The sequence below is a fragment of the Microcaecilia unicolor genome, chromosome 1, assembly GCF_901765095.1.
Source record: "Microcaecilia unicolor chromosome 1, aMicUni1.1, whole genome shotgun sequence".
Taxonomy (NCBI): domain Eukaryota; kingdom Metazoa; phylum Chordata; class Amphibia; order Gymnophiona; family Siphonopidae; genus Microcaecilia; species Microcaecilia unicolor.
The window spans coordinates 451,744,331-451,977,031 of NC_044031.1; the positions used below are offsets into that span (position 1 = coordinate 451,744,331).

At 43.8% G+C, this 232,701-nt stretch overlaps 2 protein-coding genes across 4 annotated transcripts in view; both read left to right on the forward strand.

The window, feature by feature from the left end:
* Nucleotides 1-60,393, forward strand: part of ROCK1 (Rho associated coiled-coil containing protein kinase 1) — a 523,306-nt gene extending 462,913 nt beyond the window's left edge. For both annotated transcript variants that reach the window (XM_030212894.1, XM_030212901.1), the window contains 4 exons: nucleotides 18,649-18,727; nucleotides 40,572-40,833; nucleotides 48,163-48,370; nucleotides 56,861-60,393. In XM_030212894.1, the coding sequence (XP_030068754.1) occupies nucleotides 18,649-18,727; nucleotides 40,572-40,833; nucleotides 48,163-48,370; nucleotides 56,861-56,864 (553 nt within the window). In that variant the 3' untranslated portion in view covers nucleotides 56,865-60,393. The remainder of the gene's footprint in view (nucleotides 1-18,648; nucleotides 18,728-40,571; nucleotides 40,834-48,162; nucleotides 48,371-56,860) is intronic.
* Nucleotides 60,394-91,088: 30,695 nt separating this feature from the next.
* Nucleotides 91,089-231,577, forward strand: USP14 (ubiquitin specific peptidase 14). 2 transcript variants are annotated; one of them, XM_030212913.1, is made up of 16 exons: nucleotides 91,089-91,357; nucleotides 95,752-95,897; nucleotides 98,030-98,062; nucleotides 100,571-100,675; nucleotides 120,122-120,225; nucleotides 121,964-122,022; nucleotides 148,109-148,239; nucleotides 149,265-149,345; nucleotides 155,055-155,143; nucleotides 180,694-180,808; nucleotides 212,295-212,360; nucleotides 212,507-212,599; nucleotides 219,462-219,587; nucleotides 219,743-219,797; nucleotides 221,256-221,363; nucleotides 230,823-231,577. In XM_030212913.1, the coding sequence occupies exons 1-16, from the start codon at nucleotides 91,342-91,344 to the stop codon at nucleotides 230,969-230,971; spliced, it is 1,476 nt and encodes a 491-aa protein (XP_030068773.1). In that variant the 5' UTR covers nucleotides 91,089-91,341; the 3' UTR covers nucleotides 230,972-231,577. The 2 variants fall into 2 exon arrangements, with proteins under 2 accessions (XP_030068773.1, XP_030068781.1); XM_030212921.1 differs by lacking the exon at nucleotides 98,030-98,062.
* Nucleotides 231,578-232,701: the final 1,124 nt, after the last annotated feature.

Below are 232,701 nucleotides of genomic sequence, written 5' to 3' on the forward strand. Positions count from 1 at the left end.
TGTGTGTGTGTTTGCGTGTGTGTTTGCGTGTGTGTGTTTTGTGTGTGTTTATGTGTTTATGTGTGTGTGTATGTGTGTTTGTGTTTATGTGTGTGTGTATGTGTGTTTGTGTGTGTGTTTGCGTGTATGTGTGTTTGTGTGTATGTGTGTTTGTGTGTGTGTGTTTCTGTTTGTGTGTGTGTGTTTGTATTTCTGTTTGTGTGTGTGTTTGTGTGTTTTTGTGTTTCTGTGTGTGTTTGCGTGTGTGTGTGTTTATGTGTGTGTGTGTTTCTGTGTGCGTTTGTGTGTGCATTTGCGTGTGTGTTTGTGTGTGTGTGTTTGCGTGTATGTGTTTGTGTGTATGTGTTTTGTGTGTGTGTTTTGTGTGTATGTGTGTGTGCTTGTGTGTGTGTTTCTGTTTCTGTTTCTGTTTGTGTGTTTGTTTGTGTTTGTGTGTGTGTTTCTGTTGTGTGTTTGTGTTTTCTGTTTGTGTGTGTGTTTCTGTTTGTGTGTTTGTGTTTCTGTTTGTGTGTTTTTGTGTTTCTGTGTGTGTGTGTTTCTGTGTGCGTTTGTGTGTGTGCATTTGTGTGTGTGCGTTTGCGTGTGTGTTTGTGTGTTTGCGTTTGTGTGTTTGTGTGCGTGTATGTGTTTGTGTGTGTGCGTTTGTGTGTGTGTTTATGTATGTGTGTGTTTGCGTGTATGTGTGTTGGTGTTTGTGTGTTTGCGTTTGTGTGTGTGTGTGTTTGTGTGTGTGGGGGGGTTGCGGGTGGCTTTTGTGGTCGTGTGGTTGGGGAGTTTGCCAGCAGTCTGTAGCGATTCCTATTCAGGGGGAGGAGTACAGAAACACTCCCCCTGCTTGGGTCGTTGTTTGTTGGAGGGGGTTGCCAGTTGGTAGGGGTGCCTTTATGGATCCCTTTACTCTCTGTCTTCCGCCCTCGAGGGCGGGGCAGAGAGACATGGTGAGTTGGATGGCTTCACCACCATGAACTTACGAACTGTTTAGGGATTTTGCAGATGGCTTCAGCAGGTTGTCTTCAGAATGTTGAGGTAGCGTTTTATGTACAGACTAGTAAAAAAGGCCCGTTTCTGACACAAATGAAACGGGCACTAGCAAGGTTTTCCTCGGAGTGTGTATGTTTGGGAGAGTGTATGTGAGAGTGACTGTTTGAGAGTCAGAGTGAAAGTGTGTGTGTGTGAGAGAGAGAGTGAGTCTGGGTGTGAGTGTGTTTGTGAGAGTGTGTGTGAGAATGAGAGTGTGTGCAAGTGTGTATGTGAGACACAGTGTGAGAGAGAGTGTGTGTGTGTGTGTGTGTGCGAGAGAGAGAGTGTGTGTGTGAGACACAGATTCTCTGTGAGAGTGAGTGTATGAGACCAAGCGAGTGTGTGAGTGACTGTGTGGCACATAGAGAGTGAATGTGATACAGTGTGAGACAGAGTGTGTGAGAGTGAGAAAGACATTGTATATGAGAGAGAGAGTGTGAGCCCTGCCCTCCCAATCCATGCCCATCTGTCCCCTGCCCCCTCCATTCATCCTTTTCCAGCAATTCCCCTCTCTCCCTGAGCCCTGCCCTCCCAATCCATGCCCATCCATGCTCCTCTGTCACCTGCCCCCTCCATTCATCCCTATCCATTAATTCCCCTCTCTCCCTGAGCCCTGCCCTGCAATCCATATCCATCCATGCCCATCTGTCCCCTCCATTCATCCCTATCCAGCAATTCCCCTCTCCTTGAGCCCTGCCCTCCCAATCCATGCCCATCCATGCTCCTCTGTCACTTGCCCCCTCCATTCATTCCTATCCAGCAATTCCCCTCTCTCCCTGAGCCCTGCCCTGCAATCCATATCCATCCATGCCCATCTGTCCCCTCCATTCATCCCTATCCAGCAATTCCCCTGTCTCCCTGAGCCCTGCCCTCCCAATCCATGCCCATCCATGCTCCTCTGTCCCCTACCCCCTCCATTCATCCCTTTCCAGCAATTTCCCTCTCTCCCTGAGCCCTGCCCTCCCAATCCATGCCCATCCATGCTCCTCTATCCCCTGCCCCCTCCATTCATCCCTTTCCAGCAATTCCCCTCTCTCCCTGAGCCCTGCCCTCCCAATCCATGCCCATCCATGCTCCTCTGTCACCTGCCCCCTCCATTCATCCCTTTCCAGCAATTCCCCTCTCTCCCTGAGCCCTGCCCTGCAATTCATATCCATCCATGCCCATCTCTCCCCTCCATTCATCCCTATCCAGCAATTCCCCTCTCTCCTTGAGCCCTGCCCTCCCAATCCATGCCCATCCATGCTCCTCTATCCCCTGCCCCCTCCATTCATCCTTTTCCAGCAAGTCCCCTCTCTCCCTTCCATGACCCCCCCTCGCATCCATGCTCCTCTCTCTCCCATGTCCCAGCCTGGCCCGCCCTCTTCTCCCCCCCCTTCGCATCTATGCTGTCGTTTCTCCCCTGCCCTCCCGCTCCCATTGTTCAACTTTACTGCCCACCCTCTTCTCTCCCCCCAACATCCCTTTTATTTTTCTTCTTCTTTTTAAATTTACCTCCGTGGCGGTTCCGACAGCGCAGCGTCAGGGAAGGAGGCGGCGCTCCCGACGTCTAGCCTTCCCTTCGCTGTGTTCCCCCTTCTTCTGACGTCATCTGACGTCAGAAGAAGGCGGAACACAGCGAAGGGAAGGCTAGAGACGTCGGGAGCGCCGCCTCCTTCCCTGACGCTGCGCTGCCGGAATTGTTTGGTTTTTTTCCGCCCTCGACGTCATGACGTTTGACGCGAGGGCGGGGCAGAGACGGCTGGCTGGCTTCACACGACGAATCCACGAACCCTACAGAGAGTGTTTGAGTGGCTTCAGAACGTTGTCTACAGAACGTTCACGGTGCGTTTTATTATATTAGATGGGGCGTGGCTGAGGGCGGGTCTATGAGTGAGGGTGACTGGTCCTAGCCTATGAAGACTACAGGATTTTTGTGCTTCTCTGCCTTAGAGTGAGCTTCTCTGCCTTGGAGTGAGCTTCAGAACATTCAAGGTGGGATTTATTAATATACTAGTAAAAAAGGCCCGTTTCTGACACAAATGAAACGGGCGCTAGCAAGGTTTTCCTCGGAGTGTGTGTGTTTGGGAGAGTGTATGTGAGAGTGAGTGTTTGAGAGTCAGAGTGAAAGTGTGAGTCCAATCCATGCTCCTCTGTCACCTGGCCCCTCCATTCATCCCTATCCAGCAATTCCGCTGTCTCCCTGAGGCCTGCCCTGCAATCCATATGCATCCATGGCCATCTGTCCCCTCCATTCATCCCTATCCAGCAATTCCCCTCTCCATGAGTCCTGCCCTTCCAATCCATGCCCATCCATGCTCCTTTGTCACCTGGCCCCTGCATTTTTCCCTATCCAGCATTTCCCCTCTCTGCCTGAGGCCTGCCCTGCAATCCATATCCATCCATGGCCATCTGTCCCCTCCATTCATCCCTATGCAGCAATTCCCCTCTCCCTGAGTCCTGCCCTTCCAATCCATGCTCCTCTTTCACCTGGCCCCTCCATTCATCCCTATCCAGCAATTCCCCTCTCTGCCTGAGGCCTGCCCTGCAATCCATATCCATCCATGGCCATCTGTCCCCTCCATTCATCCCTATTCAGCAATTCCCGTCTCCATGAGTCCTGCCCTTCCAATCCATGCCCATCCATGCTCATCTGTCACCTTGCCCCTCCATTTTTCCCTATCCAGCAATTGCCCTGTTTCCCTGAGGCCTGCCCTGCAATCCATATCCATCCATGCCCATCTGTCCCCTCTATTCATCCCTATCCAGCAATTTCCCTCTCTCCCTGAGTCCTGCCCTCCCAATCCATGGCCATCCATGCTCCTCTGTCCCCTGCCCCCTCCATTCATCCCTTTCCAGCAATTGCCCTCTCTCCCTGAGCCCTGCCCTCCCAATCCATGCCCATCCATGCTCCTCTGTCCCCTGCCGCCTCCATTCATCCTTTTCCAGCAAGTCCCCTGTGTCCCTTCCATGACCCCCCCTTGCATCCATGCTCCTCTCTCTCCCATGTCCCAGCCTGGGCCGCCCTCTTCTTCCCCCCCCCCCCCCCCCCCCCCTTCGCATCCATGGTGTCGTTTCTCCCGTGCCCTCCCGCTCCCATTGTTTTTCTTTTGTGGCCACCCTCTTCGCTCCCCCCAACATGGTTTTTATTTTTTTTTCTTGTTTTTAAATGTACCTCCGTGGCGTTTCCGGCAGCGAAGCGTCAGGGAAGGAGGCGGTGCTCCCGACGTCTAGGTTTCCCTTCGCTGTGTTCCGCCTTCTTTTGACGTCATCCTTGACGTCAGAAGAAGGCGGAACACAGCGAAGGGAAGGCTAGACGTTGAGAGCTCCGCCTCCTTCCCTGACGCTTCGCTGCCGAGCGTTGCGATTGGATGAGTGTCATTGCTCCGCCCTCGACATCATCACGTTTGACGCGTGGGCGGGGCAGACACAATGCGATCTCACCCCCTTCACTTTTGGCTAACAGAGGCTTCATTCGAACGTTGGAGGTGCGTTTTATATAGATATATATATATATATATATATATATATATATATATATATATATATATATATATATATATATATATATATATATATATATATATATATATATAAGAAACATTTTGGGGTAAACTATACAGAAAAGGAAATAAGAACCAAACTTCACGAAGTAAATAATGGAAAAAGAGTGGAGATGACCAGATTGACAAACAGAAGGGAATCTGGTTCTTAAAACATCAAGTCTTTAATTTAAAAAAATCATTCAGTACATGGTTTGGCAATACTGCCTGCATAAGGAGTCTATAAATTTATGAAAAGAAATTTGAAAAAGACCACAATAAATACATAAAGACATATATATGGAAAATAAGTACGCTATAAAATTGAAACAGTGCTCAAAATTTAAAATAAAAACCCAATATAATTAAATATAATGAAAATCTTTAAGTGATGACTGAGGGGTCCTTTTACTGAGCTGATTTTCACAGAAATGCCCATTCTCCATCCCCAGGTATGCTCCCTCCAAAAAAATTTAAAGTGCGTGGTTTGTGCACACAAATTTGGAATTTACCACAGGATACCTCAGTGTATCCCGTGGTAATCCCTTTAAAGCTGCAGTGAGCATGCACTAGTGCTTTCTATATATATATATATATATATATATATATATATATATATATATATATATACATACATACATACACACACACACACATACAGTGCACTCCATTTAAGTGCACATCGGATAAGCGCATGCTCTGTTTAACTGCATGCCATACTTCGGTCCCGTTTTTGGCACCATCAATTTCTATGGGGACAAACTTCGGTGTAGCGCACCACTGATGAGTGCAAGATTCGCTTATATGCATGGTTCAAGACCGCTCCTCTGCAGGAAAGACTCCGCATAAGCGCGCGCATGAAATATGGAAGCCGATTGGCGCGTGACAACCAACAAGATTTCAAATTTACTGCCTCTTTAACTGCCACAGGCAGAATAAGCGAAAGAATGTTGTTAGAGCATACACCGGGGTCGTCGTCGTGGCAGAACTGTAAGACTTTAACACTGGCTGAACGAATAGAAGTTCTTAAAAAATTAGAAAACAGTCAGGTATCTATTGCTAAAGAATATGGTGTCAATCCCAGTCAAATTTCACGTATCTTGAAGCAGAAAGACCAGCTTCTGGAAGACTGGCAAAACAATATAAATCCACACGGGAAACGTAAACGGGCGGGAAAAGGTGAGGATGTAGAAGATGCTCTTCAGTGGCTTTCTCATGTCAGGAGCAGACAGTTTCCTGTCAGTTGTCCACTGCTTATGGAGAAAGCTAATCAGCTAGCTGAAAGTATTTGACTAACTGAATTCAAAGCCGCTGTTGGATGGTTGGAAAGATGGAAGGAGAGGAACAGCATAAAATTCAAGAAACAGCATGGTGAGAAACAAGACGCTGATGACTTTGGTGCTGAAAATTGGGTTGTTTCATCTTGAACGAGTTTGCATCTCATTACATTTTCAATGCTGATGAAAATGGTCTCTACTGGCGAGCGATTCCTGATGGAACACTTGCATTCAACATCTATATATATAAAAGGCAAGACCAACGTTCTATGAAGCCTCCAGCCGGAAGTGTGAAGCGTCAGAGATATCCGGTTTCCCCATGAGTGAAGGAAAACAGCACAGCACGAAATTCCTCTCTCTGTAACAGTGAAGGACTCAGAGGGGGAGGGGAGAGAGATAACCTCACTCTCTCTGTAACACAGAACAGCAGGAAACTTAACACTGAGGGACTGGACTCCAAGGGGGGAGGGGGAGGGAGAGAGGGCAGAGGGCAGGGACACACACTCCCACATGCACACTCTGAAGAAAACCTTGCTAGCCCCCGTTTCGTTTGCATCAGAAACGGGGCTTTTTTTACTAGTAGTAACATAGTAGATGACGGCAGAAAAAGACCTGCACGGTCCATCTAGTCTGCCCACGATAAACTCATATGTGTATACCTTACCTTGATTTGTACCTGTCTTTTTCAGGGCACAGACCGTATAAGTCTGTCCAGCAGTATTTCCCGCCTCCCAACCACCAGTCCCGCCTCCCATCACTGGCTCTGGCACAGACCCCGTATAAGTCTGCCCTCCCCTATCCTAGCCTCTCAACCACCAACCCCTCTTCCCCCCGCCACCCAATTTCAGCTAAGCTTCTGTGGATCCATTCCTTCTGCACAGGATTCCTTTATGCCTATCCCACGCATGTTTGAATTCCGTTACCGTTTTCATGTCCACCACCTCCCGCGGGAGGGCATTCCAAGCGTTCACCACCCTCTCCGTGAAGAAATACTTCCTGACATCTTTCCTGAGTCTGCCTCCCTTCAATCTCATTTCAAACATGCTGAAACTACTGGAGGTAAAACACCGAAGGACCAACTGACAATCCTCCTTTGCTGCAAAATGGATGGGAGTGAGAAGTTGGAACCCCTCATCATTGGAAAGAGCAAACAGCCCCATTGCTTCAAGAAAGTTAAGCGACTTCCTGTGTCATACGAGGCTAACGCAAATTCATTGATGACTGGGGAAATTTGGAAGCAGTGGCTAAAGAAGCTAGACACTAGAATGCGGGCACAAAAGCGTCAGATTTTGCTGATTTGTGATAATTGTGCTGCACACAGGGATGATATCAGGCTGTCTAACGTCAAGATGGCCTTCCTGCCACCAAGCACTGCCTCTCTGATCCAACCTATGGATCAGGGCATAATAGCCAATTTCAAACAACATTATCGGGCTCTTGTGCTACGTCGTCTGATGAGCGTTATGGATGACTAGACTGCAAAGGATAAACGTGCTGTTGAACTGGCTCGTAATCTATCACTATTGGATTCCCTACATATGCAGAAAGAAGCCTGGAATCATGTTACACAGGCAACCATGGTGAACTGCTACAAGCGTGCAAGCTTTGTTAAGGATGTGGAGAGGGACGAAACAGATGCAGCTGTTGCAAACGCGCCAGATGAAGAGGTTATTGACATCCCAGCCAGTGTTACTGAAGAGGAGTTCCATCGCTACTTAGCTGTTGATCACGATCTACAAACAGCTGAAGACAGCACTGATGTTGAGATATGTGCCTACACGCAGGCAACAACGGCTGATGATGGAACAGGTGAAGAAATGAGCAGCAAGGCACATGCTGACGAAATTCAACAACCTCATCCTGTCACTTTTGCAAGAGCGCTGAAGAGTCTCAACACCGTGCGGGCCTATCTGGAGGTCACTGGATGTCAGTGCTATGACAGTTTTTACCGTCTGGCAGATGTAGTCTATGGAACTCACAGACCCAAGAGTGTACAGAGGACTATAACTGATTACTTCAAGCAAGCCTGTCAGTTAACTGAGACTGTATACTGTAAGTATAATAAACATTACTGTACATATGTTTATCAGATGTCAAGCTTCTTTGGGTCACAGCGGTTAAGTGCACGCTCTGGTGAAAAATTACAAGAGGACCTTACGAGACTGGGAGACTGGGTGTCTAAGTGGCAGATGACGTTTAATGTGAGCAAGTCCAAAGTGATGCATGTGGGAAAGAGGAACCCGAATTATAGCTATGTCATGCAAGGTTCCACGTTAGGAGTCACGGACCAAGAAAGGGATCTAGGTGTCGTCATCGATGATACGTTGAAACCTTCTGCTCAGTGTGCTGCTGCGGCTAAGAAAGCAAATAATGTTAGGTATTATTAGGAAAGGAATGGAAAACAAAAATGAGGATATTATAATGCCTTTGTATCGCTCCATGGTGCGACTGCACCTCGAATATTGTGTTCAATTCTGGTCGCTGTATCTCAAAAAAGATATAGTGGAATTAGAAAAGGTGCAGAGAAGGGCGACGAAAATGATAAAGGGGATGGGACGACTTCCCTATGAGGAAAGGCTAAAGCGGCTAGGGCTCTTCAGCTTGGAGAAAAGGCGGCTGAGGGGAGATAGGATAGAGGTCTGTAAAATAATGAGTGGAGTTGGATAGATGTGAAGCGGCTGTTCACGCTTTCCAAAAATACTAGGACTAGGGGGCATGCGATGAAGCTACAGTGTAGTAAATTTAAAACGAATCGGAGAAAATGTTTCTTCACTCAATGTGTAATTAAACTCTGGAATTTGTTGCCAGAGAATGTGGTAAAGGCTGTTAGCTTAGCGGAGTTTAAAAAAGGTTTGCATAGCTTCCTAAAGGAGAAGTCCATAGACCGTTATTAAATGGACTTAGGGAAAATGCACTATTTCTGGGATAAGCAGTATAAAATGTTTTGTACTTTGTTGGAAACAGGATTCTGGGCTTGACGGACCTTTGGTCTTTCCCAGTATGGCAATACTTATGTATTTAAGGTTAACTGCATGCATTTCTTTGGTCCCAGACCCTTGCAGTTAAGCAGATTGCACTGTATATATATATATATATATATATATAGATAGGTAGATAGATAGATAGATAGATAGATAGATATAATATGTTGCTTCAACATTGTTTATATATTTTTATATATTCTTAAAACTGGTTTATGATTTTCATATGTTTATATTTACTGTATGGCAATTTCTTAGTCTTTCTTTATACACATATTTATATATACATATATGTAATTTTAACTTTGCATTTTTCCAAATACAAATTAAAAATATACAAATTATTTAGTCATCACTTAGGGGCCCTTTAATGCGTGCTAACAGATTTAGTGCGCGCTACATGCTGTGCAGCCCATTGTATACCTATGGGCTGCACGGCACTTAACACACATTAATTTGTTAGCGTGTGCTAAATCCATTAGCACACCTTAGTAAAAGGACTCCTTAAAGATTTTCATTATATTTACATTGTTATTGTTATTTAATTTTGAGCATTGTTTCAATTTTATGGTGTTCTTGTTTTCCATATATATGTCTTTATGTATTTATTGTGGTCTTATTCAAAACGTTTTCATAGATTCATGTACTCCTTATGCAGGCAGCAGTGCTGAAACACAGCCCATGTCAAGTCCCCCATGTACTGAATGATTGTTTTAAGAACCAGGTTACCCTTCTGTTTGTCAATTTGGTCATCTCCACTTTTTTTTCCATTGTAAACTATTTGTGTACATGCTGTAACAAAGAATCATTAGTGTTTTGTAGTGCACCCAATTGTTCATAGGTTTTACTAAGAAATTAATTTGAACTTTATTGTAAATTGCATTTCTATAAGAATTTTTAAAGAATAATCTTAGTACAAAGATTCTTATAGGTACCTCTTCAGATTGTAATCACGATTCAAGGCAGTTGCATATCAGTCTCCTGGAACTTCAGGTGATGCAGAATGCTTTAAAGTTTTTCAGAGATTGGCTGATGCACCCAATTGTTCTCAAACAGGTTGCATTGTATTACATCAACAAGCAAGGAGGTGTGGGCTCGTACCTCCTGTGTCAGGAAGTGCTTAGTTTGTGGACCTGGGCATACCATCCACACAGCTTGAAACTTCAACTGTATAAAGGCGTCGCACAAGTCCTGCCTGCTTCCAGAAAAGATTTCACTAAGAAGTAGGGTGGAGCTAATTTTTGAAGTTTGTAAAAATAATCTTCTTACCCCATAATTTTGTTTGTGTATATGAAGAAACATTTCAGGCAAAGTTAAATTGATGAACGTTTACTTGTAGCTCAACAACACTGATGTTCTGAAGGTATCAAATAGTAATAATTCTGCAGTTCGCATAAGACATTCATGAATATGGGAAGTTGTGAACCAAATTATACTGTCAGTATTTTGTAAACTACAGTGGAGCAATACATTGAACATGTAACTCCCCTCTTCAAGCACTTTCAAGAATACTGGTCGTTTGTTGATCAAGAGAAGTATGAAACAGGAAAGATGAATGAGACTGTATCTGGGTTAGCGGGGAGAAATACACCCTATGAAGCACTCTTATGATTTTTTAAATCTGTGGATGAATAAGAAGTCATCAACAATCTCAGGATTCAGTCTAGCTCTCCTGTCTTCCACAATCCCTCCTGCAATAGAAAATGTCTTCTTAGAAGATGTGCTGGTAGCAGGATATACAGGATCCCCCATGCAAATTTTGCTAGCTGTGGCCAGCATGTTTGCTTGTTTTTCCAAAAAATAAAAATGTTGTTGTCTGCATCAAACAAACATAAATAACAGTCCAGGTCATTAATAGGCTTCAAAGTAGAAAGTGACACAGGGACAAAGTTTGTCCCCATCCTCATGGGCTCTGTCCCCATCCCTGCGGTGATTGTGGGTCCCTGTCCCCATGTCATTCTCTAGAGCTCTCCCAGCAAGAGGAGCCCGAGTCATGGCACATAGGCTATGCACTGTGTTTGCTAGATGTCGAAGGTAATCTATTCACTAAAGATCTGAATGTTTCAAGGTGACATTTTCTCTGACATCAAAAGAGGAAAAGGGAAACAGGATGTGTGTATGTGTTTGCAGTACGTGTCTTTCCGAAGGCTTGGATAACAGCTCCTCTTACAGCAAATGCTCTGTACATTGACTTTATGCTGCTGAAATCACTTTCCTGAGCTACTCGGCATTCAACCCTGCAATATCAAAAACTGCAATACAGAAGTTTTCCAAACACTTTGGTATTTGTCACCAGAACTAGTTGGGCTAGCCCTATATAACAACCAAGTACTTCAACAAAAAGGCTGATAATAAGTGCCATGAAAAATGAGGATGACTTTGAGCAGGGTCATACCAAATGAATCACTGTGTACCTAGAGTCATTCAGGAACAAGAACCTTGAAGATTTTGGCTCAATCAAGTCTAAGATACTGTTTCAAATGATGGAGCTTCCAGATGCATTTCTCAAAGTAGACCCAGACTTGAGTCATGAGAAGACTTCCAGCAGGCTGTGGAGACGGTGAATGATCATGCTTTTGTAAAAGCATCATTTCTTGGTTGTTACTGTTACAGCTGTGTTATCTAGGGTTGGGATGGGTGGAAAATCAGCAAATGTGGGGAAGTTAGTAGGTTTATCAATAACAGTAATACAATCAGGTTACAAACGAATACGCCACAGGAATAGAATAAGCAGAGATTTGGGTAATTTGATAGGTTGTATGCCATCATGTATATGGATCCCAGAAGTGGTAGAGGGTGTTAGACCTATTCATGATAATCTTAGGGAGAAAAAGATTGAGAGACAAGGGTAGGTGTATAATATAACCTCCTATTATTTCTAGGTTTCCTACTGAAGAGGATTAAGGGTCAGTTGACTGCTTGTATTTAAATATGCGCTCAGCCTGTAATAAGATAATTTGAGCTATTTTAAAGGCGACAAACCTTTATGTTAGAAAGCTACATAAAAATCAGAGGAAAAGAAGGCCGCTCTGGTTCTCGAACGTAGCAGCTGAAAAAGGTAAAGGAAAAAAGGTTAGCATTTATACATTACAAGATGATTCAGAAAGAGGAAGACAGGCAAAAATACCTTGAAAAGTTCAGAGAAGCTGGAAAGTCTGTCAGGAAAGCGAAGAAACAAATGGAGGAAATGATATCCGATACAGTAAAATTGGGGGACAAGACATTTTTTAGATAATATAAGTGACAGGAGGAAGGGCCATAATAGCATTGTGAGGCTGAAGGCTAAGGGGAGGAATATGTAGAATCTCATAAAGGTAAAGCTGAACTGTACATAAGTATTGCCATACTGGGACAGACCAGAGGTCCATCAAGCCCAGCATCCTGTTTCCAACAGTAGCCAATCCAGGTCACAAATACCTGGCAAGATCCCAAAAAAGCTCAATACATTTTATGCTGCTTATCCCAGAAATAAGCAGTGGATTTTCCCCCAGTCAAGTTAATAACGGTCTATGGACTTTTCCTTTAGGAACCCGTCCAAACCTTTTTTAAACTCTGCTCTTGTAGGGAAGGCTGACTGGCTGAGCCTAAAGCAAAAAGAAGCACGTCATCATGAATATCCCACCCAGTCACACACATCATCAGCGTCAGTAGGCTCCGCCGATCCATGCATCCATCGATCGCCCCTTCCCCGCGCGAGCTCTGACTGCCCTCATCCGGGATCCCCACGTCATTAATCTCTAGGCAAGAAGAGGAGGGACGCGGCGCGCCAGAACTGGTGATGGTGAGCCGGCCGGCAGCAATCAGAGCACTGCAAAAAGAAAGAGAGGTTGGGTCTAAGAACGGAAAAGATAAAGACGGCGTGTCAGCGTCACTTCGGAGAATGAGACTGCTGCTGCTGCCTGGGGAGGCTTTGCCTCCCCAAGCCTTTTATACCGGGTGCCTATGGCTATAGTATTAAGGATGTTAGCCTAATATAAAGTGTCTTTTAGTATATATAGTATATTGTATGATTTATTTAGTGTTTCCTTCTTAGATGGTAATGAAATGTATTTAAAACTCTGTAAGAGCACTCCTTGCTTGCTACCCAAATTACAATAACTGACTATAAATGAAGAGTTGTTCTAGGGGTGGGTGGTGGGAAGACTAAACTGGATCCTGCAGTGCCTGCTAGATTCTATTCTATAGCATGAGGGAAGGATCTTTCAAAGCTTGAATAATGGTCCGAAAATTGACAACTAAGATTTAATGCTAAGAAATGCAGGGTCATACACTTGGGTCACAAAAACCTGAAGGAATGGTACAGTATAGAGGGTGAAGAGCTTCTGTGTACAAAGAGCGGGACTTGGGGGTGATTGTGTCTGATGACCTTAAGGTGGCTAAATAGGTAGAAAAGGTGATGCTGAAAGTCAGAAGGATGCTCGGGTGCATAAGGAAAGGGATGACCAGCAGGAAAAAAGAGGTGATAATACCCTTGTACAAGTCTCTCATATGGCCCCATTTAGAATATTGTGTGCAGTTCTGGAGACTGCACTTACGGAAAGATATAAACAGGATGGAGTCGGTCCAGAGGGCGGCTACAAAATTGGTCAGCAGTCTCAGTCATGAAACATATAGGAACAGGCTTATGAAGTACAAACTGGGAGAGAGGAGATATGATAGAGACGTTTAAATACCTCAGTGGTGTTAATGTACAGGAAGTGAGCCTTTTTCAAATGAAGGAAACCTCTGGAACGAGAGGGCATAAGGTGAAGTTAATTGGAAATAGGCTTAGGACGAACCTGAGGAAATACTCTTTCACGGAAACGGTGTTAGATGCGTGGAATGGTCTCCCGATGGAGGTCATGGAGACAAAGTCTGTGTCAGCGTTTAAGAAGGCGTGGGACAGACACATGAAATCTCTTAGGGAAAGGAGTTAGTGGTTACTGAGGATGGGCAGACTAAATGGGTCGTTTGGCCCTTATCTGCTGTTATGTTTCTATGTTCTGTGTTTAATTTATGACCTGATTAATGATACACAAGCAGTTTTAACTTTTATAACAGAAACTTGGTTGCCATACCCTAATTCTCCCCATGTGTTAGAACTTTGTCCTCCAGGTTATCAGATATTACATTATCCTAGACAAAACAGGAAGGGAGATTCTTTTACCATCACAAAGGTAGAAAACATTATGGAGAAGGGTTTTCAACCCATTGATAACTGATGAGTTAGCCAATTATTTCCACACCCAAATAGATAGTCTTGTTGAAAACCAGACAGGATTGCCAATGGTAGGATCAACAGGAGGAGAGAAGAGATAACTCTGTGAAAGGAGACATGCTATGGAATAAATTTTTGGAAGTTGATTAAAATACTATTAATGTTTCTACCTCAAAAGGTTGTCTAAGAAAGCTAGTTACTTAAATGTTTGTCCTTCCTATTTACTTAAGACAGCTCCCTCTGATATAGTGGTCTGGTTGACAATGCGTGTTAGTTCTATTCTGAGTACTGGGAGTTACCCCCATAATTTGGCATATATTATGCTGACTCCTATTCCCAAATCAGTGAGAACTGATTTGTCTACGCCTGAAAATTATAGACCAGTGGCAAGCATACCATGGCTTTGCTAAACTTATTGAATCTGTGAATATGCAGTTATGTGACTACTTAAATTACACCCGGATAACTTTAGAACAGTGGCACAAGCAATCCTGAGAACATACTTAGATTATTGTTACTCACTATTTGGGAGTCTTACAAAAAAAACTGGTATAAAAACTTCAATTTCTGCAGGATACAGCAGCAAGATTGATTTTACAGCCTGGGAAAGAGCATCCCCACTGTTGAAGGAGCTACATTGGCTTCCTGTTTCTTCAAGATTGAATTTTAAGCAAACATGTATGATGTGCAAAATGCTGTATGGTGATGGATCTGGTAGACTGATTAATTATTTGGATTTCCCATCATCTTTTTACTCAGGTAGAACGGAACACTGTTTGAAATTAAATTATCCATCCTTTAAGGGTATGTGGAAGAAATCTGTGCTAGAGTATTCCTTTTTACATCAGGGAGTTAGGCTTTGAAAAGCTTTAAAGTCTTTTTTTTATTTTTCTTTTGTTTGATGAGAAAGATGTCTTTTAGTTTCAATGTATTAGATATGCAACTGTAATTAATGTTTTAGATGTGCATTTAATGAGAGATTTTTTTTTTACTTTTAATGTATTAGATATGCATAGGACTTATTGTTTGTAATCCGCTTAGAATCTCTTTTGAGCTGTTCATGATAATGTATTACCTTGTTCACAATTGAAAATAAAAATTAAAAAATCTCTTTTGAACTTAGCAGAATATAAGAATCATATAGCATAGCATGCTGTGCATGATATTGCTCTCATTCAAGAAAAGGATGTTACCAGTGGTGTTCTGCAAGGTTCGGTTCTTGGTCTGGTTCTTTTTAACATTTTTGTAAGCGATATTGCAGAAGGGCTATCTGGTAAGGTTTGCCTCTTTGCAGATGATACCAAAATCTGCGATAGGATAGAAACCCCTAATAGTGTAGATAATATGAGGAAGGACTTAGCAAAGCTAGAGGAATGGTCTAGAATTTGGCAGCTTAGATTTAATACTAAAAAATGCAGGGTCATGCATTTGGGCTGCAAAAACCCGAGAGAATGGCACAGTTTAGGGGATGAAGAACTTTTGTGCATGACAGAGGAGTAGGGTGTGATTGTATATGATGACCTTAAGGTGACCAAACAGGTAGAAAAGTCGACAGCGAAAGCTAGAAAGATGCTTGGGTGCATAGGGAGAGGAAAGGGCCTGAAAAAAAAAGCAAGTCTCTGGTAAGACCTCATTTAGAATATTTTGTACAATTCTGGAGACCGCACCTTCAAAAAGATATAAACAGGAAGGAGTTGGTCCAGAGGGCGGCTACTAAAATGGCAAGTGTTCTTCGTCAGAAAGTATAGGGGGACAGACTTAAAGATCTCAATATGTGTGCTTTGGAAGAAATGCAGGAGAGGGGAGATATGATAGAGACATTTAAATACTTATGAGGCATAAATGCACAGGAGGTGAGTTTCAGTTGAAATGAGGCCCTGGAACAAGGGGGCACATAAGGAAAGTAAAGGGGATATACTCAGTAGTGACCTGAGGAAATGCTTCTTCACGGAAAGGGTGATGAATTTGTGGAACAGCCTCCCGGTAGAAGTGGTGGATACAAAAACAGTATTTGAATTCAAGAAAGTTTGGGTCAAGTACATTGGATCTCTAAGGGAATGATAGGAAGAATAGACGGCATGGATGGGCAGACTGGACAAACCATATGGTCTTTATCTGCCTACATTTCTCTCTGTTTCTAACACAGTGGCCTCATGACAAAAGATGAGTTGCTACTTCAGTTCTTACTGCAAATTGAGCATAGTGGCAGGTTTATCCAGATAGTAAGAAACTGACATTGGCAAGACTACACCAATTTTGTTGCTTTCCTACAGCATTGCTTTATTATAGACTTGTATGTGCCAAAATATTTGTCTGAATATGTTGCATAATGATACAGAACTGATTCATGAAACCAATTTCTGTTTCTTCGTTTTTGTAAATAAATTTTGTTATTTTTGTCAGCTTTGAAATGATTGAGCTACCTCTAGATATTCAAATAAAAGGTTCAAACTTTCTGGCAAATATTTTTAGCTAAGGTAGAATACTAGGGGGTAAGATCCTTGAAAATCAGTATATTTATTTTTTTCTATTCTTTAATCTCCACTCTGCAAAGAAGTCATATAATTTTAAGTAAAAAAGGTTTGCTGTCTGATGTTAAGTAAAGGCCTTAGAATGTTTTTCTCCTCTCCTACACAGAAATTGCTTGAATACCTTCTACACTTGTCTGAGTCTGGTCTCAAGACCAACTCTGTTAGGGTTCATCTCACATCCTCCGGCAGAGTTCCAGAACTTAAGTATTCACTGAGTGAAAAAAATATTTCCTCCTATTTGTTTTAAAAGTATTTCCATGTAACATCCTCGAGTGTCCCCTAGTCTTTGTACTTTTGGAACGAGTAAAAAATTGATTTACTTCTACTTGTTCTACACCACTCAGGATTCTGTAGACCTCAATCATATCTCCCCTTTCCAAGCTGAAGAGCCCTAACCTCTTTATTCTTTCCTAGTAGCTGTTCACCCTTACATTCATTTTCGTCATAACAGAGTAGTTCTTCGCATGCATCCTAAGTGAGGCACATTGGGAAGAATAACCCAAACCATAGTTACCTGACGCTAGGGTCCACCTTAGGGATCAGCAGAGCACCCAAGGAAAAGATCTAGGTGTCATCGTACACAATATGCTGAAATCTTCTGCCCAGTGTGTGGCAGTAGCCAAAATAAGCAAACAGGATGCTAGGAATTATTAGGAAATGGATGGTAGATTGAGACCAAGAATACTGTAATGCCTCTGTATCGCTCCATGGTGCGATCTTTCAGTATTGCATTCAGTTCTGGTTGCCGTATCTCAGAAAAGATATAGCGGAATTAGAAAAGGTTAAAAAAAAAAAAAAAGCGACCAAAATGATAAAGGGGATTGAGCTCCTCTCATATGAGAAAAGGCTACAGAGATTAGGGCTCTTCAGCTTAGAAAAGAGACAACAGAGGGGAGATATGATTGAGGTCTATAAAATCCTGAGCGGTGTAAAACAAGTAAAAGTGAATCAAGGAACCTCAATGAAATTACATGGAAATACTTTTAAAACAAATAGGAGGAAATATTTTTTTCACTCAAAGAATACATAATCTCTGGAACTCTTTGCCGGAGGATGTGGTAACAGCGGATAGCGTATCAAGGTTTAAAAAAGGTTTGGACAAGTTTCTGGAGGAAAAGTCTATAGTCTGTTATTAAGATGGACGTGGGGAAAGCCACTGCTTGCCCTGGGATTGATAGCATGGAATGTTGCTACTATTTGGGATTCTTCCAGGTACTTGTGACCAGGATTGTCCACTGTTGAGAGCAGGATACTGAGCTAGTATTCCCTCTTTTTGGTTCAGAACTGCCTAGTACCTAGGGATTCCCATACATTTGAATGTGTTGTCCTGCTTGGCCTCAGAAAAAGCAAAGTTACTCACATGTAGTAGGTGTTCTCTAAGGACAGCATGGCACATATTCACAAGTTCTGCCATCCTTCCTAGGAGTTGTATTCTATTAGCTTCCAATAATAGAATAATAATAGCTTCCAATAATAGAGTGGAGGAGTGGCCTAGTGGTTAGTGTGGTGGACTTTGGTCCTGGGGAACTGAGGAACTGAGTTTGATTCCCACTTCAGGCACAGGCAGCTCTTTGTGACTCTGGCAAAGTCACTTAACCCTCTATTGCCCCATGTAAGCCGCATTGAGCCTGCCATGAGTGGGAAAGCGCGGGGTACAAATGTAACAACAAAGAAAAACTGGCCGGTCCCACACAGCAATAGCAGGGAGAAAGGAGTGCAGCATGTGGGTGGGACTCCCTAAAGCTTCTGGTGAAGAAGCTGGGGATTTTCCCTCGCCAGGCGCAATTGGATGAGCTAGTCAAAAATGTATTAAATTGGTGGTATTCTAGTGGAAGGATACTGTGTTCAATGTTTTGGTACACCTTTGTTTTCAAGACTGTGAATTTTGGATTTCATGTGAACCTTGGGATACATATAATATCTCAAATTTTATGAAAGCAGTCATGAAAAGTTGAGAACCATAGTCTGAGGCTCATTGTATGAAAATATATCTGATGACTATTCATTGAGAATATCCTGAGGAATGAATGCTTTGTACTCTTTCTTTTGTAAACAGATGAAGATGCAGCTAAAAAAAAACATTAATTATACCCCTTTTATCCTCTCTTTTCAAAATTATAGTAAACTCTTCCATGTCAGACCTGTAACCCAAGGAGATGTATATAGAGCTGAAACTGAAGAAATACCTAGAATATTCCAGGTAATAAAAACCTAGTTGTAAGTAAAATATATGCAGTGTGTTGTGTTTTAAAAAGGAGCTGCCTTATAACAGCTCGCTGATAAGCCCTGCCTCTTTGGGATTGCAGGAAGTGATTTTTAAACGTTCTGGAAAGTAGAGATATGCATTCGGGTTGATACATGTGTCTTAAAAAATTTGGTACCTTCTAAAATGTTATAAACACACATTTACCCATGAATTGATGCACTTGAAAAATTTCTAATGCATATTTTAAAATGTTTATTAATACAAATTTATAAAATGAACCAAAATAAGTCCAAAATCAGAGGAAAAAATCCTAAATGAAGTGAAAAAAAAAATTTAAAAAAATGTTGCCCTGTGTGCGCATCCCTAATGGAAGGACTACTGTCTCTTGTGCAAATGTAATTTATTGAACCAAGGAATACTTCAAGATCATTCTGATGTCCCTGGTGGAGTTTACAGTATTCCTATTCATGATAGATATGACCTTTTTTAGATATCTGGCCTTTATCAATCAATAATATTGTAGATCATGGCCACTGGAAACATCAGCTGTGGGAAATCCAGAAGACCTGCTTTTGTAACTAACTTGTCAATTAGCAGGATTTCAAGAGAGACCATAAACACCCCAGACTACACCAGAGCCAGTGGTGGGAGGCAGGGATAATGCTGGGCAGACTTATATGGTGGGAGGCGGGGATAGTGCTGGGCAGACTTATACGGTCTGTGCCAAAGCCGGTGGTTGGGAGGCGGGGATAGTGCTGGGCAGACTTATACGGTCTGTGCCCTGAAGAGCACAGGTACAAATCAAAGTAGGGTATACACAAAAAGTAGCACATATGAGTTGTCTTGTTGGGCAGACTGGATGGACCGTGCAGGTCTTTTTCTGCCATCACCTACTATGTTACTGTTGGTTCTGTGCTGCCTTTTGTTTATTTGTATGTGAATGCCCAGAAATTTTTGCCAGCTGGGTGGGGATGGATTAACATGCGGTATTATAAATTTGTTCTGTTATTTAACTGAGGGGTCAATAAAATCAACTAGGTGGCACACCCATTCAAAAGTTCCTGGGGAAAACACTGAATACCCAGTCTGTGTATAAGTTAGTTGGTGAATCCCACCTCTGTTGCCAAAACATGGCTAACTGGCCCAGAAGAAGCCTTTGTTGAATGCTCAATGTCCTTCTGGTTATTCCCTACAGCACTCCTCTCTAAGGGCCCTGTTTACTAAGCCACATTATAGGCACATTAGCATCTTTATTGTGTGTTAACCATGTACGCACCAATATCCCTATAGGCGCCTACATGGTTAACGCGCGCTAATTGTAGGCATGTTAAAAACACTAATGTGTCTTAGTAAACAGGGCCCTAATTGGTAAAAGGGGTGATGGTTTGACCATTACTTATAAGGATTTTTTTTTTTGATGTTGGTAATTAATTGTTAACTCCTAGTGTGAGGCTTAGCACTAGGTTTTCAACCACTAGTCTAGAAATGTTATTGATTTATAAACATCCAGGTCCTTGGGGAAATGTTTTAAATGATTTATTAAGGGTCATAATTCAGCATACTCTTGCTATCAAGCATGTAGTTTTTGGGCAACTTGAATTTACATCTTGATAATCTCTCTAACCCATCAATCTTATTTTCTCTTTTTATTTTTCTCTTTATGAATTTTAACATACAAAACAAAGAAACAATCGTTGTCTAGAAAAATACAAGTGACAGTCAAAGAAGAAGGAACAGAAAAACAGAAGAATACTAAGGGGCTCATTTTCAAAGCACTTAGACTTACAAAATTCCATAGGTTCCTATGTAACTTTGTAAATAAGTGCTTTGAAAATACACCTCCACATCACTAGGAGTGGCCTAGTGGTTAGGGTGGTGGACTTTGGTCCTGAGGAACTGAGTTCGATTCCCGGCACAGGCAGCTCCTTGTGACTCTGGGCAAGTCACTTAACCCTCCATTGCCTGCCGCATTGAGCCTGCCATGAGTGGGAAAAAGCGCGGGGTACAAATGTAACAAAAAAAAAACATCCAGACTTCAACAAGTCTCTTAAAAATATAGGAGTGAGGGATCCCAGAAAATAACTATGAAATTATCTTAAACCAGCAATGCTAAGTAAACAAAGTACCAAAGAAGAAAAAGAAACTGATGAGTTACATCATTCTGTGGTTCATTACTCCTATCAATGCACCATCCTAGATCATTTTTCTTCGAATTAAGTAATAGTTTTAATTGTTTAGTGTACCAAAAGTAGTATCTAACACCTCTAAGCTTAACTGTACATTTAGTAGGAAAACACAAACAGAATTGTCCACCCAAAAACTGAACTTCTTGCCTAAAGGAAGGAAATTTCTTCCACGTATCCTGAGTCTGCTTTGAGACACCGGGAAGAAGCTATTCTCGATGTCCCATAAATATAGTTTGCTGAGACCAAAAATGTAGTCTCATTACTGAATCTCAATACAAAAATTACCAGCAAGGTTGCTGTATGTTGAATCTCCTCTACAGATGTCTCCAGGAAAGTTGTTAAATGTACGCCTTCTAGTAATCCTGGTTCTTCTCCCTTCTGCCTATGTGGTAGGTAGAAGGCTTTTTGAAGAGGAGGAATAGCCCCCGTCAGGCATTCCATGAAAAAACTTTTGAATAGTTCCCTAGAGGAAATGGAGAGGACCTGAGGGAAATTCAAAGCACTCATATTAAAATTCCTCACTTTATTCTCCAAGATCTCTAACTTATTAAGTATAGATGTGGAGGGGCATTTTCAATATGACATCCAAATGGCAAAAAAATGTTTATTGGAAAAGTTTTAAAAAACTTTTCCAATATCAAAAGTACAGAAAAAAAGCATTTCCTAAAAAGATGCACTGCAAATGTCATAGACATTTAGCGATAAATGTCTCCGCCAATCGGAAATATACTACGCAAAATGTGCAATAGTGGTACTGGTCCCCATGTTCAGAAAACATCCACGGCAACAGCAGGCCATTCCTTCCACGTTCAAAACCTTCCAATATACCTCTGCATATGGAGAAACATTCCTCAGTGTGCATAGCTTTGTCTCAGTGCAGGGAACCATATTTCTCTGCGCAGGAGTCTGAGCTCCTGATCCTCCTGTGCCTCAGGAGAGAAATCTTCAAGCACTTGCACTGCCATCACTTAATATGTCCATGAGGGCATGGATATCCATAAGGAGCGGCTTGGGAAGGTGAATGTGATGCAGTAACCCCCCCGCCCCCCCCCCCCCCCCCCCAAGGATCATATTACCACTCATGCGCAAGCATCATACATAGATAGGATCACATACAGTGAGTTCCTTTTGTTGTTGTAATACATTTTATTGATTTTTCATGAGAACTGAATAACAAAGCTTCCATTATGTACATTCTCAGTTTTGTCTATCAACCAGCAGGTGGAGATAGAGAATTGAAAACTGAGCTGAGGCATATATCTCTTCGCATCCAATCTAGCTTCTCAGTATTTTCTATCTCTAACAGTTGGATGGACACACTTTTCAGCCTCTGGTTCTACCGTATTTTTCGGACTATAAGACGCACCGGACCATAAGACACACCTAGGTTTTAGAGGAGGGAAATAGGAAAAAAAAAATTTTCGGACTATAAGACACACTTTTTCCCTCCTCTAAAACCTAGGTGCGTTTTATGGTCCGGTGCGTCTTGTCCGAATGCAGGGCCCCCGATCTCTCCATTTTCCAGGGGGCCCCCCTCCCTCCGTTTTGCAAGGTCCTCCCTCGCTCCGTTTTGCAAGGTCCCCCCTCCCTGTCTCGCTCCGTTTTGCAAGGTCCTCCCTCCCTCACTCCATTTTGCAAGGTCCCCCCTCACTTCCTCCAAATTTTAAAAGTTTTACGTGGTCGAGGCAGCAAAAAGCATGCACGCTGGGCGCATCAGTCTTCCATTCTGAAGTCTCTCTCTCTCTCTCTCTGGTCCCGCCCCTCAGAGCTGAGAGAGACGTCAGAACGGAAGACTGACGTGCCCAGCGTGCATCTTTTTGCTGCCGCAACCACGACCAGGTAAAACTTCTTTTAAAATTTGGAGGGAGCGACGGGGGACCTTGCAAAACAAAGCGAGGGAGCAAGGGAGGGACCTTGCAAAACGGAATTACGATGCTTTTAAAACTACATTCGGACTATAAGACGCATCCCCCATTTTCCTCCCAAATTTGGGGGGGAAAAGTGCGTCTTATAGTCCAAAAAATACGGTAAGTGCTTTGCTCTTGGTCCAGTTGATCAACTGGTCCCCAGTTGAGCTTTGCGGGTGGCTTGACTCTGCAGAGTCATCTGGAGGTCTTCAGATCTCTGTCTCTGGTGCCCCAGAAATGTTCTACTTCCCTCCCTTCACCTCTCCCGTTTCCTGTGGGGCTGTTCTTTCCAGCACAACAACCTTGAAAAAGAGAGAGAAGAAGGAGAGAAGTTTACTGACAAGCATGGGACAGAGGTATCAGCCTGATTCTCTCTCATCTGGAGTAAGACTTATGAAGGCGGAGCTTGATGGGAGCAGCCAACAGTGGTAAGCCCAACTAAAGTTTGAGTCAGAACCACTTGGAAGGCTGCAACTTCTATTTGGTGCAGGGAGAGGGATCCTGACTCTCTGCTTGTGACAGTCGGGTGAGTGGTGACTCCCACGGAGGCAGTGAAGCTGTGTTCATGCAGTGGGACCTGTTGGCTGGAATTGGGGTGTTGGAGTGCGTTCAAGCTGAGAATCCCGCGGAATGCAGAGGAAATGGTTACCAGCAGCACAACTTCAGTTTTGGAGCAGTATCGTCCATCGTCAGGGGGTTCTTCATCATGATTTCAAGACAGCAGACAGATCCTGCCTAGTCGTCAGCAATATGGTCAGAAGTCCAGCTTTCAGGCACGCTAGTCTTCCTTTCATGCAGACAGGAAGTCAGCTAGGGTGCCCAATGCCTTCTGAGCTTCAAAGTGATTTGAGGCTGGTCTACTGTCCCTCTGTTGGAAGGATGTCTTCAGGAGTTTCGGGAGGAGTGGGTCAAAATCACGTCAGACCAGTGGGTTCTGGATATTCTTACAGAAGGTTACAAGTTGGAGTTCTTCTGCCCGGTTACTCGGCTTTTGCAGTCTCCTTGTTAAAAGGGGGAACTAAGGCGGGCAATTGTTCCGGTTCCCCAGGCCGAACAGGGACAAGGCAGATACTCCACCTACTTAATTGACACTAAGAAGGAAGGCACCTTTTGTCCAGTCTTAGATCTCAAAGATCTAAACCGCTGCCTCCAAGTGTCCACTTTTGCATGGAAATGCTAAGAACAGTCATGGCCTCAGTTCAAGCACGAGAATTTTTCACTGACCTCAACCTCAACGAGGCATACTTGCATATACCCATGTGGCTGCCACATCAGAGGTTTCTACATTTGCGGTGCTGGGCTGTCACTTCCAGTTCAGGTCTTTGCCCTTTGGTCAAGAATTTTTATCAGGGTTGCAGTGGTGGTTGCAGCAGCCTTCCTTTGGTGCCAGGGAACCAGAGTTCATCCATACCTTGATGACTTGCTCATTAGTGCATTGTCCTATTCGGACAGTGTGACGGCAACACAGTTGTCTGTCTTCTGCAGCCATTGAGTTGGGTGATCAGTTTCGAGAAGCGCAAACCTACACCACTGCAGACACTGGATGAAAGTGGTGCCATGGTCAAGGGCTCATATGCGGCTTTTACAGGAGTATCTTCTCAGTCATTGGTCTCCAGTGTCACAGAAGTACAGCCTTCATCTTTCATGGATACTGGTTGCCAGACGGCATATGCAGTGGTAGTTGTTGCCCAGGAATTTGACCGTCGGAGCTCCCCTTCGAATAACACAGTGGGAGGTGCTGACAACAGACGTCAACAAGATAGGTTAGGTAGCTCATTACAAGTTCTATCTGACATATGGACAGAACAGGAGTCTCAGTGGTTGATAAATCGCTTGGAGCTCAGGGCAATACAACTTTGCTTCCTTTCAGATGGGGGCCCTGGTCCAAGTTTTCTCTGACAATACAGTGGTGGTGGCTTAGATCAACAAGCAAGGCGGGACCTGCAGCCATCTGATGGCGGTGGAGACAACCTCCTTCAGGAGATGGGTAGAGAAAAATCTCCTTTTGTGGACAGCTCACATTACTGGGTCCTTAAATGTGGAGGCAGACTTTCTCAGCAGGCACTCCTTGGACATGGGAGAATAAGAGCTATCTGTCAGAAAAATCCTAGCACCTACCTGGAGCTAACCCTGTGGCCACCTAGCACTGCTCAGGCCTGCCTGCACCTGTGCACGTGCGCTACACTGGCATACCCGCCACCCCACTTCACTGGGTCTGTCGCCTCTGGGTGAGTCTCCCATCCTCAAGATAATTCCCAGGTGGTTTCTAAGGACACTGGAGCCACAATCCCAGGGGTCCCACAGTTTCTAAAAAAAAACACCCACAGACCAAAAACACAAACCACCTGGATTCTTAATCAGTCCAGTGCAGCAGAGCTAATAAACTAATTGGTTTATTATCAGAAAAGTAGATTAGTAAACGGTGAAAAAAAGATGCAAACAGTAACAGATAAATTAACAGGTATCAACATTAAACTAACAAGACACTTTCTTACTACCTGAGTAGTACCTGGGGAGTTCAGGAAAATAACTGCTCAAAGGTTTTAAACAGGGTCTCAGTGCAGAGATCTTTACTCTCTACACTCCCTCTCTTAGACTGGGGATTTCCAGCTGAGGTCTGCCTACACCTGCCGCATGTTCTCTACACTAGCACCCTCCTCCCACCGGCTGGGTCACAACTGCCTCTGGTTGAGTCTCCCGCTCAAAATATCCCCAGTGATTTTTAGGTTACTGGGGGCCACTCTCCTAGTGGTTCCACAGTCCCAGAAAGCACTTACAGACCCAACACACAAACCACTAGGATTCTTTATCAGTCTAGACAGAGAGGCAATAATCTGAAAACTGTCTTTAAAAAATTGAACAGTGGAACAAAATAGTGCAATTAACAAACAATAACAGGTAACTGAAATATGGATCAATTATAACACTAAACATTTGTTTACTTTCTAAAATGTACCTGGGGAGATCAGGACATATAGCTGCTCACCAGTTATCAAATATAACTGTTTTTTTTTACAGGGCTTCAGCAAAAATCTTTTTCTCATTCTTCTCCCGAGCTGAAACGGGGGAAATAGCCAGTAAAGTCCAAAGGGGGGAAAAAAGAGCTCCTGGACCAATCAGAGCCCAGAACAGTCACGTTTCAAAAAATAAGCTGGTTACATCACAACAGGCATTTCCTTTATCTGTGTGCTAACTAAAAGAAAGAGAGGTCAGCCCTCTGCAACAGCTTTAAGCATAAATGTACACCACCTACTGGCAAACTAGAGAAGTATACTTCAGAATTAATTTAGATAGTTTACAGGCTTAAAACACATTGTTCTGTCACACCGCCGTCCTTGAGAGAGACCCCGGACTGCAGCTGTACAGACCGCTGATCAGGTCTAGATACTCCAATGTCAGGGTGGTTCTGGTCTTCCTTTCTGGAGAGGCCATCAGCCTTACCATGTTCACTGCCTTTCTGGTGCTGTATGGTGAAGTTGTACATTTGCAGGGACAGGCTCCACCAGAGTTGCTTCCCATTTTTCTGAGACCCTCTTCAGCCAGACCAACAGATTGTGATCTTTACATTTATTTTTCTCCCAGTTACTACTTATGGCTCCAGTGCACTTTCTCTTCTTGGTACTGTCCTTTCCTAATCTGTTTCTCCATCTGAAACCACTGTACACTGCAGGAACACATTGTCCACCCTCTGTATTCATCATTTCACCATCTCTTTTTTTCTTCTCAGCTCTCAACCTTCAACATTTCCTTCCTTCCACTCATCCCTCTCCTTTCTATCTGAGTACATCTCGCCTTCATCGCTGTCGTCATACCTCTCCTACTCTTGCCCGTACTCTCTTGCTCATTCTCCTGCTCTCCGCTGGGGACATTAATCCCAATCCTGGTCCTCCACATCAGCTCTCATCCTATTTGTGCAGGTCACTCCAATCTAATTTCTGTTCCTCTCCTCCCCCCTTCTTCTTGCCTTTCTCTTGTGCTCTGTGGAATGCCCGCTCTGTCTGTAACAAACTTTCCTATATCCATGACCTCTTTATCTCTTGTACTCTCCATCTGCTTGCCATAACTGAAACTTGGCTTTACCCTGAAGAGACTGCTTCAGTTGCGGCCCTATGCCATGGAGATTATCTTTTTTCCCATACTCCTCGCCCAGTTTGCCGCGGAGGTGGTGTCGGGCTACTACTTTCACCCTCTTGTAGATGTCAACCTCTTCTTCCACCTCAGTCTCACTGCTTTTCTTCCTCCGAAGTCCACTCTTTCCGTCTATTTGCTCCTCTGCCTCTCCGAGTAGCAGTCATTTATCGATCCCCTGATAAATCTCTTTCTTCCTTTCTCACTGACTTTGATGCCTGGCTTTCCTTCTTTCTTGAACCTTCATCTCCTTCCCTCATTCTTGGGGATTTTAACATTCATACTAATGATCCCTCTGACTCATGCTTCTCAGTTTCTTGCTTTAACATCCTCTTTCAATCTTCAACTGTGCTCCACTGCCCCTACTCACCAGAATGGCCACTGTCTTGATCTTATCCTCTTCTCAAACTACTCACTCTCCAGTTTCTGTGCCTCAACTCTTCCCCTTTCTGACCATCATCTGATAACTTTCACACTTAAACACCCTCCTCCCCATGGAGTCACATGATGCCATGAGCAGCAGCGGACGTGTAGCGGCTCGCTGCAGGAACTCTACTCACCCAAAAGCAGGCAAACCTTGACAGAAGCATGAACAGCGAAGCAAAATTCAGTTCGGAGGGCGAGGAAACACATGGACAGATATTTAACTAGCAATATGCCGCAAATGTTGGTAAAACCGCCGCGCAGAACGCAGTAAACAAGTGGAGAACAAAATGGCGCCGAGCTCCCCAGTCCGATCCACCTCTGTGGAGTTCACGATGGAGCTCACGGAGGCAGTGGTAAAGGCGGTGGACCCAAGGCTGCAACAGCTGTCAGAGCAAATCACAGGAATTGTGCAAAGCACAATGGAACTCCTTCGGCGCACTGGGGAGCTAGAAGGCAGAATGTCCGGTGCAGAAGATTTACTGCAGGCCCACAGTGAAAAAATAGAGCATTTAGAGGCCCTGACTAATGCCCAGCACAGTAAAACCGAGGATTTGGAGAATAGGGCACGCAGGGAAACCATTTCAGAGGCTTCCCTGGCAGAAACTTTGGAAACCTGGTTGGTGGCGCGCTTTCCAAAAGTGGCAAAGGATGGGGCAATTATCATGGACAGAGTGGGGCCCGTAAGACTCAATGCAGAGAAACCGAGAGTGGTGGTGGCAAATTTTCATGGGTTTACTCAAAAAGCCCACCTGCTGAACTTATATAAAAATAGGCGAGAAGACGCCCGTTTTGAAGGAAAGCTGATTCGTATATTCCAAGACTAAGCGGAATTGGCAGCGAAGAGGCAGGCTTTTTCAACCGTCTGCACTAAATTGGTGGAGAAGAAGATCCGCTTTTCCATACAATACCCGGCCACGCTGAGAGTGCTCCATAATAACAACTGGCGGGCCTTTGTGGAACGAGCGGAGGGGGAGAAGTGGTTAAAGAACTTGGAGCCGGCCTGACAGTGGTAACCATGGAAAGATGACTAGAAGTTATAAGTTGCTAAGTTGTTATTGTTTGATTTAATGGAGTTGTCAAGGTATATGGTATAAATGTAACTGTTGATGAAAGAGCGGTGGGAAGGGTTCCTAGAGCTCTTTGTGGATAGACTCCTAGCAGACGACCCTCTTAGAGAGAGATGGGGGGTGTTGGATGCAAGATAAGAGGGTAAGGGAGGGAGAGACAAAGGGGAGAGAAATGCGAGGGGATAACCGGAATAGGGGAAGGAGAGGGAGGTGGAGGAGGGGGGGGGACGAGGCTCAGGGAATGCTGAAAGGGTGGCCTAAGAGAGGAGGCATATTAAGGCAGCATGGGAGACAAGAAGAGGTGGGGAGAGGTCCTGGACTCCTGGGGAGAAGAGCTGGGCTCCCGGGAGACACAAACAGTAAAAACTTGAATAAGGGAAAATGCAAACTCATAACATAAGTTAACAGCTCGAATAATATCTTGGAATGTGTCAGGTATCACATCCCCAATCAAGAAGTCCAAGGTATTAGTGCAACCAGGAGACAAAACTAACCGATGTTGAACATGAGAAGTTGAGGCAGCAGTGGGTGGGAGAATGCTATTATTCCTCATCAGGGGTGAAGAGAAGTGGGGTAGCAATTTTGATTAGAAAAGGTCTGCCATGCCAAACAAAACTGATTTATAAGGATAGAGGGGGAAGGGTACTCTTACTTAAGACGAATGTGCAAGGACAGAGTTTCTACTTATTTGCGGTCTACGGGCCTAACTCACCTACGCCTTCTTTTTTCCAAGACCTAATAGCAATGGAACTAAAATATTCAGACGCACCATGGGTATGGGCGGGAGAGTTTAATAACATTATGGACTTGCAGGCAGATCGCTCAGGGACGGGAAGACGAGCAGGAGGGGAGGAGAATTAGACTCCATGTGTACGGCATTAACACTAGTGGACCCGTGGAGACTACTACACCCTTTAACGAAAGACTACATGCACCAATCGAAGGCCCACCAAACATAGTCACGTTTGGACTATATACTGATAGCCCAAGCATTATTTTGTAGAGTAGTGACTGCAGAAATAGGGCCCTTGGAGGTATCTGACCACGCGTTAATATGGGTAGACTTGACCTTTGAGGTACTAGGGGAACAGGGAGGTTCATGGAGATTCCCATCTTTTTTGTATAAGGGTGAGCACTTTGGGAAATACATTAGAGAACAATGGGAACAATATGTGGACACAAATGCAGAATCTTGTGAGTCACCCATAGTGTTCTGGGAAGCCTCGAAGGCAGTGTTAAGAGGGGGCATTATAGCGTATATGAGTGCCAGGAAAAAAAAATCTCGGCGGGCATAATCAAATTGGAGAAGCAGCTGAAGCAGGCAAAAGTTAAATACCTAAAGACCCCATCGAGAGAACACAGAGAAGCCATGACGGCAACTACAGTGGCACTCAACTCTTTAATTCATGAGCAGACACAAAAAAGATTGTTAGCGAGGGGGATGCGTTTTCGACGCTTTGGGAGGAGCGGAGGGGATTGATCACATCGGTTGTCCCCCCGGGAGGGCCTAGGGTAAGGACCCCCGAGGGAATCATAGAGGCATTCCATACATATTTTACTAAAATGTATGCAAGAGGGGAGACGAGGAGGGGACCCCAGTACAAGATTACATAGAAGATGCAGGATTACCCAAATTGTTGCCTGCAGCCTGTGAGGGACTGTCCAGACCACTTCAAGTGCAGGAGATACAGCAGTTACTTAAGTCACTCCCACTGGGTTCAGCCCCGGGTCCGGATGGGTATTGTATAGCGCTGCGTAACCCGGGCAGCGCTTTAGAAATGTTAAGTAGTATACGGCGGAGTATTATAAACTCTTACCAGCCGATTTTGGGGCGCCGCTGCTTGAATATTATGAGGCAGTGGTGCAGAGAGGGAATTTCACATCAGGAGAGAATGAGGCATGGATAACGTTAATCCCCAAGCCAGGGAAACCGGAAGACCGAGTAGAATCTTACAGACCCATCTCACTTCTGAATGTAGATCTAAAAATTCTAGCCCGGGTGTTAGCGGACCGACTAGCCCCCTACATGTTGACACTGATAGGGCAACACCAGGTAGGGTTTGTAAGAGGACGACAATCAGTGCTTAATGTGCGTAAGGTCCTGTTAACAATTGCCCATTGCTGTGTAACAGCCTCGACGCCAAAAAGGCATTTGATAAAGTGCTGTGGGACTTTCTGTTTCAGGTGCTTGAGTATGTGGGCATGGCAGATTGGTTTTTAGCCGCAATTAAAACACTGTATGAGGCCCCCACAGCTAGGCTGTTAGTAAATGGCATGAGATCCGTGCCCCTGGAGATAGGTACCAGGCAGGGGTGCCCCCTCTCCCCACTGCTGTTTCTCCTGTACTTAGAGCCTTTGCTACGCACGATCGAGGCGGACCCGGAGATAAGTGGGGTTCCACTCCTGACCCAAACTGTGAAAGTGTTAGTTTTTGCTGACGATTTGTTTTTGACACTGACACAGCCACAGGCCTCTCTAAGGAGGCTACTAGAAGTAATAGACAAATTTGGGTTCCATTCAGGGTTTAAATTGAATTCCCGGAAGTCCGTGGCCTTGCCCTCTGAGTTGGGAATAAAGACGGAATGGGAGGGACCCTTCCCATTACAGTGGGTGCAAGAAGCAGTGATGTACCAGGGGGTGAGAATCCCGCTTGACTTAACCAACATATACACACTAAATATGGAAAACCTGAAAACTAAAGTGGGGACAGCGTTGGATAGATGGCAGGCACTCCCCATATAACTGATGGGAAGAGTAGCATTATATAACATGATTTTGTTCCCAGCTTGGTTTTACACATACCAAATGATGCCCATGTATTTGCGGAGCAAAGATGAGAGGTGGCTGCATGCAAAATTAAATAAATTTCTATGGCAGGGGAAACAGGCGCGCATGACAATAAACAAAGCAGTGTTGCCCTGGGAAAAGGGAGGATTGGGAGTATTGAATTTGCGCCTACTGTCAATAGCGAGCGGTATGCGCCACCTCTCAGATTGGTTTAGGAACACAGAGTATTTTATGGTTACATTATCAGAAACACAATGGTTCAAAGGGCAACATTTTGCGAGCTGGTTTCAGGCACCGGGGGGACAGGCGCAGAAGTTGGGTCCAGTAACCCCGATATTTAAACCGCTGCGACAAACCTGGAGATGGTTATGTAAATTTTTTGCACTTAATAGTTCAGCCTCTCCTATGCTGCCCATTCGGGGAAATCCAGAGTTTCCAGTGAGAAGTTCCTCAAGAACATTTCAGACCTGAGTAACGAAAGGGGTGAGTTATATGTATCATGTTGTGAATGAGCAGGGCAAGATAAAATCATTTGCTAAACTTTGTAGAGAGTTTAAATTACCCAAGACAAGATACGTTTGCATACCTACAGCTGCAGCACTATGTACAATCATTGCCGAGAGACTTTGACACTGGACACATGGGAAAGTTTCAATACCATGCTCGGGTTGGACGCACAGGCCAGAGTACCACAGAAATACTTTCATGCACACTTGAGAGAACACATTAAACCAGCCAGTTACATCAAAGTGGCGCAGCAGTGGAGCACGGAACTGGGAATACAAGTTACCCAAGAACAATTGGAAACGTGCATTAAGAGGATCTACAAATTAACTGAAAATGTGAATTGGTGGGAAACCCAATATAAATTCATATTTCGCCTATACATATCACCACACAGAGCAGATAGGGCCACTCTGAGAGAAACAGATTCCTGCCCAAAATGTGGAAGAACGAATGCACACCTGGGACATATATTTTGGACATGCCCAAAAATACATGGGTTCTGGAGAAACATGGCTGAGCATGTATCAGTAATGTGGAAAATCAGGTGGCAACATTCCCCAAAACAACGTTTTAACACATTCACTATACAAGGGCAAGCACTGGCTGGAATAAAGGCGTTCCTACAGAGGGCAAGCTTGATGGGGAAGAAAGCAATCCTACAAGTTTGGTTAACAGAAGAACACCCCATGGTCAGTCGATGGCGCTCATTGATGCTCCAAATGTGCTCCCTAGAACGCAAAAGTATAACAGACCTTGCTTTTCCTACCATCTCTATGCTGATGACTCCCAAATCTACCTTTCTACCCCTGACATCTCACCTTGCATCCAAACCAAAGTTTCAGCGTGCTTGTCTGACATTGCTGTCTGGATGTCTCAACGCCACCTGAAATTAAACATGACCAAAACTGAGCTTCTCATTTTTCCCCCCAAACCCACCTCCCCGCTCCCCCCGTTTTCTATTTCTGTTGATGGCTCTCTCATTCTCCCTGTCTCCTCAGCTCGAAACCTTGGGGTCATCTTTGACTCTTCTCTCTCCTTCTCTGCTCATATCCAGCAGATCGCCAAGACCTGTCGTTTCTTTCTTTACAACATCCGTAAAATCCGCCCCTTTCTTTCTGAGCACTCTACCAAAATCCTCATCCACACCCTTGTCACCTCTCGTTTGGACTACTGCAATCTGCTTCTTGCTGGCCTCCCACTTAGTCACCTCTCCCCTCTCCAATCGGTTCAAAACTCTGCTGCCCGTCTCATCTTCCGCCAGGGTCGCTTTACTCATACTACCCCTCTCCTCAAGTCGCTTCACTGGCTCCCTATCCGTTTTCGAATCCTGTTCAAACTTCTTCTACTAACCTATAAATGTACTCACTCTGCTGCTCCCCAGTATCTCTCCACACTCGTCCTTCCCTACACCCCTTCCCGTGCACTCCGCTCCATGGATAAATCCTTCTTATCTGTTCCGTTCTCCACTACTGCCAACTCCAGACTTCACGCCTTCTGTCTCGCTGCACCCTATGCCTGGAATAAACTTCCTGAGCCCCTACGTCTTGCCCCATCCTTGGCCACCTTTAAATCTAGACTGAAAGCCCACCTCTTTAACATTGCTTTTGACTCGTAACCACTTGTAACCACTCGCCTCCACCTACCCTCCTCTCCTCTGTCCTGTACACATTAATTGATTTGCTTATTAGATTGTAAGCTCTTTGAGCAGGGACTGTCTTTCTTCTATGTTTGTGCAGTGCTGCGTACGCCTTGTAGCGCTATAGAAATGCTAAATAGTAGTAGTAGTAGTAGTTGCTTCGGAGAAAGGGGACTTATTTTGTAAAACTTGGTCCCCCTATTGGGACACTCCGACACCAGTGGCTAGGAGTAGAATATTGAATGCTTGAGACCTGAGGGAGGAGAGGGGTAGGAGGAGGGGAGGGGAGAAAATATGGAAAATGTTGGAATAGAAAGTTGTTGGAATGATATGGATGTAGAATGTACCATCTATTGATTTGTAGGTATCACGTATAGAATGAATAATAAACATGATTTAAAAAAAACCCTCCTCCCTAGTCCCATCCAATCTTAACCAACACATTTAGGATTCTTCAGGCTATTGGCCCTTCTACTCTGTCTTCCAGTGTTTCAGATCTCTTCTGTACCACTATGTTATCCAAGTCTGTCAATGAGGCCGTCTTTTCCTATAATACTATTATCTCCTCTGTTCTGGATACTCTCGCTCCTCCCATTCCCCATTCTGTAAAACATACCAAACCCCAGTCTTGGCTGACCTCTAGAATGCGCTACCTACGTTCCTGTGCCCGCTCTGCTGAACGCCTTTGGCTGCAATCCCGTGCCCATGCTGATTTCATACATTTCAAATTCTTGCTGATCTCCTTACAGTCTGCTCTTTTACTTGCCAAACAGGACTATTACATCCAGTTGACAAATTCTCTTTGCTCAAACTCGCGACGTCTCTTTGCCACACTGAACTCTCTCCTCAAAGTGCCTTCACCTCCAACTCCCCCTTCACTTTCCCCCCAGACTCTGGCTGAGTACTTTCATGATAAGGTTCACAAGATTAAACTTGAATTCTCAACCAGGTCACCTCCACCTCTCCTTCCCTTAGTCCATTCTCTCAACCCTCCAACCCCTGCCTCCTTTTCTTCCTTGTCTGAAATCACTGAAAAGGAAACTATACATCTTCTTTAGATTGTAAGCTCTGTTGAGCAGGGACTGTCTTTTCATGTTAATTTGTACAGCGCTGCGTAAGTCTAGTAGCGCTATAGAAATGTTTAATAGTAGTAGTAGTAGTAGCTCTTTCCTCCTCGAAACTAACTACCTGTTCCTCTGATCCTAGTCCCACCCACCTGCTTAACACTATCTCTCCTACTATCATCCCTTCTATCTGTCATATCCTCAATCTTTCACTTTCCACTGCGACTGTTCCTGATGCCTTCAAACATGCCGTAGTCACATCACTCCTTAAAAACCGTCATTGGACCCTACCTGTCCTTCCAACTATTGCCCCATCTCCCTCCTCCCTTTCCTAGCCAAGATACTTGAACGTGCTGTTCACCGTCATTGCCTTGACTTTCTTTCATCTCAAGCTATTCTTGATCCACTTCAGTCTGGCTTTTGCCCCCTTCATTCAACCGAAATAGCGCTTGCTAAAGTCTCCAATGACCTGTTCCTGGCCAGATCCAAAGGTCTCTATTCTATCCTCATCCTTCTCGATCTGTCTGCTGCTTTTGACACTGTTGATCACAGCCTACTCCTTGATACACTGTCCTCATTTGGATTTCAGGGTTCTGTTCTTTCCTGGTTTTCTTCTTATTTCTCCCAGCATACTTTTAGTGTATACTCTGGTGGATCCTCCTCTTCTTCTATCCCACTGTCAGTTGGTGTACCTCAGGGATCTGTCCTGGGACCTCTTCTTTTCTCCATCTATACTTCTTTCCTTGGTACTCTGATCTCATCCCATGGTTTTCAGTATCATCTTTACGCTGACGACTCCCAGATCTACCTCTCCACACCAGAAATCTCAGCAGGAATCCAGGCCAAAGTATCAGCCTGCCTATCTGACATTGCTGCCTGGATGTCTCACCACCATCTGAAACTAAACATGACCAAGACTAAGCTTCTTATCTTTCCACCTAAACCAACCTCTCCTCTTCCCCCATTCTCTATTTCTGTGGATAACACTCTCATCCTTCCTGTCTCATCAGCTCGTAACCTTGGGGTCATCTTGACTCCTCCCTCTCCTTCTCTGCACATATTCACCAGACTGCTAAAACCTGTCGTTTCTTTCTCTACAACATCAGCAAAATTCGCCCTTTCCTTTCTGAGTACACTACCAGAACCCTCATCCACACTCTCATCACCTCTCGCTTAGACTATTGCAACTTGCTTCTCACAGGTCTCCCACTTAGCCATCTCTCTCCTCTTCAATCCGTTCAAAATTCTGCTGCACGACTAATATTCCGCCATTGTTGCTATGCTCATATTAGCCTTCTCCTCAAGTCACTTCACTGGCTCCCTATCCGTTTCCGCATACAGTTTATTTATTTTATTGCATTTGTATCCCACATTTTCCCACCTTTTTGCGGGCTCAGTGTGGCTTACAATAAGTTGTGAGTGATAGAAATACAATTTGTTACTACTCGGTTTTGGATTACATTGTGAGGAGTTATGCGAGACAAACTTACAGTATCATTAAGGAATATAACAATGGAAAAGAGCAGTGAAACATTGGGGGAAACTAAAAGGGGCAGTACATAACAACAAGAAAGCATATGGTATACATTTTCTGTGAGTAGAGGTATCAGTGTGGTGAGATTACAGGGGATGAGAATTCAGAGTGGCTGTATTGATGCATTATTGAACCGAGGGTGTGGGCTTAATGTGTTTTGGTTCTTTCCGTAAGTTTTCTCAAAAAGATGGGTCTTCAATAGTTTGCGTAAGTGCATTCACTCTGCAGCTTTTCAGTTCCTCTCCACTCTCATCTTTCCCTACACTTGTTCCCGGGAACTCCGTTCACTGGGTAAATCTCTCTTATCTGCACCCTTCTCCTCCACCGCTAACTCCAGACTCCTTTCCCTTTATGTTGCTGCACCATATGCCTGGAATAGACTTCCTGAGCCGGAACGTCAAGCTCCATCTCTGGCCGTCTTCAAATCTAAGCTAAAAGCCCACCTTTTTGATGGTGCTTTTAACTCCTAACCCTTATTCACTTGTTCGGAACCCTTATTTTGTCATCCTCACTTTAATATTCCCTTATCTCTTATTTGTCCTGTTTGTCTGTCCTAATTAGATTGTAAGCTCTGTTGAGCAGGGACTGTCTCTTCATGTTCAAGTGTACAGCGCTGCGTATGTGTAGTAGCGCTATAGAAATGATAAGTAGTAGTAGTGATGACAGTAAAATCTTGCCCATACAGATATGGTTGTAACTTCTTGAGGTCCCACACTAAGGCCAGACACTCTTTTTCAATAGTGGCATAGGCTACCTCTCTGTCATGGAACTTGTGACTTAGATACACAATGGGGTGCTCTTGGCCTCTGCTATTCACTTGACTGAGTACAGCCCCAATGCCATGTGCAGAGGCTTCAGTCTGTATCACAAACTTTGCTGGTAATCAGGTGCAGCTATTACTGGATTGGTATCTAATGCTGTCTTTAATTTTCGGAAGGCTGCTTCACATTCTGGCCCCAGGTAACAATTTGGGGCAGTCTCTTTTTAGGTCAAGTCAGTCAGGGGCTTGGCTATAGTGCTGTAGTGAGGCACAAACTTCCTGTAATACCCTGCTGTTCCAAGGAAGGCCAATACTTGCTTTTTAGTTTGGAGAGTGTTCTAACTTTTTATAGCTTCCACCTTAGCTGGTTCTGGCCACACAGATGTCCATGCAGAGGGTCAGCCTAGTGGTTAGTGTAGTGGACTGTAAACCAAGGGACTCTGGTTCAAATCCCAGTTAAAGTTACATTGTTTTTGTAATTGTGAGCCTTCTAGGAAATCTACTGTATCTAAATGTACACCGCTTCAATATAAGAACATAAGCTTTGCCATACTGGGACAGACCAAAGGTCCATCGAGCCCAGTATCCTGTTTCTAACAGCTGGTAAGATCCCAGAATAGTAAGATTTTATGCTGCTTATCCTAGGAATAAGCAGTGAATTTTCCCAAGTCCATCCTAATAATGGTTTATGGGCTTTTCTTTTAGGAAATTATCCAGACCTTTTTTAAATCCTGCTAAGCTAACTGCTTTTACCTCATTCTGTGGCAACAAATTCCAGAGTTTAATTACTTGTTGAGTGAAGAAACATTTTCTCCGATTCGTTTTAAATTTACTACTTTGTAGCTTTGCTTCATTGCGTGCCCCCTAGTCCTAGTATTTTGGAAAGAGTAAACAATCGATTCACCTACCTGTTGCCATGGCGCTTAAAAATCACTCTGGCATTCAGGATTTATTTTGTGCTCTAATGATGCTTTTTGTTTGTGGCATATTTCCTGCTTCCCTGCTGCAACTCTGCTCTCTGTACACTTGAGCTGTGCTGTTTAGGAAGTTTAGGAGACTTGAAACTATGGGACCAACCCAAACTTCCCAAACAGCATGACTCAAGCTTACAAAGAGCCATGTCACTGCAGAAAAGCAAGGAAGTATGCCGTCTTTTTCTGCAGGTGAGGGGAATAAGTGGCAGGCTCTGAGAAAGAAAAATTGGATAAAAGCTAGGGAAGGGGTATATGAGAGAGAGAGAGACCGTGTGAAGGCATTGGAGGGGGTACATAAGGGAGACTGAGTAAAGGGTTGGGGGTACATGAAAGAGAGAGAGAGGCTGAATAAAAGTTGGGGGTGTACATAGAGAAACTAGATGTAGGGTGGGGGTACACAGAGAGAGACTGGATAACGGCTAGGGGGGCACATGAAAGGAAGATAAATTGGATAAAATCTTGGGTGGGGGGGGGGGGGTACTTGAGAGAGAGAGACTGGTGGGACCCAGGCTATGGTAATATGTCACTGTTGTGGTCGTGCCCTTATGTTCAGACCTACTGTTTCTCTGTATCTAGCTCTGTGACCTCTCCAGTCTGCCTTTTTCCCTATTGTTCTTCTTCCTGTAAGCCAAGCCTCGCTTTGGTCTCCCTGCTTCTGCTTCATTTCCTGTTCTTCCTGTTAGCCAGCCTCGCTTTGGTGTCCCTGCTGCTTCTTTTCCGCATTGGTGTCCCTGCTGCTTCTTTTCCTACTTATGACATCATCAGCCTACTTCTTTATAAGGACCCAGGGAGCTTGCCTACGTTGCCTTTGCAAGAGGTCTCTTAATCTTATGTTACCTGTTTAGATCATATCCATGCTTGACTTTCTTCCTGAGTATTTTGTTCCTGAAGGGTCTGTGCTGCGTTTCTCTGTGTTTCAATGCTTTCCTTTGTTTCTGTGAATTTGCTTTTGAATCTTGTTTCCTGAAAGCCTGGCTGTAGAGCTACACCCTGCCCTTGGTGTCTGTATCTGTTTGATTCTACCCTTGGCTCCTGCTTTTAGTCTAGCCCTGCTTTTGACTCTGCTATAGTTAAGCTCTGTGTTTAGCCATCCTCTGTGTTTAGCCAAGCTCTGTTTCTGTATTCCCTGTTTTGTTTCCTGTGTGTCTGTTTATTCTGAGTCATTTAGAAGCCAGCATTATACCTGATTACTTCACTGCTATCCAGCTGTGGGTGCTGGTAAGCACATTGCTTCTTTGTTTGTTTGTCTTCCGTTAGTCTGCTTAATCCTTTGCCTGCCATATTTGCTTCCTGGCTCTTGAGCTCTGTTTCTGCCAAGTTCTGTTCCTGTGTATGTTTGAGCCAGGTTCTGCTCCTGCTCTATGTTTGAGCTAGTTCTGTCCCAGTCCCCTGCTAAGCCAAGTCCCTTTCAGTATCCTGTTCCAGCCAAGCCCATTCCAGAATCCAGTTCTAGCCAAGCCTGTTCCAGAATCCAGTTCCAGACAAGCTAATCCCGTTCCAGAATCCAGTTCCAGCCAAGCCCGTTCCAGAATCCAGTTCCAGTCAAGCCGAGCCCGTTGCAGAATCCAGTTCCAGCCAAGCTAAGTCCGTTGCAGAATCCAGTTCCAGCCAAACCAAGCCCATTCCAGAATCCTGTTCCAGCCAAGCCTGTTTGAGAATCCTGAATCCTGTTTGAGAATCCTGAATCCTGTTCCAGCCAAGCCTATTTGAGAATCCTGAATCCTGTTTGAGAATCCTGAATCCTGTTCCAGCCAAGCCTGTTTGAGAATCCTGAATGCTGTTCCAGCCATGCCTGTTTGAGAATCCTGTTCCTGCCTTGTGTATTGTCTTATGTCTGTTGTTCTGTTGCCTAGCTCCTGCCCTGTCTTGCCTGTCTAGTTGTGCTTTGCCTTGTCTTTCTGTCTAGTGCTGTCTGGATCCAGTTCTTGCCTTGTCCTTGTCTTGCCCTTTTCTGGACCCAGTTTTAATCTACTTTCGTGTGTTGCCTTGTCTTGCATTTCTGGGTCCCAGTCCCAGTTTTAATCCAGTTCCGAGTTTTGCCTTGTCCTGTCTTGGTTCCAGTTCTGGCCCCTTTGCCTTCTTTTCCTTGCCTAGTCTGGATCCGGTCCTTGTTTAGTCCATTGTGTTTAGTTACCTTTGTCCTGCCTGTGTTGAGTCTGTTAGTTTATCTTAGTCCAGTCTGTTCTGATTCCTGCCTGTGCCAGCCCAGGTGATTTTTTTGCCAAAGCTCCGGCTTTGGTCCAAGGACTCACTATTCCTGACAGTTGTAACATATGTGAAACAGAAGCAATTGCCTCTTTGCTTCACCTATCAAGGCTGATTTGGGAAGGGAAACTGCTGGCTTATACAAGTGATTTGCAGAGGCATCTTAAGGAACAGATTTACTAAAGTTTCTTTGCCCAAAGAGACAGTATAGGAAAATTTAAAGTCTTAATAAATTTAAGAAATATTTGAAGATAAATTATTTTATGAAAGCTTTTTTTTGATGAATGATCTCGAACTCATGCTGACGGGTTCACCCTGGAGAAAGTGTCCTGTTTGAATGATAGTTATTGAAATGTATTGTTTCTTTTTCTGTTATAATTATTATGGATATTTTTATTGTAACCTGCTTTGGTAATAAAGTGGGACATAAATTTGAAAAAATAAATTAGTTTATAAAAGAACTACCTGCTGGTCTAGGAGGGGATTCCTCCTCCCCCCCCTCCCCCCCCTCCCCCCCCTGCTTTGGAGGAGTGGTAAAGGAGAAGTGAGAAACGAGTTGAAACGAGTTGATTGCTGGCTCCTAGATTTAATAAAAATTTGTCAAGGCCTGAATCAAATATTGTAATTCAAAGATTTTTTTATTTTATCATTTGACAGATTCTCTATGCCAATGAGGGTGAATGTAGGAAAGATGTGGAACTTGAACCAGTGCAACCAGTTGAGAAGACTAATTTTCTAAATCACAAAGGCCATGAGTTCATTCCTACACTGTACCATTTTCCAGCCAACTGTGAGGCATGTGCCAAACCCCTTTGGCATGTCTTTAAACCACCACCTGCTGTAGAATGTCGACAGTGTCATGTCAAGTGCCATAAAGATCATTTGGATAAAAAAGAGGACTTAATTACTCCATGCAAAGGTAAATTCGCATACCTAGAATGTTCTTGTTTTTAACATAAATCATTTGATTGACTTTGCACTGTGATATGGAACTTGAGAAATGCAAACAGGCCATTTCTTGAAATTGGGAAATCGAAGATACTTACCTGTAGCAGGTATTCTCTAAGGGGACAGCAGGCTGATTATTCTCACAAGTGGGTCCACGTCGGCCTGGGAACTGGCATTTGCTATAGCAAATAGAAAAAAACTTTGCCAGAGCCTCAGTTAAATCTAAAGCATAAACAAATAACAACTCAAAGGGGAGGAGGGTGGGATTGTGAGAATAATCAGCCTGCTGTCCTCTGAGAATACCTGCTACAGTTAAGTAACTTCGCTTTCTCCAAGGACAAGCAGGGTGTATTATCCACACAACTGGGGTATCCCTAGCATCCAGGCTCACCCAAAACAATAAACATTGGTGAACTGGGCCTCGCAACGGCGAGAACATAACGTAGATTAACCTGGAACAGAATAAAATGGGCCTAGGTGGGTGGAGTTGGATTCTAAATCCCAAACAGATTCTGCAGCACCAACTGCCCAAACCGACTGTCGCGTTAGGTATCCTGCTGAAGGCAGTAGTGTGATGTGAATGTGTGGACTGAAGACCACGTTGCAGCCTTGCAAATCTCTTCAATGGAGGCTGACTTTAAGTGAGCCACCGACACAGCCATGTCTCTGACATTATGAGCTGTGACATGGCCCTCCAGAGTCACCCAGCTTGGGCATAAGTGAAGGAAATGCAATCTGCTAGCCAATTGGAGATTGTGCATTTTCTGATGGCGACTCCCCTCCTGTTGGGATCAAAAGCAATAAACAACTGGGCGGACTGTCTGAAGGGCTTCGTCTGCTCCACGTAAAAGGTCAATGCTCTCTTGCAGTCCAAGTTGTGCAAGCTGCTTTCGCCAAGGTGGGCATGAGGACGGGGAAAAATGTTGGCAAGTCAATCGACTGGTTCAGATGGAACTCAGACACCACCTTCGGCAGGAACTTAGGGTGCATGCAGAGGACTACTCTGTTGTGATGAAACTTAGTATAAGGTGCATCCACTACTAGGGCCTGAAGCTCACTGACTCTACGAGCTGAAGTAACAGCCACCAAGAAAATGACCTTCCAGGTCAAGTACTTCAGATGGCAGGAATTCAGTGGTTCAAAAGGAGCTTTCATCAGCTGGGTGAGAACAACATTGAGATTCCATGACACTGGAGGAGGTTTGACAGGGGGCTTTGACAAAAGCAAACCTCTCGTGAAGCAAACAACTAAAGGCTGTCCAGAGATAGGCTTACCCTCTACATGCCGATGATAAGCACTAATTGCACTGAGGAGAACCCTTTTGAAGTTGGTCTTGAGACCAGACTGTAACAAGTGTAGAAGGTATTCAAGCAGGGTCTGTGTAGGACAAGAGAGAGGATCTAGGGACCTGCTGTCATACCAGACAGCAAACCTCCTCCATTTGAAAGAGTAACACCTCTTCGTGGAATCTTTCCTGGAAGCAAGCAAGACTCAGGAGACACCCTCCAAAAGACGCAAGGAGGCGAACTCTAAGTTCTCAACATCCAGGCCAGACAGCCAGGTTGGGATGTAGAAGTGACCCCTTGTTCTTAGTGATGAGGGTTGGAAACTCTTCAATCTCCATGGTTCTTCGAAGGACAACTCCAGAAGAAGAAGGAACCAAATCTGACGCGGCCAGTAGGGTGCAATCAGGATCATGGTTCCACAGTCTTGCTTAAGTTTCAGCAAAGTCTTCCCTACTAGAGGTATGGGAAGATACGCATACAGAGAAGGCCTGTTCCCCAATGTAGGAGAAAGGCATCTGACACTAGTTTGTTGTGGGCCTAAAGACTGGAACAAAACTGAAGGATCTTGTGATTGATTTGAGTGGCAAAAAGATCCACCAAGGGGTGCCCCATGCTCGTAAGATCTTGCGAGCGATGCCCATATTCAGTGAGTCCCTCATGAGGTTACATTACCCTGCTCAGCCTGTCGGCCAGACTGTTGTTTACGCCTGCCAGATAAGTGGCTTGGAGAGACACGCCCTGACGGCATGCCCAAAGCCACATCTAGACGGCTTCCTGACACAGAGGGTGAGATCCGGTGCCCCCCTGCTTGTTGGTGTAGTACATCGCAACCTGATTGTCTGTTTGAATCAGTGTAATTTGGTTGGACAGCCAATCTCTGAAAGCCTTTGGAACGTTCCAGATCACTTGTACCTCCAGGAGGTTGACCTGTTTCCTGGGAGGACCAGGCTCCCTGAGTGTGAAGCCCATGCACATGAGCTCCCCACCCCAGGAGGGATGCATCAGTTGTTAGCACTTTCTGCGGCTGAGGAATTTGAAATGGTCGTCCCATGGTCAAATTTGGCTGGATTCTCAACCACTGAAGAGAGTTGCGAAAGTCTGTGGACAGTTGGATAACATCCTCCAGATTCCTCGCAGCTTGATACCACTGGGAAGCTAGGGTCCATTGAGCTGATCTCATATGTAGATGTACTATGGGTGTTACATGAGCTGTGCAGGCCATGTGCCCCAAGAGTCTCAACATCTGCCAAGCTGTGACCTGCTGAGACACTCAAACTGTGGACACCAGGGACAGGAGGTTGTCTGCCCGTGTCTCGGGGAGATAAGCCCAAGCTGTCTTCGTGTCCAGTAGTGCTCCAATGAACTCCAATTTTTGAACAGGAGTGAGATGGGACTTGATATAATTTACTACTAACCGTAGTAGCTCTAGCACCTGAATAGTCATCTGCATGGTCTCCCGAGCACCGTCCTCTGAGGTGCTCTTCACCAGCCAATCGTTGAGATAAGGGAACACATGCACTCCCAGCCTGCGTAGTGACGCTGTGACTACTGCTGGCCACATTGTAAAGACTCTGGGCGCAGATCCCAGGCCAAAGGGCAGTACACGGTACTGAAAGTGCTGTGTTCCCAGCCAAAATTGAAGATACTTCCTGTGAGCTGGAAGTATTGGAATGTGTGTGTAAACATCCTTTAAGTCCAGAGAGCATAGCAAATCGTTTTCCTGAATCATGGGAACAAGGGTGCCCAGGGAAACCATCCTGAACTTTGCTTGGACTAGGAATTTGTTTGGAACGGGTTCGACAGCATGGGCCTTTAGAAGGGCGGAGAGTACCTCTGAAAGTACCATGCTGGAAGCTTGTATGAAAGAGCTCCCGGTGGGCAATTTGGAGGTTTGGATTCCAGATTGAGGGTGTATCCTAATCGGACTATTTGAAGAACCCACCAGTCGGAGGTTACGAGAGGCCACCTTTAGTGAAAAAACATTAATCTCCCTCCAACCGGCAAGTCGTCCGGTACAGACACTTTTACTGTGGCTATGCTTCGCTGGAGCCAGTCAAAAGCCCGTCCCTTGCTTTTGCTGGGGAGCAGCAGGAGCCTTAGGCATGTGCTGTTGATGAGAACGAGCACGTTGGAGCTGACCATGAATAGGCTGTCGGGACGCCGGAGTGCACCTACGCCTAGCATAGGAATAAGGAGCATTCTGTGCCCCCCCCCCCCCCAAAAAAAAAAAAAACTCCTGGTTGGGGAGGCTGTAGCAGAAGGTGGGAGAGAGAAGCCATAGCATCATTGTTCTTTTTGATCTGGTTGACCAGATCTTCCACCTTCTCTCTGAAAAGGTTATCCCCCTGGCAAGGTACATCCGTCATCCTCTGCTGGACCGAATGATCTAGGTCAGAGACACAACAGCCGTGAGAGTCTGCACATCGCTATACCTTGAGCAGAGATTCTGGATGCCACATCAAAAGTTTCATAAGCGCCCCTGGCCAGGAATTTACGACATGCCTTCTGCTTCCTGACCACCTGGCAAAAAGTCTCAGCCTGCTCCGGAGGTAGGGCATCCACCAAGGTAGACAGCTGCCTCACTGAGTTCCGCAAGTGAACGCTCATGAAGAGCTGGTGCGATTGAATACGGGCAGCAAGCATAGCGGCCTGATACGTCTTTCTCCCAAAAGAATCCAAGGTCCGAGCTTCTCTGCCTGGGGACACTGAGGCATAGTCTCTAGTACTCTTGGCTCTCTTGAGGGTGGAGTCCACCACCATGGAATTGTGTGGTAACTGAGACCTCATCAACTCAGGTTCACCGTGGATCCGATACTGGGAATCAGTCTTCTTAGGGATCACAGCAGCAGACAGAGGGAATGACCAGTTTTGCATAGGGACTTCCTTGAGTACCTTATGCAAAGGAGCCAATACTGCCTCCTTAGGTGGAGAGGTGTAGTCCAGGACCTCGAGCACCTGAGCCCTGGGCTTATCCTCCACGTCCATAGGGAATGGAATGGCTTCAGTCATTTCCCACACAAAAGAGGAAAAAGAGAGCCTCTCAGGAGGAGACAGTCTCCTTTCAGGTGGAGGGGAAGGTTCAGAGGGAATCCCAAAAGACTCATCGGAGGAAAAGTATCTGGGATCCTCCTCTGACTCCCACGAGCGCTCCTCTTCAGTATCGGAAAGCACTTCCCTAAGGGAGCTCCGAGACTGAGCCAACCTCGACGCTGAGGACAGACGTCCTCGATGACTGTATCGAGGGGCCAACACCCGCATGGACTGCGGTGAAGCTTCCTCCACCGTCGATGGGGAGTCGACCTGGGTGGCAGCCGATACCAGAGCCGCAAGCAGCACTGAGGACGGGGACCGCACCGCAGGTGAAGGTCCAGATGCTGCTGCAGCAGACGGCACAGAAGACGCAAGCACCCCCATTGCCGAAGCAGACTGGCGCAGCAGTCCTTCCAGAAGTTCTGGAAGCAGGGCCCGGATGCGCTCGTCAAGAGCCGCCATTGGAGAAGGCTGGGGACCAGTGGAGCAGCCGGTGGCAGAATCGGTTGAGGTTCAGGAGCAGGAACTGGACTTCTAAGAGGCCGACGCATTGGCTCCTTCTGAATGGAGGGGGCGCAGTCCTCTCAGCACCGACACTTCTCGGATGCCGAGTCCTTCGACGCCCCGGAGCTCCCGGCACCATGTGTCGAAGGAGAACTGTGACAGTGCTTCTTAGCCTTCGCTCGATGCCCGTCACCGAGGCTCCTCGGTGCCAACGAGGACGACGTCAAATCCTCACATCGCCTCGGGGTCGGGTCTGACGATGGTCAGTCCCGGAGGGCCTGCACAGCAGGAGGCCTCAAGACAGGTTTGACACCCACTCAATGCCTCAGTGCTCCCAGTGTGTCTTAGCAGCCATTACCTCTGCTTCTGACGTCGATGCGTCCTTTAATGTCGATGCCGCCGACCTCGGTACCGATGCCAATGTCGAAGGACAAGACCGAGCCCCAAAAAGTTTCTCGTGTTGGGCTTCTCGAGCTAATTGGGTCCATTTCTTCATACGAAGACACCGGGTACAATGAGCTGGGCTATGGTCAGGCCCAAGGCACTGAATACACCAAGAATGGGTATCTTTAACCGAGATTGTCCAGTTGCACCGAGTACAACGTTTGAAACTGCTGGGTGTCTTTGATGACATGGGAGGAAAAACGGCACCGGCAAAATCAAAAGACTCGATTGTGCCTAAGTGAAAAGGGTAGAAACCCGGCCACAATGAAAAAGAAAGGAAACTTAAAGCAGGGGACAAAAGGAACTTTGAAAAAATAAAGGACACGCAAGAGCGGAGGGATAAAAAATAAAAGTTTGACCCTGGTTAAATTTTGGGAGATCTATGCACTGTACATTAGAAACGTTCTGTAATACTGCTTTTACTATTGTGCTGTACCATATTGAGGTGTCAATAAAACAGTTGAAACATAAAAATAAAGGACACGCTTTTTTTTTTTAAGAAAACAAAATAATAAAGAAAAACACATGCGACTAAATGTCAAGTTTAAGAAAAAAAGAAGGCTCTTTTCCCAGGCACTACAAGGAGCACAGAAATAAATCTGCCGCACATCGTCACGGAAAAAAAGAAAACTGAGCTACACGCTTGCGCGGCGGGTGGAAAGTCAGTGTGCACTGCACGCGCATGAGAAGGCTCTGGCAATGTTTTTCCTATTTGTTATAGCAAATGCCGGTTCCCAGGCTGATGTGGATGTCAACCCACTTGTGAGGTTAATACAGCCTGCTTGTCCTCGGAGAACAAGAATAACCTTAGCAACATTTCCTTTATTGGAGTGAAAAAAACACGTTACAGACTACTGAAAGTCTATATGTGCATTAGTAACAATAGCAAAATAATTTACAGTGATTTCTATCATATATTTTCCTAAACAAATAGAGATTCAGTTGTCAAATGTGAATTAAAAATGTGTAAAAATTAGGTAAAAATTAACCCCCCCTGTAAACAAAGCCGCACTACGGCTGCCAGTGCGGTAATGCCAATACAGCCCATTCACTTTGAATGGGCTGTGTCGGCATTGCTGTTCAGCTTTGTAAATGGGAGTAAATGCCTTGTTAAACTGTTGAGGCCCACTGACATTTAATTTTAAATTGTTAGAATCCCATTACATTAATAATTTGTTATTTGGCTTTAACTCAAGGCAAGTTACATTTAGGTACAGTGCATATTTCCCTGTCCCTAGAGGTCTCCCAATCTAAGGGGTCCTTTTACTAAGTAAGGCATGCTAATCGATAAAAAACCAGTAGGAATATAATGGGCATCTAATCATTAACATGCTCTAAATCTATTAGCACACCTTAGTAAAAGGAACCCTTTGTTTGTTCCTGTCTGGCCTTTACAGGTGATGATGGGCCTTGCTGTGGCTAGGATTGCAAAATAATCCTGGCTGCAGTAATACAAAAAAAATAAAGCATCTTTCTGCAGGATTCTGTAACCTGAGGTACTGCAGGTTATTGAATCCTGTGGTAAAATGTGCTGTTTTACTATTGGTTAGAAAATAGGCCACTATGTTTGTACCTGAGGCAATGAAAGCAATTTGTCCAAGGTCACAAAGAATGTCAGTGGGATTGAACTTTGGTTTCTTTGGTTCTGAGGCTGCTACTCTAATCACTTGTCTGTTCCTCCATGCCAGTGTTAAAAGTAATGTCTCAGGAGCATTGTCTCCAAATGGATTAGTTTTTTGTGCATACCATGAGTAATTAATCTCACTACTAAGCCCAGGTTATGTGGAATATGATCTCAGCCAGCCTCTCAAATTTACTGCTAATGCCTATCATAATATTTGCATCGTGCCAAAGAAAGCTTTCTTCTGGAGTTCAAAAGATGTAATATGTATAGGCAACTTACCCAGATGTGCTTGAAAATTCTTTTAATCAACTTTGTTCCCAATACAGTAGGAAATATTTCTGTTCCATTAATGTGTGTTATGTTTCATTATCTGTTTGTTTGATGTACTCTGCTTCTGTTTTCCTATTTATAGTAAGCTTTGATGTCACATCAGCAAGAGATATGTTGCTGCTGGCATGTTCTCAAGATGAGCAGAAAAAATGGATCACTCATTTAGTAAAGAAGATTCCCAAGACACCACCATCAAGTTTTGTCCGTGCTTCTCCTAGAACAACTTCTACAAGGTCCACAGCAAATCAGTCATTTCGAAAAGCTGGCAAAAACACATCTGGAAAAGCCAGGTGAGTAGTAGATTTTAAAGGGTAAATAAGACTGAATTTGTAAGGATCTCTTATTGACAATGTATCAAAATCCATAGTTTGTTTTACTTATTTCTGCACTTCATCTTCATTTCTCATATTAAAGTAGACCTGCTGAAACACTCATATTTCTTAACTTATGCTGTACTTAAGAACCTAGTTAAAGCCATACTGAGTCAAACCAAAGTCCTTTGTGCACAGCACTCTGTCTACAATCCAGCAGATCCCAAAAAAGTCAATGTATTTCTCATAGCTCATTTCCAGGAATGAATGATGGCTGTCACATGTCTACCTACCTATTAAAATTTAATGGACTTTTCTTCCTGGAAGGTGTCCAAACCTTTCTGGAATCTTGTTGTGTTAGGGTTTTTGGGGGGGTGTCTTTTTTATGACATTCTCCAGCAACATATTCCACAGCTTAGTTATGCACTGTGTGTAAAGGGAAAAAAAATTTCTACAATTTGTTTTCAGTCTAAAGGGCCATTATTTCAATGCACGCCCCTCTTGTTTTGGTGTTCTTTGAAAGATTAAACAGCAGTTCCATACCACTCATTTTATAAGCTCTTGTTATCTTTTCTTCAAGCTGAAGACTACTGATCTTTTTAGCCTTTCTTCATAAGGAAATTAAATTTAACTCATGCCTTTCTCAGAAATTCAATGCGAGTTACATTCAGGTACAGTAAGTATTTTTCCTGTCTCTTAAGTGTTTCATTCCTTTTAGCATTTTTGTCACCCTTCTATTAACTTTTTCTAGTTCCTCTATATCAGGGCTTCCCAATCCTGTTGTGGGAACCTTATAGCCAGTTGAGTTTTTCAGGATATCCACAATCCATATATACATTGCAAACCCAGCATATGCATATTTAGCTCATGTATATTCACTGTGGATATCCTGAAAATCCTACTGGCTGTAAGGTCCCTAGGACAGGTTTGGGAAGTATCCTTTTTCCTCTTTTTTTTTTTTTTTTTTTTGAAGAAGGATGTCCAAATCTCAAGGGGGCGTGTTCAAGGTGGGACTTGGGCGTTCCTAAGACATACTACTACTACTATTTATCATTTCTATAGCGCTACAAGGCATACGCAGCGCTGTACACCATACACAAAAAGACAGTCTTTCAGCAATAATGGAACAAAACGGACGTCCAAGATTAAAACTTAGATGTTTTGAGCTAGACTTGTAGACTAAAACTTGGATGTTTTGAGCTACACCTATTTTTATAACAAATAGCTGCAGTGGGAATTGAACCCACTTCCCCAGGATCAAAGTCTGCTACACTAACCACTAGGCTACTCCTCATCTCCACACAAGAGATGCCCCAAATGACCAGATGACCACAACAGCACTTTCAAAAGGAAAAGATACTTTTTTTTTTTTTTTAGAAAATGACCTTTCCTGTTCTGACTTTGGACATTTTACAAAAAAACATCCAAATTCAGACTTAGATGTCATATCCAAGAATGCCCACTTGTGCATTTGACTTGCCCAAAGTCACAAGGAGCAGCAGTGGGAATTGAACCCATGTTGCCAGGATCAAAGCCCACTGCACTAACCATTAAGCCACTCCTCCTCTGTTTTGGACATCTTGCATTTTGGACATCTTTGTGTTCGAAAATGGCTGAAAGTCAAAGACGTCCAAATCTAGGGACATCCATATTTAAGGACGTCCTTGGATTTGGACGTCTTCGATGGTATTTTCGAAATGAAAGATGGATGTCCATCTTTTTTTTGACAATACGGTTTACCCCCCCCCCCCCCTCTGGATTTGGACGTTTTACAAAGGAGACCAAATCCAAACTTAGATGTTTCTTTCGAAAATGCCCCTCCACGTCGTTTTGGGTTCCGTAATTAAGCTAGCAGCCTTTTGCTTCATTGGTATATTTACTCTTTTCTTTTTCTCCATTTAGTGCTAACCACTTGGAGATATTTTAGTTGATAGAAAAAGATACCCTTTATGGCTAATCCACTACCAATAGTTATGTGATGTTTAAATTTGAATAGACATCTTATATGTTGAGCAGAATAATGAAAACAGTTATTTCAAGGGTGATGGCATCATAGCCCTCCATATTATTCTTTCTCTTTTTGAGAATAATACATATAACATACAATAGTGTTATAAAGAGCGGTGACGTCTTGTGAACTAGAAAATACAAAGAGGGGAATAAACATTTTTCACTGAAGGGAATTGTATTTGGTATCCCACTTCTTTTTTTCTTTTTTTTTTTTGCTGATTTACTTTGCAGTGTTGTAGTTTCTTTGTGATGCTTTCATTCCTGTCATCATGTCACCTTCCCATTTAAAAACAGAAGCTGTGGGGTCATGTGACGCCATGCCAGAGAGCAGTAACAGGTGAAAGCTCCTCCGGGTCCCGTTCGCTCCCCCCAGGAATCAGACTAACATGGGACCCCCCCAGTGGTTCTTTTTTTTGTAATCGGAGTAGAGGCGGACTATTTTGGTGATCGGACAATCGGTCTGGGGCGCGAGGATGGCAGCAAAAACAGCACAAAAAGAGAAGCTCAGGAATAGGCCGGCGGAAAACAAGATGGTGGCCTCACCGAGCCACGCAGGCCCCTCAATATCATCAGCTTGGGTTGCGGAAATAGCAGAAATTACTACGGTGCTGGAGGAATCTGCTGGAGAGGCGTCTGACCCCCATAGATACTAAGCTGGAACGGCTCCACAGCCAAATGGAAGATCTGGCTCGTGAGTGTGTGGCTTTCCAAACTAGAATGAGTGAGGTGGAAGATAGAGTCACGGAGGTGGAGGGAACGCAAGAGACATTTTAAAAGCAGCTGGAGGACTTGGAAAATCGATGAAGGAGGAATAACCTCCGTTTGATTGGGCTGCCTGAAAATCTTGGAGATAAGGAGATGGGTGGTTTTTTGGAGCGGTGGCTCACCAAAGAGACCACTTTCCCAGATGGTATGGGTCTTCTACAGGTGGAACAAGCACATCGGTGGGCCCGCGTCATCCTAACCTCACTAAACCAAGGGTGTTTATCTTCAGAGTGTTGAATTTTGCCCATAAGCAGTGTATGCTGCAGGTTCACGATCAGGCAAAGCCTTGACATTTGAAAACAAACGTATTTTGTGTTTCTAAGACTACTCGGCAGGTGAGGCGACGTGCCTTTACACCCCCTTTCTGCAAGCTTTTCTCATTGAAGATACGCTTTGCATTGCTATACCCGGGCCATTTTGAAGATCACATACCAAGGGGTCAGTTCAATCGTTTGCATCAGTGGAGGAGGCGAGGGTGTATGTGGCACAACTGAAGGAGGAAAACACAGCGGCGAGTAGAAGAACAGCAACACCTTAGCGTGGGAGTTTGGAGTTTACAGTTTTACTTGTTGGGAGTACAGGAGAGCATGGGCCCGGTTGGTCAGTATATATGCCTCAGCAAAGTGAACTGGATCCTGTACACAGCAAGCGACCACAGCAGTTGGAAGAGGCATTTGCATATCTTGGTTTATTTTAAAGGAAATGTTTAATGAAATGGAGAAAGAGAACAGTTGGAGCTCATTGGATTGAGTGAGTACTGGGACATCAGGATGCTTGGGGCTGCGAGAACTGAGGCTGCAGCTGCCTAGAGACAGGAGTCAGAATGTTCTGAATGAACACTGATTGTCCCAAAAAAAATTATTATTTTTTTTGCTTTCTGTTGCTGGTGGTCTGCTTGTGGTAATGGGGAATCCGATTGAGAAACAGTCCTTGTTTTGGCGTAGGGGGGAGCTGTCGGGGTGGCGTTAAGACGTGATAGTTCCCAAGAGGGGAACTTCTAATAAGGGGTTTGGGGGAGGGAGGGGCTTTTTGGTTTTTAAGCTTGGTAATGGAATGGAAATAGATCCATATGAGGCACAATGGGAAGTAAATTGGGGGGAGGAAGCTACAGCGTGGTGGGAGTGATGGCCTTGGGCTACTGAATGTTCTGGGGGGGGGGGGCGCTGGTTGGGACGCCAACCTGGGATTTTGTATCTGAGATTTGCTATTAATTGTATCATCATCTCTTACTGTTTATGATGAAATTGATAAGCTGGAATGTAGGGGGAATTAACTCACCTATAAAAAGGTCCAAAATATTGCAACACCTACAGAGACATAAAATTGATATTGCACCACTACAGGAGACACATCTTAGGTAGAGCATGACAAATTAAAATCTTGGTGGGTGGAGGATTGTGTGGCTGCCACAGTTCAGGGGAAGAAAGGTGGAGTAGCAGTTTTAATTAGGAGAGGATTGGCAGCAGCGGTGCAACCCATATCAGTAGATCCAGGGGGAAGATATGTATTGGTAGAGATGGAGCTCCATTGTCAAAAGATACTGCTTTGCAATATCTACGCCCCCAATCAGTATGACAAGAAATTTTATCAAACCGTGATTGGTCTTCTTCGATACCCCCCCGTGCCTCCTTGATGGTGGGGGGGGGGAGGGAATTTTAATGCAGTTTGGGACCCTCTCCTTGATAGATCGAATGTAGGGTGGCAGGACACAGGCCTTACAGGCAGGGGCTTGCACCATTTGGGCCAACTGCTGGATCTGGTGGACACCTGGCGTGCATTACATCCCACAGACAAGGGTTACACACATCTCTCATGGGCACACACTACTCAGGCAAAGATTGATTATATTCTAGTCTCACGAGCACTGTTTGGTTCGGTCCTCAAAGCAGAGATAGGGCCTTATACAATCTCGGATCATGCATGGGTGTGTCTGGACTGGGCCTTGGGTCATAGGAACACTAGACGCAGTCCCTGGAGGTTCCCGCTGGAGCTGTATAGGGACACGACTTTTAGGGAGAGGATTGTAAGGTGCTGGCACGATTATGAGTCCCAGAACAGGGCATATATGGAGGTCCCAATATTATACTGGGAAGCGGCAAAAGCAGTGTTACAGGGGGAAATTATAAGTTACTCGCACTTTGTTAAAGTAGCTAGAGATAGAGAGATTTTGAGACTGGGCTCCCAGGTGAGCAAGGCCCGTAGACTGGTTAGACACATACTGAAGCCCATAAATGGCATCTGCTGGAATTGCAGGTGGCTTTAAATGAGCTAATTCACCAGCGTACCCTTAAATCTCAAACATATTACCAATATAGGTTGTATAAATATGGCAACAAAGCGTGCCGATTGATGGCTTGGCTAGCGCATCCCAGAGGGGACGCTGGTAGAGTCCTCATTATGAAAGACAGACGGGAAGCTGTTGTTCAATCAGATGAGGCAATGTGTAATGTCTTTTACAAGTTTTATAAGCAGTTATATGATGCACCCCCTCAGCTGGGACTCCGTGGCTCGCTTTACTTGAACAATCTTAATCTACCTTCTCTTGATCAGGCAGATTTGGACTTATTAAATGGTCCTATAAGGGATGATGAGGTTCCTTGGTAATATCGTGAGGTCCCTTACTTAAGGGTCCAGGACCAGATGGTTTTTGAATGGAGTTTTATAAACTCATGGGGGTAGATATAGTAGCACCAATAGCCAGATATTTAAATACTATAGTGGATATGAAGGAACTGCTGCCTGCTTTGTCCTTGGCACAGATTGTAATTTTGCCAAAGCCGGACAAGGACCCCACAAGACCGGAGTCCTATCGCCCTATCTCCTTGTTGAATGTGGAGGCCAAACTATTGGCAAAGATTATGGCTAACCACATGGCCAGGTTCTTACCGAACCTTTTGCATGAAGCGCAGGTAGGGTTTGTGGAAGGTAGATCGGTAGCAGAAAACCTAAGGAGAATCTTGGCCTCGCTGGAAGCTAGGAGACAGAGTAGGGTGCCGTCATTGCTTATAAGCTTTGATGCTGAGAAAGCTTTTGACAGGGTCCGTTGGGACTTTTAGTTCCATTCTTTGGGGTCATATGGTTTCTTGAGGTGGTTTGTGTCAGCTATTCGAGCCGTTTATCACTCTCCACGTGCCAAGGTACTGGTCAATGGGGAGGAGTCAACGGCCTTTCCCATCCTCCGGGGTACGAGGCAGGGGTGCCCGCTGTCGCCCCTGCTATTTGTGCTTTCACTGGACCCCCTTCTTTGGGATATTATAGGGAATCCTTCTATAAAAGGCGGACAGATAGACCAGCTCAGTTTTAAAATCACGGCATTTGCTGACGACCTGTTGGTGCTTCTTACAGATCCGTATGACTCCTTTTTAGCACTCATGGAAACGGGAATATGGGGATTACGCGGGTTTTGCTTTTAAATTTGGCTAAGTCGGAGGCATTGGTGTCTTCCCCAGAAGTGAAGTAGCTATGGGGTCTGGACTTTCCTTTGAGTTGGGCGGATCGCGCCTTTAAATATTTGGGCATCAAGTTGGGTATGGACTTGGAGTCTTTCTATGCTCTTAATATCACAACTCTTTTGAGAGATTCGAGGAGGCATTTGGAGATGTGGGGGTCCTCCCGATATCGTTAAGGGGAAGGGTGAATCTTTTGAAAATAGTCTTATTTCCTCGATGGCTCTATGTGCTGCAGACACTCCCCCTCCGACTTTTGCAGAAAGATTTGAAAAGTACTTATAGGGTCTGGGGTAAGTTCTGTTGGGCAGGCAAGAAGTCCAAGATCCAGTTGTCTTTTATGTTGGGAGATTGGGCTCAGGGAGGGTCGGTCTTCCCAGTCTGTATTTGTATAATCAAGCATGCCTATTGCTTCACTTGGGAGACTGGTTTTGCCAATCCCAGTTGTTCACCCCGACTGCTTTAGAATGGGAATATTTCGCCCCTTACGATTTTTTCTCACTGTTGCATCACCTCCCCAGTCAACTCCCACGCCGTTTTAAACGTTGTGTGTTGCTCCTCCCATTAAGGGAGGTATGGGGATTGCTGGTGAAGAGATTAGGGGGGAGTTCATTAGTGTCTGACCAACTGACCATTAGGGGCGACACAACCTTTGAACCGGGCATGGATAACCCTACGTTCCTCGCTTGGGAGAGACAGGGAGTTACTAGGTTGGAACACTTGTTGGGAAGGGAGGGGAACTTTTAATAGAATATGGAGAGTTGCAGTCCAAGATTGGGGCTTCCTGGGGGGAATTGTTATACATATGCCCACATTAAACATTATATCACCACATTGGACAAATCCCTTTTGGGAGATTGCCTGGGGTCCAAAGTGAAACAATTCTTTCAAGAAACAGAGGACATGGGGTTGTCAGTTTCGGGGCTTCACCGGTCGTTAATTAAAATGGAACCCCCCCAAAAATGATTCGGTCTTCAAGGATAGGTGGGAAAAGGTGTCGGGGGTCCTCTTAGGTAGGGTGGGACGTTGTGGCTACATTGCGGGGTATTCTGAGCCTAACGATAGACAAGAGACTACGGGAATACGGATACAGGGTGGTTATGTGAGCATATATGACTAAGCAACAGTTGGCTCACGTGGGGCCCTCAGGGGATAGTGCTTACGCCAAATGTGGCCATCAACTGCACTTATTTTATCACGCATTCTGGGCTTGCCCCGGTATACAGTCCTTTTGGGAGCGTATCAGGAGATTTATGAAAAAATATTGGGAAGGGATATACCTGGGACTTGGGATCATTTTGTGCTAGATAACGCCCTTGGCCTTCCACTTTTTGTCAAGGGGGACTCGCCTCCTGTGCCGCAAATTGAACCCGGTGGCCCTGAAAAGCATACTGCAGTATTGGACAGTGTCAGAGCCACCGGCTTTCTGGCACTGGAGGAATCAGGTGCATATACTGGCATCGTGGGAGGCAAGGGAAGCGAAGGGGTCCCCAAAGCATATATTATGCTTCACACAAACGTGGAGTCCCTATTTGCAAGAGTTGAGTCCTCGGGGGGCGAAGTCTGCTTCTCAATACTATATAATACTGTGTTATACATGGATCTGTTGACGTTATTAAACCATTTAGCTTCCTTTGGGGGGGGGGGGGTCCTCCTGGATTATCAGATTACAAGCCTTGGGGGATATGTGGGGGGACGGTTTTGGGGGTAAAGGGAGAGGGGTAAGGTGGGAGAAGGTAGCGGGTTAGGGGTCTGTGGATTAAATGGTGGGGTGAGTTTTCTTTCATTATAAACACTGATGTTATTTTGCCAATCTGTCTATATTGTTGGCTACGTTGTATTGGAGCTAAAGATTTTGGTTATTTGTGATATGCAACTATTCATCAATAAAAAATTGTTGAAAACTGAAAACAGAAGCTGTAATGATGAACTCAGTGAAAATTTAGTAGAATGTTGACTAAATTTTCAAGAGAACTGTTATGGAAATTAGTAACCTCTATTCACTTATTAATATGAAGGCCTCTGGCATATTTCTGTGATTTGTGTTGATTGTGTTACTGATTGTTGTTAGGGTATGTGTGGTCTTGTTACTATTTTAAATTAGCGCTCCTCCCGCACCCCCCCCCCCCCTTTTCTGCTTTTATTGCTTTGGAATTGTGAACTGCTGTGATCTTGTTTCAAGCCAGGCGGTACAGAAAGTGAAATAAACTATACTTATAATACTCTCTTTTTCTTTTTTAATTTGCAGCTAACAATGTACACCATGGATCTGATGGAATTCCACCTGGTAAAGTGGGCTCCTTCAACCTCACAGAGCAGCGCAAACGAGCTGTAGTTCCATCAGACACAAGTACCACAGGCTTCAGGGTTAAGATTGCTGTTACTTTCTCCGTCTTGCTTTGGCACAAGAAAGCATGCTGGGAGGCTGTTGTATTGTGGGTTTGTGTACTGGTAGGTTAGATTAATTATTACTATGTAATGCAAGTAAAACTAAATAAAGCTTAGCTAGATATATAAAAGGGGTGCTGCCTTTTATGGTATTCTAAGGAGAAAAAAAGCCTGTTAATCATGATGGAATACAGTTGATTTTCCTCATAGTCATGAGAGAAAGAGGCTATTGCCTTCTGGAGGAGAGAACAGCGCACATGCTAAGCAAAGTCAACAAGTTTCAAAATAAAAGGAACTGAACTTTTTCAAGTTTCCAAGATTTTCTCTTGAAGACTGTAAATCCTGTGTTGGAGCAAAACAATAACTTGAATGCCCGTGCCTTCACTGTATGATTCTTCACAGTCTTAATGATAAATATCCATCAAGGAGCAGATGGAAGAATTACATTTCAGGCATTATGTTTTGTATGTTTTATCATGTTTATGGAGTGAGAAAATGACCCTTTGGATCTATGCATTTTTTGCCAAGCCATACTGAATTATGTTGTTAGAGGCATTAAGAACTAACTATACAATACAACCAAGTATGTGAGTGTGTTTTGAGGTACATCATTTCTATAATTTTATAAGGTATTGCCTTAGTTTTAAATGCTAAAGAACATTAAGTTAACAAAAATATAAAAAATGTATGCACTGTTTGAAATTGTAAATTATTTTTAGAACACTTTTATCAGAAATAGCATCGCTCTTCCAGTGCCTTAATTTGAGATAATTGTTTACTGCCATGCCATTAAATTTAGGAATTTCAGTGACTTATGTTTTCCTGACCATAGTACTTTTAGTTTATTTTAAAAGTTTAATTGGTTAAATTAAAATGTTCTAGTTGCTAGATGTGTTTTGTGAATTCAGTCTGAGCAAAACTACCTGTTACAGTGGATGAATTTTCATTCACAAGAAAGATATCTGCAGGTAATGCAGATTAAGAGAGAGCATTAAAAATGTAAATTAAAATGAATCTTTCTGTGACATTTAAAACAATGATAATATAGGAATTCTAATGTAAATGCTGTTAAATTCTTGCTGTCTGGCAGGAATTCATTTGTGGTATAGGCAATATGGTCTATTTTTATTTTATTTTTTTAACCAAATACCTCCTCAGTAATTTATAATGGCTTTGCAGTTGTGTATTAAATTAAAAAGCACTGGAAAACTGATTCGTCACCAGGACGATTTGCATGTTTCAAGTGGTATTGAAAGCCGCACTGATGGATATGTAATAATAAACATATCTGTTACTAATATGTCAGACTCTGCTCATTTAATGAGAAATAAAAATAATTTATGGAAGACCCTTTTTGAAAAATTATTGTAATGATATGCTGTTAAATGTATGTATTTGTTTAGTATAGTAAATGACAGCAGATAATCAGCTGGCCCTTTGACTGGATAAGCATATTAAATCCCAATTCTAATCCATCATCAACTTTCTCCAAATCTATTATACAGTCTCCCAACCCTGTTGTACCACTGTCCTCTATATCTGTCCAAATTATGCTCAGTAAGGGTTATAACCAGGTTTCATGCCAATTACTTCAGCCTTCCTGGAAGCCCAATACAGTTGCACAAGCATTCACTGCCCAGTGACTACTATTCACCTATTTTTACTTCTAAGTTTCTAGTAATTCCCAAACCTGGTCCTGAAGGCACCCTAACCAGTTAGGTTTTCAGGATATCCACAATGAATATTCATGACAGAGATTTGCATGCAGTGAAAGCACTGAACGCAAATCTGTCTCATTAATGTTCATTGTGGATATCCTGAAAACCTGACTGGCTAGGGTGCCTCCAGGAACAAGTTTAGGAACCACTGGGCTATGTAAATACTCAAGCCACTTTCTTCATTTGTTTTATAACCCATCATATGTAAATATCAAATGGTTTTGGTTGCCAGTGCTTTTATTGGTAGGCTATTTCATCTGCCATCCTCTCAATAAAAAACACTTTTTGATTGGGTCTTCTTGCACCTTCATATCTCTTACATCTTATTGAATTCCTTTTTCTTTGGGAAATTTCATATTACTATGCTGTATTTAAGCATCCCAAATAATTAGATGTTTCTACCACGTCTGTAGTGAACCCTTTGTATAGCTTGGGTTGTCAGCCTCATAATTTTATTAACTTTTCTGAACCGCTTCCATCCGCAGTGTTTTCAAAGGTTTGGCCTCCTTAGTTAAACTGTACTAGACTTGATAGCGCACTTCTCCCCCCCCTCCCCCCCCCACCAACCAAGCACAACTAACTTCCCAGTTGCGTAATTACATTGACTGGCTGCTTTCAGGTCATCTCAGTTCATTGGTCCTACATTTTTTTCATTTGACCATTTTCATTTCATTCCCTTCTAATTGATATATCTCTGATTCATTTCCAAATGCATGACTTTACATATTCTCAGACTGAAGCTCATTTTCCAAACTTTGACCATCTTGCTGTTAAAATGCTTTGTATTTTTTCTTGTACTCTGTTCCTTTCCAGAGGAAGTGAAAGCATGGAAACTTTACATGTTGATGTTTATATAGAAATTTATATACGATTGCTATACTTTTGTGCAGACACCTTACCATTTCTGAAAAGATACTAAGCTACTGGAAAAAACTCTGGAAAATGTCTGTCAAAAGCTACAGCTCTGACCAAGGTCTACTGATTCTCAAACCTGTCCTGGCAGATCCAAATAGGTTTTCAGGGTGTCCCCAGTGAATGTGTATGAGATATGCAGACATTGATTTCATTGTATGCACATCTATTTCATGCATATTCATTGTTGACATCTTGAACTTAACTGGTGCTCCCAAGGACAAGTTTGAGAGCTGTTGGTCTACAGAAGCCTTCTGTTTAACAGCTAGCTCCTAAACCTAAAATAAAGATTTCAATACATCCTCAAACATAAGCATTCTTTGTTTCTCAAATTAGATTTTCAAATTATTTTTGCAGTATTTCCTGAGTGGATCTTCTGCCTCCACCTACTTGATTTCTACCTCTTATAAATCTCAAGCTGAGAGAACTGAAAGAAACAGAATTGTTGCTCTGTTTCCCTTCCTTGCAAGTTTCTTAAAATGTAAGCATAGTGAATCTTTCTGCGAAAGACTCTAAAAACTGAAATATGGCAGATATGGTGCAATTAAAACAGAAACGACCCATATGTTGTTAATCTCAGAAGGCACAAGAATAGTGAGTAGCATAAATTTTAAAACAAAATTTTGATAAGAAACAATTAAGGCAATATCATCTTCAAGGCCATGTATGTAGTCATGGTAATTGCATGTGATGCTCATATTTTTTAAATGTGTGCAAATCGTGTCTAAAAGTGCAATATAAAAATAAAGAATTTTTAAATTGTCATTTTAGTGTCTTTATGAGAAGTACTTATCTGAAAGTCAAGCAAAATACAATCCACCTTATCCAGCGGTAGCTGTGTTTTATCAAACTGTTGGCTGCATCACAAAACTTCACCTGATCAGTTACTGAAATGAAACATACTCCCAAGAGAATTATAACAATTGATGAAATAAAAAGCCTATAGCTTTTTAACAAGTGAATAGTCAGTTTTGTAAGTGTGGAAACTATCAAGATCTTAAAATAAAAATGGCAAAAATCAGAGGACCAAATGAGCAACAAACTCATACACTTAGAAAATATAAACGCTGACCAATCACAAGACGGTCTCAACATCCACAGCAACCCAAGAGGAATAAAACAAATGAAAATTCAGTTACTCCCCATTCATTCTTGTAATTTAAACTTCATGGACACACAATTCTTAATATAAAAAGTCATTATTGCCCTGCTCTTACTAGGGAAAGTCCATTTGTCTTCCTTTTCAATAATAGTAACCAATTTCTTTGTCTACCCTCACAACCAGTATGGTTTACAAAGGAAAAAATAAATACATTGGCGCCAAGAAGTAGGCACCGCAATGGGGTGCACTTAGTGCCAATTCTATAATGGCAGTTCTTTAGCATCCCTTCAGACCGGCCCAGAGAAAACTGATGGATTATGACTCCTACCAGCACGTAGATACTGAAACTATTGATTCATGACCAAGACTGTATCTGTGCTGTACAGACCCTCCAGAAGCCATTATTTCTCAGTCTCTACCAGGTGAACATGGCAAGGCTGTGCAATTTCTGGTTAGTCTGGGGGACCTAGGTTCATTTTCCTTGGGGGGGGGGGGGGGATGCATTTCTTCCCCTTTCTTTAAAAAAAAAAAAAAAAAGGAATACAGTACAAGGATTTCTGTCTTTTTATTTTGTCTGATTTGCTCCCTGCTCTGCTTTTGATTTGGCTTGATATTTGGGGGCTGAGGCCCGAGGGGGTCTCCTCTTGCCCTGGGGTTGCCACGCTTCGGTGATCGAGTCTCTCCCCCTCCCCCCCCCCCCCCACCTCCTCCATTCCCTTTGTGGTGGTAGTTGAGAGAATTGTTCCTCGGCCTTTCGGATGAGAGGGAGCCTTGATAGCCGCAGAGGACAGCCATAGCACAAGAGAAAAAAAAGTACAGTGTGTTTAATTGGGTTGTCTTCTTGCAGTGCCTTGTCCTCCAGAGCACTGTCAGGTGCAGGGGCATGGGAGAGAGTTGATTTCATTTTTGGCGTGATCCAGCAAGGCTCTTTGTGCTGAGGTGGCATGAGCTTGGAGAAGCTCCGCAGATGCACTTCTTGTCCGTGCCAAGGGGTAGGTGCATTGGGCACATGGAACTTTTGTGCGGTGACTCCAGGAGTCAGGCCAGAGGTGGCAGCAGGGGCACTTGAGTCAGTAGTGCCCCAGGCCTAATGGGGTTCCGAGGCAGGCAGCAGTTTGGCAGTTTCTATAGCAGAGCTAGTCCAGGTTCGGTGGGAACTGTCGACGTTCTGTCTCCCTCAATGTCAGCCGATCAGCCTCTGCACCTGGAGCTTATGGATCCTTCTGCTACTGCGGGTGTGGCAGGGGAGCTCAGCCGGAGTACGTTTTCCCTTGGAATTTATTCATTTCATGTACAGGGCCTTTTGCCTCAGGAAATCGAGGGGAAGACCAGAGTTGGAGCACCCTTCCTTCAGGAGCAACTCTTTCCTACTAAAGAGATCTAGATGTCATGGGAGGAAGGGGAGCAAGATGTTCAGGCGGAGGTTTCAGAGCTTGAGCCTTTCCTGGTGAATCTAGACCAGGATCTAGATATGGGAGATTGTGGACCCTGAGGAGGAACAAATAGAGGACCCTTGGATGGCAGATTAGTCTTCAGGGGAAGATTCCTCAGTGGTTCAGGTGTTTCACAGAGAGAAATTGCAGGAGCTGTGATTGCCCCAGTCTACTTGACTTTGAATTTTGAAATTGAGCCTTGGGAGCTGGGCCTCATAAAGCAGATCCTTTAGTTAAAGGGACCAGGAGGTCTTCTAAGTCCTTTCCTATGCATCAGGGTATTAGGGACATTATTCAGATGCGGAATGCCCCGGATGCCCCTTTTTCAGCTAGCCCACTCCATGGTTAGGGTTTTACCCATTCCAAAACAGAATGGGCCCCTCCCCAACTGTGGATGTTGTAGTCTTCTGTGTCACAAAGAAGATTACTTTTCCAGTGGATGGAGGTACTGCACTTAAGACTCTTCAGGATCACAGGATGGAGACTCTGATGAAGCAGAATCCTGATGTCTCAGCTCTGGCAGTTCAGGTGGCAATTATGACATTAGGTGGAAAAGGTTTTGGATAGGATGTCAAATGATTTTGCTTTAGTGGATCATGTAATGGCGAAGCTTGAGATGGGTTTGGCTTTCTTGGCAGGTGTTCCCTATGGTTTGCTTAAAGCATTGGCAAAGTCCATGGCCTTGAACATAGCCACTAGAGAGGTCCCTTTGGCTTTGGGAGTAATTGGCCAATGCAGCTTCTTTTTTTATTATTATATTTTATTGATGACATAAACATTCAGAAGATAACATGACAGAACTTGAGGTTATTACAGGAGTAACATCACCGTAATCACTTACTGGTATACATCTTAGCAGATTCTATTTTTGTCATCGTTACATTTTCATTTCCCCTCCCCCCCCCCCCCACGTCCACCCCTTCCCCTCCCCCCCTTCTTCCCTTCACCAAGCTCTAGATTCCTGTTTCTTTACTTAACCATTGAGAACTCTGCTCTGCGCCCACGGCATTAAGGTGTCCAAAAAGGGCATCCAGCATTGTAGGTATTTCTCGCCCTTCGGGGTAGCCAAGTCTCGTACGTCCCTTCGTTCCAAGGCACTCAGTGCTATCATATAAGCCCTCCAAAGTTCAGTTGAGGGTCTTTCCTCCTGGAGCCACAACTTTAGTATTGTTTTTTTTTCCCATCATCACAGCCCGCCGCTGGAAATGGCGTAGTCCTGCCTTGGTTGATCCGTGATTTATGAAAGCATCAAACAAAAGTCCTGGGTGTCTGGCCCACTGTATCATCCACATCTTAGAAACTTGTCTACAGATTGAGGACCAAAAAGCCAGTATTGGCGGACAATGCCAGAACATGTGGCCTAAGTGTGCTCCTCTCCCCGTGCACTTCGGGCAGTCATCTGTTGGCCTTAAAGTCGCCTTTATACTCTTTATAGCGTGTCTGCAGGCAGGTCTGTATTGCATCTGTCCCGATTTGGAGTCCCAGTTCACCTGCCCACGCCTGCGTCAGCTTCTGGTACTGTGCTAGAGGCATGGCGGCTCGTATTTGTGCATGATAATATTTTAAGGGGACAACTCTTTGTGCTTCTAGGTCAAAGATTTCCGTCAACTGTACCCACACTGCAGATTGCAGTGCTGGCCTGGGGAGCAATTGCACATAGTGCTGCAATTGTGTGTAGGCTAAAAAATCCCTGATCTCCAACCCCCAGCGCCCCTGCAAGTCTTCTCTGGGCTGCAATGTTCCATCCCCCTGTATGACCTGGAACAGAAAGTAGATTCCCGCCTCCCTCCACTGTATAAATGTACTTGAGGAACTTCCCACTGGGAAATCTACATTACCACCGATAGGCAGGAACGGTGAGACCCAGGCATCAAGCCAATGCAGCTTCTAAATCCAAGTTGAGCAAGTTCTCTTTCAAAGGTTCGTTGTTGTCTGGGGAGGAACTTGATAAATTGGTTTGGAGGGTCTGAGGTTTTTCGTCTTCCACTGAATCGCCCAAAATAAACAGTTCAAGGTTTTTCAGTTAGGGAACAGTTTTGAGATAGAAGATGTTATCAACCTTGTAGAGTCAGCAGTGGCCAGCAGAGTAGATTTTTCCAGACATCTCATTCCTTTCACAGAGGGTGTCGTGGCGGCAGAAACTTCAGTCCTTTTCCTGTAAGGGGAGGGGTCCTCAATAAAAGTGTCAGGGTCCATCCTCCAGTAGAAGTCAGTGCATGTTTATGGGACTTCTGTTGGAGGTGGGCCCAGATATCCTCAGGAGTTGGGTTCTCAAGATCATCCACGAGGGGTGTGCATTGGAGTTTGTGTGCCCACTCTTTTGTACATCTTCCTGGAGTCCCCTTGTCAGTCCTGAGGGGAAGCAGGGCCATCAAGGAGACAGTAGCAAGGCTAGTACTGCTGCAGGCAGTCTGGAAGCGGTTTGGAGACCGGTTTGGCCCTAGCTTCTCTTAAGGTTCAGGTGGTGGCCTCAGCGTGTTTTCATGGCCGGTTTAAAGGTGAATCTCTGGCCACTCATCCGGATGTCATGAGGTTTCTTTGAGGGGTTAATCTTCTTTGTCCTCCTTGTCATCCACTTCTTTCGCCTTAGGATCTCAATTTGGTCTTGTCATGCTTAGAACGCTCTCTTTTTTTTAACCCCTTTGTTCCTGTATGCTTTAAGATTTGACCTTAATGGCGGTGTTCCCGGTGACCATAGTTTTTCTATTCTGTCCTGTTGAAATTTGTAGGTTTTTTTTTCCTTTTCCTTTATTTTAATAATGTAAATCACTTTGGTGGTTACCTCTGAAAGGCAGCATAGCAAGTAACATGATAAATATAAACACTTCGGAATTGCAGGCCCTGTCATGCAGCGGACCCTTTTTGTTTAAAAAAAAATGGGGTTTCTATTTCTTTCCCAAAATTGTGTCAACCTTCCATGTCAATCAGGTGGTATCTCTGGCAGTCCTAGGCCGGCCTAATGACTCAGAAATAGAGTGGCAGTTGCATAAGCTGGATGTCAGATGTGTGTTGAAGGCGTATCTTGAGAGAACGGACGAGTTTCACCATTTTGGACTGTGTTTTTGTTCTCATGGGAGGAATCCAGAAGGATCTCTCGGCATCTAAAGCTACCATTGCTTGGTGGATTAAGGAAGATATTGCATCAGTGTATCTCCTTTCCAGGAAGCTGATGCCAGATATTCTTAAGGCCCATTCCACCAAGGGACAGGGGGTAGGCAGCCTCATGGCAGAGAGCTCTTTGGTTCCACCCCTTGACATTTGTAGAGTGGTGGTGTGGTCTTCCTTAAACTCATTCACGTATCATTATTGGGTGGATGTTCAAGCTCGACAAGACGCAGTCTCTGGTACCCAAATTTTGTCTGGGGTTTATGAGGTTCCCACCCATGCTCTGGTAGTTCCCATCAGTCTTCTCTGGGCTGGGCTGGAGGGACTCTAAAGAAAGAGAAATTAGGTCTTACCTGCTAATTTGCTTTCCTTTAGTCCCTCGAGACTGGCCCAGATCCTGCCCTTCTTCGGTATTCTCGGCTAGTCTGTTGGTTTAATTAGTTAGGAGCCTTTTGCCTTATCGTGTTGGGCTTTTTGGAAGAAACTGTAAGGAGTTTGTCTGGTTTATTTGTTCTTTCCAGTGGAGGAAAAAAAATGTTTGGCATCAGTGAATGTACAGTGGGGGAAATAAGTATTTGATCCCTTGCTGATTTTGTAAGTTTGCCCACTGACAAAGACATGAGCAGCCCATAATTGAAGGGTAGGTTATTGGTAACAGTGAGAGATAGCACATCACAAATTAAATCCGGAAAATCACATTATGGAAAGTATATGAATTTATTTGCATTCTGCAGAGGGAAATAAGTATTTAATCCCTCTGGCAAACAAGACCTAATACTTGGTGGCAAAACCCTTGTTGGCAAGCACAGCGGTCAGACGTCTTCTGTAGTTGATGATGAGGTTTGCACACATGTCAGGAGGAATTTTGGTCCACTCCTCTTTGCAGATCATCTCTAAATCATTAAGAGTTCTGGGCTGTCGCTTGGCAACTCGCAGCTTCAGCTCCCTCCATAAGTTTTCAATGGAATTAAGGTCTGGTGACTGGCTAGGCCACTCCATGACCCTAATGTGCTTCTTCCTGAGCCACTCCTTTGTTGCCTTGGCTGTATGTTTTGGGTCATTGTCGTGCTGGAAGACCCAGCCACGACCCATTTTTAAGGCCCTGGCGGAGGGAAGGAGGTTGTCACTCAGAATTGTACGGTACATGGCCCCATCCATTCTCCCATTGATGCGGTGAAGTAGTCCTGTGCCCTTAGCAGAGAAACACCCCCAAAACATAACATTTCCACCTCCATGCTTGACAGTGGGGACGGTGTTCTTTGGGTCATAGGCAGCATTTCTCTTCCTCCAAACACGGCGAGTTGAGTTCATGCCAAAGAGCTCAATTTTTGTCTCATCTGACCACAGCACCTTCTCCCAATCACTCTCGGCATCATCCAGGTGTTCACTGGCAAACTTCAGACGGGCCGTCACATGTGCCTTCCGGAGCAGGGGGACCTTGCGGGCACTGCAGGATTGCAATCCGTTATGTCGTAATGTGTTACCAATGGTTTTCGTGGTGACAGTGGTCCCAGCTGCCTTGAGATCATTGACAAGTTCCCCCCTTGTAGTTGTAGGCTGATTTCTAACCTTCCTCATGATCAAGGATACCCCACGAGGTGAGATTTTGCGTGGAGCCCCAGATCTTTGTCGATTGACAGTCATTTTGTACTTCTTCCATTTTCTTACTATGGCACCAACAGTTGTCTCCTTCTCGCCCAGCGTCTTACTGATGGTTTTGTAGCCCATTCCAGCCTTGTGCAGGTGTATGATCTTGTCCCTGACATCCTTAGACAGCTCCTTGCTCTTGGCCATTTTGTAGAGGTTAGAGTCTGACTGATTCACTGAGTCTGTGGACAGGTGTCTTTCATACAGGTGACCATTGCCGACAGCTGTCTGTCATGCAGGTAACGAGTTGATTTGGAGCATCTACCTGGTCTGTAGGGGCCAGATCTCTTACTGGTTGGTGGGGGATCAAATACTTATTTCCCTCTGCAGAATGCAAATAAATTCATATACTTTCCACAATGTGATTTTCCGGATTAAATTTGTGATGTGCTATCTCTCACTGTTACCAATAACCTACCCTTCAATTATGGGCTGCTCATGTCTTTGTCAGTGGGCAAACTTACAAAATCAGCAAGGGATCAAATACTTATTTCCCCCACTGTATACAGTTAAGTGGGCAGCGGCTGCTGTATGTTCGGATGTTGATTAGGAGCGCATTTCATGCTACACAAGCAAGAAGCAGAGTGGGGAGCATTAAGTTTTGAGATATTAGTTTCTGAATTGGACTGTAGTTACTGGCTTCTGAAGGGTCTGCACAGTACAGATATAATCTCGCTCGCAAATCAGTAGTTCTCAGTCTCCACCTGCTGGTAGGAGTGCGCATAACCCAGCAGCCTTCTCGGCTGGTCCGGAGGGACTAAAGGAAAGTAGGTAAGACATAATTTCTCCTAAGGCACCCCTAAGTCATTATAGAATTCTAGTCCAAACCCACTTTGGCATGATCACTAGTGCTAGCTCAATGATTCGTGTAAGTGGGTGTGGCAGTCAACATGCACAATAGATAGTATTCTATAAGTTGTTTGCAATGTTTGGTGACACACCCATGGCCCACCTTTGCTCTTCCCTTGTATATATGCTTCTTGCAGTTATGTGCTATAGCACTTAGGCGACACCTTATAGAACAGCATCTAGTGAATCTATGCACTTTGCTGCCAATTTATTGCCACCAATGATGTGTGCAAATTGTGTGTACTTTTAGGCAAAGAAGACTGTGTTTTGGCTGACTAGGCCTGCATCAGGAGTCTCATGTACTAAATAAAATCATCAACAAGGGGCCCGTCACACAGCAAAAAGACGACAGCAGTTCATTAGAGTGTGGGGAGCTTATTTGAATAACATCGCACCTAGAGCTAGAAGTCAGGTATTGAATGAGTTGGGATGAATGTAGAGTGACTGGAGGGGGGTGGGGGGGTCAGTATCAAGAGGAGGTTTACGGACATTATATTATGTTAACCTGAAGGGGCAGGGATGGGAGGAGGGGGGGAAGGGGGGAGGGAAGGGAATGCTGGATCGATGTTGAGCAGAATGTTCATTTGTTAAGCGCCTGAGTTTGGATACAGATGTATAAGGTGAAGGGAAGGGGGGGAGGAGATGGGGGAGGGGAAGTAATGATGTGTATACAAGATAAATGGGAATAGCAATCAACTATATTAGGTCAATGGCTTCATAAAACAGTTGTTAATGCATATATATATGGTGGAATGTTGTATTATAAGTACGTAATGTGGACTATGTTTCCCAATAAAAACTATTTCAAAGTAAATCATCCACTTGAAGTATTCATTGCCATGAATGGATGAAAGAATTTCATGCACTCCCTCGGCTGAAATATAGGAAAGGCTTTTGCAAGCAGTGAAAACTGCGAGATTAAGCTCATAGCGACTACAAGCTTAATCTCGTAGTTTTCACTGCTTGCAAAAAGCCTTTGCTATATTTCAGTGCACGGAGCTCAAGAAGTTCTTTCATCCATTCGTGATGACGACAGATACTTGAAGTGGATGATTTTACTTAGTACAAGAGACTCCTGATGCAGGCCTAGTCGGCCGAAACACAGCTCTGTCGTCAAGTCTTGTTCATTATTTAATAAACAGTTTTTTTCATCTAGAGCGTCGGCCACTGATTCTTGAGTCATCTTCGCTGTTCTGCTATATACTGTATATTCTTGCCAAGATTTGTTTCTTCTGTGTTTACATCGTGTACTTTTAGGCGCCCATCTGTAGAATTGCCCCAATTGTAATTTATTTTATTTACTAGGATTTATTTATTGCCTTTTTGACGGAATTAACTCAAGGTGGTGTACAGCAAGAATAAGTCAAACATAAGCAATAAACAATTACAGTAGTAAAAGTATTCAAACAACAATACAAAGTATGACGTGGAGGGGCATAATCGAACAGAAACGTCTATCTCCATGGGCGTTTATCTCCGAGAACGGGTCCGTGAAGGGGCGGGCACTGATGGAGGGCATAGTGACGAAACAACTCACGGAATACCTAACCAAACACTCAATCCTACATGAGTCCCAATCAGGATTTAGATCAAATCATAGCACTGAAACTGTACTTGTGTCTGCAATGAATTCATTCAAAAAAACAATTGCAACCGGTAAGAACATACTCGTACTGCAATTCGACATGTCTAGTGCTTTCGACTTGGTAGACCATGGAATACTACTACACCTGTTAGAATATTTCAGAATCGGAGGCCCAGTTCTCAACTGGTTCAAAGGATTCCTCACCACCAGATCCTACCAAGTAACAACGAACAATGACAGATCACCACCTTGGACACCGGAATGCGGAGTTCCTCAGGGCTCCCTCCTCTCGCCAACTATTTTCAACCTAATGATGATACCACTAGCCAAACTATTAGCCAATCAGAACCTGAACCCCTACATATATGCGGATGATGTCACGATCCACATCCCATTCAAAAACAACCTAAACGAAATAACCAACGAGATCAATCAGAGCCTCCAAATCATGCACTCTTGGGCGGACTCATTCCAGCTAAAACTGAACGCGGAAAAAACTCAATGTCTAGTTCTCACTTCCCAATACAACACAAACAAATACCCTACCATAACCACACCTTACTGCATACTCCCTATTTCAGAAAATCTGAAACTTCTTGGAGTTACCATCGATCGAAACCTCACACTTGACACCCATGTGAAGAACACAACGAAAAAAATGTTCTACTCGATGTGGAAACTCAAAAGAATAAAACCTTTTTTCCCGAGAAACATCTTCCGCACCCTAGTACAGTCGCTAGTGATAAGTCACCTGGACTACTGCAACGCTCTGTACGCAGGCTGTAAAGAACAGACCATCAAAAAACTCCAAACAGCCCAGAACACCGCAGCCCGACTCATCTTTGGAAAAACCAAATACGAAAGTGCGAAGGCCATAAGAGAGAAACTGCACTGGCTCCCGCTCAAGGAACGAATTGAGTTCAAGATCTGTACGACCATACACAAAATCATTCACGCAGAAACCCCACTCTACATGCTAAACTTAGTAGACCTACCGCCCAGAAACGCCAGAAGATCAGCCCGCAAGTTCCTCCATCTGAACTTCCCCAGCTGTAAAGGAATTAAATACAAACAGGCATACGCTACTACCTTTGCGTACAAAAGCACACAGATATGGAATGCACTACCCATGGCCCTGAAAACCACGGACAACTTAACCAGCTTTCGCAAATCTTTGAAGACACACCTCTTCGACAAGGCCTACAAAAGACATCCTCAATGAAACAAACCACTCCTTATATCACCCATGTGCTGTAAAACACCTCTCACATGATCTTACCCAAGACCTCCCATCCAAATCCTCTTCTACCTTCAGCTTATTATCGACTTTATCTAATTTCATGTAATGACTATATCATATTAACATCCTGTAAGCCACACTGAGCCTGCAAAAAGGTGGGATAATGTGGGGTACAAATGCAATAAATAAAATAAAATTTTCGAAAAAAATGGACATTTTTGAGCTGAGCATTTATTTTTTTGCGATAATGGAAACTAAAAACGCCCAGCTCAAAAACGTCCTAATCCGAGCCATTTGGTCGTGGGAGGGGCCAGGTTTCATAGTACACTGGCCCCCCTGATATGCCAGGACACCAACTGGGCACCCTAGGTCAGTGCGGTGGACTTCAGAAAAAGCTCTCACATGCATAGCTCCCTTACCAAGGGGGCTGAGCTCCCAACCCCCTCCCCCAAAACCCACTACCCACAAATGTACAACACTACCATAGCTCTTAGGGGTGAAGGGGGCACCTACATGTGGGTACAGTGGGTTTTGGAGGCCTCCCATTTACCAGCACAAGTGTTACAGGTGGGAGGGGGGTGGGCCTAGGGCCACCTGGCTGAAGTGCACTGCAGTACCACTAAAAGTGCTCCAGGGACCTGCATACACGCAGGCCTCTAGGACTTGTTGCTGCTGTATAACATTGGCACACCAGTTGACACCTGAAGAGTAATCTCTCCGAAAACGTCCTTTATTGGAATAACCGCGTTTACTCACAGTTAACTGCAGATCAGAGGTTGTGCCCCACTGGCAACGAGTCTCCCTGGTACTGAGATGAGCAGTAGGTCAGAGCTGGCAGAATGCTGTACAATGCCCTCTTTCAGCCACATTCAAGGTAAGAACTAAGGTCTGTAACGTGGCTAACACAGGAAAGGGAACTAAAACTGGCTTACAAAAATGGCCACTACCGCATGGACTACAACAGGAAACACAACAGGGCACACTGACCCAGCAGGCAGGGGGAAAAGCACCATGGGAGAAGAGCCTACCAACTACCAACATTGTGAGACTGTAACACAAGCTAATGAAATCAAGGAGCCCAATACCCTACACCCACCACAATGCAATGCTGATGTGACCCTGTACTGCACCCGAGAGCCACATCTGACCCAGGGAAAGGCTGTGAGAGGATCGAACACATTCTGCTGTCATGGAGGTGGGTACGGCTTTTGAGGCTGGCATACAGGCTGGAAAAAAAGTTTTTAAAGTGGGTTTTTTTTGGTGAGAGGGGGTTAGTGACCACTGGGGGAGTCCGGGGAGGTCATCCCCGATTCCCTCCAGTAGTCATCTGGGCAGTTGGGGCACTTTTTTGGGACTTGTTCGTGAAAAAAAGGTCCAAAAAAAGTGACCCAAAATCGCGGTAAAAACGTCTTTTTTTTCGATTCAGCTAAAGACGCCAATCTCTCCTCGGCTGATAAGCACACCCCAGTTCTGCCTCCGACACGCCCCCATCAACTTTATTCGTTTCCGCGATGGAGTGCAGTTGGAAACGCCCAAAATCGGCTTTCGATTATACCGATTTGGGTGCCTTTACGAGATAAACGTCTATCTCCCGATTTAGGTCGCACTATAGGCGTTTTTCTCTTTCGAAAATAAGGATAGTATGCTACACTACAATGTAATCTTCTATAAAGTACAATGAATAAAAATAGAACAGTGCAAAAGAAAACAATATCTGACTAAAATTTAACCCCAGTACTTATTAAATAACCATGTTTTCAATAAATTATAACATTTCAAATAATCTGTCTCTAATCTTAAATTAACTTGAAGAGAATTCCATAATCAATGAACCACACAAGTAACAAGTTGCCCTCTCAGAAGAAACTGGCAGAAGATGCTGGTAGGATACTTTCATTAGCATGAACAGAACGGCAGGATCATAACCAAGATTTTAATCATAGATTAAAATAATAAATTGGACTAGAACCATACAATATTTTAAACTAAATTCATGCCTCAATCAAGAGTAGAATTTGGATTTATACAAAATAATTTTGGCAGCATTTCTTTACAATTGTAATCTGGCCAGCATCTTTTTTTTAATATGTAAGTTGAGATGAAATGACCACTTGAACTATTCTTTGTTTTTTTTTTATTATTTCTTTATTCATATATTTCCATATATCATCACAATACGTGAATATGCAATCGGCATTTATACAAAAGGCAAAAATAAAGAGAAATATCATTAACAGCCTTTCTGTCCACAAGTTTAGGACATTTTAGAATCCAAGAATTTAGAATTTAAAGTAAAACATATAGCAATAATTACGGACTAGTGGTTGCAACCTCTGGTTCAGACCCCAGCCTGCATTTAGGGAGGGCACACAACATTCAATTCCACTCTAGCATCTAGAAATTGTTTTAACTGTTTTGGGTCTACAAATTGAAACTGTTTACCCTCAAGCATTACATTACAATAACAAGGAAAAGAACTATTCTTTGTAAATTGTCCAAATCAAAATATGAACAGATTTGACATAAAAGCGCAATTTACCAAATACAACAGCTACAATATATTTGGGGCCCTGTTTACTAAGCTGCACTAATGATGGAGACACCCATTATATTCCTATGGGTGTCTCTAGAGTTAGCGCACGCTAAAAAGTTTGTGCACCTACAGCACAGCTTAGTAAACAGGGCCCTTGGTCTGTAATTCATACTCCAAAGCTGAACCAAATAGCACATCCAGGCTTTGAATCTTACTGCTTCTTTTACTAAACTGCGTTAGCAATTCCTAGCGCTGCAATGCCAATAAAGCCCATTCACTCCTATTCTTAATGTTTTCTTTAAATAATAGGAGAGAGCAAAGACCCCAGGGACACACTACATTCTGGATACCAACATGAAGAAACTTCACCTTTCTAGTTGACCCTTTAGTTGCAGTTCTTTTAAATTAAAGAGAACCAAAACTATATAGTGCCAATAATGCCAGTGCTATCCTGTTTACCCAATAGTAAATCATGATCCACCACATCAAAAGTAGACAATAAATCCAACATGCATAACTAAAATTAATGTATGGTGCTTGTACTGCTGCTATCCATCATGAAACTAAAGGACTCTTAAATCTTTATTCTGCATATAGCTGTTTATTTATTTATTTATTAATTACATTTGTATCCCACATTTTCCCGCATAGCAGTAGGCTCAATGTGGCTTACAGGTTCCGGAGAGGAGAGTACGAACTCTGGGAATATATACAGAGTGGAAAATAGAGTAACAGTAGGTGCAAGGAAGCTGATACATTTCTGGAAAAGAGAATACAACTCTGGGACAAATATATAGTAGCATATAGAGAGAAGTAATCCCTATGAGGCTGATGTCTCTGGGGATGGGACTACAGCTTCTAGTGAGCAATATGGAGTAGGATAAGGGTAGAAGTACACTTAATTATAATTGGAGTGGTAAAATTCGTAGTTTGAAGTAATAGGATTGTGTGGAAGGGGTATTGTACAATTCTTAGATCGAAAGACGTTAGAATGCCTGGTTCTTAAAGTTATATTTGGTTTTCTCCATATGAATTTTTTGTACAGATCTTTGCGAGATCCTCATTAGCCCAGTACACTCCTGTGTTTAGGACTATGCCAGGTTGGAGAAGAGGTGCATATACCATTTGGTTACATCCAAGATACTAATTCCCAAAATTAAGCTTATAATCAACACAAGAACCAAAATAATGAGCTCAAAACATAAATCAAAGAAAAAAATGTATTTCGATATATGAATACTTACATTTATAAAATTTTCAGGACTTCCATATATAAAGTCACCAAAAGAGACCAAGCTCCTTCAAAATGTGTCTACAGGTATAATCGTTAGTCAAAAGAAACAGTATCCATGTAGTACCAATAATTACTGACATATGGAGGCTTATTTTCAAAAGACAAAAACATCTCAAAAACTACATAAAGTGGCATTTGGACAATTTTCTCAAAAAAAAACAAGTCCAAATCACAATTTTCAAAACTCAGATTTGAGACTTTTTTTTTCTCTGCAGTGCGTGCAAATCACAAGGGTACGTGTTAGGACAGGATTTGGGTGTTCCCCAAACTTGGATTTTTTTCTGCCATAATTGGACAAAGCAAAAACATCCAGGGCTAAAATACATTTGATCTAGTTCTGTTTCAATCATGACTAAGTCACAAAAAAAAAAGTGCCCTAAACGGCCAGATGACACTGGAGGGATTTAGACATGATTTCCCCTCCCCCCTCCTACCCTGATCATCTGGTCGTTTAGGGCAGTGTTTCCCAAGTCTGTCCTGGAGTACCCCCTTACCAGTCAGGTTTTCAAGATATCCACAATGAATTTTCATGAAATTGGTTTGCATACACTGCCTCCATTATAAGCAAATCTTTCATGCATATTGATTGTGGATATCCTGAAAACCTGACTGGCAAGGGGGTACTCCAGAATTGAGTTGGTAAACACAGATTTAGGGCACCGTTTTGTGACTTTAGTCATCATAAAAACAGGTCTACACCAAAACATCTAAATTGTAGCACTGGCTGTTTTTGTTTTGTTCCATTATGGCAGAAAAACGTCCAGGTGTTAGGAACACCTAAATCCCATCCCCAACACCCCCCCCCCCCCCTTGTGATTTGGATGTACAGACAATGATCTGCATAGAAAAATATCTTTAAAATGGGTTTTGAAAATAGCAATTTGGACGTTTTGGCAAAAAAAAAAAAAATCCAAATGCCACTTTTTGGATTTTTTTCTGTTTTGAAAATGAGTCCCATAATATCCTGTTGCACCCAGAATGTGTTTCCAGAAGCATGGGGGTTAGGATGACCTTTGTAGTTAGCATTTAAATCGTTAGGAATGTAGATAACTGGGTGGCTAGTAGGCAGGAGGATGAGTTGGTAATTTTCCTGCTAGTGCAAAGGTGGACAACCTTGCACATCACCTAGATAGGATTTTAGACAGTGCTAAGGAGTAACTGATTATCTTGATTTATATGAGTAACAAAGAAAGTTCAGGAGCTTAAATTTAAGCTTTTAAGCAGAAAGCTGAAAATCAGCACTTCTAGGGTAACATTTAAAGAAACACTCTCTTTTTTTAAACACAGGACCCAAGAAGCAGTCAGAGCTCCAGAGTCTTAATGGTACAGGGAGAAGAGATTTAGATTTGTTAGGAACTGGAAAACACTCTGGGGATCAGGAAGCCTGTTCAAAAAAGATGGGCTCCACCTCAACCAAAATGGAACCAGGCAGCTGGTTCTAACCTGTAAAAAGAATATAGAGCAAATTTCAAACTAGAATTTAAGGGAAAGCCAACATTTGCTCAGGAGCCCATTCTTCAAGGGATACTGGCAAAATACAGAAGTTAGAACATCCCAATAGTGAGGTTATGATAGAAGATGAGGTTGCCCAGGAGTATTTAAATAATGGACAGACAAATTATTCCCAATTACCTCCATCAACTGCTATGCAGGTTGTAAACATGAAGTCTAAAAAAATAGGATAGAAATAAAAGAAAATAAATTGATACATTTTTTGACTAACACTATTGTTTTTGACAAGCTTTTGAAGGCAGAACCACCTTCTTCAGGTCAAGTATGAGCAAAAGATGACAAATACCATAATATATATGAGAAAAAGGAAAAGGATTCCAATGATAGTGTTGAGGATATATAGGATGGAAGAGTTAGATATAGAAGGCAACCTGGTGGAATAAGGACAAACAATGGGACATTGTGATACTAGGGTACAAATTACATCAAATTGACGGTGCATCAATATGGTAGACGGGTGGCACCATATGTTGGCATAGACTCAGAATGAAAGTTCTGCAGGAAAAAAAAATGCAGTGTGGCTTCATTATAAATAGAAAATCCATGTATGACAGGGAGTAGTATACTGGTAGGTATACCACCATCAACCTAAACAGGCTAAAGAAACAGACAGTGAAATATTATCAGAAATTAGGAACATTAACAAATTTGGTAATATATTAATAATGAGAGATTTCAATTACCCTATCTTGATTGGGAAATGCCAGGGTAGTACCAAATACACTTGTACATAAGTACAAGGCATGAAACTAGATTGGCCTGTAAATAAACCATGGTCAAAATCTGAGGATTCTTCTCCACTTCGTCCCTTTCCCTCCCCCCCCCCCCCCCCCCCATGTCCAGCATCTCCCTAGTGACCTTTATGAAACAAGGAAAAATATGGCATGACAGCACAATAAATAAATAATGTAACCTTTATTTAAAATAAAGTTGTTTTTTTTTTCCTTGCCAGGGCAAGAAGTTGAAAGAAGGAGGGGTGGAAACCCACAGGAACAGATTTAAAAAGGACTGCAGGACAAAAAAATAGATAAAGATTGTGAGTGTGAGCAATAGTATGAATAATTTGTGTGTGTGTTGTTTGAATAGTTTACAAAAGCTGCAGCAGTGCATAGCAAGCAGATCCTTTTGTGGAGTGGAGTGGAGAGGAGAAGTAGCCTAGTGGTTAGTGCAGTGGACTTTGATCCTGAGGAACTTGGTTCAATTCCCACTGCAGCTTCTTCTGACTGTGGGCAAGTCACTTAATCCTCCATTTCCCCTGGTACAAAAAAATAAGTAGCTGAATATATGTAAACCGCTTTGAATGTAGTTGCAAAATACCACAGAAAGGTGGTTTATCAAGTCCCATTTCCCTTTCCCCTTTTACAAACACATGCCTGAAGAAATAGAAAATAAAACATGTGGCTCTGATTAGCTGTACTTCTCAGAACAGGAGGACTCTACATCAGAGGAGGGGCTGGATGCGGCAGAGGCAATTCTTCCGGGTCAGCAGCATGCAGAGTGTGGCAGTCACTACCATTCCCCGATACTTTGTGAAGAGAAAGTCTGTAGAGGTAAACGTGTGGGGGAGGGGGCAGGTCAGCATTTTAAAATTGGGCAGCATTAAAAATTCTGCTCTGCGTTAACATTTTTACATATTAATTGCCCACCCCTAAGATATTGTGTTTTCCCAATCTGTTTGCCATTCCCCAGGGAGGGGAAACACTTCAGCCTCGTATGCTGAAAAATAAGAGGTACAATCAGACTTAGCTGTAGGCGCACCAATAACAAAGGTTTATTGGTATAATCACTAAGCCAAAAATATACAAGGTAATTGTTCCCTCTGGAGCACACAGCAAAGCAAGACAGAAATCCTGAATAGCAAAGAATGCTCAGCTAATACTGTCCCAGCTATTACATATATACTGTTGCAAGTTTCATTTTTCCCAAATCATGTGATTTCCCATAAACTAGAATCATTAGGTAGCCTATGCCATATATGGATTGGTCATGTATTCTATCAGTCTCTGGGGGTTCACGTGCAAAGTCGGTAGCTATTGGCTAGTCAGTTATCAGTATAGCATGCAGTTAGTCACAGAGCAAAAAATTACATAGAACAATACCCTTGTGTCCCCTCACCCCAAAACTAAAATATTCTAGGCTCACTTTGTCCTCAGTCTGTCGTTCAGCAAGTCCCAAGGTTACATCCACCTTATATGAAAGGCATACTCAGCTACAGCCAAATGTGCATCTGTGAAGTGTCTGTTCTCAGCTCCTGATAAAGCACTGATTGTTACAAAAGATGCTAAGTTAGTAGGCTAACATGTGAGAACCAAACAGAGCAATGTCAGGCTTAGGCCTTAGCAACAGGCCTAACATAGGAAGGTGTGTATATATATATATATACACACCTGTAGCTGGTGTTCTCTGAGGACAGCAGGATACTTATTTTCACATGTTGATTACATCATCAGACGGAGCCCCGGTGTGGACGCTGCTAGAACTTTCTTTAGTACTAGCAATTCAGCATCCACACCGGGGCTCCGTCTGATGATGTAATCAACATGTGAAAATAAGTATCCTGCTGTCCTCAGAGAACACCAGCTACAGGTGTGTATGTATATATGCACTTGTGCCTTCCCAGCCAACACTTGAGTGCGGGCCCCTCAGGTGAAAAGCATAAAGAGTACAACCAAAAACAACTCCAAGGGGAGGTGAGAGGGTATTTGAGAATAAGCAGCCTGCTGTTTTCTGTATCTTTGCTTTCTCCGAGGACAAGCAGGCCGTGTTATTCCCATATTTTATTTTTGTTACATTTGTACCCTGCGCTTTCCCACTCATGGCAGGCAATGGACAGTTAAGTGACTTGCCCAGAGTCACAAGGAGCTGCCTGTGCTGGGAATCAAACTCAGTTCCCCAGGACCAAAGTCCACCACCCTAACCACTAGGCCACTCCTCACCTGGGAAGCCCTACTTACCAGGGTCACTGAAAACAAGAAAGCTAGGATAAAAGAGTCTCGAAATTTTGAGACTAAAGCTTCAATCAACCTGAAACTATATACAAACTAGGTGTAGGTGCAGCCTGGAACAGAATAAAACATAGCCTAAGAGGGTGGAGTTGGATTCTAGACATTGAACCAATTCTGCAGAACTGCCTGTCCAAACTGACTGTAGTGTTTGGTGTCCTGATCCAAACAGTAGTGGGATGTGGATGTGAATGTGTGTAGACTGAAGACCATGCTGCAGCCTTGCAAATCTCCTCTATGGAGGCTGATCTCAGGTGGGCAACTGACACAGCCATGGCTCTAACATTGTGAGCCATGACATGTCTCTCTAGAGTCAGCCCAGCATGGGCATAAGCAACGGAGAAGCAATCTGCTATCCAATTTGAAAGTGTGCATTTTGCCAATGACCACCCTCAACCCATTGGAATCATAAGAAACAAAAAAACTGGGTGGACTGGCTATGGGCTTTAGTCTGCTCCAGATAGAAGGCTAAGGCTCACTTGCAATGTAGTATATTTTCACTAGGATGGACATGAGGTCTGGGGAAAAATGTTTGAAGAACAATTGACTGGTTAAGATGGAACTCTGATATGGCCTTAGGAAAGAACTTGGGGTGCATGCAGAGGACTATTCTGTTGTGATTAAATGTAATATATGGTGGATGAGCTACTAGAGCTCACTGACTCTGCAAGCTGAAGTGACCACCACCAGAAATACAGCTTTCCAGGTCAGAAACTTCAGATGGCAGGTATCCAGAGGCTCAAAAGGAGCTTTAATCAGTTGGGTGAGGACTATGTTGAGATCTCATGACACAGCTGGAGGTTTGGTAGGAGGCTTTGTCAACAACAAACCTCTCATAAAGTGAACAACTAAAGGCTGTCCAGAGATGGACTTACCTTCTACACGCTGATGATAAGCACCAATTACAGTAAGATGAACCCTTACAGAGTTGATTTTCAAACCAGACTCAGAGGTGCAGGAGGTATTCAAGTAGTTTTTGTGTAGGGCAAGAAAAGGGATCTAAGGCCTTGCCCTCACACCAGATGGCAAACTTTCTCCATTTAGAAGAGTAACACCTCTTAGTGGGAGTCTTTCTTGTAAGCTTGCAAGATACGGAAGACACCCTCAGGCAATCCAAGGGATTTGAGTTCTACGCTCTCAACATCTAAACTGTGAGGGCCAGAGATTCAAGGCTGGGATGCAGAAGGGACACCTCAGACTGTATGATGAGGGTTGGGAAACAGTCCAATCTCTACAGATCTTCTGAAGACAATTCCAGAAGAAGAGGGAATATCTGTTGCGGCCAATGAGGAGCGACCAACTGACCAACTTCCGCAAACTACTGAAGACTTATCTCTTTGACAAGATATACCACAAAGATCAACACATGTAAAAATCTCCAAATATATCCAGAAATGTCTTATAATGTCTTCTGCTATACCACTATCATGTATTCCACTACCATGCAACCCAAAATCCTTCTGTAAAACCAAATATATATTCTCTTCTTATTTCCAGTATCCATGATGTATTGTAAGCCACATTGAGCCTGGGATACAAATGCAATAAATAATCAGTTATAGTCCTCTGTACACTATTGGGTCTGTGAGTTCCATAGACTACGTCTGCCAGACGGTAAAAACTGTCATAGCACTGACATCCAGTGGGCTCCAGATAGACCCACAAAGTGTTGAGACTCTCCAGCACTCTTGCAAAAGTGATAGGAGGTTGTTGAATTTCGTCAGCATGTGCCTCGCTGCTCATTTCTTAATCCATTTCATCATCAGCCGTTGTTGCCTGCGTGTAGGCGCATATCTAGACATCAGTGCTGTCGTCAGCTATTTGTAGATCGTAATCAACAGCTACGAAGCGATGAAACTCCTCTTTGGTAACCACCGGCTGGGATGTCAATAACCTGTTCATCTGATGCTTTTGCAACAGCTGCATCTGTTTTGTCCCTCTCCACATCCTTAAAGCTTGCCTGTTTGTAGCAGTTCACAATGGTTGCCTGTGTAACATGATTCCAGGCTTCTTTCTGCATATGTAGGGAATCCAACAGTGATAGATTATGAGCCAGTTCAACAGCACGTTTATCCTTGCCAGTCTGGTCATCCATAACGCTCATCAGAAGACGTAGCATAAGAGCCCAATAATGTTGTTTGAAATTGGTATTATGCCCTGATCCATAGTTGGATCAGAGAGGTAGTGTTTGGTGGCAGGAAGATCACCTTGACATTAGACAGCCTGACATCATCCCTGTGTGCAGCACAATTATCACAAAGCAACAAAATCTGACGCTTTTGTGCCCGCATTCTAGTGTCTAACTTCTTTAGCCACTGCTTCCAAATTTCCCCAGTCATCCATTAATTTGTGTTAGCCTCGTATGACACAGGAAGTAGCTTAACTTTCTTGAAGCAACAGGGCTGTTTGCTCTTTCCAATGATGAGGGGTTCCAACTTCTCACTCCCATCCATATTGCAGCAAAGGAGGAACGTCAGTCGGTCCTTTGACGTTTTACCTCCAGTAGTTTCGGCCAGTACAGACCATTTTTGTCAGCATTGAAAATGTCATGAGGTGCAAACTCATTCAAGATGGTAGGAAGAACTGAAACAACCCAATTTTTAGCACCAAAGTAATCAGCGTTTCTCACCATGCTGTTTCTTGAATTTTATGTTGTTCCTCTCCTTCCATCTTTCCAACCATCCAACAGTGACTTTGAATTCAGTTAGTCCAAGACTTTCAGCTAGCTGGTTAGCTTTCTCCATAAGCAGTGAACCACTGACAGGAAACTGTCTGCTCCTGACTTGAGAAAACCACCGAAGAAGAGCATCTTCTACCTCCTCAGCTTTTCCTGCCCGTTTTTGTTTCCATTGTGGATTTGTTTGTTTTGCCAGTCTTCCAGAAGCTGGTCTTTCTGCTTCAAGACACGTGAAATTTGACTGGGATTTACACCATATTTGTTAGCAATAGATGCTTGACTTTGCTAATTTTTTAAGAACTTCTATTCGTTCAGCCACGACGACGACCCCAGTGTACACTCTAACAACATTCTTTCACTTATTCTGCCTGTGGCAGTTAAAGGGGTGGTAAATTTGAAATCTCGTTGGTTGTCAGGCGCCAATCGGCTTCCATATTCTGTGCGTGCGCTTATGCGGAGTCTTTCCTGCAGAGGAGCGGTCTTGAACCATGCATATAAGCGAATCTTGCACTTATCAGTGGTGCGCTAAACCGAAGTTTGTCCCCATAGAAATTGATGGCGCCAAAAACGGGACCGAAGTACAGCATGCAGTTAAACAGAGCATGCGCTTATCCAGTGTGCACTTAAATGGAGTGCACTGTATTCGAGCTCAGTACTTACTGATGTAAAAAAAAAACTGTTGGTGAGATTTCTCAAAATCAGGGTGGAGATGGTATGAACCTCACATCCTTTGTAGAGTCTTCATTGGAAGTGATTACACAGAGAACTACCATGGTGGTATCTTTTGCTTTGGAGATGGATCACAATGCTCTATTTAAGCTTTTGTTTAAACATTTGGACACACAGTTCCTGGGATCTAAAGTTATCCTTCTAAAGAAACACAAAAAAGGTGTAAGACCTTTTTGGCCTTTCAACCAAGGATTTTCGCCTTGGGCACCAATTTTGTACTTAAGTTTCCATGTTTATGTTTTGATCCTAAGCAACTAGAGGAATTTCTTGTGGCTAAAAAGAGATAAATGTATGTCCCATTTGCACACTGTAGTGATAGGCTGGGGAGAGCCTTAAGGATCACAATAATCTTGGTTTATATTTTGTTTTTATTCTTTGTTTTTCCCTTTATCTTTTTCCTATTTTTGGATCCTATTTACCTTTTATTGTGGATGGTTTACTTCTTTTTCTTATTGTAGTCAATTAATTTGATACATATTATCATTTCATGTTAATTTATTATTACCAATTTCTGTATTATCTCTTTTTATTTTTGGGATCTACTTATAAATCAATAAAACAAAAATAAAAAATAACATTGTGAGCTTTGTTAGAGATCATTTACAAGCAGACCAAACTAAGCAAAAAACTTGGTATGATTGGAAGGTCCGAAATAGAGAGTTTCTTGAGGGCCAGTAGGTACTTGTTTTAGTCCCAGTATGTCAGAATAAACTTCAGGCTAACTGAGCAGGACCTTACAAGGTCATAAGGTCCCTAAACGATTGATGCAAACCGCAAAAAATCAAACTATGTGGAAGTTAGGCAATTGCCTAAGTAATACCAAATTACCTGTTTTTGACCTGTATATATACAGATATACACATGTATCCTAGTTTCTAATGTTGTTAGTCCAGTAACCTAGTTTAGCTGGTGCCCAGGCAGCTGCCTAGGCATAGCTTTGTATTCCTATGTATTCCATTGTTTTAGCTAATATTAGTAGAAAGCATACTTTTTGCTAACACCTGAACTGCATTCTCAGCAAGGTTAGAGTAAATGTCAAATTTCTCACATTCTTTCCCATCTGATAAGGAGAGAGGCTTCAGCCAGAGACCAGTTTTCCCCAGGTAATTAAAGAAGCCTCTGCCAGAAACCAGTTCTTCCCTACATGGTTAGGGAAACCTACATGGTCAGAGATTTCCCTTTTGGCTGATAGCCAGCCTGGGGTGGTCAGGGCTGAAGTACATCCTTGAGTGCCTTTGTCTATTTTGGGGCCCCTTTCTTTTTGCTAATTTTCTCCCCTCCACCTTCTCTCCTTGACTCTCTGCGTTTCAACCTTCTTTGTTGGGACTATTTGGCTTGTTAATGCAAAAGAAGTTCTACAGCTTGGTAGAGCTCTGAAGACAGACAGGAAGAATTTTGGATGCTGTTTCTGTATGTTCCTGGCTTCTGACTTGTATGCTGTATTCTTGAAACCTGCTCACCTTAATCCTGTGAGATACATCAAATCTACAGTATGCAAATAAAAGATAAGTTGTTTTAACTATATTAAATGTCTGAGTGTTATCTACACATGTCTCTGGGAAACTCAAAGAACTGCATCAGCCATGGAGAGACAGTATTGGTATAGACTGCAAGCAGTAAAGAGCTTACAGCGGGCTGCCTCATGACCCAGATTGGGAAGGCAGGATAGGCTGTAGCTTAGAGCTTGTAGTAGAAACTGTCTAGCTGGCAGGCCATAGAGGCTGTGGGTTTGTAGCGCGCAGAGCTCACAGTATAGGTGGATGCCTAGCGGCTCGCATCGATATAAACTATATCTATGGGCTGTCAAGACAGAAAGCAGTGCAGAAAGCCCCAAATGACCAGATGGCCACTGGAGGGAATTGGGGATCACCTCCCCTTACTCCCCCAGTGGTCACTATCCCCCCTCCCACCCCAAAAAATGTGATTATAAATATTACTTGCCAGTCTCAGATGTTATACTCAGGTCCATTAGAATAGCATGCAGGTCCCTGGAGTAGTCTAGTAGTGGTGCAGTGCACTGCAGACAGGTGGACCCAGGCTTCTACCCCCACTACTTGTTATACTTGTGGAGGAAACTGTGAGCCCTCCAAAACCCACCATAAACCCACTGTACCCACATATTGGTGCTCCCTTCACCTGTAAGGGCTATGGTAGTGGTGTACAGTTGGAGGTAGTGGGTTTTAGGGGGCTCTGCAGATAAGGTAAGGGAGCAATGGTGAGATGTGTACCTGGGAGCATTTTATAAAGTCCACTGCAGTGCCCCCAAGGATGCTCTATTGTTTTCTTGGGATATCACTTTTCCACTATTCTACCTGATGCCAGACTTTCTATTTTTTTTTTTTTATAACATCTGAACCTTGTGTCTATTGTTTATCATTAGATTTAGGCTTTGAATTCAGATCTATAGATGAAAAGGAGGTCTCATTACATACAGTATATCTAAATACCAGAGTGCTATTTTTCCATACTTCATAGCAAGAGTGTACATTCCCTAATTACCTGTCCCAATGCAACTGATGCTTTTGTCTCCTCAGTGCATGTAAATGGTTTCATCCCTGTGTGGTTTCTCTGATGCCATGTGAGGCTTTCTTTCCAACCAAAGCTTTTAATACACTTACGACATGTAAATTGTGAGGTGAACCTTCTGACCAAAGCTTTTACCAGACTCTATACATGCAAATGGTTTCTCTCCTGTGTGGACTTTCTGATGCACTTTGAGATTTACATTACAACCAAAGCTTTTACCACACTTAGAACATGTGAATGGTTTCACTCTATTGTGGATTTTCTTGTGGATTTTGTACGTTTTGCATTTGGATGTTTTTTGTTTGAAAATGGACCAAAAAAATAAAACATCCAAATCACAAAAAATTTTTCCAAACAGCATTTTCAAAAGGAAAAAGATAGACAGGGTTTTTTTTTATTTTTAGAAAATGACCTTTCTCGGACTTAGACATCATATCCAAAAATGTCCCTTGTGCATTTGACTTGCCCAAAGTCACAAGGAGCTGCAGTGGGAATCGAACCCATGTTGCCAGGATCAAAGTCCGCTGCACTAACCATTAAGCCACTCCTCCTCTATTTTGGATGTTTTGCATTTGGACGTTTTTTGTTTGAAAATGGACCAAAAAAAATAAAACGTCCATATCACAAAACGTCCAAAATACAAAATGTCCATAGTATTAAAAAAAAAAAAGATAGACGTTTTTCTTTTTCGAAAACATCCAAATTCAGACTTAGATGTCATATCGAAAATGCCCCTCCACTTCTGACTAAAAGTCTGAGGGTCATGTATAAGCATTATCCCTGTAGGATTTATATAGACTCTTGGCTGACAAGAGAGTGTCAGGTAAATAATCTGAGTACAAATAAATCTCTTTTAAGTTGCGTCAATTAAGGGCAATTAGCTCCCCTTTCATTCCAGAACATTTCTGATTGGTAGTCCAAGCTATAAGTCTGTCTCAGTAAGATTATTGTAGTTCTTTGTAAGCAGGAGTACATAAATGTTTTAATAGGCTTCAACTCTTGCAGAATAATGATGCAAAACTGATATATAGGTGTAAGAAATGGGATCATGCTTTCCCATTGTTTAGAGGCTGGCTGCTGTCCTTGTGCCTACATTAAGTTGTTGACTATTCATCTAGTCGGTTTGTATCTTGTTTTGGTTCTTTGCTGGGTTATCCTACTTAAAAAAATGTCAAGCTAAGCATTTTAATGACAGTTCATTTCTTTTCACAGTTTCTTCTCAATAAGTGTTCTCTATAATTCATATATTTTGTAATCTGCTTTGATTCCATGCTGATATAGTTGGGATATAAATGTTGGGAATGGAACGATGTATCCAAAACTGAAAAAGGTTAAAATTGTTACCCTGGAGCATCAGCAGCATTTAGGATGGGCTGCTCTTGGAATTTCAGAACTTGGGGGACCGTGACCCAGCCCTGGCAGAGTAGCCCTTGCCCCACTAGGAAATTGAAATGGGACGAGGAAATGCAACAAAAGGAAGTGGTAAAAAGAGATTGGAATCAACCCACTTGGAAAAACAAAATGGTCAGACAATTAGGATACAAACAAGATTTATTTTTGATATGTGTGATGCAGTACTAAGAAGATATGGAGGCTTGGGAATGTATACTGTGGCTAAACAAATTTGTGAAAGATGTGTGATATGTCAGAAAATAAATAAAACGGTAAGTTGAAAGGCTATCCCTGGGGGGAGGGAACCAGGGCTTAGACTTTTTCAAAGTATACAAGTAGATTTTACAGAACTACCCCTGGTGCAGAGATTAAAATATTTACTGGTAATTGTGGATCATCTGTCCGGCTGGTTAGAGGCAATTCCAATGGCCTCAGCCACAGCACAAGGGGTGTCAAAAATAATCTTGGAACAAATAATTCCCAGATATGGGTTAGTGGAAATATAGATTCAGACCAAGGGAGCCATTTTACCTCAAAAGTCCTGTAGGGAGTGATGGAGGGTCTGGGAATTACCTGGCACTTCCACACTCCATGGCGCCTACCCTCAGCTGGGAAGGTGGAAAGAATGAATCAAACATTGAAAAAGTAGATTTCCAAAATAATGCTAGAAACCAAATTACCTTGGACAAAGTGCTTATCAATTGCACTACTAAGAGTCAGGACTGCACCCAGAAGGGACTTGGGAATTTCCCCCTATGAAATGTTGTTTGGGTTACCTTATTTGGGAGGAAAAGGGGGGTTACCCACATTTGAAAACAAAGATATGTATTTAAAGAATAATATACTGGCACTGTCTTCCTCTTTATCTAATTTAAGGGAGAAAGGGTTACTGGCCCAGACTCCACCACTCGAATTTGCTGTTTGCAAGATCCAGCCGGGAGATTGGGTACTGGTCAAGTCCTGGAAAGAGTTCAAGCTATAGCCCTCCTGGGAAGGTCCTTATCAAACCTTGCTGACCACTGAAACTGCAGTCAGGACAGTCGAGAAGGGTCGGACACACTACACCAGGAAAAAGGGACCAGTGGAGGCACCTGCAAATTCCCCCGGATGGACAGTGATAAAGACAGAGGATCCTCTCAAGATAAAGATTAAAAGACAGACTGAAAATGCTGCATGAACAATTCCTACAAGAGACCTGCTTTGAGCTGGGATCCAGGCCCTGATGATAATCCTGCCTGGGATCCTATGACCAGGTTTTGTAGACTGTGTGAACCATTAATAGACACTTGGACTACAGGACCAGGGACATCGATTATAGTGGAAGGGGACATATTATATGGGTGTCTAAAATAAGGGTGGAACAGGGAGACATATCACTACCCTGACCTAATATGGGGGAACTGGTAATGTTTTGGCTCATTACATATGAAATACTGGGAGGGGGTTGGCAACTTTGGTACTTACTCAGAAAAAAAAGGGGGGGGGATAGAGTTATTGAACTGTTTAGGCTTGTTAAGATTAGAAGACTGTCTTCCTTTAGCATAGGGGCTATAACAATTCCTCTCCCTTGAATAAAGTGCATATATCCTCTCTTAAATGCAGATAGAAGAAATAGAAATAGCAGTGATAGTACTGTTGCAACTTGTAGGACTAGTTTTGTTCTGCTGCTTAAATAAGGAAAGTTTTGGGGGGAGACCTAAGGGGGATGAAGGAGATGATTTGGAATTGGTTACCTTTAACCAGTCCAAAGTCTAATTTGTCTAACATGAGTGGTCTCAGCCTTTCCTTATCATAATACTGATGTTAATGAGTCACGTTAATACTTTCATGGTCGCATACACCACTTTCCTGAAGTAATTCCATCCTATTCAGAATAAACCTGTGAAGCTTACAATAAGGATAAATGAAAACACTAAACCCCAGGTAATTTGGTTTGACATGTGCAACCTACTTGACTGTGGGGATTTAAAAGCACAGAGAAAATATAGCAGGGAAGACATGTATATATGTACCCTGTAAGACTTGGTATTGTGGACTACACAGGCACAGGGATGGACTGCTACACCTAGTGGGGAAGATGCGAAAATAACTAAGCCCCGGATCTCTATCCTTAAAGGACCCTCTCAGTCTGACTGTAAGGATAAGGAGTGTAATGCTGTTTTCATGACTATCATTGATACAAAGTGGACAGAAGAGGTTAGTGGTAAGACCTATACAAAGGACATACACAATACTCTGTTTGGGATGGGAATAGATGTATCAGGAAGAGACAGACCCCTTAGCATGCTGTTTAAAGATTATCGTGGAAAAGAAGGTTCAGGATATTCCAATTGGAACAAACACTAAATGATCCTAAGCCCTAAGGTAGTGCAAGTAATAGAGGTGAAGGATTTGAGACAAACATTTGAGATAGAAACAGGATATGGGGAGATAAATGCCTGGGTTGATTGGGTCAAATTTACAGTGGCAAGTCTGAACAAAAGTGATTGCTATGGACAAAGGGGAGCAGAAGGAAGGGGTCGGGGAGGGGGGAGGTGAAACATGCCTTGTGCTAAACTATGCAAAGCTCTCACATAAAGGTTTGAAGATAAGACAGCACACCAAGCAGAATTAACAATGGATAGAGGCTCAGCTGCTTGCTTGATCGATGGAAAATTTTCAGAGGACTGTCATATGATAATCAGCACTGATGTATTGGAGGGTGGTAAATGTGATCAATAGCCAATAAGAAACTTAGGGGCAGATACTTAATGTAACCAAAAAGAAAGGGTATATAACCTGTAAACATTAAGGAAGGGTGTGCCTGTTTGCTCTCAGGGGCACCCATTCTTGCAAGGGTGTATTTTGAAATAATAAATTAATTAAGACTTTTTTTTCACCAAATCTGGTTTAATAAGTTTTTTTGTGTAAGTTCTCAGGTTATCTGGGGGCTATTTATAACACAGACTTCTACTATCAGATTGTAGTTAAAGACACTTTAGCTGATGAAATGGAAGGGGACTTAAATGAATTTAGGATATAAACTGTGCTTCTTGTATTTGTACAACAATTGCATTATTAATTGGACAGTAACATTTAGACAAAAGAATGTTAAGCTTTATATATTATTTTTGCGATCCTATCATTGATTAGATGACCTATAACAACCCCCTCCCCTTTCACAAAGGTGTGGTAATGTGGACACAGCCCATTCACTTTGAATGAGATGTGTCGACATTACCGCACCGGCAACTGCAAGAGAGTGAGTGTGTGTGTGTGTAATATAACCTGTGAATGATTTTTTTTCCAGAGGTAATCAATAGAAATAAAACAAAATAAAACATGGAAAAGAAAATAAGATGATACCTTTTTTATTGGACATAACTTAATACTTTTCTTGATTAGCTTTCGAAGGTTGCCCTTCTTCGTCAGATCGGAAATAAGCAAATGTTGGTAGATGACAGCATATATAAGTGAAACATCAAAGCATTTCAGTGGCACTGTAACAGGATGGGGGTGGATAGGTGAGACAGGGATATGCATGGAGACAGGAGGGTGACAAACAAAGCAGTACATTTTTATGGTTTATAATGGGCTAGAAAACCCAGATCTTTGTTAAGTCCTGTCTGGCGGGTGTCAAAATATTTAATCATTCTGACTTCAAAGGTCTTACGTTCCTGTTTTGTTTTAAAGTTACCTTTCAGGATTCTTACTATTTTCACAGGAAAAGATATTTAAATACAAGAATTGCTTTTTGTAACTTTTATCAGTTTTTATGTGCAATGCTTGTTTATCTATCTTTATACGAGAGTGATGTTGTATATCTGAATAGGTAAAATGAAGGACACATATATTAACATAAGGCTGACAACACAATAAAGCCAACCCAATTCTCTCACCTGCTACCTTTCCTGTGTAAGGAGGTTTGATAACAGGAGACGGCATGATGTCACAAGGCTGAAACTGGTCTCCACCTAAGGAGGTTTAAATTCTGTCTGAAGCAACAGCTGCCGCCATCTTGGTACACCCAAAGCAATGAAATTCATAGGATGAGAAGCTCCGCTTACACACATAATCATGCCGTTTCCTGTTACCAAATCTACTACTACTTACCACTTCTATAGCGCCACAAGGCATACGCAGCGCTGTAAATTAAAAACGACAAGACAGTCCCTGCTCAATGAGCTCACAATCTAAATCTCCTTGTTCCTGTGTGTTTGAGTAATTAAATAAACAAGTGAACCCATAGCCTTACAAAACTACCTCACTAACCACCCAGCTATGAAACTCCACCTTCTATACTATCCTGCCTAACACCTTCCTTCTCTCTTCCCTTACTTAATTTTTGTACACTACCAACTGTATCCGATATCCTGGAATGACTACGTCATAACAAATCTCTGTAAGCCACATTGAGGGGACGGTGTAAAAGCCAGATCTGCGGGATCCTCCGGATCTAAGTACTACCTTAAGCGGTTCTTTGTTTAAATACCATACACAGAGAAAAGAAAAAAAAAACATTAGGAGGTTACATGTAAATTGTTCATATGTATACGACTACCAAAAGAAAAATGACGTTTTAAAATGTTGGCGATCGAATCCGGGAAGATCCCGAGGATCCCGCTATATCCGGTTTTTACACCGTCCCCCACATCCACATTGAGCCTGGAAATAGGTGGGAAAATGTGGGATACAAATGCAATCAATAAATAAATCTTGGGTTTAGCACACGTCAGGGCCCAGCGGCTACACCACCGTGACCATCCAAACTTCACTAACCAAAAACACTAGCAGCAGAAATGATGATGAGCAACTACCGGACTTGCGCGTTAGCGCTCGGAAGACGTCAGCGGTCCTTTGCGGGCAGCGATGATGAGTGTGTGTGCTGCTGGCGTGTGCGCAGTTGTCGGATGCAGCGTCATCATCGTGCGGGGCCCGTTTGAATGAGGCAGAAAGACGGAGACAGAAAAAGGCGAGGAGGGAGGAATAGAGAGAAGCGTGTGTTGGCGAGGGAGAGCCGGGCGCGTAGGAGAGCGTGAGCTCGGGACCAAGGGGGCGTGAAGGGACGTCGGGAGCAGGAGACAGTAGCGCGCACACACCGCTTTCATGCCGCTCTACACAGGTGAGAAAGGGAGGACGGTGGTGGCTGCTTTGGGCTGCTAGGCCTCAGGTCGGGGGAGCCCTGAGGTCTGGACGCGGAGAGGGGCCGGTGGAAGGGGAAAGGGAAGAGGCTATAAGTGAAGTTGCTGCTATATCGGACCGCGTACGTGTGCGGCGCAGAGACGAGGCCTTTGCTTAGGCCCTGTACCCATTCTGTGTCATTTCACTAACGTTTTCTTTTAGTGAGAACTAGACGTATTGTATTCCGGAAGCTGGCTGTAATAGAGAGCGCCTGCTTCATAGCATGGCCGTCCTTATGGTTATGTGCCGGTGAGTGACGAGAGAAACCGACACTGAACAGCTGGATTGGGAAAGGAGGGAAGCGTGATAAATGGTGTGATAAACGGGTTGAGATGGAAAGCGTGAGGATTGCTGACTACAAGTGACAGCCGCCAGGCGAGACTGAAGCCACTTAGCATTGGGACAAGGAGGGGAAAAGCCTGGAAGGTGCAGGATGAACGTTTGTTACATTGAATGGGTTAAGGATGACATGAGAGTACGGGCCCTGTCGCTTACAGACCACTGTCTTAAAGCCTTGCTATAGGGGTTTGCCGCGTCATCTCGGTTAACAGTATATCCTCGTTTAACCAAAATACGGATACTTTTGTGTTCCCTTTATTAATGCCAAAGTTCAACATACTTCTCTTGAAGAAGAGTCTAAATTAGAAAAAAAAATAGAACCCCCCCCTCCCCCAGTGCAGATTACTATGAGAGGTTTACAAGGTGGATGTAAAAAGAACCCCCCCCCCCCAAAAAAAAACTGTAATATACAAATATGCATTTAAGCTCTTTTCTCCTCAATGTGAGAAAATGGTTGAACTAAGGCCCACACCACCAGGATAGCATAGCAAATATATAATAACTAAAAGAGCCTTGATCCAACCAAAGAAAATCTTGCTGTTTTTATCTTTTTGTCATTATAGTTTATGCATAACACTCTAATTTGTGGTGCCATGAAAATGCCAAAGTAAATACAAATAAATGTAAAGGAACAGAATAATGAAATTGGTAGTGAGAAGCAGAGTTGATGGGAAGAAAAGGAGGATATGGAAAATAACCGCAAGCCCAGTGGCTCTGAGACCTGAGAGATAAAAGAACAGAGGAGCAGAGTCAGACTAAGGTCAATTGAGCCCAATTGAGTGGAGTGGAACAGGTGGATGTGAAGCATCTGTTCATGCTTTCCAAAAATACTAGGACTAGGGGGCATGCGATGAAACTACAGTGTAGTAAATTTAAAACAAATTGGAGAGAATGTTTCTTCACCCAACGCATAATTAAACTCTGGAATTTGTTGCCGGAGAACATGGTGAAGGCGGTTAGCTTAGCAGAGTTTAAAAAGGGGTTAGACGGTTTCCTAAAGAACAAGTCCATAAACCACTACTAAATGGACTTGGGAAAAATCCACAATTCCAGGAATAACATGTATAGAATGTTTGTACGTTTGGGAAGCTTGCCAGGTGCCCTTGGCCTGGATTGGCCGCTGTCGTGGACAGGATGCTAGGCTCGATGGACCCTTGGTCTTTTCCCAGTGTGGCATTACTTATGTACTTATACTGCTTTCAACCATGGCCAATATGTGCCATAAATACCTTGAAAATGTCAAACAATAGATCAAATTTGTCATAGATGTGCTGTAGGTAACAGAACATCAAGGATTCAGTACATTTGCCAAAGTGTGGCAATTTTAGATTTTCAGCAGCAAATGTCACCTAACGGAATACTCGTTGCTTGTTTCAGAAGCTGAAATCACCAAACATTTTTGAAACCTTATGTATTTTTTTAACATATTTTTTTAATTGTGAAGTAACTGAACATATATATTGATTTTCTTTTAAGAAATTGTATATATGCACAGGAAGGCCTCAGTTTGTAAAGAAAATGTATGTAGAGCAGTATTTTTCACACTTTTATCCAGTTTGATCCCATTTCAGTACTTGAAAATTGACAGGACTGTAGATTACTACAAAGTAAAAAATCTCCTTTCAGCCTTCCTTCCTTTCTTCATCCAGTCACCCCAAGTAAGGAAGCAGTACAGAGCTTCTGAATCAGTGTGTGCGTAACAAGCCTTGGCTCTCTCCATGGGTTTCGGGTTTGATGGGAAGTGGGTGCAGAACCTGCAAGTGTGCTTTGGCTTACAGGTCTGGTACTGACTACCAACTGCAGTTAGTGAAGGTCCAGACTGAGGGGAGTAACACTGATTTTTGTGACTCCATATGATTCATTACCCACAGTTTACATAAGTAGTGCCATACTGGGAAAGACCAAAGGTCCATCTAGCCCAGCATCCTGTCACCGACAGTGGCCAATCCAGGTCAAGGGCACCTGGCACGCTCCCCAAACGTAAAAACATTCCAGACAAGTTATACCTAAAAATGCGGAATTTTTCCAAGTCCATTTAATAGCGGTCTATGGACTTGTCCTTTAGGAATCTATCTAACCCCTTTTTAAACTCCGTCAAGCTAACCGCCCGTACCACGTTCTCCGGCAACGAATTCCAGAGTCTAATTACACGTTGGGTGAAGAAAAATTTTCTCCGATTCGTTTTAAATTTACCACACTGTAGCTTCAACTCATGCCCTCTAGTCCTAGTATTTTTGGATAGCGTGAACAGTCGCTTCACATCCACCCGATCCATTCCACTCATTATTTTATACACTTCTATCATATCTCCCCTCAGCCGTCTCTTCTCCAAGCTGAAAAGCCCTAGCCTTCTCAGCCTCTCTTCGAAGGAAAGTCGTCCCATCCCCACTATCATTTTCGTCGCCCTTCGCTGTACCTTTTCCAATTCTACTATATCTTTTTTGAGATACGGAGACCAGTACTGAACACAGTACTCCAGGTGCGGTCGCACCATGGAGCGATACAACGGCATTATAACATCCGCACACCTGGACTCCATACCCTTCCTAATAACACCCAACATTCTACTGATCTAGAGTATCCCCTTCGAAAGCTTTTTCAAAGTTGTTAAATCGCAAGAGGATTGTGAAACATTGCAAGAGGACCTTTTGAGACTGGGCATCCAAATGGCAGATGACGTTTAATGTGCGCAAGTGCAGAGTGATGCATCTGGGAAAGAGGAACCTGAACTATCTATATGATGCAAGGTTCCACATTAGGAGTCACCGACCAGGAAAGGGATCTAGGTGTCATGATTGATGATACATTGAAACTCTCCGCTCACTTAATGTGTGGTGGCGGCTAAGAAAGCAAATAGGATATTAGGTATTATTAGGAAAGGAATGTAAAACAAAAATGAGGACGTTATAATGCCTTTGTATCACTCCATGATGTGACTGCACCTTGAATACAGTTACAATTCTGGTCATCGCATCTCAAAAAAGATATAGTAGAATTAGAAAAGGTACAGAGAAGGGCAACAAAAATGATAAAGGGGATGGGACGACTTCCCTAAGAAGAAAGGCTAAAGCGGCTAGGATTCTTCAGTTTGGAGAAAAGACAGCTGAGGGGTAGATATGATAGAGGGGTATAAAACACAGGTTTTGATTTTGGTTCCAAATAGCTGCTAAAATTGTCTATTTTAGTATTAAGACTGGCCACCATTGCTTAGTTGAGTTTGTTTTGTAGGGCTGTAACGAATATTCCTGTTCGATTCGGCCCTAATTCATATTCAGCCAAATAGTGATTTAAATTCAAATATGAATAATCTGGGGCTCTACTGTTCTAAATCCTACTGAATTAAACACTTGATCTCTCATTTCACATTGCTGCTTTTATTATTTGTTAAATCTCATTGTCCATTATTTGTCGGCTGAATAATATTTTTTATTAGTCACAGTGAGCCAGATAGTAAAATAATTCAGCACAGCTCTATTTTATTGCCTGAGTGACTGCATTATTTCATAGCAATGCCAAATTTTGAATAAGTGATGATATTAACCCTTCTTGTAGAGCCATGTGTACTGGTTGGTAAGTATAAAACTTTCTTTGATAGAAAAGTACTTAAAAATATATTTGTACTGAAAACTTTTGAAATACACATCCAACAAAGCATCTTATACAGCTATAAATGAAGCATTGTAACCCTCAACCATCCCTACCCCCCCCCCCCCCCTTAACATGAGAGATGATATGCATATGGCCACTGCTAGTCCATTTCCAGTTCAGGTGAGTTCCAAGGATGATAGAAAAATACTTTCTGATTTTCATTATATGGTTTGTATATGAATATGTTGTCCTGTAATGCTGTATATTTGCTGTGTAAACTCTGGGAGCACACACAAAACTGACCAGGAGTGTCTGAGCATGGTTCATGTATTTTACTGGCAGCTAACTAAACTTTAAGAACACAAACAGTAGTTTTGGGATAAGTAACACATTTTGTTGTTGTTGCAGTCAATGTGAAGTGGGGGAAGGAGAAATTTGATAATGTGGAGCTGAATACCGAGGAGCCACCAATGGTGTTCAAAGCTCAGCTGTTTGCTCTGACTGGAGTTCAGCCTTCTAGACAGAAAGTCATGGTGAAAGGAGGAACTCTAAAGGTATGGTCCTGCAACATCTTTTGGAATCTTGGCTCACAGTATTCATACCCTTTTGCTCCAGATTTGAGTGCAGGGAGGTAAATGACGTACTAAAGGGTAGGTCAGATGCGGATGAAAGAATTTAGGGTTTTCTAGGTACTAAGACCTACCAGACCTATTCTCCACTGCCAGCCCTATATCACCAGGTTTTATTTTAGAGAGGAGGACCTCGGGGTGGCAGGGAAGGGTTCTGTTATTCACTGGAAATATCAAATACCATTTAAGAACCATTTTTTCTCAGTCAGTGTAAGGTTGATTTAGTGCTATTTTTTTCCCTGCAAACCACAAAATCATTTTTAGCAGAATTTTGATGCTCTTATTTAGTGTAGAGATACAGGTGCATGCATACACATTTTGAAGTTCCAACATTTTATTTGAAATGCCTAGCATTAACAGCCCCCAGTTGATAAGTATGTTTTAAATTTGTGCAAATATTCAGTTTTTGCAAATACCTGCCCATCCTAGGGAAAACTCAAAATCAGAAGGTCTTTGAGACACCGAAACTAGGTTTATGCTAGCAGTAGCATTTCCAAGAAAGCATTTGTAATGGTTCAATTTCTGTGAGATATGATGGTAATTCCCTATAGATTTAGGCATTGGGGATGATGTGTGCAAAACTTTTGTCGTAGAATATTAGTGTAAGCTTGCATTTATGTGTCATAAGTTGCACTTACATTATCTCAAAGGCTGTTGTAAATGCTAGTATTTTATAACCTGTTCATGTAACTGCCTTACATGCCCCTGAGTCGTCTACGCCCCCATGGAGTTCTGCACTCTTATTCTGCATGCAACTTACAGAATACTGATTAAGGGCAGTTATGCACATAAGTGCCAATCAGCATCAGTTAGCACCAATTGAAACCAGAAATAGCCAATAATTGGTTAAGGCCAATTTGCCTCTAGTTGCAAACTTGGCTACGCAACTTTATAGAATTAGGGGTTTGTTTCTGTTATTATTGTGGAGCCCTATTTTGACTTAAGTTTTTAAATTCCTAGGAATGTTTTCATTAAGGGATATCCTCTCACTAGAAGAACGGTTCCTACACTGTAGATTTGGAGATGATCATCACTTTCACCTTCTTAATGAATAATGGGCTATAAGCTGTAAAATATGTTTGGTAATGTTAATACTAATCAAATCTGCATTGATCAGATTTTTTGAGATATGCTACCCTGCCAAAGCAGAAGGAAGTACATACATTTTGGCTGATTTTGGGGGCAAATGGGAAAGACATGTTTTGCTTAGTATCTCTGCAGTGAACTTACTGCCTTTTCTCTGAAGTATTGAGGATCCTGAAGGTGCTATGCCGAAATCTAATATACTTTGATGGAACATACTTCCTAGATTACAGATAGGCACTCAACTTATTTTTGAGAATAAGTGGACTTGCTTCATTCTGCCATTGCAGGGCAGTATAAAACCAATGTTCACAAAATCCTTTTATAGATTTCTGAAGCTTTAGTACGCTTTTTTGTAAATTGTTGCAGTAAACATTCTCTGTTAAGAGCACTTATTGTTTAATTCCTGAGAAAGTCATCCAGCACCAAGAATTCATGTGTGTTTAAGGAGTAGTGAAAGCTGTACAAAAGGAACAACCAGTTTGTCTTCATTGGTGTCAATATTCAGCCAGCAGCAGTGAGATTTTTAAGCTACCGGTAGCATTATTCCCAGATATTCAATGTCGGGCCATGTCCAGGCACCGGCTTTGAATATCCAGGTTTATGCGGTTGGCTCTCTTATGTGGTTAAGTGCTATATTTAACACTTTACAGCCTAAGTGACACCACATACAGATAGGACTGACTTGTATGCAATCCAAATTGACTGCTAAAGTGCTGGCTTTGCCCATGAACCACCCACAGAATAACTGGCTTTGAGTTTAGCAGTCTGTGGTGATATTCAGCGGCACTAACTGATTAAGTGCTGCTGAATATCAGCTGATAGGCCCGCGCAAGCGATTTAACCAGCCAGGAGACATTTCTGGCCAGTTAAGTTGCTTTGAATATCGACACTGTTGTTCACCTGTTTCTTCAGTTGATGTTTTTCTTTATAGTATGGTATTACAGTATATTTTTTTTAATGTTCTAAAACAGGATGACGAGTGGGGCAACATAAAAGTAAAGAATGTAAGTATTTAAGTTTATTATCGTCTGTAAATCTATTTTGTATCTTGTGCATAGTGCAAAAGTCTTCTACTAATCATTTCTACAGCGCTACCAGACATATCCAGCACTGTACACATTGTATGAAGGTACTTTCTCTGTCCCTAGAGGGCTCACAATCTAAGTTTTTGTGCTTGGGACAATGGAGGGTTAAGTGACTTGCCCAAGATCACAAGGAGCTGCAGTGGGAATTGAATCCAGGTCGCCAGGATCAAAGCCCACTGCACTAACCATTAGGTTACTCCTCCACTCCTGGTCATGAAGAATGGTAGTTTTAGTTATTTTGAATCAAAATATACAATAGTTTGTTTAGCAGTGGTATAATGTTGTTTTGTGATTTGGTTTATCAAGGCCACCAGGATTAATAAGTACAGTTAGTACAGCAAGGAAAGTAATTGATGACTTTCTTTTTTGGTGGTCAATTAAAATCAAACTTGGATTAGAAAAGAATAAGGGTTTGACTGGGCACGTTCCATTCAAACTTGTCTTGAGTACCAATTGATGATTCCTCAAAACATTGAGCAGCTCACATCAGGGCTTATGTGTTAGTTTTTTTGAGGGGATACCAGTGATGATTTACATTGGTTTTGGTCTAACATCCACATTTGTACAGCTCCAACTCCGTATCTCCCACTCCATAGCAGTGGTTTTCAAACTTGTCTCGAGGAATGAATTTATTTATTTATTGCATTTGTGTCCCACATTTTCCCACCTCTTTGCAGGCTCAATGTGGCTTACAATATATCATGATTGATGGAAATAGATTAGAAAATAGACAGTGTTACAGAAAGATATTGGGTAACATATTAGAAATAAAAACAAGCAGATATTGTAAAACAGATCTGAATATATGTGGAGGTGATGTGTACATTTACATTTGTTGATCTTTGTTGTATGCCTTACTAAAGAGATGGGTCTTCAGGAATTTACGGAAGTTAGTTCGTAAATCGTTTTTAAGTTGTGTGGTAGTGCGTTCCATAACTGTGTGCTCAAGTAGGAAAAAATTTGACGCATGCATTAGTTTGTATTCCTTTGCAGCTGGGGAAGTGGAGATTAAGGAATGTGCGTGATGATCTTTTAGCATTCCTGGGTGGTAAGTCTCAGGTCTGACATGTAGGCTGGGGCATGTCCGTGAATGATTTTGTGAACTAGGGAGCATATCTTGAACATGATGCGTTCTTTTAGTGGGAGCCAGTGTAGCTTTTCCCGTAGGGGTTTAGCGCTTTCGTATTTTGTTTTACCGAATATGAGTCTGGCTGCGATGTTCTGGGCTGTCTGAAGTTTCTTGATTATTTGCTCTTTACAGCCAGCGTAGAGTGCATTGCAGTAGTCTAGATGACTAAGCACCATTGATAGAACCAGGTTTTGGAAGACTGTCCTTGGGAAGAAGGGTCTTACTCTTTTTAATTTCCACATTGAGTGGAACATCTTCTTGGTTATGTTTTTCGCGTGACTCTCCAGTGTTAATTGTCGATCGATAGTAACTCCAAGAATTCTTAGGGTGTCTGATATTGGAAGGGACAAGTTTGGTGTGTTAATCGTGGTGAATTTGTTTGTGTTATGTTGAGAGGTGAGTATTAGGCATTGGGTTTTTTTCTGCATTGAGTCTCCATGGCACCTCTCTTCCTCTGTGGTATGCCACTGATTAAAGGCCCAATAGCTTCCTTTCTCCCACCTCCAGGTCCAACTTACTATCGTTTCCTCTCCCATACCACCAGGTCCATTATCTTTCTCTTCCAACCCCCCCACTTGTCTAACACCTCTCTTTCTTCTCTCTACCCCAGGTCCATTATCTCTCTCCCTCCCTCTGATCCCAAAATCTCTCTCTTTTTCCCTTCACTTTCCTCCCTCCATCCTTCTCTCCCTCAGTTGATATATTTCCCTATTTCCTCTTCCCTGTTATCCCTTGTGCACAGTCCAGCATCTTTCCCTCACCCCTCAGCCACCACCCAAGGTTCTCTCTCAATTCTTCCCTGCCAGCCCGCCCATGGTTCTCTCTAGTTCCTTCCCTCCCAACCCGGTTTACCTTTTCAGTAAGTCTTCACCCTGCAGGTGGCAGCCATATTGAAACGCTGCCTGTGGCCTGCACTGGGCCTTTCCATCTGACCCATCCCACCTTGCCCTCTTCTGATACAACTTATTGTTTTCAGAAGGGGGCAGGATGGGTCTGAGGGAAAGACCTGATGCAGGCCACAGGCAGTATTTCAATATGGCTGCCTTCAGGACGAAGATTTACTGAAAAGATAAACCAGGGGGCGGGGAAAGATGCTGGACCTACTGTTACGTGTGTGTGGGGGAGAGAGGCAGGTTAATCATGAATCCCAATTAAAATTTTTAAATCTCGATTTTTAATAATGAGTTAATCGCGATTTAATGTGCATCCCTAATTAGAGTGCGTGTGCTAGTTCTCTTGTGCTTAGAGATGTGTGCATGGGCCTTCTGAACGTAACCTACTGCTGCTTTTGTTTTCAGGGAATGACTTTGTTAATGATGGGTTCAGCTGAGGCGCTTCCTGAAGAGCCAGTTGTTCGACCTGTTTTTGTAGAAGACATGACTGAGGAGCAGCTGGCTTCTGCTGTAAGTATGTCAATATGTGAACCCTTTAGGCCACTTTTGGTCACCAAGGTGGATCTGTAAGACATTTTTTGTTGTGGTAAATCCTGGATAACATTGAATTGAGCCTGAATAACTTAGTAGTATAATTGTATTTTAGAGTAATTTGCATGTGCTCATTGCCATCCCTGGTTTGCTCTTACATGTGCTGCTTAAGTTGCACTGCATAGTGAATCCCTTCTGCACCTTTTAATAGATTTTTAAAAATGATGAGTTTGGTTGCAAAGAGTGGAACAGTAAAGATGTCTGACATACTATATTTTAACATCAGTGAAGTCCTTATTTACTGAATTGTTTTCCAGGATATGTATTTAAGATGAAACAATAGTCTTCTGTCTTAGTCTTATATAACCAAGAAAAAGTTGTTGTTTTTTTTAATACAGTTTTAAAATCAATAAACATACAACAACATAGCTCAACATATCAACAATCTCCTAAACCTATCCCCCCTTCCCTCCTCCCTTGGAGTCTTCACCTAGTTTCAACACAGTTCCTCCCCCTTCCCCTCACTTATAACATCTAGTTAAAGCCTTAATTGTCTGCAGGGCCACTGGAATTGCCCTTGTTTGATCACCACACTTGATATTTGTCCCATGTCTTGTGAAAAGAGTCTAATTGTCCATTCTTAATGGCTGTCAGTTCTGCCATAAGATGAAAATAATCCAGTTTCTTGAGGTAGGTGGATTTAGAGGGAAGCAATGTGCTCTGCCATGCAGCAGCCAAAGCCAAGCGGGCTGATGGAAACAGTTGTACGGCCCGGCTATAATGTTCTTTTTTTTTTTTTATACCGAAGGGCTTATGGTGTAATAAGCAATGTTCTGCTTGCAAGTGATAAGATCTCCCAAGCATCTGCTGTGTCGGAATGAATATCCTTTCAGTATTTTTGTACAACTGGACATGTCCATCATATATGATACATATCTTCCAGCAGTCCACACTTTCTCCAACATAATCGCATTGCTGCCTGAGACGTACAAAACAATTGTTTAAGGGTATAATACCATCAGTACAGCATTTTATGTTCATTTTCTATTAGTGTACTACTAATAGAGGGTTAAAGCAAATATCTAAAGCCCATCTCCTCTCCTCTATTATCTTATCCAAATTTTGTTCCCATCGTTGCATATAGGGTCATGTGGGCGAGTAAAACAGGAGTAAAGCCTCATATTCTCGTGACACACATCCCTTACCTCCCTCAATAGCCCGTTCTAAAAAGTGTCTCAGTTGAGCTAAGTTCCCCTCCAGCTTTACGTAAAATATAAACTCTGATTTGTCTATAGTGAAAATTATGGTGCGATGGTATACCATGTTCCGCTCGTAAATCAGGGTACGAGTGTAGCTCACCCTCTTCCCAAATTTGCCCTAAAGTAGTCAACCCTTTTGCTTCCCACTGCTCTTAGACTCTATCCTCTTGCCCTGCGTAAAAGCCCGGGGCATAACGAATCATAGGGGAGAGATTAGTAAGCTCGACTCAAGAGGGAGACCTTGGGGTGTTTGTGTCGGACGATATGAAGGTGAAGAAACAATGTGACAAGGCGACAGCCGTGGCCAGAAGGCTGCTAGGCTGCATGGAGAAGGGGTATAACCAGCAGAAGAAAGGAGGTATTAATGCCCTTCTACAAGTCGTTGGTGAGGCCCCACTTGGAGTATTGTATTCAGTTTTGGAGGCCGTATCTTGCTAAAGACTGGAAACGGTGCAAAGAAAAGCTACGAAAATGGTATGTGATTTATGTTTCAAACCGTACGAGGAGAGGTCACATCATGGAGCGATGCAGAGGCATTTTAATAATCTTATTTTGCTTTCCTTTCCTAATTGCTAGCATGTTTGCTTTTTTTGGCTGTCGCCACACATTGGACAGAAGATTTCAGTGTATTGTCTACAATAGCACTTAGATCTTTTTCTTGAGTGCTGACTCCTAAGGTGAACTCAGATCTTTTTTTTTTTTTTTTTTTTGAGTGCAGTCTCCTAAGGTGGACTCGGGTAACTATGATTCGGATTTTTCTTCCCAATGTGCATCACTTTGCATTTATCCACATTAAATGTCATCTGCCATATGGATGCCCAGCCTTCCAGCTTCCTAAGGTCTTCTTGCAATTTTTCACAGTCCACATGTGTTTTGAAGACTTTGAATAGTTTTGTTGTCTGCAAAATTAATAACTTCCTCAGCGACCCTCCAGACCGGTCAAGACGCGTGGGTTATGCTCGCCTACCAGCAGAGGGAGACTGAGAACACTAACTTCAACTATGTACATACAGTGGGGGAAATAAGTATTTGATCCCTTGCTGATTTTGTAAGTTTGCCCACTGACAAAGACATGAGCAGCCCATAATTGAAGGGTAGGTTATTGGTAACAGTGAGAGATAGCACATCACAAATTAAATCCGGAAAATCACATTGTGGAAAGTATATGAATTTATTTGCATTCTGCAGAGGGAAATAAGTATTTGATCCCCCACCAACCAGTAAGAGATCTGGCCCCTACAGACCAGGTAGATGCTCCAAATCAACTCGTTACCTGCATGACAGACAGCTGTCGGCAATGGTCACCTGTATGAAAGACACCTGTCCACAGACTCAGTGAATCAGTCAGACTCTAACCTCTACAAAATGGCCAAGAGCAAGGAGCTGTCTAAGGATGTCAGGGACAAGATCATACACCTGCACAAGGCTGGAATGGGCTACAAAACCATCAGTAAGACGCTGGGCGAGAAGGAGACAACTGTTGGTGCCATAGTAAGAAAATGGAAGAAGTACAAAATGACTGTCAATCGACAAAGATCTGGGGCTCCACGCAAAATCTCACCTCGTGGGGTATCCTTGATCATGAGGAAGGTTAGAAATCAGCCTACAACTACAAGGGGGGAACTTGTCAATGATCTCAAGGCAGCTGGGACCACTGTCACCACGAAAACCATTGGTAACACATTACGACATAACGGATTGCAATCCTGCAGTGCCCGCAAGGTCCCCCTGCTCCGGAAGGCACATGTGACGGCCCGTCTGAAGTTTGCCAGTGAACACCTGGATGATGCCGAGAGTGATTGGGAGAAGGTGCTGTGGTCAGATGAGACAAAAATTGAGCTCTTTGGCATGAACTCAACTCGCCGTGTTTGGAGGAAGAGAAATGCTGCCTATGACCCAAAGAACACCGTCCCCACTGTCAAGCATGGAGGTGGAAATGTTATGTTTTGGGGGTGTTTCTCTGCTAAGGGCACAGGACTACTTCACCGCATCAATGGGAGAATGGATGGGGCCATGTACCGTACAATTCTGAGTGACAACCTCCTTCCCTCCGCCAGGGCCTTAAAAATGGGTCGTGGCTGGGTCTTCCAGCACGACAATGACCCAAAACATACAGCCAAGGCAACAAAGGAGTGGCTCAGGAAGAAGCACATTAGGGTCATGGAGTGGCCTAGCCAGTCACCAGACCTTAATCCCATTGAAAACTTATGGAGGGAGCTGAAGCTGCGAGTTGCCAAGCGACAGCCCAGAACTCTTAATGATTTAGAGATGATCTGCAAAGAGGAGTGGACCAAAATTCCTCCTGACATGTGTGCAAACCTCATCATCAACTACAGAAGACGTCTGACCGCTGTGCTTGCCAACAAGGGTTTTGCCACCAAGTATTAGGTCTTGTTTGCCAGAGGGATCAAATACTTATTTCCCTCTGCAGAATGCAAATAAATTCATATACTTTCCACAATGTGATTTTCCGGATTTAATTTGTGATGTGCTATCTCTCACTGTTACCAATAACCTACCCTTCAATTATGGGCTGCTCATGTCTTTGTCAGTGGGCAAACTTACAAAATCAGCAAGGGATCAAATACTTATTTCCCCCACTGTATAACCTGTGCCCATCCCACAAAAGCCAGTATTTTCTCAGTCTCAGCAGAGGGTAGACAGGCAGCCTGTGCAGCTTGTCCGGTCTGGTAGGAGTCAGGATCAGTTGAGAGTTTTAGGCTATTGGTCGTTTCTGAGAGCATCCCTGTGCCTGGACTACTCTGTGTGCTGGGGGTTGGTGGTGCCGGTGGGGCCTGCCATTGTCCCCCCTGGGGTGTCACACCCGGGTGGCCGGGTCCCTCCCCCGAGCTAGCTCTCCAGTTTGGGCAGCTTTGTGCCTCGGCTGCAGTTTTTATATTGCAGCCTTGAGTGCCAGGGATTTAATAGCACCAGGGCTCAAATTGTGCTGCAATAAAGTTTAAAAAAAAAAAAGACCCAGACGGTGGGGAGAGCTGTGCAGCTGCACTCCGGAGTGCCGGAGCTGGGCAGCCGTTTGAAGTGAGCTGTGAGTGGCTTCTTTGGGGTGAGTTCCCTTTTCTTTACCTTTGGGGAGGTTTTTGGCGCGAAGATGTCCACGAAGCCGCTTCGCTGTCGTTTTTGCGCGCGTCGGGGGGGGGTCGATGCGATTGGCGGTTCCTGCCGCTTTTGCGGGGAACCGAAGACTCAGTCCTCCGCTCCGCCGGTGTTAGCGGCGGAGCTTCCCGCACCAGCCTTGCAGGAGGTTGCAGGGACTTCGGCTAGCGGTTCAGCGGCAGTCCCGGTTTTGGCGGGAACCGCCGCCATCTTGGATTCGGGCCCGAGAATTCCGGATTTAGTTAGCGGACCTCAGGGCAGCCCGGTGGCTGGGGCTTCTGGAGGGGACGTTTCGGGAAGGATGGGTTTCCCTCCGGAATTTGTTTGGTCCTTATTTCAGGCCTGGCAGGCGGGACCGTCGCGCACGGAGCCCCTTAGTCTGGGGGCGGGCTTGAGCGTTAAGAGGCTACGTGTTGAGTGGGCTGAGGACTTGGACTGTTTTTCTCCTCCAGAGTCAGAGGGCGACTTTAGTCCCCTGGAGGAGGAGGAGGGGTCCTTGTCCGGGCCAGATAGAGAGACAGTGCCCGGGGAGGATCCGTCAGTGGTCCGCATTTTTCACAGGGAGGAATTGGCGGATCTTATTGAGCAGGTGTCTGCTATGCTCAAATTTGACCCGGCAGTAGATCCGGCTCCCTCTGAGAAGCAGGACCCGCTGGTTAAGGGGATCCGAAGGGTCTCTCGGACTTTTCCTATGAATGCGGACCTTAGAGAGATGGTAACACAGGAATGGCTCTCGCCGGAGGCGCCGTGTAAGGTGGCACGGGCCATGGCTAAGCTCTATCCCCTTCCGCAGGAAGATAGAGATTCTTTAAAGCCTCCGACTGTGGATGCCGTAGTGACGGCGGTGACTAAGGCTACTGCAATTCCTGTAGATGGAGGGGCTGCCTTGCAGGACCCTCAGGACAGGAAATTGGAGACATTTCTGAAGCGCAGTTTTGATTTATCGGCGCTGGCTTTGCAGGCTTCAGTTTGTGGAGGTCTGGTGGCTCGAGCATGTTTCCGCTGGGCTGAGCGGCTGCTAGATGCTCCGCAGGTTGATAGAGCCGCCTTAGTGCAGGATTTGGCAAAGTTGGAGATGGGCTCGTCCTTCTTGGCAGATGCGCTATATGATTTATTGCGTGCATCGGCGAAGAACATGACCCTCGCAGTGGCGGCTCGAAGGGCCCTGTGGTTGCGGGGCTGGCTGGCAGATGCCGCGTCCAAGGCAAAGTTGTGTTCGCTTCCCTTTAAGGGCGCCTTGCTTTTTGGAGACGAATTGGATAAGTTGGTTAGGGGTCTTGGTGATACTAAGATCCCGCGGCTTCCAGAGCTTCGGCCTAAGGCGTCTAGGGGCTCTGCGGTGCGAGGCCGTTTTCAGGAAGCTAGACGGTATCGGCCGGGTAGGTCCTCGGGGGGGGGTTCCGGGGTCGTTATTTTCAGAGAACCCAGCCCTTTCGTGGGGGCCGCCGGGGGGGGGGCGAACTGCCTCTTCGGGAGCGGCCAGCACGTCCCGTGTGTCGCAATGATGGTTTGGGGGTCCAGCCTCTAGTTCGTGTGGGGGCTCGCTTACGCTTGTTTTACCAGAGGTGGGCCCAAATCACGTCAGACCAGTGGGTGCTGCAGATAGTGCGAGACGGGTACGCGCTGGAGTTCAACGGTCCTCTGTCCGATTTCTTTCTCGTCTCTCCCTGTTATTCAAGGCGCAAGGCAAGGGCAGTGCGAGACACTCTGTCACGTCTGGTAGATTTAGGCGCTGTGGTGCCTGTTCCGACAGAAGAACGAGGTACCGGTTGTTACTCCATTTACTTCGTGGTGCCAAAGAAAGAGGATTCTTTTCGGCCCATTTTAGACCTCAAGAGGGTCAATGCGGCTCTAAAGATTCCTTCCTTTCGGATGGAAACGTTGCGCTCGGTCATTGTAGCGGTTCAGGAAGGGGAGTTTCTGACTTCATTGGATTTGACAGAAGCTTATTTACACATCCCCATTCTAGAGGCGCACCAGCGTTTTCTTCGTTTTGTGGTGTTAGGGAGTCACTTTCAGTTTTGTGCGCTCCCCTTCGGCCTGGCTACAGCTCCTCGCACTTTCTCCAAGGTGATGGTGGTCGTGGCAGCGGCTTTACGGTTGCAGGGCATTTTGGTGCATCCGTATCTCGACGACTGGTTAATTCGAGCCAAAACGCAGGCGGAGAGCGAGGAGGCTACCTCCCGGGTGGTGACCTTTTTGCAGTCGCTGGGTTGGGTTGTCAATCTGGCCAAGAGTCACCTAGTTCCGTCACAGTCTCTAGAATATCTGGGAGTTCGGTTCGACACGGAGCGAGGCCGGGTGTTTTTGACGGCTCCTCGCATTTCCAAACTGCAGCTTCAGATACGTCAGCTCCGAGCTCAGAGGGCGCCTGCGGCACGGGAGTATCTTCAGGTGTTAGGTCTGATGGCTGCATCTATAGAGGTAGTTCCTTGGGCCAGGGCCCACATGAGACAGTTGCAGAGTTCGTTGTTGACTCGTTGGTCCCCTCAGTCCCAGGAGTTGGAGGAGCGGTTAGCGCTGCCGGAGAGGGTTCGGCGCAGCCTCCGCTGGTGGCTTCACTCTCCAAATCTAGCGAAGGGTATGCCGCTAGAAGTCCCGAATTGGGTGGTACTGACCACGGATGCGAGTCTGTTAGGCTGGGGGGCGCAAGGGCGCTGGACGTCGGAAGAGGCGTCGTGGTCCATCAACCGCCTGGAGACTCGAGCAATTCGGTTGGCTCTTCGGTCCTTCCAGAGCCTGCTAGAGGGCAAGGCGGTCAGAGTTCTTTCCGACAATGCCACGGCCGTCGCCTATGTGAATCGGCAGGGAGGGACGAAGAGCCCAGGATTAGCTGTAGAGGCAGCGGAGTTGTTGGGGTGGGCAGAGGCTCATCTTCAGGCTCTTTCGGCAGGCCACGTGGCAGGAGTGGACAATGTGGACGCGGATTATCTGAGCAGGCACATGTTGGATCCCGGAGAGTGGGCTCTCCATCACTCAGTGTTCGAGCGGATAGTGTTGCAGTGGGGTCGGCCGGTGTTGGATCTCATGGCATCAGCCGACAATGCGCAGGTCGCGCGGTACTTCAGTCGTCGAAGAGATGCTCGAGCTGAGGGTCTCGACGCGTTGGTTCTGCTGTGGCCGACTCAGCAGTTGCTCTATGTGTTTCTGCCGTGGCCGCTGGTGGGCCGCGTGGTGCAGCGGATCGGTCGTCATCCCGGCTTAGTGATTCTGATAGCGCCCAATTGGCCTCGTCGGCCATGGTACGGCGATCTGGTGCGGTTGTTAGTGCAGGATCCTTTTCCCCTGGGGTCTCGGGTGAGACTGGTGCAGGGGCCGATCGAGATGGCCGACCCCTCTCCATTCTTGCTTACGGCTTGGCTCTTGAAAGGCACAGATTGAGAAAGAAGGGTTTCTCGGCCAGGGTCATTGATACAATGTTGCGGTTGCGTAAGAAGTCCACATCGTTGGCTTATGTGCGGGTGTGGCGCATCTTTGAGAGTTGGTGTCTTGAACGGAATGTTGCCCCTTTGCGGGCTTCGGTGATGGAGGTTTTGGAGTTTTTGCAGGATGGTTTGGACAGGGGGCTTTCCCGTTCTTCCCTGAGGTGCAGATTGCTGCTTTGTCTTGTTTCAGAGGTAAGATTCGAGGAGTCTCCTTGGCAGCTTCTCCGGACGTAGGGCGGTTCCTGAGGGCAGTGAAGTTGATTCGGCCGCCCAGTCGTCCGATGGTTCCGCCTTGGGATTTGAATTTGGTCTTGGAGACTCTGGTGGGTCCTCCGTTTGAACCATTAGCGTCCATCACATGTAAGGATCTTACCTTGAAGACAGTTTTTCTGGTGGCCATTGCTTCCGCTCGTAGAATTTCAGAGTTGCAAGCCTTGTCTTGTAGGGAGCCTTTTCTGTCCTTTGCGAAAGAGAAAGTGACTTTGAGGACGGTTCCTTCCTTTGTTCCTAAGGTGGTTTCAGCGTTTCATGTGAATCAAGTGATTTCGTTACCGGTGTTGGGGGATGCCTCTCAGCGTCGGTTGGCTAAGTTGGATGTTCGGCGCGCCTTGCGGTCCTATTTGAGCAGAACGAGAGATTTCCGGGCTTCGGATAGGTTGTTCGTTTTGTTTGGAGGTCCCAAGAGAGGGGCTGCGGCCTCCAAGGGGACTCTGGCTAGGTGGTTGAAGGAGGCTATTGCCTCGGCTTATTTGTTGAGGCGGCGTTCGGTGCCCCCGGTACTTAAGGCACATTCAACTCGGGGGGTTGCTGCTTCTTGGGCGGAGAGTAGTTTTGTTCCTCCGCAGGATATTTGTAAGGCAGCGGCATGGTCGTCCATTCACTCCTTTGTGAAGCATTACAGGATTGATGTGCAGGCAAAAGAGGATGCATGTTTTGGAGCGGCTGTGCTGTCTTCTGCGTTTCGAGGGTCCCACCCTTAAGTTTCTACTGCTTTGGTACTTCCCACGCGTCTTGACCGGTCTGGAGGGTCGCTGAGGAAGGTGAAATTAGGCCTTACCTGCTGCTTTTCTTTCCTCTAGACCCTCCAGACCGGTCAAGAGCCCGCCCTATGGATTTTCAGAGATATTGTTCGTATCAGAAGTATTTGAGCCGTGTTCTGCTATGACTATTCCTTTTCTTTCAGTGGGCCGGAGAGTTTTCTTCGCCCATAATATTTGACAGAGCGGGGCGCTTGTTGTTCCGTCTGTCTGAGCACACTGTTGGTGTTGACTATTGGTTTTCCAGGTACAGGGGTTTTCTAGATTCAGAGTTCAGGTTGCAGGGGGTTTTCTCTGCTTTGCTAAGTGTATACTGGCTTTTGTGGGATGGGCACAGGTTATATGTACATAGTTGAAGTTACTGTTCTCAGTCTCCCTCTGCTGGTAGGCGAGCATAACCCACGCGTCTTGACCGGTCTGGAGGGTCTAGAGGAAAGAAAATTAGCAGGTAAGGCCTAATTTCACCTTATTCTGATTTCCAGGTTATTTATAAATGTTAAATAGCACTGGTCCCAGTACAGATTCCTATGGCACTCCACTATTCATCCTCCTCCATTGAGAAAAATCGCCGTGTAAACCTACCCTCTGTTTTCTCAAACGCCAGAGAGTAGTGGTTAATGGAGTTAATTTGGAGGAAGGAAAAGTGAGTAGTGGAGTGCTTCAAGTATCGGTCCTGGAGCCGATTCTGTTCAATGTATTTCTGAGCAACATTGCTGAAGGGTTAGAAGGTAAGGTTTGCCTTTTTGTGGCTGATACCAAGATTTGTAACAGAGTGGACACCCTGGAGGGAGTGGAAAACATGGAAAAGGATCTGCAAAAGTTAGAAGCTTGGCATAGAAGTGCAGAGTGATGCACTTATGGAATAGAAATCCAAGGGAGCTGAATGTTCTAATAGTTGAGAGGCTTACAGTGCAGAGGAGCTAAGGCTGATTAAGAATTCTACTGTGTGCAGTTGGTGGTAATGTAGCCCAAACATGTGTCCAGGTTTGTTGAAAATGTTCACCTGGATGAAGATATGTTCGTTATATCAAAATGTTTCCTCTTTAATCGGTCAATCAAATGGATCCACCACATTGCAAGTTTTGGGGCTAGAGACTCATGCCAACACAACAGGATAACTTTTTTTCCCAATTACAATAGCCCATTAAAAATGTTGTAGTCCCGGTGGAATATTGGAACTCAATAAACAGCACCAATGGCTATCGAATGAGCCTATTGCATGGATATGAAAGTCAAAAGGCGAGACCAGAAATGGGCAATCAGAGGGCAAGTCCAAAACATGTGACTTAATCATGAACACATTTAGGGCAAGCCCCAGAGAGGCTGAAAGAGGCTCGAAATGCCCGAGAGGGAGAAATATAAAGCTGAAGGACAAACTTGTAGCTCCCAGAGAAGGAGAAAAATGCTGAACTCCTAGGACACAGTTCTTTATCTGAGCTGGGGTCACAGTCACAGGCACATCAAAAGACCACTTAACAGCTAGTTTATTGTAGTCCAGATCTTCAGTAGTATCCTGGAGTTAACAATGATGATAGCTCAACAGCATCAAATTCTGGGATCCCAAAGTGAGAGCTTAATGTATTAATGGTATCTTGGACATCCTCGCTAAGATTAATCCATCCTAATCCAGAGACACAGTGATCCAGTTGAGCGTAAGCAAAATAGTCAGTAGATGCTTTATGGAGCAACTGGTACAGGAGCTGACAAGAGAAGGAAAAATTCTAGACCTAGTCCTTAGTGGATTGCATGATCTGGTGTGGGAGGTAATATTGATGGGGCAGCTTGATAACAGTGATCCTAATATGATCAAATTTGATATTAGCTTTGAAGTAAGTATAAACAGGAAATTCAATATGTTAGCGTTTAACTTTCAAAAAGCAGACTTTGATAAAATGAGAAGAATGGTGAAAAAAAACTTACAGGAGCAGCTACAAGGGTCAAAAATTTACATCAGTCGTGGACGCTGTTCAAAAATGCCATCCTGGAAGCCCAGGCCAAATATATTCCGTGTATTAAAAAAGGAGGGAGAAAGACCAAATGATAGCCAGCATGGTTAAAAAGTGTGGTGAAGGAAGCTAATTAGAGCTAAAAGAAATCCTTCAGAAAATGGAAGAAGGAACCAACTGAAAATAATGAGAAACAGCATAAGGAATGTCAAGTCAAATGCAAAGCGCTGATAAGGAAGGCTAAGAGGGACTGAAATAAAGATTGCGTTGGAGGCAAAAACACATAGTAAATTTTTTTTTAGGTATATTAAAAGCAAGAAGTCGGCAAAAGAATTGGCTGGACTGCTAGATGACCGAGGGGTAAAAGGGGCAATCAGGGAAGACAAAGCCATAGCGGAGAGATTAAATGAATTCTTTGTTTCGGTCTACACCGAGGAAGATTTGAGAGAGATACCGGTGCCAGAAATGGTATTCAAAGCTGACAAGCTGGAGAAACTGAATGAAATCTCTATAAACCTGAAGGCTGTAATAGGGCAGTTTGACAAATTGAAGAGTAGCAAATCTCCTGGACTTGCCCCTACGTCTTGCCCCTTCCTTGGCCACCTTTAAATCTAGACTGAAAGCCCACCTCTTTAACATTGCTTTTGACTCGTAACCACTTGTAACCACCTGCCTCCACCTACCCTCCTCCTTCCTGTACACAATAATTCATTTGATTTGCTTACTTTATTTTTTGTCTATTAGATTGTAAGCTCTTTGAGCAGGGACTGTCTTTCTTCTATGTTTGTGCAGCGCTGCGTATGCCTTGTAGCGCTATAGAAATGCTAAATAGTAGTAGTAGTTATATGTACAGATAAGGAGAAGAACCTTGGACTGATGGTATCTGAGGATCTGAAGGCGACAAATCATTGTGACAAGGCGATGGCTGTTGCCAGAATGATGCTATGCTGTATAGAGAGAGATATAACCAGCAGAAGAGAGGTGGTGTTGATGTCACTGTACAAGTCATTGATGAGGCTCTACTTGGAGTATTGTGATGAGTTTTGGAGGCCATATCTTACTAAGGATGGAAAAAGACTTGAAGTGGTTCAGAGGAAGGCAACAAAAATGGGGCTTGCACCAAAAGAGGAGAGGAGGGACAGGGGAGATATAATACAGACATTTAAATACTTCAAAGGCATTAATATAGAAACAAATATTTTCTAGTGAAGGGAAGATAGTAAAACTAGAGGACATGAATAGAGGTTGTGGGGTGGTAGACTTAGGAGTAATGTCAGAAAATTATTATGGAGAGGATGGTTGATGCCTGTAATGCCCTCCTGAGGGAGGTTGTGGTGGAATTCAAAAAGGCATGGGATGAACACAGAGGATCTCTAATTTAGAACATACGTGTTGCCATACTGGGACAGACCAAAGGTCCATCAAGCCCATTACCTGGCAAGGTCCCAAAACAATACAATACATTTTATGCTGCTTATCCTAGAAATTAGCAGTGGATTTTCCCCAAGTCCATCTTAATAATGTCTTATGGACTTTTCTTTTAGGAAGTTATCCAAACCTTTTTTTAAACCCCCACTAAGCTAATTGCTTTTACCAATTCTCTGGCAATGTTTAATTAGATGGCAGAGTTTAATTACATGTTGAGTGAAGAAATATTTTCTCCGATTTGTTTTAAATCGACTACTACTACTATTCAGCATTTCTATAGCGCTACAAAGCGTACACAGCGCTGCACAAACTTAGAAGAAAGACAGTCCCTGCTCAAAGAGCTTACAATCTAATAGACAAAAATAAAGCAAGCAAATCAATGAATGTGGGGGAGTGGTTACAAGTCAAAACCAATGTTAAAGAGGTGGGCTTTCAATCTAGATTTAAAGATGGTCAAGGATGGGGCAAGACGTAGGAGCTCAGGAAGTCTATTCCAGGCGTAGGGTGCAGCGAAACAGAAGGAGCGAAGTCTGGAGTTGGCAGTAGTGGAGAAGGAAACAGATAAGAAGGATTTATCCATGGAACGGAGTGCATGGGAAGGGGTGTAGGGAAGGACGAGTGTGGAGAGATACTGGGGAGCAGCAGAGTGAGTACATTTATAGGTAAGTAGAAGAAGTTTGAACAGGATGTGAAAACGGATAGGGAGCCAGTGAAGCAACGAGGAGAGGGGTAGTATGAGTAAAGCGACCCTGGTGGAAGACAAGACGGGCAGCAGAGTTTTGAACCGACTGGAGAGGGGAGAGGTGACCAAGTGGGAGGCCAGCAAGAAGCAGATTGCAGTAGTCCAAACGAGAGGTGACAAGGGTGTGGATGAGGATTTTGGTAGAGTGCTCAGAAAGATAGGGGCGGATTTTACGGGTGTTGTAAAGAAAGAAACGACAGGTCTTGGTGATCTGCTGGATATGAGCAGAGAAGGAGAGAGAAGAGTCAAAGATGACCCCAAGGTTTCGAGCTGAGGAGACAGGGAGAATGAGAGAGCCATCAACAGAAATAGAAAACGGGGGGAGCGGGGAGGTGGGTTTGGGGGGAAAAATGAGAAGCTCGGTTTTGGTCATATTTAATTTCAGGTGGTGTTGAGACATCCAGACAGCAATGCCAGACAAGAACGCTGAAACTTTGGTCTGGATGCAAGGTGAGATATCAGGGGTAGAAAGGTAGATTTGGGAGTCATCAGCATAGAGATGGTAGAAAAAGCCATGGGATGAGATTAATGAACCAAGGGAAGAAGTGTAGATAGAAAAAGAGGAGGGGACCAAGAACAGAACCCTGAGGTACGCCGACAGGCAGAGGGATAGAAGTAGAAGAGGATCCACCAGAGTGAACACTGAAGGTGCAGTGGGAGAGGTAGGAAGAGAACCAGGAAAGAACAGAGCCCTGGAATCCAAGTGAGGACAGGGTATCGAGGAGTATGCTGTGATCGACAGTGTCAAAAGCAGCGGAAAGATCAAGAAGAATGAGGATGGAATAGAGACCTCTGGATTTAGCTAGTAGTAGGTCATTGGAGACTTTAGTAAGCGCAGTTTCGGTTGAGTGGGGAGGGCGAAAACCAGATTGTAGTGGGTCAAGAATAGCATGTGAGGAGAGAAAATCAAGGCAGCGGTGGTGGACAGCACGCTCAAGTAATTTGGAGAGAAAAGGGAGGAGGGAGATGGGGCCAGTAATTAGAGGGACAAGTGTAGGGTCCAGTGAAGGCTTCTTAAGGAGTGGTGTGACCACAGCATGTTTAAAGGCAGCAGGGACAGTCGCAGTGGAAAGTGAGAGGTTGAGGATGTGACAGATAAGAGGAATAAGAGCAGGAGAGTTGGCATTAAGAAGGTGGGTGGGAATGGGATCGGAGGAACAGGTGGTACATTTTGAGGAAGAAAGGAGAAGTGTGGTTTCCTCAATAGTAACTTCAGGAAAGGCTTAATTTGTCATCCCCTAGTATTTTTGGAAAGAGTAAACAGACGCTTCACGTCTACTCTTTCCACTCCACTCATTATTTTATAGACCTCTATCACATCTCCCCTCAGCCGACTTTTCTCCAAGCTGAAGAGCTCTAGCTGCTTTAGCCTTTCCTCATAGGGAAATCTTCCCATCCCGTTTATCATTTTCGTCTCCCTTCTTTGTACCTTTTCTAATTCCTCTATATCTTTTTTGAGATGCGGTGACCAGAATTGAATAGTATAAAACATAAATCTTAAATGGTTGTATGTTGTTTGCATGTGGAGTGGTGACCCAGCTCACTCTTCCTTTTTCAATTCCTCCACCATGTCTTTCATCTCTCCCCCCATTTCAGCTTTGACATCCTCTTCTGCTTTTTCTTCCTTGTGAATGTGAGCTGCTTATTGCCTTTGTTTGCTTCTCCCTGAGTCTGATCTTGCCTCTGCCATTTTTCCATGTTTTTACTGCCATATGGTGCCTTACAGCCATTTCATTCCTTCCCTGCAGCAAATACTCCGTTTCATTTTTGTGACCATAGGGGTTCTGCTCTGTAGCCAACAAGTGTTCATTCTGGGTGTTCTTATCCGGTTTTATGCTTACTTTTAATAGTCTTTCCAGAGTTGTTTATGCTGCCATCCATAGCTGTGACTGAACTATGACCATGTTTCTAACTGAAATATTTGAGAAAAGCTTTGAGGATTTAATAGAAGTTTGCAATGTGAAATATGTTTAACTTTCAAACCCTTTGGTCAGTAGTCAGCTGGGTGACAAGAGTGAACTCATTACACTGGTTTACGTCATTTCTAGGATAAGCAGCATAAAATCTATTTTACTGGTTTGGGATTTTACCAGGTGCTTGTGACCTGGATTGGCCACTGTTGGAAACATGGATGTTACCTTCTTAGGTTGTCAAATCAGGATTTTTCCTGATTTTACTAGAGGCTGAAAAGAGAAGGGAAAATTTCCTCCTTAAACCAGCAGTGCTCCAATTAGGTCTTTTTTTTTTTTTTTTTTAAATATCCTTGTAAATGTGTTGTCAAATGGAAATCCATACAGTGTGTTTTTTCTTTGATCCCTCGCAACTGTCAGCTTTTCTTAGTAATAAGAGACCAATGTCTAGTTCTCCAGTTAAGGTGGTTGTTCACAACCTGCAGTAAATGTTCTTTTTCTGCATAGGACTATTCTGTTTCCACTTTATTATGTAAAAGATGTCTGTCAGTTATGACAGTTATCTTATTTTCTTCTTATATTTCAATTGTGGGCTGTACTTAATGTTTGCTTTGATTTGATATTTCAGCTTCTGCCTAGTTTTCCTTTAATTGCTGTGTTACTTTCTAAGTGTAGATACCTTGGATTTTGTTTAAATTGCAATAAAAAAATAAATAAAATGACTATTAAACACTTTTTTTTGAACCAGTAATCTGGACACTCTAAAAGCTTGGTGTTTATAAAGCAGCTTTTATCACTGGATGTTCACTTTAAGATGATGTCAAGGGCAAGGTAGAGAAAAAGTAGGTGTGAGATGTGAAAGTGGTACAGATGTGTACAGTTAGTCTTTGTTTTCTTTGCCTTTGCAAGATTCCCATGCTATGCAAGTGGGTCAAAAACAAATTGGGAAGTTTTCCAATGGTATGATTAAAGAATGGGCTTTTACTTTTTACTTTTAGTATTAAACAAAAAGACCTTTTATGACTGGTTTCTTGTACTGTATTTCTTTCAAATGCCTTTTGTTTTCCTCTTGACCTCACAGTTTTCTCCTGTTCATCTATGTAGGTATCCTTCTTAACAATCAAGTTTTCAGAGTGCTTTCAGTACTGAAACTTGATTAGTGACAGTGTTGTCAGAAATTAGATAATTGTTAATGAAGTCTTCGCAGTTTGATTTAACATCTGTATTCAATTTAGTGGATCACAGTCTGTTACTCTTGAACTTAAGTGTAATAGGGAATGTTGGATGAAATTCTTAATTGGTTTGAAGGTAGGAACCTATGGGGTTAAAAACCCCTAGAGGGTTATCAAACTCATGGGTTGTCAGATGTGGAGCGCACTGGAGGGTTCTCTTCTCCCCAGTGCCTTTTAGTATTTTAACGTGTTCTTTGGGAAGGTTGTTTACCAATAAGGGTTCAAGAGTTTTTATGTATACTTATGATATTATTTTGGATTCGGTTGGCAAAAATATGATCAAATCAGACCTGTACTCTAGTATTTTATTATTATTATTTTATTTATTGCATTTGTATCCCACATTCCCCCACCTATTTGCAGGCTCAATGTGGCTTACATAGATTTGATAACATTGTCGTAGCTGGATATCAGATACAGTTAGTTATGTGTAGCGATTAAGGAAGGGAAGAAGGAAGAGAGTTGTTGAGGTAGTTATATAGGGTGTGCGTTCATAATTGAGTGGACTTAGTGAAGTTATAGGTTTTCATTGTAGGCCTTGTTGAAGAAGAATGTTTTCAGAGATTTTCGAAACAGTTGTTTCTTTGATTGTTTTCAGGTCTGTAGGTAATGCATGCCAAATCTGCGTGCTCTTGTAATCGAGTGGAAAGCTGAGTTATTTCAAATCTATTTAGCGTGAACAAGGATAAGACTATCTTAATCATAACAATTTAATCTCTGTTATTTTGTCAAAGGTTAAATATCAGTGGATTAAATTTTTCTTTGGAATCTGCATTAATAATTTTAGGTGTAATGTTGGAACCCTCATTGACCTTTGGTGCATACATTAATTAGTTGTTCAGGAAGGTGTTTGAAACTCACAATTATGTCAGATTCACAAGTTCTTTGTTTTCAGTCATTTTAAGTTGATTTTCATTCTTATTGTAATGTTTTTATATGCTGGCTGTATAAAGAGAGTGTGGAGGAGATTGCAATCCCTTCAAAACACTGTAGCTTGGCTGTAAAAAAACAGAAAAAAATTGACTTCCTATATAAAAGCACGAGCTGCTTTTAAACTTTGATTCATATGATCTTTTATGGTCACGCCCCAACATATATATGGGTTATTTATTAGTATTCCCTTCCATCAGTAATAATACATGTCGGGGAAACAACTCAACTCTTCACTTCCCTGGGCTTAAAGGTGTGAAATGTAAAAAGATATTAAATGAAATAGTCATATATCAGACAGCTAAAAAATGGATTGGTTTACCAACAGATAACAAGGTTTTAATTAGTCATGTGCCTTTTTCAAAAGGAATTGAAGACTTCAGAAGTTTGTAGAATGGCAGTATTTTATGGTATTATGTTAAGCTGAGTGGTTAATGTAACTTTTAAATGATTTGTACGTCCCAGTACTTACTGGTTTTCTTAGTGTTCTCTGCATAGAACTGATTTCCAGTAATTATGGAATACAAGAAAATATGTTGTATTGTTTGGGTTTCCAGGCCAATCAGAGCTGGCCTTTTGGTCTGTGTGCCAAAAGAGTACTCTTTATTTACCCTTCTTCGTACTCTTCCCTTTTTCTATCCACCAGCAGCACAGTACAGTAGATGACTAAAGATTAAAAAAAAAAAAAAAAAAAGAGACCCATGTATCATGTTTTTGTCTTCCACTGCAAGGGATGCATTTCAACTGGCAATTTGACTAGGATATTTCTTGCTAGTCAAGTTTGTGTGTGTTTTCTACCTCTTCTTCTGTGACTTGCCCCAATACCCTATAGCACTCCTCCCAGCTCCACATATCTTACTACCAAGCTTTGTAGTAATTGTGGTAGTCCCTGGCCAGGAACCACAAATTGCAAGTCCATTCATTATCATGAAATTGAGCCCTCATCAGACATTTGTGCTAATAGTTCACCATTTATTTTATAAACTACTCCCAAATGTATCCTCGATACAGCACTTGCTCTCTCTCAAATTAGTTTAGTTTTTTTTTTATAGTGGTTTTCTGTTCTTTGGAGTACTGAGGTTGTGGATGGATTTCTTTACTACTACTTTACTTTCTTTTCTTGAATCTTTCAGTATAGCTGGACTTGAAAAAATTGGACTAGATAAGATTTTTTGTCTTTTTTTAAAAAATGTTTTTTAATTTGTTTTCTTCGATTGTTTTATCTCCTGTTCTTGTCCAATTGAATTTTCTGTACAAGCTTTCACTTGGTGATTGTAAACCTATAAAATAAAATTTTTTTTTAACAATTCTTGGTATATAATTTTCACACCACATTTGGATATAAAATAAAGAAGCAAAGAAGATGTAAATGTGTGCATCACTCCCAGGAACACCTATGTGCTGATATATAAAAGTCGTTCCTTATTGTTACCCAACTCCACATATACCTTATTACTATACTTATACAATCTTCAAGGGCTATATTTGTGAGCCAGGCACTTTCTTATGGTGGGCATGTATTCATCATTTGATCCATATTTTTAAACCTTCAAACATTCATAAACTTGACTCAATATAATAGTCAGAATTGCAAAATTGAACTTAACTTAAAACGAAATATTTTCTTATTTTCTATTTTTTCTTTTTAGGAAAATTAATCATCTCGGAGACATCTAATCCGACATGAAATCATGTTTCGCACTCTATGCTGTATCAAGGTTACGTCTCCTAGGAATGAAACAAAATATCAAAATATGGATCAAATGACGAATACATGCCCACCATAAGAAAGTACCTGGCTCACAAATATAGCCAAAATGGTGGTGACATGGTTATCTGATGGATCCTAAATCTAATGTCCCTTGAAGATTGTATAAGTATAGTAATAAGGTATATGTGGAGTTGGGTAACAATAAGGAACCCCCTCCATGTAAATGTAACTTTGATACTGTGGGAGTTGGATATATAAAAGTAGGCACTATTGTTTGGTGTGCCTACTTTTTACATGTGTGCACCCCTGCACAGTTCTATAATAGCTATTTTCTGCGTCTTAAAACATACTTTATAAAATTAACTCCTGCATATTCTTTCTAAATCTGCCCTGTTGATAGTCCTTTTTTATTTCATGGTCATATGTTTTTATTTCATGGTTATATGTTTTATTGACCAGCTGTAACTGTTGAATGATAACTCAGACTCCCTAAGCTCTATGAGAGTTGTCCCTGCCGTAACCTTACTTAGTCCAGAAATCAAACATGGGTCATCTTAATGGCCGAGCAAAGCACAGCTTGTGAGCTACAGTATCAGATTGCCTGCTTTGCCAAAATAACTGACACTAGGCTATTAGGGTCTTTATAAGTATCTTTGAAAGACATTGAGGTACTTCTGCATTTGCTTTGCAGATGGAGTTGCCATGTGGTTTGACAAATCTTGGGAACACTTGTTACATGAATGCAACTGTCCAGTGTATACGCTCAGTACCAGAGCTTAAAGAAGCCTTGAAGAGGTAGGTATCCAAGGAGACTTGTTTGCATACAGCAAATGAAAATGTTATCACTTATAGGACACTGATTTTGAAATTAGTTCCTCTTGTTTGTGCTAGACCAGTCCAAACCAGTAGGTTATGTCCCATGACCATCACATGGAGGTAAAGATGATATTTTCTAGTGACATCACTGGTATAAGTAGTGGCACATTCTGGAACTTCTTCAGGTTCACAGTCCGTGGCTTGCTAACTTAGTGTTAAGTCTGCTGTTTCCCAAGAATAGGTCCATGGCCCCTCTCCTGGTTGAGTCGGAGGTGTTTTTTTTTTGTCCTCCGCTTCTCTGAGCCCATACCCATGGCTTTGCATTCTGAGGCGCAGGCTGGCATAACTCTTGCATTGGCCTTGTCACTGAGGCTGTGGGCCCTACTTGGGCTTCCTTCCTTCCTGCTGGGGTCAAAAAGATATCACAGGTATAACAGCAGGCGCAGCCTGGAGTGAAGTATTTCTCTACCTCCAGTAAATGGTGTATGGATTGTATTGGAGCAGCTGATTTTTTTGTTTTGGTAGAGGCCTAACTTTCACAGACCCAAGCCACAGCTGGTGTATGTTATGGTGGTTAATTCCTAGCAGCTATCTCCCAGGATCGGTCTATGGGCCACTTCCTGGGGTGGTTTTAGTCCCTTTTCCAGATGCCCTTGTCTGTGGCTTGTTACCTTCTGGCTGCTGGCCACAGTTTCTACTGGGAACTGCCAGCTGGGGCCATGGGTACAAATGTAACAAAAAATAAAATAAAAATTTATTCAGTCTATTGAATCTCAAAACTTCAGGCTCTTTCATGTAGAGATCCCTACTTATCCTTTTCAGATTAAGATATATTTGTGTCCGGTTCCTTCCTTCTGAAAGTGGTATCTCCCTTTCACTTGAACCAGTTGGTTTCATTACTTGCCTTTTCAAATGAATCCAGGGAAGGATTGGATCATATGCTGCACAAATTGGATGTTCGGAGAGTCCCGCTAAAGTATCTGGTGGTGATTTAATGAATTCAGGAAATCTGAGCATCTTTTATTTTCAGGGGCTTCATGAAAGAGAAGAGGTTTATTAAGCCTTCAACTGATCATTGGATCAAGGTAGCTATTGAGACTGCCTACATTTTAACCAATAAGGTGGTTCTTATCAGCCTGAATTGTGTTGCCTGAGGACATTTGTCGGGTAGCAACTTGGTTCTCTCTCCATTCCTTTGTACATAAGTATTGCCATTCTGGGACAGACCAAAGGTCCATTAAGCCCAGCATCCTATACCTGGCAAGATCCCAAAAAAGTACAAGACATTTTATGCTGCTTATCCCAGAAATAAGCAGTGGAGTTTTTGTTTCTATAGCATCAGCTGTGTGATAATGGAAGTAAATTCAAAAGAGTTGGTGGCTCATATCATAAACAGCATTCTTTCAGACCCCATTAGGTGCCATTATCTTGTACACACTGTAATTTTTCTGTGCTGTGTTGAGATGTTTGTATATAGTGCAAAGATCCTTTTCATGGAGCAGTAGAGTAGGATTTCTGGGCCCATTACTGCATTTTTTTGTCAAGCAGTGTTATGGACCTGATGTCATTTTTGTTTTGGTAACGGCTGGCCCAGATATATATTGTATTTATCTTTAACGAGATCTGCATTGCAGACTTAAATGTGGCTCTTGGTAGTACTATGTATTAATTTTTTTTTCATTGAATCCTATTGTAATAATTTGATCTCTATTTGTAGGTATTCAGGTGCCTTGAGAGCTTCAGGAGAAACTGCTTCAGCTCAGTATATTACTGCAGGTCTGTACTTTTCACTGAAATCAAGTTCTGTGTTTCATTTAAATTTTTGTTACTGAGAAGATAGGTATTGGTGTAACACAGCAGTTATACTGTAGAGTTCATGACTGCTAACATTTGATTGGTGACATCCGTTTTCCTCTCAGGTAGGTATCGGGTTCCAATTAATAACGGTAGGTGGTACATTCCCCTCACACATTGATGACAATGTTCCCTTTAAGGCAGGGGTTCTCAACCCAGTTCTTGGGACACACCTAGCCAGTCAGGTTTTCAGGATACCTGCAATAAATATTGAGAGAGATTTGCACACAATGAAGGTAGAGTATGCAAATTTATCTTGGGCATATTCATTGTGGGTGTATCCTTAGGGACCGTGTGTATCCTGAAGATTGGGTTGATCTGCACAACAATGTTTCTTCGCAAGCAAAAAGTTTCAGTTGTTAACTCTGTGAGTTTCTACTTATTATTATGCATTTATATTTAATGAGCTGAAATTTTGTGTTACAGAATGCATTTAAAAACTTTTATAATAAGCAACTTACAAATGAAAAATCTAATATGGCCATGTTTCACCATATGGCTGCATTGGGGTTATCTACAACAGAATAATTCATAAAAGCACGATTTGAATATACGTCACCTGAATGTGCTATATACATAGATAAATACCCAAGGATTGTGCAGTCAGTTATCTGAGGCACACAAATCTTAAATATTTAAAGCTGTAGTCACAAATATACACAAGGAGAACACGTATTCTTATTTACATTTTCTCATTCCATAGCATCCCTCCAGACTGGCACAGCAGGTGGAGGCTGAGAACCACTGACTTCAAATATAACCATGCTGTGCAGTCCCCAGAGATTCAGTAGTTCTTGGTTTCCAACAGGTCGTGGATGTGCTAAGCCTGATTGTGCTGGATGGGCTAAGGCCCGTCAGGGTCTTTCACCCTGGGGTGTAACACTTGAGTGGCCAGGTCCCTACCTCTTTCCATCACATCCCTTTAGGGACAGTTCAGTGTGCGCCTTGGCTGTACTCTTTTTACCTGGCAGTAGACAGACAGCCTTGAGAGCTGGTGGGGTTTATGTTTAAATCATTTTTATTATCATCACAAATAGACTCAAACATTATGCAGTCGGTACATCCAAGTCTTATAACAAGCTGAGTCCACTTGAAAATCTTATATAACATAATGAACCGTTTTTCATAACACTCTTCCCCAAACTCGCCCCCCCCCCTCCCCACCCCACAATTAAATGTACAAAATGTAACTTCTCACTCTAGAAGGCAAAGTGAGCCATAAGGGTTCCCACATTTCTCTGAATCAGACCATCTGATGTAACAACTGTGATCTCCAGGCTGTTAAAAAGAGTCCCTTATCAGACAGCCAGGACCCTAGAATGACACTGATCCCAAAGAAAATGGCCATCCGTATAAAGCCCTTAAACCCCTTAGGTGGAATGGATGTATAAGTATAACTACAAAAAAGGAGCAGTGGGTCATACACAAGCGTGCAGCTCCAGAGTGCATCCACTGCCCTTAGCAGGCCTCTCCAAAAGCCCTGAACTACAGGACGGGACCAGAATATGTACCCCAGTGTAGCTACCACCCCCGCCCCCCCTGCATTTCTTACAAGACCCACTCCTTGACAGAATTCCTTTAAATGCCTGGTGAGGAGAAACATACAGTCTTAATAAAAATTTGTACAACTTTTCTCTCTGCAGTATCGACAAGCATTGAGAATACAGATGTTTTATATAGTTCTTACAAAGGCCAGATGTCACCTCGCACCTCCCTCCCTGCCCATCTTCAAGTCTTTGCTTAAAGCCCACCTCTTCAATGCTGCTTTCGGCACCTAACTCTTACCTTTCAGGAAATCTAGACTGCCCCAATTTGACTGCCCCTATCGGACTGACTGTTCACTTGTCCTTTAGATTGTAAGCTCTTTGAGCAGGGACTGTCCTTCTATGTTAAATTGTACAGCGCTGCGTAACCCTAGTAGCGCTTTAGAAATGTGTAGTAGTAGTAACTAAGGTCTTGTGACCAACGAGAGGCCAATTGTGCATAGTCTATCTCTGGAGTTGTCCTTCAGCTGTTGGTGATGAAATTTTAATGATACCGCATGTTGAGCACCTAAAGAATATGCCTCCGAAAGCACATCCAGCACATCCTCGGTCAGATCCGTCCATTTCATGGATGCAATGTAATATTGAAGCTGTAAATACGCAAACTGGTGTCCCTAAGGAACTCCATACTTGAGCTGGAGATATTCGTAAGATCTAATGTGTCCCTCTTCGTCTACAACCTGAGCTAGATTAATAATCCCTGTCCTTGCCCATTGCCTAAATGTACTTCTCCCTTGCCCCGGGGGAAACGTTGGGTTGTTGCATATAGACAGCAAAGGTGTGATCTCGCTAGAGAAGTAACATAGTAATGTAGTAAATGACAGCAGATAAAGACCTGAACGTGATGCCTTCTGCACAGCCAGTGCCAGGTAGCTCTGAGAGAGCATGTGCCGGCTTTTCTACCCCCAGTGTACAAGAATTGACTGAAATGAATATCTGGGATTAAGGTGGTCTCTAGAGTTGTTAGTGAAAATTACATTGTGCCCCTGAGCCAATCATTTATATGTCTCATCGTGCATGCAATCGTTAAGTATCTCATATTCAAAAGATCCATCTCCCCGTGTTCCCTAGGGGTTGAGATTAGCGCCAGTGGTAGCCTAGGCCTCTTCCCTTGCCACAGATACTCCTGGAGGAGTCTTTCCAAAGTCCGCTCCTCCCTCTTCTTTAGATACAATGGAAGCTGTTGGAATAGATATAACCACTTGGGAGCTAATATATTGAACAGCGCAATCTGTCCCCACAGTGAGAGAGGGAGAGCCCGCCAAAGAGCAAATCTCTGCTTAGTTATTTCAAGAAGCGGATTAATATTAGTTGCATACAAAGATGTAAGGTCTCTTGGGGTTATTATCCCCAGGTATTTCAGAGCTGTGTCCTCCCACCTGAGTGGAAACTTCCCTTTTCATGAATGCTGCACTCCTTCTGTGCCAACGCACAAGATTTATGTAAATTAAAAGAAAATCCTGACAGGGCACCAAACTGTCACAAGATTTTTAGTGCAGGGGGAGTGAAACCTGCGGGTCAGACAAAATAAGTAGTAAATCGTCCGCATAGGCCAGAGCCTTGACCTCCTGAGTCCCCATGCTCACACCCCGAACCTCTGTAGTTTTATTTAGAAGACGGAGTAGGGGTTCTAGGGAGATATCAAATAAAAGGGGAGATAGGGGGCATCCCTGCCTTGTCCCGCGTTGCACCTCAAACTGTGTGGACCTGACTCCGTTAGCCACTATCTGCACACTTGGGCCTTCATATAGTGCTCTCAATGCCCGCATAAACCATTCAGGTAGGCCCACCCATCCGAGCACCTGGAATAAGTATGCCCAGTTTACATGATCAAATGCTTTAGCAACATCCAGAATGACCAACATAGCAGGGATATTATTATTTTTACAGTTTGCGATAGATAAAAGCACTCTCCGAATGTGTAGTGACTTTTAGGGACAAACCCTACTTGTGCTGGACTAATTAAGTCCGGAAGGAAATTTACTAGCCTGGTAGCCAAAACCTTTGTTAATAATTTAATATCCACATTTATCAAGGAAATAGGATGATACGATTCAGGGGCCTCAGGAGATTTACCTGATTTAAGGAGGAGAGAGAGATTAAAGCAGCGGGAATGTACCCCGCTGGATGACAGACTGGTGATAATGGAACAGTGGTCCCACCAAGGACAGCTATAAGGTTTTATAAAATTCCCCAGGGAACCCGTCTGCCCCTGGCACTGAAAAAGGCTTCAGCCCCTTGATTGCTTGTTGAAGCTCTTTCGCTTGTAAGGGGGCCTCCAACGTCTCTGCCGTCAACTTAGGCATTCACATTACCCTTCTCCTGAAATGCCTCACTTGTATAGCTGCTGAAAATGTGGCTGCAAAAGCTTCATTACAGTGTGGTTTCCCCCCATGAGTTGACCACCCGAGCGAGCAATCCCCCCGACCTATTTCCAAACCTGTGGAAACGATATTTGATACATTGTATGATGACATGTCTGCTCGTGTAACTTTGAATTGAGGGTCACCTGCAGGGACAAATAGTTATCTTTATTGATTTGCGATGGGGAGTTTAAGTATATGCGCTTAGCTCGACACAGCCGTCGGTCTAGATTAAGGATGCTGCTAGCAACCTTCCTATGTCTCGCAGATACATAGGAAATGATCTCCCCACATAGTACTGCCTTCGCGGCACACCAAAATAATTGCGGATCTGCCCTGTGCTGTTTATTGTGGGAGAGGTAAGCCTCCCAGTGTGACTGCAGGTAACCCTGAAAGTCCCTGGCTAAGTAGTTGGAAATCTCCAAACAGGCAGATTGAAAATGCGTTGAAGCCTCCAAATCAATCCAGACTGGGGTGTGATCTGTAATCACTTCCTGTCCCATCTGAGCCTCTGTAACCATCGGGAATAAGGTGGCAGATATTAGAATATAGTTCAACCTCGCCCATGTCTTGTGAGCTTGTGACCTGTGGGAGAAGTCCTTTCCCCAGGATGCAATAGTGTGCAAGTGTCCACCACAGAGAGGGAGGTGCAGAAAGATTGTAACGAATCCCTGTCTGCCTTGCCTGAAGTCTCTCCCCCCCCCCACCCGGCCCTCGTGCAATCTGCCTCAGAGTCCATTAAGGTATTCATGTCCCCCACAATTACTAACGGCTTTCCCTGATAAGGTAAGAGTTTTTCCAGCAACTCCGGGAAGAACTTCGGGTTGTATGGAGTTGGGGCATACACTGATAATAAGTAAAGCTCTCGACCTTGCAACCAAAGGCGTACCAGTAAGTACCTTCCCTGCGGGTCTTGCAAGAGGACCTCGGAGGTATGGACCAAGTGTTTATGAAATAAGATCGACACTCCCCCCTTCCTACCTCCAGAGGAGGCGGAACTAACCTGACCCACCCAAACCTGTTTTAACTTACTATGTTCAGTCTGAAAGGCGAGTCTCTTGTAGACATGTGATATCTGCCTTTAGGCGTTTGAGATGAGACAGAATCTTTTTCCGTTTTATCAGAGAGGTAATCCCACCCACGTTCCATGTTATTATCTTGAGGCATCCCCTTAAAGAGACATTAGTTTAAGCTCAAGAGTACAAAATCTCATCAGATCTAGAGGTCCCAGACCTCCCTCCAGATCCAATATCACATCTTGCTTAGGCAATTTGCAGGCCCCGCTCACAGCGTTAGATCCCTGCACCTTCATTGGGACTGTACCTTTGGCCAATGCAAAGAGTCTACAACCACCTTCCCCACTTGAACTATAATATACCGCATAACTCTTACCCTGAGCCCCCCTCCCAACCCCCCCTCACCCTCCACCCTTATTCATAACCAACTCAAACCCCCCCCCCCCCCCCGGAACCAGTCCCTCGAACCCTGGTGGTCTAACCACCACCATAGAGAGAGGTCACAACGTGCTGGGGTCCCTGCTCCCTCTCTCACGACCATAATACCTTATCCCAGTTCCATGCAATTATAGACATATGTCCCCGCTTCTGTCAAGTCCAGTAAAATGTCCTCCCGCAATTAAGATTCGCACCAGTGGTCACAGTAACACCTCACTTGATGTCTTGGGTTATGCCCCTTCTCATCCAGAAGGCAAGCCGATATCCTTCTCCTCTTTGTTGATGAAATCAGTCGCAGCAGTCACTGTATCAAAAGAACTCCACTTGCCCTCCAGCTGCACCGTCAAAGTGCAGGATACAAAAGCATAAAATGAATTTTTCGTTCTACGAGAGTCGTATACACTGGGGCAAACTGCTGCCTCTTCTCCTGCACACTAGCAGAGTAGGAAAATTTTTATCAGTGCGCCCTCGTAGGACAGTGTGTCTCGCTTTGATCAATATCCCATCATGAGTTCAGTTTTATGTATATAGTTATGGATCTTAATGATTACCACTCTTGGCCATTGTCTGCCCTCTTGCCATTTGCGATTCTGTGTGCTCTCTCGATGCAGAATGATCCATTACTGTCTGATAGTGCGAACTCTTTGGTCAGCTGTTGTTCCAAAAGGGGGTCTAGGTTTCTGTCAGGTAATTTCTCAGGCAAACCCACAATTCTCAAATTACTTCATCACGATCTATTTTCCAGATCTTCAATTTTTTCATGCTGATCTTGTAGCTTTCATTTCAGAAGCGTTGATTTCGGGATTACAATGTGCCCACATGTCCTCGATCTCTGACACTCTCTTTTCAACCTCTGTAGTACATTTTGTGGTTTTTGCCAGCCAAGATTCCAATTTACCGAATTGCCCAGCCAGCACGTCAAATCTAGGTTCAAACGCTGCCCCCACAGCCGATGTGATCTGAGCTAGTTGCTTCTCGGTGAACTCTATATCCATCCGCAGCTGTCTCTCTGCCATCTTGGGCTCCGCGCAGACTGTGGTTGCTTTCTCTTTCTCTGATTTTACCCCCCTTTCAATGACATGGCCGGCATTGGTAGCAGGTACTGTTCCATACACTCTTCATGGACCACCAGAGTTTAAATCACTCCAAATCGAGCACCAGGGTAGCGTTGTGTCGCGTAAAACGGAGCGGGGACCCCGGAGCAGTGCTAAAACACAGCTACCGCTCTCAGCGCATCACATGACCTCTGCTGGTGGGGTTTAAATAGATATGTGATATGTAGATATATAAAAGTTATCTAAGATGAGCTTTCTTCTCCTGTAATAGTTCAGGGTGTCTGCAGGGGAGGTTTGGTTGGCTCGCAGGATTCTTCTCTCATGGCAGGAATGCAGCTGTGATGAATTCAGACAGGCTCAAGAAGTGTTCAGCCTGTTTGTGCTGTGGTGTGGACAGTCTGTAAATTTTTGTATGTCTCACAAGGGGGCTGATTCTGTGGTAGTGGCAGTTTGTGGGCAGAGAAACGAGCTACTGCCTTGTGGGGACTTCTTGAAGGTGGGCGGCTCAGGTGCACAGGACATGGTGGCAGCCCCATCTTCAGTGTGAACCACCGCCATTTTGATTCCAGCATGGGGGCCCAAGTAGCCTGTGCAGCTGATGCTCATGACCATGCTGTTGGATCAGGCCAAGCCCAGAGAGCTCCCAGAGCTGGTTGATTTTTTTTTTTTAAAATAACAGAATCTAGTCTGTTAATGTATTATAATGCCTTCTGCAGGAGGCAGAAGGGAGGTCACGCTGAAAATGCTCTGGGGGGCTGCCATCTCCTTCCCACTTGCCATCCGCCAAGGGTCATAGACTGAATTGCAAAGAGGAGGAGGAACTCGTGGAAGCAGGTTCCCCCTTCTCAGAGGAGGCCTTGGGAGAGGCAGACAAGAAACAGCTGGACAGTGGAGTGGGGGATAAGGATGCTTGGATGGAGGATTTGCCTCCAGGGGAAGATTCTTCTGTGGTGTGCATGTTCCATAGGGATGAGTTGCAGGAGCACATCAGCCAGGTGTTTTCAGTGTTGAAGTTTGACGACGATGCTAAATCTGCTCTGCGCCTGCTGACCCATTGCAGAAGGGGATTCAGAAGTCCGTTCTTTACTTTCCTGTGCATTAGGTATCATGGATGTTATACAGACCTAATAGAATTCCTTGGATGCACCCTTTAGGGTGGTGAGATCCATGGTACATAAGAATAGCCATATGGAGTCAGACCAGTGGTCCATCTAGCCTAGTATCCTGCTTCCAACAGTGGCCAGTTCTGGTCAGAAGTACCTGGCAGAATCCCAAATAGTAGCAAGATTCATGCTGCTGATCCCAGGGACAAGCAGTGGCTTTCACCATGTCTATCTCAATAGCAGAATATGCACTTTTCCTCCAAAAACTTGTCCAAACCTTTTTTAAACCTGGATACACTAACCGCTGATACCATATCTCTGTCAACGAGTTCCAGAACTTAACTATTCATTGAGTGAAAAAATATTTCTGGAGAAGTGATGTCGCACACCAAGATGGATGGTTCAGCTGTTAGCTCCGCACACCCCACAGCAATTCTATTGGCTAGCTCCAGTATCCTGTGAGTTTTAGAGTATATCACCCCCAAATCAGCAAACAGATTCTGCCTTACTGACATTGGGAGAGCTATGTTGCATCTTCCTTGTAGAGATCTTCAAGATTTTGCCTATCATCTGACGCGTCTGTCAGTGGTGCTTATGTATAGCTCGTCAACCCATAAGTACATAAGTATTGCTATATCCAGTTCACAAGTACCTGGCAAGATCCCAAAACAGTACAATACATTTTATGCTGCTCATCTTAGAAATAAGCAATGGATTTTCCCCAAGTCCATCTTAATAATGGTCTATGGACTTTTCCTTTAGGAAGGCATCCAAACCTTTTTTTAAACCCCGCTAGACTAACTGCTTTTACTACATTCTCTGGCAACAAATTTGAGTTTAATTACATGTTGAGTGAAGAAACATTTTCTCTGATTTGTTTTAAATTTACTACTTTGTAGCTTCATTGTGTGTCCCCTAGTCCTAGTATTTTTGGAAAGAGTAAACAATCGATTCACATCTACCCATTCCGTTCCACTCATTATTTTATAGACCTCTATCATATCTTCTCCTCGCCATCTTTTCTCCAAGGAAAAGAGCCCTAGCCGCTTTAAGCCTTTCCTCATAGGGAAGTTGTCCCATCCCCTTTATCATTTTCGTCACCTTTCTTTGTACCTTTTCTAATTCCACTATATCTTTTTTGAGATGCAGTGACCAGAATTGAATACAGTATTCGAGGTGTGGTCATACCATGGAGCGATACAAAGGCATTATAACGTCCTCATTTTTGTTTTCCATTCCTTTCCTAATAATACCTAACATTCTATTTGTTTTCTTAGCCACTGCCGCACACTGAGCTGAGAGTTTCAATGTATCATCAACAATGACGCCTAGACCCTTTCCCGGTTGATGACTCCTAATATGGAACCTCAGATTATGTAGCTATAATTTGTGTTCCTCTTTCCCAGATGCATCACTTTGCACTTGCTCACATTAGACATCATCTGCCATTTATTTGCCCAGTCTCGTAAGATCTCTTGTAATTTTTCACAATCCTCTTGCGATTTACCAACCTTGAATAACTTTGTGTCGTCAGCAAATTTAATTACTTCACTAGTTATTCCCATCTCTAGATTATTTATAAATATGTTAAAAAGCAGTGGTCTCAACAGAAACCCCTGGGGGACCCCACTATCTACCCTTCTCCATTGAGAATACTGACCATTTAACCCTACTCTCTGTTTTCTTTTAACCAGGTTTTAATCCACAATAGGACACTACCTCCTATCCCGATTCTCCAATTTCCTCTGCAGTCTTTCATGAGGTACTTTGTTAAACACCTTTTGAAAATCAAGAAACACCGTATCGACCGGCTCACCTTTATCGACATGTTTGTTCACCCTCTTCAAAGAAATGTAATAGATTGGTGAGACAAGATTTCCCTTCACTAAATCCATGTTGACTTTGTTTCATTAATCCATGCTTTTGAGTATGCTCCGTAATTTTGTTCTTTATAATAGTCTCTACCATTTTGCCCGTCACCAATGTCAGGCTCACAGATCTATAATTTCTCAGATCTCCTCTGGAACCTTTTTTAAAAAAAATCGGTGTTATATTGGCCACCCTTCAATCTTCAGGAAGGGAGATTCAGGGAAATGGATTTCATTGGGGAACTGTCAGAACCCCTTTTCAAATTTAGAGAACTTGTCCATGAGATTAAGTCAGATCTTAAAGTTTTAAGAGTGGAGCTCTCTACCTTGGCTGCAGATATCCATGGAAAGATTACCGACTTGGGGTGCAGGGTGGATGACTCGGAAATGCGCCTGGAAGAGCAACAGGGAGGCCCTTACTCCCTAGGAGACTTCACTTACCAAACAGAATACCCAAACTTACTTGATAGATAAAGTAAAAGATTTGGAAAATTGAAGCAGTCGCTTGAATATCCGAATCCAGGGGCTCCCAGAGAATGTTGAAATGGTGGTACAGAAAATCTCCAGCATGCTTCTGTCAGGAGAGCACCTGGTAGCACCTGATTCTATGAAACTGGAAAGAGTAAACCTAGTTAACAGCAGGCCAGGGGCCAATCTACCCAGAGACATCATTGCCTGTTTCTTGGATTATAAAGTGAAGGAAGCGGCTCTGGCGAAGGGCAGGACACAGGCTTCCCTCACCTGGGATACATACACCATAGAGTTCTACCAGGATGATACCGCTGGCAATATCCATTGCCCTTGATTTTTATATGGAGGGCAAGTTATACCTTATAAAGACCCTGGATGAAGTTCGCAAGATGTTCCTGGATGTGGTGCCATCTTCCTCTCGGCTGTAATCCAAGAGAACTGGTGCTGCTAAGGCAGCAGTGTTACAACAGGTCATACCAAAATGACAGAGAAAGGCTGTTTTAACTTGTCAGGCTTCCAGTGCCAAGCTCCCTAGCATGGATGTGACATGAACATTCTGAGATGGATCACATGGGGATTATTTTCTTATTGCCTTCAGTGTCTCTTGTTTTGGGCTCATAAAAGTCTGGAGCATCTAACTGGTGCATATGCTGTTTAGATTGGGAGTTTTCTATACTGTTAAATGTTTTCATACTATATACAGTTGATATGTTGCATCACTTTAATAAAGATATTGGTTTGTCGCGGTTCGAAGATAAGGCTTGGAAGGGGTGTCAGGTTGCATTAATTGGTTTATGGTGGAGGTTGGGGAGGGGTGTTTGCTGGGGGAACATTGAGGGGGGAGGGTATGAGCGATGGAGGGCTTTTATAATAGTTATGTTCCTTACTGAAAATGTTATGGGTGATATGGCTTGTTGGGGATTCTTTGCTAATAACATTCTTTCCTTGTTAGGTTTCTATAGTTTAATTAATTTGTATGTCCCTAAGTATTAAGGGATTGAACATATCCACTAAGCACCAGTTGCTCTTTAAAAAGGCAGGGCACCTGAGGGCCGATATACTGCTTATTCAGGAAACACACATTTGCTGATGAAGCTTGAGTATCTACTCTCACATAAAAAAAAATACTCAGATGTTCACATGGCCTCTAATCATATTCGCTGTAAAATGAGTGTGGTAGGTAGGTATTGAGTAGAACCCATGCCTAGCACATCCATAATATTGTCACTGATAGAGGGAAGATTTGTGTTGCTAGAGGGAAAGGGAAATGGGACTTGATATACCGCCTTTCTGAGGTTTTTGCAACTACATTCAAAGCGGTTTACATATATTCAGGTACTTATTTTGTACCAGGGGCAATGGAGGGTTAAGTGACTTGCCCAGAGTCACAAGGAGCTGCAGTGGGAATTGAACTCGGTTCCCCAGGATCAAAGTCCACTGCACTAACCACTAGGCTACCATTTTGAATATATATATGCCCCTAACTTTTTTGATTGCATCTCTGATTTATTGACCAAACATTTAGAGGGCACCTTACTGATTGGTGAGGATTTTAATCTCACAAACCACCCCACATTTCGTAATTCCACCAAGTTATAATGCAGTGGAAGCTTTGGGACCTCTGGAGAGATATGAGGGGTTATACTTTCTGCTTGGCTACACATTATACATACTCTAGATTAGACATGTGACTGGGAGATTTGGTGGCCCGCAGAAATACTCAAATGGTAGATATACATCCTCAGACATGGCCAGACCATGGTCCTGTTACAGTACATATAGTCGCTCAAAAGGGAAGTCTAGCTCTCATTATTGGTGTTTAATAATGTACTAAGTACATAAGTACATAAGTAGTGCCATACTGGGAAAGACCAAAGGTCCATCTAGCCCAGCATCCTGTCACCGACAGTGGCCAATCCAGGTCAAGGGCACCTGGCACGCTCCCCAAACGTAAAAACATTCCAGACAAGTTATACCTAAAATGCGGAATTTTTCCAAGTCCATTTAATAGCGGTCTATGGACTTGTCCTTTAGGAATCTATCTAACCCCTTTTTAAACTCCGTCAAGCTAACCGCCCGTACCACGTTCTCCGGCAACGAATTCCAGAGTCTAATTACACGTTGGGTGAAGAAAAATTTTCTCCGATTCGTTTTAAATTTACCACACTGTAGCTTCAACTCATGCCCTCTAGTCCTATTATTTTTGGATAGCGTGAACAGTCGCTTCACATCCACCCGATCCATTCCACTCATTATTTTATACACTTCTATCATACAGTGGTGGAAATAAGTATTTGATCCCTTGCTGATTTTGTAAGTTTGCCCACTGACAAAGACATGAGCAGCCCATAATTGAAGGGTAGGTTATTGGTAACAGTGAGAGATAGCACATCACAAATTAAATCCGGAAAATCACATTGTGGAAAGTATATGAATTTATTTGCATTCTGCAGAGGGAAATAAGTATTTGATCCCCCACCAACCAGTAAGAGATCTGGCCCCTACAGACCAGGTAGATGCTCCAAATCAACTCGTTACCTGCATGACAGACAGCTGTCGGCAATGGTCACCTGTATGAAAGACACCTGTCCACAGACTCAGTGAATCAGTCAGACTCTAACCTCTACAAAATGGCCAAGAGCAAGGAGCTGTCTAAGGATGTCAGGGACAAGATCATACACCTGCACAAGGCTGGAATAGGCTACAAAACCATCAGTAAGACGCTGGGCGAGAAGGAGACAACTGTTGGTGCCATAGTAAGAAAATGGAAGAAGTACAAAATGACTGTCAATCGACAAAGATCTGGGGCTCCACGCAAAATCTCACCTCGTGGGGTATCCTTGATCATGAGGAAGGTTAGAAATCAGCCTACAACTACAAGGGGGGAACTTGTCAATGATCTCAAGGCAGCTGGGACCACTGTCACCACGAAAACCATTGGTAACACATTACGACATAACGGATTGCAATCCTGCAGTGCCCGCAAGGTCCCCCTGCTCCGGAAGGCACATGTGACGGCCCGTCTGAAGTTTGCCAGTGAACACCTGGATGATGCCGAGAGTGATTGGGAGAAGGTGCTGTGGTCAGATGAGACAAAAATTGAGCTCTTTGGCATGAACTCAACTCGCCGTGTTTGGAGGAAGAGAAATGCTGCCTATGACCCAAAGAACACCGTCCCCACTGTCAAGCATGGAGGTGGAAATGTTATGTTTTGGGGGTGTTTCTCTGCTAAGGGCACAGGACTACTTCACCGCATCAATGGGAGAATGGATGGGGCCATGTACCGTACAATTCTGAGTGACAACCTCCTTCCCTCCGCCAGGGCCTTAAAAATGGGTCGTGGCTGGGTCTTCCAGCACGACAATGACCCAAAACATACAGCCAAGGCAACAAAGGAGTGGCTCAGGAAGAAGCACATTAGGGTCATGGAGTGGCCTAGCCAGTCACCAGACCTTAATCCCATTGAAAACTTATGGAGGGAGCTGAAGCTGCGAGTTGCCAAGCGACAGCCCAGAACTCTTAATGATTTAGAGATGATCTGCAAAGAGGAGTGGACCAAAATTCCTCCTGACATGTGTGCAAACCTCATCAACTACAGAAGACGTCTGACCGCTGTGCTTGCCAACAAGGGTTTTGCCACCAAGTATTAGGTCTTGTTTGCCAGAGGGATTAAATACTTATTTCCCTCTGCAGAATGCAAATAAATTCATATACTTTCCACAATGTGATTTCCGGATTTAATTTGTGATGTGCTATCTCTCACTGTTACCAATAACCTACCCTTCAATTATGGGCTACTCATGTCTTTGTCAGTGGGCAAACTTACAAAATCAGCAAGGGATCAAATACTTATTTCCACCACTGTATCTCCCCTCAGCCGTCTCTTCTCCAAGCTGAAAAGCCCTAGCCTTCTCAGCCTCTCTTCATAGGAAAGTCGTCCCATCCCCACTATCATTTTCGTCGCCCTTCGCTGTACCTTTTCCAATTCTACTATATCTTTTTTGAGATACGGAGACCAGTACTGAACACAATACTCCAGGTGCGGTCGCACCATGGAGCGATACAACGGCATTATAACATCCGCACACCTGGACTCCATACCCTTCCTAATAACACCCAACATTCTATTTGCTTTCCTAGCCGCAGCAGCACACTGAGCAGAAGGTTTCAGCGTATCATCGACGACGACACCCAGATCCCTTTCTTGATCCGTAACTCCTAACGTGGAACCTTGCAAGACGTAGCTATAATTCAGGTTCCTCTTACCCACATGCATCACTTTGCACTTGTCAACATTGAACTTCATCTGCCACTTGCACGCCCATTCTCCCAGTCTCGCAAGGTCCTCCTGTAATCGTTCACATTCCTCCTGCGACTTGACGACCCTGAATAATTTTGTGTCATCGGCGAATTTAATTACCTCACTAGTTATTCCCATCTCTAGGTCATTTATAAATACATTAAAAAGCAACTGACCCAGCACAGACCCCTGCGGGACCCCACTAACTACCCTCCTCCACTGAGAATACTGGCCACGCAATCCTACTCTCTGCTTCCTATCTTTCAACCAGTTCTTAATCCATAATAATACCCTACCTCCGATTCCATGACTCTGCAATTTCTTCAGGAGTCTTTCGTGCGGCACTTTGTCAAACGCCTTCTGAAAATCCAGATATACAATATCAACCGGCTCCCCATTGTCCACATGTTTGCTTACCCCCTCAAAAAATGCATTAGATTGGTGAGGCAAGACTTCCCTTCACTAAATCCGTGCTGACTTTGTCTCATCAGTCCATGTTTTTGTATATGCTCTGCAATTTTATTCTTAATAATAGCCTCCACCATCTTGCCCGGCACCGACGTCAGACTCACCGGTCTATAATTTCCCGGATCTCCTCTGGAACCCTTCTTAAAAATCGGAGTAACATTGGCTACCCTCCAGTCTTCCGGTACTACACTCGATTTTAGGGACAGATTGCATATTTCTAACAGTAGCTCCGCAAGTTCATTTTTTAGTTCTATTAATACTCTGGGATGAATACCATCAGGTCCCGGTGATTTACTACTCTTCAGCTTGCTGAACTGACCCATTACATCCTCCAAGGTTACAGAGAATTTGTTTAGTTTCTCCGACTCCCCCGCTTCAAATATTCTTTCCGGCACCGGTGTCCTCCCCAAATCCTCCTCGGTGAAGACCGAAGCAAAGAATTCATTTAATTTCTCCGCTACGGCTTTGTCCTCCTTGATCGCCCCTTTAACACCATTTTCGTCCAGCGGCCCAACCGACTCTTTGGCCGGTTTCCTGCTTTTAATGTATCTAAAAAAAATTTTACTATGTATTTTTGCTTCCAACGCTAATTTCTTCTCAAAGTCCTTTTTTGCCCTCCTTATCTCCGCTTTGCATTTGGCTTGGCATTCCTTATGATCTATCCTGTTACTTTCAGTTGGTTCTCTTCTCCACTTTCTGAAGGATTGTTTTTTGGCTCTAATGATTTCCTTTATCTTACTGTTTAGCCACGCCGGCTGACGTTTAGTCTTTTTTCCCTTTTTTCTAATACGTGGAATATATTTGTCCTGAACCTCCAGGATGGTGTTTTTAAACAGCATCCACGCCTGATGCAAGTTTTTTACTCTGCGAGCTGCTCCTTTCAGTCTTTTTTTCACCATTTTTCTCATTTTGTCGTAATCACCTTTTCTATAGTTAAACGCTAGCGTACTTGATTTCCTAGTTTCACTTCCTTCAATGCCAATATCAAAACCGATCATATTATGATCACTGTTATCAAGCGGCCCTCGTATCGTTACCCCCTGCACTAGATCATGAGCACCACTAAGGACTAAGTCTAGTATTTTTCCTTCTCTTGTCGGCTCCTGAACTAGCTGTTCCATGAAGCTGTCCTTGATTTCATCAAGAAATCTTATGTCCCTTGCGTGTACAGATGTTACATTAACCCAGTCTATATGCGGGTAATTGAAATCCCCCATTATTATTGTGTTGCCCAGTTTGTTTGCGTCCCTGATTTCCTTTAACATTTCCGCATCCGTCTGTTCGTCCTGGGCAGGCGGACGGTAGTACACTCCTATCACCATCCTTTTCCCCTTTGCACATGGAATTTCAATCCACAGTGATTCCAAGGAGTGTTTTGTTTCCTGCAGAATTTTCAATCTATTTGATTCAAGGCTCTCGTTAATATACAATGCTACCCCTCCACCAATCCGATTCACCCTATCACTACGATATAATTTGTACCCCGGTATGACAGTGTCCCACTGGTTATCCTCCTTCCACCAGGTCTCAGAGATGCCTATTATATCTAATTTTTCATTTAGTGCAATATATTCCAACTCCCCCATCTTATTTCTTAGGCTCCTGGCATTCGCATATAGACATTTCAAACTATGTTTGTTGTTCCTAAGTACATCATGCTTAGTACTTGACAGTATTAATTGGCAATCTTTTGTCTGATTTTTATTGTTATTTAAAGATACCCGATCTACTACAATCTCTTTTGCAACCTCACTATCAGGATACTCTATCTTCCCTGTTATGGTGATATCTTTGAAAGATACCTTATCCCGAACCATGCTCTTTTGAGCGACTGTCGGCCTTCCCCCCATTTCTAGTTTACTGTTAGAGGATCCTTCTAATATCCAGCAGTTGGAGAAGAATCTGATAGAATTCTTGTATTTCAGTGGTACACTGGAACTATCCTCTCTCACTATTTGGGAAAGTTTAAAAGTTGTCATGCGGGGAAAGATCATATCCTTGCAGGCCCATCTCCATAAGAAAACTCATATGAAGGAAAGTAAATTTCAACTTTGGAAGGAGTTTGCAATGGGGGCTCATAGTCAACACACTGCTCTTCATAAAGCTAGACTTGGGTTGCATGAATTAATTGCAAAGCATTATTCAGGAATAGTAAAGCAAATAGTTACCTCATAAACTGAAACGTCAGCGCACTCACAATTATATTTATGATATCGTAGATAGCGGAGGTTATAGGCGAATGGAAGAGGACATAACATAATATTAGAACTTATATTTGGCTGAAACCACATGAGTTCTAAGTGGATTACAATAAAACTAAACTAGAACTGTACTAGTGAACAACGTTCATAAGATTATCAAAATAACTTCAGGTTTAATATTTCATCCTAAATCCAATCGATTTAAACTTTAGAGGTCAAGAAAACATCCCCAAGACACATTTACAAAACAAAAAAGTTTTTTAAATGTTTTCAAAAAGTAAAATGATGACAATATTAAACGGGTGTGTACAGATTTGTATAAATCTTAATATATCCCCGAATGTCCCCCATCAGAAGACATGATTGACATCTTTTTGGCCCAAATACAGCTCTCTTTTTTGGCTCCTTCTGAATGTGAGGCGTTGTCTGCTCCTTTCACTGTAGTGGAGGTTCCATGGGCAATTAAACACCTTCCATCCAGAAAGACCCCAGGTCTTGTTGAATAAAGTAACAAGTTTTATAAAAGCTTTAAGGTGGTGGTGGTGCTGTTTCTGGTGAAGGTTTATAATTCAATAGGGGCTGATACTATTTTGCTACACTCCTGACACCTTGCAGCAGTGACAATATTGCTTAAGCCTGACACAAATACACACCATTGTAGCTCATACAGACCAATTTCCTTGCTGGGCACGGACTATAACATTTTCATGAAAATCTTGATCAACCTGCCTCAAAGAGTATTGCCAAAATTGATCTGTGTTGATCAAGCTGGCTTTATACATGGCAGACAAACCTTTTGACATAGTAACATAGTAAGTGACGGCAGATAAAGACCTGAATGGTCCATCCAGTCTGCCCAACATTCATATTCATTATCAATCTAAGATTAAATCAACAGTTATTTATTTAGATTTAAACAATGAATGTGATATTATATACTTGACCATAGTCTTTCTTTGGTGTTTCTGGGACATAGACTGTAGAAGTTTCCCGGCTCTGCCCTTATGTTCCAACTACTGGAGTTGCCATCAAATCTCACTGTAGCCTATCCGAATCCGTCTCGTCATTTACGGGACACGAACGTAAAAGTCAGCCCGAACTGTCCTCACATTCCAGATAATTGGAGTTTCCGTGTAAGGTCTCTCCAGCCCATTCTAAACTGGATTGTTATATGTGGGACTCGGACTGTACAAGCCAGCCCAGCACTGGCTTAGTTGATGCACCAGAGTGGCCATCTAAGCACCACTTGACATGCACACATGTATTAAAAAAAAACACAAAATTTAAAGGGTTGCATACCATTCATTTTCTAAATTAGAGAGCCTCTGTGTTCATCCCACACCTTTTTGAATTCCACCACAGTGTTTTTCTCCACCACCTCGGGAGGGCATTCCAGGCATCAACCACCCTATCTGTGAAAAAGAATTTTCTGACATTACTTCTAAGTCTACCACCCTGCAACCTCAATTCATGTTCTCTAGTTTTACCATTTTCCTATATTAATACCTTTTGAAGTATTTAAACGTCTGTATCATATTTCTTAAACGTCTGTATCATATTTCCCCTGTCTTTCCTCTGCTCTAGAGTAATACATATTCAGGCCTTCCATATGTGTTTTGGCGCAAGCCCTATTTCATTCTTGTCACCTTCCTCTGGATCGCTTTGTCTTCTTACATCTTTAGCAAGATATGGCTTCCAAAACTGAACACAATACTCCAGGTGGTCCCTCACTGATGCCTTATACAAGGGATCTACACCACACCTCATTTCTTCTGCTGGTTACACCTTTCTCTGTACAACCTAGCATCCTTCTGGCTACAGCCACTGCCTTGTCACACTGTTTCGTCGCCTTCAGATCCTCAGATACTATCACCCCAAGATCCCTCGCCCTGTCTGTACATATCAGCCTCTCACAACCTAACACATATGTCTCACGTGGATTTCTACTCCTTAAGTGCATCACTTTGCACTTCAATTACCAAACACTAGACCGTTCTTTTAACGTCTGAGTATCCTTTTTTTTTTTTTTTTTTAAATGCTTTCCACTCCCTTCAGGGTGTCCACTCTTACAAATCTTGGTATCATCCACAAAACGGCACACCTTACCTTCTAACCCTTCGGCAGTGTCACTCACAAATATATTGAATAGAATCTGCCCCAGCACTCCACTACTCCCCTTCCCTTCCTCCGAGTGAATTCCATTAACCATCACCCTCTGGTGTCTGTCCGTCAATCAGTTCCTAATCCAGTTCATCACTTTGGGTCCTAACTTCAGCCTGTCAAGTTTATTCAATAACCTCCTATGAGGAACTGTGTCAAATCAGATTCGTTTGACACGATTTACCATTGGTAAAACCATGTTGTCTTGGATCTTGCAACTTATTTGATTAAAGGAAATTTACTATCCTTTCCTTCAGCATTGCTTCCATTAGCTTTTTCAATAACTAAAGTGAGGCTAACCAGCTTGTAGTTTCCAGCTTCTTCTCTGTCACCACTTTTATGAAAAGGGACCACATCCACTCTTCTCCAGTCCTACGGAACCTCCTCCGTCTCCAAGAGTTTTTCTGTGTTTCGTGAGCTCTAGCTCTTTAGCCTTTATTTTCTCTGCCACTTGCTTGGAGAACCATATCAGTTTCCTTTTTCTCTTGTTTTTATTTGCTGTCCTTACATAAAGGTTCATAGCCATATTTATAGCTCCTTTCAGCCTGGACCATTGCCTTTCCACTTTTCTTATGTCCTCCCAACCCATCAGCTCTTTGGGTATTACCCCATTTTACTAAAGTTAGCATGTTTGAAATCCAGGACATTGAGCTTTGAGTGGCTGCCCTCCACTTTAGCTGTTATATCAAACCAAACTCTTCGATGGGCACTGCTATCCAGGTGGACTCCCACTCGGACTTTAGACACATTTGCTCCATTTGCGAGTACCAGATCCAGCGTTGTTTCTTCCCTCGTGGATTCCGTTACCTTTTGTCTCAGCAGAGCACTTTGAAAGGCATCCACAATCCCTCAACTTCTTTCCGATTACACCAATGGAACTTTCCAATCCGCATCCGGCAGGTTGAAATCTCCCAGCAACAGCACCTCTTTTTTTTTTTTTTCCCCCAGCTTTTGGATATCTGTAACCAGATCTTTATCTAGTTTCTAAGATTGTGTCGGTGGTCTGTAGACAACACTCAAGTGGGCGCAGGTGCCATCATCTCTTAAGGTGATCCATATCGCTTCTTCCTTTCCCCAAACCCCTGGCATTTCAGTTGCTGTGATACCGTTTCTCACAGAGATACCCCTCCACCTTTACGACCATCTCTATCCTTCCTAAATAGATTATAGCCTGGTACGCTTGCATCCCATTCATTGAACCATGTCTCCGTGATTGCAGCAATGTCTAATTCTGCCTCAGAGCTTACAGATCATGAACTTTGTTGCTTAGACTGCGAGCATTTGTGGTCATCGCTTTCCAGCTAGTTTTTTGTTCAGCCTCAGTCTGTGGATTGCTAAGATTGTTGTTTTCATTGCTTTCTTTTCTACTGTCACATCTTGTCTTTAGGTGGTGGTGACCACTGGAAGTGACCTGCCTCCATATGCCACCCCCGCCTTCTAGTTTAAACGCCTAGAAACATATTGCCTAAATTTCACCCCAAGGATTTTTTTTCCTGCCACAGTGAGATGCAGCCAATCATTACAATATAGTCTTGTTTTTCCATGTATTGCCCCATCCTTCTATTTACCTAAAACTTTGATGACACCAGGCTTTGAGCCAGCTATTGAAATTTTCAGTATTTGGATTTATTTACCGCCTTTTTGAAGGAATTCACTCAAGGCGGTGTACAGTAAGAATAGATCAAACATGAGCAATAGTCAATTAAAGCAGTAAAAATATTCAAGTAACAATACAAAGTATGGCATGGTATACTACTTGCAATGACTACACAATACATAATAGAACATTATAATTGGTAGTGAGAAGGGTAAGGCAAAGTTGTAACATAGATGAGTAAAAAAGTAGGAAGAATTAGAAAGTAAAGCAACTGATTTGAAGAAAGTTGCACATGAGGTCAGAGAGATGGTTAAATATCATCTCAGCTAGGGTAGGAGTGGATAAACATGTCCTGCTGCAGTATGTGCAGCCCGAGTGAATCCTTGTGTGTGAGTGAGACTAACAAGTTAGTTACTTCTTCTATTAAAGGCTTGGTTGAAGAGCCAAGCTTTCACCTGCTTCCTGAAGTACAGATAGTCTTGTGTTAAGCGGAGCCTTTCAGGCAATGCATTCCAGAGTGTGGGGGCTACTCCGGAGAAGGCTCGCTTGCGGGTATCACATCGTGTAATGTCTTTTGGAGAGGGTGTAGTTAGTGAAACTTTTCTCTACCTTTCCAAAATAGGTAGTACTTCAGAAAAAGCTACTGTTTGTACCAAAGGTTTTAACCCCTCCCATCTCCTGAAAAGCTCTCTGCTGCAAGTGGGGTCATTTGTTCCCAGGTGGATAACAACATCAGTGTAAGACTCCTTAGTTTCTTTTGTGATTATAGTATTTGCCTGGTACTCCTGGTAGCTGAGGAGCCTGGAAGGTATTTCACTTTGGCCTCTTGAACTGCATTTCAAATTTAATTCCTCTGATAATGGAATCCCCTAGCAGCAACAGTTTTCTGGTACGAGTTTCTTTATTAGTGCTTTGGGGGATCCTTTCTCTTTGGTCACCCTCATTGACAATACCAGAAAAGCATTACACCTTAACGGGAGGGCGGAGGGCATTCCATCTTCGTTGTTATTGCTAGATGCAGAGAAGGCCTTTGATAGGGTGTACTGGTCTTACTTGCTGGTGTTTCTATGTAAAGTGGGATTGTTGGGCCCTTCTCTGCACGGGATCCAATCATTGTATAAACGCCCATTGGCTACCTTAAAATTAAATGGATCTTATATGGCTTCTTTGACTTATTTTGAGGTACTCGACAGGGATGCACTCTATCCCCTTTGCTCTGTTCCCTCTCGATTGAACCGCTAGCTCATCTGATCAGGAATTCTCCAGATATCACTGGGGTATAATGTGGTGGAGCAGAAAACCGGATAATGTTATTTGCAGCTGATGTATTGACCATAACTTGCCCATCTTTTTCTTTGTCTACGATGCTTGATATCTTGTACATTTACAGTGCTGTCTGGTTTTAAGATCAATACGCAGAAGTCTGAAATCTTTAATATTAATATTGCACCAGAAAAGGTCTGACATTTGCAGTAGTCTTTCTCTTTTAAATGGTTGTCCCGCTCTATTCGATATCTGGGAATACAACTACCGAGCACTGTCATCATGGTGTATGAGTTAAACTTCCCTAAGTTAAAGGAATTAATTTTAGAGCTAGATCGATGGGACAGTGTCCACATATCATGCCCTTAATATGATAATTTTGCCAGAACTATTATATTTTGTTTTTATTAATTTTGGTGGTTCTGAAATCTTTTTTTCTGTACATTGACTAGAAAGGCATTTGCCTCTGTATAGAGAAAGAAGGGTCTAAAGGATCCTTCCTTTTTTGGAACCAGAAATAGAGTAACATCCTATACCCACGCTCCTGCTCAGATTTGGGAACCACTGCTCCTAAGGCTAATAAACTTATCAAAGTGGTTACAACAGCCATCATTTTGGCTGGTGCATGACAGAGATACACTATAAATGCATCTTTTGAGATAGCCGGGAAAACTCCAATCTGTTACCTCTTCTCATAACCTCCAGAACCCAATGGTCGAATGCTGTCTGGGTTCACTCCTTGAAAAATATGGAGAGCTAGCCATCCATCTGATCTGGCAAGGCATGGACCCCCAAATTCTCATTGCACTCTTCTGGGGGCTCCTGTGGCCTTCTGACCATAGAAGACTCCTTTTAAATCCTGAATCTTATTCTTAGAAACCAACAAGCTGTAGAAATAGCACTATAGACAGCTGCCTGAGGGCTCAAGGCTGCCATTTCTAAGGCTTCCTTAAGCAATAACTCAAGCTTACAATTCGTTGTGCCCTACAGGGCTGTACCACCCTCCACTGGGATGGTGACCACTATTACCAAGGCATCCACCTTTGGTAACTTTAATTCTCAGAGAGAAGGAGTAGCGCTGTGTACGTCTAGAAGCACTATAGAAATAAGTAGTAGTAGTAGTAGTATAGGGTAAAATCTACCCATGGCTCTTCCAACTCAAAGACCAGTTTTTGGAGCGCCCTGCTCTGCTGAGATAAGAGCTTGAAATTCCTAATGCCTTGGTGAGCTTATGGATAACCTCTAGAAGGGATTCCCTGTAGCCCTGACTTCTGTGCTTGAAGGTTTCATAAAAACACAAGCACTGGAAGTGTTAAGTATCATTTCTATGAGATGTTCCCTTTGGAAGATGTGGACTACTGTGGGCTCATCACACATCCACCATGAACTCATCTTCTAAAGGATCTGCTAGAGAAGCCTTTCTGTCAACTAAACTGACCACACTCCACTGGTCAGAACCTATCCTACCAGATGCAACCGGGTGTGCTTCAGTCCCTTCCCAGCTGTTGGCTTAAGGAGGGAGCCTTATAGCACTCCACATTGCTCCACAACCCCTAGACCTGTGGAAAAACTTTTTTGTTGAGTGGAGGAGTAGCCTAATGCTTAGTGCAGCAGCCTGAGACTCGGGAGAACCGGATTCCATTCCCACTGTAGCTCTTTGTGACTCTGGGCAAGTCACTTAACCTTCCATTGTCCCAGGTACAGAATAAGTACCTGTATATAATATGTAAACCACTTTGATTGTAACCACAGAAGAGCGGTATACCAAATCCATCCTCATCAAAAAGGATTTATGGAGCAAGAGAATAAACTTGAGAAAAACCCAGTGACCTGCCCTGTTAAGTTAATCTACTTGTTGCCCCTTTAAAAGGGCTCACAATGATTCTGAGCGGAAAAAAAAAGAAGTCTGGTATGGGGCCTGGAAAAGTGTAGAGACAGCTTTCTGTGAATCCACACCTTTTTGAAAAGAAAATGTTCACCACCTTTGTGCTTTTCTCTAACCCCCAGCTCTGTATAGTGGAGGCATCACCAGCAGTCTGCTTTCCCTGTCACACTTTCTAGCTCCAAATACTTTGCTACACTGGGCTGGACTGTGGAGATTGTTCCAGCATTCCCTCCCACAGCAGGAGGCACACTACCTGGGAGCTACTATGTAAGCTCCCGCAGTACAAACAGTGCTTAACTGTTTTATATGGTGCCTCCATTCCACTGATTTAGCACTCATTTAGAAGCACATCTAGGGTGGTGGTCTCTGTTCACTTGAAGTGCCACTAGGAACCCAAAGGCTCAGGTACAGCCAGAGACCTGTAACACCCACAGCAACCTTGGTGAAGGCAAGAATGTGCTTTGCAGCCTTCTCAGCACTGCTGTGTCTTGTTTGAAGATTGTCATGAGCTTCATTTCAACATGTTCAGACCTAGAGAAAATAAAGGAGAACTATCACTGCACTGCACTTGTTAGTTGCTTCATAGGCAGTCACTTTGCTCTTGATTGTGGTTCAGCTAGGTTCCCTCACTGCCCTTGAGTGTGCTGCCCTCAGCATGAATGCTATTGGGGAAGGGGTGGCAACACTGACTAGACACAAAGCTCCTTCCTGGTGCTACTTCTTGGAGACTCCTGATCCTTAAATAGGCTGCTAGACTTTTTATTTATTTTTAACAAAGAGAAGAGGACAAGTCAACCCCAACAATATTTGGCTGGTGTGGGGAGGGACCTGGACTCCTCCAGGTATCTTTGGATCTGTAGTATTCCCTGTGGGACCTGGATCCCCTTTGTTCACATAAGCTCATCAGGGTGACCAGCTCTCTAATTGGGCCTGAGAACTACATCACCAGACAGTCTTCAGCTGCATGGAATGCTGGTGGGCCGCTGCTGCATGGAGCCTCTTATAGGGCAGAGCTCACAGGTCTCTGTCTTCATCTGCTGGCTGAGGGGCATAACCCATGTGTTCTGGATTGGTTTGGTGGGACAAAAAGGAATGTAACTAGAAAATAAAATTTGTTAGGTTGTAAAGCTCATCTTATACTTGAAAAAAACACCCCAGAGATTGTGGTTTGCTGGGTTCTGTATACATTAAGCCCTGTTATCTCTTAGCTGTTTCCTTCCTTCCTCCCTCCTCATCCACATCATTCCTTACAGATTTAAAAACTAACACTTTCCCAATACCCTTGCTTCAAACAGCTTCATGCCTACCACATTCTGCACTGGACTTGAAAATTAAGCATAATTAGGTGTGAAGGCCCATTTTATATAGAATATCAAGATTGGAATTGAAACATCTAGGTTGGGACATGATTCTGCCAGTATTTTACAAGGGCGCTGCTGAACACAATGTTTTGTAAAATATGTATAATGATGTGCAGGAGTGCAAATGTATTTGCAGATGTGCCATGAGAGCATCCATTTTACAAATATACATGTTGAAAAAATGGCATGAATTTGTAATATGGAAGTTCTGATTTTTGCAATTTCTAAATGGGTCACTGCTTCCATGTGTAGCTGTCTTATTTTACAAATCTAGATGTGTTATTGAGGCTGTTTTTATTATTCATCATTTGGAGACATAAACAATAGGGAATTAAGGAGAATTATTACTTCCTTAATTCCTTGTATAAAGTTCTGGCTGAAACCAGCGCTTTATAAAAATCTTTGTGTGCCTCTGAGCAGGGCTAAAACCTGATGAGGAAAGTTTTCCCAATAAACATGTCTTCCCTTTGTAAAATGGAGAATTTATGTATAGATTTTTGTACTGCAGCATATCCCCTTAAATTTTCTGTATGGTCTAGATTTCTATATGTAAATAGCAGCTTTCTGAAATCACCATTTATACATGTATGCAATCTGCATATGGAAATGCTGCTATTTACATGTGCAGATGCCTCTAAAATAATCCCCATTGTCTACCATTTTGTTCTTTGATGTTTGTTTAATTATATATTTAAAAAACAAATCCCTTAACCTTGCTTTGAACATGGAAGTTTGGACAATGACTGGTGTAAGGTATACTGTATGAGGAAAATTATTTTCATTTGTAATTAGTGACTGATTACTCTTCTTTAGTGCGACATCAGTATTTGGCTATTGCGTTTTATTACTAATTGTATGGTGAAACTTTAGCTATATCTGGTTTTTATTCTAAAAACTCATTATTTTGCTTTGAAGCTCTCCGAGATTTGTTTGAGTCCATGGATAAAACTTCCTCTAGTATCCCTCCAATCATTCTTCTGCAGTTCTTGCATATGGCCTTTCCACAGTTTGCAGAGAAAGGAGAACAAGGGCAATACCTTCAGCAGGTAAGGTATTCTACTTTTAATGGCAGTATAGAGGTTTGAAACATGGCAGGTCCACGTTTCTATCGTGCTGTGTGTCTGCTCTCTCCTGGAGACATCCCTAGCCAGTCAGGTTTTTAGGATTACCACAATGAATATATGTGACATAGACCCATTGTATGCAAATCTTCAATATGTGGAGATCTGTCTCGTGCATATTCACTGAGTCTGACTGGCTAGATGTGCTTTTAGGAAAGAGTTGAGAAATGCTGTTCTGACATACGTCTTCTCCCTAACACATTCATTGTTAGAGTTTAATGTAGTAATATACTGGATGATGGCTGGAAAAAATCAGTTGGCTGATCCATTTTGCCTAGTTACTTCTGTCCACACTGCAAGAAGACAGTTGGTCACTTGGAGAATCACTATTATTTTACTCATTGATTTTCTGGCATCGTGGGTAGGTGAGCACACTGTTCCTTTTATGACTTAACCACTAACCTTTGTGGTTTTAAAAGAGCTGTGGACTGAAAATCTGCTTCTCCTAAATCCTGTGGGTTTACTTATAGGATCCATCCACCTTCAGCCTACAGGCATTAACCCTGTTTGTTTCTGGGTGGTTGTACCCTTCTGGTTCCAATCCTGCTACCTCATGGTCTGCACTATCACTAGATGGATGTTTCCTTTCTCTACCGTTTGTTTTGGTGTTACTACTTTTCTCCCTTTTGTCTCTTCTCTTGAGGGAGTGGAAGTTGGATTGCTTGTAGTATTGCAGCTTTCCACCCCTGTTCCTCTTGTAAGCATAGAATGTGACAGCAGACATCTTGTTGAAGATGTTTATCTTAAGCTTGTATTTAAAATTTCTCCAGATTGCTTTTTAGCATTTTGTTTTCCTGGCTCTTTGTGAACTGTTGTATTTGTATTATAATTCTTTTGCTCCATTGCACTTGACAGTGCTTTACAGTACTCTCTGATTCAGTGCATCCATATATCCCTTGGCAACAATGACTTAGATTTGATAGTACTTATATCCTTTGCTTCTCTTACAGGATGCCAATGAGTGCTGGGTGCAGATGATGAGAGTCCTGCAGCAAAAATTGGAAGCTTTTGAAGGTGATTCTGATATGGAGGTACTATTACCTTTTATAATTTTAGAGTATTAGTATTTCTTTTGAGATTTCTACCTCCTGGAAGCTAAACATAAATGAAAAACTTTGAAAACATAGTTAATTGGCTTAATTTGAATTTCCTTGTTGTCTATACCAGGTCAGTCCAGACTCATGGGTTGTGTCCATCTACCAGCGGAAGGAGACTACTACTACTACTATTTAGCATTTCTATAGCGCTACAAGGCATACGCAGCGCTGCACAAACATAGAAGAAAGACAGTCCCTGCTCAAAGAGCTTACAATCTAATAGACAAAAAATAAATAAAGTAATCAAATCAATTAATGTGAACGGGAAGGAAGAGAGGAGGGTAGGTGGAGGCGAGTGGTTACGAGTCAAAAGCAATGTTAAAGAGGTGGGCTTTCAGTCTAGATTTAAAGGTGGCCAAGGATGGGGCAAGACAGAAAATGGTTCCAAGTAAACCACCCCTTAAGGGCATCGTGCAGCCTGGAATGTTCAGTATTTTCTCTGTCTCCTAGCGGATGGTGGACGGATCGTGCAGCTGCTCTGGATTGCTGACTTGTAGCTGCTATCCCAGATTCTTCTGGTGACAGTAGAGCCAGGGGTGTGCTGGTAGCCGTGTTGGGGCTAGTTTTAGATGATACTCAGTAGTCCTGAGTTACTTATCTGTCAACTAGGGTGATATCCACTCCCCTGGCTGTCTTTCTAGCAGGATGATGGTTGATTGTGGCATGGAGTAACTTGTCTCCCCTGTGGGGTTCTTCTCTTCTGTGGTGATAGGTATATCTGAATTTCTGCCTCTGAGGTAAGCCTCTATTTATTCCTGTCACTAGTGAAGAAGGTTGTTAAAAAAAAAAAAAAAAAAAAAAAAAGAAGAAACTTAGTTTTTCCCTCCTTTTCTGCCTGTGAGGTAAACATGTATTTACTCCTGTCACTAGGGAAGAAGGTTGTTTAAAAAAAACAACTTTTTTTTTCCCTTCTTTCTTTTGCCTGTTACCTGATTTATTTTTAGTTCCTTCTTCTCGGGGCCTCCTTTGCTTTTGGTGGGCGCTGTCCTTGTGTTGGGTTTCTCTTTTCTGCTCTCTCAGGTTTTGTCAGGCCATTTTGTTCCTTTGCGGTGTTTTTGCTCTTTCCTGCCTTTGGCAACGTATTCTAGTGGGCCGCTTGCGAAGTTTCTTTGAATTTCACTGCCAGGTGTCTGATTCTGATCTTGGACCCTTCTAAGCTGGTAACAGTTGCTTCGATTTTTTTTTTTCTGTTTTGTGGGGCATGGCTCATGTCTGGATCACGAAACTCGGTTGTTTTTCTCCTCTTCACAGTCTTAGATGGCAGCTAGTTCAGAAGGCGGCCCCTTTGCTGGAACTTGTACCTTTGCGGTTCAGAGGTCTTAGTCTGCTGTTTCCAGAGTTGGGGGGGGGGGAGTCTCTCGCTGGCTCCATTTGGCTGGTCTTTTTAGTCCAGTGCTATTTTTTTTCTTTCCTGTCAGCCTTATGCGGCCGTTGGTCAGTTATTTTTCAGACTGTGTCCGGTCTTTGCTCCTTCAGGCATCTTGCTTGAGAGGCCCCTGCTATTTGATTCTTGTTTTGGCAGCAGTTTTTCCTCCCTTCCTTAGGGAGGTTCTGGTTCTCTAGTCCCCGTGGACCCCTCCTGTCTGCTCCGGTTTGTCTGCAGGGTACTTTCCTTCTGGTGGGGGTATGAGTTGCCCTTGGTGTGCAACTGCTAGCTCATATCCCTCTTCTGAGTATCCTCGGGAGTGCCATTCTTGCCAGTCTTTTGCTTGGACTCAGTTCAGTGTCTCTTTACAGGAATGTGCCTTTTTAGGACTAGTTTGCCACAGCTTTTCCTTTCGGGCGGGAATTTTAGCCTAGATTTTGTCTTTTTTTCGGGGGCCTCTCTCTTGGCACATTTGGCACTCCTTCCTTTTTCTGTAAGGGGCACAGTTCTTTCCTGCTGAAGAGATCTATTGCTGTGCATCTGGATTATTGCCTGTGCTCTTCTCTACTTTTCTTCAGGGAAGTGCCTCCGTTGTGGTTCTGGAGTTCGACTCTCCCTTAGCTGGTTTTTCTCGGTTTGGTGTTAGTGGCCAGCTTCCTCTTTATTCCTGGCCTGGTGAGAATTGTTTCTTACTGCCTTATAGCTGCCTGTTGCTTCCTATGGTCTGAGGATTACAGATCTGTGGTGCTTACCTCCCTCTTGGCGGGAGTTTTTTTCTCTACATTGACTGCTGCTCCGTATCGGTTGCCTAGGAGGGCGATTATTGTGGCTCAGAGACCACTTGGGGACCGAGAGTGTCTCTTGGGGCACATGGCCTTCTCTTCTTGTAGTTTTATTCCCTTTGGGCCAGGGGAGTGCAGCGCCAGGTCTGCATTTTCAAAAGTTGTGCTCCTTGTTGGCCTCCTAGCAGCACCTTCTTCTCTGGCTGTTTCCCAGGGCTCCATCTATGCATTTTTCATGTTGAGCATGTCTCCTTTGCTGCATGTTGAGCACCGTTCCATCACTGCATTTGAGCACAGCTCCGTCGTGGCACGTTGAGTGCAGCTTCATTGTTCCATGCAGTTCCGTCACTGCATGTTGGGCACGATTTCATCGCTGCATGTTGAGCACAGCTCCACAGTTCCAGGCTGGCTTTAGCTCCATCGCTGTATGTTGAGCACAGCTCTATCATGGCATGTTGAGTGAAGTTCCTTCACTGCATATTCTGCAACCTTTCTTCTCTATGTTGAACGCAGCTCTATTGTCGCAGGTTGAGTGTAGTTCTTTCTCTGCAGGTCTCAGTGTGGGTGCAGTGCTGTGTCTGCATATAGAACATGGCTCTGTGTCTGCCTGTGGAACACAGCTCCTTGTCTGTATGTGGCATGCAGCTCCCTCTCTGCGTATGGAATGCAGCTCCCTGTCTGTGCGTGGAGCAGCTCCACCGCCTGTTGAGTGTAGCTCCATCTCTGTGTGTTTAGCACAACTCTTTTCTGCAGATTGGGTGCAGTTCCAGAGCAGTATGTGGAGTAAATTCTGTGACGGCAAGTGCTGCACAGTTTCATGTCTGTGTAGGAGGCATAGTTCCTTGCCGGCGTCTGGAGCGCTGCTGCTTGCCGGCTTCAGGAGCACAGCTCCTTGTCTGCGTTTTATACACAGTTCCATCGCTACCGCAGCTTCAGTTCTGCAGGTACCTCTAACATCCAGCTATTTCAGTAGGGCAGTGCTCATCCACTGCTCATCCACTGTCTGTTACTCTCAGCTTCTTCTCTGCTTGTTCAGCGCATTTCTATCTTTGCCAGAGGTGTGCAACTTCTCCTGTGCTCATGGTGCGTGGTTCAGTTTGTGTTCTTTTTTTAGTTCCAACAATTTTTATTGTTGATGTAATAAAGTCTACATACAAAACAATCAACTAAGTCTATGCACTACCAGTTATCTATAACAAGTATCATTGAAGCCTGCAAGCAGTATCATCATCAGCATTTACTCCCCTTCGCCCTTCCCTCCCACCTTCCACCCCATTTAGCTGTGAACGGAACACCAATCGTATAACCCAGCCTCCCCAGACCTGCAAGGAAGCCCGGATTAATAAGATGTCCTCTTCATTTGGGGACATCCCACGCCTCCAAAGCTCCAAGATTGAGTCCTCCCACGTTATACCTCCTCATGTTGTCTAACAACCAACAGTGCCAGGCCAATGCCAATAATTCTCTGTGGCAAAGCACTTCTTCCCATCACCCACTAAACACTTTCGACCCCAAAACTAACAGTTTGTGTTCTTTGAGTTCAAATCTGTTTGTTCTCGTTGAGCATGGATCCTACTCTGCCTGATGAACGCAGCTTCGTTTCTGTCCCTTGAGCACAGTTCAGTCTCTGACTGTGGAGTGTATTTTCACCTCTGCCTGTTGGGCACTGTTTCACCTTGTCGGTCAACCCCAGCTCTTCTGTGCAGGTTGGATACAGTAACTTCTTGGGAGCTGTGGCATTCTGCAGTTTAGATTGGTAGACAAGGCTGCCTTGACTCTTGTTAGCTACCATTTCTGCAGCACCTTTTTTTTTTTTTTTTTTTTTTTTTTGCTATAGTCTCTTATTGGCTGGCGAGAGGCTTCCCCATTGCTGGAGTTTGAATTCGTCTTTGCTTCTTTTGTGGCTTCTTGGCACCTCGGGGGGGGGGGGGGGGGGGGGGTCTTTTCTCCGCAGTGTGGCTCTCGACTCTTTTTGTCCCCTTTTGTTTTCTTGGCTCTGTTCTTTCATCCCTAAGTCCAGAGCGAGCTGGTTTAGGAGTACTCTTTTTCTACGGTTGTAACTTAGTATGCTGCTGCCCTTTTCGTCATGGTTCTCCTGGAGAGACTAGCGCTCCAGTTAGTTGGTTCTCTCGACTCTGGAGTCTCTTCTTGTTCTGTAGAGTTTGATTCTTTTACTAGGCGTGGGTCTGGGTGGTTCCTGGGCCTTGCTTCCTTTCTTCTATGAAGTGTGGCGCACTGTTTGGGGTAGCGTACTCCTAGTACTTGTTAGGGTTGCTTCTTCTGACCATCTTGGATTCAGGGCAGACCGGCAGGTTTGGGAGTTAGTCTCTGTCCTGCCAGGGTTCGGAGAAGTGGATCCTGGTGTAGGAGAGGCAGTTCTTCTCCTTGTTCCTCGGATACGACTGTTGCCTTCCTTCCAAGGGAGGTCCTTTGGCATGAGTATCTTTGCTGCTTCTTTTGCTACTGTCGGGACAGGGATACATAGTTTTTCTTTTGCTCAGGATGTTTGTTTTACATCCTACAGCTTCAGTTCCTTTTCTAGTGTTTAACTCTGTTCCGTTTTGGTAGCCTGGTGGTTCAGATATTCGAATCCTTTTCTGGTGATCAGTTTTTGCTGTGTGTATAGCTTTGTTGATTTTTCAACTTTCTGCATTCTTCTTTTCTCCTGCCCTCTTTGGGAAGCTGCTTTGCTACATCCCATTATTCTGCACTGGTCTGATATAGATGACAAGAAAGGAAGAATTTTGTTCTTACCTGATAATTTTCTTTCCTTTAATCATACCAGACCAGTCCAGATGCCTTCCTCTGCTAAAGTCTATCAGAATGTTGTTTCCTTTAGGTACCCCTAGCTGTTCCGTAACGCTTCAGTAAGGTGGGATGTCCTATAGCACTGCCTACTTCATCTTCTCTATTCAGTCTCTTGCCACTTGTTGTGCTAGCTCTGTATGACTCCTGTTACTTGGCATCATGGAGTTCTTTCCCCGGATTCAGGAGTAGATCTCTCTGTGTTTGGGCAAGCTCAGTATGGACCATTCCCTCCTGCTTACTTTACTGTGAGGGGAGGTTACAGTTGCCTTCGGCCGAGCAGGAACAGTGAGGTTCTGCATATTGGCTCCATTGCCGATTTGGTAGTAATTGTGTTTTCTTCTAGACTTCAGGGCATCATTGCTTGGCTATTCGAAATACTGAATATTCCAGGCTGCATGATACTTTTAAGGGGCAGTTTACTTGGAACTATTTTCTCTGTCTCCTTCCGCTGGTAGATGGACACAACCTATGAGTCTGGACTGGCCTGGTATGATTAAAGGAAAGAAAATTATCAGGTAAGAACATAATTTTTCCATGAAAATGTATGTCAACTAGAAAAGTTAATTTTTTTCCATTTATATTAAAAAATATATATATTAGAGACGTCAACTTGCATAAAAGATTTCCTTAAGATAGATGTAGTTTTATATAGGCTATCACCAAACAATAAATTTTTGTTTACTGCAGATTGATACTGCGGAATCAGCAGCAGCGGCATCCTCTTCCAAAAAGAAAAGTTTTATTGATCAGTTCTTCAGCGTTGAATTTGAAACAACGTATCCTTCACTACCAAAATGTAAAGCTGATAGGTTCCATTCTGAGTTTCAGTCTGAAGTGTAAAAGGCAAGCTTGCATTTGTTGTGGGTCTAGAATGGTCAATGGTAACAAGGAAAATAAACACTCAAGTATTTTGTCTTTGAAGGAAACTTATATTTTTTTTTATATTTCAACTGTTTTTATTGATGATTCAACATTATAAACATTTTAACATTGCCAATACTTCTATTATTGAGCATTATAAGTAATACAGCATATTAACTTGTATATAGCAATAAATTCCATCATCAATAGTTTTATGCATCTTCCCCTGGTCTCTTTGCCTACCCTCCCAAACATGCTCATTAACAGCCAAACGTACATTTAAGGAGGGGGTGTTTTGTTAAATATACATCACAGTCATCTTTTATATTCCCCCCTCCTTCTCCCCTTCCTTCTTCTCTCCCCACCCTCTCCCCCCTGCTATTCATTAATAATTAAATTGTGCTTATGAGTTCAGGTAAGTGTACCATTATTCTATAATATTATCAAAGCTTATTGAGTACAAGACTCCGACCTCTCTGCGTTAAGGTATCCAACATAGGCCCCCAAACTTTAAGGAAGCATTTTTTCCCACGACAGGAGCCTTTTGCATTCCTTGCTTCCCATGTCATTAAAAGATGCACCTGATTTCGCCATTGCCAGTAATCTGGGGGTTTATCCGAAGTCCAACATTGCAAAATACATTTTTTGGCTACCAAACATAATTTGCGACTTAACAATATTTCATCTGCCGTAAGGCCACTGAATGCTCTTGGGCAATCCAATATTAATTGCACCGAAGTGCCCACTATAGTACTTGAAATGATTGAATTCATAAATGCCAGTATCTTTTCCCAAAAAAGCTGTATTTTTGTGCATTCCCAAAATGCATGATAGAACGAATTTTCCTCCAGTGTGCATTTCATACAGATTGGTGTGTCAATCCCTCCTACTTTATAGAACTGGCGTTGTGTGAAGTATGCTCTATGTATTATTCTAAATGCACATTCTCTATAGTTTGCTCCATTAATCAGTTTAGGGATGTTCCGTATGTGTGCTGCTATGTCCCAATTAGATAAATCTACTTTTGTATCTGCTTCCCACCTACGGCGAAGTTGTGACCAATCTCTATCTGACCTCAAAGTCCACAATTGTTTGTGGAGCTGCGAAATTGTGGGGGCTTCTTCTGATATTTCATCATAAAACTGTTTAATTTTCTCCCCCAATTGAAACTTAAGCTCTTCTGCATTAAGTGTTTGTATATAGTGTTTTATCTGACCATACCCAAACACGTCCTCCCAGTGTGCAGCGTCAGTGGGTATTAGTTGACTTAGAGGTTTAATTTTCCCTTCTAAATCTATTATTGTTTTTAGACATGTGTGCCCTCTCCTTGCCCACCTCCGAAACACCTGATTTTCCAATCCTGGCGTAAACAACGGGTTCCCCCTTATGGTCAACCATTCTGTCATATTCGGCTGTCCCCCCAGTTTTGTCCCCAAGTATTTCCATGCCTCTTGTAGAGGAGCCAGTATTATACTACCCTTAAATTTCTTTGGCACCGATTTATTATTGAGATGCAGCAAGGTCACCATATTGTAAGGGCTAAAGTATATCTTTTCTAATTCTAGCGGGGTGTGTGTATTTGCAGAAAAAATCCAATCTCTCACTAACCGCAACAGGCTTGCCAGATTATAGTATTGTAGATTAGGCAATCCCAATCCACTCTGCTGCCAGTTCCCCAGCATCAACTGCAACTTCAGTTTAGCCTTTCTCTTTGCCCAACAGAACTGTCCTATCATTCGATAGAATCGTTTGATATCTTTCTGTAACAATCTCAATGGCAGGACTTGTAATACATATAGCCATCTGGGTAATATTACCATTCGTATGAGACAAATTCGACCTATTAGTGGCACCGGTAACATCTTCCAGGTTGCCAGCTGTTGTTCTGTTTGACTGAACAATCTATTGACATTTAGGCTGTATATGTCTCCTGTCTGAGAAGCAAGCAAAATTCCCAGGTACCTAAAAGAACCCTCTACCCATCTCAGCGGGAATTCTGCTCCCCAAAGAGATTTGGTATTAACTGGTATCGCCAGGGCTTCTGACTTATCCAGATTTAATTTGAATCCTGAATGATCTCCAAATTCCTTAATTATTTCTAGAAGATCTGCAAGTGATGCCTTTGGTTCAGTAAGTGCTACCAGCAAATCATCCGCAAATGCTGCAATTTTAAATGTCATCGATCCAATCTCCACTCCCCTAATGGATCTTATTGAAATTATGTCTCGTATCAACGGGTCTAAGTATAATGCAAATAGTAACGGGGAGAGTGGACATCCTTGGCGTGTCCCTCTCATGATCTCAAAATTTGCCGATACCATTCCATTTACCATGATCCGTGCTCTAGGGGCGGTATATAGTGCTTTAATGGCTTGTACAAACCATCCCGAAAACCCATATCTACTTAAAACTGAAAATAAAAAAGGCCATTCCACACGGTCAAATGCCTTTTCAGCATCAAAACTGACCAATAAAGCACTTTCTGCAGACCCTTTAAGATGTTCCAAAGATAATAGAATACTTCGCAAATTCTTAGTTACAGATCGACCCTGCACAAACCCCACCTGTGCTTCATGTGTCAAATTTGGTAGTACCGTCCCTAGTCTCTTGGCTAATATTTTTGCAAATAATTTGACTTCACAATTCAGAAGTGAAATAGGTCTGTAGGAGGATACATATTGCGCATCGCGCTTAGGCTTTGGCAGCACTATAATTTGAGCCAAGTTAAGATTTTCCGGTAATTTCCCCTTCATCACCCATTCATTAAATACCTCATTTAATATGGGGGCTATATTTTCACCTAACAATTTATAAAATTCAGATTTTAAGCCATCAGGTCCGGGTGCCTTTCCCAATTTGCTTTGGCCAATTGCCCATATAATTTCATCACAACTTATGGGTTCGTTCAATTGTTGGAGTTCTGTCTGTCTCAGCAAAGGGGTGTCAATATTTTGCAAGTAAAGATCATTCTGTAAACCCTGATTCTCCCCTGCGCTATAGAGCTGTTGGTAGTAAACCTGAAAAACTTTATTGATTTCTTCATCCTTGTTTATTAGTTTTCCGTCTTTGCCTTTAATAGCACCTATGTATCTTGCTGTTGATTGTGGTGCAATCAGTTTAGCCATGAATTTACCACTTTTGTTCCCATGTTTATAAAGTTGGAAACGATAATAACTTTGGGACTTTATTGCCCTCTCATGCAGCAGTGCATTTATCTCTGTTTGGACTGAAATTATTTCTTTATGTATCTTTGAAGCCGGGTTTTGCCCATATCGAGTAGTCAAGCGTAAAAGTTCTTTTTCTAATCTCAATAATTCTCTATCACGTTGTTTTTTGTAATTGCTAACATAGCTGATAATTTCCCCTCGGATGACTGCCTTTGCTGCCTCCCAATACGTGGGCGCCTCTAGTACTGATCCTTCATTGAAGTGTTTGTACTCCTCCCATTTAGCTATTAAATATTCTCTAAATTTCCCACTTTTATAAAGGTAACTAGGAAATGACCAATTTCCCCCTCTTTGGGAATTATTATCTCCTAATTTCCAAGTCATCCAAACTGTGGCATGATCTGAAATCAAACAAGGCCCAATTTCTACTTCTTGTATATCGGTAAAAATCTTGCGTGACACTAACAGGTAATCAATTCTAGAATGGGTTTGATGAGCCCTTGATTGATGTGTATATTCTCTCTCTGTTGGGTGTAACGTGCGCCATACATCTAAAAGGTCTAGTGTATTGCACATGTCAGGTAAACCTCTAGTGTTCCTTTCCCCTCGCGCCATTGATGGATGAGACTTATCAATTTGTGGATTCCATGGCATATTAAAGTCTCCACCCAATATCACCGGTAAGGCCTCCATGTTGGCAATGGTTGTAGTTACTTTTTTATAAAATTTAAGGTCCAGTGTATTTGGGGCGTACACACCACCTAAAATTATTTGTTTCCTGGCAATAGTAACCTTACAAAACACAAAGCGACCCATTGTATCTTTATGCTGATTATGAATTTGGGTCACCACTCCTTTCCTGATAAGGATGGCCACACCCCCCTTATTGCCCACCGCTGGTGAAGCAATGCAGTCTCCCACCCACCATTTAACCAACTTTGCGTGCTCTTCATCAGATAAATGGGTTTCCTGCAGTATCGCTATGTCTACCCTTAGTCTTTGCAAGTGCTGCAAAATTTTAGATCTTTTAATAGGGGAGTGTATACCACCTATATTCCAAGTGACAATTTTAATCATCTTGTGTAATATAAGTTCACATTATCCTTAATTGACAAACTCGTATTTAAATTCATGAGAAGCCATCCCAGCCTATGGCTCCCCATCTCGTCACATATTAGCTGCTCTCTTAGTCTGATGTTAATGCATTTTATGGTACAACTTGTCTTTCCTTCCATTTCTTTGACATATTTAACCCTCCGCATCAATTCTCTCCGCTTCCAATTCCCCGCTAGCCCATCCCTCCCTCCCATATCCCTCCCTCTCCCTCCCCATCTCCCTTTACCATGTGCTTCCTTATATGAAGCTGTCACTTTTTAACGCTAACCCACCTTCTCCCCTTATTTCTGTTAGTTCTTAGTTCTTCTAGAACCTTATTCTTTCGTGTTTTACATTTTAACATTTCCCAACCTTTAAACTTCTAAATATACTCCCCTTCTTAAACTCCCCCCTTTATATTGAGCAGAACCATCATAACAGTATTAACATAAAAATTAAATACCAACAAAACCGATTAGCAGTTCTATCACCATCTGTGCCAGAGTCTCTCAATGGTATCTGCCCCTTAAGAGTTCTCCTGCTTCAAATTTGTTGAATATAGTTAATCGCATCCAGAGCTAGATTCCTCCCAGCCTCATAGCTGCCGCTCTTTTCGGGCTCACGCAGGTTCTGTGTCCTCAGGAACAGCCTTATCCGAGTGTTCTATCTGCGCAATAAAGTCTTTTGCCTCCCTTTCAGACGTGAATGATCGTAGTTTGCCCCCATGTGTTATTTTCAATGTAGCCGGATATTGCAGGCTAAAACGGATCTTCAAAGCAAATAATTTTGAACACACGGTAGAAAACGCTTTTCTCTTGGCTGCAACACCTACTGAGTAGTCTTGAAAGCAGAGTATTTTTGCTTTTTCATAAGTCAAAGAGTTATTTGATCTTGCTGCCTGCAAAATGTATTGCTTGTGCATAAAATTGAGTACTTTGCAGATAATTACTCGTGGCTTAACAGCGTTCATCTGGCGAACTCCCAGCCGATGCGCTCGTTCAATTCTTAAAGGACCAAGCTCTGCTGGAAATTCAATACTTTTGGTCAGCCATTGTTCTAGAATCCTCTCCAGCTGTTTTCCCCCGAGCGCTTCAGGTAAGCCAACCAATCGGATGTTATTCCGTCTGGAACGGTTTTCCAAATCCTCAATTTTAGATTCCAAATCGGATATCGTTTTCTGCACAGTTTTTTGAGAGTCCTCCACTCCCGTCAGCCTGTTTTCCACTTCGCTGACTGTAGTTTGGAACGCTATGCACTCCTTAGTCAAATCCTCTATTTTCGTATTCAACTGTTCCAATTTAGTATCCAATTTTTGGTCAAGCGGAATCAGCCGACGATCTAATAGATCTTCCATCACCCCCGTTAATTCGGAGGTGATCTCAGCCACCCACGCCGAAGACACCGATGGATTGGTTTCGGGGAAGGCCGTCGCCATTTTGTCTTCGGCCGTCCTTCCCCTCTGTCTTTCTTTTTGGGCTGCTTTCGTCGTCATATCTAGTTTTTCTCTCGTTCTGCTCGACCAGATTGTTGCCCTGGGTTCTTTTCTAGCGATTATTGCAAATTAGAAGGGTTTAATTCTCCTTGAAATGCGGGGATTCTCAGGCAGGCTTCGGAGAGAGATTCACCTGCAACCTCTCTTCACCATAGCGTCACGTGACCTCGAAACTTATATTTTTATGTTGGCATTTATGTTAAATCAGTAGTTTGTTCTTCCACTTTCTCAGCTGTTGAGTCTACCATGTACTTTGAACGTTACTTATGAGGGAGAGGGGTCATTCCCCTCTTTTCACTGTAGTTTGTTGTAGGAAATGTGGCCACCTTAGTGTCCAAGAAGGAAGAACTGCTGTCTGTAAGGACAGATTATCCCTCCAGATCAGCCCAAATTGATGGGTTATGCACGCCTACCAGCAGGTGGAGACTGAGAATTCTGAACTCTGAACAATCCTATATCTTCTCAGTATTCAGCAGATGGTGGACATTAGGTTGTGCAGTCCCATCAGTCTGGTAGGTCTGTAGTTTCTAGGTCTAGATTGGTGGGGGGAGGGGGACGGAATTTCCCTTTGTCTCTGTTATTCTCTAGCTTAATAAAAAGGAACTTATTTCCCTTGAAGTGCTGCAGTAGGGCTGTGCTGGTGAGTGGGGGCTGAAGCTAGAAGGTCATACCCTCCCAACCTGTATTTCTCCAGAGCTGGTTCTTCCTGTGCACAGGAGTGCCACCCAGTTTGTGCCTCAGCTTTGCCTTTCTCTTTTGAGTTATGGAGCCTGGAGAGCTGTTAAGGTTAACCTCACACAATTAAAATAAATAAATTCTGGGCACCGTGTTATACTGGCAACTAGCAGCAGAGTGGAGCTATGCAGTCCAGCAAGCTCTGACACTGTTCTTCCTGTCAGCGATGGGTGATTGAGGCCTCCGGACTACATAAGTACTGTTGGGTGCAGTAAGGAAACCAGTCAGCCAGCAGTGGAAGTCTCAGAATCAGTGCAGGTCTTGGACTCCGTTGGGGAAGGTGAATCTGCAGGAGGGAAGCATTCTACAGACATGGTGAATTATTGTTCAAATAGTGCCATATCTATGGAATAAGTGCGAGTGTAAGGCAAACAACCAGGCCAGTTTAGAAAGACACCATTGGTGCAAAGGTTAATCTGGTTCTTGACTTCAGAGTGATTGAGCTGGTAGCATTCAGAAAGATAGTCAAAGCCTCTGGCTGTGTGCTTGAATTTAGTTTAAACTCAAGTGTCTGGTGTGAGTTGGGTGTTATAATTTGCACATTAATGCGAGACTTTGCCTATTTTTGTGGTAAGTGAACTTCCCATGAAAAGAAATGTTACTGTATTAGGTGCTTGGTTAATTTTTGCTTTCTGTACTAAACTGGTTCATGCGTTACTGCTGCTGTCTTTTGCTTGAATGATGACCCCTGGCTGTTGTGTGCTTTGCTTTCCTGTACAAAGTTCTAGAAAACAAATTTGACCCATTTCCTTATCCTCCCACTAGAGTAGTCCAGATGCTTGGGTTATGCCCTCCTACCAGAATTTGGAGACCGAGAACTGTGATGTCATGAAATAAGTTATCCAAGGACAAGCAGGCCATATTCTCATTTAGATGATGTCATCCATGTTACCTGGTGTGGAGCATTAAAAAAGAGTGGAGGAGTGGCCTAGTGGTTAGGGTGGTGGACTTTGGTCCTGGGGAACTGAGGGACTGAGTTCAATTCCCACTTCAGGCACAGGCAGCTCCTTGTGACTCTGGGCAAGTCACTTAACCCTCCGTTGCCCCATGTAAGCCGCATTGAGCCTGCCATGAGTGGGAAAGCATGGGGTACAAATGTAACAAAAAAAAAAAAATATTGCTTTAAGAGCATGCATAACATCCCCACAATGCATGGATGAGTGCCTGCCTGCCTGCCACGAGAGTGTGGGACCAGCAGTCTCTTCTCATCCACCTTGAGGAGAGTACAAACTATCCACGGCACCTCACGTCGTCTTGTGCGCGAGTACTTTTTCCCTGAGAGACTTTTTCCAATTTTTCTTTTGTCCCTTTTTTTGCCTTCTGTTATAGGTTTAGGTATTTTTTCCCCCATTTTTAAGTGTAGTGTGTTGTTTTTTTGGCGATCTTTCAGTCCTATCAGGCCTGAGCTGTGGTAGGGACCTTCTATTTTTTCGGGTGCTTTGCTCTTTTTTTTTTTTTTTTCTCTAGCACCATTGAGCAGTTTGATTTGGCCATGCTGTTTTCCCTTCCATTTAATCGAAGGTTCCCAGCGGCTTCAAGTGCTGTACCCAGTGCATCATTCTTGGTATCTTCACTGTTTGGGACCTGAACATACCCCTTCCTGCTGTGTTCTGTCTCTTTGTATGAAGAAAAGAACCCAGCTGGCCGGAGAGGCTCAGCAAGTTAAACCTTTTGGAGCCCAGTCCGAATCCTTGATGTTGATATTGGCATTGGGTGCATCAGTCCACATGGCTACTAGGCCTGTCTTGGACATTGGAAGTGAGCGTGCAACGAACAGGCCTCCACCTGCCTTGATGCTAACTGCTTTTAGGGCCCCTGGGACCGGTCAGTATCAGATTCAATGTTCTCTTTGGTTTGGAAGATTGTTGATGACCAGCAGTGGGCGAAGGCCAAGAAGCATCGGCACTGATCCCTCTTGACGCCTGAAGCTCTGAGAAGCGTTGGCGCCAGGATGACCGCTTCCCCTCCATTCAAGAGGGGCTGATGCACTGGTCTCCATGTAGCCAGGACCTGGCACCTATTTTGACCCTAGCAGTTCATCAGCCTGTCTCTGACCCTAACACCCCAGCCTTTCCTGATGGTCTCTCTGATCACATACGGGTCATGCTCCATGAGCACTTGGCAAGGCTTTTACAGTAGAATGCATCAACATCTGGGGTGCTTGTACCTGACATGCCTTTTGCTGTTGCCCTGCCAGGCCCTCAGCCTGCGTTGAGGTTTCTGATGAGTGCCGCCCATGCTGGCACCTCCTCTATGTTGGTGGTGGAAGCTTCACTGGAGTCTAGGGTGGAGCCGACACCTTGATGCCCATCTTGAGGACATTGTTCCTCCCTATCGAGGCACCCTTCTCCCCATGATTCAGAAAAACAATTGACTATGCTCTCTGGACTTAAAGGATGCTTACACTCACATCCCAATACTTCCAGGACACAGGAAGTATCTTGGATTTCGACTGGGGACACATCACTTCCAGTACGCATGTTGCCTTTCGGCTTTGCGTTGGGTCCCAGGATTTTCACCAGTTGTCTTAACGGCGTCGCTACTCAGACTGGGAGTGCATGTGTTCCCCTATCTGGACAATTAGCTGGTGAAGAGCACTTCAAAGGACTGTGCTCAGGAGTCCATACAGAGAACTATTCGGGCATTAGAGCTACTAGTTTTCATTTTAAACTACCCCAAGTCCTATCTACATCCTGTTCAGCAACTGGAGTTCATAGGAGCTGTGCTAGGCACGCAGCAGGTGTGAGCTTTTCTCTCTGTGTGAAGGGTGGACACTCTTATCGCCTTTGCCACTCATATCTGAGCCAGCCAGCAGGTCGCAGCTTGGAAGATGTTACGGCTGTTAGATCGCATGGCCTCCACTGTCTGTCATTCCCATGGCAAGTCTTCACTTGAGAACTGTCGAGTGGACCCTAGCATCCCAGTGGTGTCAAGCCTCAGAGAACCTAGCAGATGTCTTCCGAGTGACACCAGAATTGGTTCAGTCTTTGGTGGATCCATTTTGACTGTGGTACTTCCATTCCAAATTCCTCAGCCCCAGGGGGTGCTGATGACGGAAGCAACCCACTTGGACTGGGGAGTTCACTTAGACGGGCTTTTGACACCCAAGGTGCTCGGTCGGTCACCCCAAGAGACTGATCTCCACATCAACCTCCTGGAGCTACGGGCAATCTGGAATGTTCTACAAAGGCTTTCAGAGATGGACTGTTGAACCAAATTGTATTCATTCAAATAGACGATTAGGTTGCAATGTACTACACCAACCCACAGTGTCAGGAGGCCTTTGGATGTGGCACTGGGCAGTCAGCATGGGATTCTTCTTGAGGCCACTTACCTGTTGGGCAAATCCAACAGCCTGGCTGACAGACTGAGCAGGTTATGCAACCGCAGAAGTGGCCCCTCAGCATGGGCGTTGCCCGCAGTATCTTTAGCGTGTGGGGCACTTAATTTAATCGTGAAGTCCCTCAGTACTGTTTCAAGCTTCAGGTCAATGACACAGATCTGGTTACCTCTTCTTCTGGAGTTGTCCTCCGAAGAACCTTGGAGATTGGAGTGTTTTCTGACCCTCATCATGCAGAACAAGAGATCTCTTCTACATCCCAGTCTCCTGTTTCTGGCCCTCACAATTTGGATGTTGAGAGCTTAGAATTTGCTTGTGCAGCTTCCTGAGGGTGTCTCCAAAGTTCTGCTGGCTTCCAGGAAACATTCTACTAAGAGGTGTTATACTTTCAAATGGAGGAGGCTTGCCATCAGGTGTGAGGGCAAGGCCCTAGTTCCCCTTTCTTGCCCTGCACAGACCTTGATGGAATATTTTCTACACCTCTCTTTTCTGGTCTCAAGACCAACTCTGTAAGGGTTCACCATAGCGTGGTTAGCGCTTACTATCACCATGAAGGATAAGCCCATCTCTGGACAGCCTCTAGCTCACTTCATAAGAGGTTTGCTTTAGACAATGCCCCCTATCAGGTCTTGCCTGTGTCATGGGACCTCAACGTCATCCTCACCCAGCTGATTAAAGCTCCTTTTGAGCCACTTGACTGGATGAACTTGTTTTTGTTGGCTGTTACTTCAGCTCGCAGGGTTCATGAGCTTCAGGCCCTAGCAGCGGATCCACCTTACACTGTTTCATCACAATAAGGTAGTTCTCTGCATGCACCCTAAGTTCCTGCCCAAGGTGGTGTCTGAGTTCCATCTGAACCAGTTGATTGCCCTTCTTACACTTTTTCCCAGACCTCATAACACACTGCACACCTTGGACTGCAAGTGAGCATTAGCCTTTTACTTGGAGTGAACTAGACCCTACAGACAGTCCACACAGCTTTTTGTTTCTTTTGATCCCAACGGGATGGTGCTCACCATCGAGAAACACACCTTTTCCGATTGGCTGTCAGATCACATTTCATTCAATTGTGTCCGGGCGGGGCTGACTCTTGAGGGTCATGTCAAGGCTCATAATGTCAGAGCCATGACGGTAGCCCACTCGAAATCAGCTTCCATTGAAGAAATTTGCAAGGCTGCAACGTGGTGTTCAGTCCACACGTTCACATCTCATTACTCCCTTGAGCAGAATACCTGACAAGATAGTTGGTTTGGACAGACAGTGCTGAAGAATTGGTTTGGGGTCTAGAATCCAACTCCACCCCTTTGGCCCATTGTGTTCTGTTCCAGGCAGCATTCTGATACAGTTGTATATAGTTTCAGGTTAATTAGTATTTTGACTTCACTGTTGCAAAGTCCAATTGGATCAAATTGGTGGAGGGAGGTAGCATTGTCTGTTAGAGGGCCTCAAATCAAATACATTGCAAGAAACAAAACACATCTTGGAAACCCCAATGGATTGAAATTCTATGTGTAAAGGGGAAACGGATAATGATAGGAGTATACTATCACCCACCTGGCCAAGATGAACAGATGGATGTAGAAATGTTATAAAAAATTAGGGAGGCTAACAAACTGGGCAACACAATAATAATGGGTGATTTCAATTACCCCGATATTGACTCGATAAATGTAACATTAGGACATGCTAGGGAAGTAAAATTCCTTGGCGAAATCAAGGACTGCTTTATGGAGCAGCTGGTATAGGAGCCAACAAGGAAAAATTCAAGTCCTAGTCCTTAGTGGAGCGCATGATCTGGTACAGGAAGTAATGGTGCAGGGGCCACTTGATAACAGTGATCATAATGTGATCATGTTTGATATCGGCTTTGGAGTAAGTATACACAAGAAATCCAATACGTTAGCATTTAACTTTCAAAAAAGGGACTATGATAAAATGAGAACGGTGAAAAAAAAACTTGAGTAGCAGCTGCGAAGGTCAAAAATTTACATCAGGCGTGGATGCTGTTCAAAAATATCAGCATTGAAGTCCAGGCCAAATATGTTCCTGTATTAAAAATGGAGAAAGGAAAACTAAACGACAGCCAGCTTGGTTAAAAAGTGAGGTGAAGGAAGCTATTAGAGCTAAAAGAAAGTACTTCAGAAAATGGAAGAAGGAACTGACTGAAAATAAGAAACAGTATAAGGAATGTCAAGTCAAATGCAAAGTTCTGATGAGGAAGGCAAAGAGGGACTTTGAAAAAAAGATTGTGTTGGAGGCAAAAACATATAGAGGCATATTTTCAAAGCACTTTGGGAGGCTATGTTCCATAGGTTTCTATGGAACTTTGGGAGGCTAAGTGCTTTGAAAATGAGCCTCATAGTAAAACTTTTTTTTTTAGGTATATTAAAGCAAGAAGCCAGCAAAGGAATCGATTGGACTGCTAGATGACCGAGGGGTAAAAGGGGCACTCAAGGAGAGATTAAATGATTTCATTGCTTTGGTCTTCACCGAGGAAGATGTGGGAAAGATACCGGTGCCAGAAATGGTATTCGAAGCTGACGAGTCAAAGAAACTGAATTGAGTTCTCTATAAACCTGGAGGATGTAATGGGGCAGTTCTACAAACTGAAGAGTAGCAACTCTCCTGGACTGGATGGTATTCGTTCCAGAGTACTGATAGAATTGAAAAATGAACTTGCGGAAGTATTGTTAGTAATATGTAATTTATCATTAAAATCAAGCATGGTAAGAGAAGATTGGAGGGTGGCCAGTGTAATGCCAATTTAAAAAAAAAGGTTCCAGTGGAGATCTGGGAAATTATAGACAGGTGAGCCTGACATCGGTGCCGTGGAAAATGGTAGAGACTGTTATAAAGAACAAAATTCAATGAGCATATTCAAAAGTATGGATTAATGAGACAAAGCTAACATGGATTTAGTGAAGTGAAATCTTGTCTCACCAATCTGTTACATTTCTTTGAAGGGGGTGAACAAATGTGCATAAAGATGAGCTGGTCAGTATCTGGATTTTCAAAAGATTTTTGACAAAGTACCTCATGAAAGACTTCGGAGGAATCTGGAGAGTCATGGGATAGGAGGTAGTGTCCTATTGTGGATTAAAATCTGGTTAAAAGATAGAAAACAGAGTAGGGTTAAATGGTCAGTATTTTCAATGGAGAAGGGTAGATAGTGGGATTCCGCAGGGGTCTGTGTTGGGACCGCTGCTTTTTAACATATTTATAAATGATCTAGATATACGAATAACTAGTGAGGTAATTAAATTTGCTGACGAAGCAAAGTTACTCAGAGTTGTTAAACTGCAAGAGGATTATGACAGATTACAAAAGGACCTTATGAGACTGTGCATCTAAATGGCAGATGACGTTTAATGTGAGCAAGTGCAAAGTGATGCATATGGGAAAGAGGAAGCCAAATAATTGCTACGTAATGCAAGGTTCCACATTAGGAGTTGCTGACCAGGAAAGGGATCTAGGCGTCGTCATTGATAAATTGAAACCCTCTGCTTAGTGTGCAGCGGTGGCTAAGAAAACACATAGAATGTTAGGTATTATTAGGAAAGGAATGGAAAACAAAAATGAGGATGTTATGCATTTGTATTGCTCCATGGTGCGACTGCACCTCAAATATTGTGCTCAGTTCTGGTAACCGCGTCTTAAAAAAGAAATGGTGGCATTAAAAGGTAGAGAGAAGGGCAACGAAAATGATAAAGGGAATGGGACAACTTCCCTATGAGGAAAGGCTAAGCGGCTAGGGCACTTCAGCTTGGAGAAAAGACAGCTGAAGGGAGATATGATAGAGGTCTATAAAGTATCGAGTGGAGTGGAACGGGTAGACATGAATCGATTGTTTATTCTTTCCAAAAATTCTAGGACTAGGGGACACGCAATGAAGCTACTGAGAAAATATTTCTTCACTCAATGTGTAATTAAGCTCTAGAATTCGTTGCCAGAGAATTTAGTAAAAGCAGTTAGCGAGGTTTAAAAAAGGTTTGGATGGCTTCCTAAAGGAAAAGTCAATACCCCATTATTAAAATGGTCTTCGGGAAAATCCCCTTTCTAGGATAAGCAGCATAAAATGTATTGTACTTTTTTGGGCTCTTGCCAAGTACTTGTGACCTGGATTGGCCACTGTTGGAAACAAGATAGTGGTCTTGATGGACCTTTGGTCTCTCCCAGTATGGCAGCACTTATGTACAGAATTGTGGATTGCTAATCACATTTCTCTGTGAAAAGAAAAATATAGATACATAATTTACTTGGAGAGAGCAACAAAAATAATTTTTAGAAAACATTCTAGGCATCTTCTTGTTCCGTACTTGTCAAATTTGAAGAGAGTCAAATTAAATGAACCATTAGTTTCACATTGTGTTAATTTTTCTCATTTTTCAAGTTTGCACTATTTTGCCATAGATGTTGTACCTGATTTCAAAAGCGGACATCCATATGGATTTACAGATTAGGCACTTTAGAACCACAAATTCTTAATAATCAGATAGAGACTGTAAAGTATTTTTGTGACAGATGATAAACTACGTACAAACTATTATGGGCTGTCCCTTTAACAACAGGATTTGAAGTTATGTAACGGGTGTCATGCATGCTTTGGCATCTTTTATTTAAACGGATGCCATTTTGGAGTGATAGGGAGCAACCAGCTGCACGTGGCCTTTTAGCTCAGTAAGTTTTGGGCACTAAGACGGTTTGTTCATTGAGAATGTAGAATACATAGATTTTTTGTGAGTAGTGTTTGTGAAATAAGACACACTCTGATTTTTTTTTTGGCTATGTTTCAGATGCAGCCAGATTAATTTGGCATGCTTTAATAAACTTCTGAAGAAGGGACTAAATAAAATTAGTTCCTTTGAAGTTCAGCTTTTTCTTGGCGGGGGGGGGGGGGGGGGGACAGGATTAGACTACACATGAATCTTTTAAGCTTAATGATTATTTTTGCTCTCAAATGTTTGTGTATAAGGAGTTTTGATTATCAAAATTTGTTTGAAATTTGCGCATTTTAAAGAAAATAATCCATTTAGATTTTAAGGTTTTTATTGACTGAGTTTTGAGCCTGAATGAGATCTGACAGTTGAATGTCTAACTTCATGGTCTCAGGTCTTTCCCTCCTGATAATAAGTGGAACAATATGAAATTTGTCTCTATTAAACAGAGCTTACTGACACACTAGATCCTTTTTTAAAAAAATTTTTTTAAAGTTTGTATTGTATTTTAATGGATCTGAGGACATCTCCGTTTGCAATTAATAAGATGAGTGTGCAGGGAATAGCCCTGTCGGCTTCGGTCCATTGCCAGTCATGTGGGCTAAGTTTGGAAGAGCTTCCCGTTGGGGGAGAATCGGTGAGTCTGCCAAGCATTGAAACTTCTGATTGGCCTGAGATTTTGTTTGTCAGGAGATAGCAGCAGAGACCTATTTGGTGGGAAACGCTGCCATTTTGACTTCTGCTGATGTGGTGCGTGGCAATGATGACTTGCCAGTGCTGCTTTCCATCAGGGCAACTCATCAGAAGATTCTGCAATTTGCGATCTGCAGTCCTATGCCAGCATTTTCAGTTTTCCATTCTTCTGTTTGGTCTTGCCATGGTTCCCAGATCCTTTTCCAAGATGTTAGTGGAGGTGGCCTTGCGGAAACAGGCAATTATTATGCTTCCCTATTTAGATGATTCTCATTCAGGCCAGATTCTACCAAGAGAGCATGGAAATGACCAAGAGTGTGGTAATGTTGATTCAGGAGCTGGGATGGCTTGTCAGTATTTCCAAGAATCAGCTGAAACAATCCAGGAAGGGTGTTTCTTCCTATAAACAGAATTATGAAACTGCAAGTGCAGATACAGACCTTTCGGCAGTTGAGTTGTAGGACGGTGTGGTATTTCATGCAAGTGCTCAGGTCCATGGCGGTGACTTTGGATCTGGTGCCTTGGGCAAGGTTTCCTATGCAAACTCTTCAAATGGCATTGCTATCCCGTTGGTCTCTTCACATAAGAATTGTCAGTGGTGATCTCTACGCAGCCAAGGACAGCTTGTGGTGGTGGTTGTGCAAGTCCAGCCTTGCCAGATCAGTAGTGTGGACACTGGTAATGACAAATGCTAGCCTGTCCAAATGGGGAGCCCACTGGGTCACAGTGGCCTTCATTCATATGCTTCCATAGTGGAAATTGTGGCTAGTTAATTGACTGGAGATGCATACAATCTGGCAGAAGGTGCTATGTGCGTTGACCTCCAACACAACAGTGGTAGCACATGTTGATAAGGAGGGACGGACTTGGAGTCACCAGGTGATGATGGAGGCTCAAATAATGATAGCCTGGGCAGGAATATGTCTGGAAAATCTTTCAACGGCACATGTAGCTGACCAAAAAATTTCAAGCGGATTTTCTTTGTGGAACACAGATCCTGGGGAATGGGCTCTCAGTCAATAAGCTTTTCTGTTGGTAGTAGATCACTGGGGGGGGGGGGGGGGCAGGAATGGGTCTGGGATGATGGCCAGGTATTGTGACCTGGATTGGCCACTTGGAAACAGGATGCTGGGCTTGATGGACCTTGGGTCTGTCCCAGTATGGCAATACTTACGTACTTATTTTATTTATTTATTGGTTACACTTGTATCCCACATTTTCCCACTTATTTGTAGGCTTAGAATACACAGGTTTGGCCTTTACCATGGTACAAGCCTAGCCAACAGTCTTCTCTCTGTATTTTCTCCCTTACCACTGATAGGACCATTCAACGGATAGAGAGACATTCAGGATTGGTAGTGCTGGTGGCTCAAGGTTGGCCTTAGAGACTATGATACAGGGATCTAAGGAGCTTAAGGTTGGGAAATCCTCTGGTGTTTCTGGTAATAATCTTATGGGTTAGGGTCCTGTCTAGATGCCAGAGGTGGCTCGATTTTATCTTACAGCTTGGCTATTGAGAGGGCGAGGCTGTGCAAAAGAGGATATTCAGATAGGGTCATAAGTCTCTACCTGTCTGGCTTATGTGAGAATTTGGAGAATTTTTGAGGACTATCATCAGGGCAAGTAATTCAACTCTGTGCGGCTTAGCCTTGGATTTTTTGCAAGCTGCTTTGGATAAAGGGTTGTCTCTTGCCTCTCTTAAGGTGCAAGTCTCTGCTCTGGAATGTTTGAAGAACTATATTTTCATCCAGATGTGGTTTATATTCTTCAGTGGAGCAAAACTGAAGAATCCTCCTTTAGTAGGATGTGGTGGTTCTGTGGAACTTGAATTTGGTAATGACGTTTTTGGTAGCTCAGCCTTTTGACCACTTTCTTGGGCTTCCTTAAAGATTGTGACTTAAAGCAGTAGTATTACTTGTGGTCATTTATTCAGCCCGCAGAAGCTCAAAATTGCAGACACATTCATTGGGAGCCTTTTTTGGTCTTTTCAGAACAGAAGCTTGTGCTAAGGCCAGTTCTATTGGCCCTGCCAAAGATTGGATCTCCTTTTCATATTAGTCTACCTGTTACTGGTGTTCAAGAGAGGGACACTAGATTCGAAGTTGGGCAAGCTTTTACAGACGGGATGTCTGTAGAGCCCTGCACACTTATTTGGAGAAAATAGATGAGTTCAGAATATCAGATTGCCTATTCATACTTTTTTGCAGGAACTTGGAAAGGAGAAGCCACATCTAAAGCTACAGTAGCCAGGAGTATAAAGGAGGCCATAGGGTCAACTTTCTACTAGGAGACCTTGCAGACCTGGAGTGTTTGAGAGCTCATTTAGCAAGGAACAAGTCACTTCGTTGGAACACTCTATTATTTCACCAGTAGAGATTTGCAAAGTGCCAATTTCTGCTTCATTATTCTTTTGACCATTACTACAAGTTATATGTCCTTACTCACATTGATGCTGTACTGGGAGCTAGAGTGTTGGGGGTCACTCAGACCCACCCTGCTTGAATATTGCTTTGTACCAATCTGGTGGACTTACCTGCTAATTTTCTTTGAGTTCCTCCAGACCGGCCCAGGACCCACCTAGATATATTAATTGTGTTTGTTGTCAGAGAACAGGAGTAGAAGGATTTTTGGCCGCCTTTACAACAAAAAGAAAGAGATGGGATGAAAGTCAATACAGAATGCCAGGGGACTGGAAAGAGACCTTATTTCATACCATCACAGTTCTCAGTCTTAGTCTCTACCTTTTGGTAGGCGGGCATAACCTAAGGGTCAGAACTGGTCTGTAGAGACTCGAGGAAAGAAAATTAGTAGTAAATCTAATCTCTTTCACTCAAGTATTTTAAGGGTGAAGGATACACCTCTAGGATTTGTAATTGGTGAATATTAATTGCACAGTTTAATTATCCAAAATCCTGCTAGTAATTCGTTGTTGGTTTGTAATATTTGGCTGGTTGTCTTGATGGTTCAGGTTTTTTTTTCCAGTCTGTCTAGCATCAATGGTGATTAGTAGAATATAAATATTTTTAGTAAATAAATAATTTTCAGTCTTGTACTGAGTGATTAGCAGTAAAGTAATACCCTTTGCCCTAATCTATCTTTGTGGCCAGACAAACCAGAGTTCCTTAGCATCCCTCCGGACCGGACCAGGATTGGACTGTTGGGTTGTGCCCGCCTACCAGCAGGTGGAGACTGAGAAAAAACTTTGACTCTAGAGAGCCAATAGGAGCCCTGGCCATGTGACCTTAGCCTCAGTGTTGCCAGGTGGGCGGTTTTACCGCCCAATTGGGCGGTTTTCCGCGACCCGCGGCGGGAAATTTTTGCCCGCGGCGGGTTGCGGTTTTTTGGGCGGTTTTTTAAGCTTCCGGGCGGCTTTTTGGGCGGCTTTTTGATTTTTTCCGGCCGCGGGGGGCGGGGTTAGTGACGTTTTGGGCGGGGCCGATGACGTGGGAGGCGGGGCCGATGACGTGGGAGGCGGGGCCGATGACGGGGAGGCGGGGCTGATGACGGGGAGGCAGGCCCGATGACGTGGGAGGCGGGGCTGATGACGGGGAGGCGGGCCCGATGACGTGGGAGGCGGGGCCGGTGACGGCGGGGGCGGGGCCGGTGACGCGGGGGTGGGGGTGTCAGGGGCGGGGTTTGTGTTTGGGCGGGTTTTGGGCTGGTTTCTGGCCCGGATTGGGCTGGAAAAAAAAATTCTACCTGGCAACCCTGCTTAGCCTCAGTATTTTCTCAGTCTCTCAGCAGGTAGGAAGTGAGCCCATTAGTCTCTCTCTCTCTTTTTCTCTATAAGATATTACAGATATATTTATAATACTTCTTCTGTGCCTGGAATCGTAATTAGAGGCTTGACAGGGTTTCTTTTCTTTCTTTGACAGCCTCTGGGGTGTTAAACTCGGGTGTCTCGAGTCCACCCCCCTTCCTCCCCATCTCCCTGGCTTAGCAGGGAAGGGCCGTCCCTTTCTCTGGAAAGGTGTACCGTCTTTGGGAGAGGCAGCCACTTTTAATAGGCAGCTGTTTTTAAAGAATTAAATCAAGTAAAAGAAAATTAAAAAAAAAAAAAAAATTTAATTCAAATGAAAGGAATTTAAAGGAAGTAGTTTTTGCTTTCCCCAGTCTTATAACGAGCAGGTAGCTCTTCTGTCTTATTCTGTTTGAAGAGTCTTTATTTTCTTTTCTGGCGGAGCTATTTAAAAAAAAAAAAAAAAAAAAAAAAAAAAAGTGAAAAGTCAGCGTCTGTGACTTTAATCGGTGGTTTTTTGTTATCTTCATTATTTTTCCTCTGCTATCCGGTGTTGTTAGCGGCGGTAGTTGTAAAAAAAAAAAAAAGAGGCGCGAACTGTTAAGCGCGTGCTCGCTCTTGGACAGGTCTGTATAGCTTGGGAGCTGTATTGACGGTTCCTGTCGGGCCAGAGGCTAAACCATGTTTTGTGCGGCATCGGAGGTTATCTGTTTTTCAGCGGCACGGATTTCCTGCTTCTTCGTCGGTCTGGTCAATGGTTTTCTCCCCCGAACTTTATTCTTCTCATTTTGGCACGCTTGGCCGCCATTGTTTTGCCTGCAGCTGCAATTTCCCTTGATGCGGCAGCGTTTTTCTGCTTTTACTGTGTTTGGCTGTTTGTGCAATGGAAAGGAGATATTGTTTCTACGGTAGTTGGGGCAATTGGTAGTATATTTTCCCCGCAATTAATTTTTACATGTATTTTTCAAGCTATTGAAAAAAAAAAAAAAAAAAAAAAACGAAATGTTACGATGCGAATGGCGCTCATTTTGTTTTTCCCTCTGTTTTTTCTCCGTCGGGGACTTTTTGGTTGCTAGCAATGTTGTGAATTAAAGTGCAGCTCAGTTGGCGATTTCTTTGTTCTTGGCAAGACTCCGATTCAAAGTGCAGCTCAGTCGGGAATTCTCTGTTTTAGACAATGGGGCGAATTAAATTATATCTCAGCTCCAAAATAACCAATTTCCTATTCCTTTCCCTTGTGTGTGATGTTTGGAGGAAAGGTCTTTGCTATTGTCTAGCGCAATTTTTATGGAGGTCCAGTGTGTGTCACTCTGTGTCTTTCTCATTTCCTGGTGAATAGGACTACATTGTCTAATAGTCAATTGATTAGTACTTTACAAATCTGGCCATAATATCTTAGATCCTTTCAAGCATTTCCCTTCATGGCTATGATGTTATACAGTGTTTTAAGAACTTAACAAACATTTTCTATGGCATAGGCTATCTGGTTCAGGTGCCATTGTTTGGTACTTTACAATGCTGGACATAAGATCTTAATTCCTTTCAGGAAATTTTCCTCCGTGGCTATGTTCTTATACAGTGTTTTAAGATCTTAACAAACGTTCTCTAGAGCGTAGGCTATATGGTTCAGATGCCATGTGCAATGAAATACATTGTCTGATACTCAATTGTTGCGTACTTTGCAATTCTGGACATAAGGTCTTACTTCCTTTCAGCAATTTTCTTTCATGGCTATGCGTTCTCTTTGGCATAGCAGATGACAGTTGCATAGGCTACATGGTTCAGATGGTTCTCATATTCTAGGAGACTCAGTCCTGTCTACCGAGCACCCAGTTTTCTCAGATGCTTTAGAAGGCATGTTTTATTCACATCTTCTCTACTTTCCAACTGTCTTGGAGTTTCTCATGTGTTATCTTAGTTTTCTTCTAGGACTTACAAGATATATGTCCACTTAGGGAGTAAAGTTATCAGGTCAATTTGCATTTTCTCCCACTTAAGGATAGTGGGAGGTCCTCATGCCATCTACTTGTATTTTTATTTCCTCTATCTATTCAGCCTGGGCACATGGTAAACATTCTGGTTTTGTCCAGTATGACCATCCATAACATCTGCTATCCCTTTCTCTTCCTTACAGATTTTAGGGTCTTGTTTCAAGCTTTCTTGACGTCAGGTACAGTCTTGTCTTCTGTGGCACAAATTCACCACCTTTTCCGTAATAGGTATTTTCCAGGTCTATTCATTTTCATTTTCATTTTATTCTTCCTCTCTCCAGAGTTTTTTTTCTCTTGGAAGGAGATTCACTCATTTTCTGTGCATTTTTTGCCATAAGGGCATAAGTGTTGCCATAATGGGAAAGGCCAAGAGTCCCCATCCTGTTTTCAGATGGGGTCAATCCAGATTGCAAATACCACATTCATATCTTGAGTGTGCATCTGTTCATATCTGTACATCTCAGTGAGGAAGGAGGCATGACATGATACGAGGTTTGGGGAGATCCGGTAAAATTAAAGGCCAGTGTGTCTCAGTCCACGCTCAACATATGGTGATCCTTTCATTTTCATTCTATATGTCCTCATTCCAGACCTTCCTTTCAATTGGAAGGGAATTCTTTCACTTCCTGTGCATTTTTGCTATTAGTATATGAGTATGGTCATACGGGGAAAGTCTAAGAGTCCATTAACCCCAGCATCCTGTTCTCAGTTGTGGTCAATCCAGGTTGCAAGTACCACATTCATTTCTTATGGATGTGGGTCGGTACATCTTAGTACATCTCAGTATAGGAGGAGTAATGTCCTCATTACCAGTTTTCTTGCCCTGCTCTTTGGTCTCGCGTCGGCTCCGCGCACTTTTTTCTTAAGTTATGGTCATAGTAGCAGCGGCGCTCATGAAACTACGTCTCGTCGTTTCATCCTTTCCATAGATGTCTGGTTCATTACAGACAGTCTCATTGGCAGAGTTGTCAGGTCAAGCAACAGGTGGTGCATTTCGGGCACACCCTAGGTTATGGGGTGCATGTAGCCAGGTCTCTCATTTGAGCTCTCGTGTGATCTCATTAGATTTCATAGCATGTTTCTATTTTTTCTCTCTTTGTTTAGTCAAGTTGGTGCAGACTGTTTTTGTCTTCTCTGCAAGCGTCCCACTTTCTGTTTTCTCTGGATGTTCTTGGGCCTTCGGCCATTACCTTGCTCTATTTTGCAGAGTAAAATTTTACTTTCTAGCTCCCAAGAAGGAATTTTTTCTTCATTCGCTTTGGAGTCTCGGTAGTCTTTTTTGGGCAGCTTTTCACTCTGTCAATTTCGTGACCATTGAAGGAAAAAAAAAAAAAAAAAGAGTTCTCAGTGGATAGTACCTTAAGGGGAGGTCCCAGTTCTACAACTATTTCTTTTTGCTCTGACCTTCCATGTGCCTCGCTTACTCTCTTGCTAAAAAGACTTGTCAGCGGCAGAGATAGATGCCCTCTCCTATCCAGATATTTATCTCTGATGGAATCCCTCCGCTCAGTTGGCCTCTGTATTCTCACTAGTGGTCTGGTGGTTGAGATTGAGCATTCTTCCTGCAGGTATGCCGGGAGCATATACACAGTGACCAATTTTTTGATGGCTGCATCTGTGAAAATATATGTATATTTATAGTTCTACTACATAAGTACATATGTAATTCCACACTGGGAAAAGCTCAAAGGTCCTATTGAGCCCACCTTTCTGTCCACGGCCAATCCAGACCATGAGCACCTGGCTAGATTCCTAAACGTACAAACATTCTATACATGTTGTTCCTGGAACTGTGTAGTGTTTTATGGACTTCTATATGTTTCTAACAGATGAAAGGTACTAACAAGTGTCTACTGTTGATTTATTCCCGTTTTCACTAATTGGGGTCTACGACAAGAGTCTCAGGTGATTGGCTTGCAGAGGCAACAGCTACAGATGATTCTTTCTCTCTCAGTTGAATTGCGCTCTGAGATATGTTTTTTTTTTTCATGTTGGGTAACTGCAGCGGCTGTCAGTTTATTTGGACCTTCAGTCTAGTTTGCAGCAAGGATTTAGGTACCTTCTTCTTCTGCATAGTATTTAACTGCATTCTTGTTTTTACCTATTTAGCTTCTAGTGATCAGGTACTTTCTCACTGACAGGCTTTACATACTTCCAATCTGTTGCTAGGTCAGCAATAGTCTACAATATCTGGAGTATTGTACTTCAGGATTTCGGTTTCCACTTTCTCAGCTGAGGTAGATTCATTGCAGTTTTTTGTTTCCAGGCGGCTCTGCTTCTACCTTTGTCATCCTTCTTTCAGTCGTTTTTTCTCGAGTCTCTCTGTCCTTTCCGCTGCACTGATGCGGTAGGGGACAATATATAGCGGTCACTTGGTAGGGGACAATGTTCAGCGTTGCTTGGACTTTTCAGCCTCAGCTTTTTTGCTTTGTAGTCATTCTATTTAGTTTATTGGCGGTTCTTGGATCGTCAAGCTTTGGCTTCGTATTCATCCTAGTTTGGGTGTCTTCAGGGACTCTACCACATTCTCAATGTCTGTCCCTCCCGTAAGATTACTGCTTTGGTACTTCCCAACAGTCCAATCCTGGTCCGGTCCGGAGGGATGCTAAGGAAGGAGAAATTAGATCTTACCTGCTAATTTGCTTTCCTTTAGTCCCTCCGGACCGGACCAGGCCCCTCCCATGTTCTATCAACTCTTTAGATTCTTTTATTAAGTTTGGAAGTGTATTCGTTCCTTTACCACACTTGGAATGTTTAAAAAAAAAAAAAAAAAGACTTTGCGTGGTCCATACCACTTCTCTGGTGGTTGCTGGTGAGCTCGGTTGCTGGAATATATATAAAACCTTAATGGGTCATACCACTTCTCTGGTGAGAGTTGCTGGTGAGTTCAGTTGCTGGAATATATATAAAGCCTTAAATATGTCATACCACTTCTCTGGTGAGAGTTGCTGGTGAGTTCAGTTGCTGGAATATATATAAAGCCTTAAATATGTCATACCACTTCTCTGGTGAGAGTTGCTGGTGAGTTCAGTTGCTGGAATATATATAAAGCCTTAAATATGTCATACCACTTCTCTGGTGAGAGTTGCTGGTGAGTTCAGTTGCTGGAATATATATAAAGCCTTAAATATGTCATACCACTTCTCTGCCGAGAGTTGCTGGTGAGCTCAGTTGATGGAATATATATAAAACCTTGAGTCATACTACTTCTCTGGTGAGAGTTGCTGGTGAGCTCTAATATGAATGGGCCATGCCACTTCTCTGGTGAGAGTTGCTGGTGAGCTCTAATACAAATGGGCCATACCACTTCTCTGGTGAGAGTTGCTGGTGAGCTCTAGTACTCGGTTTTGCCGAGGAATTTGTGGCTGCTAGGATTCCATACGGCACAGAAGTTCTTTCTTTCTTTCCTGCTTTGTTATTCAAATACTGAGGCTAAGGTCACATGGCCAGGGCTCCTATTGGCTCTCTAGAGTCAGAGTTTTTTCTCAGTCTCCACCTGCTGGTAGGCGGGCACAACCCAACAGTCCAATCCTGGTCCGATCCGGAGGGACTAAAGGAAAGCAAATTAGCAGGTAAGATCTAATTTCTCCTTGGTGCATACACTTCTGATTAATATCCCTTCAAATGCACTGAAACATAGATGTATTTAAAACACTTAACTGCAAAACTGATTAAAACCATTTTGTGTGGTGGTATCCTTATGTGAAAGACCATAAGTATCACAGTGTTGGTCAGTGATTTGTAAATGGCTGTATTTTAGAGTGGGCATCAATATCAGTTCTGACAAGGTATATAAAATTAATCTTTAATAATGTGCTGTCCTGTTCTTCCAGCAGGTGATGTAGGTATAAAATGCTTGAACATATTAATCAGTGGTCACTGAAAAGTGGGTGTATCCTATATAATAAAACTCACCCTCAATGTTCTGAGGACACTGACGTCACTTCCTTCATGAAGGGTTCGTGGTGGTGAAGCCACCGAAAGCACCAAGTCTCTGGGCCCCGCCCTCGCGTCAAACGTGATGACGTCGAGGGCGGAGCAATGGCGTCACGCATCGAGGGCGGAGCAATGGCGTCAGTGGCTTCAGAAACAAGAAGGTGATGAAGGTGCTTTCACCAGGTGCAGAGCAATGGCATCAGTGGCTTCAGAACGGGTAGGGAGGGAGGAAGGGGGGGTGTTGGGGAGGAAAACCTTGCACCCGTTTCATTTGCTCCAGAAACGGGCCTTTTTTACTAGTAAATAAATAAAAGATAATTATAGAACATTTGAAAACTTAAGGCTTACTATGAAGAAGTCTTATCTCCTTAGCTATCTGTGGTATACTACCACTATATTCAGTATTGCAGCAGTTAAGCATTTCAGTAGGGGGTTGGTGGGTAACTGTCGCTTAGCATGCATAATTTACTGTATGTGAGCATGTTTTACCTGGTCACCAGGTCCTAGCTGTGTGAAACAATGACTACTGCTTGTGCTCCATATTCCTTAATGTTTACATAAGCATGAAATGCACTGAAGCAGAAGAAGAAGATGCAACAAAGGGAAAAGAAAATCAACTGCAGCTTAGCTGTTTTATTAATCAAGAAGTTAAATATCTCTTTACAGGGCTTAAATTGGTAAGTGTTTATTCACTGTCAGTTCCAGAGCTTTAATATGGAGGCAGCAAAATTCATGTGATTTTTTTTTCCTCCTTCTAGTATAATCTCCCTTTGATAGGTTGTTTTATGTTGGTGTGCCATTTAAAACCAGGCAATTTTACTAGCTGGTAACCCATCAGTAATGTTGTGCACTGCCATGCAATGAGACTGGCAATTCTGGATCCAGATTTGCTGTTGCCCAGGCAGCTGGAACTGGGGATGATGTGGAGGCAGTGTTCATATCCTCTGGGGAGGGGCAGCATCTTGGCCATTGATCAAGAACAACAGCTGATGGCCAGACTTAAGATTTATATTAAGTGGGCTCTAGAGAGTGCTGTGGTATGTGGCCCCTAACTAAGAACTGTTAAGGTGGTGAAGAGGCTCAGTGGAGAGAGAGAAAAAAAGAGGTAGATGGTTGTTAAATGAAGGCAGGTAGTACAGTAGCCTAATAAAGTTTGTTCTAATTCCTGGAAGCCAGAAAAAGCAGAAAGAAAGTGCAGGGCCCAAAACAATGTAGAAACAGAAAATGATGGCAAAGACTATATGGCCTAATCATTATGTCTATCTACACAAACTAAGCTGTACAATCCTTTCTACTCACTGTCCTATGGTTTCTTGAATTTACATACTGTCTTCATTTCCACCACCTCCACTGGAAAGGTCGTTCATGCATCTACCATCTACTGCCCTTCCATAGTGTCCCTCTAGACCGGCACAGATGAATTATGCACTCCTCCTAACAAATGGAGACTAGGAACACACTGAATTTCAGATAGGTGTATAAGTGGGCTGTGCAGTCCCTTGAAAGTAAATCTTTTCTCAGTCTTAGCAGATGGTAGCAGTGGTAAGTCTGTGCAGTTTCACAGAAATAAATAAAATTTAACATAAAATAAAATTCAGGTTTAAGCAGGAGACCACAGCATGGGGATTGCAGGGTCAAATTCTTATTGCTTAAAAAAAATAATTAAAAATAAATAAGTACATAAGTATTGCCATACTGTGACAAACTAAAGGTCCATCAGGCCCAGCAGGGCTGGTCTTAGGGCAAGGCAACCGAGGCGACCGCATAGGGCCTCACGCTCAAGGGGGCCCCGTGCGGCGCGCCTGAAGTCGCCCTGCCCTGACCGCCCAAGCTCCATCCCCCCCGCCCTCTGAATTTTAAGTTACCTCGACGTCGGAGCAGCCGGCAGGTAGCAGCAGCTGTGAAAAGCGTGCGAGCTGCTGGGCGGCACTACGGGGGCCTTCCTTTCCCTTCCCTCGTTCAGCTCTGGCCCCGCCCTCGTAATTTTCCACAATCCTCTTGCGATTTAACAACTTTGAATAACCTTGTGTCATCAGCTTATTTAATTACCTCACTAGTTACTCCCATCTCTAGATCATTTATAAATATGTTAAAAAGCAGCGGTCCCAGTACAGACCCCTGGGGAACCCCACTTTACTACTACTACTTATCATTTCTATAGCGCTACTAGATGTACGCAGCGCTGTACACTTGAACATGAAGAGACAGTCCCTGCTCGACAGAGCTTACAATCTAATTAGGACAGACAAACAGAACAAATAAGGGATAAGGACAAAGAGTAGCAAGATTCCGGAATCCCAAGACTACTACTACTACTTATCATTTCTAAAGCGCTACTAGATGTATGTAGCGCTGTACACTTGAACATGAAGAGACAGTCCTTGCTCGACAGAGCTTACAATCTAATTAGGACAGACATACAAGACAAACAAGAGATAAGAGAATATTAAAGTGAGGATGATAAAATAAGGGTTAGGAGTTAAAAGCAGCATCAGAAAGGTGGGCTTTTAGCTTAGATTTTTACCCTTCTCCATTGAAAATACTGACCATTTAACCCTACTCTCTGTTTTCTATCTTTAACCAGTTTTTAATCCACAATAGGACACTGCCTCCTAGCCCATGACTCTCCAATTTCTTCTGGAGTCTTTCATGAGGTACTTTGTCAAACGCCTTTTGAAAATCCAGATACACAATATCAACGTGAGCGGTGGAGCTGCGACCGACCTCTTTGCCTTCTGCCTGCCCGTGCTGCCCTTCCTGCTGCAGCCGGGCTTCGCTTCGCCATCAGGTACCAGGTTGGGGGCGAGGAGTACTGGGACAACAATGGCCAGAACTACAGCTTGCTGTACAGGAGCCAGGCCCTGAGGATGCCGAGGGACAGCGAGCAAAGCTGGATCCACCTTGTCTGACTGACTGGTAGGCAAGTACCCGAACATTGGTTTGAGAGACTGCTGGACATTTTAAAAAAAAAAAAAACTACGCTGCAAACTACCTGCAATGGTCTTTAAAAAAGGCAGCATGAATAAGACCCATACTACTTGCAAGAGTATAAAACATCTGCAACGTACTGTCAACAGTGTCGGGGAACACATGGACCACAAATAAAACCCAAACTACTGGCAAACATTGATAAAAAGACAACAGCAACCTTCCCCGGCTCATTAACTTATTACTGAAATCAGACCCAATACTGATATAAACAGCTGAAAGGCAAGCTAACAACACACAAGACCAGAACACCAGATTCCACACCAAAGAACAAAGTCCTATCACCCATCCAATCATCAGAAAATGGACTATAGGAAGACACAGGGAAAAGAAACCAAAATGGACACCCTCAAACTACTCCTAATAACCTACTCCTTAACACTGATCCATTCAACACTAACCACCCCACTCGCAGAAAGTAAAATCATACCCATACTACACAATCATCAAAGACTGATCAGATACTCCACACCTCTTCAAACTTACAATAACTTAAACAAAGGAAGAACACCAACATGCGGACAATCACAACAGAAAGGAAAGAAAGGCCCAAACAAACCCACCTTAACTAAGAAACGACACCTATTAAAAATCCACACAACACCAAACACAGATGATCCATTCCAAACAATCCAAGTGGGCTACATCAATGCCAGATCCTCTGTAAATAAAACAGCAATACTAACAGACTGGATCACGTCAGATAACCTTGACTTACTCTTCATTAATGAAACCTGGATCCATGAACCCTATAATCCTAGACCTGTGCCCTCCAGGATATAAAATCACACACTGGACCAGAAAAGGAAAAAGAGGCGGAGGCATAGCACTGATCTATCGATCCCACTTTACCATCGAAACCACTGCTGAGTCCATAACACCTCAACTTGAAATTACCTCAATCAGAATCCATAACAAAACCCTACGCGATCATTTGAATGGTGCCCTGTTTTACAGACCTCCAGGTAACTGGAACGAAGGCCAGACTAACTTCATGGACTTCATTTCAAACACATGTGTAACCAACTCCAACATACAAGTACTAGGAGACATTAACCTTCACTTCCATATCATCAAGCTGATCAATCCATAGACTGGTGGGTTGTGTCCATCTACCAGCAGGTGGAGATAGAGAGCAAACTTTTGCCTCCCTATATGTGGTCATGTGCTGCCGGAAACTCCTCAGTATGTTCTCTATCTCAGCAGGTGGTGGTCACACACAGCAGCAGCTCTGGCTAGGCCTCCAAGCCTAATTTTTAGGTTTTGTTGAGTGCCTGGGGTTGAGGGCTCTTTTGAGCAAGTGCAAACCTGGTGGTGCCAGGTCCCTCCTTTTCTCCCCCCTCCCGCTGGCTCCGTTAAAAAAAAAAAAAAAAAGTTTTGAACGTCCTTAAAGGCGTTTATTTCGACGTTTATTTAAGCGTCTATTGCAGCTACTCACTGGGACACCAGGTCGTTACAACTCGGAGCGGACAGCAGGTAATTTTTACCTTTTTATAGCGGGCAGGGGGTTCCCCGATTCTTCTCCTCGTGGCATATGGCGTCGGAGGGCGAGGGCGCAAAGGGTCGCTCCCCGGGTCGCTTGAGCGCTTCTAGAGGGGATGCGGGGGTCTTAAAGCCTGATTCGCCCTTGTTGGGTGACAGTTTCGTGACCGATGAATGTCCCGGTCCTTCCTCCGGCGTGGCGGTTTTTCCCGCCATAAACGCCCATCCCCCGCTCCTCGCCTCCGCCATCTTGGCCGGCCACGCGGCTCGGACGGCTTCTTCTTGGGCCGCCCTTGAGGTTGGAGACATTAATGCCATTAACGCCCTTAATTTGGACGACGGCACAGAAGCGGCTAAAGTTAAGAGCCGTTCTTCCCGCGCGGCTCCTTCGCGGAGTTTCGCGCCGGACGCCATTTTGGATGCGCAGCATGTCTCTCCCCCGCTATTGCGAGCGCCGGTTGAGGGTGCGTCTAGGGCTGTTGCCCAGGCTGCGGAAGTGCACAGTCTGGGGGGTTTCTCCCCCGAGTTTGTTTTGCTGCTGCATCAGGCCTTCCTCATGCACAACGCTGCCCCTGCTCCCTCGTCTGGTAAAGAGGTTGAGGTTCCCAGAGGTAAACGCCCTCGGGTTGATTCCCAGGCCTTGGAGGAATTTGTCTCCACCGATGTAGATGAGGGCAGCGTGTCTGAGGTCTCCCAACGGTCCTTTGCGGATTCCTTGGAGGAGACGGATCCCCGCTCGGATGGAGCGGATGACCCCTCTGCAGCGCGGCTTTTTAGCCCAGAGGATTTGCCCAACCTGTTGTTACAGGCCATGGACACTTTGAAGATTTCCTCTCCGGAGGACGTCTCTCCCTCAGCCCCTGTTGGCTCTGCCATTATGCTGGGGACGAAGCGCCCGCCTAGAACCTTCCACGTGCATGATGCCATGCACACCTTAATTTTGGCTCAATGGGATGTCCCAGAAGCGAGCCTTAAAGTGGCTAGGGCTATGTCCCGCCTCTATCCTTTGGCTGTGAGTGAACGTGAGGCCTATCTGTGGCCTACCGTGGATTCTTTAATCACTGCGGTGACTAAGAAAACGGCGTTGCCGGTGGAAGGTGGCAAGGCCCTAAAGGACGCCCAAGACAGAAGATTGAAGGCGGCCTTAAGGTCGTCCTTTGAGGCGGCTGCTTTAAGTTTGCAGGCCTCAGTTTGCGGCTCCTATGTGGCCAGGGCGTGCCTGACTATGGTGCAGCGGGCTTCCCCCTCGGATCATTCCTTGGCTGATTGGCCGGCCCTGGAATCGGGCTTAGCCTATTTGGCAGACTTGCTGTATGATGTCTTGAGGGCCTCAGCGAAAGGCATGGCTCAGACAATCTCTGCGCGGCGGTGGCTTTGGCTGAAACATTGGTCTGCTGACCACGCCTCTAAATCCCGCCTGGCTAGGTTGCCTTTTAAAGGCAAGCTGCTCTTTGGGGTCGAGCTGGACAAAATCGTGACCGATCTCGGCATGTCTAAGGGCAAGAAATTACCAGAGGTCAGGGCTCGGGCTAGTACTCGTCCCGGTACCTCCAGAGGACGGTTGCAGGAAGCCCGTCGGTACCGCCCGGGCAAGTCGGGTTCCTCTGCCCCCTCTTCCTTCAAGAGGAATTTCTCCCCCAAGCAGCATTCCTTTCGCAGAGACCGCCGTCCCGGAGGTGCTCCCTCCGGTCCTCCCCCAGGGTCTCGTACCCAATGACGGGGTCTTGGTCCACGCCCCAGTGCAGATTGGAGGACGGCTGTCCTCGTTTCTGGGCGAGTGGACCACAATAACTTCAGACGCGTGGGTGCTGGAAGTCATCAGAGATGGCTACAAACTAGAGTTCTGCCGACCCTTAAAAGACGGGTTTGTACTCTCTCCCTGCAAGTCTCCGGTCAAAGCTGTGGCAGTGCAGCAGACTTTGGACAATCTGATCCGCCTGGGCGCGGTCGTTCCGGTGCCAGAAAGTCAGCTTGGCAAGGGACGTTACTCCATTTACTTTGTGGTACCAAAGAAAGGAGGTTCTGTCCGGCCTATCCTCGACCTCAAAGGGGTCAATCGGGCCTTGAAAGTGCGGCACTTTCGCATGGAGACTCTCCGCTCTGTTATAGCGGCAGTGAAGGCAGGAGAGTTCCTGGCATCCTTGGACATCAAGGAAGCGTACCTGCATATTCCCATCTGGCCTCCTCATCAACGCTTTCTGCATTTTGCAGTCCTGGGACGACACTTCCAGTTCAGAGCCCTCCCTTTCAGGTTGGCTACTGCTCCGCGGACCTTTTCCAAAGTAATGGTGGTCATCGCGGCCTTCCTACGAAAGGAAGGGGTACAAGTCCATCCTTATCTGGACGACTGGTTGATCCGAGCCCCCTCTTATGCAGAGTGCGGCAAAGCTGTGGACCGGGTAGTTGCTCTTTTGAGCTCCCTGGGATGGATCATCAACTGGGAGAAGAGCCAGCTGCGCCCGACTCAGTCCCTGGAGTACCTGGGAGTTCGATTCGACACCCAAGTGGGCAGAGTGTTCCTGCCAGACAATCGGATTGTCAAACTTCAGGCTCAGGTGGACCAGTTCCTAGTAGCCTCTCCCCTTCGGGCTTGGGACTATGTGCAGCTGTTGGGCTCTATGACGGCCACGATGGAAGTTGTGCCCTGGGCCAGGGCTCATATGAGACCACTTCAACACTCTTTGCTGCAGCGCTGGACTCCGATGTCGGAGGATTATGCTGTGCGCCTTCCCTTGGACCCAGCAGTGCGCAAGGCGCTGAGCTGGTGGATGCAGACAGACAAGTTGTCTGCGGGAATGCCTCTGGTGACCCCAGAGTGGATTGTCGTCACGACGGACGCCTCGTTGTCGGGCTGGGGAGCCCACTGCTTGGGAAGGACAGCGCAGGGGCTCTGGTCTCCTGCAGAGGCAAAGTGGGCTATCAACCTCCTGGAACTCAGAGCCATTCGGTTGGCGCTTTTAGAGTTCATCCCGGTACTGGTGTTGAAGCCTGTACGGGTCCTGTCGGACAATGCCACGGCTGTGGCCTATGTCAACCGCCAGGGAGGTACCAAGAGCGCCCCTCTAGCCAAGGAGGCTATGAATCTTTGCCAGTGGGCGGAAGCGAACCTGGAGCAGCTTTCAGCGGCCCACATTGCCGGAGTCATGAATGTCAAGGCGGACTTTCTCAGTCGCCATACCTTGGAGCCCGGAGAGTGGCAGCTATCTGCTCAGGCGTTCTTGGACATCACGAAGCGCTGGGGCCAGCCGAGCCTAGATCTGATGGCGTCATCGGCCAATTGCCAAGTGCCGCGCTTTTTCAGCAGAGGACGGGACCCTCGATCCCTGGGAGTAGATGCTCTTCTCCAACAGTGGCCGACACAAGAGCTTCTCTATGTGTTCCCGCCCTGGCCCATGTTGGGCAGGGTGCTAGACCGGGTGGCAAAGCATCCCGGCAGGGTAATCCTGGTGGGTCCGGATTGGCCCAGGCGTCCCTGGTATGCGGACTTGATCAGGCTCTCAGTCGACGATCCTCTGCGGCTGCCAGTGGAGCAGGGCCTGTTACATCAGGGTCCCGTGGTGATGGAGGATCCCTCCCCCTTTGGTCTTACGGCCTGGCTATTGAGCGGCAGCGTCTGAGGAAGAAGGGCTTCTCAGACAAGGTCATCGCCACTATGCTGAGAGCGAGGAAGCGCTCTACTTCTACTGCTTACGCCAGGGTTTGGCGTATCTTTGCAGCGTGGTGTGAAGCAGGCTCACTTTCTCCCTTCACTGCTCCAATTTCTTCAGTGTTGGCGTTCCTGCAAGAAGGTCTGGAGAAAGGCCTGTCGCTCAGTTCCCTTAAAGTCCAGGTAGCGGCTCTGGCTTGCTTCAGGGGCCGCCTGAAGGGTGCTTCCCTGGCTTCGCAGCCAGATGTGGTGCGCTTTCTCAAGGGAGTTAATCACCTGCGCCCTCCTCTGCACTCAGTGGTGCCTGCGTGGAATCTCAACCTGGTACTAAGAGCATTGCAGAAGCCGCCTTTTGAACCCTTGTCGAGGGCATCTCTGAAAGACCTGACGTTGAAAGCAGTCTTTTTGGTGGCTATCACTTCAGCCAGAAGAGTTTCCGAGCTCCAGGCGCTCTCATGTCGAGAGCCTTTTCTGCAGTTCACTGAGGCAGGAGTGACTATTCGCACAGTGCCTTCCTTCCTGCCCAAGATTGTTTCTCGCTTCCATGTGAATCAGCAGCTCTGTCTCCCTTCCTTTCGTAGGGAGGACTACCCAGAGGAGTACTCTGCTCTTAAATATCTGGATGTGAGACGAGTCATCATCAGATACTTGGAAGTGACCAATGATTTCCGGAAATCGGATCATCTGTTTGTCCTGTTTGCAGGTCCTCGTAAGGGTCTGCAGGCTGCTAAGCCTACAGTGGCAAGATGGGTCAAGGAAGCCATTGCAGCGGCTTATGTGGCCGCGGGGAAGGTGCCGCCTATCCAGCTGAAGGCTCACTCCACGAGAGCTCAGGCGGCCTCGATGGCAGAGGCCGGATCCGTCTCCTTGGAAGAGATATGCAAGGCGGCAACTTGGGCTTCGGCTCATACATTCTCCAAGCATTACCGTTTGACTGTGGCTGCACGGGCGGAGGCCCGGTTTGGAGCTTCAGTGTTGAGGTCAGGGATTTCAATGTCCCGCCCTGGGTGAGTACTGCTTCGGTACATCCCACCAGTCTATGGATTGATCAGCTTGATGATATGGAAGGTAAAATTATGTATAATCATACCTGATAATTTTCTTTCCATTAATCATAGCTGATCAATCCATAGCCCCTCCCAGATATCTGTACTGTTTTTATTCTGGTTGCATTTCAGGTTCAAGTTTAGTCTTCAGTTACTTCAGAAAGACTTCGTGTTCAAGTTTTTTTTTCACTTGGATTCTTCAAGAGTTAAGACGAGTTTGTGTTACAGTGAGCTGCTGCATTCCTCTCCCCTCCGTTTTACGGGGCTGGATTGAGACTTAAAATTCTGCCGGCACTCCCTCCCGCTTCGTGCGGCTGTAGGGCAGCTTTGTACCCCTCCCGCTTCGGCGGTGTTAGGGTCAGTCAGCTCCTCCCGCGGTTGCGGTTGCAGGATAAGCCAGATCCCCCCGCATCGGCGGGTGTGGTGTCCCTCCCCCGCTCCGCGGGGATGAGCTGGACGGATTCCCCTCCCCCACTTGTGTGGGGATGAGCTGGGTTATTTCCCCTCCCCCGTTTCGGCGGTGGTGAGCTGGGCAGAGTGTCCCTTCGTGGGTGTAATTCTCTAAGTGCTGAGTCCTGCGGATGGAGCTTTGATATCGACATACTGAGGAGTTTCCGGCAGCACATGACCACATATAGGGAGGCAAAAGTTTGCTCTCTATCTCCACCTGCTGGTAGATGGACACAACCCACCAGTCTATGGATTGATCAGCTATGATTAATGGAAAGAAAATTATCAGGTATGATTATACATAATTTTACCTTAGAAGACCCAAACTCTTATCAACGCACGAGATTGTAAGGAATTCCTCTGCTTATGGGATCTCAAATGGCCACAAATGCAAGCAACCCACGTGAATGGGCACACACTCGACCTCATCGCACACAAGCTTTCAACAGACCAGAACTTTATAATAACAGATATCAAATGGACAGAAACACCCTAGACCGACCACTACAAACTAAACTTGTCCCTACATTGCAGGATGAAGGGTTTACAATGCATACAAGAACACATATCCTACAACACAAGAAGTCAAGTAGACACGAAAACATTCTGGCAACTGAAATACAACAACTAATGGTCAGCACAAACAGACTCCATATACTACCTCATAGAATGGGACAAAAGATGCAAAAGTATGCTAGATAAAATAGCACCCTTATGAACAAGAACCTTACGCAGTCATAACTCGATACCATGGTTCAACGATGAACTGAAAAAACTAAAAACACACTCCAGGAAACTTGAACGAGCATGGAGAAAAACAAAAGACGAACACACACTCAACACATGGAAACAAATACAAAGAAAATACAAATACACAATAAGGCAGACCAAAAGATCTTACTATAAAAGTAAAGTAGGGACAGATTACAAAGACACACAGAAATTATACCAACTCGTGAACAAACTCCTAGACACCAACTCGGTCACTACAAAGAATACAGATATCCCATCGGCAGATAAACTTGCTAAATATTTCAATGAAAAAATTATAAACCTACGCAATACGCTACCTCAAGCCACCACTGACATCGATCACTTCCTTAATGAGTTGGACCCAACCACTGGAGCATACCCGGCTGACCAGACTTGGCTAAACCGCCCTCCTTACCATTGAAACAGTTACCTAGGCGGTTAGCAGGTTCTCCAACACTCACTGTAAACTAGATACTTGCCCCAGTTACCTAATGAAATCTGCCCCTGACCGCTTCATAGAAGACCTCGCATCCCACCTAAATTACATGCTTCAGCAAGGTCTCTTCCCCAAGGAAAATGGAAATATCCTACTCACCCCGATACCAAATGACACCAAGAAAAAAACAAATGAAATCACTAATTACTGTCCAGTAGCATCGATCCAGTTAGTAGTGAAACTGATGGAAAGCATGGTAACCAAACAATTTACAGATTATATAAACAAATTCTCAATATCACACGAATCACAGTCAGGTTTCCACCCCCTCCACAGCACTGAAACAGTGTTACTCTCCTAGCCAAATTGATGCAGGAAATAGCAATAGGCAAAAACATCCTTCTCCTCCAATTCGACATATCTAGTGCATTCGACATGGTAAATCACAATATATTAATAAGATTACTGGATAAGTTCGGGATTGGTGGAAACATACTTAGCTGGATCAAGGGCTTCCTAACTACAAGAACCTACCAAGTAAAATCAAACTCTAGCATATCATCACCGTGGAAAGCAGACTGTGGAGTACCACAAGGATCACCGCTATCACCAATCCTCTTCAACCTAATGATGGCCCCACTAGCCAAGTCCTTATCCACCCAAGGTCTTAACCCTTTCATATATTCAGACGATGTCATAATATACATTCTGTACAAATCCAAACTGACTGAAATCATCAATGAAATCAAACTCAGATTAAACATCATGGACTCATGGGCAAATTCATTTCAGCTAAAACTCAAAGAAAAAACACACTGTCTCATCCTCTCATCCCAACACATCACGGACAGCCCCACAACTATCAACACCCTTCCTATCTCAGCCAGCCTGAAAATCATCGATATTACAACAGACCGTAACTTAACACTAGAGAGCCAAGTGGCATCCACAACAAAGCAAATGTTCCACTCAATGTGGAAACTCAAACGCTTGGAACAATTCTTCCCATGGAAAACATTGCGCAACCTGGTACAATCAATGGTACTAAGCCACTTAGACTACTGTAGTGGAATTTAAGCGGGATTCAAGGAACAGACCTTAAGCTTCAGACCGCTCAGAACACGGCAGCTAGGCTTATATTTGGAAAAACGTGATATGAAAGCGTAAAACCCCTCGGCGAAAAACTATACTGGCTCCCAATCAAAGAACACATTGCCTTCAAAATCTGCACCCTGGTTCACAAAATTATCTACAGTGAAGCCCCTGGATACATGACAGACTTGATCGACTTACCAACTAGAAACGCATCAGAATCAACACGAACATATCTAAATCTGCACTACCCAAGCTGCAAAGGCCTCAAATACAAATGAACTTACACATCTAGCTTTTCCTACATAAGTACACAACTGTGGAACGCATTACCAAAAGCCTTGAAAACGACGCACGACCACCTAAACTTCCGGAAATCACTAAAAACTAACCTATTCAAAAAGGCATACCCTGCCGCTCCAACCTAAATGCCTGATCTCTGCGACACACAAAACTAAAGTACGTAATGGACATAACTCAACTCTTCTGTTGTACAATCCCCTAATTGTGGCTGTGCCACATGAACTTTATCCTACCATAACATCACTTTGTATTCTCACCGAAGCTGGCAAACGCCTCTCCAGTACTATGTAAGCCACATTGAGCCTACAATATGTGGGAAAATGTGTGATACAAATGTAACAAATAAATAAACTGGCTCACCTTTATCCACATCTTTGTTCACCCCTTCAAAGAAATGTAGTAGATTGGTGAGACAAGATTTCCCCTCACTAAATCCATGTTGTCTTTGTCTCATTAATCCATGCTTTTGAATATATGCTCCATAATTTTGCTCTTTATAATAGTCTCTACCATTTTGCCTAGCATTAATGTGAGGCTCACCGGGCTATAATTTCCCGGATCCCCTCTGGAACCTTTATAAAATATCGGCGTTACATTGGCCACCCTCCAATTTTCTGGTACCACACTCGATTTTAAAGATAATTTATGTATTACTAACAATAGTTCCGCCAGTTCATTTTTCAATTCTATCAGTACTCTGGGATAAATACCATCCGGTCCAGGAGATTTGCTGCTCTTCAATTTGTCAAATTGCCCCATTACATCCTCTAGGTTTATAGAGATTTCATTCAGTTTCTCTGACTTGTCAGCTTTGCATACCATTTCTGGCACTGGTATCTCTCCCAAATCTTCCTTGGTAAAGACCGAAGCAAAGAATTCATTTAATCTCTCCGCTATGGCTTTGTCTTCCCTGAGTGCCCCTTTTACCCCTCGATCATCTAACGGTCCAACCGATTCTTTTGCCAGCTTTCTACTTTTAATATACCTAAAAAAAAATTGCGTTGTAGGCAAAAAAAAACACAATCTTTTTTTCAAAGTCCCTGTTTGCCTTCCTTATCAGCGCTTTGCATTTGACTTGACATTCCTTATGCTGCTTCTTATTTTTTTCAGTCAGTTTCTTTTTCCATTTTTTGAAGGATATTCTTTTAGCTCTAATAGCTTCCTTCACCTCACTTTTTAACTATTCCGGCTGTCGTTTGGTCTTCCTTCCTCCTTTTTTAATACACGGAATATATTTGGCCTGGGCTTCCAGGATGGTATTTTTAAACAGCAGCCTAGTGGTTAGTGCAGCAGACTTTGATCCTGAGGAACTGGGTTTGATTCCCATTGCAGTTGCTTCCTGTGATTCTGGGCAAGTCACTTAACCCTTCATTGCCCCAGGTACAACTAAGTACCTGTATGTACTATGTAAACCGCTTTGAATGTTGTTGCAAAAACCACAGAAAGGAGGTGTATCAGGTCTCAATGTTGTTCAAATAAATCTATCTATATAGACAGGGGCTGAGGCCCGTGGCAGTCTCTGAAGCTCAGGGGGTGCCACACTCAGACTGCCAAGTTCTTTCCCTCTTGTTGTAGTCTTCTTTAGGCTGCCTTAGCTGTCTACCTCTGCTTCCTTTTGCTGTCTTTGGGCATGGGAGAGATCTGGAGGGTGAAGGGTCTGCCTACATCTTCTCTCCCATTTAGACTCTTGTGCTTCAAAAGCAAAACAAAACCACAAGAGACAGAGATCATTTTCTCTGGGAAAGCCAGAGAGAGAGAGAAAATTATTTTCTAGTCTGTGTTTACCAGGCCCTACTCTTGTTGTTTATAACTTGCCCTTCTTGGTGGGAGGTGCTCCTTCGTTAGACAGTTTTTGTTGGGTACCTGGTCCGGCGGTCAGATTTGTTATGTGGTGCCATACCTAAAGCGCTTCCCAGTTTGTCAGCACCACTCTGTGGATTCGTGGATGCATTGGTGTGCTGCTGTTTTGTCAGGAGGAGCTGGCCCCACTGCTTTTGGCCTCGGCGGGTACAGGACAGAGGCTGGTTTGCATGTCGGTGGGAGCTGGGGAAGCTGTTGAGCTTCTGGCGGGGATATTGTTTCCAGTTTTGGCTACCATCTTGAATCTCTTGCTGACTCCCGAACTGCTGCTGCGTTTGGAGCCTGTAACGGCAGGAGCACTAGTGGTTTCACATATGGTGCGGCCTAGGCCAACTACTGTTAATTTCCACCCCGATTTTGTTCTGGCCACGTATAGAGCCTTTTGCCAGTGGCAGGAGAGTGCTGCTGGGGAGATTCAGCAGAAGGGCCCAGTTCTGGGGTCACCTTCATTGTTCTCCACCAAAAAGCATTGGGTGGACTGGGAGTAGGCTGTAGAGGAGGTTGGGTCCACTCATTCGGAAGAAGAGCCAGATTGGTCTATGGGAGGACGTTCTAGACCAGGACCTCTCAGGGAAGGAGGAAGACTGGTTGGAGGACCTGCCTCCAGGTGAGGACTCTTCTGTAGTCTGCATTTTCCAGCGGGAGGGGCTCCAGGAGCTCATATCACAGGTCTCTGCCTCCTTATGCTTTGAAGATACTTTTAAGGAGGCCCCTTGGATGGTGGACCCCTGCGTAAAGGTATCTGCAAGTCTTCCAAAATTTTTCTGTGGCATTGAGATATTCTGGAGGTTTTTGAAACTCAGTGGAAGGCGCCTTATTCCCCTTTTCTCTTGGCTCAGTTTGTTATGCCTCTACCCTATTCCGGAGGTGGACGTGGTGTCCACAGTTACTAAGAAGATAACGGTTCCGGTGGATTGCTATGCTGCTCTCAAAAAGACCTGCAGGACCATCATATGGAGACGGTCCTCAAACAAGACTTTGATATAGCCACGCTTGGGGTGCAGGCCACCATTTGTGGAGGTTTGGTTGCTTGAGTCTGTTTTCATTGGGTTGAGTGGGTTCTCAATCATGGCTCTCTGAACTGGTCCCTGGTGGTTTATAAAGTAACCAAGATATGGGCGCATCGTTTTTCTTGGATGCCCTTTATGATTTCCGTGCTTTCACCAAACCCATGGCTTAATGTGGCCGCCAGGAGGTCTATCTGGTTGTGTGGTTGGTCTGCAGACACAGCCTCAAGTCTAAACTCGGTAAGTTTCCTTTTTGGGGTTCGCCCTTGTTTGGTGACTGTTTAGACAAGCTCATCAAGAGCTTGGAGGAGATTAAGGTTCCCTCATCTGGAGGATGGGCTCCATTCTGGATTCAGGACTTCTTCTGCAAGAGGCTGTTTTTGAGAGGTTCACTGGAATCCTGGTAGGGATGGTGGTCAGCAATGCAGTCATTTCTTCCAGTGAGCCCAGTTCTTTCGTGGGGGCAGCAGGGGCAGTTGGGACTCCGTTCCCTTTGGGCAGCCCGCCCAATGAAGGTATGGTTCCGGTGGGTGCTCATTTAAGGAAGTTAAACCAGAGGTGGACTCATTTTACCTAGGACTAGCAAGGTGCTTGAGGTCATTTGGGAAACGCTTTGAAGTTTGCTCATCCCCTGCAAGATGCATTTCTGGTGTCGCCTTGCTTGGCATGGTGGAAAGTGTAGGCTGTTTGGGAGACCCTCCATCGGCTCCTATTTCTTCGAGCGGTGGTGCCTGTCTTGGTCAGCAAGAGAGATTCTGGTCACTGTTCCATCTACTTTGTGGTTCCCAAGAAAGAGGGCTCCTTTGACCCATCTGGTCTTGCAGGTACTGTCCTTCCATATGGAGAGATTTCGCACTGTCGTTACGGCGGTCCAACCTGGGGAGTTTCTCACCTCCCTGGATTTTACCGAGGCTTATGTGCACGTTCCTGTCTGCCAGGCTCACCAGAGGTTCTGTTGCTTTGCCGAGGGAAGGTATTCTGGTGCATCCTTACTTCGTCAATTGACTTAACCAGGCGAAGTCCTTTCAGGACATTGTCTCAGTTACGGCCTGTTTATTGCAGTTGCTTCAGGAGTTAGACTGGGTTGTCATCTTTGGCCAAGAGTCACATCTGTCACATCACAGTCCAGTTCGACACAGCTCAGGGCAAGGTGTTTCTGACCCGAGAGCGTGTTCAGAAGCTGCAAGGTCAGGTCCTTTCTCGTCTTCAATCTCAGTCTTCTGCTAAAACAGTATCTGCAAGTATTGAGGGCCATGGTGGCATCCTTGGATGTTGTTTGCTGTTACAGGGCACTCATGCAACTTTTGCAGACTACCCTTCTTTCACGGTGGTCCCCCCAGTCTCAGGATCTGAAGATTAGGTTGCCTCTTTGGGCCCTGTTGAGAGCCAGTTTGCGCTGGTGGCTGTACTGCTAATCTGTTGGGTGGTGTGAGACTGCAGACTTTGACATGGATGGTAGTTACCACAGGCACCAGTCTCTCCAGTTGGGGAGCCCACTGCGAGAGTTAAGTAGCCCAGGGTCGCTGAAGAGCTGAGGAAGCAACTTTGGCAATCAGTGCTCCAGAAACCAGAGCGATTCGGGTGGCGTTGAAAACCTTTCAGGAGCTTCTTGGGAAGGCAGTGCGAGTGTTCTCAGACAACCCAAGGCTGAATCGTCGGGGGCACAAAAAGCCTGCTAGTCGTGAAGGAGGTGGCACTTCTGTTCGCCTGGGCAGAGGACCTCGAGGTGGCTCATGTCGCAGGAGTTGACAATGTGCAGGCATCTTCTGGATCCTGGTGAGTGGAGCCTCAATCCTGCAGGCTTTGCACTAATAGTTCACCAATGGAGTTCCCCAATGATGGATTTGATGGCGATGTCCGTCGCTGCTCAAGTGCCATGGTTTTTCAGCAGATGTCAGGACAGTTGGGCGGAAGGGCTGAATTCTGTGGTCCAGCTTTTGGCCCCTGTTGAGACTCCTGTACATGCTTCCCCCCCCCCCCCCCTTCCGACCTCTAGTGGGCAGGGTTCTCCAGAGGATAGAGTGACATCTGTGCAGGGTGGTTCTTGTAGCGCCAGATTGGCCCTGTAGATTCTGATATGGGGACTTAGTTTGGCTGTTGGTGGGGCAGTCTCTTCATCTTCCAGTGCCAGCCACTCATCTAGCCCAGGGGCTGGTGTTCATGGAAGACACGAATGTTCATTCTTATGGCCTGCTCTTGAGCAGGCACACTTGTGGAAGAGAGGTTACTCAGTCTTGGCCATTGCTACTCCCTTACAGTCTCGCCAACGTTCCATCTGCATGGCGTATGTGAGGATATGGTGGATGTTCAAAGATTGGTGTCACTTGTAGTGTAGCGCTTCTTCAGGCATCTCATTCCCATGTTGGATTTTTTTGCAGGATGGTTCTCTAGAGGTCTTGCTTGGTCATCTCAAAAGGTTTACATGGTGGCTCTGGGCTGTTTTCATGGCCACCTCAGGGGGAAAGTTCCTGGCGGGCCATTTGTATGTGCAGTGTTTCCTTCTTGGGGGGGGGGGGGGGTGTCTTCAACCACCATTGCGGCCGGCGGACCCTCCTTGGGACCTTAATCTGGTTCATTTCATTCTGGTTACTTCTCCCTTTGAGCCATCGCTGAAGACTGTGTTTCTGGTAGTGATGATTTCAGCACATCAAATTTCTGAGCTGCAGGTCTTGTCTTGTTTTCCAGAGGTTCCTTCCTTTCTCCCCAAGGTGGTGTCGCTCTTGCATGTCAGTCAGTGGTCCTTCTAGTCCTCGGTGATTGGTCTGGGCTTGATGACCAGTCCCGCCTTCATCGCTTGGACATCTGCAGAGTCCTGCGGTGCTACCTCCATGACTCTCAGGAGTTTCGGCACACTGACAGTCTTTTTGTTTTGGTGGGTGGCTTGTGGAAGGGAGAAGTGGCCTTTAAGATGACGATAGCTCAGTGGCTCAAGGAGGCTATAGCTTCGGCCTATCTGCTGAAGGTAAGGAGATTCTGGGATTCTTGAAGGCTCACTCCACTAGAGCTCAGCTTGCTTTCTGGGCGGAATATTTGTTGGTGGCGCCTCTCGATATTTGCAAGACGTCTGTTTGGTCCTCCTTACATTCCTATGCGTGTCATTACAGATTAGATGTGCAGGCGCACCAGGATGCGATCTTCGGGGCTCGGGTTTGGAATCTGGGCTACAGGGGTTCCACCAATGAGGTCACTGTTTTGGTACTACCTATCTGTGCCAGTCTAGAGGATGCTATAGAAGGAGAAATTAGATCTTACCTGCTAATTTGCTTTTGTTTAGCCCTTCTAGACCGGCACAGAACCCACCCAGGGTTTTGCTGTCATTCTGCTTTGGTTTTCGCTCTCAGCGGTTTCTTTCTCTGTTGGGAGTGTGGTTTCGGGGCAGTGATAGGTGATTGCAGAGGAACCTTTTCACTTTTACTCACAAGAAGATAACCAAAATTTAGGGGGAAAAAACCCCAAAACAGACAAAATCCAGAGCATGAACAAGCAAAACAAAACCACCAGTGTCTCTCAATCAAGGACAGGGTACATCTATGAGGAGAAACCAGATTTGCTCTATTTTTGGTTTCTTTCAAGCTGCACTGATTATCTCTTTCAGTTTTTGGTAGTGGCACAGCAGGAGGCTGGGGTCGTCTATCCCTTGGCTATTTCATCTCATTTTGGTGTCCTTCGGGTAGTTCCTCTTCTGTATTGACTTGTTGCTTCCTCTTGCTTTGTAGTCTCGTTCCTGTTCTGGCAGGAGTGCATAACTCATCTGTGCTGGTCTAGAGGCTGTCCACCGGCAGCTGAATATTGGGCCCCTTATATATGATCTCATTCAGACTTTAGCTAAGAGTATGGCTCTTTTAGTGTCTATGCAGCGTTTCCTATGGTTCGAAACTGATGAGTCTCAAAGGCCCACCTCAGCAAACGCTCTTTAGAAGAGAAGTACTGTTTGGTGAAGACTTGTTGTTGAAGAGTTACATTCCCTGAAGACCAGCCCATGGCATCAAATTCTTTCCTGGTGGCAAAAAGTCTCTTTAGGGAAGCCAGGAGGTATACCCAGGAAGAGTGAGCAGCTCAAAATGGATTAAGTTTCTGTCTGGGGAAACCAGTAGGTGGATAAAAGGCTGGGATCAAAAACTCACGGGTGCCCAAAGGGCACAGTGAGATTATGGGGGCTCTTATTCTGGTTCCTCTGGTGGGAGGTCGTCTAAAGCATTTTTACTAGAGGTGGGCCTAAATAAATTCAGATCAGTGGGTCCTCAGTCATATGCAAAGGTTATGCCTTGGAGTTTGCTCATCCTCTGACATTTTCTTGGAAACTATTATAAAGAATAACACTACGGAACACATAGATAAACATGGTTTAATGGAACAGTCAGCATGGATTCAGCCAAGGGAAGTCTTGTCTCAGCAGTTTGATTTATGGAATAAACATGTCGAGAAATGTGAGCTAGTTGATGTAGTGTGTCTAGATTTTCAGAAAGCTTTTGACAAAGTTCCTCATGAGAGACTCCTGAGAAAATTAGAGTCATGGGAAAGGAGGCAATGTTCTGTTGTGGATTAGGGTTATTGGACAGAAAACAGAGGGTAGGGTTAAATGTACAGTTTTTTCAATGGAGGAAGGTGAAATCTTTTTTGTTCAGTGTGCGGCGGCAGCCAAAAAAGCAAAACAGGATGCTAGGAATTATTAGGAAAGGGATGGTGAATAAGATCGAACATACTCTAATGCCTCCGTATCGCTCCATGCTGCGACCGCACCTTGAGTATTGCATTCAGTTCTGGTCGCCGTATCTCAAAAAAGATATAGTAGAATTAGAAAAGCTTCAAAGAAGAGACTTAAATATTAAAGGGGATGGAACTCCTCTCATATGAGGAAACGTTAGAGGTTAGGGCTCTTCAACTTGGAAAAGAGATGGATGAGGGGCGATATGATTGAGGTCTACAAATCCTGAGTGGTGTAGAACGAGTAGAAGTAAGTAGATTTTTTTTTTTTTTTTTTTTACTCGTTCCAAAAGTACAAAGACTAGGGGACACTCAATGAAGTTACATGGAAATACTTTAAAAACCTATAGGAGGACATTTTTTTCACTCAATGAATAGTTAAGCTCTGGAACTCTTTGTCGGAGGATGTGGTAATAGCGGTTAGCTTATCTGGATTTAAAATAAGGTTTGGACAAATTCCTGGACGAAAAATCCATAGTCTGCTATTGAGACAGAGATGGGGAAGCAATTGCTTGACCTGGGATTGATAGCATGGAATGTTGCTAATAACTGGGTTTCTGCCAGGTACTTGTGACCTGGTTTGGCCAGTTTGGAAACAGGATACTGGGCTAGATGGACCATTGGTCTGACCCAGTATGGCTATTCTTATGTTATGTTCTAATAGTGGAGTGCCACAGGGATCTGTACTGGGAGTGGTTTTATTTAACATATTTATAAATGATCTGGAAACAGGAGTGACAAGTGAGGTGATTAAATTTGCAGATATCACAACTATTCAAAGTTGTTAAAGCACATGCAGACTGTGAAAAATTGAAGGAAGACCTTAGGAAATTGGAAAACTGGGCATCCAAATGGCAGGTGAAATTTAATGTGAACAAATGCAAAGTGATGCACATTGGGAAGTACAATTCAAATTATAGTTAACTGATGCTAGGTCCCACCTTGGGGGGTTTGTCAGCATCCAAGCAAAAGATCTAGGTATCATGACAGAAAATATCAGCGTATGCCTACAACATGTATGGTGGCAGCCAAAAAACAAACAGAATGCTAGGAATTATTAGGAAAGGGGTGGTAATAAGACGAAGAATACTATAATGCTTTTGTAGCGCTCCATAATGTGACCTCACCTTGAGTATTTTGTTCAGTTCTGATCACCGTATCTCAAAAAAGATATAGCGGAATTAGAAAAGGTTCAAAGAAGAGTGACCAAAATGACAAAGGGGATGGAAGTCCTCTCAGGCTAAAGAGGTTAGGGCTCTTCAACTTGGAAAAGAGACAGCTGAGGGGAGATAAGATTGAGGTTTACAAAATTCTGAATGGTTACATGGAAATATTTTTTCACTCAATGAATAGTTAAGCTCTAGAGCTTGTTGCCGGAGGATGTAATAACGACAGCATATATGGACTTAAAAAATAGGTTCGGACAAGTTCCTGGAGGAAAAGTTCATAGTCTGCTGTTGAGTCATGGGGAAGGCACTGCTTGCCCTGGGATTGGTAGCATGGAATGTTGCTACTAGGTTTCTGCTATGTACTTGTGACTTGGATTGGCCACTGATGGAAACAGGATACTGGGCTAAATAGACCATTGTTCTGACCCAATATGGCTATTCTTATGTTCCTTTCCGGTCCCCACTAGAGACATTTGGTAGTCAAAACCAAAACTGCAGCCAAAACTCATCATCTGGTTTTGGCCAAACCAAAAACTCATGTTTGGTTACGTGAACTAGTGAAGGCCGCTGCATCCTTCTGCTAAACCCACAGTATCCAAGCCAGAATATAATTTAAATAATGAAAGACCGTATTTTACTTATAAGCAAAATAGCTTCCACACATATGGATTTGCATCTAATGAAAACTGAAACTAAAAGCCTTGATGCTTTTACTGTGGCTTACTTTGTGTCACACTCGGAATTATAACTTCAGCTGTCACTCAACAGAGGCTAATCCCTAATGAACTGCTTATCCCAAATTTACAGACCTGATTCCTGCTAAACTAATCCCTGGTGGTTTAGCGGTATAGTTGGGGGCAGGAGCGATGCCCCAGTTGTATCCATTTGAAAGCAGAGCCAGAATGTGCAGGAGTAACTGCCCAGCTAGACCACCAGGGATTGTAAGATAGGTTTAGGGGTAGGTTCTGGGAGGTGGGGATAAAGCACACATTTTCGACTATTACCAAAAACACATGGTCATTTTTGGCTGAAACCAAAAACCGGGCTGAAAATTAAAATAATTTTGGCCACAACCAGGCAGAAAAAGGATTTTGGGCTGGTTTCAGCACTGAAACCGAAATTCAGCCGGCCTTTAGTAGTAAAGGCAACATTGAGAATACTATTGCAGCTAGAGGCAGTCATCCTGGTTCCTCTGGAGGGACGGGCAAGTACTCAATATACTTTATAGTGTCCAAGAAAGTAAAATTGTTTGCCTAATTTTAGGATTGCAAGTGGATCAATTATGAGGGTGGACTGATGCAGAGGAAAGGCTTCTGACCAGCTTAGGCAACCACTGTTGGCACATAAGAGGTTTGACAAACGGGGAAGGGGGGGGGGGATTAGGGACAGGTGCCAGACCCAAGGAGGGATGGGAAGAAAGTGACCATGCTGCAACTTTAACCAAAAGAAATTGCTGCTCTGTGTGCTGGCCCCACCACACTCCTCCCGGTGCTTTCAACACACCAGTGTTTGATGGCACACACTGGTTGAGAACCACTGCTCTAATACATCAATATTCTGAGTTCAAGCACAAGACTTTCCTCCACTGTGCAGAGCTTATGCATAGATTATACTGTTGACCACACTTCTCTAAAGTTACTACAGAAGGTTTTACCAAAAGAGGCATAGAAAACAGTCACTATATTATCCACCTTGTCTGATAAATTAGCTCTCTCCTGTCTCCGACTAGTGCATATTCTGCCTTTCACCTTCTGTGATGTTATTCGAGGAAGCCACTACCAACTGAGCCTCAGTCCTGTCCTCAGCATCTTCTCAGTTTGCTTCTCATCCCTCAGCAGGAACTAGCATTGCTTCCACCTCCCACAACTGATGCATTTCCAAGCCACAGAGTGCCGACAGTAGATGGAGAGAAACAGGGTTCAGTGAAACATCACCACCTAGGAGAGAGCCACTCCCTGACACACCCTTTGCAGGAGGAATGCCCTGAAGTGGTTGAGAGAGACTGGCAAATTTCACAGATGGAAAGCCTTCGTGAGGGTAGAGGTAGGTAGGGATAGCCTACCTCCCCTGCTGTCGTTTTGGCATTTTCAAAGAAGGAAATTCCAGAGAAAAATTTCAGAACAAGTTATCCGGAGCTCTACAACAGAGTGGTAGCGGTATCAGCTACCAAATGGTATATCAACTGGTAGAGCTAGAAAGTGTAGCAATCTCTAGGTGGCCTATTCATTTTGTCTATGGCTTTAGAGCCCAACCTTGAATGCCAGTCTTTTTCCATCGGTCTAGAACAGGGATTCTCAACCCAGTCCTCGGAACACACCTAGGCAGTCAAGTTTGCAGTATATCCAAATTAATATTCATGAGCTAGATTTACATACAGAGGATGTAGTGCATGCAAATCTCTCACATGCATATTCATTGGAGATATCCTGAAAACCTGACTGGCTAAGTGTGTCCTGAGGACTGAGTTGAGAACCCCTGGTCTAGAAAGATCCTTTCATATCTCCTTAAGAAGGGGAGCATAGTTAAACTGAAATATATTCTTATCTAGCACAAGTTGTACTCCTAGATACTGAATAATCTTTAGCCCACTCAAATAGGAAGGCATCCTTAACACGTATAAAGTATGCTTCTTCTAAATTAATATCTAACGTTTAGACTTTCCTGTGTTCATCTTATATCCAAAGACAGTACTATATACCGGAATTTCTTGCATTAAAACAGGCAAGATAAGTGGATGACTGAGGGAAAAATACATGTTAACTTTGTATGTTGAGCTTTACCAATCTCTCGTCACTGGACATCAAACTGAGTACGAACCCTAGCTGCAAGAGGGTTCTATTACCAGGGGCAAACGGTAGCGGAGTCAGACAACCCTGTCTAATATCGCTGGCTAATGAAAATGCTTCAGTGTCCTCCATTAATTCTAATCCATGCCTGCGGGTTCCTATACAAAGCTTGTACCCAAGCCAAAAAAATTACCCCCAATACCCACCAATTTAAGCACATGCAGAAAACACCTGCTCAGCTCTGAATACCATCTCAACGTAGACCGATAGGAGCAGTGGTGTGCTGGTAAAATTTTAACAACAGGCTCTCTCCCCGGTCCACCTCAGCGCCCCCCCCCCCCCCCCCAAAAAAAAAAAATTGCAGAGCTGGCTATAGCCGGGGGGGGGGGGGGGGGAGGCAATGCATTACTCTCTCCAGGAAAAAAAAATTAAATGATCCCAGGTTCCAATCTAATTAATTCATGTTTAATATGGGATAAAATGCCATAAATAAGTAAATAAATATAAACTTTTAACGTTCAGCACCTGATTCTCAAAGTGGACATATTCCAACACTATAATGAAAATAAAATTATTTTTTTCTACCTTTGTTGTCTGGTGACTTTGTTTCTCTGATCATGCTGTCCCAGTATCTGATTCTGCTGCTCTCTATCTGTTCCCTTGACTCCGTTTCCAGGGCTTCCTTTCCATTTATTTCTTTTCTTTCCTCCTTTCTTCTTCATTTCTGGTCCTCCGCAGACTTGGCTGTACAGTGGATCCAGCTTCTGCCTATTTTCTCCATCCATGTGCAGTTTCTTTCCACACTTCCTTTTCCCTCAGAAGGCGGGACTAAGGGCAGGAACTCATCAGAAGCAAACAGGGAAGGCTAGAGATGGGCAGCAGGGCTTTAAATAATGCGACGCTTCAACGGAGGTAATTAAAAAAAAAAGGTGGATGGGAGCGGGAGGGGTGATGGCGCCCTCCTGCCATGCTTACCTCGTGTAATGGAGCCAGCTCATCCCGAAGAACAACTGGCTAACCACTGGATAGGAGTATCTATGGCTGACTTTTCACCCTTGCCTGCCATACCAAATTCAGCTACTATTACGAATTGATGGACTATAGGATTCCTAATAATAATATCTGATAAAGCCCAGAAGAATGGATAACAGTTCTCAGATTGTGATACTAGAATAGAAGGAAAAGGACCTCAGTGGCTCTCATGGTTCCATAATAAGGAAACCATGGAAGAACCTTACATTCTTATCACCATCATTGGTCAAAAAACCTTCTTATTTTTTTACATATATTCTACTAGTGCAATGAATAACACCTGTACTATCAATACTGATGTAAATAATAAATCCTTATCCCATGTGCTCATTCACAAATAGTTTAGCGTGGTTCAGTTTCATTAAACTTAAACCTCACAGATAGGTCACTTATCTTTTCAAATTACTGCTCTCAAGCTCAACTGAGCTGTCTGTTTCACCATTAATGGCTTCCTCAGGAGCAAACCTGTCCACTTATTAATAATGGACTGGAGAGGTGAAACCTTCTGCTAAGCAGCGTCATTTCATGGTTTTAATTACCTAAAAAGAAAAAGACAAGCTTTAATCAAAAGTTCTTTAAGCAACATATGGAGTTATCATGGTGACTTACTAGAAACTTGTGACTTGCTACTGAGGTCAGGATAACTGACTTGTTCTCAGCTTCCTTCTTATTTCTGTTATTGTGGAGAGGAACCATATCTATCTGTCTGTACTCTTAAACTCACGTGTTGAAAAGTTTCTTTAATGCCTTCAGGTGTATTACATTTGGCCCCGGTAGATGTACTACTCTTAAATCATCATGAGCAGTCTTGAGTGGAGGAGTGGCCTAGTGGTTAGAGTGGTGGACTTTGGTCCCGGGGAACTGGGTTCGATTCCCACTGCAGGCACAGGCAGCTCCTTGTGACTCTGGGCAAGTCACTTAACCCTCCATTGCCTCAGGTACAAATAAGTACCTAAGCTGCATTGAGCCTGCCACGAGTGGGAAAGCGTGGGGTACAAATAAAAAAAAACAAAAAATATTTGGTCTGCCTCACTTCCATTCCAGATTTGTGTGTGTTCTCTGTGGTTCTACTCCTGGTCCTTCATCTTCATTCTCATCGGTCTTCACTTATTCCTCCCTTGTACCAGTGCAACTTTTTCACTGCCTTCTGTCACTAACATACTGTACTGCATTGGCTATTATTTTTTCCTTCCATTTGCATCCTTGCTTTCTTGACTACTTTCCTAGCTTTTGTAGATATAGTTCCTTGTGGTCTTTCTGCAATCTCTTGTAGTTTATGAAGGCTAACATTTTCTTCCTTATCTTTTCAGGTATTACTTTTGAAAACAATATAGTGACTTTTCCTTTTCGCCTTACGGAAGAGACTCCCAGCTCTTAAAATATCTCTCCAGCTTTGCTCACTGCTTTATATTTTCCCCAGACCTTCCCATTCTCCTGAAAATTCCTTGAGGGTATTCCCTTGTCTTAAAGTGCATTTCCTTAGGGGCCAATGCATAGTGGCACCTGTCAAATACAGGTGCCACGAGAAAAATACTGAGTCACAAATAGCAACCAGTGCACAAAGGGGATCACATGCAGGTGAGATGCATGGATCGCCCTTTGTGCATTGGTCGCTGTTTGCGACTTGAAGCTTGTCCAATCCATTTGACAGCTTGCACAAAATCCCCTGATTCCCCCCCCCCCCCCCCCCCCCAAAAAGCAAGAATTGCCCAGGTGGTCTAATGACCCTCTTACTGTAATGTTAGAGGCAGGAGCAAAACCTCCCTCTGGGCCTACCAAGAAGAAAATGGTGATGCTAGCCCTTCCTTGTGCATTCTGGGGTGCACTGGGTAGGGCTAGACACCATATAAGGAAAAAAATTCCTTATGGTGCTGTGCCCCATCCAGTGCATCCCAGGATGCACCATGCAGGGGCTGGGTGCCGCCATTTCTTGCAGGGTGGGCCTAGAGGCAGGATCTAGGAGGTGTTGCTCCTGCTTAACTTGAAATTTGTATTAATCGCAAAGCAAGAATGTACAAACATTCAAAGCCAACAGTTAAAATCAATGAGGAAAACTCTGAAATACACACAAAACCTACAAACACAACCACCCAATTACCCCCCCCCCCCCCCCCAAGTGGCTTTCAACTAGTGAACATGTATAGATGGTAAATTAGCAAACTATTCATACACCCCATGATATCACTAAAGGTCTGCCAACAGTAAGCAGTATGCAGTCTTAAACGATACCCATTCCAGAAACTTCTGGATTGCCTGTTTTCTGCAGGCCGACAGCTGCTCCAACAGAACTACAAATCCCAACTTTAAATGCCAAGACTCAATTGTTGGAGATGTATTAGACTACTCTCTCGCTATAACATATCTCACTGCTAAGAGACTAGTAAGAACAATCTTCTTCTGGATCACTGGATAGTCACCAAGCTCCCTGAAGAGAAACAAAGGTCTGGAGAAGGATCAGGACATGTCCCTGCTACTATATTGACAGTACTCAAGACCCACGCCTTAAAGGGTTGGATGCTAGAACAGAACCACCATATATGTAGATACAACCCGGTATCATCACATCCTCTCCAGCAATTCTATGAGATGGCTGGAGTATGTATATGAAGTCTCTCTGGAGTCCCATAAGACTAAGCCTTTCCACAGAGCAGGATCAAACTCCTGTTGGAGGTCCTTTTCCCATTGAAGCATATATATGAGTTTAACCTATATATATAGACCCTTATATGGCCTTATAAAGTGTAGATATCAGACCCTTTGCCCGAGTACATTGCAACCAATACAGCCTCTAGATTCTTCAGTCCTCTAGTGTGAACCGTTTTAAAAGGAACACTCTGATTATGCCTACATTGCAGATAGCTATAGTCCTGTTGTAATGACTCAAAAGTTATCATCTGACCCTCTTAACAACTGAGAAATATGAAAGATTCCCATCCCCTCCCCTTCCACCTCTCGGCCACATTAGCGTGTTCTGATGTACACTCAGGAAATAGTGCAGTTAGGGGAGCCAGGAGAGAAAGATCAGCAGATTCCTGTTGGGGGGGGCAGAGAGCTTCACAGTGCAGAATATGGTCAACATATGGATTAACAGTATGGGGCTGGGAACTCTTCTTTGCAGGAGCCCACAACAAATCTGGGAGACTGCCCCGTATAGTGCAGTACAGTTTAATCTGTATGTATGGCTTTTGACCAGTGTCCGTCTTCCAAACCCACATATGCCTCAATTGAGATGCCATGTAGTAGCTGATGTAGTAGCTATGGAGATCTGGTATCCCTAGACCCCCTAATTCCTTATTGTGAAGAAAGTGTGTTTTAAGCCTGTAAAATGTATTAAATATTTTCCTGTTCTAATTATGTACTGAAGTGTATTTCTCCTATTTGGCCAGCAGGTGGTGATCTTTGTTTTTTTGCTGTGAAGCTGTTACAGAGAACTGAATGTTCTTTTTCTTTACCACAAGCAGGAAGCAAGCAGCAGTATACTTTTAAATCTTGTTGACTAGGCTCTGCTTGTCCTGGAGTTTCAAAAAAATTACCCAGTAGTACTTGCTGTTGCTTCAGTCTTAGCCCAGGAGAAAAGAGAGAGATCTGTTTGCTAAATCTCTATGAACAGATATATGTCCTGATCTTCCTAGGTACTGTTTAGACAATATGTAGATATTTAGTTTTCTAATTGATCCATTTTTTTTAGTTACTGTTTGCTGATTGCGTCCTACAACCAGAGACGTTAGGATTTTAGAATTTTAAGAGACAGCAGATCGCCAATTAGGCCAATGTCAAACCTAGAAGGAACTCAACACCTGCAATATAAAACAAACCGAACATGACTAAGGGAATGGGTCATCATCTACCTGGTACTACTATGGATAATCAAGCTGCAAGCTACAGCGATTAACGAATGGAACAAAATACTGGTACTTACATTGGAAAGAAGGTACCCTCTACAGTCTACTAGAAGAGAACCACAAAAAACAAACAAGCCAGGAAATAACATACCAACATATGGTGAAAAGATTAGTCTGAAAACAACTAAAATGAACATAAAGCCAAAAAAGAAAGAATGAACAGACAACTACAGCAAGTCAATACAGCGACACAAAAAAGTCAAACACAATTAGAGACTGGATTGAAAATGAACAACTAGGGCTGCTATTCATAACAGAGACATGGTTACACATCAAAGACAAGTCAGTTATACAAGATATATGCCCACCAGACTACAAAATAATAAATAGTAACAGAACCAAAAGGAAAGGAGGAGGAGTTGCCTTAATATACAGATCCTCTTTCAAAGTAGGACACTTTGTAGAACACAAAACCTCTGCAATCAAACTCCTGGCATGCAAAATTACAGATCCAACACTAACAGGCCCTATTAAACTGCATACTTTGTTACCGTCCCCGGGTTCTCAAGAGGACTTTATGGAATTTGTATCAAACTTCTGCACTGACTTCTCCGATGCCCTTCTACTAGGTAATATTAACCTGCACCTTGAAAACCTGCAAGACCCATAATACTAGAAACCTATCAACATTCCTGACCCAGTGGGACCTCAAAACACCACAAGGCACATCATCCTACACAAAAGGTCACCTGCTGGACATACTTGCCTACAGATTCTCAACAGAAAAAAACACAAACTAGAAAATCACAAATGGGAAGAAGTGATGTGGTCAGATCACAGCACATTCACACTTCAATGGAAAGAAAATGGCAAGAAAAGAGAAGCAAAAAAATCACACAAATATCTAACCAGAGGAAAGGTGGACAACCACACCTTCTGGCAAACAGCGCTACACAAACAAACACTTTGAAAAAAATAGCACCACTTAAAACAACATGTAAGAAACAACCATGCCCATTGTTCAGTGATGAGCTATGAGAGGTGAAAAAACTGTAGGAAACTAGAAAGAAACTGGGCCAAAAACAAATCAGACTTAAAACCAAATGGAAAGCAGTACGAAAATATAAACACAAGATAAAGAGTAAAGGCCAAATACTACAGCACATATGTGAGCCAAGGTAAGGTATACACAAAAAATAGCACATGTGAGTTTATCTTGTTGGGCAGACTGGATAGACTGTGCAGGTCTTTTTCTGCCGTCGTCTACTATGTTACTTTGAGGCATATTTTCAAAGCACTTTGGGAGGCTAAGTTCCATAGGTTTCTATGGAACTTTGGGAGGCTAAGTGCTTTGAAAATATGCCTCTATGTATGTTACTAAGATCAGGTTAACACGAAAAAAGTGTACGAACTCATGAATAACTTTGAACACAAAAAATCTACTAGCATCAAATGAAACACCACCAACTATGAATGGTCTCACAAAACACTTTGAACAAAAAATAACTAATTTACGCTCAAACCTAGCCAAAACACACACACATCCATCATGGACTTTACATGATTTAGTGCATGAAACAAAAAACGAGCACATCGAGGCAGACAAAACGTGGACATCATTCATGATACCTACCACCAAATCAGTTAAAACAATGCTAACAAAATACGCACTTGCTAACTGCCTACTGGATAGGTGCCCCAACTACCTGATGAAAAATCCACCAGACTGGTTCATCAACTACCTCACTGAACACATAAAATAAATGCTTCTAAATGGTCAATTCCTCCCGGACAAGGGCACCATCATACCAACCCTGATCCCCAAAAACGCAACGAATAAGATCAATGAACTCACAAGTTATAGACCAGTGGCTTCAATACCCCTACTGACCAAAATGATGGAGGGCTTAGTAGCTCAACAACTAATGGAATATCTAACATTTTTCAATCCTTCACAAATCACAATCAGGATTCAGACCACGACACAGCACTGAAACCATCTACTAAATTCAGAAGGCTGATGAGCCAAGGCCAGAGAATCTTACTACTACAATTTGGCATGACTAGTGCCTTCAATATCGTAGACCACACAATACTAATGACCCTACTTGACAACATGGGAATCAGTGGGGCAGTTGCAGCCTGGTTCAACAGATTCTTAAGAACCAGGTCATATCTACTAAAGATGGCCAACCAACTCTCAGCCTCCAGGATTTCGGACTGTGGAGTGCCACAAGGCTCCCCAATATCACCCATACCGTTTAACAAAAAGATGGCCTCACTAGGCAGGGAATTGGAAAAAATGGGATACAACCCATTTATTTACGCCGATGATGGGACTATTTACATACTGTTCAACAAACATATCACAGAGATTTTGGACAAGGTTAAAATAGGCCTGGACCTCATGGAAAACTGGGCCATGACTTTCAAACTTAAACTAAATGAAGACGAAACCAAATTCCTAGCTTTGTTTAGCCAACAAGGTCCCATGTCCGACCTAAACTTCACATGCGACCAAAGGATATATCCAGTAGAATCACGACTTAAAATACTAGGAATAATTCTTGACAAATACCTATCTCTTGAAAATCAAGTCTCAGCAGTCACAGTGAAAAGCTTTAAAACCCTATGGAAACTAAGAAGGATCAGAGACTACTTCCATAGACAATCCTTCCGTCTAATAGTACAATCAATGATTTAGTCCCAACTAGACTACCGCAGTGAAAGAGCTACACCACTGCTTACAACACTACACTGGCTCCCGATCAGGGCCAGGCTGTTTTTTCAAAACCAGCACTATCATCTTTAAGGTACTATCTGGAATGTCTCCTGATTATATGGTAGACTTGATTGAATAATCACCGAGAAATGCGCATCCAGAAGCTAGAGGTTATCTACTACTTCACCTTCCCAACTACAAAAACATAACCTACAAATCAATCTACACGGCTGGATTTAGCTACCTGGGCTCTAAATGGTGGAACTTGATCCCCAAGGTCATAAGAAGTATTAACGAGTGCCTAATATTCAGGAAAGGCCTAAAAACCTATCTCTTCAGGAAGTGTTATGGCTAACTACTAATGAAACAAATGTTGAACACTGATTGTAATGTAATTATAATCATAAAATAATGTTACATTTTCTAATTGATAATTCTACACCACATTGAACTGAAACTTGTTTTTGGATAATGTGGGATACAAGCACGAATAAATAAATATCACACCAATGTTCATTTTCATCCTAGCCAGACCTATCCTAGTCGTGGTTCTCCATATATCACGTCTCCACAATCACCACTACGTCTAAGTCAGTTTCTTCCATTATAGCCTCTAGATCCATAATTTTATATGCACACAATTTATATTTCATTTTGGGAGGTTTTGTTAGTTTATAGTCGTGATAAAACACTAAGATATATTTAAGAATATTGAAATTCTTCTGGTTGATGAATGATTTGGCCTCAAAGTGTATTCTGGTCATGTATCAAATAATTCACATTCAGTCATGCATTAATGGTTTTACACGTACACTTGGTTATTTCTGTTATTTTCTATCTTGCAGCGTCTTCAAGAAGAAATTACCAAACTGTCTCCAACATTAGAAAGAAATGCATTGTATATTAAATCTGTAAGTAATGTCATTACTGTACACCGCCTTGAGTGAATTCCTTCAAAAAGGCGGTAAATAAATCCTAATTAAAAAAAAAATTACATTTCTAATACCAGGAGCAGCTTGATTGCATGCAATAATCATTCGGTTGTATTTTGTTGTAGTCCAAGATCAGCCGTTTACCTGCCTACTTGACTATTCAGATGGTTCGATTTTTTTACAAAGAGAAAGAATCTGTGAATGCCAAAGTTCTCAAGGTGAGTTGGCTTTTCCTTTGCATCTGAATATCTTGAACCCTAGGTTAAAGTGAAAATCCATTGATTACGTTTGTGACAGAATCCTCAGTCCAGAGCTGTTTGTTCACAATCTTTTACCGAATGATTTATTTTCTTTTTTGGCTCAGGTACTTTTTTTTTTCTTTTTTGTGTGTTTGTGGTGGGTTTGAGAGCACCATGTAGTGATAACATCTGGGTTTTCCTCAAAGACTGAGCCAAGTGTGTGCTGGAAAGTACAAGTGTGGGTTGGAAACTGAGGAGATGGAGGAACTGAGATAACTCAGTTTCACTTTTCATGTACAATTAAAAGTTATTAACGACCCTTGGATTTCCGGTTGGGTTATGGAGTAGCGAGGACATAGGGGAGAGCTGCTCCAGAGTACCCAAATAATCTGCACTCTGAAAAAACTCTTTCCCTCCGTTGTGGTGAGAGGCAATTAATCTTGAGACATTGAGAAGCCCTAGTTAGGGCAGGGATTGAAATCAGCAAAGCGGATGGCTTCAAAATCAGCCCGGAAAGTCCATAAGGAGAAAGCCCGGACAAATGAGGCAAAGAAGGCGGACATGGGCGCGCCGCCGTCTCTTACCCCTAGCTCCCTTTAGGCGGCGGAGATAACTGAGGAGGTAAAACTGGCGGTTGAGCAGGCGGTGGGGAAAAAGCTAAACTTATATTGGATAAATTGGATGGGTTCAAGGAGAGGCATGCTACGCTGGTGACAGAGTTGCATGCGGTGCAACAGAGAGTGGGGAAAGCTGAAGATGAGATGCAGCAAGTGTCAGAGGAAGAACCGCGGATGCGCACGCTTGGCTGAACTGGAAACCAAATTGGAAGATTTGGAGAATCGCTTCTGCAGGAACAATCTACGGCTAGTGGGTCTCCCAGAGGTGTTGCCAGAGTAGGACTTGTGTAAGTGTTTAGAGACCTGGCTGCCAACAGCATTATCGATGAGGGAGCTCATGGGGTCGCTAAAGGTGGAGAGAGCACACAGATTGGGCTAGCGCAGAGAGGGAGCGGAGTGACCCAGAGTGGTAATCTTTCTGATCCTTAACTATGCTCACAAAATGGCGTTCCTACAGGTCTTGAAGGCGGGAAAAATCTCTTGAGTATCAGAACTCTCGTGTTTTCTGTTTACAGAATTATTCGACTAAAGTTTCAGCGGCATGTAAGGAATTTGCTCCTCTGTGTTCTAAGCTATTTAGATTGAAGTATAAATTTAGCCTCCTATATCCGGCGAATCTCAAACTGATCGACAGTGGACAAGTGATATTTTTTGAATGGGTGGAGGAGGCGAGGGCACACATGGATAGTATGACCGCAGTGCAACAAAATGGATAAAGATACTGTGAATGAATGCAGAACAGAGATTCTGTGGTTTGAGAATTTGGGGTCTAGGGGATTGTGGACAGTCTCATCAGCACATAAGGCTACCGATTGCAGGCTGCTCTTAAGAGGATGCACAGGTGTGATCGGCTGCAACCCTGAGGGATATTTCATTGCAAACGGATCACCGCACAAACTTGCAAGAGGGTGGTGAAAAGCAAAGCCTAGCAGAGAGGTTGAGCGTGCAGAGTATGATATTGTCTTTCAGACTTTAAATGTATTAAGGAACTTATAGCCAAGTTCCAGTTAGTATGAGTGTGGCTTTTTTTTTTGTATGTCTAAAGGTATCTACATACTAATAATGTATACAGGTTGATAGGGTTGAGAGATATTGCACCGGACAGGAAGACAGGGTAATGAATTCTCCAGCATCACTTAGGGGGTGCTCTGAACTCTGATGCTGGGGGTGCTGTGCTGCGAAGCATGATGTGGGTAATGTATGGGGGGTGCAAGGGGAAGGAAGTGTTGGGGCAGGAACAGAGAGGGAAGGGGATAGGAAGGGGTATCCAACAGAAGAGGGAGGAGGGGGGGAAAGGGTGGTTTACTGTGCATATGTTGTCTGAACACTGTTTGGGTCACCTTTTGGATTTAAGCCCTGAGAGATCCTTTTCACAATGTCTCTTATCGGGGGAGTGGAGGCTGAGACACTCTCCTGGGGTGGATGCATGTTTCAATATAGCAAATAATTGTGCAAACATTTTCTCTGTATAATCGTCTAGTGAAATATGACAGCGTTACAGGATGTTACCTGGAATGTCAGGGGAATACACTCCCTGATTAAACGGCAAAAGCTGTTAAAGGCCCTTAATGTCCGAAATGCCTCCATAGCATTTTTGCAAGAGACGCACCTCTCGAAGGTGGAGCATGCTAAGTTGAAGCGCTGGTGGGTGGGAGAGATTTTTGATTCCCCAGTGGTGGGTGGGTAGGAGAGGAGGAGTGGTGACGCTAATCCGAAAAGGCCTAAATGTAGAAACCAAGCAGGTAGTAGTGGACCCAGAAGGAAGGTTTGTCCTAGCCTCAGTAATACTGGACTGGCAGCCTATTTTGTTATGCAACATATATGCCCCAAATAATTGTGAGAAGGCATATTTTGTCCAGACTATCCACAGGATTCATGACTTTGGGGAGATACCAGTTTTGTTGGGGGGGGGGGGGGGGGGATTTAAATGACGTGTTTGATCCCGTCATGAATAGATCTCAACTGATGGGAGAGAGTTGGCCAGAACCAAGAGAGGTATTCCTATGTTACGTACTGCACTAGAGGTGGTTGATGTGTGGAGAACACTACATCCTTTGGAGAAAGATTATACACATGTCTCTAGGGCCCACTCTACGATGTCAAGAATTGATTACGTTCTTCTTAAACGGGAACTTTTGTTGTCGGAGGAAGATACTCCGGCCCCATAATGATCTCAGATCATGCTTGGGTAGAAGTAAGGATGCGTATAGGCGGGTCCCCATCCCCGGGTGGCACATGGCAATTTCCTACTTTTCTGTATCAGGATAGTCAATTCTTACTGTTCCTGCTTTCGAAGTGGCAAGATTATAAGGACAACAATGAAGCTCATAGGGATAACCCAATTCTATTTTGGGAGTTGGCGAAGGCCGTTCTTCGGGGAGAGCTCATCTCTTATGTTAACTTTAAACGGAAAGTTAGGCATCGGAAAGTGCTACGTCTAGAGAAGCGGGTCACATCTGTTCGGAAGCAGTATGGGGTGGGGCATTCGTTGCGGGTTAGGACACAGTTGCTAGAAGCGCAACAAGCCCTGAATGAGCTTTTACATGAGAGAGCCAAGTCCTTTGCGTATTACGAGTATCAGCTTTACAGATTTGCAAATAAAAGTGGGAGGCTATTTGCTAGAATAGTAGCTAGGAGTGTGGGCACTCGTAAAATACTTACATTGACAGATGCTGGAGGAGGCCTGGTACATAATGATATCGAAATTAACACGGTTTTGAAAGATTTTTTCATGCAGCTCTATACACCACAAACCGAGTCAACGCTGCCTAGTGAAGCCTACCTTTCAAGTATTGACTTGCCTAAGGTGTCTGACTTGGAATTGGGATTGCTGAATGAGCCTATTGCTGTAGAGAAGGTGGAGTGGGTGTTCAAACAAAGCCACTTGGGCAAGGCCCCTGGGCCAGATGGATTGCGGAATGAATTTTATAAGCTTTTGCAATCTGAGTTCCGACCCATATTGACAGAGGTGTTTAATGCAGCTATTCAACAGGGGTGCTTGCCGTTTCATCTTAATTCGACCCAGATTAGTGTTCTATCGAAACCGGGTAGGCCAATGACTCGCCCAGATTCATACCGCCCCATCTCTTTGTTGAATACGGAGGCTAAGTTTTTAGCCAAGGTTTTGGCTAACAGACTGGTGAGATTTCTCCTGTGCTTGGTAGTGGAACCACAGGTGGGATTCACTTGTGGTAGAGTGATTGCGAGGAATATGAGACGAATACTGGCAGCATTGGAGATGGTCCACCTAGAGAAGGCTCCAGTGCTTTTAATCAGTTTTGATGCCGAAAAGGCTTTTGATAGGGTGGAGTGGGGTTTCCTCTTTGAAGTGTTGAAGGCCTATGGTATTATAGGATTCTTTGCTTAGGCGATACAAACCTTACATGCTGAACCTAAAGCACAAGTGTATGTTAATGGTCTACTCTCAGAATGGTTTCCTATTAGTAGAGGAACTAGGCAGGGCTGTCCTCTATCTCCGCTCATCTTTGTCCTAACACTAGACCCATTGCTCCGGGAAATCCAGGGCAACGTGGATATTCGAGGGGTGCGGGTCTGGGATGTTTTTAAGTCTGCCGCTTTTGCTGATGACCTGTTTATACTTATAACGGACCCTCATCAGTCTTTACCGCATCTTATGGAAAGTATAACGGAGTATGGTGATTTTTCTGGGTTCCAACTAAATCTCACGAAATCAGAGGCGTTGGGAAGCACTGAGGGGCTGCGAAATGAGTGGGGTGATAGCTTTCCATTGCATTGGGCTCAAGGATCTTTTCGCTACCTGGGTATTTAATTGCCGATGAATCCGGCTCAACTGTATGACCTTAACATCTCAAAGCTGCTTAGAGATACTAAAGAACAACTGATGTTGTGGTCTTCGATTCCTTTATCTCTTTTAGGCAGGATACACTTATATCGCATGATACTCTTTCCACGGTGGCTATATGTATTACAGACGCTTCCGATTCGTTTACTACGGAGAGATCTGACAACACTTCAAAGGATAGTAGTAAAGTTCTGTTGGGCAGGTAGGAAGCCCAAGGTGAAATGGCAGCATATGGCTGGAGCTCAGACTCCAGGGGGCTTGGGACTGCCCGGTATGCGTATTTATAATCAGGCTTGTTTATTGCGACACTTATAGGACTGGATCTTGGGCACTACTACTTACACGGACTTGGTCATGGAACGGGCCTATTTCAGCCCTTGGCATCTAAATTATTTACTGCATGCTCCCTTGAAACGTCTTCCTGAGAAAGTGTGGGGTAGTGTTCTGCTTCGATCTCCATGGTCCTTGTGGCGGGAATTGCTTCAGTTGTGGGGACAGATCCCGACTAGCAGTGTACTTTTACACCTGCAGGGAAATGCAGATTTCACGTCAGGTACAGAGAATTCATTTTTTCGTAGTCTGGAGGACCCGGGGGGGGGGGGGGGGATACTATTGGAAAGTTTTATTCAAGCTGAGGGGTCTGTTGTCTCAGCACAAGACTTTATGCGCCAGTGTGCATGGGGTCCAGCAGCAATTTTTGCTTATCGTCAGCTATCACATTATTTGACTACCCTCCCAAAGGATAGTTTATCATTGGGTTTTGAATTGTGGGAGTTCTTAGAAGGGGATGCTGCATGGCAAGTTTCGGTGTCCTGGTTCTACAAGGAGCTGGGGACGCACAAGCCAAATAGAAATGTGCAGGAAGTGTCTGTTCGTTGGAGTCAGGATGTAGGGAGACCGATTCCCGAGCATATTATCGTGGCAACACTTGCTTGGGGGAAGCTCCCAGATTGTACATAGTGCAGAGCTTCAGGAATGTCACATCAGAACAGTACATAGAGCCTATTTTTCCCCAGAGACAAGCATACCAATAGGGAGTAGTGGACACAGATACATGTCAAAAATGTGCATTGGCGGGCGCCTCTTTCTTGCATAGCATGTGGCATTGTAGACATAGCTGACCAGAATACCTTGATCTCTCTCATTTTTTTCAATTGGTGCTAGGGCGCCAAGTAGTTCTTTCTTTTGAAAGAGCGATGTTCAGCTCCATTAGTTTGTGGAGATCTGGCACACTAGGAGAAAAATATTTCCTAAGTCAGTCATGTGTTTTAGGGAAGAAATGCATTCTTAATCACTGTGTATCGGACAGACCTCTCTCCTACTGGTACTGGAGGAATAATTTACACGAGCTCATGTTATGGGAATCCCATGGGGCACATCAATCTTCTAAAAGGCAACAGGTTTCTTGTGGTATGGGGGGCATATTTGAAAAGGATTTCTCCACTGGCATGCAGCCAAGTTCTGAATAGTTTTCGTTGGGGCGTTAAGGATGGTAAAGACGGATGGTGATTGGATGGTGCACACAGGAACCAGGGGGGAGTTTCAGAATGCAGGTAGGAAAGAAGGTGGGTGGTGAGGAGGGGGTGGGCAGTTCGGGTGGAGGGAGGAGGGAAGAGTTATAGCAGGAGTTAAGTTCTATAACTTTGATGATGAGAATACGACTTTGCTGATAATAGGTTGTTTTTGCTTTCAAATTACCGAATACTGAACATGTTGATGATCAGTTCTGTTGATTCATCAATAAGAATGCTGTAACAAAATAAATATGAAAGCACCAAATAGTAAGAGAGTGCTTCAGAATTACAGCTTATTCAGTAAGTTAAATGCAGTTAGTCTGTTATTATAGGTCAAATGTTTAAATGTTCCATATGAACAAAAGGGGGGGGGGGGGGAGGATATAGAGAGATAATATTTAAAAACTTGAAAACAGCTTATTGCATCTGATCTTTAATGAGTACAAGCTTATAATTGGATTTATTTGTACAATCTCTATCTTTGTACCAGTGGCGTAGCCACAGATGGGCCGGGGCCCACCCACTTAGGACTCAGGCCCACCTAACAGCAGCACTCATTTAGTGGTAGCTGGTGGGGCTCCCAAGCTCTGCCAGTTGAAGACCTCCCCCTGATGGTGCTGAAAACATTGCTCTCCACTTCAGCAGTCTGAGCTTCCTAAGCTGGCACCTGCGCATGCTCAGTTTTCGGCGCATGCCTGCTGCAGGCTGCCAAGGTGGAGAGCAGTGTTTTTCCGCCAGCTGAGATATATTTTTAAGTTGGTGGGGAGGGGGTAGAATACTTGGTGTCCACCCAAAATCTGCAGTCTAGCTACGCCCCTGCTTTGTACTGTTTTCAATAAAAAAACGTTGAAACATAAAAGTTATTAACAACCCTTTCTTGTTCTTAGGATGTAAAATTCCCACTCATGTTGGATGTATATGAGCTCTGTACCCAAGAATTGCAAGAAAAAATGGTCCCTTATCGATCAAAATTCAAGGATCTAGAAGACAAAGTAGTTCAGCAGCCAAAGAAAGTAGGTGAAGCCAAATATATGGCCAGTGGGTTTATATAAACCTAGCTAGCCCAAATGTCTGTAAACATACTTTGTTCATTTTGAAACCTGTAGTTAGCAAAAAAGTCATAAAGACCACTTTATTAGCCAAAAATGCTGTATCTCTTATGTTGCAGGTTACACAAGCGACACAGAAAGAAGTTAAATATGAGCCATTTTCCTTTCCAGATGGTGAGTGAGTTCCCAGCTTACTTAATGTAGAGAGATACTTGTTTGTTTTGCCAACTGGTTGCACTGAGGAAAGACATAAGAAGGAAAAAATATTCATACAAACTCACTATGTTTACTCTTCACTTTGTTGGAGCAGTTTTCGTGCTGTGATACAGGAGTTACCCTTTGCTCATAAACGATTTGTCTCCTTCTACTACTACTATTTATCATTTCTATAGTGCTACAAGGCATACGCAGCGCTGTACACCATACACAAAAAAGACAGTCCCTGCTCAAAGAGCTTGCAATCTAGATAACAGTATTAAACATATGAAAATGATTTCTTTCTGCATCCCTTCAGATAGTAAAGTATAAAAGATGTATTAGTACATTAGATAGATATAGAAACTGTTCTCCATGTCCTTGTCTGACTGTAATGATATGGCTGCTATAGTTTATATCAGTGTAAGATAAAGGAGACAAATATGCCAGTTTAATGGGCCCCCAAGAAGTCTCAGCAATCATGAGGGCCTTTAAGGTCTGATGCACCTTCATCCCTAGTGGATTTGCTACTGGAGGGCGAGGACATCAGTAATGTGGTGGGAAGCATTTCTCAGAAAGAGGGAAAGATGTCTGCTGCCTGCTGCAGAGATGGACAAACAGCCAGGCTGTCTTCCAGAGGGAAGAGCTAGTGTCATTGATTTCTCAATGATGGTTCTGTGAATCTCCAATCCAGTGGAGTCGGAATTCCTCAGAGGAAGATCCTGTACTGCAGGGCTTGCAGCTTCCTGAATAATAAGACTTTTCACCTAAGAAATTAACTAAGTCCTGAGCTGTTTTATATCCTTTATCATTTTATTTACCCTAATTTGCTTGTTCTGTCTAGCCACACTGCTAGGCACGCTGCTTTTTGTGGCTGGCAAGGGGTGCCTGTGAGCTGATGAAGGTAATAGACACCACCAGGACAAGGAACACACTTATGCACACTCTGCCAAGTTACAAGGGTTTATGGGAGCCAAGAAAGTGAGAGGAGAGGGCCATACATTTTGCTTAGTTAACGCTGGTTTAAACTGGCAGCCCAGGGGAGCAGGTAGAATCTGCCAAGTCACAATCCTTGCTTCCCTCCCAAAAATAGTAATGATGCTTGAAGCGGGTAGCAGACTAGCAGGAGCATATGGTATTGATTTTGTATGCTGCTGCTCAAATTCCTAGAACTGAAAAGCATGCTGCTTTCAGAATGTATTCCTTGACCAATACTGCACTGCACAGGGATGCCATATTTCTAGTTGCCAAGGTACACACAACTGTCTGTTTTTTCCTGTATACAAAGAGGCAGACTTAGTCATGTTTTCATTTGTCAGCATACTGTAGCTGGTAGGATCTGATGTGTAAAGATGCTGCTGCCTCAGTAAAATCATTTTCTTCCAGTACCTGTATTGTAATAAATATGTATTTGAAGCAATATTTTATTTTCTGTAGATATTGGATCCAGTAACTCTGGTTACTATGAACTGCAAGCAGTGCTGACACATCAGGGTAGATCGAGTTCTTCAGGGCACTATGTATCCTGGGTTAGAAGGCAACAAGGTACTGTTGATAAATATGAGTGCTTGTCCTGCTAATATATTTCATGTTTCTTTAGTTCCCCATTAAAGTCCAAATATTTACCTCAATAGCTGTCCTCACAGTGTGTGTTGTAGGAAAATAGTTGTGCACAGCTATGATACTAATTTTATTAGTGCAGTGTACTAAAGTGAAAAAAAAAATACATGGTGCTACTATAACAAGATAGACAAGATGCCCATATGGTCTGTTCAGCAGCAATTTATCCACTTTTGATGCGTATGCATACAAATTGTCACCTTCGAATTATAAAGTTTTCTATCCACTTGTAGGAAAATAAGATGATTTAATGCAGGCGTTCTCTAGTAGTGTAGTTCTATGTCCTAGGTTAACATTGTTGAGAAAGCATATTGGTAAATGGTGATATCAACAAAATTAAAAAGGTCTGTGCCCATATATACTTTTGCGCAAAGTATTGTTGAGTATAACTGTTGCATTTGTACTCTTACTCTGAACTAATAAACCCCCCTTTTACAAAGCCACGTGGCTTTGTAAAAAGGGGAGGGATTTTTTTTTGTTTTTAATGGATTTATGTCCTGTCCCAGTATGACAATTCACTATCAAAAAGACCATTCTGTGTTTTTACAGTAAATCCAAAGATTTGATTTTGATTTTCTCAAAATTAGCTAAGATGAACTTGGAGCCTTATTCTAAGGTAGGGGTGTCCAACCTTGACCCTCACCAGGTTCAGTTTTTCAGGATTTCCACAATGAATATGTATGAGATCTATTTGCATACAATGGAGACAGTGCATGCACATAGACTTCATACATATTCACTGTGGAAATCCTGAAAACTCAACTGGATTGCAGCCCTTGAAGACTGAGGTTGGACACCCCTGTTCTGCGGTGACAAAATTCCCATGTAGCATCACTTCCCGCCCCTTCACCTAATCTATTAGTGTTACCACTGTTTTTTAGGTTTCTGATAATGGTATCTGCAGGTTAACACCAGTGCTTTCTTGTAGACAAGTTTGATAATTAGATTTACATTATTCATAAAAATATTTCTACGAGGACAAGCAGGACTTAGTTTCTCACATGTGGGTGCTGTCCCTGACAAGAGCCCCAGTACAGATGCTACTCGGTATTCATGTGTGAGTGCTTTCTGCCAACTTGAGTCACGTAGGACCTGCAGTTGTCTTTCTCCAAAGAGCTATGAAGACCTGTCTTCCATTGTAGCCCGAGAGATTTTTCACAAATTGTGCCTTCCTGCTGGGGTTCTTTGTGATTAGTCATGTCAGACTCCTCTCCCTTCCCTCTCTATTTTTTTTCCCTTATATTTTCAGACCTTTGTTTCCTTTTCTGTGGCTTGTGGCCGTTTTAGGCAACACTGACCGATGTAGTGACCCTCTCCAGTCTATCCATACTCCCATACTCTGGACCTGATGTTCCCAGCAGATTGAGGCAAACAGACTAAGACTTCATATGATGAATACTTTGCTTAGTCTGAGGAAGAGCATGAGGCCTTCCTCAGACCCCTCCACATGGCAGGAAAGGAGGAAGTCCCCACCTGAGGACCTCTGCTTGTTGGATTTTTAAGGGAGATGGCAGAGGCCATTCCATTTACATTGGAGGTGGAGGACGAGCCCAGGGCAGAATTGATGACCATCCCTTACTATAATTTTCCTTCATCTGTGCATCTTGAAGGATGCACAGATGAAGAATTGGGATACTCCTCTCTCTGTTCAGGTTATCCCTAAGAAGGTGGCCTTCCTCACCAACTATTATCCCAACTCTACAGATCTCACTGTGACCTCTCTAATCTCATCACTATTCCTCTACTCCCCTCCTCTTCTCTGCCCTTCTCTTGCGCCCTTTGGAATGCCTGCTCTATCTGCAACAAACTCCCATATGTTCATGACCTCTTTATCTTACGTCACCTCCATCTGCTCACCATACCAGAAACCTGGCTCTGCCCTGATGACTCTGCTTCATTCGCATCCCTCTGCCATGGCGGTTATCTTTTTTCACATACTCCTCGCCCTGCGCTTTCCCACTCACGGCAGGCTCAATGCGGCTTACATATTGTATACAGGTACTTATTTGCACCTGGGGCAATGGAGGGTTAAGTGACTTGCCCAGAGTCACAAGGAGCTGCCTGTGCCTGAAGTGGGAATCAAACTCAGTTCCCCAGGACCAAAGTCCACCACCCTAACCACTAGGCCACTCCTCCACTCTCTCCACTTCTCTCACCCTCCTCCAGATTTCAACCCCTTCTTCCATATCATCATGCTGATCAATCCATAGACTGGTGGGTTGTGTCCATCTACCAGCAGGTGGAGATAGAGAGCAATCCTTTTGCCTCCCTATATGTGGTCATGTGCTGCCGGAAACTCCCCAGTATGTTCTCTATCTCAGCAGGTGGTGGTCACTCACAGCAGCAGCTCTGGCTAGGTCTCCAAGCCTAATTTTTAGGTTTTGTTGAGTACCTGGGGTTGAGGGCTCTTCTTGAGCAAGTGCAAACCTGGTGGCGCCAGGTCCCTCCTTTTCTCCCCCCTCCCGCTGGCTCCGTTAATAAAAAAAAAAAAAAATTTTGGATGTCCTTAAGGGTGTTTATTTTGACGTTTATTTAAACGTTTATTGCAGCTACTCACTGGGACACCAGGTCGTTACAGCTCGGAGCGAGAAGCAGGTAATTTTTACCTTTTTATAGCGGGCAGGGGGTTCCCCGATCGATCTCCACGTGGCCTATGGCGTCGGAGGGCGAGGGCGCGAAGAATCGCTCCCCGGACCGCGTGTGCGCTTCTAGCGGGGATGCGGGGGTCTTAAAGTCTGATTCGCCCTTGTTGGGTGTCAGTTTGGAGGCCGGTCAGTGTCCCGGGTCTTCCTCCGGTGCGGCGGTTTTTCCCGCCATAAACGCCCATCCCCCGCTGCTCGCCTCCGCCATCTTGGCCGGCCACTCTGCTCGGACGGCTTCTTCTTGGGCCGCCCTTGAGCTGGGAGACGTTAATGCCATGGCCACCCTTGATTTGGGCGACGGCAAAAAAGCGGCTAAAGTTAAGCGCCGTTCTTCCCGCGCGGCTCCATCGCGGAGTGTCGCGCCGGACGCCATCTTGGATGTGCAGCATGTTTCTCCCCCGCTCTTGCGAGCGCCGGTTGAGGTTGCGTCTAGGGCTGTGGCCCAGGCTGCTGAAGTGCACAGTCTGGGGGGGTTTCTCCCCCGAGTTTATTTTGCTGCTGCATCAGGCCTTCCTTATGCAAAACGCTACCCCTTCTCCCTTGTCCGATAAAGGGGTTGAGGCCCCCGGAAGTAAACGCCCTCGGGTGGATTCCCAGGCCTTAGAGGACTCTGTTTCCTCTGATGTAGATGAGGGCAGCGTATCTGAGTTCTCCCAACGGTCCTTTGGGGATTCCTTGGAGGAGACGGATTCCCACTCGGATGGAGCGGATGACCCCTCTGCAGCGCGGATCTTTCGCTCAGAGGATTTGCCCAACCTGTTAGTGCAGGCCATGAGCATTTTGAAGATTTCCTCTCCAGAGGACGTCTCTCCCTCAGCCCCTGTTGGCTCCGCCATTATGCTGGGAACGAAGCGCCCGCCTAGAACCTTCCACGTGCATGATGCCATGCACACCTTAATTTCGGCTCAATGGGATGTCCCGGAAGCGAGCCTCAAAGTGGCGAGGGCTATGTCCCGCCTCTATCCTTTGCCTGAAAGTGAACGGGAGGCCTTTCTTGGCCTACCGTGGATTCTTTAATCACTGCGGTGACTAAGAAAACGGCGTTGCCGGTGGAAGGTGGCGCGGCCCTAAAGGACGCCCAAGACAGAAGATTAGAGGCGGCCTTAAGGTCGTCCTTCGAGGTGGCTGCCTTAAGTTTGCAGGCCTCAGTTTGCGGCTCCTATGTGGCCAGGGCGTGCCTGACGATTGTGCAGCGGGCTTCCCCCTCGGATCCTTCCTTGAGGGCTGATTGGCCGGCCCTGGAATCGGGCTTGGCTTATTTGGCAGACTTACTGTATGATGTCTTGAGAGCCTCGGCTAAAGGTATGGCTCAGACAGTCTCTGCGCGGCGGTGGCTTTGGCTGAAACATTGGTCTGCGGACCACGCCTCTAAGTCCCGCCTGGCTAAGTTGCCTTTTAAAGGCAAGCTGCTCTTTGGGGTCGAGCTGGACAAAATTGTGACCAATCTCGGCACGTCTAAGGGCAAGAGGTTACCAGAGGTCAGGGCTCGGGCCAGTGCTCGCCCCGGTATCTCCAGAGGACGGTTTCAGGAAGCCCGTCGGTACCGCCCGGGCAAGTTGGGCTCCTCTGCCCCCTCTTCCTTCAAGAGGAACTTCTCCCCCAAGCAGCATTCCTTTCGCAGAGACCGCCGTCCCAGAGGTGCGCCCTCCGGTCCTCCCCCAGGGTCTCGTACCCAATGACGGGGTCCTGGTCCATGGCCCAGTGCAGATTGGAGGACGCCTGTCCTCGTTTCTGGGCGAGTGGACCAGGGTAACTTCAGACGCTTGGGTGCTGGAAGTCATCAGAGACGGCTACAAGCTATAGTTCTGCCGACCCTTAAGAGACGGGTTTGTACTCTCTCCCTGCAAGTCTCCGGTCAAAGCTGTGGCAGTGCAGCAGACCTTGGACAATCTGATCCGCCTGGGTGCGGTCATTCCGGTGCCAGAAAATCAGCTTGGCAAGGGACATTACTCCATTTACTTTGTGGTACCAAAGAAAGGAGGTTCTGTACGGCCTATCCTCGACCTCAAAGGGGTCAATCGGGCCTTGAAAGTTCGGCACTTTCGCATGGAGACTCTTCACTCTGTTATAGCGGCAGTGAAGGAAGGGGAGTTCCTGGCATCCTTGGACATCAAGGAAGCGTACTTGCATATTCCCATCTGGCCTCCTCATCAACGCTTTCTGCGTTTTGCAGTCCTGGGCCGACACTTCCAGTTCAGAGCCCTCCCGTTCGGGTTGGCTACTGCTCCGCGGACCTTCTCCAAAGTAATGGTGGTCATCGCGGCCTTCCTGCGAAAGGAAGGAGTACAAGTCCATCCTTATCTGGACGACTGGTTGATCCGAGCCCCCTCTTATGCAGAGTGCGGCAAAGCTGTGGACCGGGTGATTGCTCTTTTGAGCTCCCTAGGGTGGATCATCAACTGGGAGAAAAGCCAGCTGCGCCCGACTCAGTCCCTGGAGTATCTGGGAGTTCGATTCGACACCCAAGTGGGCAGAGTGTTCCTGCCGGACAATCGGATTGTCAAACTTCAGGCTCAGGTGGACCAGTTCCTAGTAGCCTCTCCGCTTCGGGCTTGGGACTATGTGCAGCTGTTGGGCTCTATGACGGCCACGATGGAAGTAGTGCCCTGGGCCAGGGCTCATATGAGACCACTACAACACTCTCTGCTGCAGCACTGGACTCCAGTGTCGGAGGATTATGCTGTGCGCCTTCCCTTGGACCCAGCAGTGCGCAAGGCGCTGAGCTGGTGGCTGAAGACAGACAAGTTGTCTGCAGGGATGCCTCTTGTGACCCCGGAGTGGATTGTCGTCACGACGGACGCCTCTTTGACGGGCTGGGGAGCCCACTGCTTGGGAAGGACAGCGCAGGGGCTCTGGTCTCCTGCAGAGGCAAAGTGGTCTATCAACCTCCTGGAACTCAGAGCCATTCGGTTGGCGCTTTTGGAGTTCCTCCCGGTACTGGCGTTGAAGCCAGTACGGGTCCTGTCGGACAATGCCACGGCTGTGGCCTATGTCAACCGCCAGGGAGGTACCAAGAGCGCCCCTCTAGCCAAGGAAGCCATGAATCTATGCCAGTGGGCGGAAGCGAACCTGGAACAGCTGTCAGCGGCCCACATTGCCGGAGTCATGAATGTCAAGGCGGACTTTCTCAGTCGCCATACCTTGGATCCCGGAGAGTGGCAGTTATCGGCTCAGGCGTTCTTGGGCATCACGAAGTGCTGGGGCCAGCCGAGCCTAGATCTGATGGCGTCATCGGCCAATTGCCAAGTGCCGCGCTTTTTCAGCAGAGGACGGGACCCTCGATCTCTGGGAGTAGATGCTCTTCTCCAACAGTGGCCGACACAGGAGCTTCTCTATGTGTTCCCGCCCTGGCCCATGTTGGGCAGGGTACTAGACCGGGTGGCAAAGCATCCGGGCCGAATAATCCTGGTGGGTCCGGACTGGCCCAGAAGTCCCTGGTATGCGGACTTGATCAGGCTCTCAGTGGACGACCCTCTGCGGCTGCCAGTGGAGCAGGGCCTGTTGCATCAGGGTCCCGTGGTGATGGAGGATCCCTCCCCCTTTGGTCTTACGGCCTGGCTATTGAGCGGCAGCGTCTGAGGAAGAAGGGCTTCTCAGACAAGGTCATCGCCACTATGCTGAGAGCGAGGAAGCGCTCTACTTCTACTGCTTACGCCAGGGTTTGGCGTACCTTTGCAACGTGGTGTGAAGCAGGCTCACTTTCTCCCTTCACTGCTCCAATTTCTTCAGTGCTGGCAAGAAGGTCTGGAGAAAGGCCTGTCGCTCAGTTGAAAAGCCAGACAGTGCTATCCAAACTTCCTAAGTTCCTTCAGTACCTTTGGATGCATCTCATCTGGCCCCATCACTTTATTTACTTTTAATTTAGCCAGCTCCTCATAAACACAGCCTTCTGAAAACTCATTCTGTCTACCTCTTTTGTATTCCTATTTGTGTCAGTCTACTGTGGTCCTACTTAGGCCTCCCTCAGTAAATACTGATCAGGAATATTAAGGAATTCCACTTTTTCCTCAGCCTCCTACCATTCTCCCTTGATTCTCACAGTACCACCTTCGTCACTAGCATATCTTTAAAAAAAAAAAAAAAGTCTACTCCTGTTTTACTGTTTTAGCTTTGTTCTCTTTCATTTGCATCTTTGCTTTCCCAGCTTCTCTTACTTATTCCAGATATTGCTGCCTGTCTTCCTCTTTATGCAATTCTTGCAGTTTATGAATTTGAACCTTTTTTTCCCCTTATCTATTCAGCAGCTACGTTCTTATTTTTATTTACTTTCTTAACAAATAGGTTTGTTGTCCTTACAATATTTCCTCTGTTTTGTTCTCTGTTTTTCCATTTCCCTTAGGTGCTTCCATCCTGCTAATGATTTCTTGAGATAGTCCCTCATCTTGGTTAATTTTCCCGAAGTTTTGATTCTTTGCTTTGGGATGAACTATCACCACGTATGCCCTAACACTGAACATACCATCCCATGATCACTGGATCTTAAATGATCACCCATGACATCATCAAAATCTTCACAGCAGTTTTATGAACATCTTCAGTTAAATTTCTATTTCAGCCTCTGTATATAATACAACTATAAATAGGTGCTCCGTTTCCTCTTTTTAGACAAATTTACAGAACTGCCTCCTGACCAGGAGAACACCTGTGTACTTGGAGTATCTGCTGAACCATCTCTTCCAGAGCCTTTTCACAGCTTCATCCCTGCAGCGGTTTAGTGTTCATGGTTGGGTGTTTGCTTTAAGATGCACTACCCAGCAAAGGGAATGAACAGGAACTGCTGAATTTTATCTTGTGTGAATTAGAACAGTCCAACAAAAGTGGGGCCAGTTCACTTGGTAGGAGCTTTTGAAGGCAATTGGTTATACATGCTATTTAGTATTGCTACTGAAGCACATGGGAACTGGACACTTTTCCAAACTTCTTCTCTTTCTTGTTTCTGCTTCATTTTTTAAGGTTTTAGGGAATATATTTTTCAGTTGGCTGTTATTAAAAGCAGATGCAGATCAAGTAAACACTATTTTAACACATTTTACTTCCTGCCTATTAAAGCTTAACATAGACTTTCTACAGCCACTATACAAATTCCGTCATTTAAAGTGGAAGGTTCCCCCCTTCCGTTTTATTTAATTGGGAAGGATCTAGGATTCTCCTCTTTTTAGCATTGTCCCTATTTTATTGCTCCATGTTCATCATTTCCTAAATCATGCTTGCCACAGTTTCAGGTGAACCTCCTGTAGATCTTTATAGTATTGGTGTTAATTTATTGCTCTTCGTCATTGTGTACACAGGAATTCAATTCTTCAGTACAAGCTCAGATGTTGAATGTGTTTGCCTGTATTAAAGAAAACAAACAAACAAAAAAAAAAATTTTCATCTATGGCAGCATAGAGGATATCACATTCCACTACAAGACTTTAAAATTTGTATTTTAATTACTGCATCAAGGTAATGCCATGTCTTATCTCTTATGTCCATGAGCAAGCACTGTTTACCCCTCTTGTGCTACACGTGGAAGAATACACAAGAGAAAAGGTTGTCCAACTTAATTACATTTTCTTCTATTTGCAAATGTGGTATTGGTAAACTATCCAAGCAACTCATGAGATTTTAAAATGTTTAGGATTTTTGTTTTATGGTGCTAATAAACTGTTCTTAATTATGCTATTGAAATGCATTGTTATCTTGAAGAATGTAATAGTCTACATTATTCAAAGATCAAGAGAAGTGATTAGGTATTAAATGAGCAAATATCAATAAACGCTTGGGAATAACCCTTAATCATCAGGAGGAGGAAAAAGCCTCAGCGAGGCAAGACTTACTAAATTCAGTCCATCAGTGGCTTCAACATAATCATAGGCTAAAAAATAACCTCCTGTGGTTAGAAAATAACATTTTTTTAGATCATTTTTCGATCAGTTTTATAAAACATTTTCTAAGAGTCAAAAAAGCACTTAGCTTTAAATTTCATATGTTTCAAACTTCGTATGCTTCTGCCCAAAGACTCCAGCAGTTTTCTTCTATTAATTAGCTCAATCTTCTGCTTTGTACGGGTTAGCAGAATGAGCTGAGTCTAATTAATAAAAGAAAGCTGCTGGAGTCCTTGGGCAGAAGCATACGAAGCTTGAAGCTTATGAGATTTAAAGCTAAGTGCTTTTTTAAACCTTTAGGGAGTCTGTTTACTTAAGCCGCATTAGCAGCTGTCCATGTGCTAATGCCGACACGGCCCATTAGAGTGAATGGGCTGTGTCGGCACTAGCGCATGGACAGCCGCTAGCGCAGCTTAGTAAACCGGAGCATTACTTTTTCAATCAGTTTTATTCTAAAAAAAATGTTTTCCCAACCACAGGAGTTTTAGCCTATGATTATATTTAAGCCATTGATGGACTGAATTTAGTAAGTCTTTGCTCACTGAGGACTTTTCCCTCCTGATGATTCTGGGTTATTTCCAAGTGATTTATAGAGTGTGGTGTGTTCACTGATTTTTGAATGTAATAGTCTGACATATGAGCCATCCTCTCATTTTTTGAGCAAGGTGGCGGAGGCAGGCAGTATCAGGAAATGTGCAGTGCTGTTACCCTGTTTTGTGAATGGAGCGTTTAAATTAAGAGTATGAGAAAGCTGACACTTTAGAGCTCTGAAATTATAAGGGAAGGAAATGAGTCCATCTTGTCTATAGTTCTATATTTGGTAATACATTTGCTTATCTGATCATTCCCTGCATTTTTCTTTTTTTTTTTTTTAGATGAATGGATTAAGTTTGATGATGATAAAGTCAGCACAGTTACCCCAGAAGATATTTTGAGGTTGTCTGGAGGAGGAGACTGGCATATAGCCTATGTTCTACTCTATGGACCTCGCCGAGTTGAAGTAGTTGAAGAAGCAGAACAGTAGAGATTGTCTTTTTTTCCATCTCTGCCTAGGTGTGACATAAATGTGCTTCTTTTAATATTTTCTAAACCCCAGACACATTAGATGAGGATATATAGTTTGTTAAATACCATTTTCCTCGTATGAAACAGAAGGAAGACAGGGAAATTTTCGCTGGCATACACTTACTCCTTGGAACAATCAGAAAGCAGACCTGGCATTGCTGGGTTGTGTCAGCAGTCTAAGTGCAGGGGCTTTATTTTGTTCCTCTTTGGAATTGAGCTGCCCTTCAAGAACCATGTTGTGCCATGATGGCACTTTAAAGAATAATTTTTCACCTTGATTCGGTAACCAAATATTTATTGCACACCTGGTTTTTTTTTTTTTTTTGCATCATTTGTTCCTCTTGCATGGTTTATACAAGAGTACTTTGCCATTTTTTGCCTTTTCAGCCTGGTTTTGCCAGGAAGATGGAGGGGAAGTTGTTGCCTCATTGTAACTCAGTGCTGCTACCCATAGCCCACAGAAACATATGGCCACAATCAAGTATTTGTCCAGCACGACCTGCTGACTTGGTCTGTTCTGCTGCTGGCATTTCATGACTTTAAAATAAATTGTGATCAACAACAAGATGTGTGTGTGTGTTTTCTGCTTACTACCTCTGGTTGTCATGGTCTTGAGATTTTGCTGTTTTAGCCGGATCTGCTAACAGGTGTTTAGAATAAGTTTATGCTCTTAACATTCTGTACAAGAAACTAGTATGGGAAGCTGCTTTCTGCATGATAATCAAGTACTTTAGGAGATCCCCAGAGGAATTTGAGTTCATTCTACTACAGGACAAACAACTGGCATGTCTACATTCAAATGATATAGAACTATCTTCTATGTCCTTCAAGTCTAGATTTGGTTCCTTCACCTTTTCCTGGCAGTGGATTACCCATTTCCCAAGGAAACCACCCTTTACTCCTGACCTAACAGGTTGGTCGCTTGCTGCATCTCAGCATCAAGACACCACCCTTGCCAGCCTCAGTATTACAGAGCAAATAGTCTAGCATTTATCAGCAAACATCATTCTGGCTTCAACAGGCTTCATACAAAACAGTTGGTTCGGATAATGCTTTTTTAAAACCATTACCAAAATTAACATTTTTGCTATCATTGCACACCAATATTCAATTCTCATAGTCTTTAAATGGTGATCAACATTTGTAACAATTACGTAACTTTTACATGAACTTTCCACCATTATGTTGTCTTATGTCCTTGACAACTGATGGCAGTCTTTCCCTTAATGTCTAAATCATTCCAAATTTCTGACATGGATCCACATTTCACTAAGGTGCTTCTTCATGGGATATTCAACCAAATATAGCTCCTCCATTCTGCAAACTCATCAAAATCTCAATCGTTGCAAAGTTGTATAAATGTATATGTATTTTTCAAACATATTTGACAACTTACAAGTGGAGATCTTATGAATGTCTTTAATGACTAACCGTCAAAAGACACCAACTATATATGTAGGTAGGAAACGACGTGTTAATGGCAATACCTTCAAAACCAGCGAATGTGTTGTCCCAAATGCACCTTATATCGATGTGCATTCATCTTCTTGATTTAACCCAGATGGAGGTCACAGGCTTTAATTATACACTGGGTACAATTTTGAGGAGTTCACAAAAATTTTAGATTTGTTAATGAATGGCTTTAAAATGATCTGAACCTGGTTTTTCTGGGGAATATTATAAAATCCT

What these genes read in the sequence shown, in the direction of transcription:
- USP14 (XM_030212913.1), top strand. An exon ending in TGAAAGGAGGAACTCTAAAG is followed by an intron (nt 95,898 to 98,029) that starts GTATGGTCCTGC and finishes GTTCTAAAACAG; the next exon opens with GATGACGAGTGGGGCAACAT. An exon ending in TGAATGCCAAAGTTCTCAAG is followed by an intron (nt 212,600 to 219,461) that starts GTGAGTTGGCTT and finishes TCTTGTTCTTAG; the next exon opens with GATGTAAAATTCCCACTCAT.